This window comes from Dromaius novaehollandiae, chromosome W, assembly GCF_036370855.1.
Source record: "Dromaius novaehollandiae isolate bDroNov1 chromosome W, bDroNov1.hap1, whole genome shotgun sequence".
NCBI classification, from domain to species: Eukaryota; Metazoa; Chordata; class Aves; order Casuariiformes; family Dromaiidae; genus Dromaius; species Dromaius novaehollandiae.
Genome location: NC_088130.1, coordinates 69,956,440 through 70,177,953, shown reverse-complemented (window position 1 = coordinate 70,177,953; position 221,514 = coordinate 69,956,440). Strand labels below are relative to the sequence as shown.

Sequence of the window (221,514 nt, the reverse complement as noted above, 5' to 3'; positions counted from 1 at the left end):
GCCATGCTGAGCCATGCCGGGCCATGCCACGTCATGCCGTGCTGGGCTATGCCATGCTGCGCTGTGCACAGCACCCTGTGGCTGGCGATCAGGCTCTCCCGAGTTGCTTTGGGACGGAGGTAGAAGTCAGCGGCTGGCACGTGGGGAGTCACCACGCACGAGCCTCGGGTGCAGGATGGGTGGGGGTCAGTGATGGAGGCGGGGCTTGTTGCTTTTAACAGCGTTTTCATACCGTGCTTGCACTGCAGTCTCTTTTATTTGTATGACCTGTCTTCACAATGGCTGTTTTGTTAACCCTTTTTTTCCTTCTTGCTACCTTTTTATTGCTCCTCATTGCACCTTCTTGGTGGGGAAGGCACAGCATGAAATAAGGACACCGAAAGGTCCTTCTCTGGCATCGCCCGCTTCTCTTTGCATCACTTGAGCGTTTCCAAGGGGGGCGGCGGGAAGTCAGCACACAAAGCAGGTCTGAAGCAACGCCGAGGAGCTGCACAGCCAAATCCTGCAGCCCTGGCTAAGGCAAAACTTCATGCACTGCAGCGCTTTGTAAAGCCAGACACCCAAATCTACATTAAGAATAGCGTCTTAAAAAAAAACAAACCCTTGCTAGGTCGAAACCGCCCACGGCACAGCCGGGAGACCACAGGAGCGCCGGCAATAGCCACACGTCGCCGCGGCGCAGCGTCCCGCGAGCTGCCGCGGCAGCGGGGAAGGGCAGAGGTGCGCGGCGCGGCGCATCCCACGGCGCCCCCTAGCGGCCCGGCACGGCGCGGCCGGGGCGGCCGGCGGCTCCGCTCTGCCTGGGTGAAAACGCGGGTGGATTGGGTCGACGGGCCGCGTGGGCCAGGGAGCGACCTAGGTGCACGAGTGGGAGCTGCGCTGGCACGTGCGCGTGCCGTGGAGCCGTGTGGGCGCTCAGGGCCGCAGGCGGGCGAGCGTGCCGGCAGGGATACCTGGCGCGTGCCGCCTGCTTCGTCGCCCCTCAGCAAACGCGGTCCCTTTCCAGCAGCGATGGCAGTCTTGCAGAGGCCACGCGTGCTTTGCAAAATTCGGCGTCCCTTCTGCTTCTGGCGGGGCGCAGCGTCCCCGCTTGCAGGCTGCACCGCTCCCGCGTCCTCGCGCGTGTGCCGCGCCGCGGTACGGCGCTCGGCAGAAAGAGCTCGCGGGGTGAGCGACTCAGTAACCCCTTCCCGAGCGCGGGAGCCTATTTGGAAGCTCTAAGTGCCACCGTAAATGTAGTCAGGCATACATTGCCATACCGGCGCTGCGTAATAACGCAGCAGGCGTCCCAAGTACCTTGAGGGACATCCTGCTGTGCTTATTATCCTGTGCTTCTCCACTAATTGCTAGAGCCTAAACTTTAATACTCACGTATTTGTTTACCTACCGCTTTGCCAGCCGCCGTGCCTCTCCCTGCTGCAGCGTCCCTGCGCCCTGCTCTCCTCCCCTCGGGGACGGGGCGACGGACCCCCGGCCGGGCCACCACCACCACGGCCGTGAGATGCCCCCCAGCCCGAGCTGCAGGCAGAGGCGGCACGAGGCGGGGAGACAAAGGGACATCGCCACGACGGATGGTGGGCTCCGCGCGCCGGCGGAGCGCCGGGGAGAGCAACGGCGCGGCGGATTTTGCGGAGGATTTTTTTCGGGAACGCATCCCAGGCGGGAGAGGCGGCGTGGGAGGAGTCGCAGTGGTGCTCGCTGGGGAGCGCGGCGCGGGGAGATGCAAGCACGGGGCGCTCGCGGGGCATCGCCCTGCCACGCTGCGTGAGATGGGCAATGCGTTATGCACCGGGCAGGTCCCTGCAACGTTAAATCACGTGTGCTGTGACAAGGGAAGGGGCACAGGGTCGATGGAGGAGCGCCAAGCGCGGTGGCAGCGTCAAGGCAATGGGGCAGGAAGGGGGTTTTGCAGCCGTGGTCCGGGAGAAAGCAGGATTCTGTGCGTCCAGGCGCCGGCAGAAGCTGTCAGAGGAATTGAGGCATCGCATAATTAGGGTTGCCATGTTTCTCGCTGGGGTTTCCCAAACATCGTGCTGTGCACGGCACACGCAGCGAGCCGGCGGCTCCTGGGTCGCGTCGGCCCCACCGCACAGGGACCGGGCAGGTGGCATCCCTGCACGCACCGCTGCCCTGCTCCCGCTGCTGGACATCTTCCGTCCAACAAATGTCGGCTCCTTCTGGCTCCAAGCAAATTCCCTGGTATCCAGTTCCTCTTGCCCAGACCTCTACTATTGCTCCAGTCTGGGGATCAAATAGACATCCCGGTTTTCTGCTGTTTCAATCTATTCCAGGGTTTCCCCGTGCCAGAAGCACCATCATGCAGCCCATGCACAGTGCTAAGCCAGGCCCAGCTGGTCCCACATCACATTCGTGCAGGCCTGGAGATGCGCAGGAGCTACTCACGCGTGCTTTATGCTCCACCAAGCACCGAGAGCTAGGCGTGTTAGCACGGTGCTAAATACATCTGTCCTCACCCTCAGCCTGAATGCGGAGATCACCCCAGAGCGGTCCTGCTCTTAGGATCTCACCTATAAATTACCATCCTCAGTACTCACGCGTGTCTGCTGCTGGTAGACATCTCTCCCCCCGTCCGAGGGCAACACGCTCTGCCGGAGCCCGCGAATGCGTCTCGCGCGGGTGGCGAGGACGGCGCTGGGCTGAGCCCCCGTCCCGCTGCCCGCCCGAGCGGCTGCTGCATTTCGCTCCGGCAACTGGCCGCGTTTCAACGCTGGATGAAAGCAACTCCTGCACGTTGCTCCTAAAGAGCTTAGGGACCATTTGGGACACAAGGTGCTACATAAACACACGCTGATATCAGCCACGACAACAGAAAAACTACTGCAACTTTACAAAAAGCGTGGAACAGCGCTGTGCTCTTTGGTGGCTTTCAGCTGGGACCTGCTGCCTGTCGTCCTTCAGCTGGCGGATGCGGCACCGCTGCATGGCACCTCGCAGTTCTAATTTAGCTGACAACATTCAAAGCATTCAAGTCCAATACATTGGATTATCACCCTTTTGTTGGATGAAGATGAATGGCTTTCCAAATTCTTGGCCTGTTTACTTTGGCTGCGCTAAAATCGTGTGAACTCGGCTTCTGATAACCACATTAGAAAGAGGGCTATGTGGAAAAAAAAGATTGAAAGAGAAATACATAATCAAGCAATGACTTTCTGGTTGGTTTTGTTTTGTGTCAGAACTCAGAATCCTTCCGTAATTACCTTCATTACTCTTGACCCGAGAACCACATTCAAAGGCTCTTTAAAAAGGGATTAATAAGGGGATTTATGAGGAAGAGAAGGTATTGCAAATAATTTTCTTGTCTGTCCTGAATCAATTCAACAGAGTGTCTGTGAGGCAGAGAGGACTGCAGAGCATCCGTGCCTCTGCCTCTCGTGGTGCTCCTCGCCTCGGAGGAACGCCCTGCGCTGCCCGAGGGCGACTCTCCTGCCCCTCCCAAAGCCTCCGCATCTGCAGTCTGCCCCTAGTGCTGCAGATACGTTTCCAGCACCAGACTTCAACCACCAAGCCAGAAAAACGCGATTCTAATCCTCAAGCCACACGTTCAGAAAGCTATATCCTTCATCTTAATTTATGATAATGCATAGCCAGGCGAGGCTGGATCAGCGCCGAGGCAGACAAAGCTCGGCCCGTGGTGTTGAACATGCCCCTGTTCATCTCGGGGCTGGGGGCAAATTATTGCCTGACCCAAACCTCGGTGAAGCCAGCAGCTGCTCTCGCTTTGGCTGCACGGCCACCGAATCAGGTCCGTACGAAGAAGTCATGCCATCCCCAGTCATCAGGCACAGACCATTTGTGGTTAATGTTGACCTTTCTCATGGGTCTTGTCTTCCCAGCTGAACGAAAAACTGGAATACAAGGGAGAGCTGGTTGCGTCCGATGAGAGGACCGGCGCTGCGCCTTTAATGCCTCACGGGGCGATGCTCTGGAAGCGGAGCAGCACAGCCGCTCGCTGCCGCTTGTTCCCATTCTCCTCCGGCGGATTTGTGGCAGCCTTCAAATCCAGCTTGACCTACTTCTCCAAATGTGACAGCATCTGCCACCATCTCCAGCACGCCGCCAGACCTGGGCACGTCGCACTTACCCCGTGCGCTGCATCTGCTCCAGGTGGGACTGGGGCTGGAAATCCACAGGGTTGGACCTGCCTGTGCCCAGGGAAGGGGGGCACGTTACCCCTCCCCGACCAGCCTCCCCAGCACTAATCTGTGGGCCGCAGAGCAGAGCGGGCTTGTGCTGGGGGGGAATAAGCTGCTCCTGGTGCAGCGCTGGGAGCTCATGCCAGGCAGGAGCCGGGACGTGGTGCTGCCTCGGGAGACCCTTGCCCAGGGCTCCGGAGCAGCTCTTTGAAGTCCTCCCTGCTGCCACCTTCCCTCCGAGCTTGGCCCAGCTCAGCACTGACTCCTCTGTGCGTAAGGATTATTTATCTTTTCCTGTTTCATCCGTGCGCTGCAAAGGTAGGCCAAAAAGGCTCTCAAAGCGAGCGAGTGCAGTGCAGAGGTTCAAATAACTGCCCCTTAACACCCAGACGGTCTGGAAAGGTTGCACAGTGCCAGACTTGGCCCACCGAGCCCTCATGTCCACCTTGGTTGGTTGTTTTTCTCTCCTTACACTGTGATATTCCTGGCATGGATCTGAATCCCATCTGAATCTCCTGGAGCTACCTGTGTGTCCACCAGAGGACAGAATTAGGCTGAGGCTAAGCAGAGAGCTCCCAACAGATCTTCTCCAATGACACTTGTCTGGCACAGAGTTTTGATCAAACATATGGTTTAAACACTTAAAATCTTAAAATTTCCTCAGCAAAACAAAGTCCCCCCTTCCTTCCTAAGGGGGTCCTTTTTTTCGGAGCAAAAGCTATTTTTCAGATAATTTCCCTGTCTTCTTGCAGGGCTCTCCACAGCACCCTGATGCCAGCTCTGCTCAGATGGAGAGGAGTGGGCTTTTCGGTAAAGCGCAAATGGAGAATTACTGTTACGGGAGGCTCTTTCACGGGGCTGCATTTCTTGGCTGAGTACCTGCTCTACATGGGCTGCTCTGTGTCCCAGGCTGCCTCTAACATAGTGCTTCCCACTCCCGGATGAGCTCGGTATGTACACTTGCCGTTACTGAACACATGGCACGGGACTAACATCATGTACCAAAAGCTTCAGAGAAAAGCATGAGAAAAGCTTTAGTTTATAGCAGGCTCTATTTGTAGTTGTGTGGCACATTCTTAATCACACACGCAGGGATACCATGAATTTATACACCCAGACATGCACGTATATGTGTGTGTGAGTGTATATACATGTATATAAAAATATATGTCACAGAATCACAGAGCGGTTGGGGTTGGCAGGGAGCCCTGGAGATGCCCTGCTCCAGCCCTGCTCCAGCAGAGTCACCTCGAGCAGGTTGCCCAGGACCATGTCCATCGGGTCTGAGTATCTCCAAGGATGGAGATGTCACAGCCTCTCTGGGCAACCTGCTCCAGTGTTCAACCACCCTCACATTCAAATAAATATACATATATGTTTAAGTGAAGTTTTCTGTATTCTGATTTGTGTCCGTTGCTTCTTGTCCTTTCAGCGATGTGAAGTGACTACTGATACGTGCACAGCTACATGACTGTGGGTGTTCGTGGGAGGTATACGAATGTCCACTCTGTTTGGAAAGGTGTCAGACTTTTATTTGCAATCTTCTTGCAATGGGTCCCACTAGTGCATCATGTACTACTTAAATGTATTTTATTTTCTTTAAAGCTCACTAACTCCCACGTGTTCCAATAAAAGGGCAGAAGACAATGTCTGGTGAAATATTTTATGGAGGACTGCACCAAACACTAGAAAATATGCATTTTATTCCGCATATTACAAAGAAAGGACTGTTGAAGAGGTAGGTTTTTCAGTAGTAGTAAGGATTAGAGGTTTTTCTAAGGGAGCCATATTTTAGTGTTAAGTAAATTATAGATCCCAGTGCATAGGCACTGCACGATCACTCAGCGAAGGAATGCAACCCCTTCCTTGCAGAGCTAATCTGACCAAGATTGGTGAGGAGAAGAAAAATCGAGAGATTAAAAGGATTACTTGAGGTCACAGGCCAGCAGAGCCAGGAGCTGAACCCTTCTTTCTTGAATCCTCATCCTAATTCATTGGATCACGGCAGGGAACCGCTCACATTTCAGGGACAGCAGGACTGAAAAGTACGTTTATCTGCTTCCTGGTAGCTGGGAGGTCGTCAGTGTGTGGCCACCTCCACCACCGGTAACTGGCCACGTGCATCATGCTGCTGGTCCCTCCCCTGGCAGACTAAACACGTGGGCTTTGGGTGGGCATATGTAAAACTGAGTCTCGATCAATATGATCAACCTGCACACGGGCTACTTGGAACATCCAATGTGCTAGGACTGGGTGCTCTTAAAATGTAGGTGTTCAGAGGGCGAAATAACTCCAAAAGGAAGCTTGTAACTCCACTCCCAGCATTAGCTCAGCACTCAGCAATAAACTTCTGGGAATTTGCTTTTTTTTTTCTTTTTTGGAAGTCGTCTGTCTCTACCTTTCTCTGCCCATCCACCCTTTAAAAAGTTACTGAAGGAACTGGAAGCCAGGTGAAGGTATTCCTGTATCTGCAAAGAAAGCTTTCCAAAAATTCAGCATGGGCAAGGCTGGTACATAACCTATGAACACACACCACAAGGTGCAAGCGCGTGGGGCCAGGTCGGTCTGCCACGTGCATTGCCGTATAGCTGCTCTCCCGCAGTATTTCTTCAGGTAAGTAAGTTAGGCATGTGGAAACGTGCGTGAAAAGCCTAACTCCTTCTGAAAGCCTGGCCCAGGGTGCCTGTTACGGTCTCCTATTTTGTGAAAAGTAGTGCATCTATTTTGGGGTCTAAGCCATCTGCTCACCTTGTTCTGTTAGGAAAGGGATTAATTATAGACCATCTTCTTTACTGAAAACAGAACCTGGCTTAATGGTTTTATTATCAGAACCTGTTTCTAAAGGGTGTCCAGTCACCGTCTGATGTAGCGAGCTAATTACAAAAGCTGGTTTTGATTAACTTGAAAGGTACTGTGACATCCAGCTTTGAACATCTGGAATGAAAAATGGGATTTCTTTTAGAAAGGAACCAACAGAGATAGCTAACAAGGCAGTAGGAATAAATTATTTTGTTAAAACAATACCCTCATAAACGAAACGCTCACCAAGACATGTGCTAATCCTCCCATTGATCACCGCTTACCTCGTTCTTCAGTCATCTTCCTAACACGTCCTGAACAAGGGACGTGTTGCTTTCTGCACTTAAATAATGCAATGCGATATAAAGGGGCCCTAATACTAATTAACGACTCTAGACCACGGGAGGATGCTACCTGTTTACTACAGACTGATAAGGCAGAAAGAAAGCTGGCTTGTGACACCCGCGAGGCAGGAAACGGGGAAGAAAAGCAAGCACTCCATCAAAATGTTGGAAATGACAGAAAATCAAAGGGCATCCTTCAGGCGGTGGGAAAGCTTCCTTCCCCCCGTTCTGCCTGCAGAAGGGCTCGTGTCACTAGAGCGGTGGGAGCCCCAGGAGATGTCCCAGCCCGCTGCCTTTCCTTCGCTCTCTTTAGGAAACCCGAGCTGGTTCACGCAGGCACACGCGGCTGTGCGGGTTCCAGGCTCTTACCGAACCCGCGAACGAATAACACGGGGCTAGGCTTCCTCTGGCCTGACTGAAACAGCAAATAATGTCCAAAGCAAGAGGTGCGCGTGTGCAGCGGTCAGCTGATGGACAGTTTGGCACCAGTTTTGCAGCCTGACCCATCACTGTATCGCCAAAAAATGTCATAACTATTAGTTTGCCTTGGCTTTATTAAAACAAAAAGCTAGATTAAGTGTTTGAGCCCCGATCAGTGCTTCTGGGTGCTGTGTGATCTGCTGTCGCACCCGGAGGAGGTCGTTTTCCAGAGTGGACCTGCGTGTGTTCTGGCTGCCCAGTGTCAGCAGGTGCCTCAGGCTGGGCAACCGGACACGAGACCTTGCATGGGAGCTGCTGTTTTCTGGAAGTCTGGCCGCAGGCTCAGCTCAAATGCAAGGCTGAGCAGTGGGGTATGTCGCTGCCTTCGCAGGAGGAGGGTTTCCTTCGCTGCAGCCAGGCAGTGGAAGGACCAGCCATCACGATACCTCGTGGTCGGGAGAAGCCGCGCTCCTTCCTCTTCTCCGCCAGTCCTGCTGCTAGCTGACGTGCAGAGGAAAGCCCATAGCTCAGTATCTGCTCTGCACGTGCCCGCGGGGAACACCCGCCAAAGGGTGTTTGTCCCTGTCCTACGCCTAACTCAACCAATCTTGGGATTTCTAAGAGGAAGGGTTCTTGCGTTTCTCCAGCTACCCCCAGCCAGAATCAAGGTCAAGGAGCTTTGAGTGCTCTGGCCTATGACCATGGTGCCTAGACATTGCAATAGGAGAAATAAAGCCATAAAGCACAGCTCTCCTAAACACTTCGGCTCTTCCCTGAGTGTTTCCTATAATTAGCAGCAAGAACAATGGCTGCTAATTTGGCAAATGGAAAGAGTTTGCAAGAATAGCTTGTTCTGGTGCGAGCGCTACAGGTATTTTGTATTCACTAGTTTTGCATTTTTTTTTTTACTCCTGGGAGAGTTAATTACAAACAATTTAATTAAGATCTCTCACTCATTAATGTTCTAGTAGTTTAGCAAGTTTGGGCTCGCTCAGCAGGTTGCGAGGGTTTTATTCTATCCGTTATCCTCCCATTAATTCATCCCGTATCGGCACCGGGTTCGCTTCTCCCCCTCAGCCCCGGGAGCTAGACAGCTGCAAATGTCATTAAAGAAGACATTCCTGAATAGCTCAAAACTGGGGCTCTCACCTGCCTTGGATGGCAGACGTTGTCTCCAAACAGTGAGGCTGATGCACGCTTCCAGTTAAGTTTACAGCAATATCAGCCGGGAGGTACAGACGGACGAGTGCAGCGGCCGGGAGCTGCGCTGTGGGGGTTGTGGTCCATCAGGCCTACGGCATCTGGCACTAAAGAAAATCATGGAAAACTCTCACCTTGCTAGGAGTGACCAGGAAGGTTAAAAATGGGTGAGAAAGGCAGGGGTTTGCGGAAAAACTGGAAACGCCCTGGGTATTGGCACGACAGCCCTATCTGCCCGGGGAGGGGGGAAGATCTGAGCGCTAAATCCCTGCAAAGCAGAAAACACATCACAAGCGACTGAGAGGAGGCAGGAAATGTATTTTTAGTTCATAGAGAAATCTGGTTTGGTTTTGGTTTGAATTAGCTTAAAAATCTGGTCTGGGTTTCGCTGATGACTGCAGCTGGGCGAGGAGCTCTTGTGCAAGGCGCCCGAAGGTGGTCGCCGTGGGTGCAGCCAGCCCCCGCCGTCGCCGCTGCCAGGTTGATGCACTCGGAAATTTGGGTCGGAAGCGGGAAGTGGCGAAGCTCGTGGCTGTTGGGGGCACGGGCTGGAGGGCACCGAGCGCCAGGGCTTGCTCACAGCCCGCCTGGGCTGCGGATTTCGACGGTTTTGTGCGCTTTTGCTTTGCTTTTACTGCCACGGGGCGAGCGGCAGGTATCTATATCTGTTGGATCAGCAGCGCTTGCTTTCACAGCTGGCTGTCAAGCGCGGATGAATACATAAATCATCAAAACTGGTCTCGCAGGAGACCACGGGCCAATGGCGTTTTATTGGGATTTAATGAAAAACGAAAACGCTGCGAGCACGTGGCCTGGTTCTCGCCTCGCAACGCGTGATTAGAGGGTTGACGCCCAGCAACGCGCTGCCCTTCGCCGGCCGGCGCTGGCTCCAGCCGCGGGTGCCAGCAGTGTCCCACGCCTCCCGCATCGCTTCTCAGGAGCTGCCGGGAGCATCCGAACAGAGAGGCTCTTCCACGTCCCCGGTGCTATCGCAGGCAGCCATGCTCTACCGTACTTTCCACGACCTCAGCAACTTCCATCGGATAGCTAAATAGCTATTTTTTGAATTGCTTTTATCCATCCATGGCCACAGCACCCAAGGAAGGGGAGGAATCTCCACGCAAGCTCCATCAGCTGCAAGAAAACGTGCACCGATGAGCGGCTTCGACCCCGACTCTTCACCTAGTTACAGAGGTAGAAATAAAGCTAAGGAAACAAAGCTGGGAACAAGACTTGGGTAGTTTAGCGAAAAAGACCAATATTGCATTAAGAACTGACCTGGACAAAACCCAGAATTTCCCATCCAGCAGGTATTTCTGGGAATTCTGATGTTTCAGCGTTTCTTTTGCTGAATTGGTGACACAAAATGTCAAATTCTGAGATGCAGGAGCACAGAAACACGTAGTCACCAAAGGGTTCTCCATCAAATGAAACAAACTGGCATTTCTTATAGCAGACAATTTATTTTAGTTTTGCCGAATTGAAACAAAACGCTCCGTTTTGCAGCAGATCGGTGTTGCACTGCGCTTTGGGTGCCATACGTCACCCCTGCACGGCCCCCCCGGGAGCCGGGGTCCCCGCAGGGCTCTGTACCCTTAATGCACCCCGGGAGTCGAACCTCTCCCGCGCCGAAGCAGAATTTGTGCAGCACAGTGAGCCGTGCACCCCGGGCAGGCGGGGATGCGGCTCGGCGGGGAACGTGTCCCTTAGGGCCACCGAGGGCTTAGTTCAGCGCATTTTAATGCTTTGGGGACCAGTGGAAACAAAAAGGTGCAGTGTTGGTACAATGCAATAAAATAAACAGATTCAAGCAAAGGTTACTTTAAATAAAGCATGTTGTTATGTTTTCCCCAGCACATTTGGCAAAACTAGAACATTCTCGGGGAAAATTTTGTTTTTGTGGAATTTGCTGTTAGAAGAATCGTCCTGATGGACAATTCCTGATCAGATTAATATTAGAGTTATATAAAACGTTCCACTTCTCTAAGCAGTAAAGAAGTCCTCACCCTTACGCATCTCTCCTTACAGATTTAAATGCCAGGCTAGGAAGAAGGGTGCTGACTGCTGCTGCCGGGGTCCTGGAGGAGAGCGGAGGCGAGTGCTCTGCCTGCACGCTAAGGCTTGCAGCAGCTTGCAAGGTGCCCAGGCTCTGGAGAACAAGGCTGAGCTGCTAAATCCTCACCTTGGTAGGCAAAGAAACCTCACCTGGTCGTCCAGCCCAGCTAGTGCTCAACACTTTGGCTGATTTTCGTTTGTGGCTTCTGCTAAGGGAACAGATAAGCCGTGGCTGCAGCAGGGCTCCGCACAGGACAGGCAGGTATCGCCCGTGCAACCTCGTCCTTGGCCGTGAAGAGCTGGGGAAGGAGCCGCACGTCGAAGCCCAGAGCGAGGGGAATCTGCCTCCACGCAGCAGCCCAGTGTCCAAGTCCTGGTACTTTGCAATAAAAATACTAAGGTTGTACATGTGAGCACTTAAATTTTATATCATATTCACCCTAATGCCTCACATCTGCTTTGGGTTTTTAGTGCTGGCTGCATGTTCCTTAGTAGAGCAGCACGTTTCGGAATAAAGAAAGAAATATTTCATATAGCATTATCACAGTCTTTCTCCCTCCACCTTGGGAAACGCTACTGGGTGTCTGCAGCTGAATAAGTCATTAAAGTTACAAGAAAGCTTTCTTCAGTACCAGAGAAAAGAAAGCAGCCTTGAAGCTTCCCAAGTGCCTGGACGCAACCGTGCCTCCTCTGCCTGCCCCCCCGAGCTGTGTTTCGGGAGGAAGGGAGCAGGCACGGGCTCCCTTCCCTTCTGGCCATGCTTTCTCCACGGGGGAACTGCCTTTGAGGCTCTCCGAAGACGAGGCCGGCTGCTGCGCGGCACGGGTCCCCGCAGTCCGGCTCGGAGACCGTGGGAAGCGCCGGCATCCCGACCGCCGATTTAACACAAAATGCCAGGAGAAAAGTGGACTCAGGAAGGGCTCTGGGTGGAAGGATGGAGAAAATCCGCCTAGCCTGGGGTGTCCGGGAGAGCAGAGGGCAACGGGAGACGATTTCAGCCTTGCTTTGCTCTATGTCTAGGTAGATCACCAAAAAAAGGTGAGAACACCAAAAGCAACAGAAGAGGCTGCGGGGGTGAAAGGGAACATTCAGCACAGACCGACGTGGTTTTACTCACTAAGAAAATATTTGGACTTACAGCATGGCAAAAATCTGTGCTCAAACCAGCCTAAAAATGCCAGTTACTGGGAAAAAAAGTATGTCAAACTGTTGTGCCCTCATCCAAACTTGCAGCGCTTGCAAGATGTCACCAAATTCAAGGAAATTTGAGGACACGGGTTTTGGGATATGGAATTTGCCGTGGAGCACAGTGCAGATCCAGTTTTCAATTGTGTCGCGGCTGTGTTTCATAGGAGGGCTCTGAATTTATAGATAAAATATAAAACTTGAAACTACTTCTGTTTCTAAAAGCTCCCACGGAGCAGAGCCTGAGCCCCACCAGGCCACTGCACTTCATTTGGAATAATTATATTTGTCTGCTCGTGCAGACAGCAGGGTCTGAGCCTGCCCGGCGGTGTCACTGCTTTATTAAAGTGGTCACCACCCTCCAGTATCTCTGCAGAGCCTAAAAACCGAATTGCAGCCACAGCTTTCACGTCAGGCGAAAGCTAAGAGCAGAAGCGAGCACTAGCTGCCACGTGAGCAGAAAGTCCTGGGACGTCCCGGAGGCCTCGGGCCAGGCTTGGCCTTCCCGCACCGGACACTATAGCTCTGTCCGGGGTTTTTGTTAGCGTTATTTTATTTTCTCTGCCTTGTTTCTGATCCGTGGGTCAGTATATTCCAATGAGATGTTTCTAACACTGCTCTGGAATTTATTATTGTCATTTCCTTTGCTTACAATCGCAGTGCTGAGAGTTTTACAAACATAGAAATTATTATCCCTTCCCTGGGGACTTTTTTAGCTTATTATATAGACTGGGAAGAAATGGCCTAAAAGCAAGGTGTTGAGATAAGCTGGGGGAGCAGCTAGCAGACAGAGCAATGGTCTGGGCAGAGGCGAGGCCAGACCCACTGACATAGGCAGGTGCCTTCTTAGGTCTCTAATTCTTAAAGAATTTACGTGAAATCTCTGTGCTTGTATCAAAAGGTTAGAAACACGAAAAACAAGCGGGATTTCCCTCTGCGGGGTAGGTTGTGGGCCAGGCCAGCAAAGCTGGTGGCCTCCTTTGGGGTGACAGGGCTGGTGGCCGCAGGTCCCAGGGGCCGGGACGCGGGCTCTCCTGCCAGCGCGTCCCCTCGGAGCGGCTCTTGCCGTGACCTTGACTCAGCCGGCAAAACGCCTTATCGGTAGATGTGGATGTCACCGAGAGACGAATCTGTTCCACCGGGATAGGAATTTATTTCCAACTGAAATGAATTCAAATCACCGCACACCATAATGATGTCGATGTTGCTATATAATCTGAAAGAAGAGCAATATACTGTGAAAGGGCGGCAAGGGAGTTGCTAAATACAATAACCATACAGAGGGAAAAATAGATGTTTAGGGAGTCACCTGCAGCCTTGATTGAAAAATCAGAGTTACATTAAAATTTTTCCTATTTAATTATCTCACAGATAATATCACTTAGATTGAGTTTCATATCTGAGCAAATGAGTTGTGCCACTATTATTAAAACCTACTTAGGAAACTCAATCAGTGAGAACTACCACTTTGAGGCTTAACACGTGCTAAGAACATGACTGGAGAGGGTTTTTTTCTTTTTAATGAGCTAAAGTAAATTTATGATATAGATATATGTAGTATGAGTGAATCCAAACTAACACTGCTTTAGAAACTGCTCTTCCATTTAGCAATGCTCTGCAAAGTTGGGCTTGCAAAATTTGATACTGCTAGTCATAGTCAGGCTCCAGACTGCTGGATTTGACTCCCCTTTGCTAATGCCCCAGATGTGCCAGTGTAAAGGAGCCTTAAAGTAAATGTAAATGTCATTTATTATTTACACATGGTTCGAGGGCTCTCCTCTTTAAGGGCTCTTGCCCAAGTGATGCAAAAGAACTTCACAGTAAATGAAAAATTTGTTCTCCTGAATTTAATGTGTTGTTATATAAATGTTTGTGCACTACACACATACACGTACACATTTTTTATATGTATGCACTAAAAGGCTTAGTGCGGCAGGCTTTCTGGTGTTGAATGAAGGGCTGGAGCAACCTTATCTTCCTTCTCCACAGTTCCGTGGTCCTGTCCAGAGCAGGAAAGCCGAATCCCATCCTAATGCAAAGCCAATGTCACAGTGCTCTCACAATACGCTTATAGGTTTTTCCATTTGAACCTCCATAGAGTTACTACCTGAAAACTTCATTTTTAAAGAAGCTTTGGGAGTAGCTCGAGTTTCTGCTCTGCGGTGATTGAGCGAACTGGGCTCCTCGCTCCGTGCCTTGGCAGTGAGGGGTGCTCTGCCACCCCCCGATTTTACTCCAAAGCTGGAGGAAGACTTCCACATGCACAAACACAGTATTTTACCTAGTCACATGTCCGAGGTTTTGGTTAAAGGATCTGAGCTGACTTTGGAGCAGGACTATCGTATCTTAGATAGCTAAAGCTGGATGGACTTACCGAAGAGGGATCCCTCCGTCCCCCCGCATCTAGACTGGCTCATGCACCATCTTGTGTGAGAAGAGAGACAGGACCACTTCATAACCCTTCCTTCCCTCTTTTCCTCTCACCTTCAGAGCTATATCAAGCCTTGCTGAATTTTCATTTTGGTGCCAAGGACCAAAAGACACCAAGATTTTAATTCTGGTGCAGCTGCAGGCTGCACTATGCATTCATTTAATTCTTTATTTTTGAATTGCTTAGTTTATGCTCCAACCAGACTTTTTTTTTTTTTTTTTTCCAAATTAGTGCTGTTTCCGGCCCTTCATCATTCGTAGAAGCAATCAGTGTGAGTTTTTGCTGATTTTCTGTTTCAGTGAATATCATGAAAATAGTCTAACTGCCAGCCCCATCCACTCCACAGGCACCTATGGCTCTGCAGGATGTCTGGAGGAGATGGAGGAATGCTTACATGTTTTCGGGAGAGCAGACTTGGGACTCTTCAGGGACCTGCATGGAAGAATCCCACGGGAGACTGTCCTGAAGAGAAGAGGAGTCCAGGAGAGCTGGCTCAAGACGGTCTGTCCCCATGTGCAGGAAATTAAGCAAGAGCGGCAGGAAGCCTGCGTGGAGGAACTGGTCCAACACTGTTTAATGTCTTCATTAATGGCCTAAATGATGGGAGAGAGTGCACCCTCAGCAAGGTTGCAGCCCATACAAAACTGGGAGGAGTGGTTGATGCACCAGAGCGCTGTGCTGCCCTTCAAGGGGATCTTGTCAGGCTGGAGAGATGGGCAGAGGGGAACCTCATGAAGTTCAGCAAAGGCAAGTGCAGAGTCCTGCACCTGGGGAGGGATAACCCCATGCACCAGGACAGGTTGGGGTTGACCTGTAATGATGCACATTTCAATAAATCTCACACTGCAGCCATCTCCCCTCCTTTGCTCACCAAGCTATCAGGATGGGTCCAATCACTAATAGCCAGCTCCCTGCTAGAGAGAATATCTTAATCCCGGCCTAAGGACGGGAACATCCTGAGAGCCACCTCAGCGCAGGCCGGGCAGAAGCAGCACACGCGAGCGGGGTGCACACAGACAGCAGAAGGGGATTGCAGCCGCGACAACACGGGAGTCTGGCACGCTGGTGCAGGCTGCGCTTTCCTGTGAAAACAGGGGAGCGAAACCAGGATACACCAACAGCTACGGGGAACAGGAACCGAAATTCCCACAAAATATGCGAGGAAGCAATTTAGCAAAGCAGCTGGCAGTGGAAACATGTTAGCATTGCCTCCCCTCTTTCCATTTTTTTTCAGTATAAAAATCTCCTTCACTCCTCACGTAAGGAGTGAAGTGTTGTAGGCATCTCTATCATGTGGGCAAAGAACAAAATGCAATTAAAATTACAGCTGCACCATCTATCATGAGTCCTTGACAAATCTTTCACCTCAAGGCTTCCGGCTTTCATTTTCATCTGTAAATGTCTCATTCACAAGGTGAATCATAACATCAGGCTTGATAACTTGGTGTACTGAAGGTTTTTTAGAACCTTCTCTTAACTGCAAAATACTCTGCTATTTCACAGCTTCATGTATCTCACACCCTCATATCTGCTTCCCAGCCACCTTCAGAAATAAAGCAGCGCAACGAATGCAGCTCCCACTCTTCTGCACTAGGTCTCCTCTGCTGAGAGGTCCCGAGGGAGCACTTGGCATCGTCTCTGTCCGTGCGATGCATCTGTTTCTGGCGTGGAGGGAAGGAGCCGTCTGACACGGGACAGCTATGCTTAGTGCAGGGCAGGAGACCGACAAGAGCGGTCACACAGCAGGGACATCCATGCTGAGCCCCCAGTAACCTCCAGGACGTTCTCAGGGGGACTCTTGGGCTGTATCTACTTACTAGCAGATGAAGCAGCGCCCAGGGGTGGGTTTTAATCACCTCTCTTCCAAGCACCTGGCCTCAGCGCCACAGTCTTTGCTTGTCTAGATGTGGCCTGTGCACGTCCAAGCAGGCTCACTCCGGGCTGGGGGGCTGCTCTGTGCTTTCGCTGATGAAAAGCTTGACTTGCCGCTATTTCTAAGCACGAGCAACACAAAGACCCCTTTGGTAGGTGGAATGAAGCGCTGAGTGTGGAAAGGGGGACCACTCAGGTTTCTGGGACTGGGCCAGGTTTAAGGCAAACTCCGTTGGGAGTTTGATGGGGATTTCTTGGGATTTTAGCCCTGGAGACTATGATGGATCGGGACAATGACTTTGCCAAGTTCCGAGTTCAGCTTCTGTGTTGAACATATATTTAAACTTGCCCATACCAAATCCGTTGGATGGATTACTGGAGAGCTACCCATGCTGGAAAAGGAATTAGACCCTGCTTTGAGGGTCTGCCCCCGAGAAGTCATCAGGACCTCTCTGCAGCCAGAGATGGTACCTCCCGCTGCTGGCCAGCCTGCAGAAGCACTGTCTTCGTCTGCAGCACGGGCACTCACGCATGGGGTTGGTACTTACGATGCAAAGGTTTCCTGTTGAGCATATGGCAAGACGACAAGTCTTGCCTAGGAACGGGGTGCCTCCCGGATTAAGGGCCCACCAACATCTACGCAAGCTGTTTGTGAGAGCAAAGAGAGGTCGGAAACCTCAGGCAGAGACGGGTGCTGGGCTGGTGCAGAGCGAGCCCAGGAGGCTTATCATCTTCCAGACATCTGGGGTGCTCACCGGCCTTTCAGCAGCACCTCTGCGGGGACCCCGACGTGGCTGTCAGGCCGGAGACCACCTCCCAGGAGCATTTCTGGTGGACCCGGAGCTACAGCCTTGGCTGCGCAGTGACGGGGTTGCAGCAGAGGGGTGATCTCGTAAGAGAGGATGAGGCCAGAAGTCTTCTCGTGGAAACTGGAACGGGTTCGATGCCCCCTTCCACGTCTCTTCCCTAGGGCAGCGTCTCCCTCGCTGCGGGAAACACTTGGCTGCTGCATAACGGATGCGACCAGATTTTTTAAATCAAAATGAAAGCGGAAATGAAATTTTAAAATTCTTAGACCTAAAATAAATGCGTAGGCTTCCCTATTATTCTATACTTGTATTATTAAGATAGGCATATTAACTTTTTAGCTGACATAAGAAAATACCGTTTCAAAGTATTGAAAATTTAGACAAAACTCCCACATTTTTATGTCACCCATTCTGTGCAAAACAAGCGGTATTTACAGGAATACTTCTCTGTGTAATTACACAATTATTAAAAACATAGTAGTGAAGAAGGAGCTTTTATCAAGTCATTCAAATTAGAGCTGTTTCATTCTAATCACTATCTACTTGAATATGTATCGCTTGGATGAAACTGTAGAAAGCTCATTAAATATATTTTTCTTTAAAATTTAATTACTGGGAACTTCTTCAGAGAATAATGATTGTGGATCATAATTAGGATCTTTGTTTCTGTTTGTATTTAGACTGAAAGGTATAAAGATGAGGAGAAGAAGAGAGAAATTGCAGATCCAACATTTGGAAAAGGAGCTGTCAGAAGGGGAATAGAATATTAACAAGCCAGATCCAGCATTACAAAGCAGAAAGATGGTGCTATAATTTGATAGACTTATTAAGCCCATCGTTTCTGGTGTTAAGAAAGCTGTGTTGTAGTCTTCTGCAAATGTGAGATACTAATTGGACTCTGTTTCCATACAATGCATTTATGTGCATTAACTTAGTTTAAGCAACGATAATGCATTTGTAGCTTGAATTTGACAATTAGAGTTTGTCCTCTGTGTGATGTTTTTAGATCCCAGAACTGGGGAAAAAATATGTAAATATTTTCCACCACATGCTAATTGAAACATATATGTATGTCAAAATAAATCACTGTATTTTTCCCCAGGATTGTGACAATGGATGGAAGTTACCCACAGAGCAGAAGTGGAAGCTGGAGGTGGATGGTAGGTGTTTAGCTGTGCTGGCAGAGAGACAGCGTTAAGTATTCTTATAGGAATCGTTTCATAGCAGCACAAGATAAGAACGAGTGAAAGAAAAAGAAAATTGCCCTTAAGAATAATTAGTAAAGGAAAAGGGCCTGAGTCTGAAAACTCTATTCGCTAATGTGAATATCCATTTCACTCACAATTATGAATATTGAAACCATGAGAACTGCTCTCTGAAGGCTGCAAAGTTAGATAGCAATCTTAAAAACTAGGTGCAAGTGGTATCAATTACCTACGGTTTTCTTGTTTGCGAAGGATTCATTTTTATTGATGATTTTAGCTCACTTAAAAAAATGGGTTTGTTTACAAAAAGTACATTTGGAGATGTTGGGAAATGCTCCAGACACCAAAAGAGAGATGAGGAAAGCTGGGGGAAGGAAGGGGGAGGCTCATTTTCGCTCCCCAGAGCTGAACCCTCATCATTGCCTGGGCTTTGGAGCAGAAGAGGAAATCTGGAAGGGAAGGGGGGAAAGTGCAGACCCAGCTTTTGGAAAGGAGCTGTCAGCAGGGAAATGGAAGTGATGCGAGGTAGTTTCTGGCTAATGTTGATTTTCTTTTAATGACGACGGCTGTAAATCCTTGCAATACCACAACAGACCAGAAGACTAATAAGACTAATACCAACCCACCATGCCGCAGGGACCCAGCACAGCCTCGATGCTGCTGGAGTGAGGCTCAGCCCTGTGCCACCGAACAAGCCTTCTCCATCCTTATTTTGGGGGGCACCCCATTGCCATCCCTATTTCGGGTGCTCTTAGGGGCACCTGCCCCATTTGCTCTGCAGGCAACAGCCCCTCAACGCGCTGTCCCACCTACTGAACATCCGTGGGCCGCGATGTCTATATATGTACCCACGCACACCCACGTGCACAAGCTTCCTCCGTGTCACCGCGTGGGCAAGCGAAGGTGTTTGCCGGCCCGCTGAACATCGCGTGCTCATGGATCATTGCTGGGGTGCACGCGTGGCTTTTGAGTTCGCGACAGGAGGAATCAGTCCTGGTGATGCTTCCCTCCGCCAAGTTCTCCCAATCAGCTAGATTGTAACGTGAAAATGTCAGAGAATAAAACCATCGTTTGAAAAACAGATAGCCAATTTGGCAGCCAATTGTGAACAAGCAACTGGACAGGATGGGAAATGATTTTAGATTACAAAGGACTTCTCTCTGGCTTTCAGCTGCAGAGATATCATTTACTTTCCTTACTCCATGGAACAGTTTCTTCTTCTGAGTGAAGATGGGATGAGTCCTTCTAGATGAAGAACATGGGTAGGAAGATTTTGTTTGTAAATAGCTCCTGTCCTTGTGCCTTTGAAGCGCATCACTTAGGGAATGGAGATGGTAATACGTAATGATCACAGAACATGTCGTCTCTGGCAAATATTTTTACGGTCAGCTTCTAATGACTGAAATCGTCAGGAACCCCAAATACCTGACACATTATGGTAGAAAATGCCAGAAGTACCACCTCTCTAATTTTTTAAAAAAGATGCATCATGGGCACTTTATTTATCTGCACTATAATGGAGATCAAAAGTGTCAGCGTGGGGTTAGGACAGAAAACAAAACAACACATCTCTTGGGAGGACAGGACACTGCTAGCGTACTGGGACAAACAGTGCCGAATCTCTCCATTTTCACAGTAGGAATAGCTGCTGGGAATGGTTAGAGGTTTTTGCTCCCTGCATCCCAAAGGAAAGCAGATAGCAGTTTGGTGGCGAAGGGCTGGAGGTGACACGGTTGCAGGATGCTGCAGAGCTGCTCCCGCACGTGGCTCTCGTGGAGCTCAGTGGGAGCTGGGCTCGTGAACACCTGTGTGCCTGCGACTGCCTTCCTCTTTTCTGCATGTTTCCATAAATGTCAGTAAATGAATCCAACAATTAGGTTGGTAAGAAATCTCTCAAACTTCTATGGTGAACACCGTGCTCAGGCTCAGGGACAGATTTCATTCCCCTGCAGGGACAAGGCTCTTGCTTGGGTTTGCTGCCATCAAAATATCGCTCATAAGCACTTAAATGACTATTGGCAATTTGCTGTCAAAATGATGACTGAATCTTTTGCATCTTTTGGCAAAGATTTTGATGGTATTTTCCAGTAGTACAAGTACAGAGAAAAAGAGGTCCTGCAATTGATAACCTCGACTCCCATCCAAAAATGGATGTTTTGTTACATGATCCTCTGGGTAGTTTCAGAGATTGAAAGGACACAGGGCCAGGCCGAAGCACTGGAGCCCGTGCTCACCCATTGCAGGATGTGGGACTCTTCCCAGTGGGCAACCTGGATGTGGCCAGTTTGGGAGAAAGGAGTTGGCCAGGGCAGACACAAGGCAGCCACGTTGTTGGGCATCAGGGCAAGAGAGCCAACTCGACCTGGCACTGAGCTCCAGTGCTCAAGCTCCTGTCAACACAGGCTGACATCCTTGGGACGTAATCTGCCCTTAAATCTGCCTAAATCCCTGAAAACCTTGCTCCTGTGCCAAACCAAGGAGCATCCACCTCCAGAGACACTAAAACCAGGGGAACTTCTCAGCCTGCTTCAAAGCTGGGTCATCTCCCATCGGCATGGAGAGGACTCCATTGGAGCAGTAAGTGTGAAACGAGCAGCAGAGAAATCAGCTCATCTGAGTGATAATAGTTATTTCTGGCACATCTTACCGACCAAACAGGAGCATCTCCTCATTCCTATGAATTTCTGGCAGGCTGGGAGGCTCCCACCTTTCGCTTGCCCCTCACCACCCTCTGCGCTGCAGCTTCCAGACGGAGGTTCCCATCCCCATATCCAGAGCTTCATCCCTCAGATCTTCTCTTCCCAGGATCAGAATTTACTTTCTCTTTTTTGGTTTTCAGCCAGCACCTCTTTAGCAATCATTTTCCTACAGTCAGAGATATAAAACTAGTGAGATAACAGCAGGGAAGTGAATATTTTGATAAAACACCTCATCTGGACACTTAGTGATCTGCATTACGGAGGAAATACCTGGCACGAGACGTGCTCCTCCGGCAGGCCCCAGCTCCTCTGCCACAGCACAGCTCTCCCATAATACTGTGGGTAGTGGGTCAGCAAGGACTCAAACTGGGGAGAGAAGTCTTTTTTAGGGAAAATGGGGCAGTTGCAAAGACACTGCTAATCAGCATTCTCAGCTGTTTTCAGCACACATTTCACTCGTTGCAGAAGCACGTCTTGGTGTGGAGCAGCTCCACATGTGCTGGACCATCAAGGCTTATCAGCCCAAATGTGGCTTTTTGGCACCAAAAGCACAGCAGCTCTGCGTTAGGAGGGGAGTTCACAGGTGCCGGACCTCAGCGTTAGGGCAACCCCAACCAGTGGCTCCTGGGGGTCTGTGGGGAGCATCTCGCGGCATCAGCGCCAGGTGCCTCAAGGGTGATGGGGATCTCCGCACCCACATCACAAAACCCCTGCCTCGTTCTTACACTGCAGTGCTTCAAAACTTGGTGGGAAAATGCAATATCGGACCGTGTCCCTATATTTTGTAGTCCATCAGGCAGCAGTTAGAGTTATCTCCTCCTTCCTCACCAGATTAACCATGTTTTGAGTTTTCCTGACCATAGTGAAAGCCAAAGCACAGAAGTTTTAGTGTGTGGACGTTACAGCCAGCCGAGAAGGGCCCAAGATGTGCAGCTTGGTCATAAAGAAACCATGACGAGGATGACCTCCTGCTTCTGAGCACCTGCTGGTTTTTCTTGTGCCTGCACCAAAGTTCATGCATCTTTTCATCATCATTACCATCATCATCATCATCATCATCACCACCGTCAGCACAAAGTTGCCTTTTGAAGGTCTGCACTTACTGCTCAGCGCTGCAGACCGTGGTCACTGTTGCAGCTTCTTTCAGCCCTTCGCTTCCCATCGAAGCCCTTTTATTGCTGATAGGTGTAATGGTAACTACCAGGGCTGAACACAGGATGGTATTTTTTAGTACTATAGTGCAAAACTTCTTTTTTGAGGTGATACGTTGAGGAACCCCCCCCCAAAGCTGCTAGCTGTACATTTTTCTTCTAGAGATGAATCATAGGCAATTAACAGGAACAATTCTAATTAACTGACATAATTAAAAAACTAATAATGTTTAACATTATTGTTTTATACAATGACATTAGCTTTAACAGCCTAGCAACACATCAAGGCTTCATTTGCATAGTCACTGAGTATATTATTTATTCTTGGTTTCTTTGGTAACCAAATTGACAATAAGAACTGCAATGTGAATTCCTAAATTGTTTTGCCATATAGCTTCATAATTTATGCCATTGGCAGTAATTGTAATGTCTGTATAATTTCCTTTTAATTATCAACTAATGAAATTTACATTCATTTGGGTAAAAAACAAATATTCACATTCAACTTCCAATCACCTGTCCAAATTTCCAATCAATTTGCTGATGTTTGCTGTGCCTTATGTTTATTTATATTTTTGAATATCAAAATGTGGGAGAAGTGATGAAAATTCTTTGACTGTTAATGGTTGGAGGAATAGTGATTACTGCATGTGCCTCCACTGAACTCTCTCACCGTCCATATCTTAGGAGATGCCTCTTTCCAAAAAGAAGGGAGAAGCTATGGACTTTATCACATTAAACTCCATGGATTTTAAGTGGAATTAATTCTGTAAACTTTAATTGCAGAATAATCTCTGCCTGTTCCCTTATCTCTTGATTTATTACAGGCATTTATTTCTAGTTTGAAAATATCTCATCAGTTTCCCAGGGAATTAATTTAGTTTTTAAAAAAGAAAAAAAAAAAAAAAAGGAGGGTTGGGGGAAGGAAATTGCTTCTAAATTCAAATTGAGATGCTAATTACAATAATTATTTCTTGAAATTATATAGGAACTTTATACATATGAGTATAGTCATTTTGTTAAAAAAATTATTTGCACATAATCTTAATTGAACTCAACTTTTGAACAAAACAACACTTTGGATCTTTTTATTTTAAATAACGGCACTTGGGAAGGTCGAGTAGGCCCAGCAACACTTTTCTCGCACCTCGACACTGAAAACACACAGGCTCACGCCGATGTTCTACACACGGCTGAAGTGTCCACCCCATAGGAAGGTCACACTGGGCCTGGGCAGGAGCAACCCTCATGGGGACCCTTGCCGGGACCCTCACTGGGATCCTCACCAGGACCATCATGGGGATGTTCGCCAGGACCCTCACCGGACCCTCGTGGGAACCCTCACGGGGACCCTCACCAGAGATCCTCATGGGGACCCGTGCAGGAACCCTTGCTGGACCCTCATGAGGACCCTTGTGGGGACCCTCGCAGGGACCCTCACTGTGAATCCTCATAGGGACCCTCAGCAGGACCTGCATGGGGACCCTCATGGAGACCCTCGCCGGGACTCTCATGGGGACCCTCACTGGGACCTTTCATGGGAACCCTCATGAAGACCCTCATGGGGACCCTCATGGGGACCCTCGCAGAAACCCTCTCCGGGACTCTCATGGGGACCCTCACTGGGACCCCTCATGGGAACCCTCATGAAGACCCTCATGGGGACCCTCATGGGGACCCTCGCAGAAACCCTCGCCGGGACTCTCATGGGGACCCTCACTGGGACCCCTCATGGGAACCCTCATGGGACCCCGCATGGGAACCCTCATGAAGACCCTCATGGGGACCCTCGCAGAAACCCTCGCCGGGACTCTCATGGGGACCCTCATGGGGACCCTCACTGGGACCCCTCATGGGGACCCTCGCAGAAACCCTCTCCGGGACTCTCATGGGGACCCTCACTGGGACCCCTCATGGGAACCCTCATGAAGACCCTCATGGGGACCCTCGCAGAAACCCTCGCCGGGACTCTCATGGGGACCCTCACTGGGACCCCTCATGGGAACCCTCATGAAGACCCTCATGGGGACCCTCATGGGGACCCTCGCAGAAACCCTCGCCGGGACTCTCATGGGGACTCCCCCAGGAACCCATATGGGGACCCTCGTGGGGACTCATCCAGCCGTGCAAGCCCGACAGGCGCCCGCCACGGGCAGAGGCAGTGGCTGGGCTTGGCTTGTCACTCTGAGCGCGTATCTGCTCCTTCCCTCGCCCTCAACACGGCAGGAGCGGGTAATTTTCGCGAGAGCCCGGGTGGATGCGCTGCTGGCAGCACCTCGGTGAATGGACTCCATCGAAAGTGAGCAATAACGTCCATTATAGTCAATTACCTTTAAGTGATTTCAATACAGATTTGATGTGAATCCACATGAGACAAATTAAAACAATTAATGGACAATCTGGGCCAGTCCTTGAAGGGAAGTGCTTATTGTTTGTGTCTGGGTTTTTCTTTTCCATCAAATATGCCTCCTGCACATAGAAGCTATTAACTCCTTTTGATTAGGAAAAAAAGGGAAGCTTAAGAATAATAATTGCTAATGTGAGATGTTTCTTGAGGGAGAATGGCATTATTATCTGGGAGAATGGCATTATTATCTGGAGGACCTGATTCCAAACGAAGTTTAACGTGCCTCCTTGGAAAGGAAACATCTCAGTGCTTAAGGGGTCATGGAAAGTCTCTGCTCAGAAAAAGGGGAGTCTCTCTCAGATTTATTTAGCTTTTAGCACCTGGAAAATAGTACCATCGAAGACAGAAAACGTGAGCCCTAAGCACTGGCTGGAGGCTGCCGAGGTGTGTTGGGCCTGGACAGGTGGGGAGCTCCATGAGACTACCAAGGATGAGACACATCCAGGATGTGCAGGGGCTCCCGGACTGAAACCAGCATCTTGTATTTCTAAGAATAATGGGACCATCACAGAGTGGCTTGCATATGAAGACGTATTCAGTAAACTCAAACTTTTTACCTCGGCAAAGGGAAAGAAGGATGGGAAGAACAGGAAATACATATGCTAAAGGCCATTAACATCAAGAATGGCGAGGAGAAAAAGAACACGGAATGTTTATCCATCAATTTTCAAAATACAACATCCAGATTTGGTACCATGAGAACCCTGTCAGTGAAACTGTTGGACACCATATTCACAGCAAGGAGAAAGGAAGGACTTTCACAGAACATTTTCTACAGGACGCTTTGGAGAAAAAAGAAAAAGAATAAATGAGTTAGAAAAGGGATTGTACATATTAATGGAGGATAGGCCTCAGAGTAGTTTCCAAAGTGGTTTGGAGCCACCTCTAGCCTAGAAGAACCCTAAACCCTGATCTAGCTGAACCCAAGATATTCAAAGATAAGAATTGCACTGTGCTTGCCTGGTCTATGATGCTCCTTCTCTGAGCATGCACCAGGGGCTGCTGGAGATAAAAGAACCCTGGACTTGATGGATGATTGATCTGATCCAGATGGAGGTGGTCCTTTTTTTAGGCATAATTTTTTTAAGGTGGAATATGACACTCAGTTTGAATAGTCAAAAACAGAGGATGTAGCTCACAAAGGTGGGAAGTGGGTTCTGAGAACCCACATTATTGACATAACCCAGTGAAAATTTGTGCAGCTGCATCATTTTAGCCTGACATAGGAACCTGCCTCCTGAGTAGCACACTAATATACCTTCATTGCACTCTGAGATCTTGCAGCAAAATCCATGCAAGAGCATGACGTGGTTCTCTGACCTTCTCCATCAGTGAGTCATTGAAATGGCGAATGGATTGCAGCTGTGACATACTGTGTAAATTATCCACATAAAGTGGTTATCCATATCCATATTGGCATGGTTTATCCACCTACATTATCACCATGTGTGAGAGAACGTTACTTGCAAGCCCTTGTCTTGTCACGAGAACTGCAGAGGTAGACACGCTAACCCGTGGAGTTACTGGGCATGTTGTGTTGCAAAAATGTAAAATAAGCTATAAGTTCGTGAAAATATTGCCCGCAACGTCTGCCTTTCCCGATGACAAGTGCCCAGAGCACTGCAAATAACTCAGGTGTGGTTAAGCGGTTGTTCCTTCGTGGACACAAGAGCAGCAGCTACTCACACGAGTTGGCGTTGAGGGACGTGCAGCTCCCAGGCCGTCGGCGCACACCTCCATCTGGAACAACTTTTCAAGCGTGTTTGAGTAGATTAGCACTTTGCTGTCGTCACAGCAAACGGCATTCGAGTTCCTCCATTCCTCCCACGGGCTGATTCGATTTTCAGACGGCCCGCGAGAACATACCTCAGCCCTTGGGAGGACGTGACCAGACTGCTGACGGACGCAGGCTCAGACTTCTGCAGGTGGCAGCTGGCTCTTGCCAGAGGTTTTCCCAGGCTCTTGCCAGAGGTTTTCTGCAGAGCTGGGCAGGGAGGACCTCGACTGCCCGGGCTGCAGAGCGGCTGGGAGCGCTGGTTATGGGAAGAGCCTGTCTTACACGCTCACGAGTTTTCCGCCGAGTGAGGACAGGGATGCTGGAGGAGGGAGAATCCTAATGTTGGTCCCCTGCTGCAAGTAAATTACTGTGTCTGCATGGTGGCCCCATGGTGTGAACATGGCCCAAAGTCTAGGACAAGCTGCTTTGTCTCTCAGGTGCCCCCGGCTGCTGCCCCAATTCCCACGACGAGCAGCCCCTCCACAAATAAACCCTCGAGGAAATTGTTCTCTCCTGACCCGATTCCCTTCCCGGTTTCTCCCGAGGAGTCCCTTCCTGCTCAAATAGTCCCTGCGCTGCTCTCGCTTGCAGACGCGGCACCACTTAGCGCAAACGAGGTGGCAGATCTGGGCCTCGGAGATGAAGCCTCCCATGCAGAAGCAGGGCTTTTAACTCCGTGCCCGTGTCTGCAAGGAGCTGCTTGCACAGCTCCTGGTGCGCAGCCCACATAAAGGGCCTAGCAGAGCACAGGCTCCTTAAAATAAAAGGAATGGGACATTTTTAAGAAATGAGCATCTGCGATAGACTAATTTTACTCAGCAAGCAGCAATTGTGATCTGTGTTTGGGTCCACTGAACAGCATTTCTATAGCAGTCGAAAATTCATTTCATTTCATTATCTGAACTGTTCAAGCACCCCACTTTGGATCAGAGAAATCTTTCGAAACCTGCAGGAAACTCATTTACCCCTGCTGAGGCTCCAGCTTCTTCTCTTATATTAAGGTAGCGTTGTCTTCCTTAGAAATTCTGGCGGGTATATACACAAGATTTGTGTTGAAAAGAAAAGGAACATTTGCTGAAATCCACGGTGGAGAGGAGCCGTATTATTACTCTTCCCTGTTTTATTTAGGTCTGTTTCAAGGCTACTTTACTGATCTCTCATCTGTTACAAATACAGTTCTCGATACATTAGAGAGCAGAGAGCTGCCTTTGAGGTGATGCAATGTAGAACAAAGACCACCTATGCACTGAGATTTTACTGATGAAGAAACCTGCAGTATCATTAAGTTGAAAAGAGGAAAAAAAAGCAGTAATCAAAGTGGAATGTTTTCAAATTAGGGACAAATTAATGCATGGACTGTGTCTAGCATTATGGGTCCCTGGTAACAAGCATCTTACCCTACATGGCACAGCCGCATTTTCTGATCCACACTGCAAAACTTGACCTAGATTCTTGATTACAGTAGTTTAAATACCTAAAAAAATGGTTGAAATCAATATACGTACTCCAGAAATGCACCAATAAAGATTAGACTGAAATAATATAATCTGTATTCATTATATTGAGTTTCTGCAGGCACAGAACAAGTGTAGACTCTCTAATAGATTTCTATGCTTTTGTGCCAGATTTTCAGCCCATATATATCTGTATAAGTACAGACTGACTGTGTTACGCTTACGAGAATTACAGTTCAATCAGAACTGGATCCCTTGCGACACCTGCAGAAACTATCTTTGCAGCCTGAGCGATAATATACGTTTTTATTGGTCCCATAAGCAGTTACCATCAAATAAATTACTGACATTGATCTGAAGTGTCCATTCCTACACACATGGAATAAGTTACCGAATCCAATTACTACAGTCAAGATTAGACCAGTGTGTTCAAGGGAGGAATTTCCACATGGCAACGTGTTTCATGAGTTATGCTACACCACATGTTCTGGCCTCCTGGGTTATTCCTTAGGTCTTCGGATTTGGGGGGTTGCTTTGATCCCAGTAATCTGGACGAGGACTACTAGGTTCCCCCTCCGGTTTGTTCTGTGAACGTATGCAACTCACTTCAGTCCTGCTTCTCAACATAGCCCTTCTTCTGAAGGCAACAGGCACTCAAGCACACATCGCCAAGTCTAGAGGAGAAAATAACAAGAGGTGGAAAAAGAACAAAGAAGGGAAATGCTTTGAAGGTGTAAGGAAGATAGGATAGGAGAGAGTAAGAGGGAAGATAAAAGAATTATAAGGTGAGAAAATAAAAGAAGATAAGGTGAACACTGAGGTTGGAACAATTGCACTTAAATTTCCCACAGTGTGGCTTATATTGCCTTCCTTCCTTTTTTCTTTCAAACGGCAACTTAAAAGAACCAAAAAAAGCCAACATCTGAGTTTGTCATTTTTCTGTAGCATTTATTGACTCAAGATGAGTCAAGAAAGTCCTTTTAGAGGGGAATTTTGGAGGGCAGAAGTGCCCTAGGTGCCGTGTGGTGTGAACACCTTCCCCCAGCACAGTGCCCAGTTCCCTTCCAGCTTTTATTGGGGAAACGCAAAACCTCTGCCATGCCGTTTCGACTTGCCGTCTTTGCACAGCACTGGGAAACCGGCTCAGGCTTCTGCTCCAGAGCTGGGGGCTTGGTGGGGCTTGATGGGGCTTGGTGGGGCTCGGTGACCACTAATGCATCCTCTGCTCCTTTCCCAGTGAGTGCCCTGGGCAGCTTCGGTGGCACCGGGCAGTCACGCTGGGAGAGGTCTCTCAAAGTCTTCTTACACAGCCTGGGCTCCCAAGTTGAAGCATTACTAAGGTGGTGTCAGTAGTGACATTGCCATATCAGACTGCCCTTTTGGGGGGAAAAGCTTTTCTGTATTGCTGGGCTAAACCTGTCTTTTTGATCGTCCACCTCTTTTGTCTGCTGTTGGCCAGTGATTTTTGGAGGGCAGTTGCAAGGCCAGGGACAGCTTTCTTGTACTTCTGTACCGTGCCCTTAGCACCCACCAGCCAGAGGGGCAGTGGACTTCCCGCACCTCCAAAAAAGTCCCTTTTTGCTGCCACTTTCAGGAGGTTGATTAACCTTTGGAGCTGGCTATGGTCATCCTTACCTGAAATTAGGTGAGAAATAGGGAATTAGGGCAGTTATCCTTGAACAGGGTAACTGCAAGGGGCTGTCCAAGGATGGAGAGAGGAGAACCCATGTCGTGGACGCAGTTAAATCACCGCTGGAGGGAACGGGGAGAGAGGAGGGCGAGGGGCACCTCCAACTCCCCCACAACTCCAGCACATTTTAGAGGCTCTTCCTTGACCTAAGCAGTATGTATAATGGGATTTTTGCTTATCACATGTTATACAATCACATTTGTCTTTCACAAAGGGCATTTTTGTTGAATTCCTCTTTTTTAAAAAAAAGCAGAGAAGGAATGAGGAATGAAGTGTATTTTTTATTAGTTTGTTTTTCCGGTGAAAATCCATAAACCAAAACTCTTTGATTTTCAGGATATCTGATACTGGGATATACACTTTGGCTTTGTTTTTTTTCAAATATGGATGCATTTTTTCAATTTTGAAAAGCTCCCTCAATCTTTCGGGCTTTCATGCTCCCCTTGACAAATGGAAAAAATTTAAGGAATCATTAGCCTCTGCTTGAATTTTAGAAATAAAAGAACCCTTAAAATGAGTATTCTTAGAGAAAGGCCATTGTGTGGAGGGGAAAAAAAAAAAAAGAATGAATGAAATGTTTCATCTGGCAGTGCAAGGTAATTACGTGAACTGAAATACGAAGACCATGCAGAATCGGTGTGTTCCCACGACGGCTGCAGCGACCCGGGCACCGGCGACGGGAGCCACCGCTGCGCTCTGCACTAGATGGCACTGCGTGCCCGCGGCACCCGCCCCGCAGAGCGGCTCCCGCTCGCTGCCCCTTTTTGCAGGATTTTCCGATTTTCCTTTTTGCAGGATTTTCCGAACAGCTCCTGCACACGGTTCCCGAGCAAGTGTCCAGCTGGGGAAACAAGTTTCTCTTTCAAATTCGGTGCAAGTTGTCGCAAAGAAGAGAGACGCTTTCAGAGCCCAGGAGATCGCGTGGAGGAAACACGAACCCTCTTCATTGAGTAAGTTGACTGGCAGAGTTTCACCACTGCGCTTTTGTGTTAGCGCTTCTGCCTGTCGTTTCTTCATGTGCCGCCGCAGCCAGCTGAAAGAACCTGTTCCGAAGTGAATATTTCCGATGCAGGATCTGGATCAGCCTTGTTTTTCATGCTGAACTGCAAGTCCAAATACTGGTTCCTCAGGCTCTGCCTTACTGTCCACCCTGCCAAGGCTGCCACTCGCTCCGACGTGTCCGGGTCTCCGTCCCGCAGCTCCCAGCACACCGACAAAAGCGTAGCTCTCACCCCAGCAGGGCGGCCAAGTTCAATACTTGATCGATGTCTTTTTGCAGGATGAAGAGGCTTTTAGCAAGTGGCAGAGACTTCTGGCCTCCTGAGTCACACAGCACAGGAGGTAGCAATCTTTGCAGGTGGCTGCTGGCCGTTTTTGGGGACCTGACCTCCAGGCAAGGACGAGGTGAGAGAAAACACGTTGGGGAGGCAGCTCTGCCCTGCGGAGCCGCTGTGCAGCCCCCAGCAGCGTCAGGGATGGAGAGGGCTGACGTCCTCCTCATCTCCTGGGTGAAGATGCGCACATACCACACTTCCACTGTTACTGAAAAGCTGTCTGAGATGATTCTCCTGAAATAACATGGTGAACAGGAACCAAACTGGTCCCTAATCTGTTTTTTTAATTATTATTATTTTAAGGAGGTCCCAGAATATGTGACATACAGACACAGGAACTTAGTTCATAAAAGGTAGGAAGAAGTCAGAGAGGTAGACAACATGCAGGGAAGGATGGATGGATGGAGATGATGACTTCCAAGAGGAATGGAAGGGAGGAACATTTCCAGCCACTCAATGTCCACCTTTCCCCTCGCAGGCAGGAGCTGCAGCTGAGCAGGCTGGGGTTAGGATGTGCTTCCTCAGTGGTTTAAGCTCATGGGAGATAAGCTGGGCTGTCACCATCCCACCCTCCTCACCACTGAGACACAAGATCTTGTCTCCTTCCTTTGACCTGCGCTAGGACTTGTGCAGCCAGGCAGTAGTCTGGACCTGAGAACGGATGTAGCTGTAAACTGGGAGCTCCTTGACGGTTGCCCAAGTGTTAGCACCGGTGCAAGTTTGGGAACGTGGACAGCCGCAGCCTGGACAAGCTGCCGGGAACCACATCTCCACTGGCACCTTCACTGCACGCTGGAGCCGGTGCCAGGAAACAGGGACAGAACGGGTGGGAGGTGGTCAGGCGCTCACGTGTGTCATTCATGTTGTTTTCAAGCCTTCACACCACCACTGGTGGTTACCAGGGATCTGGTCCCTGCTCCAACCTGAACTGTGACTGTAGTCAGGCATATGGCTCGCCCTCGTAAACAGCGTGCAAGAAGGGGTTACAAGAGCCTCATACCTCACACACAGCTGCAAATTCCTCAGCCTCCGAAACGGCAGCAGCGCATCGAGTTTGCCTTCCTTCCTCACTCACCACCGCAATTAAATCCTCCATCTTCTTTCTCTGTCTCTGCAAACAAGAAAAGGTCCCTTGACTGTTTCCAGGGAAGGCAGGTGATGGATGGGACTATCTCGGAAACCAGAGTTTCCCCTGCTTGAAATCAAAGATGCTTAAAAAAAAGTTTTTAGCAAACAAAATGTTCTTAGCAAAGCCAAAATGGGAACTTGGTTCAGTTAAACGATATGAAGCTCTATCACACATAGAAGTACAGAGTGGTAAATTTACAATGAATTGAATTTGTTAAATAGAATAACAAAATCAGTACAGCCACGTAGCCTCTCACATTAAATAATCAAGGAATAAATACTAACATAACACTGCAGCAACAAAAAAAAAGTTTTTGGTCAAAAGTCCTTTGAAGCCAGTCAGCCCTTTAGCTTTGCCAACCATTACGTAGGGTTCTTATCATTTGTTTCTTGATCTCAAAACCAGCACAGCATGTTATATACGATACCATGAGGAAACCCGCAGCACGCAGCTCACCTGTCTGTAGGGAAAATGGGATTCAACTCCCAACTGTGACTTTGAACAACGGAATTAAAGGCAGGAGATGGAAATCTTTGGTAATGGCACCCATCGTGCTGTCATCTCTACGTGAAAGGGAGGCCAGGAGGTGAGCAACAGCCCGGTGCCTGGTGCCGCTCTCCCAAAACAGTGTGTCCTGAGAACATATACTGGCCGTGTATCTTCCAGACACCTAGAAAACAATCCTCCTTAAGGCAATAAAAAGGTATGTGGTAGCACAGCCATTTGTAACTTCTGTACAGCTTCTTTCAAATGAGAGACTACAGCTCTGCCTTTCACAGACAAGAACGATGAATGGCTATCATTGCTAATAAAATGCTCCTCCTGGTAGAAGTGGAGTACTTAGCATGTCATGTATGCCTGGATCAATAGCTTTATCTCCTCCAAATCACAGTAGTCCAGCCCCTGTATTCCTGACTGATAGGCAATTCAAAGAAAATGAACAAACATCCCCAGGTGCTGCAACATCCTCGGTTCCGAATATTTCACTCCTTGCCAACTACCCATCTGCTATATTAAATAAGAACATAAACTATGAGAAGTCGGAGCCTACAAATACCTGATACTATCTTGCACGTTGATTATAGCCAAAACAGAAAGTCTGCAGGTTACAAGAACAGAACAGAGAGCTCCAATCTCCAAAATCACACACAAAGGCTAACAGGAAACATTTTTTTTAAGTGACAGCACATTTTAGGTCCTTAGACTTTTAGAGGTGAAATTCAGCTTGCAAAACAGGCCACCTAAACCCCAGAGCTGGTGTGGAAGTTAGGTGTCTGAGCTCCCACAGCTGATATATATCTCAGCTTGCAATTCAGCCAGCAAATGTCCACGTCTGCTTCAAGGTAAGCTCAAGAGCTGTCCTGCGTGAAGGCACCTCAGGTGACAAGTCTCACCTGTGAACCCAGTCCCACCATAAGGATCTGCATTTGGTCCTGCTGCCAGGAGCACAGCCCACAAATGAGTATATTCAGGCTATGTGGGAGTGTGGGGCAAAGGCGGCGTGTGGGGGGGGCCAGGACGTGGTCCTGGCCCCTACAGAAGTTGAGTCATTAAATACTGTGGAGGTTTTTACAGCTAAAATGATGGTGCTCTTTTTCCAACGAGAGGCCAAGATGATTTTATCACGTCGTTTCTGCAATGCCACATATAAGAGACAAAATCTGGTATGGTGTAAAGAGCTGTAAGCAATGCTATCATTTCACAAATGCAGAATTAAATGGAAGTGGCACATTTTCAAAACTGTTAGTACAGAAACCCCAAATTTATCACTGTCTGTCATTTTTCAATATGTTTCTTTCTAAGCCTAGCTTTCTGATGAGTAGAATAATTATAATTTAGCTACAGTAACTTGGGGCTCCATTTTCAGCTAACAGATTGTTTATCAAAATCAAGACCCAGAGCAGCAGCTGTAGGACGGGGAGAGCGAGATTGACGGGGAGAGCAGACCAGTCCTGTGGGAAGCAGATGAACAGAAGGGAATTTAATGACTGCCTCCAAACACAAGTGATCGATTCACTGAACCTGCTCAAGCAAGTCTGCACTGAGTGATTGGTTTTGGAGAATTCATTATTCACATGTATTTATTGTGCTGTGAGAAAGGACAGTGTCGGATGGAAATTCAAACTAAATGGACTCTACAAAATTAAATTTGCGTGGGTGATTTTATTTTAAAATTCAAGAATTCCTACTATCCCGATAAGACGCTGAGGCAAACACGGAGTCACGCACGCCGTCCCGGCTGCAGCAGCGCAAAGCACGCGGAGCCGTCGCGCCTGGCAGGTGGGCTCCCTGTGCTACAACCCCATCAAAATAAACCTAAGGACTATAAAAATATACCAAAATTATATTTTTAAACAGCTTTTTACTGCATTTTTGCAAGTTTTTGAGTAGTTTTCTCATTTCCCATCTGACATTTACTGGCACAGGATTTCCTGGCACAAGAGCTCTGAACATAATGCCAAGGTAAGAAAGGCAAATCAGTTCCAAGCCGCAAAAAAGAGAGCTATATACAAACTACCACTCAGAAAATAACATCAATAATGATTTGAAATGGTAGCTTAAATCCAGCTGTTCCCAAACTATGGACTACCGAATACCTGTCACCCACAGGGAAGGTTAGTAAGGGTCCAAACCTGTTTTGCAGTCATACTGTTTACACAGCGTTTCCACTTAAACACTTGATGACACAATGGTTTGAAAATCCATGGAAAAATGCGATGGTTGACAGGGTCAAAAGTGGCATAAGTATTCATTTGGATCCTCCATCTCCCTGGATCTGAAGAAATAACACGGCACAGGACTGTGCTATGCTACCGTAACCTCTGGGATAACTCCATGCAAAGGTTTAGACAACTCTCTTCTTTCGACTGAAATGAGTTGCTCTGTGGCTAGAACGATGACTTCATCCTTTCAAGACTGAGTCTGCCACATTCATCAGCAAGAGCGTTCCTAAATCCTCGTAGACGCCAGCGTCTAAGCACAGTGACTCTAGCCCCAATTCAGTAAAGTGCTTGTGGGCACGCTTTTCGAGCATCTGAGCAATGCTTAAATAACAAGGATTTTTCCTATGCAGGAAGATGCCCAGAGGCTAAAGCTACAAAAAGACTTAGATGTCTCATCTAACTGCTGCTTTCAGAAAGCAAGCACAGAATGTGTACCCTCAAAACCTCCCAAAATTTGGACGTCCCTCAAGTCGCAGGCACAGGTGTTTCTCCTGATAAAGTTTAGGGCATCCTAATATTTGCTTTTGAGTATCTCGATGGTGCTGACCTTTCAATCCCGTTTCAGCTACGCTGGGACTCACGGATCAGGCCCTGCCCTGCTTATCTCATCCCCAAGAGCTGCGGGAGTGTTTCTGTTGGGCGCAGGCCAGCTGGAAGCACAGGCAGAAGGATGGTGCCAGCCCTTCACTCAGGATGCCCAGAGGAAACCACGACTCGGATCTCCCTTCTGCTTGAATGATTTAAACACATGTATTTGCTTTCTCTCCCTGTTTTTGAATATAAGCTGTCCTTGCAAAAGGGAAACTTATATACCTGGAGAAATGCAGCACTTAGAAAACCTTTCATCTGGGCATCACTGCGCTCTTCTGGGAAGAGAGGGATGTGTGCATCCTCTGCAGCTGAAGAGAGGCGGGATGAGAGCAGGTACCTCACACCTGGAGATGGTGTCTGAACCACCTAGATGCTCTTCGATGGAAGCAGGGAGATGGGCAAGCAGAGCTGGGGAGGAGGCACCATACGTCTGTTTGTAAGGAAGGTCTGGCTTTGGCACTTAACTTTGCCAGAGGTTTCATGACCGAATATTTATTGGAGGACAGCGGTGCTTGGGTTGGGCCTTTCTGAGTGGTGGGGCTTGAGTCATGCACTGCAACTCACTTCCTCCAGGATAACCCAGCGTATAGTCATCAAGGCGGTGGATTCCTACCGTAGCAAAGCAATAAAAGTTAGATGCAGCAGTGCTTGCTCATCTCATGGTTTTCCAGACTGAATTTTCTTGCTTCACACAGCTCTACAGAGAAAGCTTTAATCATACAGCAACATTACAGGTGAAGTATGGATAATGTGACCCAAGGCTGTGAAAGGCAGATTTGAGTAGAGGATGTATTTCCTGCAGTTGCAGATACAGACGATGCAATGTAAATTCTAGGAGATTTATACGTTTGTGTATTCCACAGTGTTCAAGAGGGAAAGAAGTCTGAAGCAAGAGAAAACCATAACCTTAAAACATAAAATGCAAGAAGGCAGCTTGACTTGTTAGTGGATAAGAAAATGTCACTGAAATCAGTTGTTACCTTTCAGAGTGTTGATGCAGGCAAGAAAACATGTATTTGTATTGTATTGTGTAATTGTATTTTCTAAAACCAAAATCACTTATGAAGATAAAAAAAGTTCACTAGTATCATAGCAATTTCCCACTAAATGCAGGGACCCTCTACTTTCAGATGCCTAAAGCACCTGAACAGGACCGATGTGCCATCAGCGCTGAGCACAAAACTGCTGAAAAACAGACCCTTTAAGACAGTGGTTCCCATAAGCATCAGCCTCAGGTTAATATCAACATGGGTAAGAGTGGTAAGCAAGTAAAATGACTCCCTCTCCCATCAGCTTCTGTTTTAACTTCTTTTGAACAGAAGCAGTGTCGATGGGTCTGTACTGTTCGCTTACTGATTGAAGATGTCTGAAGCGAGCCTTCTCTTCCTTTCCCTCCCTTCCACAATCCTATGTTCACTTTCACATACTATGCTAAGATCTCGGGTTTCTCTGATTCAGGTTCTTGACGGCAGTAGATGGAGCAAGTGGCTGATGTAGTCCCAAGCACGGCGATCAGCCCCGGCATGGCTCGTACTTATCACCATCTACTACCACGTAGAACTGGAACGTGTATTGGAACACTTTCGTTCTCCCTCCTGCTAAGGTGAATTGTCTTTGCTTTATTATGCCAGACAGCTGCTTTCTGTAAATAATTTAAATCATATTATGATGGTAATTACATAATTTCTTGACTATGTAAGTAACTGCAGACTATTTTTGTTGTGTGTTAACGTTTAGTTCACAATAGGTCTATATCTATATCTGTCACATGTAGATGGAAATACATTTACTGTTAATAGGAACCTTTTGCGGTACAGATCCACAGAGAAGTATTCTCTAGGGGCTATATTCATAATACCTAAGTCAGGTATGATGAGCATTATGGCACTGGAGATCAAGATGGAAACTGGTCATTCTAGAGAAGAAAGGAGGACAAGGTCTTTACCCTAAGCAAAATGTCACATTTGTTCTCTGTTATGAAGACAGACCAGAAAAAAACACACTTTCTTCCAGGCACCACTCATTCTCCATCATCTGCTCCAGGCCTACACGCGGCCAGGACACAGTGGATATGTGCCACCAGCTGCCAGGACCTTATTCTGGCTAAGCCCCAGAGAGCTGCATCCATTACATGGTTGGTTGTCCCAGGAAAGGCAACTGGAACGGAAAGGTCCTTTAATAAATAATAATAGTGAAGCTGTCTTAAAGACCAGCTCTTGGGTACACACTTCCCAGAGGAATGAGACGGACAATTTCAGTGTAACTGGATAATATGAGACTCATATGAGACTGCTAAAAAAGGTAAGTAAAATTGTGTAGGCTTGTTTAATACCAACAGAGCACATAAATCTTGCCAATAATCAGCCCCAATTTTAATTACAGTGAAGCAAGTTTTACAGAGAAAGTATTTTGTTAGAGCAAATGATCTATCTGGAAAAAAAATGACAGGTTTTTTGGTTCACAAGCCCTTCTGTACATATGAAATGGGAGAAACAGATTTCAAGCTTTAGTTTCTATTTAATGAATTCAGATTAGTGGTTGGTTAGACCAGACACAAATATTTATTTCATTTTCAAATAACAAATACTGTGAGAGGAACTATTAAGCCGGGAGTAAGCAGACATTTCCTAGTCTTGGTTAAATGCTTTTAAAATGTCTCTATAAAATACAGGAAGAGTGAGGGCTTCATTTTCTTGCTAATGTTATGTTTTCAGTGTAGGCAAGATAAGAAGAACTCTTTTTATTCTTGCCCAAACTACTCATGCAACAAAACTCTTATCTTAAAAAGACATTGACAGGAACAGTTAACACACTGTATAATTAAAGCAATAAATTAATTACCAGGCTTCCCTGGTGACTATTAAACACTTGAGGCAAAAGAGCTGTCTTTTGCTCCTTGTTGAAGGATTATTACTGTTCAGTTTGAACATTAGCTTGAACAATTTAGGACACTTTCTCCGGTGCCAATGCGCCGACACAAAATGCTTAATATTTATAGGCATGCAAAAGTTGTTCAAGCAGTTTTGCGAACATGTATGTTACTTGATCGTTGTGACATCCTCTAACACATTCTTTAAGTTTCTGGGTAATTTTGGTGGCTGCCATCAAGATCCTCCGGAGATGGACACAGACGTCAGCCATCGAAACAACGCGATAGCAGGAAAATGCCTTCGAGCCCTCGTCCCGCGCTGCCGGAGGCTCCAGGAGCCGCTCGGTCGGGGTCCGAGGCCCTCCTGGGTGCCGGCGAGGTGGTGAGCCCAGCACCAGACATCGGTCCTCCCCCGGGAAGCAGCACGGCATCCTGTGCTGTCACCGGCCTCACCGGGGCCAGCACCGCGTGAGCCTTCACAGCCCACAACAGCACAAAAGCTGGCTTCAGGTAAGTTATTTGGGGAGCAGGTAGTGAAAATATCTGTGAGATTTGGAAAGTAAAATAAAATAGCAAAAACAAGTAGCAATGTATTTTGACATATGCATTACAGCGGTCTACATGAAATAGCCAGGGTATATACTGTGACTGGAAGAAGCATGAGTCAGACCAAACTGGTTTCCCAAAAAGGAATGTATTTTGCCTTATTAATCAGCAAACTTCCCACTAAGGCAATTATTAACAACATCTGACCTGAGAAGTGAGGTAATGCCAAATGCTAATTAAGACTTACTATCTGATTGCCAAAGCCCATAGGTCTCTCCAGTTACACCCGGAAGATAGAGGAGGAAACTGAACTAACAGGCAGAAACAGCTTTAGTTGTGGAGAAAAAAGGACAGTGTTTCAGTGATCTTCTGAAAAGCAAGCTCTGTGAAAAAAGGCACTTCTTCAAATCAGCGTTGTGTGTACTTGTGTTTGCAGCAGCATCTCTCACTTCAAACCTCTGTGCTTGAAAGAAAAAGGAAGTTTGCTCCCTTCATTTTCTCTTCCTTTAAAGATCCGACCATATGCTCCTATCATAAAATATATTTCAGTGTGGTTCCCTGCTCCTCATAATGTAGTAAGATTATCACAGTCCACGAGCATCTCTAAGTTGTTTGTATAACTTGTCCAGATTGTTTAAAATATGATTTTAGTTTGCAGTACAAGATTTTTATTTTTTATACTCCTTTCTGGCTCTTCCCTATTTGAAAGCCCCTTAAAACATAAAACTAGAGCACGTAAGTAAATTTGGAATGACATCATTTGCCCTAATTATATATATTTGGTGTTACAGGAGATCTTAGTGGAGAAAAATCCACATAATTTCTTTTCAGACTATCAGATGTCTAATAGATCACTATGTCAAATCTAGTAAAATGAGATTTTGCCGAATGAAAACCTACACTACATTTTCCCAAAGGAAAAGAAGGGTCCTGACTGCCCAGCCCTCCCAGGCAGCATCCTGCTCCAACTTTCCCGAGCTCGCCGAGACACAGCAGGAGAGGGAAAGCAGAGGGGGAGAGCTCGCACCCGGCCGCAGTACTATTGTTCCGAGAAATCCCCATTGTCCCCCTCCAGCCATGTCCCTTGTTATCAGGTCTTAAATACAAAAATACAAATTACTGCTACTTTTTGACTGAAACAGGCACCATGCATACAGAGAATAAGTGATGCAAGTGAATTGCTGGTTATATTTTCAATAGAGAAATAATATTTTTTAAGCCTCTTTCACAATATGTACAAAGTTTCCCTCTGTTGTAAACAATAGGGTTTGGTCCAGACCCCCAAATTTGCAAATAAGCTTAATGCCTTACTCATGAGAACACATAACTGAGTTTTGAGGGACAACCTATAACAAAATATTCACTTTTTGGTTCTCTTTTTAATGAGTTTGTTAATATAACTGATTTTCTTTTTAATTAAGGTACAAATTAGACATTTGAATAATAGCATTAAATTGTTGCCTAACTGAACAAGTTCTAAGAGCTGAAAGTTGACCTTGCATTCATAAGCCCAGCTATGTATCCTATACAAAAATGATGTGCATTACAGGAGCTGAATCAAAACAGGATGCGGCAAGGAGGAACGATGAATCCAAGGGCAAGACTGAGTCTCTAACCTAAATGACCAGGTTCATTAGCCTCCTCTGCCACATGCTTGTCACACGTGTTAAGGACTCAATTTAGTCCCTCAGAAAAAAACATTTAGCAGTCATTAAGACCTAAAAACTCCCAGCCATCCGGGAGACCCAGTCTGTTCCCTTTCGTTTAGGGCAGGTATATGCACTGCCTACAGAAAGTGTTGTGTCCTGGCGAGCGGTTGATGTGCAAGCTTGGAAGATGTTGCACAGAGCCTATTTTTGTGTCCATTGACAGTGCTGGAGCACACATTTGATGTCCTGATAGTGCGGACGTGGCAGCATACTCATACCTGGGGCGTCAGATAATAGCGTATTTTATAAGTCGTTCGAAACTGTCCTCCTCATAAAAAGTGCTGTGCAGACACCACCCTGTTTCACTGCTTGGCTCTAACAGCCCAGGTGCAAAGCACTAAATCTTAAGCCCTGCAGAGATTTCCCGCAGCCAAACGCAGCAGCAGAGCTTGCAAACAATTTTATCTGTAGCTTCAAAGGTACGTCAAGCTGCGTTTGGCTCCACTTTACTTAGGCAGTAAAAGAAAATGAAGTGACCAGCCTGGAGCCCACATTCCTTGGCTGCGTAGAGCACCTGGAGCCAGGTGAGACGGCCATTAATCCCAGGAATGCCCTAAAGATTAACCACCAGTGGTTAGTACTCTTTAAATCTGCCTGATAACAAGAGAAGGCTCCTCTTGTCCTCCCCCACGTCAGAGATTTAAGAGCTTGTGCTGTTAAGCAAGAAGGAGCTGCAGAGTACTTGCCCGGAGTTGGCAGTAACGCAACACAGGGCAGGACTGAAAATACAAAATAGTGCAGCCTGTCTCGTTGCTTTTAGCCTCTCGCCCCGTTCGCCCGGGGAGGACAGACTTGGAGCCGGGCCCTGCCTCTCTGCTGTTTGCTCACCAAGCAGGGAAGGGCATCGGCCGACTTTGCCCTCCGGGCCCTCGGCGGCTGCGGGGAGCAGAGGAAGGAGTGGCACGTCCCAGGCGCTAGCGTGAAAAAAAAAAAAAACAGAGCAGCAATCTCTTTTAATAATTATTAATTTCTAATTATTATTAGAAATTAAAAGAAAGATTTGCTGGAGAAAGCAAAGGGGGGGGGGATTGGTGTATTTATGCGAATTGTGTGAGGCGGGACGTAGGCTGGAGGGGACTGGACTTGCTGATGGTGATCGTCCCCTTCGTGGGAGGTTATTAATGAGCTTTCCCTTCGCTTCCCCCCTTCTCAGCCTCATTGCGACCCATGTTTCTCCCTCCAGGCCACTCTCCTGCCTCTCGGGCGCCCGGAGGCGGCTGCACGGGCCCCTTCTCCCGCCTTCGGCCCCGCGGTGACCGCCCCTCCGGGCTGCGCCACGGGCCGCGGCGCCTCAGGCCTCCCCCGCGCCCCGAGGCCGCCCCGGGCCTAAGGCCGCCCCCGGGGCGGGCAGGCCGCGCCGCCCGGGCCGCCTCAGCGCGGGGCGGGGCGGGGAGGGGCCGGGCGGCCCGGGACCTCCGCGCCGGAGCAGCGGGGAGGCGGCGGCGGCGGGGCCGGGTGGGTGCTGGGGTCGCGTCCCTCGCAGGCCCCTGTCTCCCTGCCCGGCTCGGCGGCCCCCCTCGGGCCCCAGCTCGGCAGGTATCGGGCCCCTCTGCCCTCCTCACCCGGGGTCGGTCCCCCCAGCCCGGGGTCCCCTCACCCGGGTTCCCCCCCCCGCCATCTTGGGCTGCCCCCTTCTTTCATCCCTCCTTTCACAGTAACGCTCTTGCTTTCAGGTCGCCGCGGGGAGCCGTGCCCGTCCCGCGCCCCCGTAGCATGTCCTCCCCGTCCAAAGGTGAGTCTCGTCTCCATCGCGCTGGAAACGCCGGGACAGACCCGCTGCTCCATAAAACTCCTCGGTTTGGGGCACCGCGGCAGCGCCCGGGGGCCCCTTTCGCCCAGCACCTGCCAGGCCGAGCGGCGCGGGGGGACGAGGCGAGGGTAAAGACGAAGGGTGTAAAGACAAAAAGTGAATTATTCTTCAGGAACGACTTCGTTTCTGCACATCCAGTGCAGTTTGGATGAACAGGTATCTCCCAGCCAAGTCTGTGGGTTGTTTAGTGAACTGTCCCCACTGATTTCTTGTTCTTAATTCCGCGTTGTGCTCTTAGTCACCGGTTATCTGATCTTCTCCCTGTGCCGTGGTTGTCTGGCAGAAACGCTTTACTGCAGTGGGAGAGTATAAAAAAGGGTACGTTTGCCTGAGGACAGGTGATCGTGTTTACATGTACCTTCAAGTATTCATTCAAAACTGCTTCTCAATTACTTACAAGAACAACGGTAGCAAATAACCACTTTCCTGTGGAAGCTCACAAACAACAGACTGATTGAAAGATGAATGAATATTGTATAAACTTCTGCCCAGCTGTGGAACAAATGCAGTGTTTATTTACCTCTCTGGTCCTGTAGCGTTCAGGTGCAACAAACAAGGAGAAAATGGAGTAACCTTATGTCTGAATTACAGGGCTCAACTGGAGACTAACATGGAGTTATGTTATCTGAGTGCTCCAAATAATTGCAATTAAATTGATTAAGTTCAATTAGAATGACTCTCGTAGTTACATAACTGGTCCTATTATCCAGCCTTCACAAAGAGGAAGGAAGAATTGCTTTGCAGATAGTTTGTTTTAAAAGTTGAAGCCAACTGTGAAATCAAACTGTTATTCACTAAAACAGTTTTTTTTTTGTTTTTACTTTCCATGGCATATGTGACTGCTTTATTAGGTTTCGTGTATGTGTGTACATATATATGTGTATATATGTAGTATGCATGGAAAATCTCTCTGGGTGTAATATAGCTGAATGAGTGCATGAATAATGCAGGTACAAATGTGATCTTTGAAAGAGAATTCTGTAGGCAGAAAGGAAAATTAAATTCTATAGCAGAGTTTTCATGGGACCTTATTTTGGAGAATATATATTGAACCTTACTCAAAATAACCGTATTCTGAGTGCATATTGGGATGTTCCGTATATAAGCAAGGGTAGTGCTTTCCTGCTTGGTGTATTCCTGATTCTCTTTTGCATGAGCTTTATAGCAAGCAACTTATTGTAAGCAAAAGCAGAGAGACATGCTTTTATATTCATAAAAATATAACAATCCTGTGTTTGTCACACTTATGTGGACAACTTCAGGTCTATTAAAGAAAATCTAGCTTGCTTGACACGTCACAGAAAGCTGGGTGCTTATGCAGGGTGGCAGAGGGATGTTTCTGTGAATATTAAGCCCCTTAAAGTGTGCCTTCTAACAAGGAAAGTCTGTGAATAATAGATGAACTTGGGACTTCTTTTCAGATTTGCTTCTAAAGTAGAGAAAGTATTTGTGTGCTGCAGGAAGTCAAAGTAATTCTTCTGTCTCTATTCTTTCTGTAAAGATGTGTTAAAGAAACCCACCGGATATCTCTTTGCGAAGCAGACAGTGGGTGGTGTTGAATTCTAGCATTACCTGGCATTGTTCTGGCTTTAGTGCAACTATTGTGCTGACAACTCTTCCACTCTGCAAGGACAGAAGTGCCAAAACGAATATTTAGGTCCAGCCTTGCAGTTCTGCAAACTCTTGCTCGTTTGCTCCCTTGCTGTAGAACGAGGACTGTACCGAGGACTTTTCACTCCCAGCTGAATGCCTTGAGCTCAGGTTAGAGATTATTGCCCTTTATTGCTCTCTTCTCTTGGCTCAGCTTCTTTGGAGCCAGAAAAACAATTCAATTCCTGGACTTCTTCCCTGGGGGCAGGTAAAGATTTCAGTCTGAATTATCTCAGGCCAAAGGGATTAATGATCCGGAGCGCCTTTGTTTTAGGGTTAACTACTTAAGTTCATTGCTAGACGGCAAGGGAAGAGAGGAAGAGGAAAAACAACTACCCAGAGGAAAAAATGAAATTTGTAAATTATTTGTATCTTTGGTGGGAAACACCTTCTGTATCCATGGAAAGCCTCTTCTGTGCCATGACTGTAAGCAGGTAGAATTTCCATTTCATCTTCCTGTCTGGATAGGCCACCGTGCTGACAAATGAGGGACGATGTTTGGAGTGTATTCTTATATGCAAGAAAAAAGTGTATACTTTTAATTGCTTGAGATCAAAGCTCTCAAGGTTGTATCTGGATATACAGCTTTGCTGTTCAAGTAGAAGTTATGATCAGAAAGTTAGTTTTGCCACCTTTTAGTCATGGCTGGTTTTTACAGCCAGATGTTGACCTTATGCCTTCTTGTCATACCTTGACCACCTGGAAGCTAGATTACAGGGGGCTCCTCTTTGGCTTACAAGGTCTCGTTGCAAAGACTTTGCAGCGCACTCGCTGAACAGTTGCTTTGGTATCTCCGGTCCGTGCTGCTGGCCTGCTAGTGTCGGCCTGGATTTCAGATCCGAGTTTTGACCTACAAAGGCTGCTTTCATCTGGCACTGTCCTCTTAAAGCTGTGGGAGGTCACAGGGACTCGGCTGTCAGCGGCATCTTGGACTTCCTTGGCGTATCAGACGAGGGACTGGTAGAAGGGCCGTGTTAGGGGGAGGTTGCTGCTTTCCTCCCCTCTCGCATATGTCCAAAACAGACCATCTCCGTAATGATCAGGGTTATGGTACCTTTTTACGCTCCTGACTTTTAGATGAACACAGAAGACTCAAAAGGGAGTAGTGAGAGCTTTTATTTTATTGCTCTTTTAATTTGTAAATCTCCTAAGAATTAGACTTCTAAGTAATAGCCCAGAGCACTTAAATCTCATGTGGTGAATTTCTTTATCCTTATTTATAGATAATTTATAACTTAGTCTTTTGTTTTTTGCCTGCCTGGGACACATGTTAACATAACAAATTGAAAATATCTCTAGTCTGGATGAGCTGCTGCTGATTCACCTGGGCATTTATACAAACGAGGTCCATGCGGCTCTTAGTGGAAATGAGATCCTTCCTCTATTACAGCAATAAATATTTCAGATTGCCTAATTATATTTTATTAGAAAATGATTTAATTAAGAAATGTGCTAGATTGAGAGCGCTTCCTGTTAGTGCTGCAATACTTTATGCTGGGTTGGCTGAACAAAAGCAAGAGGGTTTGGCCTGCAGTATCAGTACAGTGCAAGTAGGACTGTTATTACTGAGTTGATCTACAGTAACCCCAAGTCTTTGAACTTCAGTTTTTTTTAATAAATAATTTACAATAATACTTCATTTTAAAATGCATCTGTAGGCTTTGTAAAATCCAAGCACTTTTTGTCTCTTCTGTTGTGAACCCATCCACAGCCTCCATGCTGTGTAAGTGGCTTTAATATTCCTCTGTGCTAGTTTTAATTAGTTTTAGATACTTCAAATGTCCTTGTTAAAACTCAGCTTGTCCGACGTGCACTTGTAAGCTTATTAACTACACCTGGAATAGGACTGGAAACACGTATCTTCCAAGATACACAAATTCACTTCAGAGTAATCCAGCTGACACTGGATGTCACCATTGTACAACACAAATGTAGCTGAAGGTGATTGGGACCTTATATTCAGTGCACAATATAGAAAGAAGAAGCCTTATCTCTTGTCTCCCATCTATTCCCCCAGGTGTTTTTTTCATGAGAGTTATGGTATCATTCAAGCCTTGTCCTGCTCATATGTAATGAGCAGCACAGGTACTCCTACTGAACCTGATTAAAATTAGTTCTGTGCTCTTACTTTGATATAGTCATTGGGAACTCAGTACACCTATTAGTCGGTAGGGTTGTACTGTGAAGAGGGCCCTAGATAAAGGAACTCTTCTAAAAAAGAAAAAAAAAAAAAACCAGTAGTGCGTTATGAAGGGAAGGAGGGGACAATTGCTTCTGAAGGAACCACTGCTGAAATTAAACTGCAGTGTGAAGCAAGTAGGCCAGATCCGTCTCTTTATTACACAGACCCAAGTCTGGACTAAATTCAATGAAGGCAGTGAGATTACTGTGGAGGGTATAACTGATGTATAAACTTCTAAGATAGATGACAAAAGTCTTGTTTCGTTCTTAGTTAAATTATGTGCACGTGTGGAGTATTCACGTACTCGCTGACAGCTCTGGGGAACCTCTGGCCTCACGACTTCTGAAGTAATATGAGACTGTGGTGTACTTTGCTAGTAAAAAGCCATTGAATTCTTCAGCAAAAATAATGTGTGAATGTATCACTTTCCCCATATATTAAAAAAAGTTAAATGTCTGTATGTCTGTCTTAAGAAAGTGATTCTTAATGTTTGCTACTTTTTTATTTGTCCTTTAAGCTTGAAATATCTGCCTGACTCCAGCATGTCTTTGAAGTTGAAATGGTATTAAGAGGAGTGGAATAATGGAATTATTCCCTATACTTGCATAATAAAACAAACTTTGCTCTTCTCCCATTTGTACAGAAAAGAAAAATGCACGTATAGTGACAACTACTGTACTGCTCACTGAACACGTAACAAGAGAGGACCGAGGCTCAGAGGGAAATTATCTCCTCTATGGATCCTCTTGTGCCGAAGTCACTGAAGAAGCTGAATATGTGAAAAAGGTATTTTTGAAGTTGTTGTTGTTCTGTTCCTTTCTTTGCTTTTGTAGAAAACATGATAAGCAATAGTAATAACTACTGAAAAAGAAAATTCTGACCCTTATGGCAATATACAGTTGTTTATCTGGACAAACCTTTGATTTATGCATTTATTCTAGAATCACTGTTTACTCTGCATTAACAACTTAATTATAGCACATATAGTTATAGATAAACCTCTTTGAAATTAGTGAGTTTTTTCCACCCCTCATTTAGGATTGTTGCAAGAGACACTTACGTGCCGGTCCCCACCCAAACTCACAAGTATGCAGAGGCAGAACTGGGGACTGTTTGCTTGGGATAGGAGAAGAGCACGCAGAAGCAGGGTACAGTCTGAATGTGCTCCAGCAGCACAGCACTAAGGCAACGTCTGTGAGCTATGGTGGTGATATGCACGTCCAAAAACATAAGGTCTTAACTTTTGCAGCTGAACCAACAAGGTGTCTAATAGTGTGACTGACGAGCAGATTGATAATAGGCTAATGATCAGATTGTCCTGGATCCATCAAAAGTCTAACAGAAATTTGGTATCTTATGGAAAAAGACAGGAAGATGGAAATGAATGAATATACAACACTTAAAGCTATACGGCATGACTGTGCGTGTCTTTGGAGCTTCTTTGCTTCCTTTACGTATAAAAAAAGTAACTAAGCAGTTAGAAAGTGCAGGACAGATGCATTAAGCTTTAAAAATGATAAGAATAGAATACTGTGAGGTATGATTCATAAGAAAATAAATGTATCTAAAGCTGCTGCTCAAGCTGCTAGACAATTTGAACAGCACACTGGCAGTATATACTAATATACTTGCAGGTTCTTGTTTGAAGCAGTTTGATAGATAACATCAGTGCTGAGCTGAGTAGAATAGCTGGGCTGGGTCCCTCGAAGAGATTAGAAACACTCTTGAGCAGTCAGTGAGCAGCTTTATCTGGAACAGAAATACTGGTTTGAGGTACCTGGAAAAGCAGTACCTCGGTGGGCTCAGAGCGGCACGTGGGAAAGGCAAGCCCTGGAGGTGTCAGTCAGCAAAGCCAAGAGCTACAGCAGTTCTGAGGAATGTGGAAAAAATCTTTTTTCTTTCCTGAATGCCAGAGGAAATTTAGGAAGAGCATAGTTTACTGCATGCCTTTAATGAAATCCTGTGTAGTGACAACCCAAGAAATACCTTGCTCCATTATGGGCTATTCCGTCCAGAACAGAGGACCTCAAACTTTTGATTTAAATTAAAAAGAAATAAGATGTCTTAGTCCTCTTCATAATTACATATGTGAAGTTGTAGAATGAATACTGTATCTTTGAATCTGGAAATTTTACCATGAATTCTCAAGCCTCTCATAACCCCAAATCTTCTACATGAAGCAATTACTGAGAAAAAGATATATTCTGTGGTGGTGACACTAATTCATAAAGGCTGCATGGTCTGATACACTGGTTGATGCAGACACTGCAATGAATAGGTAAAATATGCATCTTTTTTCATAAGCGATCTTGTGAGCAAGGAGACTTAGCTTAGTAGGATCTGATATCATATTTCTTTGCTGTAAGCAATAGAGCACAGTGATGATAATGCAAAGGCATTTTTTCTGCATCCCAGCTGAACTCAGAAGAGCACTGTAGCATGACTAACAAGAAGGATCAATGGGCTGAAACACTGCTAATTAATAATCACAAAAAGTTCTTTTAGAAAAAGTTCTTACTACTTTTTCTATTCAGTTGAGGAATGAGGTTGAAGAAAAGCCTCTGCAGTGGGGGAAAAAAAAGTGATTTTCTGGCTAGAACCCTTTAAAACACAGAGCTTATTCTTTGTTTTTAGTCGTTTATTTTTAAGAAGTGAACTTGATGTAAAGTAAGAAAGGCCATGTAAATGCCAGCGCATTCTGGCATAAATCTGGTTAATGGAAGATCATGTGTCTTGCGCGCGGTCTCAAAACAGACATGTAGAAAGCAATGAGCACACGTTAGTGAAAACCTGTGGAAAAAAGTGGTTTAAGCAATGTGCCTGCTGTCTGTTAGACACTGATTCTATCCCCATGTTTTCCCCAAAGTATCAGTTTTGGTTGTGTTCAACATGAGACCAGCTCTTCTCTTCTGGCAGTCCCTTGCTTCATTAACTCTACATTTTCTAGCCAAGAACCAAGGAAAGGCGGTTCTGGACACAAGAGCCTCCTTCGCTGCAAGAGCCAACTTCATCCCAGAGCAGTTCATCACGATAAAAATAGTGCTAGATCTTGTATTAAGTCATGTACCATACAGAGGTTTATCTTTAATTATCTTCCTTGCTGATTCCGTTTTTTCCCCTTTGGGGAAACCCCTGCTCCCTCGCTGGCGTGCTGCCCACTGTTAGCTTCTGCTTAAATCTATGTTCATCTCACTGTCTCTTTCCCTTACCCCCAGATAGTCTCCAGACCCCATTTCTGCTGGAGGCCCAGGTTCCCAACTCCATCTTGCCTGCTCTTGTCCCACCGTGTCCCAGTTTTCTTTTTCTCACTGAGTTCTGGTTACCACAGTTTTCTCTCAGTGCCCCAGATCCCTCCGACCCGCTCCCGGGAATGCTTTCGGTTCCTCTGCGGGGTTGGCACGTGCACAGTTTGCGAAGTACTAGAGCTCTGCCGTAGGAGCATGAGATCCTGGAAGGTCTGGTCACTAAAGCTGGGGGATTTTTTTTTTTTAAGCTACTTGCACCTTGTCTAACCTTTGTTTAAACTTTATCAGAGGTGCTTTTCTGCCAAACAAAAACCATTATTCCAAAGAGGCAGTCCTTAGGCAGAAAACAGATTCAGGAATGTTTCGCTAAAATAGTTAAAATACACTGGAGTAGTAAATAGCTGAAAGGTTCTTTTAATGGGAAGTGTTGGATAACAATTAATAATGTGCATTTCTGCAGCCTCACCTATAATACAGCATGTGCTGCAATATTCTAAAAGCTAATTAATCTCGTGAAATAACACTGTGGAGAATGGAACGTAGTTATTTATCAGGATTGACATGTTAATGCTTTCAGATGTAAAACCCTGGAGAGCTGAACAAACAGAACACTGTAATTTCTGTTAATTTATTGAGGGTGGTGAAACTGTTGTGACCGCTACGCTGTAAATAGTTTAGGCCTTGACTCTGAAGAGCTAGCTGTGGAGTTGTCTGTCCAGTGCTCCCTGCAGGAGGAAGAGAGGGATGCTAATAAGAAACAGGTCATAGTCATGAATGCTGGTTGTTAAAGCTGTTTTTTAGTATTTTTAAAATAATTTCCATGTGTATTTTCTTTAGCAGCTTCCTCAAATCTCAGGCAATAAGCTGGAGTCAAAGAACAGTATGTCTAGCTCCAGCTACAGTCCCATTGTGGTGAGGATGAAAGAAACAGAACAGCAGCTCTTGCTGGTGAGCAAGGAAAATCAAGTACTAAAGATCAAGGTGCGTTCCAGTTTTTTTTAAGGCTTGCAATGAGTATCTCTGCCTTGCGACCCCATGGACATTTAGTCCTGTTTGTGATAGAGTTAGTTGCTGCAGGAAAGCGCCTATTTGGTTCTCCTTTGCCAGGTCCTTTCCTTCTGGAGAAGGAACAGACCAGCTAGTACAAACTGTTTCATTCTAGTAGACAGTGAAATTCATATTGAAATCTGCTCCTGTATTTGATTTTTGGATATATTTGATTTTTGGATAGTGAGATGACATAGCCAGCTCTGTTGATAGTCGACAGCAGATGTATTTACAAGCAGTTGGAAGTACATCTCTCCTTTTAAATCATGAGCCTTTGTCATATGGCTCAATACTGAATAAATCTGCCTTTATTTGGAAACTAAAATGCCTATCACATCCCTGTTCACATTCCACGTTCATGGCATTGTTCACAGGTATTTAGGATTTTTTTTTTCACAAGGGTAAGTATTAGGATTTTTTTTTTTAACAAGGGTGAGTATTGGAATTTGATCTTGTATAGAGGGCTTATTTTTTGGCATCTAATTATAACATCACTTTTTTTAAAGCATAATACATGTTTCTTGTACAATTACTCTTTCTAGCTGGAAGCTACAAGAGAAGCAGGTGTACAGGCTCTCAGATCTGCATCCCAAACACTATATGAGAATTACCAGACTCAGTCAGAAGAACTTAAAAAAAGGCATGAGAATGATAAGAAGCAAATACAGGTACAAATCTCTCCTATGTTTGGGGGTGGCAATACTGTTCAGTACCAAAATACTCCTGGAAGATAGTCCTTCTGTTTATTTTACTTGGGGTCATATATAAATGTTTTTTGAATATGAACGATTTTAGGGGCTCTTTACTTTCAGAGGGTAATGCTTACCAACTGTGGGTCAAGTCGTCTTAAGGTATTTTGAGTTTCTTATGTTAGTGTGGAGACAGCTCACATTGGTAGGCAGCTCTGAAAATGGAGAGCACAGTTTCTTATGGGGACTCTGGCTTTCTGTGCTACATACTTTGGATCTAAGAATTCCAGTGTCTACTCCTCATGCAATATGGGAAATTAAAAAGAAAAATTATTTCAGTTTTTTTAATACCCTTCCTAATCATAGGCCTACCATCTTGAACAAGAACAAAAGCTCCAGCAAAATACAGAACAAGCCAGTCGCCTAGCTGAAGGAATCACAGAAAAATGCACCCAGATTACAGAAATGGAGAGAAGAGTGCAGAGGATGGAAGAGGTATGTCCATGCGGTCCTTTGTGTTCAGGAGTCCTGGTGAACAGGAGTCAACTTGCGCAAAGAGACCTCCCCTTTTGCTGTGAATTGTTGCCCTAGGACTGTCTGTGTCTGCATACTTCTGCTCCCCTGAGCTGGAGTTGTTCACCTGAGTCAAAGATATAGGTTTTCTGGAATTACATGTCTTGCCTTATTATTGTTTTGTTAGCTCCCATGCCAGGACAGAGCAACAGTGTGGAAGATGGTGCTTAGTCTGTTGAGGAGTTAATTTCTTTCAGTATTTGGGGCATGTTAGGTGTTGGAATTGAAACTAAAAGGACTTCTACCACGTTGCAAAAAATTCCTCTCCTTTATGCTGAATTTACTTTGGTGGTTTTAGTTGATTTGGAAGAACTGATGGTATCATACATAGTTTTCCTGTTGTATGCACTGAATAGCAGTGGGAATTACTGTACTAGAAATGCTATTTTAAAACTAAATTTTCCCTGTCCTGGGCTTACTGTAAATACAGGGTCGATGAATACAATACCTGCATGTAACTTAAATTAAAGCTGTTAAATGTGGAATAGGATGCATCTTCCCAAACATATGTTACTTGAGCTTCTAGTTTGCAGCATGCCGTAGCGAAGTCACCAATACGATGGAGGAGAAGCAAAGCAGGGGTGTGTATATTTTGCTTTTGTCTTCCAGGAAAAATTTAAAATATTACAGACCTGACCCCAGCTGTTCCAGAATGCCCTGCAGCTGGGCTTAGAGCACCTCGGGAAAGGGGTGCTCTGGTTCAAAGTCCCTTAAGTAGAGAGAAAGCTTTACTCTGTGGGCTTGTTTGGGTTTTTTTTTCCCCTCCTGTGAAAATGACTCGCTGCTAGACTCTGGGAAAAAGACCAGCCCCAGCTTGTCTTTCACATCTCCCTCTCTCCACATGGGCATCCGAGGAAAGTTTCTCTGCACTCGTTTTCAGACCTGCCGTTCCCCCTCCCTTTCCCCAAGCCAAGGCGAATGGCTCACCTTAACTGCCCGGGTTAGGGGCCGCTGACTGCTGCGGCTCCCGCAGCGCCGTGGGCCAGGTGGTGACATGCGTGGCCCGGTACTTGCTCTGGGTCCTCCAACGCTAAGCAGAGATGCGGCAGGGGTAGTTCTCCTGGGCCCTGCTATTCCTGTCCGCTGGTTTTGTGCTCCTGGCAGTGCCACGGTTTCTGCCTGCAGGGAAGCGCGCTGGGCTCGAGCTCCTGCACCTTCTGCCTGCTTCCCTGATGCCTGCCTTTCTACAAAGGACATCCTGCAGCTGGCATCGGGGTAGCATTTCAGTGATGCACACGTTTTCATCTTTCTTTTCAGCCCTCCCCCCCACTGCTCGTCCAAGTCCTTGCTCTTTTCCCTTCTCGTGTACTTCTGCCAGCCATCCCATGCAAGTGATCCCTCTAATGCTAGGAGTTTCACCACCAGTTTCCTTCAGATTTTTCCCTATATGGAAAAGATTTCAGTGATTTCTTCTTTCTCTGAATGTCCAAGCTGATAGCAGCAGATACAGTTTAGCATTTGGGTTTATGCTGTCTCTGGCAATAGCATAGTAACTTGTGTCGTGGACCTGATTGAGGAATGCAGCATGTGAAAAACAAAATAGTTTTGTGCAGTAACTACACGAAAGGTAGATACTGGCTATATAGATTTTATTCTTTGACATTTTTACCTATTTAACTCTCAACTCATATACCTAAGGGTTGTTGCGGTGCCTTGATTGTCAGAATTCTTTTTTTCTTGGGCTGGGGTTACACTTTTGTAGCCTGAAAAGGTGGGTTATAGGATGTTTTTTTGACTAATACTCATGTAATCTGCTTACAGTCTAGAAGGGATAGTATTGTAGCTGTGAAGGGAGGGCCTAAGAAAAGAAAGGAAGTGAATACTTTGTGGTGTTATTGGTGTTTAGACAGTTTATACAGTTGGAAAAAGCCATGATTTCAGACTTGGAAGTGTCTTATCTTTATTCTAACAGCAAAAATGTACTTTCCTTGTAACACCTGTCTGTGTCCAGGAATTTTGATAGGCTGTCAAAATAAAAATATATCCTCAAATGCAATCAATCAAAAAAAGACACAAATTTACCCAGACTTTTAGGATGTGTAATTTGCATTTTGGGGGTAGTGAATATGCCTCAACTTCTTAAAATGCCGCAAGACAGGTTCTGCCATCCTATTCAAGCTGCACGGAGTTTTTCTTCTGTGTATGAGACCTATGGGATTGAACACAGAGCAATGCACTGCTCAGCGAGAATAAAGCTGATAGGATCAGTCACTGCATTGATGGGTTTCTGGAAGTCAAATGTTATGAAAACGCACTTTTGAAGAATTTGCACCCTTCTAGTAACGCAACATCCCATAAATAGAATTGGACATAACAGTAGTAATGCAGTATCCACTGGCAGCTGAGCATAATCATTCACAAGATCTAAGTTTTATGCTAATTAAATAAAGGAGAGACCTCTTGTTTTAACAGTTTTCTCATGATAAATCAGGACATTGTTGTCCCTTTCGAAATCAATTCAGAGAGGTCAAACTGTTCTGTGTCTAAAGCTGATGTTGATATAGGTCCATTTGTAGGTGATAGTTGCTGAATTCTGTCTATTGTCAGATAGTGATTAAAACCATCAAATATTTAGTCAAATTTTTCTTGCTAATCAAATGATAGAAAGTGTAATATTGTTTTTATATAACTTTAATTGTTCCCTTAGGAAAAGAAAACTCTGATGGAAAGGAAGCTGTCACTGGAACAGATGCTTCTGCAGATGATGTCAAAGAACAAAGACAGCAAACGGTGATTGAATGCATATGAGAAAGTGTTTCCCTTTTTGAGGGGAATTATTTTATATGGAGTACCAGACAATAACTTGCTCAAGTTGCTTTTGGTAGTAAAATTATTCATGTCATAAACAATTGGTTCAAAACCTGAATTATGATGATTGTTTAAAAAAAAACAAAACAAAAAAACAGATCTTGGTGTACTATATCTTTGAGATATTGATTTTTCTCAGATTCTGCTACCTAGTATCTTTTCTTCCATCTTGCATGTACTAGTTGCTTCCCTTCTCTGATTCTTGCTTGAAGTTGATGCTGCTTTTTTGTCATTGTTCCTGCAACGAGTAAGGAAGTAGTCAGGAATCAGTAGATCTGCATTCTGTTACCATCACAGATCTTCAAGGCCACTTTATCTCATCTCTTTGAGCCACTGTACCCACTTGTAAAGTTGATCCTGGCCTGAAGAGCTTTTAGGTTAGGCAAGGAGCATCATTTATCTTGCATAACAGAGTGCTGCTTTCTGCTGGGATTTGTGTTCTAATAATAGAGCATCATGTCTGTAATGAAAAATGAACTGCTGATGAATGGAAGGGCTGTGCAGGGATTTGTGAATCATGCAGCGTTCCTCTCTTGCATTGACAACCTGAGAGGATTTTCACACTTTCGTATTTACAGACTATGTATCTCTACCTTCACTGACTGACAGAAGGTGAGAAGCTAAAAGACTTCTTGAATGGCTGGCTTTTTCCTGTTGGAATCCTTTTAACCAGCGAAATTGCACCATTGATTCTGTCATCTTTTATGCACAAAGCAACATATGCCAACACTGTCTCACTTGAAGTTGCATCCTTTTGCGGCAAGTGCGATTTTATTTAAAGCATACATGCTGTATTCATTTAACAAATACTTAGCCTAGCACTCATTTTTACATCTTGCATCTTCAGTTTGAGGGGTGTCTGCTGCAGAGTATGCTGTCCCTTTTCAACAGGGACATGCTACTTGGGGACTATCATTCCATAGTGTTTCAGAGTGACTTTAAGCAGCTCTTGTCTTGAAAGAAAGGACTCCCTTTTATGGCTAAAGTGTATTACTCAAAAGCACATTTATTTGCTCTCAGTGGGAAAAAACAATGCTGCTGTTTCTCCTTTTCTTCTCATCTCCTGCATAACAGCTGTGTATCTTCTTTCTCTTCTATCAGGCAATGCTCTGTTGTTTGTGGATTCTCTCATTTGTGAATTCAATTTATGAAGTTATTTATGAATTTCCTTACCAACAGTTACTAAGGGTAGAGGGTGGTCCTACCAGGTAATAAAGTCTGTCTCGGACTGCAGTTTATTTGTTCTGCTCGGTAAAGAAGTCTTTTTGTGTGTATTTATATGTGAATTACAGCCATGTATCTTCAGTAGCATTCAGAATATCCTTGCTAGCAACAAGCTTTTGAGTCCAGCCTGATGTAGGAAAGCACACTGGGCCATTCAGTCAGCCCTTGGGGAAAAACCTTAAAATGTGCTTTGCTTTTTCACTGCTAGGTGTCTGGCTCTTCAGATGGAGATTTCCACTCTGCAAGAACAGATCGGCCATTTGCAGCATGTGATCCAGGCTCAGCATCAGAACCTGCGCGGTGTGATACAGGAGGTCAGGCAGAGGTTGTTACATAGGACGGCTTTTTCGTGTTTGGGGAAACGAGCACTAGAGACTTGGTTCTGTGCTTTTGTCTTAAGTCTCTGACTGGTGAGGAGCAGCTTGCTCGTCATGTTTTGCCTGGTTTTGCATACCCTGCGTTCATATTCATTTTGACACTACATTTAAAATGGGAATGGCATCACTCTAAAAATGGGATTATGGTAGTGGTGTCAGTGATTTCAGACAAAATTGTTTGAATCTTCCTACAAGTCAGCTGAAAGGGCTGGGGAATGAAACGGGATGCCTGTTTTTTTTAGGAAAATGGAAATTCTACCAATTTTAGGTGTGGTGGGATAATCTTAAAAAATAGGCTGTGAAAGAATGAGAATAGTCATCTGCCCTGAGACAGGCATCAGGAGGTCACCGCATCTCCTGGCAGCTGTGTTGCTGGCTGTCACAGGAGGAGCAGTGAGCATGAGGAGAGGCACGAGGGCATGAGGAGGCCCCGCTATATTCTGCGCAGAGAGCTCCATCTCTGAGAACTGCAGCAGCCAACTACTAACTTGCTGAGGCAGTCAGTAAAATCTGTATGTGATAGTGCTGCTCTGGGGGCCCAGACCCCCTTGCTTCAATAGTCCCATCGAGCTCCCTGCTCGTTGTAGTATTCCTTGAAGCATCTGGTCACTGGTAGAGCCAGACACTAGGCTAGAAGAACCTGCCTCACAGCTACTTTTATGCTAAGTGAGTAGAGCTGTTTTCATGAACACAGCAAGTAAGCTTAGATACTGAGAGGAATACAACAAAACTTAAAGCAGTTAAACTGCTTTGCAAAGTAACTACATGGTGTGAACTGCTTTTACTGACAGTATTAACCTGCCTTGTGCCCTACGTGACTCATAAAACGTGTTTGTCTTCTAGTTGAAACAAATTCCCACGCTAATTAGTCTTCATATGTTCCTCTGAATATGCCAACAAAGGGTAGACTTGTTATACTAAGGATAATGCAGCACTGTGTTGAGACTGTTTTATAAATTGGTCAATCAATTATTCTACGTTTGAATTTTCCTATGATAAAAGACTCTGGGAGTCTCTCTATGCTTTAGAGACTTGAAATATCTGCATTTTTTCTGTTATGATGAGACTTAACACTGTGGTTTTATTTGTCATAGAAATGTTCTTACTGTTTTAAGGTTCTTAATCCATTATAAACTTCATGTTCCAACTCCTAGGTGGAGGAATTGAACAATGAACTCAGAAACCAAGACAAAAAAATAGGAAATCTGACAGAAAAGCTAAATGCACTTGAAGCTCAGGTAAAGTGAGAAAGAAACAAGGTATCTTAAACTAAACTTATACAATTTTGAGGTCAAGAGTAATTCTCTAAAATCATCATGTTTGACTCTATCAACAATTCAATAGGGAGCGATGTGGCAACTGCCTTCTAGCGCCTGCGTCTCATATTGCACCTGGTCCTGAATGCCATGAAAATCTCACCCGTTATGTCTGCAGTTACTTAACTAAACCCACAGCACTTGTGAATTAAGGAACGTCATCAGAATATACTAGCTTGTATTTTAACAACCAGTTCTTTGCCTTGACATTCACCATGGCTGCCTTGGCGACAAGCTTAGAAGTAAAAAGTAGAAAGGAATGACATGGGCATGGGAGATGAAAAGGCTGCAGGAATCAGGATTTTAAACCTGTAATTGGCGTGAGAATTTAGCAGCGAGGTATTAACATGGCAACCTGTGACTGACCCTTCAGGTGCTTGCATGCTCAAAGCTAACTATGCAGAGCAGTCCAGTTAAGCATGTATGGGTGAAATTTATGGTGCATGTCTTTCAGTTTTGTGATCACTTCCTGGCCCGCTTTCTGCCTCTGGGGAATCAAGTCTTTGTTCTTTGCCCGCTTCCCTCTGATTGTTTCTTATTTAACTATTACTAGCAAATATTAAAATTCAGGGTTGCATGGAAACTAGCTCTATGTAAAGGCTGACTTTTTTAATCCTTTTATTTTTGGTGTTGGTGTTATTTTAACTAGTTTGGATCACAACTTAATTGTATGTTCTGTACTGTTTTCAGCCTATTCTTTTTACTCATCTGCTAGGGCTGAGTGAAATACCAGACTTCAGAACTCTAGAAAATCCGTATTTGTGTTACAGTTCTTGCTGGTATCAACATAAGCTGTCTTTCTTAGATGCATGTATTTACATGCGGTGGCAAGAGCTATGTTGCTTTGTTTTCGCAAGACTTGTCAAAATACAAGTTAGTGCTAAGGTTCCTGCCCAAGGGCTTTTAGGGTTGCTAAACCTAATGCTGCATCTGTGTAAGATACTTGGCTCTGCCATTTCTTTGCGAGGCTGAGGGCCAGGTAACAAGCAGCGCTTGATGGCTGTTCCGTCCTATCACTACTCTACTTTTCCTTAGGTAGTTTAGTGCCTTTGGCCAGATTCGGATATGAATCTGTATTAGCTGCCCCAAGCCTGTCTGCTCCCAAACTCCTGATTTAGAAGTGGATGTCCAGGAGCTGCTTAACCTTGAAAGTGTTTGAAATCCTCGGCAGCTTCTGCTGCTTATTCTTACACTACCCAGTCACCGTATCCTCTGTGGATGCCCAGAACTGCCCTGACCTCAGCTGCCCTGCCAAAGCTTCATGAGAGTTAAAATTTAGGGTGAGTGGTGTCGGTGTCTCTTGTGGGGTCTGTCTTGGTCAGCCTGCACTCCTGACTGCCCCCGTTCCAAAGCGGGGCAACAGCAACCCGCTGTCTTCGGTCAGGAAACGTGGTTGATGGTGAAGAGGGAAGAGAAAGTGTAAGAAGACTTTGACCAGATCTTTCAGCATCTCTGACCTTCATCGCCCCATGCTTAGGAACTTGAAGTTCCTTCAGTTGCTGAGGTTGTCTGTATGGCAACATCTGTTTTTTATTTCTTTACGCTGTATCTTCCACTCAGTTAAAAAAAAAAAAAAAAAAAAAAAAAAAAAAAAAAGAGAGAGAGAGAGATGACCTTTCTGAACAAGCTGCAGCCTCTTGTCATCCAGGCTTGTTTTGTCTGCTACGTTATGCTGAGAAGAATTTTTTTTTTCCCTTGCAGAATAAAGAACTTAAAGAAAAAGTGGAATTATGGTCTGGCCAATCCAAGACTAAAGTTTCCAGAGGTGTCATGACAAAGTAAGTGTCTTTGAGTGTATTCCATGACACATGAACAGCTGAGTGTGCTATTTGCAGGCCTCGCCAAACTTCACTGCAGAGTTTTGGAGGAACTGATTCTGCCCTTGTTGGAAGTAATCAGATTTCATCCTTCAGGGGTTATTTTCTTTATAAATGAAAGAGGAAACACCAAGCTCTACTTCAGACTTGTTAGCTAACAGTGTACCTGATGAACTGATGGAGCTTTATGCCTGAATGCCATGCTGCATTCCAGATCAAATGGGGCATGCTCAACAGCTCAACCAAAGGCAACCATAGCAGCTTGTACATCAGTTTAAAATTAAACAAGGCAGATCGTGGTAACTGGGAGGTGCGCACACCCACACCAAGTCAGGAGAGGCTGTGCTCACCCTGTGAGACCAAGTAACTCGGTAGGTTTTTCTGCAGTGTATGTTCCTCAGCTCCAGTAGATCTGGATTCAAGTTTCTGCCCTCAGTTGGCAGAACAGGAGCTGGAAGTCAGCTCCTCCGTGTGCAGGGCAATAGTTATAAAGCCTTGAGTTAGTGCAGTATTATAGGGGTAGATTGTTCCTTGGGTTCTAGGAAAAAGCGGTTTTAAACAAAGGGGGGTAAATCTCTCTGTGAATGAGTCATGTAGCTGAGACCGCTGAACAGTGTTACCTGGATTGCAGGAAACGATTGCAGCGCTGGGCAGTCGATTGACCACCTTTTGGTGGATTTAAAATTGGCTTCGAGCTGTGAAGATTTTTGAATGATCTCTACCTTTTTGTGCTTTATTTTGCAGCACAGCACGAAACTTTGGAACATCACCGTACTTGATGCTCACCAGGATAAGGAAGCAAGAAAGCTAGGTGAACAGCTGGATGTTTGTCTTGTACCTTTTTTGATGTGTTGCAATCCTTAACTCCTATGTCCTTTTTGCCACTGCAAAGCACCTTCAACACTTGCTGCTTTTTTTTTACGGAACATGGTACAGAAGTGGCACTCCAGAGCTGCATTTAGAAGAATAAGCCTGGAAGCAAGGCAAGAGCTGAAGAGATGGTGAGCTCATTAATGCCCACACAGCCCAAATGGCAAAAGCTGCCCCGGCTGTGCCTGGAAGGACACAGTGCTGCTGCGTAGCTGCACCGCTGACTGTGCACCCTGCGTAGCGCGGGCAGCGTGCGCCTGCCTCCACTGCTGGGCAGTGGCACACCCAAGGGCTCCAACCATACGGACTGCTGCAAAGACTCAGTTTTAGCTGCTGCTCGAATTTAGGCAAGATTATTTTAAAATAAACTTTTAGATACTCTGTTACATCAGCACAGTCACCACTTTCCTACCTCGTCTTTTATCACGAACTAATTGACATCGTGGAAATTAAGACTAATGGCTGGCTGTGATCCTGAGCTTTCAGTAAGGGTTGAGGGAGCTGCCCTCCATCTGGTTCTTATATCCTAAACTCTTCAAGGATGTCTCTGAGTTTGTGTCAGATTGGCCTTCAGCGATACAGGTACCTACACAGCTTGTTTTAGGAGCAGCAACACCGTACTGCAGGCAGTGCCCCAGGTGACAAGGAAGTTACCAGTTTCTGCTATAAACATGCTCTTGCTTTCCTGAAAACCTGCTGTGGCAAACAAGGAACATACTACCCTGGTCAGCTTAAGTATGAAGCTCCTTATTTAGCTTTTCTTTCCTTTTATCTTAAACTTGCTTTTTTCTTTTCCTTTTTTTCCTGGCATGGGATTAGCTTCTTTTCCAGTATGGCTTTGGGCATTTACCTCTTTATTTCAATCTCACATTATCAAATAGTGACACCTGAGACAAGTCATGTTGTAGCCTCAGCCTAGGAGCTGCAGGAGCTTCAGTTCCTGACGCTTTACGCCTGTTCAGCGCAAACGCAGCCCAGGGTGGGGGCTGGCAGCAGGCCCGTGTACACAAACCCAAGTGCAGGTTATGCTGCTGCTGGCTGGGGGAAGCCAGCAGTGCTCCACTAACCAGGTCACTGTGTTCACCTGCATTTGCCAGAGCTTTTCTTCCCTGCTTCCCCCTAAAGCAGGGAACAATCTGTTTAGCACTCTTTACCTCCAAAAACAGGCCACAGTCATTTACCAAAACAGTTCCTTTATGTGCAAGAGCACATCACCTTTTTCTCTCCTTTAATATGGACGTGACCTGATGCTCAACATTCCCTACTGAAGAGATGTTTTGCATCCCAAGAAGTAAGCTGTGTCCCCCAAGACATCCTGCTTCAGTGACAGAGTATTTGCACATTCACACTTACCTGTGTATTGTAGTCCGATGGACTGTGGGCAAAAATGAAAACCAAAGAATTGCAGAATTTTTTTTAACAGGATTTTTCTTCTAAACAGTAACTCATACAGATTACGGTATTTTAAAGTGTTGTTCTTTAAATAAGACAACCATACCAAATTTCAGTTTGTTCCCTTTCTTCTCTACCTTTAGCTACATTATTCATACATAGCGTCACTCTGCGGCTTAACTCAGCTAAGGTGCAAATGGCACCCGCTGACTCAGGCAGGGGTTCTGCGTGCGCTGCGCGACCAGACAGACGTGCAGCCAGGATCTGCCGCCACGCAAAGCCTGATGTGGTTATACTTACCCAGGTACCACCAGCTTCGCCAGAGCCATTTGTATATACACATCATACGTAGCTGGCCCCTGGAGCAGCTCTTGTGTAAACAGCAGCAGCCACGTCACTGAAAGCAGAGCCTTTCACCCAAGTCCGAGCTGCGCTAAGGAGGCCCTTGGCCACCTCCTCGCCCCTCTGTTCACCAAGGAGCACCGCGTGCGACTGTCGGTCAAAACGCCTGTATGACCCTGTCCTGCTTCCCCCCACGGGGCGTGCTGTGCACGGACTTACGGGTTCAGTGGTTTGTGCTCACACACCTGGTAAAACACCCAGAGCCAAGTTAAAAGCAACTATACGGAACAATTCTCGTACAGCCGGCAAGGAGAAAGCAGCCCTGCCCTTCTTTATTTCTTCTCTAAGCTGACAAATTGCAAATACTGTGTAACTAGACCGTATCTCCCAGGGAGAAGTTTCCACTCCCCCCCCCACACCAGCTGAGACACCTGATTAAAAATGTATTTTTATTTTGAAAATAACAGTGCAGAAACTGAATCACAGGATTACATTCCTCAACTGCGTTACGCAAACCCAGACACCAGTGAATCATTTGACACTATGGTTTGAAGCCACAGGTGCTTTGGCACAACGAAATGACGTTAACACCGGTAAGCAAGCACCACGGTCCATCGAGGGGCATATATAATAAAAAATAGTATTTGCGTTCAAGATAGTTTCAGTCACATTCATAGCACTAGGCATAACACAGATCTGTTGGAGACAAACATAAAACATGCCTACAGCAGCATAACAGAAGGAAACATTTAAAAGGTAATTGATACAGTATAATGTTTAGTGTTTATCTGAAAGATACCTTAACAAAACCAAAGAACGACTTAACTTCCATTAATAAGCTGTTAGATACAATAGGCTTCTTTCAGTATACGGTGTGTCCATAAGCCCTATTGCACAAGGAGGGTTGACAACTTTAGGTTATGCTCGCTAAAGTTATGGTTTAAGTAGGTAACTGCATGGAATAAAAGCACATAGCAAAGAATCACTACCTCCCTTGGCCTGAAATAGTTAAAACAAAAACAATAATAATGATGATAAAATAGAAACAGATCTGCCCAGCACCCAGGAGAATGGTTCCCAGTCAACAACATCCTATGGGAAAAAAAACAGCAAAAAAGCCCTATCCGGTACGGGTGTGCGTGTGTGTGCACGGTGTGCGTGCTGTGCAGAGCGGGGACCAGTCTTTTACAGCAGAAGAATTACAAGAGAGAGGAAAGAAACTCTGAAAATTTGGCTTCCTACTTGAAGATGCCTCAAGCCAAGTCTCAGCAGTCAAGTAAAACTCTGTTCATTTTAACGTTTTTCAGAGCGGCATCGGTTACACCACTCTCCTTTTTAAAATCAGAGCATGGTCTGAAACTCCTGCTGTGTTCACACCTGCACAAAAATAGCAGCCACTTCAGTTTATTTTTATGCTTGCTACTACTCTTCAGTTGTATACGTGCATACAGATTTTAAAAGTTCAGCTCTAGACAGATAGTTTATACCTCAAGAGGCTGAATATTAGTCACATCCACGAACTGAAGTAGTTCCAGCAGATAAAACCTCTTACCTTAAAACAGAGTCCCAAATAGTTGCTATTCAGTAGTTATCGAAATCATATATAATACAGCTTTTATTAAAGTTTCTTACATGGTCCAATCATCTACAATCTCTATATATGCATGACAACCCTTTACACATTCGAAGCGTTAGGTAAGATTTAGCCTTCAGAAAACAGCTTAAGGCAATCGGTTTTTATAAAGTTACCACGGCAGCAAATGGTGGCTGCTCTCGAATGCTGCTTCTGCTCCATCACCCCCACGGCAGCGTCGCCGGCGGCAGAGCGGCCAGCAGACAGGCCCTGCTGCCCTTGGGCCTCTTCTTTCCTACAGAGCACGCTTCGGGCATGCAAACACCCCCTCTTTTTTTTGTTTTTTTTTAAGAGAAGCAAATGCCTCCTGTCTTGAGACCGTCTATAAAAATGCACTGACAGCAAAGGTCACGGAGGAGCGTTACTCCAGCCCTGCACAGCCTTTTGCACCCGCTGGCTCTGATGGGGACCACGGCTCGAGCCCAGCGGCAGCAGCCCAGGAGGAGGCTTTTTTGGCCGTTTCCCGGGCAGTTCCCGACCCTGCAGCCACTCCGAACGGGCGGCACGGCCACATGCGAACAACGGCCTTGCAGGGCTGCCGGCAAGCACGCGCTTAAGCCCCCAGCTAACTTTGCACTAAAGACTACTCCCCTAGTATTTTACCATTGATGGAATAATTTTCTTAATGGTTGGACAATATTCAAAAAACATATTCACATCTGTATGTTCATGGAATAGGTACTTTTATGCGGTTCTTTAGTTCAGTTTAGCCCGCCCTGGCAATACCTTCTCTCTGCACAAAGATGCTCCAGACCCAGCTCAGCCAAGCGCTGGCAAACGGGGATGCTGGTGAACACCCAAGGGCATTTCCCTCAGCCGGGATACGCTCCCTGTCGCAGCGCTTCTTCCCGGGAACGTCCCAGCCAGCCCTGGGCACTGCCCCCCCTTGCCCCTGGCCCCCGACACCAGCTGGTTTTATTGCCCGGAGGATGAGGAGCAGCAGAGGAGGCCGGGTTAGCCTGGGGAAGGGGAGGGGAGCGATTTTAGACCAGCACAGGATGCACAGATCACACCAACATCAGCTTAAAGACATTTTCTCTTAGCTGGAAGTTTTCTCACTCTTAAAGTATTACCTGCGTGTACCGAATTCACCGAATGTGGCGATTCGCACACTGAACATACTGCCGTTGCAGCAGCTTAGGGCAACGGGCTTTGGCAACGCGCACACTCAGCAGCGTGCAGGAGATGCCACCGGCAGCAGGCGACGGCACGGCACCAAGACCAGAGGGTCACCGCGGCGCGGGGGGGACATCGAGATCAAAACCGCAGCAGTAGTCTAGGACAGTCTATTAACACTCCTTTTGATACAGTGCTGTGATGGCTTAAGTGATGCCACATTTTTACATTCATGCTTAAAACAGAAAGAGGGACGGGTTCCTACTGGGAGCTCCACGGAGCAGACGGGAGCCGTAACCCCGCCGCAGTACGTAGGAGAGTCACCCGGGCACACGACAAGGAACAAGGGAGCAGGTTCAAAGCCTGACGACTTGAGTTATCTTTGTAAACATCACGGCCAGAGACTGCTGCCAGAGGCAGAGAAAGCACAACTATGCCGAGAGAAAAGGCAACCAAAGCTTTCACTCAGGACCAGGTCCCGCGAGTCGCATCTCCAAAGGCCTGGCTGTACCTCGGTCAGCGCGCAGCACCGCTCGGCTCAGAAATACCGCGCACACTGCCCAACAAAGCCTACAGCAACAGCACTTGTACCAGAGAAACGGAGATAAGGTAACGTATTTCCAGAGGGACACAAAAAGACACCTTGAGAAACCACTGCCTGGAGCGAAATTCAAGACGGGGCTAACAGGGGCAGAACACGTGCACTGAGGTTTCATCCTTAGCATCAGCCCAAAAGACCACAGCAGCTTCCCTCCCTCTCCAGCAACGTGGCGGGATATCAGCTGAACTTTTGCCCAAAAGCAAATGCTTAACTTCTGATTCAACACTGTATAACCAAATGTTGCAACAGCAGAATTAAAGTTCTACCGAATGGGATGGGATCAAGCCATACCCTACTCAAGATGTTAAACGAAAGCGAATTCATTTTCAAGAGTGTTGCAACATGTAATGTAGAAAAGTTCCTTTCCATAAAGCTTGACTGAGTAAGACCTAATCTGTGAGCAGCCCAGGTAGAGTGTCCTCTGCTTGCTGCAGTTACCGTTATTTCCAGGATCTTATACGCTGGCCCTATCACCCATCTGGACGAACGAGGGCTGCGGGTGGTCGGCAGTCCGTCGCTAAGGGCCGTAACGCTGCAGGAAGACAGACGGACGTCTCTGCGCGGATCTACGTACACCAGCTGACTCTCATTCCCAGGAACAGCTACGGAGAATAACTGGTGCAGAAGTGCAGGTGATGGTGGAGGGGGACAGGAAGGGATTTTCACTTAGAGTTTGTCACCTAGTTTTTTGCAGGGAGGGTTAATCTAATAAAGAGCGAAGCAGTTAGGAGCCATTTAGAATCACTTAATATGTTCCCCTTTTCCTAATACCTCAAAGCTACTTGGAAAAAACTTCTAGCACCTACCAGGATTAGAAACATTCCTCCTGCTTTCCTCCAAACTAAGTTCTGATGGCAAAATCCATTTGAGAGCAAAGTTTCACGAGCTTTCATGAATTTCTTTTTGTCAAACACAGAATACTAATCAGCATTGCTTGCATTAGCACGCATATAAATACAAAGCAAGCAATGAAGTTTTTGCCGCAGCCATTTCCCCGTAGCTCCTAACCGGATCCCTCAAGCGATACTGCTCCCGCGACAGCCACGAGCTACCTCCACCTCCAACACCGGGACCTCTCCAAAACCAGCCCTCAGGGAGCAGAGCCGTCTGGGACCTCGCTGCCTGTTTTGACAACTTAAAGTCACTGAAGTTCAGTAGCAAGATTAGGAGAATCTTTCCTCTGTTGCAAACTGTTCGGTAATTTTTTTCTTCTTTTTGCTACTAGTATTTTAAGAATGCTATTTTCATCAGTAAGGCGATAAGTGGAAGCAACTGAGCTTCAGCAAGGTGCTTTGAAACAGTGCCAGGTTTAGGATTTTCCACACCTTTATATGAATCATCTGGCTACTGCTGAAGCTACTAAGATCACTTTAAGCTTTGTAATAGCTTCTGTACAAGCTCTGCTTAAGCTGCTTTGGGAAATACGTTTTTTGTTGACTGGCAAAACTTTAGTGTTCTTAGCAACCTCTTTCACTCCTGTTCAATGGACAAAAACCTGCCGCCATGAAATGAGAGATTTCTTTGAAAATGAGACAGGAAACTTCTCGGTTCATCATTTTCATGAATTCAAAAGAGATTACAAAGTAAGTATTTTTTTTAAATTATGCACAAGTTAGATGCTACACATTAAAAAAAAAAAAAAAAAGGATACAACTTCACTTCAGAAAAGTCCCCAAACTTCCAGTCCCTAACCGAAGGGACCTATCTGAGTATCACTCCACTTGAATATCAGCCTACCTGTACCTTCTGCCTGGGAAACATCTCTGGGCTGCTACAGTAGCTTTTGCATCTCTTGAGGTGCTAGGGCTCTTTACAGCCTATAAAAGGACATGTATTAGAGCTGGTTGTACAGTATTCCCCGTATGCAGCCTTTAGGTATAGCTTATCGGTTATATCACCGTTACAGTCTGCAAACTGGATTTCTGTACTGGTCCAGTAACTGTGGCTACCTGGTTACTCACCCAGTGAGCCTGCTCCTATGGATGCACCATCTGTGCCGTTAACATGCCAAATCATCAAGTAAACATCATTTTATGATCTGGGCAGAAAAATCTGTTGTTCTTTCACCAAAGTAGCTGGTAAATTCTCAATTTCTGGGAAACATCTAACCATTTTATGAGCTTGCTGTTCAAAGTTTTTGCAATTCTGAATCAAAGCTGAAAACATTGTGGGATTTTACATTTAAATAAACGAAAGCCTACAACCCTGCCAACTCAACCAATTTAACTTGACTTGAGTTGTTCTTTCTCCCAACCTGCCCCCTTCCAAGTGACAGTAGCTTAAAGCACAATCAACACCAATAGACCCTTAACTACCAGCTCCATAAAAGCAGAACTGCTATTCTACGAGACAGGACAGGGTAGACTAATCAAAATGCTATAATTTGATTTCAAAAATGATCCATACTTAAAAGTATAGTATTTTTAATTTTTCCTCTACTTGTCTTTGCTTGTAATGAGCTATTTGCTGTTTCATTATGTTTTTTACTCTCATCTGTAAAAGACATCCTTCACATTTTACCCTCCTACTGCAGAAAACCAATAGGCTATTTTTTATCCATCCATCTGAAATACCTGCAAACTTCTGCAATACATTTCCATCTCGAGGCAGGCGTATTTTGGAGCCCTGTCATGCCAAGTCCCCGCTTCACCGTTTTTCCACGTTGCCTCTTGCAGAGAATATGAGGAATTTTCTCTTTGTTGAAAACCTGAATGTACTGAGGCCCCAGCAAAACCACAGTGAATAACTTGCTAGCGATTCCCCCAGCCCAACTGAATTTACGGTCCTCTTTCAGACAGTGCAAACATTCACAAGTTCTTTCCCTTGTCCCACCTGGGATATGCAGTTATCTGAGGAAAGAAAGAAAAAGGATGGCTTCCTTATGTGCGGAAGGGGAGGAAAAATTATTTTTTGCTTAAAGTGAGATTCAGAAGATGCTTCACAAAATATATCTTTTCTCTTTTTCCATAGATTATGCTCTTTTCTTTTTTAAGCTGTCCCTGCAGCGTGAGAATTCCTCTCAATACTTTTTCCCGTAACTCTCCAATCCCTGCTTGGATTATTGGCAACAAAAGCCATGTTGCACAATTCCCTGATTAATTTGTTAAAAATTAAATTCCCTTCTTCCTCCCTCCCCCCCAACCCAAAAGAGACACACACACACCCCCCACACCCCCAACTAACCAACTTCTCAGTGATTCAGTCCGGACAGATTCACAGCATTGCTTACTCTGTGCAAGTAATAAAGTTTTTCTTAATAGGCCACGTAGAAGCTTTTGTACGCCTTAGAAAATGCATGGTCCCTGATGTCGGTCAAGATTTATAAAGAAACAGGATTCTGCGGAAAAATGGCACAGAGCTAGAAAACCACCCACTTCCATTTTAATTTCTATATCCAGTTTATATAGACAATAGGTTCCTTCCCTCCTTTTTTAAAAAAATAAAGCTACTTTCCTCTATTCGCTATCCTGATCACATGTAAAATAAAGATAAGGGCTGGACGGGAAGGGAGTGGGAAGGGGAAGAAAAGAGGGGAGAGTTTCCATGAAAATGGCACCTATCAGGAAGAATTATTTCAGCACAAGAGCCTCATTGAGACACAGGTTTTAGTTTTTAAATCAGTTCTTTGGAGAAAAAAATGCACGCTCCCAATAAAACAATGCAACTTTGCTTCTGTGCATGGCTCAACAGAGCAGGTTTGGATTTGGTGGTAGGTCAACCGTTTTCTGATGAAATATTTTGACTGGTTCTCACAGTTTAGAGGTGAACTTCAGCAGGCACACTTTTTCTCCTCCGGTTTTGCCGAATCTAGCTTTCCCGAGCTTCCCCCATTGGCGGTGTTGGAGACTTGCGTCTTGTCCACGCACTGCTCCATGCGTTTCATTATCAAGTCCAGGAGAGTGTCCACAGCCTTCTCCACGTTTTGTCCAGTAGCGGCACTCGTTTCAAAGTACGGTATGCTGCAGCGAAAATGAAAATTTTGTTGGCAAGACTTTTTAAGACGATTGACACTGAACTCTCTGTAATATCAGTGATGGTTTTGGTGTTAACGAAAGGAATTTGACCGATTTGGACTTCTGGTTTGTCTGGATTCTATTTCCCTTCTGGGCAGAGCCAAAACTCCTGTTCCTATTACATGGTAATATTAGGATATAAACACTAAAAAGCAACGTTAAATAGCAAAATTTGTCCTGGCATTTTGACTTTGAATAGTGAAAAAATAGCTGAAAAATCCTGCAGGTAACCAGAAGGTGTACTGGGAAGCGAAACCCAGGTCAGCATTTACAGAAAATTTCAGGGACCGTGGAGTATACCTATCATTGCAGACCTGCAGGGTTTCTCCAACAGGAATACTTCACTGTAAGTAAAGTTTTCGCACCTTTCTTAGATACTCTTTAGATACAGAATCTTTTCAAATCAGCTTAGCCTTTCACATGGAAGTTTTTTCCAGGCTTCTGCTTGTTGCAGCTGCCTTCCAAAATAAGTCCTTCTGTTTCTACTAATTTTCTTCCGCGAAGCTGTTTCCATTCTGAAATCCCATTTGAATCCAAAAGAGTGCTTTCCCATTCTTCTTTTTTAGTAGAGAGGACTATCAATTGCTCCAGCACTTCCAAACTGGCACAAGCTAACCTCTCAGTGCCACTGTCCTCCTTACCTGCCTGTAGAAAAGTCTTACTTCTAAGAGTATTAAGTCTGATTTGCTTATTACTCTTCACCGTCTCTCAGGCAGTCTTCTGCGGCTGGCCCCAACCTCTGTAAGCAACCCCCACTGCCTAGTAATGGTGATTAAAGCAAAAAAATACATTCTTTTTGCCTGTGTAAGGAGACAACACTATTTACTAACTACAATACAAATTACTTTGGAAGCTGCATACATGATACTGCAATACCTACAAATCCTAAGAGTTTTTAAGCATACTTGTGACTGCCCCTAGTCAGTCATCACCTATACTTACCACCGTTATTAACTAAATTTAGCTTCTCTCATAATTTGCTTACCCATATTTGTCCGCCAGGTCTTTTGCTTGCCTTTCATTTACCTCCCTTTGGTCTGACAAATCAGCTTTATTACCAATCAACACTATATCTGGATTCTCACAATATGCATTGGCTTGCAGCTGACCTAGAAGGAAAAATAAACCAGAGCTTAGAGAATGCTGGAAGTTCCTTAAAGGCTAAGATTGTTGATGATTAAGGATACCTGAAACAATTCTCTTTCCTCCTGTCCACCTGGAAATACCCAAGCTAAGTAACTGTTTCACACCAAACATATTTCTTTGTCATACATTTAGTCATTAAGGTGAATTTCAAAATAGGAAGTGGAAATGGTAGTAGAAATGGTACTAGAATTTTTTTTCCCCAGTATTTATTTTACCAACACACAAAAAGGCTTAACTGCAAAGTGCAGTAAATATGGTGCTTTAACCTAAAAATGAGCATACCAACAGGCCATCCAGTAAAGAAAAAATAGGAACTGCATCCTCCTGCCAAACCTCCCCGAAAACCTCCACCAACCAGATCTCTCTTATTCAATAAGACCCACGAGGACTCTGTGGAAGGATTTAAAAAAAAAAAAAAGGGGGAAAAAAAAGAAAAAAGTATTCCACAACTGCTGCAAATGCATTTCTTCAGAAGTTTGCGACAAAATCCTCTGATACTTTTTTTCTCTTGGATATACTCATTGGCTTAAAGACAGTTTTTCCCAGTTGAAGATCCAGGCACAAGTATGCCCACAGCTTCACCCTTTTGTTTTGCACATAATTGCACAAAACCATTTACTTATGCGGTACTTGCCTCGATCTTGAGGTGAATGACTTGAAAAGTTGCAGTATACATAAAAGTTAGACTCAACTAGGTAAGCCATCGAATGTGATGACGGCAATGGGTTAGGGAGGAGGGAATCGCTGAAGAAGAAACACAGCTACTAGGTAAAATCTGATGGAGCAGTTTTCACAGAGCTGGCTGGATTCTCCCATTATCCCAAACAGAGCTGCAGCCCATTTGTTGGGAAACTAGCTGGAAATGTACCGGCCTCTGTCCTTACAGCGCTTCAAATACCCTCAATTAAAAACAAACTTAGGGAATTTAACCTTTGTTTCACTTTGAGCCTGGCCCTTGTCCCAAGCAAAACTGCCAGTGACGGCAGACGCAAGCTCTAATCCCAGGATTCAACATGCAGAGCGCTCTGGAAGTGGCATTGGCTTTGCTAAGGGTCACAACACGTTCAGCTGTTCAGAGCCTGAAAGCAAACTCTGTGCAGACTTGCAACAAAAACCTCAGGGCCCAATTTTAATTAAACCTCGAGGCAGATGTCTTACTGTCTTGGATTGTTTTTCAGTTCACAATGATGCGCATAATGACACCTAGAAGCCTAAAACACACGACAAAGCTTCAAGTCAAGCAATATAGGCAAGCTCTACAGTGCTACTTACTCATCCAATTTCTGACATTTAAGAAGCTCTGTTGACTGGTGAGATCAAACATTAGTAAAAAGCCCATGGCATCTCTGAAAAATGCTGTGGTAAGACTTCGAAATCTGAAGGAAGGAAAAAAAAAAAAGACAAGATAGCTCTATTAATACAAACTGGGCTCTAAAGTTCTAGGTAAACATATTTTTGGCAAGTTTTAATTGAGTAAAGGAAAATGAGAGATAGCGTAAAGCTTTTCTGAATCATCTGTGCAAAAATTCCATTAAAATATCTTGAAATATGAAGAGTCTGTATGATTTAGCGAACATATGTTCCCATGGAAGCAAAATCCATGACCTTCATCTTTGCTATGATGCATCACATGAGTCGACAGTTCTTAATCAGAGTGTGTTAGTAATCCACCAGAGGAAGCTTATACGTGAAAATGAGAAAATATAAACATTGTCGGTGACTAATCTATTGGTTCAAATTCCGCTTGTCTGATTTAACTGAAAAAAAAAAAGGCGGGGGGAGCATAGGAAAGAAAAAAGATGCAGACGCATTTAATGCATCACGGATCACAGTGACAGAAACGGATCCAGCTGCCGCGGTGACACACACTTAGTCGACGGATGCACATTGTCCAATACAGCAAGTATTAAAGAAGACAGCACAGGAAGGGTAGCTGGCTACTCTCATGTTTTTGACTGTTTAGTGCAACTATCTACTGGGAAACTCAGCTGGAAGGGGAAGGTAACCTTATTTACAGGGTACACATGCACTCTGTAGACAGACCTGAACGAAACATTTAATAAGTGCACAGTTACATGATTTATAGGCTTCTTACAAAGCCCTGAAACTGGATGTAACTGCAGACCACGAAACTACAACCTTGTTTGTCACCGAAAGGTCACAAACCTGTTCAAATTAGACAAACGAAGAAAATGCAAATAATACGAGACTTTCAAAGAGCTTGTAAACTGTACAACAAAGCTCTGACACCTTCTTTTTTAATATATATTTTTTTATATATTACAGCGATCAATCACTTTGCAAAACATGACCATACGACCTGACCACGTGTGACCAACCTCACACAATCAAACAGAACCAAAAATTGTAACTGATGTTTTACAACACACATCCATGAAAATTAAAACAAAAGCTCTCCACAGAAGCACGCCAAGTATCTGACACACATTTTTAGGGTTTTTTTTTTAATGGTTTATTCAGAAATGTAAAAAACTTGATTTCCAACGATTTGTACAGAACTGCTGAACTCATTACCTTTCCTGCCCGGCTGTGTCCCAAAGCTGGAGATGGACCTTGAAGCCTTCCCCTGGAGATCCATTGGGTCCTCTGCTGTTGTATACCTAAAGGAAGAATCAGGTCAGTACAACAGCAACGCTGCGCTGAAAGCTGCCGCCGGCATCGCAGTCTTTTCTATGTTTTGTGCGGAAACCAAGCAACAAGAGGAAAAGTTCAGTCTTTAATGTAAAGCTCACTCTTACTACTAAAAGCCACTTCAGAGGGAGGCTTGTAACAACATTTAAAAACCCAGAAACCACATGAAAAGTCTACGAAAGCTCCTCTTTAGAGATAACTTGGTCATAGTCAGTACTTCAAATGGGATCCAATTCTGTAAAAGTTGGTATACCAGTGTGCTGAGCTAGCTTTCTACATTCAACCTCACTGCTGCTCTTAGGACTAACCTCTATTACAAAAAAAAATTTTTTCTTCATTAATTTCTGTTCAACATAAATGACTTTCCTATTAATTGCAAACTCACAGTGCTTAACAAATTGCACTTTTGCTGGGGCTCAATTTGTTATCAAAAGGAAAGTGAAAATTAACTGATATACTTAAAGACAGTGGGAGAAAAATATGTATGATCTGTTTTTGTTGTCTGGGTTAGTTTAGCAGATTCTTAGCATTTTTTAGAAGCACGCAAACATAGCTCTTGCATTTAGGTCAAGATAATACCGATTTTACGGGCATGGCCTTATCCAGAGGCTCCGCTGACCTTCCCTGGGGAAGTGGAACGCTTCCTTACCTGCCTGTAAAATACAGCATCTAGTTATCCTGCACAAACAAATCAATATTAATTGGGGGTTGGATTAGATCACCTCTGGGGGTCCTTTCCAACCTAAATTATTCTGTGATTCTATAGACTTGTTTAAATTGTTGCAATTTCAGCATATAGCTGCCAACTGCAACACACTTTTCTTTGTGGCAGGTGCCAGTTCTCAAAATCAGAAATGCATCAGTGCATCAACCACACCAAGTTTTGTAAATTAAACAGGTTTGCTGAGGCATCTTCCTATAACATTTAGCAAAGTTAATAGGGAATCGCATAGGGTTACTTTAAGTGACTTTTATACACCAGAAAACCACACATTTAACCTTAAAATCTCTTTCTTAAGAGACAGTTTATTCCAATAGACCTTCAGGATGTTTCGAAGCTGGTAATTTCATGTAAGACAGTTTCTCCTACCCTTATAAAACATCCTACCCCAAAAACATGTCGTAATGGAAAAATTACTGAAGAAATCTGACTGCAACCTTTAGCAGAAAAGTTCAACCCTCTCGAATGAATCCAGCGACCGTGTTCAGAACGCTTTAATGAGCCTCTGAGCAGTCAGAGGAAGAGCACTCCTGCAATGTGCATGTTCAGACATTTCTTTGCAATAAAAATAAGCGTTCATATTTTACTCTTATTATCTCAGTGGAATCTAACAGGAGAAAGAACCAGACTCCAACTTGTGCATCACATTTGAACTTACACACGTGAACTTACATAATGCTGATTCTGGGTAATTTAAGACAAAATCCAGATCCAAGGGTCTTTTATTCTACCTAAGGCCGAGTGATTAATTTTCTAGTACTGCAGAACTACAACCATTGCATTTTAATTGTCAGGTTCCCTGGGGACCTAAACACACCTAAAGAGTGCCCTGACCAGAGCATATGCAGATCTGCTGACATGGTTCAAAGAGGGGACCAAGAAACACACAAATCAGCCCCAAGGGGACTGATATTGCCAAGACATTTGTTTCAATCAACTATTTCAACACTGGGAAATGTTTTAACAATAAATATTGTGAACGATTTTTAGGTCTTACATTAACCTGATGAAGGGCTGAAAAGCACTTAGTTTTGTTCAAAGTAAATAGCATAAAGCTTTGTCAGAACTACAGAGTTATTCTCAGGTAAAAGGGTCAGCTTTTAGCACGTTCCCCTCGTCAGGCTGCCAAACTCTCGATGAGCAGTGGTTCTTATGCCAGTTGAGCCGTCTCGGTGTTGTCAAGACTTAAGAGCACTTTTCATGCAAAATCCATAAAGTATTTCACATATGTTAAAAAGAAGCAAGTTTAAACAGGTCCCTGTCTTTGAACTGGGGAAGCATTTACAACTTTTATCAAGGAAGTGTCTAAAATCATTGTCCAGGGTCTAATATCTTTTATTTATTATGCTTTTACTATTTAAGCAAAGTACAATTGTTACTATTAGAAAGCTGAATTTATACCCTATATCTAGCCTGTATGTGTTAGGACCTATGAACAAATATATTAGTCACACTGAATTAAAACAAAGCAAGCATGCTTCCATATCCATGAAAAGCATCTGACAGTACACAAGACTCATCTCCTATTTAGCATCAAGAAACAGAAGTGCTGCAGCGCAAGCCGGCACCGCAGTACAACGTCCATCAGCCCGCACGGCAACGACTGCACGTGCTTTTTTAATTAGTCTTTTAGCGACACGGCACAGACTTCTCCTGCTTGGTCTCCAGCCTTGCTACTGCTCCGGACTCGCAGAAGCAGCGTGGTGCAGTTGGCAGGACTATTTCTTTCCCTAGCTCGCTGTGTGGTCTGGCAATAAGCTGAAGCCTCTGCACTTCTACAGTTTTCCATCTTTTCCATTTAATTATGAGTTTGGGGGCTAGAGTTATTTCTAGTCACAAACAAGTCTCATGCACTGGCATCATGCAACTCTGCTCTCGGAAAGATCCTTTAATAACAATATATGATAAACCAGCGTACCATCAAACAACAGGCAAGGAAAATGACATCTTTCCCTTTTACCTCGTTCCTAATTATGACTTGTTTGAGCCAAAAACTAGACCAGGAAAAGCATCATCAACATGAGTTTTACCTCACAGTAAGAGAAGCAGTATGCATTTACATAAAATTTGTTCTCAGCAATAATGAATAAAGAAGAAAAAAAAAATAGGAGACATTATTCATACAAGACAACTTACCACTCGTTTTTCCCGAAAATCTATCCCTACTGTCGTGATGAATTTTGGATTAAATTTGTTATCAGTGTATCTGTACAGGAACGTTGTTTTTCCAACCCCAGAGTCTCCAAGGGCCAGGAGTTTGATCAGATAATCATAGTCTCCATCAGTCATAGTGCTAATTTTCAGGAACCTATGCAAAGAGAAGAAAAAAAATGGGTTTAAAGAGATCAAAAAACCCTTCTGGTTTGTTTTTGCTTCGTTTACATTTTTGTCCATTGAAATGATGCTCCCTGTAATCAAGGCTGCAAGTTATGTTGGTGTACTTGCTAATGGAAAGAAGCAGTAAAACTCAATTTCAGTTCAGGTGACATGTGATAATTCAATTTATACTTTCAATTTTTTAGATCGGATTGGAAGCTTAGATTGACAGAGTTTGGGACAAAATATTTATTTTTGTTCTGAATATTGCTGTAAGACTTTCTTTTAATGAACACAGATACGAAATGTAGGGCTAAATCCTCCCGCTCAAACTATTCTGCGTTTCAAGAAAAAGAGAAATGCAGAAACAGGCATGAAAAGGGAAATCCAGACATGGCTCGTGCTGGCATGTAGCCGAGAGGGGTCCCCACAGACAGCTCAATATATAAAAATTTATTCTTTATCCAGAGTATCCAGACTTCCATCAAGGAAATCGGACATGCTTTTACATACGTCCAAGATTGGGTCTCTCCTACAAAAACACAAGCTATGTCATCTTCTCTGCACAATTTAGCAAGCTTTGTTGTTCTCAACAACCACCTTAAGGACATGAAGGTGCCAGTTTCTATTCGAGATCTGCTATATCGTCCGGAGGCTCTGCCACACGAAGCCTCCCTTTAGACTGTGCGTTATTCTCTGCAAAGGCTGTGAAATATTGCTGACACTACAAAAACGCATTTGGGCCACTGAGAAGTGTTGGAGGACAGGACAAGAATCGGCAAGAAAAGATCATTAATCGCGTCACCACTTGGCACCATCAAAGGACAGCAGTGGCCACCCGGCCATATCCCAAAGAGATTCCAGAGACTTTGCCCTCTAGAAAAATTATTGTTATTTCAAAGGCAGTATTTCTATTCCAAATTGATCATGTACAAATTCATGTACAAATTTAATAACAGTCTTCCCCACCTTCAACCCCAATAAAATCCTGACAAGCGCACGGGCGCTGTGCTCCTGCTCTTCCCCTCCAGCCGACCAGGACGAAGCAGCGATACGGATCGTGCCGTAGCTGGCCGCAGCCACCTGGCCTGTCCCGGAGCTCCTGGATGCCCAATCCTCCCCAAGTCATGCGTCCTCAGACCTCTCATCGACTTGCCAGCTGCCCAGATGAGGCTGGCTGACGTTCACGCGCACACAGAGAGCATCCACGAGAAGACAGCCAGAAGAAGGAGCCCATGAGAACATTGGGTTGACCGTGGTGATCCAGGACAGGGCTGAAGACACGCGAGCACGCTGACCAGCCATCTCTTTACACTCCTTTTATCCCTTTTCCCCCTCTTTTTTCCCAAGTTTGGTCCTGCCCAAGCCACCGTGATCCCTTCTTTTCCCCACTCTTGGTCCTTCCCTTAAATATCCCATAACAGGTCTCGCGCATTTCCCAAACCCCCTTAAAACATCCTGCAATATGTTCGGCACCATCCCCAAATGGTCTCCCCACTGCATCCCACAACAAGTGCTCTAACCCTGCAGGCAACGACCCTCTCCAGGTAGCATGGCTTTCCGGGGGGGACGTTTCTCGGGGGGCCTCCTCTTGGTGGGCTTCACAGCAGGGACCATCCCCCTCGATGGTTTTAGGAGCAGCCAGATCGGCGTGCCCCGGTTTCACCGAGCCGGTTAGGGGTCCCCTTGCTCCTCTGCTCCTCGGAGGGCCCGTGTTTCGTGTGACTGGGCGTTAGTCACATAACCCGACACAAGAGCGAAAGACCAGACTGGAAGGACCATCTTCAGAGTCCAAGCTCTAAACAGGATTGCATGAAATCATCAGGGCTATGTATTTTTATCTTCAAGGAAATATGGTTTTTTCCCCTAAAAAAAGGCTAATTAAAAAAGTAGAGTAAGCAATTATCCGAAGCTCACTGTTAATACAAGGAAAGAGCTCAAATATAATTTATCCTCTGGTACAACCAGTTGAACACACACCCGCCTTGTTCTGTGAAGCACACAGCAAAAAACCACCCCCAGCCCAGCGCTGCGGATGCCAATTGGAGGGGAAGAAGGAAGAAAAGCAGATGGCAAACCCACAGCGTGGGTTCAGCCCTGTGCCTCGGTTAGGTTGCTTTTTTTAATTGCAAGTCAATTTATTTTCTGTAGGCCAGCAGTAGCCACCTAAGAGTAGTGAATGCCCTCAGAAAAACCTCACAAACGCTTACACTCCTTCTATAGTAATTTTAGGCTGTTTTCTATATGCAGCAGTAAACAAGATCAGCAAAGCCTACCTTAATAAACACTTGTAAAACAAACACACGTCAGGGTAACAAATTCACAAAAAAAGGAAGATTTTAACCAGATCGGCCAGCCCTGCTTCATGCCCTGAGCAGAAGTTCCTTGAGCCAAATACGTGCAGCAGTGACAATTCCTACGGGATTTTCACAGCCCCACGCAGCGGTCGTCCAGTTTTGCCAACCTGCCGAGTCAAGCGACACAATCTCCCTGGGAGGGAGAGCATGATAGAAACGAGGGGCAATTTTCAGCCTTTGGGTCTGCGTCTCGGCTGGCCACCGCGGCAGACGGGCCGTTGGCGAGAACATCCAGCCTCCCACGGACAGAAACGTTCCTCCTCCCACCAACCTGGAAACGCCGTATGCCAGCACGAACCGCTCCAAGAATCACCCACAAAACATCCAACATCAGGCACACATCAAAACTATTTCCCTTTTAGGCATGACTTTTGCAATCAAATACAACTTTGTTGGTTATTCTTAAGAAATATTCTTAACTAATTATGTGTAGAGAACATTCATCGGACTTTTTACTGGCTTGGCCAAATCACACAGCAGAAGAGCAGCCCTTCGCCAGCTTGCTTCCCCAGAATCATCGGTGCTGTCAATATTCATCACTTTTTCTTGTTTTTATTTCCATGCCTAGTCTCAGTCAAACTCAGCTGGATTTAATCTGTAATCCCAGTGCTTCTGCATTTGGAGAGCAAACTCATAATCAGCACTAGCTGGGATATAGCTCTCTTAATACATACAAAACCCCAAAATTAATACCTCCGAAACAAATATCCTTGGTATGCAGGACCTCCCAAGAAGAGGGTGATTTTGTTCCATCTCAGCGTAAGGGAAAAGCACTACCCAAGGCACCAGCTCTAACAGGAGAAGTCCTCACGTCCCACCTCGGACCTGCTCAGGTCCCTATGATCTCCAGGCTGGTCGCCCCGTCTGGGACAAGGACCACAACCACCAGCCTACCGGCTGCTTGGAAAGAGAGCAATCGCCCTTCTTTCCTCTGCCAACGTTTTCGTTAACAGTGCCTTTCCACGAGAAGTTTCAAACTTGATAGGCAAGGTGCTCTACTGGAGGAAAAAGAACAGAAAAACAAACAAACGAAAACCCCAACCAGCTCTTAACCGGTAAAAGCTGCTCTACTATGAAAAGTGTGGTAAATTCTGACTGTTTCACTCTCGTCCCCTCCAATGAGACACTCACTATACTTTCAAATGAAACCAAAACACTGCATTTCAGGCACACCACAGGGCTCCACGCAGGCAGAAAGGGTAGTTTCCCCCTCTTCACGCAGCTCCTCAGAAGTCTGAGGATTATTAAAATCAATTTTTTTCTGGTCAACAAAATAACTGTTCTTTGGATATTTCATTCAATAAATCAGAAAGAGGAAGGCATCTTGGGAAATGATTTTCTCCCCACTTGACTGTATGAAATATTAACTGGAGGCTAGGCACTGGTCCCAAACCTCCGTGCTCTTCAGAGCTGCACCTTCTCCTTGCCACGTAGTGCACACAGGCAAATGTGCGGAGATGAATATTCAGAATTTACTAGATCTGTAAACACTGAGCAAAATTTGCATCAGACTGGTATGACTAAAAAACTATTTCTGTGAGTCTGTCACGAGGAAGCACTTGGCACTTCTACTCCCAGCACCAGCTGCCTCCCCAGAACGTTTCTGCACGTTGGGGCTCCAAGCGCGGCGCAGCCTTCCCGCAGCTCCAGCGCTAACCACAGCGGTCGCTCCCCGCCGTCACCGCTGCGTAATTCTCCGTTCGGAGCCGAGGTCCTCCGGGGACATCACGCCGACTCCACCGCCTCCGTCCTGCACGCCGGACAGGGAAGCGAAACCGCATCACGCTGCACAAAGGTGCTTTATTCCCTCAAATGTGAATCCGAAGCCACCACGTAAATTCGTCCCTGCCAAGGTGAAAGAGCCAGCGCGGTCAGCTATGGACGGAGACGGGGAAAGCGCGCTTCCAAAAAAGATGAGTGCACAGGGGTTTCACAGACCGCACTGGTCTGCTTCCATCACGTTTTCCTAAGCATCTTTACACTCGCAAAGTGCTCATAGTGCAGCAAACCAGGTTCCTGTTCCACAGGCAATTTTGCCATTAAGACTTCAATTTCATTTAGAACGAAAGAGCTAAAATTATTACTTATTGCTAATAATTACTGTTAGATAAACATCTAAATTTGCTTTTAACTGTGTCTGTAATTAACCGAGTTTGGCAATTCTGAATGTTTCCATTTGCCTTATGACAGATGTTAACTTAAATAAATAATATGTACAATAAAAAACATACTCCATAATGTCTGAAACAAAGTTAGGTTCTTAAATGAAGCAGGTTTGGGGTTTTTCTTAAAGAAAAACAAAATTATTGCAAGACAATTTCTTTTACTGAAAATCTGCAAAAGACTTCAAAATTTTCTATTAAAAGGTTATTAACAAGGCATTTTAAGTGAAGAACAATATACTTTCTTTTACTCAACTTTAATTTTAAATGTCTCAATAGATCAAGCTACAGAAGAGAAATAGTCCTGGGTTGCAATGGGAAAGTCTTGTATTGTTCAGACAAAGCACCTCAATTCATGATTTTCCACAATGATATTGGGAAAAAAAGCCTTGTATCTAACTTCTTCACTTTCAGGTTCCCACCATCTTCAGAGCATTTATGGGTTTGAAGTTGTAATACATCCTATGGGAATTAATTTTGCCATAAGTGGGTCACTGTCACCTACAGTGAGGACACTGAGTGCATGTCCATGTCTTCTGCTTTCCGTCCGGCAGGACAGAGTCAACCTGGAGCACACTGGGCTGGTGGATCTCCTCTTTCAAGATGCCAAATAATATTTTCTTCCACTTCTAGCCTGGACAGAAGCGCCCGGCAGCCATGGAGATCACACGGCTCAGGGAGGCTTTTCCCCACAAAAATAGCAATATCAGACACGTGGGCGACCAGAGCGGGAGGACAACGTGGTAGGTGACAACCTGCCCCTTTAGCATATGGGTTATCCCTAACCAAGGGTGGTCTTCCTCGGTGAGCGTGCCAGCCCCTCGCTTGACTCATCCTCCCCAGACACACGGAGCAAGGCCAGCAGGACCTGTCAGACTAAACCTGATTTAAAAAATGCCATTTTGCTGTCTGGGCAGATAAGATTGCCATCTAGACCAGAAGCAGCTTCATGATTGATTATTTTTTCCATCCCAACGTAATGTTCTCTAACTACAGAGTAAGAGATTATTTAAAACGTGGCACTTGTCAGCAGATCCTCCAGAGAGCATTTTCTCGATATAGCTTCAAATAAATCAACCTCACCTTAAGACATTTAGCTATAACCTTTAGGGAGAGGAAGATCTACTACTTTGACACTATGCTTTTGCTCTGCAGCTTTGTACCAAACACTGAATTTGAAGAAAACACACTTTGGTGGACACATTTCACTGCATGCAGCTTTCCACCGCTCAGAGACTAGTACCTCCAACCCACCAGTGCGAGCTTCAGGCCAATGCGTCACTTGGAGCATGCAAAAAATGGGAATTCAAAGCTGGATTTCAGTGAATTTTCCCAACACCCTTCCTGAACTTTCCCAAGAGCATCCTTGGCGGCCGCAGCGGTACCCGACAACGCCAACGCGGTCACCCGCAGCAGCGCTTGCAAATTTTGCTGAGGTTTCTAACCCAGTTTTTACTAATGACCATTTTCCTTTGGCACGCCATAAATTACAGAGAAAGCTACTACTTCTCCTCTGAAGGAAATCCACTCCTGCCTCCATATATTCCCCGGCAGATCAATGAGCAGGTTCATGCGTGTCCTGGAAGACCCACCTCCGAGCACGGAAAGGGACGTAGGGAGAAGAGCTGCAGACCTGATTTTCTTCTTCCACTTGCAGTCTGTTCCTTAAAAATTGGGGAAATGGTAATTAACTGAAATCTAAGTTGCTTTTGAAAAGAAAAATATTTGTGGCTGGGAACAAATTGAAGTCTGAGGAAAAATGGTTTCAGTTCAGAAAATCCTTCTCATTTCAAGATGTTTAGAGGTATATTAAAAACAAAAACTAAGCACGCTAAAATTGTGGCGAACGTAATTTAAAAACATGGCTCTTTAAACATTTTTATCCTCTCAGAATTTGGGAAAGAATGTTTAAAGAAAAATGTTCAAACTTCTGAATGTCAAACTTTACAGGTTTTTAATCTTTACAAGAAAAATCTCCTAATCAAATATACAACCTACTAGATGCTCTGATAATGCTTTTGCTCATTAATGGAGAGTCGCTGAAAGGAGGACATCTTTACATTCATACAAATTGCTTATGGGAATATCATCAAGGAAAAGTTATGCTCCAGAGAGAAAAGTCAGCTCCAGAAATAAGATTTTACTTCCCTTGACACACAATTAGTTAAAAGCCCAACAAAGAAAAATGTTGTATAAATAGCATTAGCTCTGGGAAGTGCAGGATATAAAGCACAGCGCGCATGTTGTACCAGCAGCTGGTCAGCAAGAGATTCAACTCCTCTGCAGCAAAACTACTATTCATTTAAGCTTTAAAAAATAAAATGAAATTAAATAAATAAATAAATAAAATCAGTGATGGCCCTGAGAGCCAACCTGTGGATGACGGTATCAGAGGTACCCCAGGCATATAGAGCAACCATTACTTACTCAAATTGGCCAACGCTGAGCCTATCTGGCTCCCCACCGCAGCGAGTGTCCGGGGGTTTTCGCTTCCTTCCGACTCTGCTGCACGAGGCTGGAGTCCGGCTCCTCCAGCACGATTAGACCCTCACCGCATCCCTTTTTTTTTTTCTGACAGCCTCTAGAAACTCCAGCATCTGATGCAAATGTGATACTTGAATAAAATGCAATGCTGCTCCAAGAGCCTAGCCATAGCCGAAAATACCCCAAATGCATCCAAAAAATCAGGAACCAACGCCGGTCAACCTTCCTTTGGAAAGGTCCTGTGAGACAGGGAGGCATGAAGCATGTTTGACACGCCATCACCAAAAACACCCCCTTCTCATTCCCAAACACCCCACAGACGTTAACTTTCTGATGAATAAAGGAAATCAACAATTGCACGGAGATTTCCCGCGAAGCAAGGCTGGCCAGCCCGGCGAGGCGGCTCCGTGGGAGGACCGGGCGCCTACCAAGCTTCCCGCTCGAGTCCCTTCCAGGAGATGCAAACACCCTCGCTGCGGGCGACCGGAGCCAGGATGTAAAGGCAGTTTTGGAAACGCGTTATTTCTAGCTCCATCCATCCTCCCAAAGACATCGTAAGGGCTGTAGCAGAAAGACTTCCTAATATAAACCAGGGAGAGGTTGGTCTTTGAAATCCTTCAGCTACATCCTTTAAATAGAAATACAAAGCTCTGCAACACGAACAGAAAGCCTCCTCCAGGCTTTTTTAGGAATACCAGGAAATCAGAATATGCAAGGAAAAAATGTGGCTAACGGAAGAAAAAAAAACACCATGAAACACTAAAACCCCTGTATATACATGTACTCAGTAAATCTGTCCCAACTTCCCCAAAGCACCCCAGAAATCCCTGCCACATGCTACACTTTCCAGGACTAACCAGGACAGCAAGACCTCCCAGGTGCCACACTTGCTTTACCCCAATTAGAGCAATTTTAACCATACTCCCAAGAAAGCTCTTCCCCCAGTGTTCTTGTCTATCACGTCTGTTTTAAACCACAGAGGCCTCGGCACGCTTTTTGGAGAGCTGAACTCCAGCCGTCCCTGCACCCTCCACCTCCACCCCACAAAAAAGCCCCAAATAACCTGTTACTGCTTTGCTGAGGGGCAACGTTTATCAGCGCAGGAGTTTCCAGGACAGAGCTCCACACCGATGGGATTATTAACACCAAAGTCATTAAAGCAGTCATGTTAGTCACCTCTTTCCATACCAAAAGGAGGTAGAGGAAAGCGTGGAAGGCAAAGCCGAATGCGGACGGAGAATTAAATTTATGAGCGCATTACCAGAAAGCAGCATCGCAGATACTGTGTGAGCGAGAGGATGTAGGAATGATAAGATAAAAAAACACCCAGTAACACCAGCATCACGCTACGCTTTGTCTGCAATCATCTGCCGAAAAAGCGGAGCCTCGCAGCGGCCACGTCAACGGTCCACAACGAGCCAAACATTTTTTTCTCAAAAGCAAACAACCTGCTGGAGTTACACCGGGAGCCGGCTTTTCTGTTCAAAATCAGGCCTACATAATCATTGTCATATAGGTGCAATGTGCATCAATGCATCACAGATACAGCATTTGCCTGAAAGAAACGTTTTCGGGCGCTGGTGCCTCGCAGCACTTGCATGCAGACAAGTTCAGTCTCCAGCTTGCAAAAACTCCTGGCAAGTCACAGCCACGTCCTACTCGCTTCTAGTAAGCCAGGACATCCTTTGTAACAGGGAAAGGAATATATACAGAACACACTGCATTTTTAAAGTGTTTCTTCAAATAAATGCACTTCCAACTTCCAGACATCCGAACGTATCAGCGATACAAAGGCCTACTCCACAGCACGCTCGTACCGATTTCTGTCAACCCCGTAGTTAAGACGGCCAATTTATCGCCCAGCTACTCGCTGCTGACACGCGGCCCTGCAAAGAAGCCATCAGCACTTTATCTTTCAGACCCCGTTCGGGTCTCAAGGAGCCCACGACGAGCATGCACACGAGTGGGACTAGCAAAACTCGTCCTGCGATGCAAAAATTACTCAGCTATCACCTTTTAAATACGTGGGCGAGCATCAGACATTTCCTACGTGTTATAAACCATCCACTCCATCTCACGTCCCACAAAGATTATTCAGAATAAAGTAAAAAGCATGCTCTAAGCTACCCATACCCGTCAATGTTTGCTAATCACATACCCACAGCCTTGGGGGTCCCTTCTCAAACAGCATCCTCTGCGACCACGGGGCATCGTCCAGGAGGGGAAGGGCAGCGCCGAAACCCCCCCCTTCCAGCCCCCGCGCTACCTCCCGCTAAAGGCTCCACCAAAGCTCTCCCGTAACGCACGCACACCCGAGAGTCACGCTCACATCTGGGAGGCCGAGGGAGAGCAGTGACTAATTCAGTCGTTTTTCAGTACTAACCAATATGGAAAACAAATGCACTACAAAAAAGAAAAAAAAAAAGGCAAAGAAGGCAAAGACCTCGCCCAAATGTTTCCAAAAGCTGTATTAAAAAATTACCCCAGTGCTTTTCCCTGCTAGGCCAAACGCAGGGTAAGAGCTTAATTATAACACAAGGGACCATGTGAACTTCCCTCCCTTCTACCTTTGCAGAAACCTGCTCGGTAAGCGTAAGAGCGGCTTCTGCGCTGCCTGTGCTGCGGTAGGCCGGTATTTAGCGAGTAATCCTGTCTATCACACTTCAATGGCTGCACAAATGTAACTGCTGCTGACTAGAAAAAACTGGTAACTTGGAAAACACCTGCAAAGCACACAAACCAGAGACGGGTTTTGGACAAGGCAGCACGACCCTGCGACCGCAAAGTGACCCAAACGATAAATACTCTAACCCTTTGTTCACAACTCAAAAAGGAGGAGAAAACAAGAGAAAACAGGATTTATAGGAATATTTTAAGCAGGAAGAAAGCCTGGCTTACTGAACAAGATCTCATATAACAGAGTCACACAGTCACCTGTGAAGGAACCCAGAAGTTGAGCACGGACTAACCGCGCCCAAGGAACCACCTCCCGTAAACCGATGGGTAACGGGGTAACAGGACCGCTGGTACAAGCACAGCCACTTCACACCCTACCAACGCGCTCCAACTTGCCGTAAATTCAAGGAGAGACTTTGCACAGCTCTTTGCCGACTTGCTGTTCAGACCCTCTGAGTCTCTCATGCTCATTTGAAGGCAAGCGAAACCCACCATTCATTATGCTACTTATCTGCCTGCGTGTCAGGAAAAAAATAAATGCTGTGAAAATTTATGAGCTAATATAGTTATCTGAAAGACATGCACTGGGTTAGACTTCCCTTTTAACTGCAGCAACGAGATATCATTATCCATACTTCATCTCTCCCTGACCTTATCAAATTCATGTTTTGAATCCAAAACTCATCATAAATCTTCTGTAAAACTCCTTTGACAAAACCCGGCCTTCGCAGCAAAGCGCAGGACTGTTACACCATTTTTCATTACCATATTTCTCCAGATCTCTATTTAAATTTAGGAACCCTGTTATGCTGATGAAGACTCCAAACTGGATGATTACATCTAAAAGACCTGAACGTTTGCCAGCTACTCGTGTTTTTTATAACACCACGCTTCCTCCTGCATACATGAATCAATATGTGCAGCGAACAGCCACCGACAGAATAAAGAGCAAGGGGTGGGGGGAGGAAAGCCAACCCCACATCTAGGAAAGCCTGCCTGGAGCTGGGTCCAGGTCCTCAGATGGTGTGAAACAGCATTGCTCCACTGACAGAAAGCAGTTATTTATGCTGTTTTACAATTAGTTAGTGCAAAGATTAGCTGAGAGAGCTCAATTTTGTTACCGTGGATCCTTTTTAATGTCCTTTCTAAAATAATTTGGGAAGCAGCAGGGGAATGGAGGGCTGAACATGATCAGCCAGGGGCCATCCTTAGCTCTCTAACTGATCCTCAAATCAAAAGCAAACCTGTCTTTTGGAGCATCTTCATGAAGAAGTACAAACGGTGAAGTCTGAACCAGGACTAAGACTAGGAGGATTTCTGTTTTGTACTGCCTGCAGGTTAAGGGCTAGCCACAGTAGAGGAAAAAATAGATGGAAAAAACAGGCATATCAGTGGGCCAGAAACAGCGAGCAGAGCTGTCAAATCTTCCTCTCTCAAGTAACTTCTGAAATGCAGGAGGAAAAAAAAAAGTTCCACTTTGGAACTAAATTTAGGGGAGGGAAGGAAAAGAAAAAGAGGTTTTGAAGATTGCCAAAACCTATCACACAGAAAATGCCTACCTGAAGTATACGGTGGCAGCCAACACCTTTCTTGTGCTCTTGGCTGAGGAGGAGCTGGAAGCTGGAAGCTCTGGAAGCTGCAGCCAAGCTGAGAGCACCAGAGTCAGAGCCTGAGCAAGGAGATGACACTCAAGCAATAGTGAAGATACAACCAGTGCTGGAAGTCTGATCCCAGACGGCTCCTCGTCTGCAGGGGAAACGTGGGGACTACCATGAAATGCGTGCGCTGCAAAGCGAAGAGCAGATTTAGCCATCAGCTTCACCTCAAGCCTGTTTCCTATGGGTACTGCTGGCCACTACATCTGCTATGACCACGATTTGGCCATCCAGGCTGAGGGTCTGGGTGCTGTGCTCAGCCCTGTCCTGTCAGCCCAACTCCTGAGTGGGTCAAGCTTGGGTCCACAACAAGGTGCAGAGCACTTTCAGGCTGTCCCGCACCAGCAAGTCCCAGAGCGCAGCCAAAGTCTGTGCGTCCTGCTGCATCCAGCTCTTCTCAAACCTTTCTGTCTGATGCCTTCAGACTGTCACAGCCACTACAGCTGTGTTTGACAGACACTTCAGCTTCAGCAAGTGACTGCATCCCTCTGCTAAGTGTACAAGCTCAAATGCCACCAGTTAATGCACTGCAACGTCACGTGAAGACAGCACATCTACTCAGACGAAAGCAGCTACCGCAGACCTACGTTGCCTCCAGCTCAGAGCGCTGAGGCCTTGGATTAAAAGGGCACGAAGGACGAGTCCGTACTTCTGCCTTTCAGAGGACTTCGCAGCACAGCAAGGGACAACGCGGAGAGCACGCTGCCACTGTGGTCACCGGGTTGACTAAACTATTTCTAAGCAGCACCAGGCGATTTCTGCTTTTCTTTAGGGCATGGAGAAGTTGCCCCACGAGCCAACAGAGCTAGCTGTCGCTTACGGAGCTGAAACCCATCACTGTCTCACTGACACTCTTCGGAGAAAAAAGGTCTCCCAGTGCTTGAACAACCATGCCCATGTACAATCCTTATCACTCCAGGATGAGCACCATTCCTCTAAAGCAGACAGTCCTTCTAATAGGTATGCCCTTCCTAAAAAAGGGATCTAATTTGAGCTATCACTGTGCAATGGAAACTCTTTCCCTGTCTGACTGTGGATAACAGGAGCTAAACTCAGTGTACGGTGCTTTTCAAAGGCAATTGCTTGTTTGAGGCTGCCCTGTACAGACACCCAATTATAGCCGCTTCCAACCTCATTTAGAAAGAAAAGTAATGCTCCCAGCTCCCACCGGCTTCTTTCAGGGTGGCAGATGCTCAACACTCCCCAGCTGAAACACACCTACAAAGAGGACAGTGATCATCTGTTTCCTACTTCTACTGTGCTTAAATTACAACAAGGAGATTTCAGTTGCACTTAAAGAACAAGCTTCCTAGCAAATCATTAGGGACTCTGGCAAACCCATCCCTGAAGGTCTTCAAAAGCTTAGAAAAACACGGTTTAGACACAGCTGATCCTGCTCGGGACAGGAGCAGGGACTGAGTGCTCTCCTGAAGTCCTGAATCTATTTTGCTATCTTACACAGGCCTCCTGCAAAACAAAACCAGCCAGAAGCAACCTCTGCAATCTTGGCTGTGGTCTTACCAGGGAATACATCTTCTCACAGTGAATAAAAAGTGAAGCTGGTGTTACAGCAGCTTAAGCTATCAGCAGGCTATGCTCTTGACAGGTACATACTTATATACATCACTGGTTTTCCCAAACTCTTCGGGCTGGGTTTTCAGTTCCTTTAACCCTGAGCTTCCACGAGCGTCACAAACTCCCTCGCTGTGCGCTGGGCCTATGCAGGGGGTAATCCGAAACACTCCGGCTTTTCAGTGGCTGAGGAGCAGCTTTGCAAGGCTCTGAGATGCAGAGCCGGCCCTCCTGCTCACACACTCGCTTTATGCCCGATAGCGGGGAAGGGAACAGAGCTCCGCTACAAGCTACGTCTGATCCACGCTTCGCCAGGCACCCTTCTGCAATCTTCGAGGCAGTTTCTCTTTTGCTGATGACCAGGTAAGGAAGAGCTCTGGCACAGCGGAAAGCGAAGGGCTTCTGCTCCACGCTGCTTAGGACAGGCTTGGAGAGCTCCGGGCACTCTGTGCCTCAAACAATGACTGCAGCAACAACAGCAAGCCACAATAGCGGCTGACACCCCCCTCAATATGTTAAGGCAGATTTACATTCCCTGCGCCATTCTGTTTAAATAAAAACGTACAACAGCGATCAGAATGGTTTGGCTTGTCAAATAATCTGATCCTATTTATCATGGCTCTTTAAGGACTGTCAACTGTAAAGAAGGTTTCCCGAGATAGAAAGTCATCAGTTCTAATACACTAGTGGCTTTTATATGTTTAAGTCGCTGCCTTTGAAACAGTAAATTATTTCTTCTTTGTACCGCAGACAATCTTACGTGCACACTGAAGCAATCTGATTATTCCATGAAAGGTTTTAGGAATTTAGGATAAGTCTATTGTGCTGCTCAGACACGCACCATTATCCCAGAAATTTTAACCCCTTAGAATAGCAGAGGGGAAAGTTAGCTCTCTCTTCCCATGGAGGCTACACGAGGGGGGAGAAAAATCTTCGGGTGCCTCCTTCTCCCTCCAAAGGCAACGGCACGCGGGGGATCACAACTCCCAAGTTTGCTTCTCCCTCGCTTTGCACCACGGCAGGGCTGTTTGCACAAGGACACGGCAGCCAGAAATGAGAAAAACAAACGCCAAAGTTTTCACATCGGCTGGCTCTTTCCCTGTCTCTCCAGAAAGAGCCGTTTCTGGCCTCACCCCGATTAACGCTCGCTCAGCCTGCTTCGTGCCAGCGGCGCGGGGCTCGTTGGGCGCAGACGAGTACGTGAGAGGTTTTGACAGCAAGCACGGGGAGCGAAGCAGGAGCTGCCACGAGCAAGATCGGCAGCAAGTTTTATCACTCCACTGCCAGATCTTTCCTGAGACCTACCTCCGCGCCAGGACAGCCGGCTGATGCACGCTGATCTCCGGGAATCAGTCAGTTCTTCAAGATTTAAAAGGAAACAGGAAGCTTAAATCTCCTTTTCTAACATGAAATTTCAAGGTTACATGGTCCACTCTCTGTCAACCACTCCAGAGAATTATTTGTTGCCTGGTAAAACTGCTGTATTTTAGACTACAGAAACTTTCCACGTTTCCACACTGCCTGGTTATTGCAGAATGCCACATTAACCAGAGCAATGCCGAACACTGACCTGGAAACAAACAGTCAAATTCTGGTCAAATCAGGGGGACCTTCAAGGTGGTCAATTCATTTCTTCGGCTTTTATGTGTGTGTGAAGGGATTGGGGGGACGGTGCAGTATGTCAGGCTCCAGCTATTCCCTAAAGCCACCTGAATCATATCCAATCCTGCTGCCTGGCACTACCGAAGGCTGCTTCCCCACGCCACATTTCAACACACAAAATGCAAAACACGGCCCTTCTGTCGAAATTACTCCTGCTTTTGTTCCTCGACGAAAGAAAGAGCAAAACTAAAGCTTGTGCAGGAACCAGCACAACACACACGATCTCCTCTGCAGCAACCCTCAGACACCCACGAGATAGGAGCTTGGAAATCTCAGGCTGCAATGCATGGACGGTAAGAAAAAACAGCTTTTCAGGAGAAATTAAAAAAAAGGTAGCTGCTTCAGATGCAAACTGAGACTACTGGCATGCAGGACTCCCAGACGCACAGGTGAGTATCGTGTGCCATGTTCTCCAGGGCAGTGCGTTTTTCCAAGACGCTCTTACGCCAGTTTTTAGACCGCAAGAGCAGGCGCTCCAGCAGCGCCCAGGCACGCGCTGCGCTCCCCCGCTCGCGCCCTCCAGCACGCTGCAATGCATCGCTGCTTCTCCCAGGACAAAAATAAGCAGCACAGGACGCGAGCTGCCGCTCCGCAGCTGCTCGAGCCTCCCCGACACCCTGGTTTCGCAGAGCCTCCCCGCGCCGCCGCACGGGCATCTCCCCCACATGCTTGCAAGCGTGCAACTCATTTAAGCCTCGGCAATTTTTTCCCCCTATTGCCCAAGGTCCGGAATTATTTCGAAGGAATTTCTGCATGAGGGTTCAGAAGAGGCAAACTGCTCCCGTGCTATCCGTGTACCTGACTCCTCTCCCTCCGCCACCGTCGCGCACAAACACACAAATACTCCGCAGAAGTTGCGCCTGGCTGCAGGTTTAAGGACAAAATGTGTTTCCACCATCACCGCAAGTGCATAAAAAAAGTGAAAGACGCTTCTCTGCAACAACCCGATCTATTAGGTATAAAACACTACTTAGCATACATTAACAATAACAATATTGTTCACAGCATTTCTGAAGCAGCTAAATGTTTAGATGGAAAAGCAGCCGCCGCTGGTGCCCGGGCAGGTTTCTAGCCTCGTCCCCCAGGGAAATCAGGGGGTGCAGCTGATGGGCAAGCCGTTTCGGAAGAACCACATTTGGGCACCCCTGGAGTGAAACGGCATCTTTAAACTCACTTCAGGCTAGCGGAGGAGCACGAAAAGTTAAAAGGGAGAGGAAAAGCGAGGAAAAGCGAGGAAAAGCGAGGAAAAGCGAGGAAAAGCGAGGAAAAGCGAGGAAAAGCGCGCTAGGTAACGGCCGGGGCACCTGCGGGAGCGCAGCCCGCCGCACTTACAGCAGACGGCGGGTTAAGTCCACTCTCAAGCGCAGCGCACGGCGCAGCCGGGCTCCGCAGGCCGCCGCCGCTCTCGCCCCAGGCCGGGGCCGCCGCTGTCGCCGCCGCGGCGGTGCCGGGGCTCCCCCCGCCCAACCCTCCCCGCAGGGGCCGCGTGCGGGGAGCCGGCGGAGCGCGCGGCCGCCTCCCGCCCCCACAGGCGCCCGCGGGCTGAGGCCGGGGGCCGCCGCGGCGCCGCCTCCGCCTCGGCGGCCCCCCTTGCCGCCCTCCCCCTTGCCGCCCAGCGCCGGCTCCCCGAGGGAGGCGGCGAGGGCGCCCCTGCCCGCCCGCCCCCCGCCCGCGGCAGCGCAGACCTGCTCGCCGGCGGCGCCGCGCGTCCGGCCTGGCTGTGGGCGGCGGCGAAGAGCGCGGCGCGGCGCCGAGCACCTCCCTCTGCGGGAGCCGAGCGCCGGGCGGCGCCGCGGCGGAGGCGTTGCTGCCGCGGCCTGGCTGCGCCCGCCCGGCCCCGCTGCCTGCGGGGGAGCGCGGGGGTTTCCTCGCAGAAACACCTCAGATCCCCCCCACGCCACCTGTGTCCACACCGCTTCGCCAGACATTCAGAAACCTGAGGGAAAAATACCCATTTCTTTGGTTTATTTGACGCCTCGGGGCCTCCCCTCCTGTGAGGAGACCGCGCCATGGCGCCGCGAGGCCTCGGAGCGGGATGGCACCTGCTCCCCCGAGATGGCGGCTGCCCCCCGGGCGGCCCAGGCCTCGGTCTCCACGGCCCCAGGAGAAGGGGCTTCCAGGTGGATCTCACCCCCCGTTTGAACCATGCCTTCTCCTGGCGCTTGGGCTTTGGTCCGAACCCGGTGAAGCATTTCGCCGTCATGGCGCCTGGCTTTTAGCTGACAGGCCCCGGCGGTGAAATTAAGGGCCTGAGCAGCATCTTTGCTCTCGTTGAGGTGGAGGGAGAGCCGGTCTCCCAAAACGGGCCCAGGGCCGCCACGTTGCGCCCGGGGCCACCGCCTTGGGCCCAAGGCCGCGCAGAGGGTGCCAAGTCCGGGGGGACATGGGAGCATCAGGGCCAGGCCCTGGAGGGCCTCCAGCCCCCGGGGCGTCTCCTGCGGGCGTTTCTCCAAAGAGCTCAGGGCGGTCCGCTTTCCTTTTGGAGTAAAAACCAATGTTTTTGATTAAAGCCCTCAGGAGGAGGCTTTGGGGCGGATGGCAAGCCCGGCGCCCTCCCCGGACCTGCCTACCACCCTGGGAAATCCCGAGGGGCAGCCGTTTCAAGGGCCTATTTCCACAGCTTTGCTATCTTAACTCAATTTTCGGCTTTTAATCCATCTCCCAGTTCCCACAATTGAATCGGAGCTAGTTAGTCGCTCAGGCTGTGTTTCAAACCCTGCCGACGTGCCGATATTACAATGCCGTGAGGATGGAGCGGGGCAGCTGTAACAGTTCATCAAGTGCTAATCCAGTCACTGCTAATCCAATCACTTGGTGTCACTGGGAAAATCAGTGTTTTGTAACTCAAGTGTGGCTCTTTCTTAAGCATTTTCACAGGGCAGCGCTAAGAATAGAGTAACTTCAGTGAGCTAATGCAGCCTGACAGTGATAATCATTTCTACTGAGGGCTGTCATTACTTCTACACTGACAGGTCCAACGGGAGCTTAATCTTGTTTGGGTATCTGGTCTGTTTCTGGGACACTGTAAATATCTATATTTCTGCTTGAAGCCCTGTGTAACTTTCCGAATCAGCCATCCCTAGTAAAGGCTCGCTTAATGGGACACTTAGTGCAGACAAGATAGATCGGATCCCTCTTTACAACAAAGATGTTCACAAACAAACCAAAAACGGTTTCTGCGTGGTGGGATCTATAGCAAACCACCTGGCAGATAATACACCCTTTACCATTACTCTTTACCATAGCTTGAAATGAGCTTGATGGCTTTATTGCAGACCACTTGAGAAGATTCACAGGACAAAGCAGGATGCGTTCTGCCTCAGTGCATTAGTATTTGTATGAAAAATGGCAATGAAATTTGTACTACACTTCTGAGAACCGGCACATAATACTAGCATGTTTTGGCCAAAAAAATCTGCTTTAAAAATAAGGACACAATAGGAAGGAGAGGCAGAGCTGGGAAAGGATGAGGGAAAACATTACAGAAAAATAAGTGTTCTCATTATGTTATTTACTTATCTCGTCAAGGTTATAGTTTGTTGCCAAATCCTTGGGAAGCAAAACTGTATGTACAAAGAGAGTAACAAATAATTTCACTAGAATGCTGGAATTCACCATAGTTTCAGTGGAGTCTACTGTGAAATTATAGCTTAGCGTGTAATTCCTGCTTTTTGTATGACATTTTTTGTGGGAGATCATTGGTGAGAAGTGATAGGGAATGCTGAGATACCACTGGGGTTAGTAGTGTGCACTTAGGTAGATCGGTACACATATCATCAAGTGAGAAATTAAAAAAGCTTGCTTCCATATTTATTACTGACTTGAATATGAAAAGCTCTGTTGGTATCTCATGATGCCTGGCTGTTTATGGCACGGTAAAATTGTCCTGAACTAGCGTTGCTAAAACCGTGCTAAATTTTTTGTCATCTTTACCTTTTGGTTTGTGCAGTTCTGATCCTAATAGTGACTGAGTGATAGATTTAACCCATCTGTTTTTCATGAAGGTCTCTTGGAACTGCAGTTTGGGGAGTCCTTAACTTGACTGTCCTGCCCCATCTTCCAACCCAATTTTTGTACAAACTGACATCTGTCTCTAATAGCACGAGATGCATCAAAGGCAAGTAGGACAAATAGTGCAGTAGGCAAGGATGAAACACTCTTTTTTCCCCAGGAAGATCTCACCCTAATCACTAGAAACTCTAAAGCATAAGATTGTATAATCTTCCTAAAAAATATCTGTTTAGTATTAGCTGTTATAGCTCCAGTTTAGCCTGCTGGCTGATTTCCAGAGAGAATTGCAGGGCAAGAATTGAATGGAGGAAAGGAAATTCTTTCAAAATCAAGCAGCAAAGAGGCAAAGGGAGAAAGCAGGGAGCAGGGCAGCAGGAGAAAGCAATGAGCAGAAGAAGTAGCTTCAGGAAGGAAAAAGGAGAGCAAAGCGCAAGTGGGAAAAACAGAAAAATGGAGAAGGGAAGGAAGATAGTGTTCATCCCTGTATGGCACTGCGCTGTGCCTGACCCCCCTACTCAGCTGGCATGGTTTTATGTCCACACTGATGCAGCTTTCCACAGCTTCTTGTGCCCCTTGCTAAGGCCGCTGCTACCTGCCGCTGACTCCCTGCGCTGGGCGATGCATGTGCTGCACTGATGGGCAGAGACTGTTCTTGCTACACAGGGAATTTCAGCAGGGTACAAAATTCCTTAGAAGATGTAGCTCTAGCCTTCAGAGGGGCACGTCAGCTGGTGATAGTGGTGATTTGCTGGGAGTTTTTTAATAATTAGATGAAAATAAATTCACTCTCCAGGCTTTAATATAAAACATGAGCAGCTTGGAAACAAAAGGTTGAGTTTCATAACCAACTGGCATATGCAGGAACCCTCTGCTATTATTTTTTCTATTTTTGATTCTGTGTCCAGAGATACCTGCAAAAATAGAACAGCTGCAAGTAATCTTTCCTGATCCTGGGAGGTTATTCTGGCCGCCGTTCCTGTGTCTAGGACCGTTTTCTAGCACTTCTAACCACTTAGGTCTGTGTAAATGGTTTCTGCACTTCCCTCAGGTTCGTTACTGGCAGTGTGTTTCCAAACGGTACTGCCACTGCTGTGAGAAAAAGAGTTTTTCTGAGCATCCTCATTCTTTAAGTGGTACAGCAAACAAATAAGTCGTCTTACTGATGTTGCTCACATGCTTTTAAAAAAGCACCTTCCATGCAGACCAGAGTCGTTCAGTTTAAGATCAAAGTGGTTGCCAGCTTTAGCTGTTGTGACACTCATCGATTGGTCCTTGTTGGTCTGTTTGCCACCGTCTCCGCCGGTGAATACCCAGTGCGCATAGACGGAGGAGATCAAACCGTCAGCAAACATCTCTTTGAGGCCTGGCGTCTCACCACGCAGCTCCCACACAGAATCCCACAAATTGGCTCATAATCAGCCGTGGTGCAGTTCGGCCACAGAGGCAATCAGTAACTCTGCTGGTCGCCAGCTCTTTTTATGTGACTGCGAATGTTTTGCCAGGACGGAAGAATTCAGACAGCAGCGTTTCCCTGAAGCAGTTGCAATTTCTAGATAAGTCTTTTCTTTAAGTCTTTTTTCTTTCTTTTCTCCACTAGGCTGCTGAATGTTAAATGAAACAATTTTCTGTTGTGTTTCTTTTGGGTTCCTTAAATTAAAAGGCGAATGGCTTACTCAGTAACCTCAGTTTCCTGCTTATTCCTCTAACAATTAAAATTCTGCATTATTCACAAGAACAGGAAATGTGCAGCGATCCTGTTCTCGCTAGATAGAGAAATTTCATGTGAAACAGCAATGACTAAACAAGTGCTTGACAGTTATTAGAAAAAATCTTAAGAAAATAATAGCGAAGGGGTGATATTTGCTGAATAAACCTTCTTTTAAAGGCAGGCTGGATCTGCTTTGGTAGTATGAGCAGGATGTGGCATTTATGTGCCCTGTGACGAGCATATTTGCATTAGCTACTATATAGCCCCACAATGAAAGCAAATATGTTATCTCACCTGTTCTCCCTGTGCCCGTGTATTTGAATGAAAACCACCCGGCAACTGCTGATTGAGCAGCTGCAAAGGTTTATTTTTCTCCAGTAACAGGGAAGAGGCTGCAGCCAAATCTCTCTCCTGTTTTTCTCCTTAACTAACCCAGAAAGTTATTTCTTATTCAAATCTTTGTTTAAGGCCTACTCTGCTTTGGGAAAAACATATTAATGTAATAAAATTATTTCAACTACATTTGGCAAAACTGGCATATGCCTTTAAGTAAGCTGACTTAAACCAGGTCTTGTGGCTCAGTTGTGTTTTTTCCACAAACAAAGAATTAATAGCATTGGTTTTCATCTTGCTAATGCAAGCTAAACTAATGCATATTCACCCTCATTACATGGCTACAAACTTTTCATGCAAATGCACTCAATCTGCTTTATTCTTGCTTAGCTAGGGCCTGTAAGGACTGCAATACAGCGGCCCAACAGCTTATGTGCAATGCCTCAGTTTGCTCTGCCATTGGGGCGCAAGACATGTCACATTACCTCGCAGTTTGGGTCCACTAAGAACACGCTTGTGACAAGTTACGGGGAGCCTTAACACACGTTAGACTGCCTCATGGCCCTCAAAGTTGTTGTCTGTAACAACTAGGATTATTTAATAAAAACAATCAGAAGCGAGTAATGACGAACTGTGCTAACATATCTCAAATGCTTTCCCAGCCTGTTCCTTGAACAAAATATTCTTTCAGAAGAAACTTTCTATATGTCTTAAATACCACCAAATCTCTCTCTTGGCCCTCCAAGTCAAGGAAACAGTCTAAGATCACAAGTATTACTATAAACCTTTTTTAAAGGCTGATTTAAATTAGAACACGGAAAGTAGATGTATGACCGGTGTGAATCTGAAGCACATAGTTTACTTAATTATATAATGTCAACAAGTTAATCAGATAAGACATATTGCAGATTTATTTAACGCAAATGTCTTACGTGCGCATCCTGCTTTCCCCCTCTCGCCCCGCCGCCCCTTCTCTGCCGCCCTCGTGCTCTCCCGTGTTGCTGGGTATCTGCTGACAGGTCGGGGCCTCCTGATCGCCGGTCACCCCTGCTCTGCTTGCTGGGCTCCCCGGATGGCCGTGCCGCTGCCTCCCGTTTCTGCACCTCGATTAGATAGCCAGGCAATAATTAGCTAAGCGTAACAGGAATGAACAAGACTGGTTGGAAACCAATCCCCCCTTCCACCCAAAATGACATTAGAATGAAATGCCCAGATTGATTTATTTATTTATTGCTACCAAGTATCAGGAATTTTGAAAAAAAAAAATACATGTATCTAGAAAGTTGCCTGGGATTAAAAATAAAAAATATATATTTTCCTTGTGAGGATAAAAAAGAATATTTTCAAGGCCAGCAGATAACTACCTTGAGCATTTCTGTCTAGTCAGGAATGCAATCTACAATTGCAAAGTAATTTCAATCACTTTTTTTCCTAAATTGGCTCTATTGTTTTACTTCGAAATGCACCCATTTTTAATAATTCCCTGTGTTGCAACGTTTTAAATATCTGATATGCCTAAAAGTTCAGAAACAAAGCAGGATCACTTTGATGTTGCAAACACTAAATAGCAACACCTAAATTATTATGTGCATATGCATTTATTTATTAATGGTGAGGAAAGCTGTATCATAAGGCCTGCGTTGAACTGCACCGGTTCCTTGCTTTTGACTTGGTCTGCTGTGACTGCCACTTGCTGCAGACTCAGAAGCAGCAGTTAGTAAGTACTGACCAGTCTGAAATGCCCTAATGTCCCTTTTCAATACCTAGGGCTGCTGTGGTGGGAAAATATACTTGCACTGATTTCAGCAGAACTGTCCCATTATCTTCACTTCAGCTGAGATTAGTCAATTTATAACAGCTTAACATACTGCATCCGTGTGGGCTCCTTTTCCCCAAGTCTCCTCTGGGCATTTTCATATTATCCATGGAAACCTTGCATAAACAGAACAAAACGCAGCAGACAAATCTTTCACGCAGGCCTAAGCTGCATCTCTTTTGAGCAAGCCAATCCTTTGTTTCTGTAGAGCTGGCTGAAAATTTGCTTTAACAGTCCCTGGAAACACTTTTATGCAATAAACTCTGAAAAATAGGCTGAAGGAAAGCACTCAGCTTCACGCACAGTTCCCCACTTTTCCTGCAGTGTTAGTTATGGTCTCCTGAGGCATCAGTCAACGCCGTCATTGCAGGATTTTCTGCTGATTTGTCCACTGAGTGAATTACGAGGTTAGGGGAAGAAGCTGCTCTGATGCAGAGGGGGTTTCCTGGAATGGCTGGAAAGGCATAGCCTCACCGTGCCAACACGGGGCTCAGGTCCCTGCTGCTTTGTAGTGTTACAGGTAGTAATTACAGATAGTAATTGCACATAGCATAGTACACAGTACTGCAGGTCAGTGGAGGTAAAGAGCAAAACCGGGGAGCTGTGGCAAAGACGAGGAAAGACCAGGGTTCATCCCAAAACCCTTTTGATGCTGCCAGGCACTTTCTACAGCAGAAAGAAGCAGCCCGAGTATCGTGGCCAAAATCTCTGCTGGAATAAAAGAAAAAAGAAGTATCTACTAATGATATGCAAAGATATGTACCAATAACATCATACAAAGAATGGTATAATTCAGTGGAAAAGTCAGCCAATGGAGTGGGAGAAATGTAGGAGAAAGCCACTGTTCTCTGAACCAATAGCTCAAAATTATTTGCTCTAGTTTGAACAAAAATGATTTGTGTGGATGCGGAGGCACTGATCTGGCAGTCCATGCCCTGCACTACGCAGAGCTGCAGACGAGGTGAGTATAAAGATCCCCTCTAAGGGCCTCCAGCGTCCACAGGAGTCATCTCACGAGGGTGCCTGAGAGTCAGTCGCAGAGGCAGAGGACAGGGATAATTCTGAGATACACCACCACATCCCTATCGAAGCTATGCAGTCCAGCTGTAATCACTTAAAAATCACTAACATAGCTTTGTACAAGGGATTAGCTACTTGGAGTATTTATATATACTCATATATACTTCCGTCCAGAATATCAAATGGAAGACTTTAGCTAGGAGTCATAAAGAAAACTTTTCTTTGCACCAAATGCTCTTCTTTTCTTATTACGTGTAGTACAGAGAGGGCTAAAAAGCTCTGAATGGAATTAATCTGTAAAAGCTGGAAACAGAGTGCTCTTTAATGTGCTGTGTGGGTCCGATCTGTCGGTGGCTGGAAAATAATGTGGAGTTCTGAGAAAGAGGAGAGCTTTATCCCTGATAAAAATTAATCACTCTAACAAGATTTCCATAAAATCATGACCCACTGGAAAAAGCTTCTAGATGTCTTCTGGCTAATTAAGCCCTGAAAAGAAAATGTGTGTTTAAAGAGGCTGTGCAGCCCGGGGCAGAGCAGAGCATCCAGCGCCGGCCTCGGCGGCGTTGGTCCTCGCAGGTCCTTGCTCTCAATGCTGTGCCCTTCCGTTGTTAGAAATTCTGCTCGAGAAAAAAGCATCATTTCTCACCCAAAAGCTAGCACAAATGCGGTAAAAGCAGCCACTCGGGCAGGAGAGTGCTGATGGAGGGAAAAATAAAAGCAAAGTACGAGCCAAGCAGGAAGCTGGGGCTGAAGTCTCCAGCCACGCACACTGCCACGTTGTGCCCTTTGAGATCACCTGGGGTATCTGGGACGCGCTTTGGGCTGGTAGATACAGCGGTGGACCTAACTGGGAAACACGGAGCGGGAGAGTTAGGTGGTACCTACTTTGGTGAAAGAACAGATGATTTGGCCCAAGAGGGACAAATGTGGCCTAAGTGCTTCGAAGCTTTGACAAGAAGTAGCTCTTCATGTTTAAATGGAAGCATATGATGTGAAATAAAGATGCAGCACGGAGGCAATCAATGGCACAAATTCACATCACATTCATCAAGCCTTGTTAGCTCCTGCTCAGCAGTGACCCGGTTGGATCCCAGGTGGCTTCTGCAGAGCCACTTGCGTGTGGTTATCCTGCAGTCCAGGAGAGCTTCTTAGCCTGGGCATTGAAACAAGCTTGAATAGCTGTCCAGTGGTATCGAGAGCAAGAAACGTGCCTTGCATCCAGCGCTGGGGCTGCCGCTTGGCCATCCGTGTTCATCGTTCCCCTGACGGTGCTCTAGATACAACAACCACGGCTTGCTCAAATTTCTCTGCAAGTTTATTTCCCCTCTAACCATATGCATTGCTATGGAAAGGGTATTAATGAGAGGAAAGCAGGCTTTTTCGCATCATTCTCAAGCTCTGTGACAGTTCTGTTTCTCTTTCTTGTTTTCCTAGCTGTTCTGGTTTCCTCCATGGCAGCTGGAATGGTTTGGTCAAACCAAGAGCCTGGCAGAAACAAGTATTTTAAAATATCTTAAAACCCTTCCAAACCTTTTATTAGTTCTTTCACCTCTCTCTTTTCTTCTTCTTTTCATCTGCAGGTTTCACATTTCAGCTTTTTCACTATCAGTGCCTGCAGCACCAGCAATATTCAGGGCTTCACACAGAGGATCCTGTCCTCTTTAGAAAGCTAATATATTTTATTTTACCATGGAAACATTCCTTAGAGTCTTTATAATCGCAGTGAAAGGCTCGCTCCTGCAAGCCATTTCTCATATGTATAGTCCTCCCTGACAGGAGCAGTCCCATGTTTCATCTGAATTAAGAAACAGACCCTTATCTGCTGGCTCTGAAAGATCTCTGTTGTAATGACCCCAGCAGCTAAAATGTCTAAGGACTACGACACGTGCACTGGGGATAAAATGAAGTGCAACACAGCGGGCCACGATCAGGTATATCCTCCAGAGAAACTCCGCTTCTGATTTGACAAGTGAGAAATAATACCTTTCTTTGCTTTCTCCTAATTACATAGGCTTCAGCTCAGTGGTAAGAGCACGTTTCTTGAGGTGCAATAATGAAACTTCAAAAAAAAAAATGCCCAATTTTTTTGTCTTGAACAAATGCTACTTAAACGTCTTCCTCCTTGTTCCATCAGGAGCTGGAGAGAAGAGTAACGGGGAATGAATGGACATCTCAATGCCTGGCCTCCAACTACTGTACCAAATGCTGGATGCAAATTTTCTACTGCAAAATAAGGGACGGGCTCATGGTAGAGCCTAAGCCGCTTTGTTAAGAACTCGTAACTACATATCCAGGGTTTTCTTTTTGTCTCTGTGATGTCTTCGCAATTTTGCAAACCCAATTTTTTGCCAATAAAAGTTTCCTGTTGTTCCTCTTTTGCTCAGATGATCTATTTCTGCGTATTGTATGTTATGAGAAGAGAATACAAATGAATTATGCTTCATTTTGCAGGCAGATAGCTTTTCTTAAAATAAAAGCTAGCACTGAAAAAAATTATTTAGTATCCTCTCACAATGACTATGAGCAGGAAAACAGTAATAAAATATTCATTTTAAAAGTGAATTTCAATTCTCTCTTCTTTTGGTCTTTAATTTTTCTATTTGCAGTCATTAAGGAGCCACATAAATGTTCATAGAAAAGGAATTTAAAGCTCAACACTCAAAATACCTACAACTTGTGAATTTTGAATTGTACATCAAATTATGACAGTTGCCACTCAAAATTAATTGTCTTTGGGTAAGTTTACCTACATGACTTTGCATTACTTTCCCAGAAACAATGAATTTTCAGGAAGAGAAGCTGTATCATGTGATCTGGGCTTAATTACTGAATTTGAAATGCTGAATATCCAAAGCAGTATTTGTAATTGGCAGGCCACAGCAAACACATAGAACAAAACACATTTCACTGCATAAATAACTGGTCAAGCAAATTGGAGAGAACATTGAACTGAGAATACCTGCTTAAAAAAAAATCTTTTCTTGCCCAATTCACACACAGAGGAAAGGACTGGTGGAAACTGGCCGTGCTGGATCTGGGAGTGTTGACGTTGCAGTCAGCAGGACTGAATGAGCCTCGGCATTGCTCTGTCTAGCTGGCTTGCTCAGCACCACATATAGCCAAATTGTAACCGAAATGTTATTCAGCTCAGTCCTAATTTTAGATAAACAGGCACACGCAGAATGATATTAATCTGTAACGCTTTCCTGTCTCGATGAAAATCAGCGGCAAACCTGGTGCTCGTTGTAAACCTGGTGCTCGTTGCAACTAGCAGGACTCACTCTGCGGAGCAATGAGCTGCGGTGGCCAGGCAGCAGGAATAGCCGCGGGAGCCGGGCGCCGCGGTCGGCATGGCTGGGGGCAGGCAGGGCAGCGGCAGAGCTGGCGGGGAGCCGATGGCCCTGGAGGGCCTGTCGTGTCCTTGCTCCCGGTTGTCTATTAGCAGGTACTGACTGGGAAGACGGAGCCACGGCGCCGTTATAGCCGCTCGCTGCGGTTGCATCCTGTGGGTTAGGTGGGCGCTGGGCAGAGCGATGGTGCGGCGGGAGGTCCTGAGGTCCACGGAGCTGCGTCCAGCCCCGTTGTGTCCCCGGCTGCTTCTGTGGCCTCGGTCGAACCCTTCTCTGTGCGCACACCCTGCTCCCCAGCATACATCCAGGACGATCTTGTGCGCCATGCTCACGCGGGGATGTCTAGGTTGTTCAGGCCAGATGCGGCCGCTGGTCCCTCCTGCTCTGTCCTGCTGGAGACAGTCTGACGCAGTGGTGTTCAGGTGCAGCAAAGTCGATGTTCGGCTGTGTAACCCTCACAATTTCACCTTTGCATGAGCAGCCGCCCAGCCCCAAAGCAGAACTCATCCAGGAGAACTTGGGGCATTTCCCCGGGTGCTCTGGAAAGGCTCCCATGTCCGATTTCTGGGAGGTGTCTGCCTGTGCCAGTCCCACTGACGAGGTCCCGGGAGAAGTGGCTGCAGAGGGAAAGCTCTGCGGGTCCCGCTCGACCCCTGCAAGAGGTGAGCAAACAGTGGAGCCAGGACTGATGTCGTGGTCAAAAAACATCATCTGTCCCATTCACCCTAATAAACTATTTATACAGAAGTCTTAGCAAAATAATGTCAGAATTGAGTCATCTTCATTATTAAGCATGTATATATGATGGCTTAAATTGTGGTATGTGTACTGCCGTTTCTTCTTCCTTCTTAACCAACCCCTGTGGAACAAAATACCACGATGCTTGTGGTTACCGAGTGTGCTTTAGTGGGCGAGGCGAGAACTTCAAACAGCCTTCTCCTGCGCCCTGGCCTTTCCCAGAAGTGGGGCTACACGCGGCACGAGAGGGTGAATCATACTTTTTTCCTTTCCTCCTCTCAGCCCCGCCCTGGCGGATGCAGTAGGCAGCCGGTGAGTGATATTTTTGACGGCGATCTAATCCGACTCCCATGATTTCAGTTCTGCTGCACCCGGACCTACCCAGTAGCTAATCTCATTTTACTTCCTGGCATGTTACCGCGCGGTCCCTTCCTGCTTTCGCTGAATGTTTCTTTCGGACGTGGATGTCAGCCTGTGCCAATCTGTGCAGCAAATGTATTATTCTCTGCTGAAGGAGTTTGCACGCTCTCTGACCCGCGTCGTACTCCTGCCAGGAGGAAACCTGCCAGGCCTTTCTCATTCCAGAGCGTGTGGGTGCTCTTAGTGAGAGCGGTGCAACGTCCTTACACCCCTGGTCTGGGATTCAGACCCATCCTTTAACATCTTGCAAGCACCTACATGACAATGCTCCAAATTTCTGAGCTCAAGGACCTACTCGAGTAGATCGCGTCTGCTCACCACTTCCGTCCATGTGGGAGGACCTCAGCTGTACACACAGTTAATACATGCATCACTGTCCATATATATTCTTTGACCACATTTTCACCACGAACAACAGAGCACCAAAGTCAGGAGGTCATGAACTGTGTATTGAGATGTACTGTGCATTTGAATCCTCGCTTCCTTGTCCTCTTTGGTGTTCCCTTTGGTAGGCACCATATTTACATTAAAGAGGCTTCCTGAGATGGCCTCAGAGGTTGGGGTCTTGTTTCCAAAGTGTTGCTGGGGGGCATGAGTGCAACGTTACTCCAGCACGGATCAGTGTAATGCAAACAGCAGACTTACTTAGCGGTTACCATTTCAGTGTCCTTGCACACCAGCGAGGCTTTCTGCAGACACAAGTATGAGTTAGGTCCAAAAAGAGAGCTGAGTGCACAACACTGAGCGAAGTCCAGACCCGCAGGAAGGCAGTAGGTAGGAAGAGGTAACCCTGACCCAGGGTAAACTGGGTACCGTTCTGCTTACAGACTCATGTCGCAAAGGGATGGACACGCGACGGATGGACAGAGAGATCAGGCAACACCAGCTCCGTGTGTGGCCGAGAAGCCGTGCCGCTGGCTGTGAGATCTTCGCATCCTGCCAGGAGCCCATCGTTCTGTGACTCGGGAGCTGATGCAAAGCCCATACCTCCGCGCGATCAGGTGTCTGTGCGTCCTTCGCACAACTAAACACTGGTTTTCCATCTGTGATTGCTGACCTCCTGGGAGTCCATACACTACTTCTACGGGACCACGAAGAAAAACCAGCCATGGGGGATGCAGAAAGTAACGAAACAATCTGTTCCCCGAAGGAGAGTTGGATCCGACAGACTGGATTCATCCTGTCAAGGGAACCCGATAGCTCATCCTGTCTTTGTCCCCTGAGCCTTACATCAGACCACAACCAAACCTCTCTGTGCACGTCCTTTAGCAAGCTAAAATAAAATTACATTACAAACTGCACAGTTATTATTCAGAATTACTCACATTGATTACCCAGTTGTACCGTATTTTATAATGCAATTATTTTAGTAAATGTATTACAGTGGGAAAGACTATGAATTTGTAATTGAAGAGAGATAACTACTTCAGTGAAACCATTAAAATAATAGATGACTTTTGGAGAGATAATAGTTTTGCCGATACAATGAATGTCTGAAGGAGCTGTTCTAGCTCTGCGTAGCTCCTAGCACCGTGGGATGCTGGATGCGACTTGGGTTTCTTAACCACCGACTAGACTAAATGATAACCTACATGATATAATCATATTGAGTACATTATTAGTATCAAAATTCATTGTATAAAGCAAAGATTATTATCTTTTATAATTTTTAAGGCGCACACTGAATTAAGAAACTACCAACTGCTCTAATAACATCAAGTTATTTTAACTACATTGTGAAATGTTATCTGGAGCACATGGAAAGAACGGGTTGAGGATGCAAACAGGGGCTGGCATTTTTGTCTAAAAAAATAAAGCTAATTAAAGTGAGGCTGTATAACAGGAATATGCATGATACTGTTTACAAGAAGAAGAAACGCGACTCTTTGAAGTCGCGCTTCCCAGCTCCGCCAGCTATTCCCAGTGTCTCGTCTGCTTCCCCAAGCCAGGGCGGAGGTTGTGCTTGCTTCAGCGCTGAGCAGACAGCACAGTCTGTGCCCTGCGGGGAACCGTCCAGATTATTTTCAACTGCAACTTTTTAACTGCAATTCAGCTGTAGCGGAGCAGAACTGGTTTCATGCTATTTCTATCTAACCAACTTTTTCCCATCTACCCCTCCATGTTCCCTTGAAAATCCAGACACGCGTTTCAGGCAATGAGCTTTGCACAGCTTCCCAGTAATTATTCATGTCAATACTCTGCAGATTTTCTTGATATCCAGCCGATCTCTTTCTACTACCTCATTTCATCCTATTACTTCACAATATATCCCCATGCGCTTTCCCACGCTAAATAATTCCTCTGCATCCCTGGTGCCCACAAACTTCATCCCTCTCTAGATATTCACTTGCCCCTTGGTAATTGCTAAACCAGCCCATGCATATTTAATGCCAAACCTTTCCTCTTAAGAGAGTGTCTTCATGTATTTCATTGCTTTTTCTCCCCTCGCCGGCTGCCGGAGAGGTTTCGCGTGTGAAACGGCCGCGGGGACGGCGAAGGAGCAGGAGCCCTGCTTAACTGCACCGAGCTGCAGGGTTAGAGCACCTTTTTGGCTTGCATTATTTAGTGAGTTTATCTCAAATTCGAAAGCAGCTTTAGGCAAAATAGCGGGTTTGGAAGCACGCATGGATCTGGGGTAAACCTGGTGCCCCCGAGCTGCTGCAGGGGAGAGCATCGCTGGGCCCCCAGCAGCCTGCGAAAGGCGCTGCTAAGGCAGGCAGGGCTGGAGGGAAAATGAGCTGCACTCGTTATTTCAGGAGTAACGTCCAGGGTAAACAACATCCCGTTGCCTTTCCGTTAAACACCGCCTGCTGCTCCTGAGGCCGTTGCTACGCAGAAGCGATGAGCATCTTTCTTGCAAGTATTGATCATTTTAGCATCGAGGAGCTGGCAAGCGATTTGCATGCTCCGAATCAGCGCGGTGGCACCGACGCAGGTTCCTGCTGTCACATTTTGCAGAAGCGCAGAGGAACTGCGCAGCCCCGGCGGGTCTAGCAGTGCCCGTGGCAGGTTTTGGGCGAGGACGTGCCCCGACCAGCAGCGCTCGCCCGGGAGCAGGCTCTTCCCCGGGAACAGAGGCACAGGGAGCTCCTCAAGTCTATGACGAAAGACCTGGTTCTTTTTTGCATTTCTTTCCCCAAAGAAGAGCCCCCACCACACTGGCACGGCCGCATGCACACATTAGCTGTCTGCACAAGCTGGATCCACATCTAAATACAAATCCTCGTTTTGCACACCCCAAACTCATGGGCACAAGGGCTGTGCGTGCGTTTTTCCGGGAATACTTGCTCTCTCATGCAAAAACATGACCCTCGTGGTTTTGGCTATGAGCTGCCAATGAGCAGAGAAGTCGTTTTCTTTAGTGAAAGACTGCTATCAGCGCCTGCTTGGTGTATTGAGACAAATAAACACATTTGGAGACAGTCGGTGCCCATTTCCAGCTCGATCAGGATTCATGCTGCAAAATGCAAAGGTTGTGGAAACGAGCGGCCAGTTTAAATAGAATTAATGCAATTACTGTAAGCAATTAAAAGCGTCAGAGCTTTTGCAGGCAGTGGACGTGGTGAAATGCGGCAGGTGCACGTGCAGCGTGCAGTTAGCTTTGTTCAAACACATGCACAGTCTGTGGCTGTGACAAACGAGCCGCTGCTGTTTTGCAGGCAGCAAGCCTGGCAAGCTAAACATTGCTCTTTCCAAGGTATGGAGAAGTCTTGAATGAAATTATGTATTAAAATACTAGCCACTGAGTCACAGAGAAGACGAAATTGAATGGAAGAGCCTGGCGCTCCCGGGGGCCTGCAAGGCTCCCTTAGAGACGCTGCAAGGATTTAGCCTGGCCATAAATTAGCAGGGAGGTTTGAACTGCTGAAGCCTTTTCTACATCATGACTAGAGGATGCTAGAAACTCAGGATGAATAAGGAAAAAGAAAGGGGCACAGTGCAGCCGGGTGATATTAATAAAGGTCTTCTGCCAGCTGCCAGATTTCAGCTTTACTGCACTGGAGCGCAAAGCGCAAGGCCAGGGATGGGTGAACCCCGATGAATCCAGGGATGTTTCTGCCCGACAGTCCCTGAAGGACCCTGCTGCAGTCCCATGCAAAGACAAGGCTAAGTGAAAGTGCCCAAAACCTCATTAACGGCCTTGAATGGAAGGCAGGAGCCCTTTAATTTGGGGATTTTTTAGATTTAATTCCTTGCACTGCATGAAAAATCTTTTGAAGGAAGAAAATAAACGAACGATGTAGCCCGCCCGAGCAGAGCCCGCTTGTCTGGGAGGCAGTAGCAGGGATGCATGACGCTTTGCCCTTATATATAGTTTTGGATTATAATCCTTTTGTAATATAGTAACTACAACTTTGCATTGCCTCCATAGCGGGATACAGGATGGCTTTGAAGGTGGCGCTCATCGCAGAGGCTCGCCGCTGCCTGCTGTTTATTCACCTATACGCAAATAGCATTAGCGTGCAAGCAGGAAAGCGGCACGGCGTGGGCTTTTTAACCACATTTTGCTTTCTGGCACAGCACAGGCGTCCGTGAGCGCAAGCTCGGCCAGCACCTCGGAGGGCTCCCGGCAAGCGGCACGGCAAGCGGCCGCCGGGTCCGTGCAATAACCTTATCCGTGGAGCTGCTCCAAAAAGCACGTAAAACCCCGGATTTGGGGAACAATGTTGCCCTGGCAACCAAGAAAAAGCTGCTTTTGCAGAGGGGAGCTTCCAATACCATCACGTGTGGGTGAGGACTGAATGCGGTCTACACTAAAGCGATGTACAGTGATATATTTTAAGTTGCAGATGCACAACCTGAGGATGATGAGGCCTGACTGTGAAAGGGGATGGGTCTTTCTGCAGGGGAAAAAAAAAAGCAGAGTGGCTGGCCCCATTAAACCCTAGCCATTAAAAAACTGCAATAGCTCACAAAATTAATACCTCAACTGCTCTCTGTTTCTTTGCATTGAGAAGATTACGAAAGCAAGAAGTTGGACGTGGCTGTTTCTGCCCACGGCGGAGGGGTGTCTTTGCCCTAGGAGCCCCCTGCAAAGGTGCCGTAGCTGCACCCTCACCCCAGCAGCGGCACAGGAGCCAGCATCGTCCACGTCCCTCCTCCTTCACCGGTGGCTTCCAGGTGGAGATGCTGAGACTGCGCAGGGTCACACATAGGCGACACGTGAGCACTTTCGCACGGTGAGGAGCTAATGCGAGGGGAACCGAGGCCAAAGCAAAATATTCATGAGCTCCCAGCAAGCTGCCGAGGGCCTTGAAAGCCCTCGCAGCTGCAGCTGGGCTCTCCCAGGGCGGCAGCGCCGGCGGGAGGAGGAAGAAAGGGGACGAGGCCGGAGAAGCGGCTCCAGGCGGGCTTTGGCCCCGCGGGAGCTCCCGGGTGCTCTTTGCACAGCGGAGCCCTGCTGCAGCTGCAGCTCCCGCTCCCCCGCCATCGCCCCGGTTTGCTCGTCAAGCAAAGTCACAGTGCAAGCAGATGGCACGCTGCAGGGCTGGTGGATGAAGGGGATGTTTTCCATGCTCCGTGCACAGTCCACAGCGGATGGCGTCCAGGATGCACGTACATGCGCGAGGAGAGCGCACAGAATTGCACGACGAGCTATTTGCCCGGCTGCCCATGCTACGCTGCATGGCAAACTCCCGTGCGGCATCCACAGCCACACCAACACGCAAAGCAGGGCGTTAGCAGGGGCGCGAGAAACCATGAGTGCCAGAAAAACAGTATTTGTGATGCAAAATCTGATCACTATAATTTCCTGATTTGAAAAGAAGCAGCGTGGAAATGTAGCTCCAGCAACAAGCAATCGCTGACCTTTTTGCAGTTGGCTAATACATTTACGCAGAGTTTGCTGGCTTGAATTCCAGCTGAACAAAGCCGTGCTGCTCAAACGACTAATTCCTCCACCATAACGAGTCCCATCCATTTTTTGTCATTAATAGAGGAGTTTTGCCCCTAAAAGAACTGATTTCCTGAGTAACACTTATATTCCTGAAAATAAGTCATATGTGGCCATTAAATTGAATGCATTCAATTCAATAAAAATGACCGATGGCCTTTTGGTGATTTCTGATCACGAGGTCAGACTTCGATATTTTGGCACAGATTTTAAAACCCGCCGTATTCACTTTTTGCATGGATGCACGCACTCAGCAGCAACTGCACGTACAGGCTCTGCACTCAAAACTGCGCCCGCTTGCACGTTTAAGTCTGGTTTTTGTTTTAAAAGTAGATAAAAAAGTCACCCTAGTTCCCTAATTCCCCTACGATTTCAGTCAAATTGGCCAGGAAATGACAGATTTGTAAGTGAATTGCACTCCCGTTGGTTGAGTGAGAGTCCTCCCAGTTACACCAGTTGCTCCCAGCGTGGAAGCCTGGGGCCCCCGTGCCCCCACGCACTGCAGCCTGCATCTTGTGCAGCCGGGTCCAGCTCTGCAGCGCCCGACAAGGAGAAACATATTTAAACGACATCAGAAAAAAAGGCAGCCAAATTTCCCACAGTCGGACGGCTTCAGGAACGGGAATTTTTGGGGAAAAGCTTCTGAGATTGAGGACAAAATCATGATTCAGGGTTGTCTTCACTACTTTCGGAGGAAGGCATTGCATTTTAGAAAAACCATGCGTGTCGGATATGCTCGTGTGCACGCCAAAGCTTGGGAACTGGGCAGAACCAGAGAATAACTGAAGTCGGAAGGGACTTCTGAAAATCATCCAGTCCAGCTCCCTGAACCTAAAACCTAGAAACACGAATCCATCCTGCTTTTTTTTCCCTTGCTAGCCACTCCTTTGCGCTTGGCCTGTGGCTTTGCTCTCCGACGAGCAGCTCCTGCAATATGGACCTCCCGGCAAGGCGCAAGTCTGGGAGCCCCCAGAGCCTCCCGACACCTCGTGCTGCCTCCTGCCCCAGCGGCTCCTCCGGTGCATGTGCACGGCGGGGAGAAGGCACCACAGCGGGGAGCCCCTGCCCAAAGACCTTAAGTGGAGAGAAACCATTAATAAAGTCACTTGCTAATTGTCTATGCCCGGGAACGTAACGTGCTCACGCCCTATGCGCTTATCAGCACCGACTCTGCCTGCTTTGACCTGAAAGACTCGTCCTGCTGGGCGGGAAGCGAAGGGCCCCGGGCTGCTCCTCTGCAACCCGCCGCATCGCGGCTGGGCAAGGGCTCGCCCCAGTATTGCTCAAAAGCAGAGCGGTTTTAATGTGGGAGAGTCGCATTTGCGGTGTCTTCCTACACGGCAGTATAGATGCAAAGGTTGAACGTGATAAATCAGGGCATCAATTTTAGCACAGCGTTTCCTTGCTTATGTTTCGCAGATAAGAAACTACATATTAGTCCAAATTAATAAACCAAGTAATATTCAAGCATGCCGTTATGAGGCAAAATAAATCAACTTACTAGGGATTTAACTCAAGCTTAGTTCTCCCTCAGCCTTGTGCCGCTCTCCAGCTTCCAAGCAATAATTTATTCTGCGGGTATAAAATATTAAAGGCAGCACATGCAGCAGTGCCCTATTTTTCAAAGCCTTGAGTCTAACACGTCCCAACTCCTGCAGAGCTGCTGAGCTCCCCGGCGGGCGGCCGAGGGCACCCGGCCTCCCCGGCCTCCGGGCTGCTGCAGTGCCAGGAGCACTCCGGGGCGGGAGTGCTCTGGGTCGGGATCACTCTGGGTTGGGATTGCCCCAGGTTGGGATTGCTCCAGGTCGAGATCGCTCCGGGTCGAGATTGCTCCAGGTTGGGATTGTTCTGGGTCGAGATCGCTCCGGTTTGGGATTGCTCTGGGTCGAGATCGCTCCGGTTTGGGATTGCTCCAGGTTGGGATTGCTCTGGGTCGGGATTGCTCCAGGTTGGGATTGCTCTGGGTCAAGATTGCTCTGGGTTGGGATTGCTCCAGGTCAGAATTGCTCTGTGTCGGGATCACTCTGTGCCAGGATTGCTGTGGGTTGGGATTGCTCCAGGTCAGAATTGCTCTGTGTCGGGATCACTCTGTGCCAGGATTGCTGTGGGTTGGGATTGCTCCAGATTGGGATTGCTCCAGTTCGGGATCACGCTGGGTCAGGATCACGCTGGGTCGGGATTATTCAGGGTTGGGATCACTCTGGGTTGGGATTGCTCTGGGTTGGGATTGCCGTGGGTCAGGATCGCTGCAGGTCAGGATTGCTCTGGATCAGGATTGCCCTGGGTCAGGATCACTCTGAGCTGGGATTGCTCAGGGGTGGGATCACTCTGGGACGGGATTGCTCTGGGTCAGGTTTGCTGTGGGTTGGGATTGCTCTGGGTCAGGTTTGCTGTGGGTTGGGATTGCTCCAGGTCAGTATTGCTTTGGTTGGGATTGCTCTGGGTCGGGATCACTCTGGGTCAGGATTGCTCCGGGTTGTTATTTCTCTGGGTCGAGATCTCTCCGGGTTGGGATCACTCTGCTTCAGCCTGCCAACAGCTGGGCAGCAGCAGCTCCTGCCTCCCGTTCCCCTGCCTCTAAAGAAATACATTTTTTGGAGGTGTCTCACCGCCACGCCAGTACAGCAAGCGTTTCTGCTGATTCTTTGTTCCCAGCGGCTCATCGATATATATTTTGCAGCAAGGAGAGAAGAGTGAAGCACCCTCCTCCCTAGTGCCGGGCGCTTCCCTCCACAGTGGAGACGCATCAAGCCCTGCTGTGCTCGTCGGCGAGGAGGATTTTAAGCGCTGCATCAGAGAGCTGGGCAAAGAAGTGACTCTGCTCTCCTGCAGGCTCCTGTGTCTGCCCGAATCCCAGATGATGCCACCCCTCGCGTGGCTCCCTCCCGCCCCGGCTTCGCCAGCCCCCGGCATCAGGCCGTCTCCGCCGCCCCGTAAGGCTTCTGGCATTGCGCGCTTTGCCGTAGGGGCAGTTCATTATTCCTTACCTCCTTGCTTTTTATCTTGTAAAATACCTTAAAGCTGTAATTCTGCAGTCTCTAAAATCTGCCACTTGTTAACACCCCCCCACCATTTCTCAGCTCATGTTTATAATCATTAATTAATTAATTAATATTCGCAACCCAGCAGTGTTTTCCTGGCATTATCAATAAACCCCGGGAGCTCCTGAAGAGCGCACGGAGAAGCAGGCGGGGCGGCCGATCAGCCGGGTGCGTGGGAGCCGCCCTGCCGTGCATCTCCCCCCCGCCGGTGCCGTCCCCGCGAGCTGCCAAGCCCGACACTCACCCGCCGCTTGCCCGGGGCTTCCGAGACCTTCTCGTCTCCATCCCGAGGCCAACGCGCTGCTCGCCTGAGGACTAATGCTGCTGCCAATCCTTTACATGGATGAAGAACAGCCTTTAGCTCCAAAATCAAAACACTGCGTTTCAACAATTTGTGTTAATCTCCCAAACGGTCGTCCTTTCCTCAGGCGAAGCCGGCTGCAGATGACGGCCGCATGCAGTTATGTGTTTTCCGCGAGAAGGATCTCTTTAATTAGCCGGTTCACAAGAAAGAGGAGCTCATGCGGTATCTCTTAGGGACATTCTGACATTTCTTGAGGATTAGCAACACCTTAATTATTTAAAACTTGCCATTTACTCTGTGTCCTACATCTCCTGAGTCAATTAAAACACAGAGAGATGTTGACAAGGGCATTTAAAGCTGCTACTGCACATCATGTCACCAAAGATTATCACAGGCAAGCTCTCCGAGCCGAGCTAAGGCGTGTCTGGAGATGCCACGCTCCAGGAGATAGCAGGTGGGAGGCCGACCCGAACCCTGGCTCCGAACCCAGGTCCAACCCAAGAGCTGGGGAAATTCTGTAAGGACTCGCATAGTCTCAGCTCTCCAACGCAAGGAGAGCATCCAACAAGCAGGTCTGGTATCGCCCTAATCCCAGGACCATGCTGGTGCACAGGGGCGGGTAGCAGGTAGGGAAAATGTCAGTTTAATCTAAGGAGGGGAGAAAAGCACATTTGGGGGTGTTTTTGGAAAATAACTTCCATGTTGGGAAGCACTGGGACAGGACACCTAGACAGGCTTGGGGACCTTGGGGGCTTCTGAGAAGAGCTTGGGTAAGCGTGGTGCAATGGTCCAAGGTCCTTCCCCAGCGCCCTGCGGCCCCAGTCCCGGCACAGGCACAGGAACAGCTAGACTCAGCCTCGGCACTGACGAGGCCCTTGACGCCCGCTCTAGCTCGTTTAACGCTAGCTGAGCTATTCTACCCCGTTGCACGGCGTGTGTTTTCAGCAATACCTTGTGATCCTCTGAAAATGGCCATAAAGAAGTTATTTCCCTGGAGAATCCTTATTTTGCTTCCTATCACTGCAAATTTGGTCTACAACTTGTGCAGAGCTAGGATATGAAGAAGAATTACTCAGGACTTATACTTTTTAGCTGCTACAGAAACATAAAACATTTAAAATTAGATTAGTTAAGGCGTTAGCAAGACTTACAGGAGGGAATGATCCCACACCATGGAGGAACAAGGCAGACGATCAGGCACTGTAGGCATTTTTCATCTCTCCACCTGGATATTTGGATTCACACAAAGAATTAGGACAGAAAAAACCTGATCACTTAAAAATTTTTCAGAGATGTTTAAGCGTGAAAATTTAATCACCAGCATGGTGTGTGTGTGTGTGGGGGGGGGGGAAATGTGATCAAAAAATTGAAAACCTCATGAAATTAGGCATGCCATGTCCTGTCCCATGATGAATTTCCGTGAGGAAAGGGTGCAATGGGTATACGAGGGGATTCAGGCCGTTCTGCTGAACAGAACCGGCGTGAGTGGCGCCCGGAGCCGGCAGTCATTTTCGATCATTTTCCTTTTGTTCTGACTCCTGAAAACTTACTGCTAATTTCCATCACCACTGTGCTTGATCTCGCTTGTAAATCCTGATTAGAAGTTTCACTGAACAGTGCAAGCTACACTCTGCAGGCTAAAAGCTCTGTGGTCTCATTTAACCTCTTCCCCAAATATAAATGAATAATTGATTTTGTCTTCCTTCACAGGCTGTTTAGGCTTCATTTTAATATTGATCCACATGTCTCTCCCCTGCGCTCGCATGCCTTCCTTGTGACACCACCTGGTAATGTGTACTGCGGTTGCAGCCGCCTCGTATCGATTTCCTTTGCTCCAAGCTGTGGGCCAGGATTGAGAAAAGCCAGCTAATCACATCTGTCGGGGATTTTTATTGTGCTTATTATGCCTTTATTACTCCCAAACTATGCCTCATCTTCCCGCTCCAAATCTTTTCTCCAGACCTCGGCAGGGAGGAGCGATGCCGCTGGCCCCCAAGGGCCGGTCCCGCTTCCTCAGCTGGGCCCCAAGGTGCTCACGGGGAGCTGGGCAGGAGCCCACCTCTACGTCCCCACTCAAATGCAGGAATAAACTGCCACATCCGCAAAAGCACTGGGTTCCCAGCAACTTTCTCTGCCCTTTGGGGTTCTCAGCCTCGATAACAAGGCATTTTTCATCCGTGGCAGAAAGTGAGAAAATACAGACAGCTGCTACCCTCATGTCACCGTGCCCCTTGCACTGGACTGAGGACCTCAGGGAGCGTAGCAGGAGTCAGATAAGGAAGAGATGCATCACAGTGTTTTCATGCCTTTTGTTCATCTAAAAATAAAATGAGATGAGAGTGGAGATATGATGAGATGATGGCTTGGAAAGAGGGAATCAACATCCTCGAGGTCAGAAAAGTCAGGAGTAGAAGGAGAGACAAGCACGACGGCGAGGGTGTAACGGCCAAGGAGACATCAAAGACAACGTGAACATGGGAGCTAGACGGTGTCAGGCAGCAGAAAAGAGAAAAGGCGTACAGAAAAACATCTAATGTGCAACAAAACAATAAGGAGGTGACTAGAAAGGACAAAAGAGAAAGAATAAAAAACATGACTGGTTTGTCCTTTCTTGCAGCTTAGGAAGTTGCACAGAAAAGCACCTCTCACCAGGGCTCTTTTTGGGGTTGCTTAGCTCAGAACTGGCTGTTCTGAAGAGAAGCAGATTCATATTGGCAGATCTCAAGCCAAATAGTCCAAACCCTTGGAGCCATAGGTCCTAAATAAAAGACCATGCTAAGACACAGTGTCACAGCTTGGAAAAGGTTATCATCTATCAACACATCAGTGACAAAACCAGCAATAAAAGAAGCAACAAATACTTTTGCAGTGATTAGCCTTGGTAGGCTTTCCTTTTTAGGTCTCCTGTTATTTCTTTAGAGCTCAAATCTGCTCTGAAGTTCTTGAGCACTTTCGAAATAGCTGGAGAACGTTTTAAGGCTACAGGACCTGACTATTTGCATGAGCAGACTCAGCACAGTAAATGCAATTCCAGATAAAAATAAAATACATGAGTGATGTGGCAACTGCTGTTATTGCGTAGGAATACTTGTGTGATTTTTGGGGGCTGACAGGTCAGAACAAGTGGCAAAGAGGCTTCTTGGCTGCTTTCAAGGGCGACTCTGGCCTATGAAAGTTCCTTAAATAACTAAATGCAGGAATTCGTCCAAGAGCATGATTCCTTCAGTTGAAAGATGAGGCCGTAGGATGAGGCTCCCTGACGGCTCTGCAGGTTATAATTGCAACTTGCGTGAGATGAGAGGATCATGGAGCGAGGGAGGAGATTTTTTGTGTTGAAATGCATTTGAGGGCACGTGTGGGCATGATGAGGCAGCTAGGCGTATCTGACTGGAAGAACTTGTTAAATTCTGCTTTTACAGCCTCCTCTCTTCCTCTCTCTCTCATGGCCTTTTGGCTTGCCTCTCCAACCTCCTGCTCCTCTTTTCCACGCAAGAAATCAAAGGAGCATAGTTATTTCCCCCTTATGTGCAGAATTACAAGGACTAACTAGATATCACAGTGTAACGCATCCCACGGTTTTTTAGCCTACTTTGTGGCTTTCGAGGCATTAGGGGGATATGTGGGAAAAAAATTAACAGCAGGGTAACATCATGTCTAACCTCAAGAAGACAGAGGTTACTCTGAGCAGTCTTATGGGCTGCCAATACTGCCTCGGATGGGCACTCAGTGCTGCGGAGGGATCCATTTGCCTGGGAAAACGTCCCAGCCCACGAGGGCGCATGCTCAAAATGAAAGTGGTGAAGAACTGCTGCTGTCACCACCGATAACAAGGGACAATCACTATTGCGAGGCACAAAGTAACGTAACGGGAATATTAGCTCACCTGCGGGAACATTATCTCAGCCGCGAGCTACCCGACCTGGTCCCTGGGATATGGAGCTGCAGCGTCCGGACGATCGGGCTTTCATTCTGCTCTGCTGAAACGCTCAGCTGCTTCCATGTGCTGGGACAGACGCAGGCTGCTCCTCTCTGAAACAGAATTGCTATTAACTCCCTGGGATTTTTTTTTCCTTGAGAAAAACGCAGGATCTGATCCCAAGCAGCTTAAAGTAGATGTTTTTATTGCCTGTTTTTCTATGAAACACAGTCAGCTGAGCGTTTGCAAAAGCCTGTACTATTTCTAAAATGGGCACACTGAAAAACAGACTTTTTCCTAGAGGGAAAGGTCCGGTAAGCCTGGTCTATCACAACGTCATTTATGTGTCTGTACCGGTGCTGCTGCTCTGCCTGTTGCGGCTGGAGGAGGAGGGAAGCAGCCAGGACCCCAGAATCCCCCAGGCAAGCGATTTGAAGCAAATTTATTATTTTTTAATTGCATTTTGCTTTTTTGACGCAGGCATGCTTGAAGCGTAGCGAGCCGCTGGTGCCGGCCGGGTGGCTCCTCGCAGGGGTGACACTTCCAGCTTTCCTCTAGGTGTCACCAGCCACCGCGGCTGCCACCAGGCCGGGAATTTGGGCCGGGCTCAGAGCCCAGCGCAGGTGTAGCAGCCGCAGGGGAGCAGGGCATTGCAAGCAAAAGCACTGAGAAGCAATTAGCAACCGGTCTGCTGCTGAGCAAGTGACCCGTGCGGATTTTGGTCCTGGATACTGCAAATTTTCTCCATGCAGCAACCCCCGCTATTCTCCCTGCTAGATCCCCACTACTTTCAGATTTGGGGAGGAGCAATATGCTGTCTCCATTTATCCTGAACCCGTCCTGTTTGTCCAAACTAGTGACACCTAAAATCCACGAAGGTCCTACCTGCCTTTGCATGCACCTGCTTTAGGAGGGCTGCCGAGAAGGTCCCTCCTAACAAAGTGGGTAACTTTCGGTTATGAAGAGATTTGTTATTCCTATGGGTAGCAAAATCACAATGCAAAAACTGTTTCCAGCAGTGCAGTCATCAGAAACTAACTCAAAGTAACAAATATTGGCTTTCCTTCAAAGGCTACAATCAAACCCATAACACTTATTCCTGTGAAGGCTGTTTGGGATTAGGGTGTGGGTTAGATTTTCCGTTTGCTTATATTTGCATTGTTAGGTAAAGATTAAATATCTAAACATTTCAAATGTGATTGCAATCAGAACCCGCAGTAAAGCTCAGGAAATTGCCTTTTGTCTCCTGGGCTCCACAAAGCTCACCTGCACCGCGAGGGCTTGCTCGCAGAAGAAAAAAGGCGCAGGACTATTTCCAAAGCAAGTGTAACTACTAAATAATCCTGCATTGAGTCCCCTTGAGATCCTACCGAGCTTGCTGATGGCTCTGATGCTTCTTAGCTGGTGGAGATCTCGACAGAAGCTGCTGCGGTAGACGTGTGTATGGGCATCTAACGTGACAGAGGTTCAACAGAACAGCACTGTACAGAGACAGAACAGTATAGGTTAGTCATTATTAAGGTAATGTTAACAAGATGAAACTATTTATTTGTTAAACATTGGAAGACAGGGGAAAAAAGTGCATTTCCTTGAAAGGGACCTTGCTACTCTCTCCTGTTCATCCTTTGTGCTCGGTCTGCGGTGCTGAGCCCTTCTCTGCAGCCTGGGAGTAGTGGGCACAAGCAGCACTGAGCGCTGCTGCGCACGTGCACGAAGGCATGAGATCTCCAAAACTTGCTTAAGAATTAGTAAAACCCAAGTTTCAACAGATTTATATGCTTTTACATGTCGCAACAAATCGCTACCCTTCGTCTCCGTTGCGTCCTGCCACCCCTGCTTGTCCCCGTTGCGAGAAATGAGGCTCGGGAGCTGCCGGTGGGAACAACCCCGCTGTCCCCAGGGTCAGGGCTGCCCCCGGCCAAGCGGCATGTGCATGATGCACCATGCCAGGCCTGGAAAAGGTAAATGGCCCCAAGCCCCAACGGCATGCCATCAAGCAAAAAACGCCATAGGGTGTTGTATGGGACGCTTAAAGTGTTGTTTTATGACAACTGGTCACAAAAGCGTTCTTAGGCTATAAACCCAGCTTCCTGCCCATTTATCGCCCTGCTCAAGGCGCCCGCTCATGGAGAGGGGAGCTGCGGGCACGTGCTCCAGCCCTGCAGAAAGGGCCCTTGGGTTCTGGCTTTACTAGACATTTTTGCTGTTAAATACAGTTTTATACGTGAGAAAGGAGAGACTTGAGACTTACAGTAAACGCGTGGCGTATAGCACAAAAATTCTGTATCTGGTTATTCTCTTTGGGCATTTACTGCCTTTTATTAAAAAAAAATACAAACAAAAAAGAAGAAGAAAAACTCAGATTAATTTGGTGGGTTTGGTTCTCTACAGAGCGGTTTCTCCATCGCTCTTCACGCAACAGATGCAGACCGAACGGTGCTCGCTCGCCTGTTGAACCCATCCCCAAAATCAGACTGGCAAAAATGACCTGTTTTGAGGTCACTCGACAGCAAGTGCTCGTGGCTCCGGCCAGGCTTGGGTCTGCCCTGCCGACCAGCTAAAATACCCCGAGGTTCACGGGCTTCCTCGTGCGGGGCTTACGGCAGGTCCCCACCTTCGGGGTCGCCCCCAAAGCGAGCTGCAAGACAGCTTACATCGAGCAAGCTTCGCTCCTACGCACACCCATGCCAGCCGGTTAAATCTGTGGATTTGGCCCACAAGACGCTTTCAGTGGCTTTTCACACGTCTGCTATTGCCTTCCTTCCCCAAGGTGAGGCTGAATTTTGCCCACTGGAAAACACTGCACATTTCTTTTGAACATGTAGCACAAACCCCTGGAGTAATCATACACTGCTAATAAATCCCATAGGACATTTCGTTAATTAATACTTTAATAGTGTCCCACCCATTTTATTACTGCTTCTGATTACAGTTACCCAAACATGCTATTCCATTTAATATTTCTTCACTTGGAAACCATGTAGGTGTATTAGCATCTGCCATAATTTGTATTTCTCACGGGAGGCAATGCAGCTTTCTTCTTTAACTAAGCGTTGCTCTGTTTCGATCAATGTTTTATCCCAGTTATTTCCAAGAGAACGCCCAGGGATGGGCTTATGGCTGCACTGAGTAACACCTCCAGTTTCAAGTGAATTACACTTTCTTAGTATAACTGCATTTTGAGAAAGTGCTAGTTCTCAAATTTCCATTCACCCATTAACTGAGAGTTTTCCCTAGGTTTCCAGCTTGCAAAACTAGCAGCATTGAGGATGGTTGTGCATCAAGCATAGCCAGTTTGAGATCCCAAATCTCAAACCGGAGTTAGATAATATTACATTTTTATTAGCTGGAATGAGAATTAAAATGGATAATTCTGCCAGCTGAGGGAAAAAAAAAACAAAACCCACACACCACACACAAGGCCTTTCTGTGTCACCTTTTTAAGAACATAAAAGTGATGGTTTTATAGAAGAAAGAAACAGGAAGGCAAACCTGAATCAACGTGAGAAGCTATCTGTATTAGCTGAACGTCGGTGATTCCTGCAGCACTCAACCTTCTCACCTTCACGGAGCTGAGCTGAAAAGTTTGGTCTGATCTGTTTTGACAAAGCTCATCGCAGGCGGTAAGGTGCATTTTGAGTCCATCTCTTCCATGTCAGTTGAAAAACTTTTCATCACCATGGCCGGAAAAGCTTTTTGCACAATACCTGACTGATAGTTCCTCCAGGGAAGTAATAAAGAGAGCTGGAGAAGATTAAAAAAAAGAGTCCTGAGATGAGTCTCTCATGCATAGCGACAAGGCCACACTACGTCTTAGTCCTGTCATCTCAGACTAGCAGCATTAGGAAAAAAACCAGCCCTCCCCCAAAAAACAAAAAACCCACCTGCTTTGATCTATCCTCTAATTTACTAGTCAAGGCAAAACAAAAGAGGACAGCATATATCATCACTCATCGAATATATCACTTTTACTGGCCAAACATTATCTGCAAAACAGTGCCCATCCTGCACTTTCAAATATTGTCCTGTATTTCAAATATTGCACAAGCAGCGGTTTCAAGCTCTAAACGCAGGGCTGAAGAAGGTCTCTCAATCCTTTTTTGTTATCTTTGTCGGGTCTTGAGGCAAGGCTCTTGGCTCGCCAAAGTTAATGAATATTCACCAATTCAGGCGATTTACACAAAACGGGGATCTGACACGGGTGCCCCGACCATTTGTTTGGGTTCCGATTCCAAGACATAGGACAAGAAATGCAACTGGATATTAAATCCCAGTCGATGACAACCCAAAGGCTGAGTGAAGCCATCAAGTGACTGAAGTCACATGGAAGAAAGCTTTTACTTTGGGCCTTGACTCCGGTCAAAGAATGACTCTTATGCACAAACGTCCTCATTCAGACAGGAGCCAATATACTGAATAATGATCAAAGACAGCTAAAGAATCTGTTGGAAGAACAGTTGGGTCATCATTATTAATAAGCATTAAAGGATTAAAATCAGTACATCTATAAAACAGGTAATGAAGCTAGCCTACCAGTAAACATGCTTACAGTTAAGTAAAAAGCGCTTCACTAAACTGGAGAATTGGTCTGCAATTAATAGACCAAAACTTTATTAAAATCAAAAATAAGCTTGAGAACATGCTAATTATTTAGTTAAAAACAACAACAAGAAGTCTTCATAAATGCCAGCCTGCCTATAAAACACAAGGGTATGGCTGAAGCAGCTGACTGGGTAGTAATCATCTCCGGAAAATGCATTTCACAGGCTATTAATCTGATGGATTTGAACGCGCAAGGCAATGATCATTTCATTACGGCGTGATGAATGACAGCAGCACGTTTCCCATGGCAGTCGCTCCAGGAGCTTCTCCAGTCGTGCTTCTGAGTCGGGCTGGCAGGAGCAGGGGAGACCACGTCCGATGCGCGTAGCCGAATGGGAAGGGCCTGATTGGAGCAGGTTTCCTGCAGGGCTCCAGAAACATGCTACAGAAGTGCTGATCCCTAAACCCCACTGCTTGCAAATCTTAACAAAACAGTTGACAGAGCTAAATAAATCGATATTTTCCACATACACATTTCCACCAGTTTGTTTCTGTCGCACACACACTAACCTCACGCCGCTCAGGATCTGCACATTCATGAAGATCAGCTTGCAAAACCCAAATTAAAAGTTTCAGGCTTTCAACATTCCTAGGGCATTTTTTTTTTAAAGTAACACAATTGCCGTCTTTCACTGGCAGTCACTGTCCTGATCTACACCAGGAATAACAGCATCCAACTGAGCAGAGCCTGAACTTGTGAAAACATCTTTTTGAAAGCTGCTTATAGTCAAATTAAACATGGATCAAAAGCGGCAGGCAAAAAAGAGGCACAAGGAAAGGCCCAATTAGGCTTCTCCCATAGCAGCCCACAAGTCAAACGCAGCCCTCGGCGTAGTATACTGTCAACACACCCAGCTGGGGTACAGGGACACCCCCTTTGCGTTGCAATTGAAGAAGAGGTTTTAGGGGGGCCCACACAGCCCTTCCTCTCGGCAAAACGGCCTGGACAACCCCAGGTGATGGGAGAGGAACGGGGGCGTGACAGCCCCTGCGAGTGGAATACCCAAAAGTGTCTGAAGGGGTGTTTGCATGGGTACACACAAAGAGGTAGGACCTACAACCGGAGGCGTGTGTGAACAGGGGAACCTGCTGTCCTGGGAGGGGGCTGCTTGTGACCCACAGGGCCTGCGAGAGACAGAGAGTGTACAGCGACTGTGTGTGCGGATGTGCGTTACTAAAACTTCTTGGGATTAGTTATAGACGAGTGTTTAGAAGTTTGTAGGTGTTTACAAACACTTTGTAAGTGGCTAGGATCGTGGTTCATCTGTTGTACTGCTAAAATTGATCCCAACTGTATGTTTCACTGAATCCTGGTTTATCATATGTTGATAATAAATCAATAAGCCACTTTGACCCTGATTTGATTTGAACCATGTAACATGAACACATTTTCCTGATACAGAGATCATTTCCCTGAAAAAATGCCTTAATCCATGGAAAATGGAAAAATATCTCTGTGCTTCCCCTTTGTAGCCATTCTCCTGGGTATAACTACCTAGCAAAATGGAACTTGAGGGTCACAAGAAAATGATATATCATCCTTGCTTCTTGCTGGCCCAGTTCTTTGGGGCCAAATGCTCCCCATCTTTTGCAGAGGGAGCATGGGTGCCTAGCACACAGCACTGCTGCTACTGACTCTACATTCTGTTACAAATCCAGCCTCAAATATTTTGCTCAAAATCAGATATCAGTTTAGTGACAAAGTCATAAAAAGAAGCTATTTGTCTTAAATTCCTATACAGTGCCTCACTGAGGGGGTTGCAATTTGGGGAGGGAAAGTGAATACAACATGAATGTATGAGGAGCTCATTCCTGCAACCCAATTAGACGCAGTGCTTATAACAACACTTGGTTTCAGGCAAGAGACAGAGTTGTGTAAACACACTGTATTTATGCATCACTAGATAGAGTGCTGTCAACAATACAGAAAATCAATGTAAACTTCAGTACTGTGAGGGAAGAGAGGAAGGGGGATCATGGATGATACAGAGAGCAAAAGGCAATTGCAGAAGTTACTTTGATATACAATAAAATTACATTGCACTATAAATACAACCAGTTAAAAAATACAAATAGAAAAAACTTTTTATAAGTAATGACCTGAAATTCTTTTGTTTTCTGAACACCTCTGGATAAATAGCAGGAAAGGTACCAGGAAGTACTGCAAGAAATACCGCAATCGTGAAAAATACTTGGAGTGATTAAATGCTAACATAGGTTATTTGCCTGATTTTTAAGAAGCCTTTGGGATCTTTTTAAACTCATTCTGTTCCTTGAAAAAAAGCTGAGCAAGGATATGATCTGCTGTTTTATGGAAGTAGTCATTCATACGAAGAGTTTCCAGCTATAAAGAAAAATACAATATTTTAGAAAGAATAATCGTAATGACTTGATCATTTTTACAAGATTAATAATATGGAATATTAAAGTGCATGTCAAATACAACATGAACAGGAATGAATATAAAAATATATAAGTAACTTGATATAAGCCTTATATGTATCACCAGGTAATTTAATCTCAATTTAATATACTCTTGCTCTGGCTGCTAGCATATAGACCTGTCCAAGGCTTGTGAAGATCTCTCCTTTTTGCAGCTCCTGGGCATGTGAGGAGCCACAGCCTGTCCTGCCCACCCCCTGGCCAGCTCTGTCTCTTAAACACCAACAGCACATCACGCACAAGCTTGATCTGAATTCCATCCCTCTCTTTCTTCCACACATACACATATGCGCACATGCAGGAACACACCATTCCCTGCCACAGACCTACTCCCTGTCTTCTTCACCTGCTGTTCTTGTTCGCAAGTACAGAGTTTTAGTAGGTGTTACATGTCAACCATTCACAGCAGAGGAGAATCTTCACTGTCAGTGTATTGAGATAGTCTTAGAATTTCTTTTGAAAGGTGTGCACCAAAGCATAAGGCTTACATGTGTAAGAAAAGCATACGCTTATGCACGGTTGAACATTTTTTACTCCCCGTCCATATGAATTCTCACCTGGTTGCCTGTACTGTAGGCTAGAATCAAAAGTAAATCCTCATCACATACGCTCTTGATATAATGTTGGCTTCCAACAGGGAAAAATATGACATCTCCAATGTCAATGTTGAAGTTGGAGGTGACATCAGATGCAATAACCCCAACCTATAGCAAGTTAAACAGCAATATTCAGTAGCAATATTCAGTGTGCTATTATTGGAAAAGTACACAGTGATGGTCTCAACATTGCACTGAAATCAGCTAGGGCTGAGTCATTACTTTCATTGAGACACCAAATAGTTATAGAGGTCCATGGCAAATTCCCAAGTGGGAACAGGGTAACTCTTTGCATTATGGAGTTCCATCATCCCATCTCAGTTACCTTTGCATTTCAAATTTGCATTGAGTGAAAGACACACAATAAAATACCATATCCTAGTTCTTAATTCTCACCAAGTTTTTATTTGTTCCTTAGAGGCACTAAATCAAAATTATTTCTGTTTTTTATTTCACACTCCCAGTATCCAGGAGAGTGGGAATTCCTATCATGGGCATTTTTTGCTGAACAGTTTACAAAGACAAGTTCTGCTCTTTGTATAACTCGGTTTTGATTAGGCAAACTTCCACAAATGTAATGAAGAGAAAAATTTTGTACAAAGGAGGAATGAGTAGACCTTGAAAGTTTTGTAGTATTATTAATAATCACAGATGGGAATCAGTTATTAGCTCTGTAGCTGTTATACAGTCAAAACTCCAGTGACTTATCCCTCAACTGATGTAACATATTACCTTTCCACAGCCACTAATGACGTAACCCATCTCATTAGCGTTGAAGTGGAAATGAGGCTGCCCCAGTCCATTGCTGAATATTCTGAGAGTTGCTAAGGTAAGAGTATTTTCATGCTGAAAAGCAAAACAAAAACATTCAGAAAATCCCTCAAGTTTGTTATATCCCTGGAACACAATGAAGCAGTGATGAACCCCCACACACTGCATACTATGCCTTATGTTTAAATACCTACAGTATCCAAATGAAAGTACATACCTTATTCAGTGACTCACTAAAAATTTTCTCTGTCTCATTTAATCCAGTTCCATTTATGCGGTAGCGAGCCCACTTGAAGATTCCTCCTGGAAAAGGATATTCTGCTGACCCTTAAAAAAACAGACACAGGCAAATAAGCATTTTCAACAAGGTGGCCAGGTCTCAAATCTTATGAGCCTCTGGATCCAAAAAGGAAGCTCATTTAGCTTATCCTTCCTTTGTGCACTAGACACTATGCACATCAGAAACAATTAATCCAATTTATTGTATGTTTGTATAGACAGATCACCATAATAAAAACCTCATATTAGAATTTTTCCCTGAATTTAAATTACTTGTCTCTTGCATGAGCAGATATCTGCCTTTTCACAACATTTTTTCCTGTCACAAATATGATTACTATCAACCACAATACACTTAAAGAACGTACTAAGTTTCAGTATATTAACTCATGTTAACCTTTACGGCACTAATTGTGTGTTGCAACAGTTTGCAAAGCACCACCAATGCAAACAAGCTGCAAATCTGGCATATTTCTCTCTTGAAGCACTGTTTTGGTATAGCTAGATCTTCAAGCAGAATACAGCTAATAAGTCTACCTATGGGCCGTGCCTTCCTTGCTGAAAATGTATAGGTCCTGGCCAGAGAAAGAGGCTTTCTTAGAACCTGGCCACTTTTTAGCCGTCTGTTACAGAAGAAGATTACCTCAAAGAACATGTTGACCCAAGTGCAAAGATTTCTGTCACACATCTATTTCTTCTAATCTCCATCAGCTGCGTGTGGAGCTCTGGACCTATATTTGTTTTTTACAGTGGTACTTAGAATTAAATTCCGTCATCTATGTTTATTAGGTGCTCTCTGTTAATCAGTAGGTCCAGTCTGTACAGAGGGCCGTTTAATACAGATGTTGACAAAACAAACAGTGAATATAATTTAATGCTGTTTATAAAGTTGTTTTTGTAAAAGAAAAGGGAGTGCAGAGTTAGGTATATGTTAAGATTCTTTGAAGCTTTATATGCAAATACCAGATATTCTGAAAAGCCCAGTCACTCTCCAGCTAGTCTTCTTCAGGGCTTCCTGGCCTATAAAATCCTCATCTATGGATGAAAACTATAGCTGCTTATTGCTTAAGGTAACTATAGCAATGAACAGATCAGTTCTGGTTAGCTACACCAGTAGAAAACCTTTAGTTGGGAAGCAGCGTATTGAAGCCCTGCTGCTTACTGGCATTGCACTCTCACGTCTACCGTCGCAGACAAAAACAAAAGACTACTTCAATCGGTAGGGTAAAACAGTTTAAGTGAGATAAGGGCCAAATTATACATCTCTGAAGGGCAGTAACTAGAGATACCATCAAGAAAAATAGCACCATTTTTGCATAAGAAATAATGATTCCCATTCTTTTTCTTTTTACCTCCTTAAATATTTATCACTCTTCTATATACTTTTTATTGCATATTTCAGTGAACCAATCACAGACCTTCCCCTCTGTAAACATGGAAAGCTCTTACATAAAAAGTTATATATGCGTACCTTTGAGGTCATAGAAGTACCGCCATACAAGGTGGTCTGGAGATTGCACATAGCTGGCATTGTGTACAAGCTCTTGTAAATTTGGGGGGAGGTTAATTGCCTGATCTTCTGTTTGCTTCTTGAATGTTCTGATAAAGTTAACTCCACCCTGTGGCTGCAGGACACACAGTACAAATTAAGTTGACAGATATACAAACAAACTGGGGAATTAAAATTGTACTTTATCAAGTTTCCCACCTTAATACATGGTGGTAGACAAATGCTGCCCTGGGGACATACCTCATCTCTTTAACTGCTTAGCCCTGTGCATAGTTCATTTTGCTTCTTTGTTCTGCCCTTGTTTCTCAGTTACAACACAAATTTGGAGCAGATTTAACTTGGTCCCCATCAGATCATTTCACAGATGGGAAGGTCTGTCACAACTCAATGGTTTGAACATGCAGATTCCTCAGACTGAGCAGAAGCTCTGTGGCCATATTCTTGGTCAAGGGACCTTGGCAATGGGTCAGTGCAAATGAGAGAAATTTTAACAAGAAGATGGCCTTATTTATGGTTTCCTATGAGACCTCTTGATAGCACAACATTTACTAAGAGGCTATTGGGAAGCTACTTTAGACTTCGTTGTGTTATTTTCCCTTCTGTCCTTGGAATTGTGGAGAATCCTCCATGAGTGGGACAAGTGTGAAAAGGGGAGGGGAAAAAGTTCCTTGGAGAAAACCATGTCACTTATTTCTCTATATTTGTAAAGGAACACACAAGGTGGCACAGTGTTGCACAAGGGACATAGGTACATCCTTCCACACCTTTGGGACTGAAGAGACCAGCTGAGTTAAGGAACCTCCCTAAAAAAGATATAGGGAGTGGGGACCTGACATGTTAATGTCAAGAAGGCTAGATAGAGGCTAGCTATCCTATTGTACAGACCTTTAATGCTCTTGCTGCTATATCTTCTGGGGTAGAGAAAAATGCATCATCTACATCCAACGTCTTAAGTTCTTCATGTGTTGTAAAAAACAGTAAGAACAGACAGTCTTCTTTTCCTACATTCTTTATCCAATGCAAAGTGTTTCTAGGGAAGAAGATCACTTGGCCAGCTGTGACATTGTACGTGGTAACCACGCTGTCATCTGCATCAACTACTCCAATCCAGGCAGTACCCTGTAACGTAATGATAGTAATGAAAGTTTCCTCAGAGACTTTATTCACTGTAACCTGTGTATGGCAACTCAATAATTCAAGGAATCTGAAGGCTGTTAGGGGAAAACAAATACCAGTGTTCTCTCTCTAACAAGCCTTTGTGAAACTGAATCCAGAATAGTATTTTAAGTGACAAAATTTTAGAAGATTTAAAGAACATATAACAAATACACATTGCTCATATGTAAGCCATTTCTTATTCAAGAGGCTGTCAATAGCCATAAAAGAGCCATCTTTGACCAAAAATTGCTGGAGAGAGGGCCTCACTCTAGGGATGTTCCCCCATCCAGTTGGAGCTGTTCAGTTATGCTCTAATAAAACTATGAACAATTATTCGTGAAATACAATTAATAATCAAGATATATCTAAGTACATGTGCTTCCAAAGAAAGATTTTTTTATTTTTCAGATTAACATGCTATCTTGAATTGTTTCTCACTGTGAGTTTGTATTTATCATTTTTATTCTCTTTATTTTTTATTAAGATTTGAAATTTGACACTAAGGTGAGATAGGGCAAACATCTTCAAAGGCAAGTTTTTTGGGAAAAACAGGGAGGGGTATTTGGTCTAGAAAAGAAAAGAATACATGGGAACAAAACAGTCTTCTATATATAAACAGTTGTAAGAAACTAAGATTATCAGAGGGATCGAGGAGAAATTTTGCAATAAACAAAATGTGAGTTGTATAGCAGCACAAACTTTCTAATGGTTTGTGTTATAAAGCACTGGAGACAACTATTTTTGGACTTTGTAATAGCTCCTTCATGGAAGGTTTTAAAAAGAGATTCAATGCGCTCTCAGAAATGCTTAGTAGATAAAGCAAGCAGATTAAGTAGATAAAATTCTACATGTTACAGGTACCCATAATCTCCACTGACTTCAGTTGTTACGCTTTATTGGAAGCTACAGGTGCTTGACGCTTCTGCAAGTAACATTAAAAAGTCTGTTTCAAGCACCTCAGTTCAAAAATGTTATCTAAAGCGATAAAACTCATGTCATACACGAATCAATGATAATTCTACTTTTATTACTGGTTAACATTTGTATATAATGTATATGTACATTTTTATTTACATGTGTACATTTTCTGTATGTACATGGTGCTTTAAAAGAAAATCCAGTTGGGAGAGATGAAATAACCAGATAATACCTTTAGCAGGTAGCCATGTTCATTAGCATTAAAATGCCAGTGGGGAACCCGAAGCCCATTGCTCTTGATCCGTAAGGTTCCAAAAGTCATTTTAGAGCGAAAGTTATTGATACTTTTTCCAAATTCCATTTCTTCAACACTTTGATATTCATTTACATCATTCCTGAATCTTGCCCACTGAATATCACCACCTGGGAAATGATGTACCTGTAAAGTTAGTGACAGAAGAGAATTTTATTAATTGTGGATAGTGGTGACCACACAATCCAAAAATATTTTGGAAGATGCATAGTCTAAGCAATACTGAAGGGACCCGTTGCTCTTCTCAGTGAGACTTCTCTCTGCATGTATTTTAGTCACATTTCACAATTACTTTGTCATGTTATGATGTAATGGTATTGTTTCTACAAATGAGAGCTAAATAATGGTATTAAGGATAGAATTACCTGCTCCTCTTTTTATGTCATTCTGGAGTCCGATTTAGGAAATCAGTTATATTTATGCTTAAATTTTTAGATTCAAAACATTTAGAAAATTTCCTGAGTAAGAGATTTTCCTGAATTAGGGCTGTAGAAAGTTGTAAATCATTTGTACCTGAAGCTGTTCCTTTCTCAATATTAATATTGTCTCTGGAATATGTTTTATACTTGAAAAAATCACCTTGCACTCAGGGATGACATATTAAAAGGGATGCTCTCCTCTTAAAAACACCTTTGTTTCAAGAATATTACATAGTTAAATCTAGCACCTAAAAGTACTAGAACAGCTGTAATCAGTTTAAGTGCCCTACTATCTAATCTATCCTTTTCTCTTTTTTGCTGAAAAGCTGTGATAAAAATTAATCAGAAATTATTTTCTATGTACAGATATATTTGTAAGATGGAACATGTCTTTAGAGCTTGTTCAAAGGATACATTTCTTTAAGTATAAAAATACAACTAAACAGAAACAATGTAATTGCTAGAGTTCATTACATTGTGAGTTAATTCATTTTCGCTCACTGAAAAAAAGACCACAGAGTTCATTTTTTCTTGCAAAATAAGAATTTGTTTGAATTCAGTCATAAGAAATAAAATGTTAGGGTGCTACTCAGCTTATATTTAGATTTGAGCTTTCCATTTATGTTTCTCAGAATTTCCTATCCTATAATTTCAGAAGCCCAGAGGATTCCCAGAGGAACCTCTAAGGTCCCATATCACTTCCAACATCTGTTATGAAATGTAATGAACTGCTGTCTGGAGATTTGTATCTCTCTTCATAGATGATAAAAGAAGCCTGGATGATGGGCTTAGACCGGACACTTAGTGCTTTAATAATTAAAGTTAGGTGAGATGAATTCATTGTATTTCTATATATAATGCTAGAATATTATTGCACAAAAAGAACAATTTACCTTTGATTTTCCCAGCTGATTCAGGAACCGGAATTTGACATCCACTTCTTTTTCATCTATTTTGGGGGAGGTTGTGTCACGGTTTTTAACAACTGTCTCTTTTACAAAGCCAATGCTTTCTGCATAGATCAAGGACAGGACCAGCACTCCTATTGTGGTGGTGATAATACAGGCCAACAGACAGACTAGAAAGATTTTCATTAGGGAGCAGTAGCTCTTTCTTTCCTGAAAAGATTTTTTTTAGAAAAAAGAAATCAGTTACAGATATAACAAACAGGAAAAACTGATAGTTCCTTTGTAATGAAAACAGTAAACCTTTCAGGAACATGCACTTCTGGCCAAGTTACTGGGCTCGGCATAAGGAAACCTTATAGAGCATGTTATCAAATTGCATCAGATTGTTGCTGTCCCTTCATTATTCCACCAAGTAAAAGCACATCTTCCTCATCCCATGGTCTTCCAAACAATTAATGTTTTTTCATTACTGTTTCTAATCTATATCTCAAGACTCCGAAGAGCTGCAGCATCCACTCACAGCAAACGTCTGCCTGTGGGGTGAGGAAGAAGAAATGTTGTCTCTGCTTTGCCTCACATTTCACAGAAGGCTCTCAGTGGCCCTGCTCCCTGGTGGAAAGATGGGCCAGATGGGGGAATCTCAGCTGTATTAAACTGCTCTTTGCATCATTTCTTTACTCTAAATTTCCTCTGAGGACATTCAGGCTTCTGAAGAAGGATGAAGGGGAGAAGCACCTTGGCATACATAAGCACAGAAGCTCTTTATAGATGGCCAAGGCATTAAAAATGCTCTTAAATGCTCTCATAATGTCATCTACCTTGCAATTGTAGACAGTGTTCTGGCACAAAAAAGCAACACCTTGGTGAGGAGTTTTAGAGTTTCCTGTCCCTTTATCATTTTTCTTAGAAACCGTGGCTTCCGATGAATACAGACTGTATTCTATGGCCCAAATTTTAAAACTCTAGTGATTCTGGGTGCACAGCTTGATCCATCTTTAAAAGCTTGATTTTCAGATGATAAGTGCCTGAAAATCAAGCTATGTACACTGATTTCTTAAGCTGTACAATCAGGAATGAAAAAATTGAAAATTACTTGCCAATTTTAACAAAATGACCTCCTTTCATGAACCTATTTGACAAAATCTCTTCTACAAATTCATTTCCCTTGCCAGCAGAAAAGTGTTCAAAATATCCCCCTATTCTATTCTGTAATAATCCTTTTTATAGTTTAAGTTACTCCTTTTTTAGAGCTTGTGTTCAATTAAATATCACAACGGTAGTACTCAGATGACACGGTCTCATCAATTCCAGGGAGCAACTCTTCAGACTCAAATGCATACAAAATCCCCACTTCTCAGACTCGAATGACCTTTAATTTACAGCATTTTCACAGCAGTGACACCAATTCAATAATTATTTTTAAAAATAGAGAGACTACTGTATGCATTACATAATAATAATGAATATAGAGCATTCAATCTCAATACAATGTGTGGAACAAGTTATGTTGTGAGGGAATCACTAGCCTAGGTGTGTTTACAGCCTGGAAGTATCACAATGCTGACTGCAATTAAATGTCTCAGCTTATGAGTGACATGCCAGCCCTCATCGTATGAAGTTAATTCAAATCCTGAGAAGCAAAATTTCATTGGGAAAATTACAGAGGATTACTTTTCTCAAGGGAAAAAAATTTTTTTTTAATAAAGTAGTACACAAATACTTAGTAGTACACAAATAACTAAGTAGAGACAGTAAGCATTACCATGAGATCAGCTTTTAAGTAGCTCTTCCTGTTAAAATCAATGGGGAATCCTCCAAAGATAACTGTTCTATTCAGTAGTTACAGGAGTTTTGCTATTAACTAAAATGGGGCCAGAGAATTATGCCTCATAGTCCGGATCCTAGCAAGTGCACATGACATTTTACTCCATGTCAGGACCTTAGCAACAGTAGCCCTTTAGAGCTTTTATTTTCTTGTAGGACCTTCTTAGTAGTATCTGATTATGTCATATTTACTAAGCAAGGGTTTAATCTTCAAACTGACTCTATTAATAATATTTTGATAGCATCATAACAGAAATTGACTCGTACCTCTTTCTTTGGCCATTCTGCTGTTTTTGAAGAACTTGGTATGCTCTCTCCGTGCATTTCAAATGCCTGGTTATCCATTTAGTAAAGCTGAAATAGATGAGTCCACAAAAGACAAGAAAAGCAGTGATCCAAAAGAACGTTAATTCCGATATGTTCTCAGTTATGTTACAGACAGAGCCCAGGGAAATGACTCATCATCTTTTCTATAGTAACAGTAATGATACTTAGTATGGCAAAATGTGTTGCAATAATAAAAACTCTTCTTCACTGAACTACGACAGAAAGGCCTGACAATTTCCACATTCAGCTTTAGCGCTATTCATGAACCCTAAGACCCAAGATGACAATGAGATAGACACTGAGCCATCAAATACTTTTTAAAAAGGCAGAAAGGAATCCTCAGATGTCATCTAGTCTCTTCACCTATGCTAAGGGTCCAAATACATTTAAATTATTCCTTCTGGATGTTGTGTAATATACTTCCACACACCACAAAAAACGTTGAGATTCCACAACTCATTTGGCAACCTATTTCACCACTTAAGAATTATTATTGTTAAAAAGGTTTTCACAAACCGAAATCACTCTTGCTGCAACAAAAGTCTATTACATTTTGTCCTTCCCACACGCGGACCTAATTACATACAAAAATGCCCTACTAGGTCAGACCTACAATACAACCAGCCCAGTATTTTTTTCTCCCAAAGGACATTAAGAGATGCTATTTAAGGACAGTATAGGCTGGCTACTATTCCCAGGCTAGTCTCTTCATAGTTTATAAGCACACATAACTGTTGGATGAGGGATGCGAAAAGGAATAGCCTCTTCCCTTTAGATTTCATTCCATAAAAAAGTCCATGACTTTTTCCAAGTCCTTTCTGAACCTGCTCATAACCCCCGACCTCAGACATTTACTGCTTCCCGAATGAAGAAAAAAGAACATTCTTTTCTCCATCCTAAACAAACGTCCTGTCAGGTTCATTGAGTCCTCCCTAGATCCTGCACTGTGGGCTTCAAGCAACATCAAACATACGTTCTCCTCTCCAGGCTGAAGAGTCCCAGCCTTTTTAGTCTCTCCCTGCTATGCAGCTCTTTGATCTCCTTGATCATTTCAGTCACTCTCCTCTGGACCTTCTCTAACACCACCAAATTAATGAAAATAATGAAAAGCAATAGACTTCAATGTTAACTGTTCCCCCAATTATGGCTTTCCAACCACCGTAATACTTGCCTTACATATTTTAATTTAGACTATGATTTCTTGTTTTGAGGTACACAAGAGTGTCAAAAGCTTTGCTAGAGTCAAGATACATGACATTTCTTCTCCCCATCCTCATAATCTGTTACCCTGTCATAAAAAGGAAACTAGATTGGTTTGATACACAGTGTTCATTACAACCTGTAGGTTTTCTTTTTTCTCATTTCCTTTGTATCTTCCAGGTTTGATTATGTCCTTCTGAATTTTTAGGAAAATGAAGTTAAGCTTATTGGCCTGTAACTCTTTGGCATCATTTAGTTGATTTTTTTGTTAAAAACGGGCATGTTATTTGTACTTTTGTAGCCTTTTGGACTCTTACGCAACTACAATAAGTTCTTAAACATTACTGCTAACAACTCTAAGATAGCTTCATGCAGTTCTCCAAAAGCTTAGTGTTAAATCCGGGAGGCAAAGTCCACTGAACACAGGTAACTTGCGTAAGAGCTCTCAATCATGTTTTCCCTGTTGTAATTTGAGCTTTATCTACCACCCTCTCAATGGTGGTGTTAGCTGTTTGATTGCAGTTGATGTTTTAAGTAAATGGTATGCCTTTAGTGACATCATTTATTACTCTCTGGAGAAGAGTGATCGACCAAGATTTTCCTGGGTCCTTCCTTACAGCTATAAGAGACTTCTGAGTTATTTTATTATCTTTGATAGGTCTTCCTACTTGTCTCTCATTTTTGTGCTTTGGACTTTCCAAAAAGCACAAAAGTCCATGGTGACTCATATTTAAGGGCACTTCCAGCTATTTCCTTTATGCTTCCTTCTTGGAGAACTTTCAGGGGTACAAGCCAAATTCTTTCCTTGTTCCATATCAGTATAGCCTGTAAATATATCGTAAACACATACATATTTTAAGAACTGCCAAACTCCCGAGCACCTTTTTTCCTTAGACTGTTTCTCACTGGATTTTGCAAACCAGTTCTTTTAATTTCTTGAAGGTGCTTTTTTTCTATTCTTCCTCTTTTCCGTTCTAAAAATCATGAAACCCCCGTAAGCATATTCTTGTATTTATCTTCACCTTCTGCAACAAAAACTGGCATCACCACATTCTAAAAACATTCTGGATACTCTATGGTCTATTTACTCTTTTCCCAACAAATATTTGGTTAAATAATATCTCATCAAGTTAAATGGTTGTTAGTTGTTCACAAAAAAATTCTGTCCATCTGTCCATCTTATCTTCTTGGTTCGGTGGTCTTTAATGATAGGTTCTCAACATAACAACACTCAGGCTTTTTTCTCCCTTTATTATGATCAAGACACTTTCAACAGGTCATCTCCCTCTATATTCTAGACTTCAACAGAGATATTCATAGAGAAATCTTCTCTTTCCCTCTGCTGTTCTTGAAGAACCACCACCTTTTTCTGTATTAATTCATTAACAAATGAAATATCCCACCAAGTTAACATTTATGTCACCTAAATCACAACTTTATATGGAAACTTGTACATTCTTCCATTTAGTTTTCATACATTCTGCAGGGTATACAGACATCTTAAATGTTAAGCAGACAGATTCACTATCCTCTATTTTTGTACTGCATCAATCTTTTTATAAAAAGCCCTATACCCATAGCTACTATGCCTCTTTCTACCTTCCATTGTTAAAACTCATTCACATGCTTTTGTCATCAGTTCCCATGAATCCTAGTTTAAGGCCTTCCCCCCCTAAGTTCGTAAGCCTAAATTAAAAAAATTTTTTTTTCCTCATGAGATAGAGCTCTTCTCTCCTCAGCACTCTTCTCCGTTCTGTTCTGGTACGGCTATGAAAATCTCAGCTATTCACATTGGCAGCATCAGGTAAATTAGAATCAATGACAAGTTTTTCTCATTTCCTTGTGAAATTTCCCATTTCCCCCTCTACAGTGTGAGACCTTCCAACAATAATGTTGGCCAATATTTTGGGTAGCACACAGTAATGGAAAACTATGGTAAAAAACTAACACAGAATCCATGATCAACAAGAAAGAAAATATTCATCATGATTTTCAATGGTTTCACCGTCCCGATAGTTATATAAATCTGAGACTCCACAAGCATCTTTTGGATAACAAAGTTGCTCTGACACTGACAGAGTTACATAGGAAAAGAATTCATAGGTTGATAATGAGTGACCATGGGGTTGCAGTTTTTTCAGACTAAAAGGGCTATAAACTCTAACCACACTAACCTGTGCTGCAAGCACGGCCAGCCTTCATGTTGTTTGGAGTCTGAAACTACAAGATTGTCTATATCAACCCTTTTTTGTATCAGTGTGAGTACACTGATGCAGAGAGATTTGCAGATGGACTGTTACAGCAGAACAGATCACTGCAGTGTATAATCATTCCATTTCAAAACTAGTATTACAGTGGACTCTCCCATTAAGCATTTGAAGGTCAAAAATCCCTAAAACAGACAAAAATCCTGTCTATTCTCCTCCCACCATGTCCCACTATGCCAAGTCATTTTCTTACCACAGGTAGGATCTTCACGAGATCTAACTGCAAGATGCTTTTCCTCATCAAAGCCTTTATGTTCCTCAGGTCAGATTTACTGATATATATACACCGTAATTCAGGAAGTGCCCTCCTTGTAAAAGATTTCCTGTATATGCAAATACACACAATCACAAATACTCATGTACATCCTCAACAAACACTTCTTGTAGAGAACTGCTGAGAAACGATGACTTTCCTTTAAACTATCCCAGCTATTTTATTATTTCCTCCAAATCCTGGTGTTTCTCTTTCTGCCTATCTTTTTTCTCACTGTCACTACAGAAGAAATTATAGTTCAATAAAATCCCTGTCCTCTGACATAGCCTCAACAACAAGAACATCAGTGGCATCATCTTGAAAACAGCTATTACCTCTGTTCAGCACTTTATTTACATATTCACTTTTTTTTCTCCTGAGTGATAGCTTTTTGATTCTAACTTCTAAGCAACCCAAATTCTAGCTAGAATTGCAAGAAGCATTTAGTGTATACATTCAGAAAGTTACTTTTTTTATTTTGATATGTAAGGGATCAAATTGCTCTTTAAAATACTGTAGAGGGGGGAAATGGGAAATTTCACAAGGAAATGAGAAAAACAAGCCAAACTTGATAGCATGTTAAAACAACTTCTTATGTGAAACAAGTTGTCTCCACTTACCAACTAGTGCTATTTTTTAGGTATTCTATTCTATTCTTTTTTGTATTTCTGTTGTTTATAACTAGCAAGCATCACTTGCTTGGAGCTTAGTTACACATACTTAAGGTACTTTTATCTTGTACACTATACTACCTCACACTATGGGTGCTCTCCACCACTAAGGCCTTTCATACCTTACCAACACAAAGCTAATAAATACTAACATTCAACAATGTCAACTTAGCAGCAGTTCTTTGATGTCGCTACTTAGGTCTGTCTGCCATAAAAACTGAGAAAAAGTTCTGCAGAAACACCTCATCAGGGACTGAAAGCTGTGTAACTAAATAGATAAAAAAAGAAGTATCTAGAGGGACAGGAGGGAGAATAAATGACTCTCAGGCTAATAAAATGCCCAGGGAACAAGGAATTGCACAGCTATGGCCAGGTGTGAGGACTCTTCAGAGGGGAATTAATGAAAAAGGTTTTCTAAACATCAAACCAGAGAACCAGAGCTCTGCCTCAGCATCAAGGGAAAAGAGGGGTGTGTCTTATGTGTCTTGCCCTATATACCCCTGCAAGCAGGATACAAGGAGTTTCAGTGTGTTAAAATAACTAAGTACTTTTAGGACTGTTTTGAGCACACCTCTCCTGTACTACCAGCACCCCAAGGAGTATCTGCACATTTGGATGAATAAATGTAGTTTTTGTTGCGAGCTGGATAGGCACAAGCCTGCTCCAGTTCAGAAACAGCAGAGCTGTGATAGCTCAGGCAGTGCCACACTAGTGAGCTGTGCTGAGAGCCTGCAGTGTCCTGGCTCAAGCTAGGTGGCATTCACACGCCTTGCATAACCGCATACACACAGCATCCAGCCTAGTGCAAAAGTACAGGAAATTCACTGTGATCCACATCGAGACATTCATGATGTCATGAAAAAAATTGTCATCTTTCCTTCCACATCTGAGTTCCTTCCCTAAAATGACCTCTGGCAGTCAGATACTGTTTTAATACAGGCAACAGTTGCCCAGTAGCTGTTACAGGGCAGTATTAGTTGGTTTGTACATTCCTGTCCCAGCAATGCGATGTTTTAAAAAAGCTTCTGCAAAAAAGTTTTCTAGAAAAGTAAATTCATTCTCTGTACTCTGATTTCAGATGTAGCTCTCTGCATTTAAGAAACAGACTGATGAAATCTCTGTGTTTGAAATACATAAATTTGTAGAACTTATGATCCTGAGACAGTCACAAAACAGTCATTGTTACTACTGGTCTCTACTTACTAATTCTTAACAGGAAGGTGGGAGGAATGCACAGCTAATCTTCCTTCCACTTTTTCTTTTGGTTTTTCATTCCTCAAAAACAGCACATGCTCAGTTACATCTTTTCTCATGTGTACCTGTAAACATCCACATTAAAAAGAAATAGTTTACTAGAAAGGCGTTTTGCCACACAGATTTTGTTTACTGAGAGCATAAAATGCTAGATGTAAGCCAGAGAAGAGGCACAAAAGGCTTCTTTCAAAATGTTCTGTCAATATATTTCGAGCCACAATTCTACCACTTGCAGCTTTTCTCTTTCTCTCTCAATTTGCCACTGCCAAGAAGGGGCAAGTCCTATTCCTCTCTCCCCCACACAAGTTCCAATGCTTACTGGTGGCTTTGGTGAGCTGATTCTATTCAACTACACAGCTAAAAATATTTTTCTCCCTATTTAGGCCCAGTGAAAGATTTGATGAGTTTCAAAGCCAAGAATAACGCCAAGGAAAACGGAAGGGAGATTAGGACTTGCCACGAACAGTAGCAGTCTGCTGGTAGACCAGTTCAGCTGTAACTTGTTCTTTGCTCCTAAACATGATGCTTCTAAATGAGTACCTTCTCCCTCCAAAGAACCAGGCCTCATTAGGATGTGAAAGGGGAGCAATGAAAAAGACTTCGGACACTTTTGGATAGAAGATATTTGATAAGGGTGCAGTTGGCGGAACAAGGAGCACACAATTACAACTCAAGCCCTGTTAGAAAGATCAGCACTGAACATCTTGCATAATTACATTACTGCTAAACCTTCCTGTTTTACTTCACACATGATACTCAGCTCCCCCTGTTTCTCATGATCTGTGCAGTTAAGTGGTGACTAGAACTGGCCAAGCAGTTTAATATTTAGCGTTTTTATTTTTATAAAGACACAGAGCTTCTTCCATGAAAGCATTCACATTACTTTAAACATTCCTAAAATGATCTCTCTCATCACATGTCATTAGATCCTACTGGAACCACAAATAATTAAGCTTTGAAGTAATGCATGAACAATAATGAATAGGTATTGAAATACTGAGTAATACTTTCCGAGAACATGTGCTGATACAGCTTCCAAGAAAGATTCTGACCAAAGGACAGTCCATCACATTATTTAAATTACACAGTATTAAAAGATTCCTAGATATCAGCTTCACAGATCACTCATTTTTTCTTCTTGTTTATCTTCTTGGTGATCATCGGTTTGCTCCTGCTTGCTACTGGTATCTTCAACAAGACTTTTAAGACGAGACAAATGGTGTAAAGCCCTAGATTAGGAAAAATAAAGACTTTCATAACAGTGTACATATAACTACTTACATTAAAAAGATTCTGATTTCTTACTAACAGTTTGAATAGTGTTAGATACAGTTCTCATCTCCCAGTCTAACTGTTGCATTCATTTTGTCTTAGAGATTATAGAATACACCAAGACTAAAATAAAAAAACCTTTTCCAAATTGAAATTTCAAATATGTTTTCTCAAATGCAGGTGCTCACACAAACGTGCAGTTCCTATTAATTATTACAGCAATGGGTTATTTCACACAGCATGTTAAATGCTGCAAAATATGTCAGAAAGCAGCTTATCAATACTAAAAGTTATTGTATTGTTTTAATTTAAAAAGAATCCTTTTATTTAACATTGCAGTACAGAACTAAACAGCAATACTGAGATTTGTTGAGGCAAATATGCTATATAATCAAAACCTGTTTCCCATTCTGCCTTTTCTTAAACTTATTATGTCTTTATTCACTTACAATTATTCACTAGGACTCCACTGATTTCATATATGGACTATGTTTCTTATCAGTTATTGTTCTCCAAGTAATTAAAAAAAAGAAAGTATTTTACCCCACATTATAAACTTCTCCATGTTTGATTATTTTAAAGTCCACTTATGTGTAGCAATACTCAATTTATTGTGGTGTGCAGATTTAATTTCAATACAGAAGATACAAAGGTTTATTAACAGAGTGAATCTCTGCAACGATTCGTTAGATATTCCTCTGCTCCATGAACTGCCATGTTTTTAATTATTCCTTACTGGTTTATTCTAACAAAGTCTTCAGATCACATGACAACTCTCTCAGCTAATTTATCATTCTTTCTATGCATAACTTTCTGAAACTGAGTGAAAAGTCAGAAAACCAATGGTCACTTACTTCTGAAGAGAATTAGTAACAGGGATCATCTCACTGTCGCACAGTTCTAATTCAGCATCTGCTTTTTCAGAAAGCTTAAAAAAAAAAGAATTGCTAATTGAGGAAAAGAAAGCTAGCTGAATATGACCATAAGCCTGGAATTTTTATAGCACTTTTCATTGGATTGTGAACAACTCTATATTGTACAATCATATAGTAATTCAGTTTGGGAGGGACCTCAGAAGGTCTCTGCTCACATATCCTGCCCTGAGCAGGGGCTGCTATGTGGTCATGTCAGGTTGCTCTGGGCTTTATCCAGTCACATCCTGAAAACCTCCACAGATGGAGACTGCTCAATGACACTGAGCAACCTGTTTCAGTGCTTGATGGCCCTCACAGGGAAAAAAATTTCTCCCATGTCCAGTTTGAACCTCTTGTTTCAGTTTACACCTGCTCTCTCTCATCCTTCTGCCATACACCACTGTAAAGAGCCTGGCTCTGTCTTCTTGATACCCTCCTCACAGGCACTGGAAGGCTGTTATTAGTTCCCTCCCAAACCTTCTCTTTTCCGGGCAGAACAAGCCCAGTTCCCTCAGCTTCCCATTGTCAGGCAAGTGCTGCAGCCCACTGACCATCTTGGTGGCCCTCCACCACTTTATTGATGTCTCTCTTGAAATGGGGGTCCCAAAAGTGGATACTCCTATTCATATAGCCCAGTATGCTGTTGGCCTTCTTTGCTGCCAGGGTGTGCTGCTGGCTCATGTTTGGCTTGTAGCTATTAAGACCATGAGGGACTTTTCAGCAGAGCTGCTTGCCAGACAGGCAGTCCCCAGCCTGTGTTATTGCAAGGGGCTCTTTCTTCCCAGGTGCAAGACCTTGCATTTGCTCTTGTTGAATTTCACGAGGTTTCTGTTGGCCCACTCGATCCATATATATGATTTATACATACGTACATATGATTTAAGAACACATTATAAGCAACATTACAAAACCCTTATAAAGGGATAATAAAGTCCATGAAATCATTTTGAAACTCAAGGACCACAAAATACAAACTCATAGATTCTCAAGTAGGCAAGAAGAGAGCAATTGAGAATGCCTGATTTTTCTAAACATTGCTACATGTCCCTTAAAGCTTAGTATTAGTTGGGATATTATCAGAAGACAACTCAGCCAGAATACAGCAGTTCATTCAGTGTTCTAGCTACTACCGTGTACCAGCATGTGATTGAATTGCCTGTAATGCCGCCATCTTCTGGTTTACAAAGACTACTTTCTGCGACACAGCTGAGGCCATCTATCAATGCTGCTGACCTGCCATAAAATGCCACGGGGAAACAGGACAGATTATAGCATAACACAGCACAGAGCTTCCAATTTACAATGGCAGCAGCAACAACAACAACAACAAAAAGTAGGTATTGGTTTTAGGGCATAGCAGTCTGGAGCATATGTCCCTGATTCAAAGGGAGTTGAATCCTGCTGAATCCTTCTTTGTAAGCTGACTGGAATCCTTGCCCATAAAAGCACTAAAGATATTTCTCAGAAATGTAAAAAGCACATCAATATCGACAAGATGCAATATAAGGAAACTGATCACTTACTTTTTCAAACTCTTCCTTTTCCTCAGCAATTTTATTCTGGTTTAAACTTTCATGAACTGCTTGAAGGTTAAATAACATTAGCTTTAAAGTTTCAGTTGGTCCGTGATGATTACCTCCAGAAAAGGTATTTTCCTAGACCAAACCCCAAAGATTTTGTTCATTTTGCAGTACACTGACAGTTGTCACACACACAAAAAATGCTTCTGAAGTTTCCCTGAAACAATTTAAAGGCTAATTTCTATGAATGTTTTCTGCTACCTTTTTTTAAAGGTCTATTTATAAATTGCACATGTATGGTGCTATGCCACACTGGATTGTCTTAATTTATGCCACTGTATGGTCAGTGAAGTCACTGTGAATACATATGTTTTTAGGAAGATCTGAGGAATCACAGAAAGGCCTCAGCCCTAGTTTGTGTAAAATAATTCAAGAACAGCAAGACTGACAATGTCAATTCCTTGTAATGCTATGAGAGCACTGGTAGAAAGCGTTTTAACATTTTGTAACTGACAGAACAAGTAACTTTCGTTAATGATACACATAGGTCTTATTCATGTAATTAGTATCTATATAGTAACTATTCATTCAATAATTAAAACAAATGCAAATTAATTCAAGGTGACAAAATCTATGGGTAATCCAAAAATACTTGCATAGGTCTAGAAATGTCTAGTGATCTAGCAGAACCAAGAGAGTGGGAAAGATGAAAGATGAAATACAGTGAAGCAACGTTCATCAGACAGAATATTTTGTCTCGTACATATTGTTAGGTTCTGTTTCAGCTAACTCCTTAGGCGAACAGAAGTACATGCAACAGTAGAAAAGTTAGAAGAATAATGCTCTGTTTACTACAGGAGGGGGAAAGAGGATATTAGAGCAGTTGAGATTCAAGGACAATAGGGCAGAAAACGTAGGAAATGTACCAAGACACAAATTAATAATATCCTGTTCAACTAGAAAACTGGGTTCAGCATTCATCTCCCTATCTCGAAAAAGGATAATAGAAATAGAAAAGGCTCATATAATTAAAATGAAAGAGTGAATAATATTAAGATTACCAAGAAGGTGATTAATATGAAAGAATGCAGTAAAAATAATGAATACTCCAAAGAGAGTAAATTGAATCTACGATCCAATTCCAAGGCAACCACAGGAATAAGAAGAAATATATTACGTAACTTACCTCTTGAACTTGACTCATAGCCTACATGACATCAGCAAGGCTATGGAATTAGTAGTATTTAATACATGAACAACAAAAGCCTTTCTTCCTTTACTTGAGGCAGGAAAATTATTATTTGAACAAAATATGGAGCATAAAAGTAAAACCACTACTAAGCAAAGCATTTTATAATTGGATGGTTTTTTATTCATAATTGTGATCAAGGGTTAGATTATAGGGTTAAATAACTGAAAGACTTCAACATGCTGAAATATGACTAAATTAGTGCAGTTCGACTTTCTGTTTCATATATTTCAGCAAGAATGACAACCAATTCACAGGCATTCTCCCTTTTAATATTTTCTGGTCTAACAAATACTCGGTTTTACTGACCTTATTTTTCTCATTTATACAGTCTTCTAGGAAGTCATGAACAATATCTGCCTTGGGGAATGGTAGAGTATTCTCCTCGTCCTCACAGCATACAGGCACTGGTGATTTGCTAAAGAAAAATTAAGGATGCGACAATGGGGAATAATAACAGGTTTATAAATTAAAAGAATTGTTTTAGGATATAGTCATTATGATGGAACCAGATATACTGCCTCAATGCAACACTGTGGAGCACTGAGTAGTCCCGTCAGCACTTTGGTGCTTGTAATAGAGCCAGACAACTGTTTTTTCCAGTTTTGCCAGTATAATCAAAACCTGGGTAGCCATAAAAAAGCAACTGAACAAAAAAAGTGATATAAGGACTTCTTTAAAACTCATCCATAATTTAGTATACATGCATGTTTTTCTAACACCTGCTATTCCCGCATTATTCAACATCCAAAGAAAAATAGTTGCCTTATCTTTGCTGACCTTTAATCCTTCTATAGTCTCAAAGCTATTCATTTTAATTCAAAACTAGTAGTTTCATGGAAATAGAAATTAACAAAGCCTGATTTCCAGTGGTGCTCTCCTAGGTGAATATTCTGGTGGCTAGCAGAGGGTTAGATTATTATCCTCTCTCTCAAGAGAAACTTGAATAGTACCTCTTCTATTGTCAAATGAAAAAATAATCTTGCAAGAACGTTGTATTCTGAGACTTTTACTCATCTGTTAAATATTGCTAAAATTAACCAATGGTTCAGAATCTTCTGGGTAAAGGGAAACTGACAGATAGACAATGTAAATAACCACAAACACCTTCTCTTTCATTTCAAAAATGACTGAAACTATAGGAACTTCTAGTATTGATTTCTAGCATTTTTTGGATCTATAAAATGAACTTCCACTTCCTGAACAATGGAAATTTCACTCCCAGGAGTGTTCCAAAATTTCCCAAAGCCATACTGCTTTTTTAAAGCACACACCCCACAACTACTAACCAGTAAACTCATGAACTATTAAACCTAACAATTTAAGTTCCCTTAAATATTTTTCTCTTGAAGTAATATCTTTGTATGTTAATGATATAACATATAAGAAACACTATTAAAAGCCAACAGTAAGTAATACTGATAGTACTCTTCTCAAGATGGCAAAAAGGAGAAAGTAGTGCATGAATCTCCTGACCTTGGAATATCAAAAGTTAAGCACTTCACAGAAATCTAGCTATAAATCTTTTATGTATATACCACAGCACTGTTACTTACACTCTATATACAAAAGTCACTAAATACATTATGTATTTTCATGAAGAAAAATATTTCAAAAAATCTACATTTACTTACAAAGCAACTGGAATATTTTCCCATGATCGTTCTGCTTCTAGTATATCTATTGTAGAAGGACTGTCATCATTTTTCAGGACATTCGACAAATCTTCAGTTGAAGTCTCCAGAGATTTCTCAGCCTCCAACATAAGCTCAAGTTGGTCTTCTAAAAAATAAAGATAAAATATGTCTGACCCTCTTCAAGCTGGCATTATTTCCACACTACTTTCAATTTTATGTAATACTCAAAGAAAATTACTACAGATGAGTTACAAAGCACTGGAAATATTTTACAGATATTATAGCCACAACACAGCTCCTTTGCTTATCTTGGTATGACAGCATGGCATGTAAATCATCTGTACCAAGTGGGATCTGAAAGGTTCTTGACAAAAGCGTGTCTAAAGCAGTCAAGCATTTATTTTCCTAACTTATTCGATACAAATATCATATTCAGCATTCAAGATTATTTAATGTTTTTAAAGTGCTTTCATGCTGTAGGAAATACAATTAAGACTATTTCACAAAACAAAGTTAAATACTACATATTGATACTGCAAATTCATTGGCTAAAACCTATATAAAATAATAGGAAAATTTCTAATACGTGCTTTTACAGATACCTGGGAGAGAAATCATGCAAACATACACATGCATATCATATATATAATCATATACAAAAATCACATTTAAAAATAGGTTGAGACAAGCACTCAAAATGACAGACATTCTCATATATTTTTATATCTATCTTGTTCACAGTTGATAAAAATTTCTGGGTGAAAAAAAGGATATAACCACATATTAAAACCAGCTCATCATGCATACTCACTAGGTAAGGTGTTTACAGATATATGCAAATCAGGCTTTTTGTAACTTTGAATTCACAACATAAACAATATTTTAACTTACTTTTTATATATAACTTCTGGGAAAAGGGGAGAGATCAATTGTTATAGCTTGCATAACAAATACATTTTTATTTTTAAATGAGGAGAATTAGAGAGAAGTGAAGGTAATTAACACTTTGAGTTGTTAATCTCTGGTATCAAAGCAAATCTAACCAATATTTCATGATACAAAGATAAGATAGTGTTGCCCGCTGCTGAAGAGCAATGGCCTACTACAAAGAGTGGCTACATAAGAGATTCTCAGTCTTTACATATATTGAAGGCACTGGATAACCACATATATGGGTTACAAATATCTCCTGCTGACTGTGTAAAATAGGGGAAAAGACTGCATGATAAATGATACTTCTTAGCAATTTGGCAGATTCATTTACACTATGTGTAAATCTCTACGTTACGTAATATTACACTATGTTAGGAATCTCTCTCTTCCAAGTCTACACTTTGTATAATTAACTTTAGTGCTTGAAATTCTATTAAAATATTTGGAATTATTGTCATTATCTTACAGTAAGGTGCTAAATATGCTACTGTAATAAATATTCTTTGCTGTAAAGGAATGCTTAAGTATTAATTTATATAGGAAAACTTGAAGTATAGCAGCTGTTTAATTTGGCCAGCTGCTAGTAAGTGCTTTTAATCATTTGTCAAAGATGGGAGTAAACAAATCTACTGTCCAGGGCAGTCCAACTAACATAGGTAGTGCTGTGATTTAAAAAATGAACACCTCTTTAATTTATGTACACATATCCTCAAAAATTCAAAAATGAATTTTGTGAAATATAGTTACCTCTGAATGGCCGTTTTGTGTGTCTTGAAAAGGAGTCAACAAATTGGAAGCATGAGTCTGGACTGTCATAGTTGCAACTTTCTGCTACTTCGTTGTCACCTGTTAGATCCAGGCAACCATTATGTTCAAAAAAAAAATCAGAATTGTCTTTATCCATGGACTGTCTCATTTTCAGGATCTTAGAAGTTTGTGAAGAGGAAGCTTCACGTCGTATATTAAAAGTTTGACCATCACTTTCACTAGCTGAATCAGAAAAAAGGTTATGACTGCCAAGCCAGATTGGGTAGTGAAAATTTGGAATACTACTTATCCCTGAGACACTTAAGTTAGACTTCCCACTAGTAAGCCATCTTGGGTAATTCTTAACAGGAAAAGCACTAGAGTTCTCTTCAAAAGACAAGGCTCTTGGATTTTCTTTAGAAGAGACAGAATTGTACCTATGAGATGTACCTACGCTGTGCTTCTTTTTGCTGAAGTTTTTGTGTAGCTTCTGATTAGCAACAGATTTGTCATTCTCTTGAAGACAGAAATCCTTTTCAATATGAAGCGATGAGGTTTGGTACGGGTAGAAAGTAGACTTTTTAAGTGACCACCTATTCCATTCACTACTTTGATGCCTTGATTTAAAATGACTGCGCTGGACAAAGGGCCGAGATCCATCTGCTGGAAATGTTAATAGGTCATCTGTCGTGAGACTAATCAAGTCCAGGTCACACTCAGTCCTCCTTCTGCAGGGTGAAGCAATAGAACCTAATCCTGCATGCTCATCGAAATCCTCGAACACTGAAAAATGAAGACATTTTACAGGAATTGCTAAACTTCAAGCATACCAAAATAATACATTCATAAGATCTAAAATGAAGTAACAATTTAAGATCTGAGTGCGTTATTTACCTGAGTGTACTGAATTCCAGTTCTTGCAAGAGTGGTTCTGTTTCTAATCAGAATCATGAAAAATACTTACCAGCTGAAACTTACCCCTCCTTTTATAGTACTCAAAGTTTAAAGTTTTTAATATATTCTATTCTTACTGTATTTGTACTTCACCTTAATCTTATTTTAAATGCTCAATGTCTATCCCTTTATCTGATCCTGATACAGCTATAAATATAACTGTCATTTAAAAAAATCAACAACTCAAGTATCTTCAAGCTACCCACTCCCCAAGAGCCCTCCTATATTTTCTTCTTATAATCACATGCATATTTGGAAAACCTGAATTGTCTACCTGCAATTAGGAAACCCACTTCCTGAGATAAACCTCTCTGATCTATCGTGAACAAAAAAGTGCTTTTCCTAAAGTGGAATATTAGACCACTTTTTTGAAACCTTGGTTTTAAGCACAAAGGTAATCTGTACAACTGATTACTTTGCCTTTAATGTATATCTAATTACTGTTACAAGATAAATAAACTTTTTAAGGTTAATTAGACGTTTATCAATTTGATTTGTAGTTTTATAATTGTCCTTCGACTGGCAACTTAGCTAACATTCTAATGATGAATATCGAAGAAAAAGCAAATTTCTAGCAAATGCAGTCATGTAACAGTATGATTTATGTCGGACAATAAATACATGTGGAGTTCTACAGTCATATGACAGCTCCTCACAAGAACTTTTGACAGCTTCAGTACTGCTGGGTTATGGTGAAAACCATTATGGAGAAAAAAACCCCAACATCCTACAATCTATTTTTAGTGACACATTCAGAACTGTGTGTTTTGCAAATATGTCCCTAATATTTTAGTCTTAGTAGTGATACTTCCTCCATACAGTAAAGTTAGAAATGACTTTTCACATATCTAAATGCAGCAGATTTACTACAGAAAAAGACAACTAAAAGCAATAACGTGTAAGGCAATTAGCCATCTAATGGGCCTATAGACTCATTTCATGATCCTGCAGAAACTTACGTACTATATAAGATTAGACTTGGATGGCTTTCAGGGAAGAATTATAGCATCGAATTCTTATTTTTATAGTGAATACGCTTTGATTCACAAAAATAGGTTTTTCTCAGCTATTAACTGGAAGTTATTTTTGCTCACTTTCACTTGAATATCACAAAGAGAAATCTGTATACAACAGACTTCCATAATATACAAAATATACATGCAGCTAGCTAACATAGGAATGAAGCTAATGAGACTTCAGGAAAGAATAAGATAACCTTCGGTGTAATGTATGAAAAGATGACGTCTTTTACAGAATTGTTTCTCAGTCATAATCAGAACGCTTATTTTTCTTCGGATTATCAGTCAAACTTAATTAGAGGATGATTTATATTACAAAATCATTCTTTGGATAGCTCTGTTGATGAGAGGAAGAAGAAAAAGGTGTGAAGCTAGAGGAAGATAATAGGCTAAAGAAGAGGAAAAAAAACCCAACCCTGAATAATACAAGTATGTTATCAAAACTGTCCCTGTCAAGGCAACTTTGGCAAGTGTACTTTTTCAGGTATGAAATTTCTCTGTACTAAGGGCACTGCTATTTTAGATGTAATGGACAAAGCATTTGCAGTATAAACTAGCTCAGGTACAGTTATCTACTCTCAATCTTCTTATACAAGGTTAAATAGTTAATTAAACATCCAGTGATTCAAACCAAGTAATAATTGTAAAAGCAAATTCAAACCTACTTAAGTTTGCTCCTAGGCCCAGTTACTTTAGACTTCAGACCCAAAAGTACGCTCAATATAAAACAAAAAACAAGGAGCAAATTTTGTTCTAATTCCTGAAGACAAAGCAGGATTTAAGGGAATTCTTTCCATTAATTAGATTTGAGTGTTACTTACTCTGGCAAAGGAACTGGGATTTTTGTCAAGACTCAAGTTTAAGCCATGATTTACATTATTTTTAGCATATATTCACATACAGAAAACACATTTTCTGTTCCATACTCTGGAATATGTCATTGCATATAAGTGTGCATATATGCATATTAGTGTGGTCACAAGCTCTGTATCTTTCACCAATCCACTAAGTACTTACAAAAAAGAATCACAGAGAATGACAAATATTGCTAGCCATGACCAAACACCATTTACTATGCCACATATTCTTGCAACCAATTGTGCAGGAAATACTTCTTAACTAAAACTCAGCTGATACGAGTCAAGGAATTGCAATACCATCAGCAACAAAAAGAAGATAAATAGCAAACACCAGACCTTATTAAAAGACATATTTGTAGAAGACATACCATATCTTTCTTTGGTACGATGTTTTGAAAACTCAGTATGTTTGGGAGTGCTTTGACTTATGCAGATTTTTCCAGTGCTTATTTCTGAAGACATGAGACTTAGATCAAAATCTTCAATATATGCCTCCAGAGCCTCAGATGCAGAGCTGTAAAGCTTGTCCTTGTAGTGAATCACACTGTTTGAGTATGGATTACTGTTGTCAATGCTGTAGCTTGCTAGAAGGGAAGATACTGTTGAGTCAGGAGAGCTGACACTGAATTTTTTAATGAAGCTTGCCATAGTTTTTATCCAGATCTCTGTTAGAATCTCCACTCATCCTTTTAAGCAGTCTAAATGGAAAAAAGAAACAAAAATGTAAGTTATCAGCCTCACTGAATTTCCTTCTCATAAACTGCAGAGTATCTATGATTTTTATTTTTATGCAAGATTTATTATTTTCCTAAAAATTACTATTTAGCCACTCAGCTTGCTGCTTTTCAGTAAGTTTGTCACACACACTTGTCACCACTGGAAAAGTAAAAGGCAGAAAATGCAGCCTCTAGAAAAAAGATAACACTAAGGAGGCTCTTCTTACACACTGACACTCTAGCGGTGGCAAAAAATATAACAGAAGAGCAAGAAAATCTAGCTCCTTGTCAGTGCAAGAGGAACCTCATTACTCCGTTTTTGCAGGAATGGCATTTCACATTCAGAACTGCAGACATCTGTCAGCAAATTCAGGAAAAAATATGCCAGAATATCGTAATGTTTGATTTCAGAACGAACACAAAACACTAGTGTTCAAGCGCAAAAGTAGAAGTAAGCAAAAAAAGCATAGACACTACAGAAAACGGCTAGTTGAGTATAACAGACTAGGAAGCCATTATTTTTGCAGGTATTTTAGATAGGAACACATATCAAAGACTTTTACAGGATGCATGCGTGGCTTACATGGGACGTTGACGCATAGGGGCACTTAAAATTGCTCTATTTGTGCAATTAACAGTCAGGCCAGCACAAGTTGGCTTTGTAATCCCGTAAATTGTAAACTGAAGAGTTTTAAGTGCAGACTAGTTTCGAGTGCTTCAGTCAGGGTTTTCAAGGCCACTGAGAGAAGCTTGGTAGTTCATTTCCTTCCTGTAAGTAAAATCCCCTGCCTGGAAATAATCCATCAAGATGCTGAAGAAGAGACATGATGTAACAAGGAAGAAAGATAACTAATTTTATCACAGCAGCATCACACGCACACGAGGATCACTGTGCAAACACAGCATAAGGATTCATATGATTCAGCTGTACAAAGGGCAAAGGACGCAAAAAAAGGAATGAGGGCAAACACTCTCAATCAACGCAGGTTTTAATAACAAGCTATGACGTAACTACCCGGACACTGAAACCTCAGCAGCCGCGGCCCCCTCCCCGCTGCGCCTACCGCCGAAGAGGCCCCCTCGGACAGCCGAGAAGCCGAGCTGGGCCCCGGGGCACAGGGCGGCCGTTAGTCACCACAGCAGCCCGCCGAGGCCCGGCCGCGGCAGACGCCCCACAGCCCCCCCGCCGCCATTTCCCTCACAAGGAGGGACGGCGGGGGGAGGATGGGGACACTCGAAGGGGCACAGCCCCACGAAGGTACAAAGGTGCACAGCTCCTCCCACTACCGCCATCGCCGCCCTGGCTCCCGCCGCCGCCCCACAAGAGCCGCTCGCCCAGACTTGCCGCGCAGCGGTTTGAAGGCAGCGCGCCGCTCCCCAAAATGGCGGCGCGCGAGCGCAGCGGCGGCCGCGCGGCCTTGTGGGAGTCGTAGTGGGAGCGGGGCGGGCTCCGCCGCGGCTTGCGGCACCCCGGGACTACAGTTCCCGGCATGCCTTGCGCGGGGGGCGGGAAGGGGGGGCGTCGCCGCTGCGCTCCTCTGAGGCGGCGGCGAGGCAGCGCGGCGGCGGCAGCCTCTTCTGGCCCTCTGGAGTTAGATCTGCGCGTGGGAGACGAGCCCAGAAGCGCTCAGCGGCGCTGCTGACCTTGGAACCGCCATCGAAACTTCTTATGACCGAGAGCTGCGAGGCGGAGAGCGCGCGCGCCGGGCGGAGAGGGCGGCGAGGTGAGGGGCGCCGGCAGGGCCGTGCCGCCGCGGGGGGGGGGGGGGGGGGGCGGGGGGCGGCTCGCCGTGGGCGGCTGCTGCGGCCTCCCTGCGCCGTCTGGTGCAGCCGGGCCTCGCCGAGGGGTTGGCACGGTGCAGCCCGGAAAGACCATGGGGGAAGGCTGCGGCGTGAGGAAAAGCCGCCGCTGCGCCGCTCGGTTTAAGCGACGCACCTTGTCCACGGGTCGCTGACCGTCGCACATCTTCGCAGCATCAGGGCCTCAGGTGGTAAACTGTACAAGCAGAGGTAGTTTTAACGTGGAGTAATGTTGGATATGGCGTGGAGTGAACAGTATGTCTCACGAGACGTTGCAATTCAGTCTTAAGGCCCTCTCCGATAGCTACTTCTCAGGACAAAATATGCATGAAAATCAGTTGTAGTTTTGTTTAAATAAGGACCCTCTTCTTCTGAAGTGGTGTATAATGCATAAGAAATAGCTGACTTGATAGAAATACCCAGTAAAGGTTCATTAAAGCCTGTGGAAAGAATACAGGGATAAGCCCTATGGTTTTTGCTCTTTGAGAAGTGCTTTTGTCACATGCCAACAAATTGCTTTTAAATCTTTACAGATAAATGGACTATAAGAAAATTACGGATGAGATTGCAAAAAAAGTTTTATCATACAACCAAGATACCTCAGGATGGAGAGTGATAAAAGTTTCAGTAAGGAAACATTAATTAATATTATTTATGAAATTATTTTTATGAAATCTATTTTGTTGTCAAAGGTGCTTACAATTTTTTTTACTTTAAACACTAGTTGAATACTTTTTATCAACTCCTAACTTATTATTTTTCTTTTCTCTTTTAAGAAAAATATTACAGTTGCTTCAAAGCCTTCAAAAGAATATTCAGGAAACATGTAAGTATTTTCATTTTGTTTGTCATTGTAGTGAATACAAAGTTCAGTTTTTAACAGTGATACCCAAGACCTGAATAGAAAAACTAATCATAATCTATCCTTCTTAAAGCTATTAAGTTAAATTTTCTGGGCTGTAGAAAAGATGTTGTGATTATAGTTACATAGTGTCAGCCACAGTGCTGGAATAGAGAAGAGATGGATTTCCCAAATAATGTTCAAAAGTGCCATGAAAATTAAATGTTGAATAACAGTTATTATTATGGAATAAGTAAATATGGAATCACAGTTTTGGCCTGAAGTTAGTAGGAAAATTCTATTCAAACCATTACATTTCACCTTCCCTTTTCATCTCTTTCTTTGTGAAATGACTGATACTCACACATGTAAACATACTTTCTCACTCTCCCTTATCTGTCCTTTTTCTGCCCTCCTTCTTTCCAGCATCTGAAACGGAATACGCTGCATCAGCGATGAGAGGCTCATGCAGCCTCCAGAGCAGCAACTTTATCTGTCCTTCCTTCTCTTGAGCTATGAATTCTGTGCAACTTTTGTTAAGCAGCTGGATTTGGCCCAAAGAGTGGAGTTAGGTGAGGCAGACTAGGCTGGTTCTCACAGCTTGCTGTCACTCGTAAGAGTTCGTGTTGCTCCTTCACAGTCCTGTGCTCTTCTTCCTTACCCCTCTCCTGGCTCTGCAGTTCTGCTTCTCATTTGTGCTGGCTGTGGCACTCAACTGATCCCTTAGTGGCTAGGGTAAAAAAAATCACCTAGAAGAGAAGTGTGTGAAAGGGGAAGAAAAGAGGCACTTATGACATGTCCTGAGCTTTTCTCCTTTTTTAAATGCTTAATGGTTATTCAGTTATGTGAAATATCAATCTAGACAGATACACGGTAGAGAAAATTTGCATCTGATACTTTTTTTATTCTGAATATGATATGTTCCTGACTAGTGGTATTCTAAATCCAAAAGTCTTGCTCAGTATTTTTTCTGAAGGTCTCAACAACAAAGGTATTCACTACAGAAGTCAATGCTGTATCACTAGCATTGCTGAAGAATTATACTATAGTATTATAATGAGAAATAGCTCATTAGAATATGTTAAAAGTATTGTTATTGTAATAGAAATTTGTATACTTTAGAAGTGGCATTATTTGTTCTCCTACTTCAGATCTTATCCCAATACAGGTAAATACAGGCGAGTGAGAGTCTGGATGCTTAGAATTCTTTGCCTCACTTGTTTCCATGCAAGAAAAAGATATGTTATAGTCCCAATCAGTCACATAGCCATTTTTAGCTGTACTAAGTAGACTTGTCTGTAGTAAGTTCTTTGCAGTTAGAAGAATCATCATGGTGCTTTCTGCCTTTTTGTTTAGGAAGCCCCAAATCCATCATTTGTGGGTTTTTTGTAAAAATCTTTATATGGCGCACATTAAGAAGCTGTATTGGTCCCTAGCATGTCTTTTATGAAGTAATATTAGCTGCTTCTGGGAGCAAAACTAGGGCTGTTCCCATTTCCAGTTTGACACTGCATGTTTATTAACTACGTACTGCAGATGCCAGTTTCCTTTTTAATTGACAGGAGTATTAACAGTTTGCTCTGCTAGCTAACAGAAGTCAATATGTGATCTGCTACTGAAAAAGCATGCAAATCCTGGCTTCAATCAGGTGAAGTGCCCTTTCTTTTATTCTAGCAATTGTATTTTTCAGAGGCCTTGCGTAGAGGAAACCCTTCTGATTAACGACTCATACTGAGTTTAGGAGAGAAGATATTGCAGGATGGAGGCGAGAGCCGCTCACGAGATTGGTAAACATGATAAGTTCATGGCAGCTGTGGAAATAAAGGGTGTACCCAAATATTAATATGCTAATTTTAATTGGCTCTGCCACAGCTTACATTCCTTGTTTTTCAGTAGATATTAACATGTTTTCCATCACCATCTGCACCTGTTGTAGGTACTGGAGAATCAAGTTTCTGGAGTAGGCATATACACCCACACTGCACCCACTCCACCAAGCCACTAAGTGGTGACAAAAGTTGCTGCAGAGTGGAGAAACAGACCCGTAATTTTACAAAGCGCCTGTGTTTGGTTTTAAATTTGTTTTTTCTTTGCTCTTCCTGACTTACATTCATACATCATCAGGGTCCGTACATCTGGTTTCATGAAAACTTTTTGTAAGCATGGTCTCTTTCTGAGCACATCTGTTCATGCAGCATCCTTCACCTTCGAGTATAATTGCTGCCCATAAGTGCAATGATTCACAGTTTCTCCAGAAACTAGGTGTGAGAACTGTGGGTATTAGTGAGCAGTTGCTAGCACTGCAGGAGCTTCCTGTTCCCTTATTAGGTAGGGGCCCTATTTCCCCCCTTTGAACTCCCCAGAGGATTATGGACATAAGTTTGAGAAATGCCAGAATATACTAGCTTACAAATCTTCTCACTGTTTATTATCAAAATAGATTTTGAAAGTGTCCATTTGGAAAAAGATAAATTAATGGATGAATATTGTTACACATATTTGAACTAATAGGTTTCTATCTAATAGTTCACAATGAAAAATTCATTTAAAATGACTGGTGTCAAGAATTTAATGCTCTCAAAAAAGAGTTACAGAAGAAGTATTTTTATTATTTGAACTTTAATCAATCCAGCAAGTGCTTTACCTCATTGCCTGGCATACCCAACTGCTAGATCTTTATTATTGTATAGCTCTTTTTTGCAATTCACAAATATGAATTAATAATTTGTTTTTGTTTTTTATAAAATCCAGATACCGTGGAGAAGGGATAATTAAGGAAGTCCCTAGTAAAATTATTCCTTTTATGTATCTTCCTGAATATCGAAACAAGTGGGACAAAGCATTACAATCTTACAAGCTGTTAGAAAAGATTGACCAGGTAATATAATAATTTCATTGAATTTTTTTTTTAACTCTTTCTGCCTGTATTGTGCTGATTAAAAAGACCTCTGCTGGTACAGAGAAACTTCAATCTCTAGGATTTCAATATGAAATATATTCTAGTTTGGTAAAAACTTTTCATTTCTAAATGTGCTAGCTGATGTGAGGTAGGTATGAATTGTGTCACTCCCTTTAGGAGTTAAATATTTAATATGAAATAACCTTGAGCATGTCAAGAATTCAGTGGATGGAAAACATGAGAAGTCTCCATTAAGTGTAGGATGAGACAAAATCACATCAAAATTGAGAGAAAGCATCTCTCTGAGTTAGTGTGGTTAACACAAATTAAAAAGACACTCTTCTGGCTTGTTAGAAGCGAGGATGTTTCTTTGGTAGTATATCAACACAGAAATTTGGGGAGGGAGGGAGGTAAAGTAGGAGTTTGAAAAGTTATATATACAATTACTTCTAATCTCTGAAAAATGCAGATAGCTTCAGGACTACTTGATTGCACTTGATGGGAAAACCAGGTAACTTTTATGTGAACACAACTGTTGTAGACATAAATTAGACTGCACTCTAGGGAATCTGCAGATCAGATCCTTCTTAATTTATGTTAGATTATAGATACCGTAGTTGGACGCTGTCTTGCATTCCACTAGATGCTGAGCTATTTTAGATACACTGAAGTCAAGGACAGCATGGAAAGTGAATTGATACTGTACTAATGCAGTGATATATTACATGTTCAGAATTCCAGTTATTTTTGGCTTTGTCGCAGGCACTCTGAAAACACCTAGAGCTTAAAACACCTGTGAAGAATATCAGTTCTGTATTAGCAAGCATTTATCTAACCATTTGAAAGAGGTGGCCCTGCATATGGTTGAGAAAGGTCTAAGAGCGTATTACACATGTATAAATGTCTCAAATGTATGAAAACACTCTCTACACTGAAAAAGCAAAAATATTCCCCTTTTTCTCTTCTGCAGATCTTTCACTTCCCTCTGCCTGCTTCTGCCAGAGCTTGTCAGATATTAGAGTATGTTAGAATTATTAGAAATGTATTCAAATACATTCACTCACTTCTCTGCTTTTTTGGAACTAGTTAGTTTTAAAACACATACGCAGACTAAGGATCTTTGTCCTAGAATGTAACATACCATCTAGCATATGTATTTTAGTGCAAATTAGTATCTATGGTGCTAGAATACCTAATGTGCACATTTTGAGTTTTTTTACACACAAATCATATTCCCTGCCTCAAATCCCTGTCATGAGGAATGGCAGTCCCAGCACCCTGGAAAATCACGTTCATGGTGGTCACGTGATAGTTCAGCACTAACTGGATCTAAGAACTGTCTTTTTATGCTAACAGATAAATCCATTTTTGCCACATTCTTATTATTCAGCATATAATGCTGCTTTGCCAGGTAACTAAAACTTAGCTTCTCACTGTTAATTCAACAATTTACATTTACTTACTTGTAGGATACCGGTATATATCACAGTGTAACACACAGTTATGGTATGGGCCTGATTTCATCAAGAGATTTTGTTGACTTGGTGCATGTTAAACCCTATCCTGGTGGTATCCTTACAACTAACTGTAAGTTTTATTAACTACTGCATGTTTATATATTTTGGCTGCATTCTGGAAATCTTAATATGAATTGTTATCCAATCAGTTCTGCAGCCCAGTCACAGTATATAGTACTTGCTGCATGTGTGATCTCACTGAATTAAATATTAACAATCCTCAAACCAAAGTTTTTTTTAATTTTAATACTGCAGCGAACAAAATTGATCTTCAAAAAAATAATGTTCTTTGTTTATTCTGCTAACACAATAAGCTATTAATACATCTGCTAACAAACTGAGTTCTTTGTTCAGAACTAAACCACAACTCAGCACTAGGTATATGTAAACACATCTCAATTATAATAGTTTTGGGTATACCTGCCCAAACATCTGTAGAAATTTTTACATATATTGAATTACTTACACAAGTATTTAATATTGTTTAGGTGTTTTGCCTACAGAATACAATTGCTAAATGCCCTGCTGATCATGTGAGGTTTTTTTGTACTATCCCATTTCTGGAGTAGTGCTTTGTTTTAAAAAAGCTCTTCTTGAATCACAGTTGATAAATATATAAAATAACTAATTTGATGCTGCTTTTTTGTGTGTCAATACAGCTGTCAGCGTGGAATATTCAAGATGCCCTCCAACTCCTTCTTGTGTCCGTGGCTATAACAATCCCTGTGGGTATGTGTGTTCACCCTTGCCAGAGTAAGTATTTAAATTCTCCTTATGCTGTTATGTTTGATTATTCAGTTATCTTCTCTACGCAAAACTTAATAAAAGCCACACAAGAGCTTTTTTACTGAGCCAGTTATAGTCCAGGGAAACTTTTGTTTCCTGGAGGTCAGTTTTTTTGGCTCAGACAATCTCCTTTTGAAACTATTTAGGGAACCTCATGAGACTCATAATAATAGCTGAAGTTTGTGTCAAAGGAACTTTATCCATAATCCATTCTTTCATATGTATAATGGTATTTCAGAGATGGACTATAAATCTTAACTTGCATCTCAGTAAGTTTAGAAGCAGGAGAAATGAGTGTTAATTAAAGGCTTCTATTCTTTTCATCCTAGGAATCCAGAGCATTCTAAGCTAGTTGTATTTATCCAGCCAGAATTAGGAGGAATGCTTCCCTACTCTGTGGTGGAGACTGCAATACCTACTACTCTCATAAATTTAATCACTGAAACAAGAGCTGGACTGAAAGGCTTGAAAGACCATAATTAAACATAAGTGAAAAATAATACGCAGTTCTGCCATTTGCATCTTTCATCCGGATTCATTTTTAATAGAGGAGGAAGTTTAGTATTTTAATTGTGTATGTGGAAATATCTAAAGCTTAACTTATCTGTTAAATACTAAATTATGAATGCTAGTTTTTTCTGCTCTTGGGAATCATGTCAATCTACACTGAAGTGCCATCAAAAATACAGAATGTAGCTTTCATTGTAATCAAGTGATGTTTTGTAATATTTTTGCACTTTGTATACAGTTATGTGAAAATATGGTGGTGTAAACTATAGCAATGTTAAAATAGAGTAGTCAAAAATATTTTACCATAGCTTTAAACACATTTTGATAATTTTTTACCTCAAAATTATGTACTCCTGACTGAAACAAGCAAGCATCCTGCATACCAGAGACTTTAAACATGTTTAATTACTACAAATGTGTAATAGCAGTTAGCAACTATTTCAGTATTTTCAAATGAAACAGCCAAAGAAGAGCCTTATGAATTCAATTATAGGGCACCTCATTAAAAGCTGCTCTGTAACTCAGTTGTGTCATTTCATGAATCCTGAACACTAAACCTACAGTCAATTTTTTTTATGCTGCACACTGTCTGGGAACATCCTGGTGATACAATGTGTTTATAACTAATGCTTCCAGCCTTACCCCTCAGTCTTTCTGATGCTTCTAGTTACCAGTTAACTGCAGAAAATATCGACAGCTCTGTCAGTAAGTTTACATTACAAGTCACAGAAGCAAAGGTGCAAGTTAATAGAGCGTAGACAGTTTTCACCTTTACTGCTTCCTGCCCTCCCAAGTTGATAGTAACACTTAACAGAGTAGGCAGTAAAAATCAACAAAATATAAATTCAAAAGGTGTTTTTCTTCCCCCCAGTCAGTGTGTTAAGGTAGTAACACTGAATACTAAATGGCATTTTTGCGAACTACACTGTAGTATTTTAGGACAGTGTAGGATTTGTCTGATCACATCATGCCTCCTTACAAAATGATGTGCAAGTCAGGCTAATTACTACTTAAAAAAAAAAGAAGTCACTAGTAGGTATTATGTCAAAAGTTACCAAAATATATTTTTAATATTCACATCTTTACAATTTACATTAACTTTTTCATAGAGTGAACTGTCTTCAGTGCCCATTCTTGCAGTGCCCTTGTATTATGAAAATGTTTCATTGTGGTTTAAAATACCTTAGTAAACTGTTAGACTGTGATAAACAGGATGCTGTATTCTTTCTTCCTGTATTTGTTTTAGGCTTTTCAGAGGTTTTACCCATAAGCATTTTGGATGCAAGTTCTTCATTCTTCCATTCAGCTAGTAGTTCTTTTTGCATATCTGCAGGTAGTTCAAAAAAAGTCTTTGGGTCAACGTTAAGAGGAAATACAATTCCTTCTCTGCTACCATAGGTTTTATCCTTAGAAGTTGTTCCAAAGGCTTGCTCATCTTTACCCAAGACAGGGGCAGGCAGAACAGTTTGGCTAGCTCCAGCGTCCAGAGCCAGCAAGTCTCTCTCTCTGAAATTCAGAGGGTCCGTAGGCTTTTTTTCCCTATCACCATCTATGAGTATACTTCCAGGACACTCAGAAGAACAACTGGCATTGGAGCTGTGTGCCAGAACAGTTGCAGAGCCATGAGCTGATGTGAAGGGTATATTGCATCCTGCAGCGTTCATATCATTGTTTACTCTTTTGGAACTTAGAGAAGTGCTGTTTATCTCTTTTGGAAAACACAATGATGGTTGACTAAAAATATTCTCTGTAGGGATCATTTCTCCTGTTCTTTCAGAAATAATTTCTTTCTTGATATCTTCTGGAAGTTCCCTGAAGACCTCCTGGTTGATGTCACCAGAAGACAAATTAAATGGGAAGTCAGAAATTCCAGCTTTTCTTATACAGCTTTTCTTTTCTTCTGAAAGTTTTTTTGTTGGTGTATTTCCAGTTCTGTTGAAATTCTGGTTCCAAGAAGAGCTTGCCTGGTCTTGTGAGACATCTTCCTTTTCCTGTGGCATAATATGTACATAAAAAAAACATAAGTACCTGTTCTATATAGACTCCTAATGACTAAGTACTATTTTACTAACTGAATTCTTCAAATCATTCTTTAATAGACCATGATCTTTTTCCTTTTGATCAGTAGTGTTGTCTTTTTTCTAATCTCATTTTCAAACATAGATCTTGAAGGCAGATACACGTAGGGGTTCTCTTCTTATTTTAAAGGAGCAGATATTTTGAAGTTACATTTTACTGTTTTAAACCTTCACAGAACTTTAGAATATACAATGTGATGTTATTCATCATATTCCTCAGCAGTAAAGAAACAGAAATTTATCAATATGCAAAATTATGTCAAGCCAAAAACAGTAAATTCATTATACAAAGTAAGTTTGAGGTTACTACGTTTTTGTATTACATATCAAAATCACAGATCTTGTGGAAATATTTAGCAGTGTTTCCACAGACAACTCTTATACTGTCTAGTGTGTACAGCTGCGAGAGATATTTTGTTCAATTCAGAGCAGGAATGAAAAGCTCACCGGATCAGAAGCCAGTGCTATTGGCCAATACAGGACTGAATCTCTGATTGATTTCTATTCTGAACAGGGAGACTTATGAACACACAGAAAATAAAATGATCACTGTAAATGCATTTTTATAATAGCAACAAGGTAGATAAAATCTCACTGATGTTTATAATCTAAGGTTTTAATTTATCTAAATTAAAGCTCTGAGTTTATCTTTAAATCAGACTTATATCAATTCCACCAAAATACGATCTGTAGATCAGCTACTATAGAAGTATTAGCGCCAGGATTTTCAGATGTAAAATATGAAAAACTACACTATCCGAGTGAGTGGCCTGTTGTTTCTCAAGCGTTAAACAGATGGCAGATCTTACTGGAATGAAGAGCCAAATTCAGGGATTAGTTTTGGAAGACATCGGTTTGAATTTTTCCCTTAACGAATTCTGTTCTCTTCAGTCTAAAGGGTCAACAACCTAGCTGGCTGTCCCATTCAATCTACACTGATTAAAACAGATTTAATAGTAACTAATGAAAGAAAGCAAACAAGTAACACTTGCTCAGAAGACTCCAAAGGAATCTTTATTTTTACTATACAAATACAATTTGTGATCCTAAAGCTTCCAAAGCATTAAGATTTAAATATCTATATAGACAGAAATATCATCTCAGAACTTACTTATCTGTAAAGAAAATTTTCAGTGTCTTTCAACTTACCTGGACATTTTTACCAGAGGCTGAAAGTGGTGACACTTCTGTTAGATAAAAACCAATTGATCCTTTCTTGCTGCTAGGAAGATCTTTGAGGTTGGAGAAGCAGACACTCAGAAGAGTGAGATGAAATGGTAGATCTACGTTTATCATCTTTCGAAAGAGTTTCATTAGTATATCAACCAATGGGGATATAACACTGCTGCTTTCTAATATAAAAAAGTGGAAAAAAGCAATGTATGTAATCAAAAGCCTTCTGTAAACAACTGCTACTTAAATCATAATCTCTTTCAAAGTACAAAGGCAAAATAGTAGGCACTCTTAATTTTACATTCTGAACTTTCCTCATTTTGCATGTAAAAAAATAAAGATCAATAGTAACCTAAGAAGTTTAAAAAAATAAAAAAAATGCTACTCAACATTTTGAGAGTATTTATGACACCATCTATATCCCATGAAGCAACATTTATTCATCTCAAAAGATAAATTCCTCAAATATTAAACTCGAAATACCTGCTAAAGATTTCCAAGATAATCCGTTAAAATAACAGTCCTAGAGATTTATCCCTAAATCAGTATATCATAGGTCTTTAAGACTTCCATTTTGCCCTGTTAGGTATACCCTGAACTGAATGCAGACTGCTTTCCTCCCCCTGCTCCTCCCACCAAAATGCTGAATCTTACACCTGGGAAGGTAGCTTAGTAGTATGTACTTAGGTTAGAAGAAAAGAATTACAGAATACTTGCCAAGCTGAAGAGAGGTTTGAGAAATGATCTAGCTCTACCAAAAAGGGCCTTTACAGGGCTACGTAGGTATACAACATTACATCAACACTGGTAATACCAGCATAGTTTATTGGGATTTGCATGACTACATGAGACAAGAATAATTTTCAGTCACCTCCAACATAGCAGGAATCCACCAGCAATTCAGAAGTAAAAAGCTACACAGACTTTCAATGGTTTCCCTAGGACTGGGAGAAGTCATCTGGGGATTAATAAAGCAAGTCAGGGAACTGATTCTGCATGCTAGTATAGCAGTGATTCAGATTTATCTCCTCTCTCCCCAATTCTGAATGAAGTGTCAAATGAATCGCAATTGCTGGTTAGGCTGGAAAACTTAAGTTTGAGAAAGATGAGAGCTATGTGTTATTAATTTTAAAAAGTACATCAAAAAGATATTTTATTACATAACAGATTCCATTTATCTGGGAACATAATTCAAATCCATAGCACAGGCAAGCAGACAACTAATGTAGGAAACAGCCTCTCCCCCCACCCTCCAACTTAAAGCTACTAATCCAGCAAAGCTGAGTTAAAACTTCACAGTAACATAGATACTATTCCTACAGTGAATTTCTATATATTTTTGGCATATCTCATCAAGATATATCCATTACAAGTAATGGAAAAGCTTCCAACTATTAGGCCTAAGGAATATTATTATGAAACTAAATAATGGAGTTTTGCAGTGAAACAGATTAAGTACCTCAGATTTTTTCTTAATCCAGTTAGCCTGTACTACTTTGACAGTCATAAAACACCTGAGTAGATTCACTAGCTCTTCTCAAAACATTGTTTCTACTTCTGGGTTTGTTCTAATGCTCATACCTGACCACAACACCAGTTAACCAACATTTAAAATCTTTACACAGCCTACAATTTTCAGGCAAGTTAAAAGATAGCAGCACTAAGTGGGTACTTTCAAAAATTCAGAGTTTACCTTTTCCAAGTTTCTGAATGAGATGAGGTGGAATAGGACACTGACGACTTTCCCGATTAAACCATTTATTAGTTGAAGAAAACTGGCGGATGGTCAGTCTTATTGTGTGTGGTTTTCTTCCATCTTTGTGTATTCTACAGAACGTTAATGTGCACAAAGCAATAAGCATTACGACAAATTTTTCAGGGGACCAAGGAAACTGTCACAACATCTAGTTTAGGTTACAAGGCCATTTAATGTAAACATTATGGATCTCTCTCAATTCCTGAACTTCTATCCATGGATTATATGGGGAACTTTGGGTCCTAGCTGGTTTTCTTAAATTACTCCCAAGTTAGAAGTTCAGTACTATGTAAATACTGTTTCACAGAGTCTTCAGCTGAAGTGAGTGTTAAAATTAAGTGCGTCAGCCTGCAAAACTACCGCATATTTCTGTACTTACTACATTAAAAGCAGTGTAGCACTTACAATTGTACCCTGTATAATCCAGAATCTTTAGCTTTTCTTTGTTTTTCAAGAAAATAAGACTCCTTTAGGGGCAGAAGGTTAGCTTTAGGAGGAGGGGAAAACAAAGAAACAAAGTATGTAATTGTTTCTTTCAGCATTCAAAAGGCATGCAGATACTTTGCCTACACAAGAGTTCTTAATTCTAAATGTTATAAACAAGATGGGATGTTGAACAGCCTCAATTCAGATTTTATGATTACTGAGCAGAGTCTGATATGCAGCGAAAAGACACCCTACCCACAATGTTAATATAACTAAATTGGATATGTCTATTGCTAATCCTGCATAGATGTGGGGACAGAAGACGGTTAAGATTTGTATATTATTTTAAGACTTGAAAAGGCATGAAGAGAATATGAAACTATGTAGAGAAAAAAAAAATCAACTGATGATTTAGAAATGACACACAGAGGGGTTCAAAAGTCAGAACAGTAAGCTGAGGCACAACAGAAGAAAAAGAGTCACAGAACAGTTCAGGGCTGCTACAATATTGCTCCTTTCATTTATCTTTTTAAAATGAACTGAGAGAGTCACAGGATAGAAAGGGAAGACGGGAAAGTCACAGAAATCAAGAGTAAATCCATGCTGTCATCCTCCAGTATGCTGGTCAATTGTCAAACTGCAGTAGCTGGGTTTGTATACTGCCTGGATTCATGGGGCAAATAAAGGAGGAAGAAATAAAAATGCCTTCCAGACTAACAGAAGAATGAGCTGCGAAACAGGAGACAAGTCTTAAGTGGTGGTAACTCAGGGACTGAAATTAGAGGTAGTCACACACAAAAACCAGAAGATCTAGGGCCTTTCATAGAAAATAAAGGAGATGAGTGAAGATGCACTAAAATACTGTGATGAATCATCAGAGCAATAGAAAAGAATCAGCAAATGGAATAATGTAAAAATCTTTGTCAAGGAAGCTGCATGGGAATGGAATAGCTGGCAGCCGGCCGAGGAAGGAGGATACAAAAGACAGTTCTAAGAGAAAAATGAGGCAACGCAGAAGGACAATTCATGACTTGAGACAAAAGGCCAAAGGGGAAGAGTGGTTGGAAAGGCAGGTGCTGTCCCTGCAAGTACATTTTGCTGAAAGAACTATTATAGAGTATGAGACAAACCTTACATATGCTCAAAGTCCTTTCATGTCACAAATTTAGTCAGCAAAAAGAGCTATTGAAGACAGTCACCTGTCTAAGAGGTTAGCAAGCAGCTCTTCAATTTTCTCTTTAACTTGCACTTCTGATGAACATTTTTTAAAGGAATCTTCTTCACTAAAGGACTGAAAAAAAACACATTAGTCCTTTCAATTTTATAATTAGCTCAAAATTCTCATCAAAATCAAGTATGCAGATTGAAATCTAAGATGCCTTTGATAGTCAGCTCAATTGAATTTCAGGAGCATGATACATTAATATATCCTAAGTTATATTAGGGAATACATATACAAAACTAGGAATTGTTATATTAAAGTAGCACTATAATTGGAAACCATTTCAATTGGCCTAGTGAAGCTGTACAAAAATCAAAGCAATTTTTTGCCCTTTAAAAGGACTTCAGAACAATACTTGTACCTGAGGAGGGCCTGATGGAGTCACAGGGGAGTCATCCTCTCCATAGCTGAGTTTTTGGATACGCTGAGCAGCAGAAACACCAAGTTCCTTCTCTAATACAGCAGACGGACACGCCTGGAGATCACACACGCTTTTAAGACCCAGCGTTTTGAGGCGTTGAGTAGTTTTATAGCCAATGCCTAAATAAAATGTATATTAAATACACAGAAAAGTTATTAAAGGATTTTCTTTAAAAACTCTCAGACTCGTCGACCAAAACATCTAGCTAGTCCACTATCCTGCTGTCAAAAGCATCCTATAGCACAGAACACAGGGAAAAATAAAGGCAAGAGGGTCATGCAGATTCTTCTACTGCTCTTCCAGATGGTAACAGGTAAGACACTTCCTGAGTTCAGGACTTCATCTAAGAAAAAAAGTCACTTTTAGTAGCTACTGACTGACCAATACATATTTTTTGTACTATAACTTTAAAGCTTATTTATTCTTTTAATCTCCTAAACATATGGGGCAATGAATTCTACTACATAATCTTGTCTAGTGTAAAACAGCTTATACATATTGACCGATAACTCCATTTGGAAAACTTCAACTCTTATATTGTGGAAAACAGTGAGAGAGTGCTATCCCATTCAGCTCAGTACCATTTATAATTTTATACACTGTGTCTCCCATCAGCAAAGCTTAACAAAATGTATTTATACATCTTGTAAATAAAGTACTAAAAGATTATGAAAACATCATTACTAATCCAATATTAAAAATCTATACCCATAAGTAAATATAAATGCCTGGCCATTTAGAATTCAGTACTGACAATTACTATTTCCATTACTGTATTGCAAGATTTTCAGCAAAATTTTTGGTAAGTTTCTGTTCCAAGTTTTGGAATCTGCCATTAGAAAAGCCACACTGGGACAGAACAAAGATCTGCCAAAGTCTGTAGCCTCGATCAGTATTTCTTGGCCAACAGCGTGGTGTCAGCATAGAGTAACTAGAAAAGTACTTTCTCAGAATATTCTCTCAGGCTCCAATAGACTGTTTTAATAACTCTCAATAGATTTTCAGTCATCAAATTAAAAAAAAAAGTTGCATATAAAAGCTAATATCAGCCATAGTGCTTGAGCCTCAATAAAAATAAACCGGAAATTAAGTATTTTTGAAGGCATCCTAAAGAATGCTATAACACTTCTATGACAATGAAAAATGAAAAGAACTGAAGTGTTTCCATTGCTTCTGCAAAATAAAATTCAGAAACAGTGTAAGAAATGAAAAACAAAACCCGAAAAACACCTCCAAATCCTCCCATTCCCTTTCAAGAACTAGACTGCAAAATTATTTCAGCTATAATTTCTGAAGTATTGTTTTTCTCATATTTGTCAAAGCTCTCCATATGCTCTCCATCAGTGCTTATAGTACCACCTTCTTACCAGGCACTTTGTTGATGTGCTCAAGGTTGCGTATGAGATCCTGACAGCTTTCAGGCAGAAGAAGTGTTTGTTGATTTGGTTTAAAGGTACCAGACACAAGCTTAGCCAGTAATTTGTTAGAAGCCACTCCAGCACAGCCTGTGAGGCCCAGTCTAGCGTGCACAGCTTCCCTCAACTCCTCTGCAATCTGAGATCCAATAACTAGTCTTACGTGCATTGTATCATGGAAATTGATGGCTGCAGAAGACAAAGAAAGGGGGGCTCAGAATGTAAGTAGTCACTTAGCTAATTCTCTATTAAGATGTAGAGATTTTTTACAAAATGGATTAAAACAGTGTAAGAAAGTATGGTCCCATGGGTCAGATGGTATTGCCATGGCTTTAGCATTCAAGTTTAAGCTCACTCCTATCTCTCAAAAATCCTGGTAAAAGAGAAATGCTACTTTTCAAAAGCAGGGGCATACTCTTCAAGGATAAATAATGTTTAGGGAGTATTTCAAATATAAAATATAATATATTTGTAGATATCAAAGGAAAGTGTTAAATCAGATTCTTGCATCAATGTAACCAAATCAGTGTTTTAGGAATGCCTGCCACGTAAGCTTTTATTATTCAGATGCAAACACTGATGAGGAAAAATCTTTTCAGATATTTCCCCTTCTCAAACCATATTCAAAATCATAGAAGTAGCTCAAAGTAACATCACATCCAGGAAAGAACAATTGCCTTCTTCCCTAGTATAAGAAATGAGTATCAGAGTATACATACCACATGCATGTATGAGAAGTCACAATAAAGATGTATAAAGCAGCTACTTCAATCCCAGTAACTCTATTCCTGACCTAAAGGCTGTAGCAAAAGCTTACTTTTAATTCATAAAAAAAATCATTAAGTTTTTCCAACTGGCAATAAAGTTCAAACTCAATGAAAATTCTAACTGTCTTAGTACATTAAAACTATCTTAAAGGAGGAAAAAAAAAAAAAAAAAAGACAACAGCAAACTGTTCCTCCGAATCATTGTGCACGCTCATCTGCTCCGGACTTACTTTTTGTACAAACTAATCAGAACACTGATTCCCATTTGTGATCCATGCGTTCCCAAGCACGGAAAACAAGGTTAGAACAACTGGAGTTGCCAACTGCTCAGCTTTAGACAACACTTAGAAGCAGACTGATGCTTTGTATTGAACTTCACAAGAATTTAGGCTATTTTTCAACAGAAAGAAGGCTCAGCTCACCTTGGTCGTTGTATACATGGCCAGACACACATAGTCTGGAACATCCACTTTGTTGTAGCCGTTTTAGTCTTTTCTCTACAATCTCTGTGATATCCACAAAATTTTCATCAAACCCAAGCCTTTCCACTAGTGGACAAAATTCTTCCAACAAATCTAGCATGAAAAAAAATAACCAAGGATAAACTGAGCTTTAATATTTGCATCAACCCACAGCCGATTCCCCATGGATTCAAGTAGGATGCTTGCACGAGTAGAGATGGTGTTCCCTTCTGGATTAAAAAAAAAAAAAAAAAAAAAAAAGAAAAAAGAAAAAATCCACATTTTTAAGTCTTTTTAGTATCTCTTCATTCTAGTTGTCTCTGATCTGCTGTTCTTCTCCCCCAATCTTTTTTCTTCAATTCTTTTTGAGACTATAGTTTTTACATTGCAGAGATTTGAGATTACAGTTCTCTGTGATACCTTGTCCAAGGGAATCCCAGTTTACCAGCCATGTGGGCTTTCACCTTTAAATTATTACTACTACATTTAATTACTGTTTTTAATGACTAACTGTTAATAATGCTGGCATATCACTTAGTTAAGATTAAACTCTAAAGTTAAGAGATATCAGAGAAGTTCACCCACCTGCAGGGATCAGGATTCTGTTCTCCATCACTTTTTATTTGGAAATTTATTACTGAAGTCATTAGGAACAATTTTTTTTAATTTAAATAAATAAGTATATGGGCATAATCCTAATATAGCATACAGATCCCATGAAGTGTGATATATAATGCCTGACAAAGATTGAAACCAAGTCTAAGAGCCTATTTTATGGAATATTAAATTGACATTGCACAACTGTAGGTATTACCACCATAGTATAAGGCTCATTCTCCTAAGAACTTTTAGAGCAGGAAAATACAACATAGTAATATTATTACACATGCAAGCATGTGCACAGAGTTTAACAGAGTCTTTGTTCTCTATTGAATTGTTAATTTGTACCTGTAACCTTGTATGACATTTCCCTATATTGAGTTAGATCCTCTCCATTAACCAGCATCAGTTGAGGAAACTTCTCTTTAGCATCCCTGACGGACACCAGTTTCTTAATTCCAAGTTTTCTGGCTTCATAGTTACAAGTAACTACAATGTTTTTCTGTTGCACACCTGAAAAATAATAGTTAAATGATTTCAAAAATTTAGGTTTCTCTGTATTTCACAAAAGGCCACAGTACTTTGACACCACTGCCAAAAACTGCAATGTACATGCTTTGATCAGAATGCAATGTTATAAACAAGCAAGCAAACGAAGAATATTAATCTTATTTCACAAGACAAATCTCTTAATTTAAGTTACTTGATGGCAAGAACATTTTAAAACATTATAGCTTTTAATTTTCCATTTTAATATCACTCTCAATTTTGGGCCTTTTCAGACAATCATATCTGGAAAACTGTTCTTTATAAAATAGTCAATTTAAGAAGTACTTTCTCCACTGATCCTAGACATTGACTGCCTTGCATTTATTCTTAACTTCTGAATGGAATAAAGTATGCTCTGAGCATGACTGTGTCAAAAGGAACAGACTCATTTGCGGAGCTCAGCCCTCTCTTTGCTCATGTATGACAGAAATCATCTGCAATCCCCAGAACTGTTCGGACATGTTGGCAAGCACCTATACTCCTCCTCAAGAGCATTTACCAGTCTTGTACTCACACAGCTACAAGGAATCCTAGTCTGCCCCTTGCTCATTCCGGATGTGGTTAAAGCTACTGTGTGACTGTCTACATCTAACTACGCAGGCACGTCCGTAGTTTCTTCTGCCTGAACGCACATAATCCCCAAATTAACCAGCAGCAAAATAAGTCATACCTAAAGGCTTGTCTCTTAATTCAGGATTACGGATCATTTCTACTTGTGCATAAAAGCAGTCCAAGTCAATGTGAACAATCACTCTGCACGCTGTATTTCCTGCTGATACAGACTTACTGTGGCCTGCTGCAAGGAAAGTAAATAAAAATTACTAGCAGCCTTATATTTGATGTAATAAAGTTTTTTTTTTTTTTAATCTACACTAGCAAACAGATACTACAAAAGGTTTACATTAATTGTAGCACTACAGTAATTCTAGAATTTCTTATGACTGTAATTAATCCACAGCAATTCAGCATACTAATAAACATTTTCCCCTATTTTCAGACAGTCAGCTGGATGTCTTTTCACCCTGAATCATTTTAGAACATCATTTTACTGACACAACATCCTTTCATAGTGGAGTACTGAAACTTCTTTTTAATATATTTCTAGAAAATAAGCTTTCTTCAACTCAGCTTAGATGTCAATATTATGCTTCGCTGATAGAGCTAACTTTCCTACCTCTTTTAGAGTATACCCTTTACAAGTTTCATAAAATTTCAGCTTGTGGATGCTTTCAAGTAAATTAACAAAGCACTTTCTAAAAGGTTTATGAGACACAGATATCGAAGCTTTCCCAAAGGCTGCCAGTGAAGACAGCAACTGATCATCTAACAAACAGCAAACCCTGCTATGGAAAAAAAAATGCCAAGTCGTTTCTTTTTTTTTTTTTTTGAAATCACTTTTATTTCTGTAAACTGAAAGAACTAGTTCAAAGTTGATGTTGTCCAAATGAAATCTTTTAGACTTTGGTCTATTTCTAAATATTGTTTTTTCTAAATGCCCTATTGAAGTCAGCTGAGGTAAGTGGAAAAGCGAAGTAATTATCAGCAGGATCACAAAGAAAAAAAAACATATTTTTTTTAATACTGGAGTTGCTGAGCCACTGAATACCAGCACAAGTAAAGGTTAAAGCCTGCAGAGGAGAGGTACTCTCTCGCCTTACAAACACTGCAGCTTTCTAAAGGATTGGTTCTTTTCTCCTGGAGAATTCAGTTTTGTTCTCTTTGGATAGAAGAAACTTAGTTTAAGTTAAAACATACCTAAATAGACAAATTTGAATACTAAAATATCATCCACCACGATTCATAGCTTTTTTATTTCTACTGATGCTGTTTCCTAAGCCACTCCGAGCCAGACACAGCCCTTTACCACTAACGCAAAACCTCGCCAGCGCATATTCACTCCAAAGCAAAGAGGGAGCCTCGGCCCAGGCCCACGCGAGTTGCCAGCCCGCAGGGAGAGGAGGGCTGCCCCCGGGGGCAGCTCCCCGCTCCCCTTCCCCCACAGCGGCGGGGGCCGCGGGGCGAAGCCACGGAGGGCGGCAGCAACGGTTCCCCGCGGGACAGGGCCGGCGCGGGCGAGCTCCTGTCAGCGGCGGCCGCCTCCCCGCCCGGCGACGAAGGGAGGCCCGCGCCTCAACCGCCCCCCCGCCCTTCACCTCAGCCGGCGCGCGCGCCTCAACCGCCCCCCCGCCCTTCACCTCAGCCGGCGCGCGCGCCTCCCCCGCCGACCACCCCTCCCCCTTCGCCTCAGCCCTCGCGCCAGCGCTGCGCGCGCCGCCTCCCTCAGTCCCCTCAGCCGGCGCCATTGCTCCCCCGCCCCGCAACCGCCGCCGCGGCCCGCGCTCACACGGGGCGGGCGGAGCGGTCCTGCCGCCGGACTGCGGGCGAAGCCAGTCCTCCTCGTCGTCCTCCGTGGGCGGCGGGAAGGGCTCCATGCCGCCCAAGGGCTGACTCATCCGCCGCCGCAGAGCCGCTCCCCGAACCGCCGCCGCCGCCGCCGGCGGGGATGGCCGAGCGGCCGCGCTCCCGGAGTTGGGCTCGCGCGGCGCCCGCCCCCGCGGAGGAGGGGGCCGACCGGCGGCGCCCGCCCCCGCGGAGGAGGGGGCCGACCGGCGGCGCCCGCGGAGTTGCTGCTGCCACTGCGGAGGCTGGAGGCCGGGCGAGGAGGTCTCGGCCGCGGGACTGGGACAGCGGGGGACGAGAGCTGCGCTTGCCACGGAGGCCGCGGCCTGCCGCACGGACACTGACGGAGCTGCCCGGCTCCGCTCGTCAGCACCAGCAATGCCCCCCCGGTGCAGTCACCCGTGCGAATCAGACCGACCCCGGTTTGCCAGCACCGGCAGTGCGCAGCGAGGTTTCCTGGAGGTTCTCCTCAGGCGTTGAGCAGCCATCTGTAACGAGGGAACGGGGCAGGCAGGCAGGCGGTAGCAACAGGGACACGAGGACATTGTGAGGGAAGAACATGGCAACACAGCCGTTCAGTTGTGCAATTTGGTTCTGTTTGAATATAGGATTTAAGAGAAGCAATAGCTCTGTTACAAAGTAATCGGTGTTAGTTCCTTATTATTAACAAGGACTGTTCAGTATCTGGACAACTCAGTACAGAAGTTTGTTACAGAAATAGATGGTAAGAAAACAGGATAAAGCTACGTGATGGTAAAAAAAATGTCCAGAGCTAGACAAAATCTGTGGATCATGAGTTAAAACTGCCTCACAGTAAGACACTGTTCAAGAGATGCCTTTTCTGGAGAGATTTAAACAAGCAGGAGGACAGCAGTCACTTTTTAGTATCACTATGGCTTGTAGCAAAGCTCTGGAACTGAATAAAGCAGAAGAGGCGATTCCTCAGGCTTCATTCTGGTAGTTTAATTGTATACGATGCAAATAAATTGCTCTGAACTTGGAGCAGGGGATCCTAGAGAATACGTTTTGTTAATGGACACTTTGAAAAAGCAAGTAACGAGTTAATTCAGTTTTATGATACATCAGGCTTTCAGTTGCGTGACAGATTCTTTCTTGATGGGTTTTAATGCTGCAGCGCGTCCCAGAAAAACAAACAAACAAAAAGACGTTAACCAGCAGCTTCTGTCATCCTGGAGGACAAGTGACACGTGAAGAACTGTTATCGCCTCTTCCGCATCTGCACTGCACGGTTCTGCGCGGGGGGGTTCCAGAGCGCCCGTCACGGGGGAGTCTAAACTCTCCCCTCCCTCGCGGGACACCCTCAGGAGCCCGAAGACGCCAGCCCCGGCCGCTGCCCCGCGGGACGGGACGCGACGGGACGGCCGCCGCCGCGGCGCTGGCAGCGCGGCCGCTCTGGCCCGCCTACGGCGCTCTCTATGGTCGGCGGGGGTTGGCCGCTCTGGCCCCTCTAGGACGCGCTCTGTGCCCCCGCTCGGAAGGCCGATGACACGGATTCCGGGGCTCAGTACGGAAGCGGGCGCCGGGTGAGCACTTCGCCGGCTGCGCGCGCAGCCCGCGCTCCTGGCGCCGAGCAGCACGACGCGGCCGCCATCGCCAGGGGGTCCCGGCCCCGGCCGTGTCCGGGAACAATAAAGCTCTTGTTGCGAGCGCCGGCGCTGGGAGCCGGGCAAGCCCCTCCGCCGCCCGTCCCTCCCCCCTGCGCGTCGGGCCCTGCGCCCGGTGCATGGAGAAGCAGGGCAGGATGGACTGCCCCGCGCTGCCCCCGGGCTGGAAGAAGGAAGAGGTGATCCGCAAGTCGGGCCTCAGCGCCGGCAAGAGCGATGTCTACTACTTCAGGTACGTGCCGCCGGGGCTGCCCGGCCCGCTGACAGCCCCCTCCCCCGCCGCCGGGACGCGTCCGGCCCCGCGGTGGACCGGGGCCAGCACGCCGCCGCCCCCCCCGGGGCTTGCCTTTGCCCGGCTCAGCCACCTGCCCCTCGTCCTGCCCTCCCGGGCCATGCCCGCCCGCCGCGGGGCTCGGGGTCCGTCCGCTCCCGCCGCCCGCCTGTCAGGGAACGGCTGCGGGGGCCGCCCCCCTCCCGCCGCCCGCCTGTCAGGGGCCGCCGGCGTCGTCCGGTCGGTCGCTTCCCGCCGCCCGCTTGACAGGCTGCCGGTGGCCGCCCAGGCGCCTGTCAGGGGCCGCTGGGGAGCCCGGTCCCGGCCCGCCTGTCAGGGAGGAGTTGGGGGGGTCGGTCCCCTCCCGCCTGTCAGGGAGGAGTTGGGGGGTGTCGGTCCCCTCCCGCCTGTCAGGGAGGAGTTGGGGGGGGGTCGGTCCCCTCCCGCCTGTCAGGGAGGAGTTGGGGGGTGTCGGTCCCCTCCCGCCTGTCAGGGCCGCTGGGGAGCCCGGTCCCCTCCCGCCTGTCAGGGAGGAGTTGGGGGGGGTCGGTCCCCTCCCGCCTGTCAGGGCCGCTGGGGAGCCCGGTCCCGGCCCGCCTCTCAGGGAGGAGTTGGGGGGGGTCGGCCCCCTCCCGCCTGTCAGGGCTGCTGGGGGGGGGGTCGGTCCCCTCCCGCCTGTCAGGGGCTGTTGGGGGGGGGGTCGGTCCCCTCCCGCCTGTCAGGGGCTGTTGGGGGGGGGGTCGGTCCCCTCCCGCCTGTCAGGGGCTGTTGGGGGGGGGTCGGTCCCCTCCCGCCTGTCAGGGCCTCTGGAGGGGGGGGTTGTCGGTCCCCTCCCTTCGCTGCTGTCAGCGGCCGCGGGGGGAGGGGAGGGAGGGGGCGGAGAGGCGCGTCTCCCCGAGGCGGCGCCCCGCGCCAGCCCGGCTCCGGGGGCGGCGGCCAGTGCCGGGCCGGGGGCCGCCGCCTGCGGGGCCGAGCGCGCAGGGCGGCGGCGGCGGCTCCCCGCGCCGGCGCTGGGGAGCTCGGGGGAGAGGCGGCCGCAGAGCCGGCTGGAGGCCAGGTCTCCCCGCTGGGGCCGCTCTGCCGCATGTGCGAGCGCCCGGGCAGCCAGCCGTGCCCCGCGCTCCGTGCGGCGATGCTCCATGTTTCCCTGCCGCCAAGCAGGCGGCTGCCAGCAGCGGGCTGGTGCAGAGCCGAGGCCCGGGGCAGCTGTGCAGCTAGCAGAGCTCGTCAGGAGCCCCTTCGCCTGCTTTTCCTTGGGAGAGGAGCGCTGGTGCTGCTGCACGCTGCCTCTGATGTAGCCCTCCTCAGCTTAAAAAAACAAACACAACTGCGTTTAAACTAAGTCAGACTTACCATAACTTGTACCTGAGATATCCTATCAGTATAGTGAGGTTATTGAGGGGAGAAAAATGCTGAGTTCATGACCATTAGTAAGAAGAGTTGAAATTTTAGCAGAGTTAAAAGGATGTGAAAATCAGAGAAGTCTTGCCACTATAATATTCTAGTTATTACTGTACACGTTACAGTAAAACCAAGAGGAGCAACCAAGAGAAGCAACAGCAACCTAGTTCTGTTTCAGCCTCCCGCTTGCTTTCAGAAACTGAAAAAAATATTTCTTTTTTTCCATGTAGAAATAAAATGAATTCTGAAGTCTTGCTCTTAGGCCATGCTTCTCTAAGTCCAGCCTGCTGCACACCAGAGGAAGCTTTCTTTTGCAACAGCTAACCTCTTACCCACAGCACCTCTATTTATAGCTCTATATACATCTGATGAACCACACCTGAAACCTCTCCCAAACGTTACTGTTTCCGAGCAGAGCCAGCAGTTGCCTTTTGTCTCAGTGAATGGATTCAGTCTTTCTGCTGTCCAGCGGGAGCAGTGGGGATTCATGCTTGCTCCCTCTCGCTGATACCAGTCAATGGAAAAGTTGGTTTCTGTCAGTGCTGAATATGTCATCGTTTGAACCATCACATGTTGCTGCTAAACAAAATTGAACATCTGGCAAAGGGGTCCCTAAATGTGGAGGAAGAACATTGATTTTCTTGAGGCTTTTGAAAGGACCCAATTGAAAACTTTTTTAGACAAATTCTGTTTATCACTGTTTTTTTTTTACCGCCTTTGTCTGACTTGCACTACCAACCGTATGCTAATATTGTGGCAGATGATTGGGTAGCATCTGGCATCGCTGTCTACATCTTTGCATCTGCCTTTCCTTGCTTCAGTGCTGCCTTATGAAGCCTGTCTGAAAGATTAAACTTGAGTCTACAATTTGAATCCTGTTTTCTGGATGGGTTCTGGTTTACTGCACATTGTTTAAACTGAATTTTATGCATAGGATTACTGTTTCCAGATTTAAATATCCGACTTTTCTTAAGACAGACTCACTGCTGAATTTAATAGAATATATTTAATGTAGGAAAAACTGAATAACTTCAGAGGTTTGCTCAAAATGACCTATTTTAAAAACATTGAATTAAGTCATGTGTCTGTCCCATCAAAATGTAGAATGTCAGTATTTTGCATATTTTAGGTTCTTGATTAAAATATAAAAATATGGGGAAAATGCAGTAAGTTCTAATACTGCCAGGTTTTAGTTCTTGTGCAAAGAATGATGTGTAACCTCATTAAGTTCGTTAAGGCACCTTACTCAGCTCACTGAAAACCTGGTGTTTGTGTTTTTATGATTTCTTAAGGCTAGAAAAAAGCAAGGGGTTGGACAAAGCTTCATTTACTGTGATGGTCTAAATAATGATCGGTAATTAAGAAGAACTCTTGCAAGATTAATACCTATTGCAATCTACCTGATTTGCATTTTGGAACTTGTTTTTTTTTTTTTTTTTTTTAATCAGGATTGCTTTATGATTTTATGGAATTTTAGCATGTCATGGTTTAGGAAGATGCGAATCATATAGAGTAAAACACTTTTAGTAGTTTTTGGTAGGATGTCGTTTGCCCCTTCTTCAGATATAATAATTATTCTTACTGACCTTCATAATTATCACATAAAAGCTATTAAAACATGGGTGGGGTGAAAATACTTTACAAATGCTATACTAGATCAAAACAGCTTTTGAGGTTAGCCCCTTATGTATAATCTGTGCCTTCATCCTTCAGATTTTGCTGCCGTTGCCAAAAATCCTTTTAAGAAACTCTTTAACACACTTTTTGTTTAAGATGCAAGACTGTAATCTGCTCATCACTGACTCCAGAATTCTGTCTTTTTTATGTGGGAAAGTGGTAGGAATAAATGTTTCAAATTTTAGGACGCCTTCCAGCATGGTTAGCAGTGATGCAGATCTTCTGCCAAACAACCGCAAAATTGAAACTAAAAACTTACCAGGCAACTCATAGCTCAGAGTTTGTTGATTTCACTACAGATTACAGGTTTGCAAAAATAAGTAGTCATTTATGTGACTATAACATAACTTCTGTTCAGTCACAGGGCTACTTCTGCACAGCCAAAGTGAAACAAATAAAAAAATGTTTTTGTGGCTTCAGGCAGGACTGGCATAGGAAATTTTTTTTTTCTTTCCATTCTGTTATAGCTATGAGGCAGATTTCAGCATTGCTATATTTAAAACAAATGAAAATCTGTTTTGATCCAATAAGTAGAGCAGGCCAAATACATTCAAAAGACTTATGTCGCTCTAGCTCTTTTTAAAAAAATATAAATGAATGTCAGTAAACACTGTGTTGCTAAAACATGTAGCTGGGCACAAAGCAGGATCTGGTTGGTATGCCTCACACAGACTAGTATTCCCTATAAACTGGCATAGTTGGGATTTGGCATAACCTTTTGAAGAGTAATATTACACCTTTTTGGCAATTGTAGGACAATGATGAAAATGTGCATTGCATTTTAAGTGTATACATCTTCAGAATAATTCACTTAAACTTCCAATTCCTTAATTTTTTTGTTGGCAATCAGAAGAAATAATTTCCATGTGTGTCTTGATTGAAGATAGTAGGCTTGCACAGGTGACACCAGGGGCCTTGCTTGGCTTGCAGAACCTTAATTAATGGTGATGGAGAAAAATCTTATTCTTTTATAGCTGAGATTGAGGGAGGAAAAATATAGTTAGTAATATAAACTCACTTGATCTAGAGAACACTGCATTAAAAAGCAGGATACTGAGTGTAGGACAAAGGCAAAACCAGCATAGTTTTCTCAGAATAGATACTTGTTTTAGACTTTAATCCACACATCAGATAACTTCCTGAAAGTTTATACAGACAATATCTCTATTTTGCTGTGCCTGTAGCTGGAGTGTGTATCATAATGGATACGGATGTTCTGATTCTAGAACCAGGAATGCTTTCTGTTACAATGATATGAACTGAAGTCAAAAGGAAGATCATGACAGTGCTGACACGAAATAGTGTTCTCTTGAATTGGTTTGAAATACTCAGCCACTGCCAAGGGTATACGTGATCTTTCCTAGCTTAAAGAAGATATGAATTCTGTTAATGAGCATCTTGTCTCTACTATAACGTTAGAGGTCGGCTTACAGCAAAGGTGAGCTGGAAAGGAGTTTTTGTTCATCCTCTTTGCTAGGATATCCTTTATAATGTCATCCCCATATTTGCAGTATGATAATCTGAGAGCATTCTTTCACTTTCCTTAAATAAAATGTTGCAAAGTAATTCTAAAAGGCAATATCTTGTCCGTAAGGGTATTCATCTGGTTTTTCTTTTAAATCAAGCTCCTGTGCGCGTATGAACCTTACTTCCAATTTGTTGTAACTGTTGTTCTCTTAGTGTAATCAAAAATTATCTGCAAAATTGTTTCTGCTTTAAGAAAATTTTTGTTTCTGACTCTACTACTAGTAATTTATTTCTGTAAGTTCTCACACTGTTGAAAATTGGCACTGTGATTTTTTTTTAATGTATTATTTATTCAGGGCGCTATGAGGTAGGGGGTGCTGCTGTCCTACCAAAAGGCTCCATAATGCTTCAAATGTCCTGTAAAAGTCTGAGTAAGGAACTTCTAACACAGGTATCTCTACTTCGGCTTTAATGACCTCTTCTTTCTATCACTAAAATTCGCTAGTGTATATAACCCCTAGCATTTCTGAAACTCTGGCATGGAATTGCTTCTTTCAGAACAACAGCAACTTAATATTCTCTTTTGATGCATTTGTTCTTCGTGGGAAAAAGGCAAACAAGAACTCCTATGCTTTTTCTAGACAAAATTTATAAAGCCAAGTAGTTTGACACCACTTTCAATGGATTCTAATAGGCTGTTAAGTTTGACTACGGAAGCTTTTCCAGTATAGGTATACCCATGGGGCAAACAGACATCCCTTTGAAGTTCGTTTTGTGGTTTGACAGTAAGATAAGTGCCAGAAAGTTTCCACTGACAGTAGGATTAGTTTAATTTTATACCTTTCTTTTTTTCTTTCTTTGAGGGAGACCTTTACCTAGGTGTTGAGAAGCAAATGAGAGGTAACTTCATAACTAATGCTTCTGGAGCCTGAATTGGGCCAATTGGGCCTGTGTTATACATAGGCATATTGCTTCTTTGTTGTTTTTGTTTCCAAAGGTAATTAGAGCATAGAACAAGTTCTAATAGTTGGGTCTAACTCTTGGAAATCTGTTTCAGCTTCTGCACAAGAAAAAAATTGGCAGCATTAGCTGCTTATTAATTTATTAGTGCTGCTCCCGTTATATTTTTTCTGCAGTGCACCCAGTTTATGGGATGACCTTAATTTAGCAGAATTTTGAGTTACCATCTTGTTCTTCTAATCTCTTCTGAAAATTTGTATCTTTTCTCCTTCACTGCTCATAATTGCACTGCTTTTCTAAACTTAAATGAAAACCAAAGCAAGGACAATGATAATAACGAATGAGTTACCCTAACCTTCAGGTTTTTTGCGTGGGCAAGAATCTGATCATCTTTAGCTTTTAGTTTTAGTATTTTGGGTGTCTTTCTGTTGCCTTTTGGAAGGAGAAAGTAAAACCTCAGATTGGTTATGTTAGAAATCTACTGCAGCACACACTATATGCTGCTTACCCACTTGACCGCGGAAGTCCATGACAGATAAATCAAAGTTATACCTGAAGCATGTTGCTCCTGCAGTGATACCCTACCTTCGGCAAGTGGCTGGAAGTTTCAGTGAAACACTTGGTTCTGTTGCCTTGGCTTTCCATGGCTCAGTTAACTTGCATTGCTCTCTGAAAATGCATGGTGACAATCTCCCCTACTTAAGGTAGGCGCAGTGTGGGCAATGCTGGTTGCACCATGTTGGCAAAGAGGGTCTTCGTATGTAAAATATACTTAATTTTCTTTATAGGGTGAATTCATCACTGTACTGAATAATAATGTTTATTATCAAGTCAGAGGGGTGACACTTTGATTGTATTACACAAGGACACAATGAATGAGTCCTCTGTCCCAGTAAGGCAGCTCTTCAGACTGTGTTTTTTAGGAAACATAGGAATGGAGTTGGATAAGCTAAAATATTTTCAGAAATAGAAGACTAAATAAAGATCTAGAAAATAACCTTTTAAAGTTCACCAGTATCAATTGCTATTGATGATTAGTGTGGCAATATAAACTTTATGTACTATTGTGTTTAAAAAAAAAAAAAGTGTTGTTGCAAGGGAAATCAGATAATCAAGTTCTGAATTTATACCATTCATGTAGTGACTTCTTTACCAAATCTTTGAATGTCTTAGAATATATGTTTGAGTATTTGCAATCAAATCTTCGAGAAAGGATCTCTTCCAATGATTATAGAGCAGCTTTTATTTCCTAGTTGAATAAATCTACCATGTACCTCAGAGGTCAGCTACATAGGAGGCTTTAAAGAGCAGCTGTCCAGTATTAGGTTTGCTTGAACATAAGATCAAACAACTAATTTTATTGTGGGCTTTCTGCGGTCTTAGTTACTATTACATTGTGAAATACTCGGATAAATTTTCAGTTTCCTTACTTTGCTGGGCTTCATTCCCACTTCATGGAGGGGGGTGATTGGTAGAAGTACTTTGCCTTGCTCCACCTCTGTTAAGTAGCCAAATTAAAGTGTCTTTAATCAGACATGCCTTTTCAAAGGTGTTTAGCATTGCTCCTCCATTGGTATCTGACTTTTCAGCATTCCTCTAGGTCAGACTGCAGCCTGTCAGATTGGGCCCTCAGAAAACAGGAACCATGCAGCTGTTGGCTACCTTTGGAAAACTGGTGTGACTGACTTGCATAAATTGACCCTGCAGTGCTATAATAGAGGCGAATACTTGCTAAATTAAAGGAATGTATTTTGGTTTTAACAGCCATGAGATCACCTCTTCCTTCAGTTTCTTCTTATTTTGGTCATTGCTGCAAAACTGCGAAGCTAGAGCTGCTTTAAAAAAACAAAAAGGAAAGACATTTTTAACTCAGAGAAGGTGACCTGTTTTCCCTACTATCAACTGCTGTTGGAGCATCTAGTTTGCTGTGGTTGAAAATTTTCCCCAAAGTCTGTTTGATGGGGAGGGCCAGCATACAAAAGCACAATACAAATGAAGCAGTTTGCCCAAATTTTTTTGAAAGCAACTGAAAACAGAAATGTCTGCCTACATTAAGATTATTGTTTTAATAAGCTGAACTACTACCTTGCATGTAAACTTGTGCATTTTGAGTTGGGGGAGGAGGACAGATAGGGAAGTATCAAGCAGGTTTTGCTGTACAATGAAATTCAAGGTAGCTTTCTTGTATATTAGTTCTACCGCTTTGCTGGAAACATCTGAAAAAGTGTCTTTATTAATAAAGCTCTTGCAGGCTCGTTATGTAACATAATCACTTTCAGCCCACTAAGAACTTCAATTTGTATAGTATGTGAATTTACACAAGCATATAGCTGGTGAAGGTTGTGTTCTCCATTTAATCTTGTATAATGTGATTTGAGGCTTGGTAACATTATTGAATGAATGGTTTTTAGATTTGTTGCAGATATTACCTCTTTTGAGATTTACTGTTTTTCCTTAACTGGTTATGTTGAAAAAAAATTGTACAGCATTTAACTTGACAAGGTAAAGTTTGACTGTTCCAGTGGTTATGTGTGTCTCAAATATGAGAGAACTAAGTCTTCTATTTAAATACACTATATATTACATTTATATTTGGGAAATATATGGAAACTTTTAACTGAAGCTAACTAATTCTTAACATAGTTAACATTCTATAGGTTTTTTATGTTATGTATGTTTAGGTAAGGTTAAATATTTGTAACTTTCTTAGTGCTTATCAGAATAACAGTCTTACAAAAGTCTATTGTATAAGATATAGTTGGAGATATTTCTGTGTGATTACACATTTATCTTGCAATTTTAAATTGTCTCAATGTTGGGTCATGCTGTAATTTAGTCAAACCAGAGGCTCCTCTGTGTCACAGCACCCTGAAAGAACTCTTTCACTGCCTTCTTGTTGCATGAAAGAAGTCAGTGTAAAATTAAGGAATGTCCAGAACATGTGGATGAGGGCAAGTTTTACTGGTTTCCTCCATATCTATGTAATTTCTTCTTGAAATAATGTACTGATCCATGTTTCTGACTTTTCTAGCAGTTTAAATTTTAGAATATGTGAACTCAAAGCAATACATTTTTAAAATCTTTTACAGCAAGTTTGAGTTTGAAGTGTGAGACTCCTTCAACATCCTTTTCAATTTGACTTCTAAGATATCTCCTTCATCCAGAGTCCCTTCTCAGAGCAAACAAAGCATAAAACCCCTCCTTCTACCCTTCTTTCCTACTGAAAACCAAGTTTGAGCTTAAACTTGGTTTTAACTCCCTTTTTTTAAAAAAAGCAGAAAATGCTGTTTCATAGTTTCCTCGAAGATGTGGAAGTAGAAGTCTTGCATATAGGCATACTGGTTTAAATAGACTCTGTAATGTCACCTTTTCCATTAGTGCATACTAATGATTTAATAAACGTTCAAATAAAGCCTCTGCACATAACCCTTCTATTTGACTTCTACGGAGTGGAACTTTCTCTGCAGGTAAGAGAAGTGAGGAGACTCTGGAGCAAGAGCAGGGTAGAGATTAAAGATAATCTGGGAATGATTCAGAAATTAAGCTCTTACTTTATTGGCTTGACAGCCTACATTTTCAAAGTAGAAAAATTATAAAATATCTCTTCCTTGAAACCAAAGGGAAAGCCAATAGGTGTTTTGTTTGCCTCCTACTGAGGTTAAACCGTAAGGCTCACACACCATCTATTTTCTCCATCTCCATATGTCTGTATCACATGAACTTTTAGAAACTTCAAAATGTGTAACAATTAAGGATAGGGAAGTTAGTGGTAAATGAATCAATTGAAATGTAGTTGCACAATAGATTGCACAATAGATTGCACTGATACAATGTTCTGAGTTAAGCAGGAGGAATGCTGCTCAATCTGTTGGACTTCGGTGAAATTCACTTTCTATTGAGTGTCAGTAGATATAATTGAAGCTGGAGAAGAATGGGAGATATAAAGTGGTTAAGGTATGGGTTGAAGAGGAAACGGTAGTAGGTTACTGTAAAACAATAGCTTCTTGGTTGTAGGAAGTTACTAATGGAGCTGCACAAATGATATTCTTAGAACTAATCTGATGTTAGTATTTATTAACTTGGATGCAGAAGTGGAGTGTGCTATGCATCATCAACAAGTTTCATATCTAGGACATCATCAGAACAAGTGAGGATCAGAAAATAATCAGGAGGAACTGGATGACTTTAAATATAAGGGAATTGTTTAGGATGAAAATAATAGGGAATTAGAGAAGGGCATGGAAGACTATGCTCTTAACGTCTAAGAGAGAGAATTTCTGCTTTTTGTCAGAGATGGCAGAAGGCTGGTTAACCATTTGGAAGGAAAAGATGCATTGACAACGATATGAATGCGGTAGGATGCAACTGACACATGCTTCTGGGGAGACGGGGAAGTGCTGATGTCCCTGGGTGCTCGCCTGAGCCGGTGGCATTTGGGAAAGAGGTGGAACACTACGAATGAGCAGTGGAATTGCAAACTCGCTCAGAATAGGTCCCTGACTGGAGCTGGGAGGCAAAGCTAAGGCTGAGAGATTCCTCTCTCTAAATACACCTGCCTTCTTAGTTTGTTCTTTTCATATCAAGTCAAGGACAGCTGTAGCAAGTTGATCTCATCCTTCACACTGGTGTGGGCAAACATTAATGCAAAAGCTATGGATAGATTACCAAACACACTTTATTAAAAAAAAAAAAAACTATTTTCAGTTGCTTCTTTTTTTGTGAGACTGGCCATTTTGTAAAAAGATTTTTCTCAAAGCATGTACTCTTTGTCTTGGATTTTTTTTAAACTTTTATTTTTTAATCTCAACCTGAAAATGTGGTTCTTATTAACACTGAATTCAAGGTGAAAATAGATATTTTGCTGATGGATTACAGCCTGCCACTACTAATAGTTTCACCATTAACTTAAGTGGTAGATTTTGTGCTGTGGATTGAAATAGACTTTAATACCAACCCTGCCGATGATCCATGCAGACACGAATTAGGAATATCGGATCGTATTATTTTGTTTGCTTTTAGGTTAATCGTAGTAATAAGAAAAGATGTTAGAAGCATCAATAACAGAATTAAAAGGTATTGGATGCATTAATAAAGTTTGCTTCTGAATTCTGTTTTCAGAGTTCTACACGAAGAGTTTTTAGTGAAGCTAGGCTGATAGCTTCCCACTGCTGGAATTCGAATTAACTCAAGGGATAGGTGAGGCATTTCTCTCCAAGGAAGCTGAAGAGGAAAATTAATAAGAAGAGTACTTTCTTGATGAGAGTCTGTTAGTTCCTTACAGAACAAAAGAAGGTAGTGGTATGGGAAAAATGAAAGAATGAAATGAATTTCTTCTTTGGTATAAAAATTAGTACATAGTAGAAGATGTACTTGTCAAACTTTTATATCCTTTTGCTTGTTGTTTAGCTATTGGCTAAAACGACTGAGTATATACAGGTTTTAATTAAAAAAAAGTTTTTGGAACAGAGAGCATAAACACTGACTTCAGGGTTTGCTTAAAGTCATTGTTTTCTCCTTTTTGTTCAGTGTTTTATGTTCATGAGGAAAGTTGGGAAGGCAATTCACAACAGGAGGCTCTATTCAGTAAAGTCAGCCCTTCCACTCTGTTGTTAGAAAACAGGAACATTTGGCTAGGAAGCCAGTAATTCTTGACAAAGTTTTATCCTGAACTTGTCTCATGTGAGTGCTTGAAGAAGAGTGAGAGGCAATATACATGATTATTTTAATGGGAAACTGAGTTGCCATGCAAGGAGCTTGCTCTGTCTCTGACCTTGCGGTGCAGAATTTTTCCTACTGTTAACAAGCTAGGGCGTTAATTTCCACTATCTAAAATAAAACTAAAGTGTGTTGTATTTAGTTTGGCGTATACTGTAGTTTCAATTCTGTGCCTAATGAGAAGTGGAATAGAGTTTGGGGGAGGGGGGAGGGTTTGTTTACCCCTCCCACACCCATCCTTGAGGAGGTTAGCTTCAGACTGCAATCTGTTTTAAGGTTTCTTCCCCCCCCACCCTCTACCTCTTGTTAATTATCTGTCTGTATTCCTGGATTCTTTTAAATAACTTTTTAAAATGTTGGTCTTAATTAGGTATTTTTCCCAGAATTCAATACATATTATTCTGTGTGGAAGTTCTTGCCTTGAGGTATTTATACGTTTGAAAAAAAACACTTTGGAGAAGTGAAGAAAACAAAAATCTTTAGTATCTTTCTGCATAAAGGAAGTGGCCTGAAAAATGTTGTGAGCACTGTTAATCTGTTGGGTTTCAGCAGTCTGGAAGCTTTTGATATTTGGCTAAATTTGTTGGATAGAAGTTTGCATTAGACATTCAAGTGACTGTTGACTTCATGTGACGAATATTTAGCTGTTTTCATGACTATGTACTGAGAGGCTATCATAAACTGGTGTTGCAGTCTGAGAGTTTTATATAGCATTTCTCGACACTTGGTTTTCTGCCAAACTTTTGGGTCAGGAGGTAGCACCATTGTCCCTTACAGTGGAGGTAACTGTATGTAGCTTTTTGTCAATAAGCTGCACGTTGGCAGTGACCTGCACGCAGGACATGCAGACTGTTATATTAAGTCCACTTGAAGCCCCTATAATGTCAGTGAAAATCCGCAGGGCTGAAATGCATGTTCAGTGCTGACAGCGCGTGCACGATGTGTGTGTCGCTGTTCCGGAGGCTTGAGACCATAGTATAGATGAGGGGTTAGAAAGTTCTGTAATGTGAAGATTGGTAGAAATACCACTTTCTTAGGATAACTGTAAATTGGATATTTGCCAATATTACTCAAAACATCAGCTGGAAATTTGGGGTAAGTGGGAATAGTTCCAAGTGAAGCTGATTTTGTAAATTTTGTATAACTAATTTCATCTATTGTGGTGGGATCTACCATTCATATACACAGTTGCAGCTTTGGACCTGCTTCATATTTTGCATCATCTTGCTTGCTGCTTGCTTGCTCATTGCTCAGTTACTTTTCTGGCTTTGCTCAACAGTATTAGTGACTGAATAGATAAGTGATGTTATGTCACCTCAAATCTTGGTGCTGCGCTCCTGTTTAATGCCCTGCTGTTTGATAGCTGAGAAGGGTTGCTGTTGAGTCTTGTTTGGCCTTAGTCAGCAATCAGTTTAGGCTTCGCCTTTGATCTGGTTTTGTGCAGAGAGGTTCCTTCACTTGTGCACAGCCTGACGTTCCATTGTATACTGCTTATACTTGAATTTAGTTTGGAGTAACTGCGAAGGCTACACAGGGTGTAGTGTATCCTAGTGTCCATCAGCTTGAGACATAAGTTAAATCTTATGCAAAGGTTCGGACTGGATATGCAGAGACTGGGCAGGTATACCATCACTAATCAGTGCATCAATGAACATGCCACATGGAGTAAAGATATGGAAACTTCACAGATATTTAACAAGGTATAAAACCTTTTATAAGAAGTCAAGGTTGTATCCTGTTGTACAACAAAACATACTAAAGTGTTTTCTTCTTTTTAGTCCAAGTGGTAAGAAGTTCAGAAGCAAGCCTCAGTTGGCAAGATACCTGGGAAACACTGTTGATCTCAGCAGTTTTGACTTCAGAACGGGAAAGATGATGCCCAGTAAATTGCAGAAGAACAAACAGAGACTAAGGAATGATTCTCTCAATCAAAATAAGGTTTGTTAGTAAATACTGTGTTTAAGGATATCCTAAAAAATCCTTTCCTATAGTTCATATAGTTCATTTCTGCTTAACGCAGTCTGCTTCTGAGATGTACATGTATGTTTAATTTTTAGTAGTGGTAGATGCAAATTTTTAAATAGAGGGAATGCTCTGCTACTACCCAAGAAAATATCAAGGTGAGGTTAAATATGAAAAAAAAGTTTGAGTAATTCAGGAGTTGGCTTGTGACTAAAGAGAACAAACTTCAGTGCTAGTCATCTGCCTGAATAATATTCTTCTAAATGAGGAGAGTTATGACTGTTAACACCAATAGATTCTCCTGTGCAAGTTTTGAAGTTATTATGTTCATCTTCCTGTTCTGAGCAGAAATAGTTCACGTTTTTAATATGTGCCAGGAAGCTTGTTTTCTGAGGCAACTCTATTTGTCTGTACAAATCTGGGTGTCTGTTTATAGTTATGCAGCTAAACAAGGCCAGGTATTTTTTCTGTGTTTGTTTCAGGACTGGGCCTTTCTTAATTGATGCAGATTGTTCTCTTATTTGTTTATTTTTAAACAACAGTGTAGCCTTCCAAGTGCTGAAGAATATAGCAGCTATACAGTAGCTTAAAAATAAAAGGCTTAAGCATACAGAAGTAAAATAATTGATGTACCATATAGGGAAGCATACAGAAGGAAAATAATTGATGTACCATATAGGGAGATGACAAGTGCATTTAACTGATGCTCACATACTACATTGCTGGACATAATATAGATATCTAATACAACAGTTCTCCTCAGAAGTTTGAAAGGTTTTCTGTAAGAGCTTGCAATGTTTTCCTTTTAAAGTGTTCTATTCTTAGGGATTTCATAATTTACAGTAGTGTGTGAAAACACCTAACAAGTTATAGCCTAGTCCTGTATACTGATGTTCTTTGTCATCTGCCATTTCTAATGTGTGAACCACACATTTCATGCTGATTTCTTTTTATTTAAAGCATGCCTTCATTTTATTTTTAATTTTTTTCTTTCCACAAACATGAGGCTTTCGAATAGTATAACTGTGAGGTAGTCTTAGGAAAAGGTTTTGATTAGGCTTTTTGCATAAGCAGAAATTAAAATATTGGTATATAAAATATAGATGAAACTATGCTCACTTCATATTACTATGATTTTAGATTACTTGTATGTCGCTAAGAGTAAGTACATTAAATATAAGATTAGAATCTAAATTAATGCTGTTTGTTTTTTTTTTTTTTAAGGTAAATAACGTTTGTTATTTCTGAGTGATTTAATCTGTACTTCATGGGCTTTCAAGAATTTTTTCTATATTCCTTTGTTAGTTAAAAATAGGACCTCAACTTAATCCTGAAGTTTATATTTTCTTCTACAGATGTTGAAAGAGATTGGTTGTGGTCATCTTCTAGTCTGCCCTGCAGCTGTGCTGCTAGAGGGGCCTGAAGAGAGAGACTTGCATAGGCAAGTTTGTGTATAAACTTGCTCATATTTTACTCGTTGTTTGTTTTATGCAAACAATTTACCACAAATGTTTCTAAATTCTTTGGCATCCCTTCAGTTTCAAGAACAAGTATAAAAATGTACTTGAGCCTTCTTTCACAGACATGTCTAGGCAGCTAGATTTATGCATGTAACTTTGAGATTCTCATCATTAGCAGCCTAGAACTCAGTGTCTTCAATGACCTATTAATGTCTCCTGGTTTCAGCTGGAATCAGGGATATTATATGCTAATAAATGTCTTTGTTTTGCAGCATTAATATACAGCAGTAGAAGTGATTTAAAAATACTGTTCTAGCAATATACTTTTCTCCTATCTTAGCATTATGCATTCTTACTGACCTTTCAGTACTGGCAATAAAGGCAATAGGTTGATCTACTGCAGAGCCACGGGAGGAGTTTTGCTTTATCCTACATAAATCTTTTCAGTACTTTCAGTGTAAACATTTTTACATTTCACTTGCAAATTAAGTTATTTGATTTATTTGAAGTGCTTTTGAAGAGACAATGAAATAAGATTGAATAAGAATCCAATAGAAACAGCACGCTGCTGTGCTTATAAAAATATGCCTGACAGTTTTTTATCTTGAAAGGAAAACATAGTAGAGACTAATGATTAAACACACTGTCTGGTTATAAGTGACTGCTGAGATTATAGGATTTGAAAGACCTGGAAATATGTTATTGAGCTTTTAAATGTCTTCTTTCGTTTAATGTCTGGAGCACATTGATGCTTCTGGAAATACATGTCTTTGGAAAGTTAGTGAACTGAAAGGTTTTTTGGAAACCATTCGTGGAGCATGAAATGCTCAGAATAATGAATAAAATTGAGCAGGGAACATTGATATTCCTACTAGCTGATATATTGCCATAGTTCCCAGAACAGGAAAAGATTTTGTTTTGTGATAGTAATCAAGCAATGTAAGTACGTCTTTATTTCTGAATGACGAAATCTTGTAGGTATGCCTATACCTGAATAAGGTGAACTTAATCACTGACTTAGAGGAACCAATCTGTGTCTGGCCATTCGAAATATGTAGTTAGTGTCCTTCATCTGAAATATTCAAAGAACCTCTCAACAGAGAGTTCAGGAGATGTGTTGGTTGTAGATATATTAGTTATTTCATCTATTAGGACGTTACTATTGGAAGCTTTTCCCGTGTCGTGAATGAATCTTACACATAGGCTGGGTTCTGGTTTGTTGTTAAAAAAAAAAAAAAAAAAAAAAAGTGAGCATCAGTCATTTCCTGTACCACCTGTACCATGTGATAATGTTTTTCCTTTGTACATGTGAAGATCCGCCAGCTGCTGGGGATGAGCTTAACAAGTTTCTGTACCAAAAAGTTTATTTCTGTGGCCACAAATGGGAGACTTCATTTATTTAGAATGAATTCAAAGCCCAGATGCAACTGTGATTAGTAAGGAAAAAAGATCGGAAAGTAATAAGAGCATGATTACAGTACTTAGGAATGGATCTATTTTTAGTTTAAACAGTTTATCCTAATGACCATTTTCTAGTATGTGCCCTTGATTTAAAAAGTATTTGGGACATGTCGGTAAGAGCCATGGCATTGCAAAAATCCTGGATAGTCTTTGCTTGATAGTTGCTTGATAAATATGAACCTTTATTTTCTGCATAGATTATAACTCATCAGGGTTTTGCTTTAATTGTAAAGGCTAAACAGTTCTTTAATATAGCTGAATTTGCTTAAGTGCTCACAGTGCCTAAGGGGACTTCTCTCCTTTCTTGAGGGGGAGGGGAGGAGGTGTTAATATATTCGAGGTGTAAAGCAAAGTTAAACTACTCTTTAAGTTAGATTTCATACCAAAAGAAATCTTGAAATATTTTTCATGAACTGGAATATCAGGCCTTTGTTCTAGAAATGTTTGCTGAACTGGGTTTGTCCCCCATATTGCAGATGGTTCAGTAATATTGTTGGTTTTTTTCAGTCTTAGTAGCTATTTTACCACCAGTACTGATGCTACTGCACAAAATGTCCTGGAGGCATGGACTTCAAAGCTTCAAATACTGCTTTGAACTTGATGTCACAAGATCAGGGAATGCAAAGTTTGCAGGATAGGTAAAGTCTATCAAGGTAGTGGTGCAGATTAAGTTATCTGGTGTGAGGGTATTTGATTGCTATAATACTTGGGGCAAATTTAAGTACATGCTGTTGCTGTCCAGCTGTGGTTGGTGATTCTGTGTACTTTGCTCTCCAGTGCTGCTTCATTATATATAAAAAACGTCTAGCGTTAAACTTACTTTTTCATTGTTAATGGGAAAAAAAGTCCATAGTCCATAATCAGTACCTCAAACTCTCTTATGGAAAATGAGCCTGCAAGCACATGCGCTGCTAAATAAACATCAGTATATCCTGGGGAATGGGCAAAACTGGAAGGATTGGACCCCTTTGCAAGAAAGACTGTGCAAGTCCAAGCTCATATATTCTGCCTCGAAGTCATTTAAAAAGAAAATTAGGTTAACTGGGCATTTCCTATTCTTTTTATGGAGTTTAGGGAGGGGAAATAAGAGTTCTAGAAACCCAATAACCTGTGGAGGGAGATGGAGCTTCAGCAAGCCCTGGATAAGTTGAGATGTGGGAGTTATGTGAATGTTGTCTGAAAAGGTAACATACTTGACAGAAGAGCGGAATCAGAATGATATTTCTAGATTGACATTAGATTGATCAGAGGATCTATAGCAGTGTTCCTTGTGGCCCACAGTATGAATTAGGAGAGACCCATTAGAATGGTCCTTGATCTAGCATGCAACACACATGCTAAAAGCAATGCCCAAAGTATCTGAAAGTCTTCCTCAAGTAAGGTGGGACTATCTGGATGAAACAAAAGAAGACCAATATATAAACTTGTCTGCAAACTTAGACTCTCATTTTGGCTTTATATAAAAAGATCCTTGAATTTCCGAACTATTCAGTGGTAGTTTCTCAGCATAATTTGAACTAGCAAGTGGAATTAGGCAGAAGCACTCATGTCCTGTTGCTGTTTGCTCTGGCCATGGGAACTCTGGTCACAGCAGTTAGACAGGAATAAGCAGTGGGTAAGGGAGATCTCTGATGTGCTACTTTTCTCTTTTGAAAGCAATAGTATTTCAGATATGGGAGTGGTTAGTTTCTGGCAGTAAGTTTATAAATTAGAAATGATAGATGTCTGGATTTCTGAAGAAAACTTCCACTGGATTTTGAGGTTTTAGCCTTATTGTATTTTTAATGAGATAACTGCACTACCTGGAAAGAAAAGAAAAAAAAAAGAAAAGAAAAAAAAACAGACCTGTAAAATCACAACGTGTATTTAGAGGAGAGGTCAGGGTTCACCTATGTGTTCTAGCATATTTCGTCTGTTGGTCTGGAAAGCTGCTTTGGCTTTTACAAGATGTTGAGCAAATCAGTATTACACAAGGATTCCCAACATGCTGCAGAGCTTACTTATAAACTAGTATATGATTTGAGTCATACTGTTGAATAGATAAGAATGTGCATAGTACATTTGACAAATCAACTTCTTTGCTTTCTGGATGAAGAATTTAGGCCTGAAATATTAAAACCATCCTGTCAGTTAGGTTACATTTTAAGGTGCCTAGATAAATATGAAGTATTATTCTGCTGCTCCTTCCTATCAATTATATGCCTTGAGGTTATATGGAGGAATACCTTAATTTTTCCACCAGGAAGAATTTAATAACCCAGTGTCATCTTGGAGAGGCTATATAAAGTGGCTCTCTCCCTTGCCTCTCCCCCCACCCAGAAGATGAGCCAAATAGTTGGATGGGAGTAGCCAATATGATAACCATTGTGGTTTGTAAGGATATATCTTGGGATTAAGTGGCTTGTCTGCTCTTTCTGATGAAAATTACTTTCTGCAGAGTACAGAGATGATATTCTCTTTATTGCTAGTTCATAGGCTATTCATTGTACAAATATAGAAAGAATGACTTCACACTCCCTCTCATCTCCTATCCGCCTTGCAGTAACAGAGACATGCTAAAATACAGGACATTCTGTTGATGGAGGAACTACCCTGTCAGATTCCTGGCAAAGCGCTAAAAGAGGAATACCTACTTTTAAAATAAGAATTTAATCTGATGCTGATGCTGTGAACAGAAGGCTTATTGCTTAATAAGCCGGAGCCCCTAGCCAATTTTTTAATTTCATTTTTACACAGATCGTTACAGAATATTTCTCTAATTTCAATTATATGGAATTCCAGTATGTTCATCTTAGGAACTAAAGGTTTTTAAACAAGCATGTGCTCTCTGGTTCTTAACTCATTCTATTTTATAAAGTTGTATAGTCCAAATTATATAGTCTAAATACTGAGGATTTGAAGAGTGAGATTTAATTCACATTTTTAAGCCCAAGAACTTAGTCTTTTTTTTTTCTTTTTTTTTTTTTACTGGAAGAAGTGTAAGTATGTAATAGGTATATAAGTAAATTCTAAAGTGTATAATAGGTATATAACTAAATCCTAATGAAAAAATCTTTTAACTTGATTCTTGGTACAGTCTAATATTGAAGTTCATCGTATAACTTTTGAACTATGATTTCACAGCCAATTATAAAACTTTCTTATAGGACCTGAAATATTACATGATAGCTTACTTTTCTTCCTTTTGAACATGTAACTAAACTTCTAAAAAGCAAAAGCTTGAACAGTTCTCTTTTCAAAATTAGGTATGACTGTTAAATGTTTTGAAGTGCTTAGAACTGTCATGCAGAATAGAGAACATCTTAATATATGTTCATTGGGAAAATGTGTCTGCTTAAATGTGAGGATGTTTGCTTTCGTTGTCTCTCTTGTTGTGTGGATATAAGCACATGTGTATTCTCAGTCACACCCTTGTATGCCTTGAAAAAGAAGCCCAGAGACCTTTAGTTGTTAAGAAAGCAACAAAAGAAATCCAAGAGCAGAAAAGTTTGAAAGACTACATCCTCAGGAGTCTGAGGAGCTGGGATTGCAGACAGAAAGCTGTAAGATGCTGTTGTGCTGTCACAGCACTTCAAAGTAGCAGTCTGCTTTAAAATAGAGAGACAGACTTACAAAAGCTATCATGGTGTTTTGATACTGTATTTTTGTCTTTCTTCATCAGTCTTGGAGGCTATGGGAAAATTCTCTTTCCCCAGCCGAAAGGCTTCTTTTTGGGCTCTTGCTCTACAGAGGGATTCAGGCACTAGCAGTGTCTCATACTCAGACTTACTTCAAACCACACAAACCACACAGACCAGATCACTCACGCTTGCATTTGCTCATTGGTAGTGAACATGAATGTGTCGTTAAGCTCCAAAGCTTTGATAGTGTTTTTGGTACCAGACATATGATGCATTTTAATATGACTTTCCTGTTTCATTAAATATCAAACAAAATCACTTCTGAGGAAGCTGGCGTCAGTTTTGTCTGGGACTAGTGTCTTTATGACACATTTTACTAGCAATGAATGGAGGAAGAAGCCAGAAATGTCTATGGAGTTGACTAATGGGATATATCTTAAACTATTTGGTCTAGAAATGTTCTTTCATTACTGAAACTATAAAAATTGTTTAGTAAGCACCTGGATTAATAAAGTTTGCCATTTTATGGATCTGTGCTATGTGTATCTATATTCCTTAATCTTACACTTCAGTATCTCTGATTTCCTGTTTTAAAGCCCCCACTCCCTGGAAAGAAATGGCCTACAACGTGCTGGTCTGGAATTAAGTATGTGCTGACTATTGGCTGTTCACATAGAAAAATGGGTTCTGCTTTCTTTTCCCTCACAGGAGATGCTTCCCTACATTCTTCCTCTCCCTGCTCCCATCTCTACTTGAATACCAGCTTTCACAAAACTCATACAAAGAAATTTTCTCAAGACTTTTAAAAAGTTTGGTTGACATTGGACACAAAGTTCAAAAGCAACTCAGGCAAAACAAAACAAAATAGGCACACAGCAAACTTAACTGTAATTACATCTAATAAGGCTTACAAATAAATTACGATGAAAAATTGTCCTGCTGTCTTCCAGATTAGAATAAATCTGGTGTTATGTTTTAGATTTACTTTTTAAACAAAGTAATTAGAGTAGCCTTTCTAATTTGAACTTGAGCAATAGCTCATGCTGACTATCCTCAAAAATCAGTCTTATATAAAGAAAATTTAGTTAAATGACTGTTGTCTCTGTTCTCTATGTCCCCCTTATCTCATGCTGTGTTTGTGCATGTCTATCTATAATACATGCATATCTATTCTTCTGTTGTCCCTCTGTGAATGTCAGATAGTTTCCCCAGCAGTTAATTAGAAAAATATGTAGGTCTCCAGTGGATTTTCTGTGATTTGAAGTTTGTTCAAGATTATATCTACACAGGGGAGCTGTGTACCAGTATATACTACTGGTTTGATGGTTTGAAGGCTTTTGTATGTGACAAGATATGCTAGTAAAGTGTTATCAGTGGTAGCTGAGAATCATCAATTCACAAACCTAACTAATCTAACTTTTCCAGCAGAATTTGTTAAAGTAGAATAGTTTTAGTTTCTTTCTAGAATAAATTACTGCACTTAATTAAGAATTCTTTTATATAGGAATCACTTAGGAAATTGAGGAGAAGAGTTATGTAGGAAATTGCTGGCCTTTAAGACTTGGAACTCTGTAAATATAATGTTTGCTACAAGTATGTTTTCGTGAAGCTTTGGAGATTCATTTTGTCACCTAATGGTGAAGCTGTCTCTTTTCGGAATGTAAGTCACTTGCATAAATAACACGTATTTTACCAAAAGGAAAGGTGGACTTTCAAGCAGTCTGATTCTTTCAGAAAGTAATTGATAAAAGATGGTGAAAATATCTGGAGCCAGCTAAGCATTACATTTTTTTTTTCCTTTAAAAAGGATGACTACAAAGGTTAGTTGGATATAGCATTTAAGGGAAATCTTTACTCCAAAAAAAGCTTCTTTTTTTGCAAATCAATAGCAGAGGGTGAATCCAACATTAATGTATGGATTTTTTTGTGTGTGTATAGCACTTGTTAATTCGCTTTTTTCTTTTAACAGGGAAAACCAGACTTAAATACAACTTTGCCAATCAGACAAACAGCATCAATTTTCAAACAACCAGTCACCAAAGTTACCAATCATCCTAGTAACAAAGTGAGATCTGATCCACAGCGAGTAACAGAGCAGCCACGACAGGTAAGAATTACTGTACTTCCGTTGTTACTGCTCAGAAAGTTGAAACAAGCTGAAAATCTGCTTGGTTTTGGCTATGCTTCAATTACAAATGAGAATTTCTACCTTGAAGATAACTTCTAGGAATGTGTTGTAGTAAATACATATTTTTTAAAAATACAGAAGTAACAGTCTGTTCATATGGAGATGATTTTTTTTTCTTTAATCCAAAACTTCATTCAGATTTGATTATCACATTCCTACTGAAACACATCTATAGGCTCCACTGTCACAATTGGACATCAAATACAGGATGTTTTTCATGTGCAGCTTCTTCATAGAAGTTTCTATGAAATACGTAGTTCACATCAAGAAATATATCTTTTAAATACTTGCATAGAAGAGCTTTGTGTGAATACAATTTTTTTTATTTTAAATCCCTCTTTTTTTACTGTACTACCATTATAAATCCACAACACAGTAACATAAACTCATCTTATACAAGATCTCCTTTAGATGGTTCTCTTTCTTTATCAATGACGGATCACCTCTACACACTGTGCTTTTTGGTTTTGTTTTATATGAGGAGGAGGGAGCAGAGAAGAAAAGGAAATTTAGTGAATGAAGGAATGCTATACTACATAATGTAGTATATATTGGATTGAGGCATCGCTTTTAAGTCTAACTTGTATCTTTGAGTCATTATAGTGTTATCATCAAATTGAAATACCTTGTTTTCCTAGGAATGCAGGGCTGAGAAGAAAATACAGAAGCATGTTGATAGTTTTATACACTCATTTGTCACTAACTTATAGCAACGTTTCCTTTGAAACCCAGGTTGTCTCTAATATTGCACTTTCAAACATCTTGAATGCTGTTCTTGTAAGAAATAACATAAGGAATTTAGACTCTGCATCCTCTAAATTCAGGTGAGAAAGAAAAAGAAGAAATATCGAGCCATATTGGATCATCTTGTTGAGATGTCTTTTAGCAAGATTTGAAGGCCTCAGCTAACTTCACTGTTGGTCCCATGAAGTTCAACAGGGGCCGTGTAAGTGTATCACATTCAGATCTAAAAGATGCATAATTGTGTGTGTCTATTGATCCTCTTCACATTCTTTTGATTTTCCTTTTAAACTACTACACTTTGTATGTCAGGAATTTCCTTTCAGTCATGTCTGCTGAACCAGTAATAATCACTAAATCATATGAGAGTTATGGCAGCTTTGTGACAAGAGAAATGGATGTCTGGCAATTCATATCTTGATGGATTCCAAACCCTTTTTTGCTTGACTATTTCTTCCCGCTTTTCTTTCCTCTAGAATCTTTTCTTCAAATACCTAGTGACTGAAATCTTCTGGAACGCATCCCTTGTCTTTTGAGAATGGACTATTCCGGTTGCATAAAGACTAGTAGAATAGGCAGTTTTCAAATCCACCTGTGTTAAATCCTTTCCTCATTAAGATAGGTTCTAATAGATCAAGCTATAGCAAGATCTTAAAGTAATCATCATCTGCTGATCACTGCTTCAGCATTCTTTATCAATCAAATTCCATTCTCCTCATTTGCATCAGTGCATCTTTGGAAGAGGACACTTAAAACAGTAATCTCATTCTGTGTTGGCATACTTCATTTGGAAGAGATGATACCTCTGTTTGCTTTGAATGTAGAAAAATTCGTCGTATATATCTAATAGCAAAGCAAACCTTGGTGTGTCTTACTCTGTTGCTTTCCTCCAGGTTAGAGTGCTGCTTTGAGCTGTTTGAGCAAGTCTATGATGGTTTTGAGTAGTGATGATCAGCTTGCTGGGAGACTTGGGGAAGAGGGTGCAGAGTTGGTTGCAGCTGGTTTTGTATAAACTTCTGTGAGTTTTCAGCAAAATTTCCATTAAAAACCTGTAACAGAGCAATTTAATGTACACAGCATGCTCTCAGTTAGTGTAGCAAATCTTAAATATTGACAGATTTCTTAAATTGATAGATTTCTTAAACTACTTCAAATGATCTTGCGTCTTTACACACAAATTTCCATTGTACAATTATAGATATTTCTTGTAAAAGTATGGAGAGAGCTCAAATCATTAATCATGTGTGCAGCCTTCATACACATGCAACCACACATGTACATCTTGTTTGAGCATAGCATGAAGCTCATTCAGACATTCTTCTCACTCTCTGGAGCATCAAAGTTATCAACATATATAGTCTTTTCCTGCTTTTCAGAAAGTCAGGATTCTTTTCTTATTGTGATCTGCTGAGATAAAATATAGAAACAGGGTTGAGGACTGAAGGTGCTGGAAAATGTCTCTTTTTTCTTAATGAAGCCCGCATCATGTAGAACACTTATCACTTGAGATACAGTTGTATACAATACAGCTTTGCAAATATATTTGAATTCTCTTCCCTTCCAGATAAAAACTGTATTTTCCTTACACACATAATCCCTATATACAGCACTGCTTCCTCCGTCTGTCCTACTCAGGTGTATGCCCTTCCTTTACAGATGCTGTAAATATGACATCAACATTGGCTGTTCAAATGAATACAGAAACACTGACTATAAAGCCTATCTGTATATAAAGCTTATTCAGTTACTGCTTCCAGTTTCATTCCTTCCTGCTTCTTTGATCCTTGGCCCAAATCCCTGAAGGGATCCTTGCTTCTGGTTTTCTAGGTACCCATCTCTAAAAGCTTTATCCACTTACTTCTGTTGTATCCCCCTTTTCAATAGACAGTCTAACCAGAATTCACTGAAAATTATCTTTGGCCTATCTCCTTATACAGAGATCAAAATAAACCAATACTGTAGTTACCTTGGCAGTCAGTAATTTTTTCATGATCTGAGAGTGAGAAGATATGCTTATTGGTGCTGGCAGGGAGACATTTGGCAGCAGCTCTTTTTCAAGCAGTAAGTCCTGTGGTAGTTCCTGGAAAGATAAACTAATAACAGTTTGCTTGTGATCTGGGTATAGGTGAATCTGGCAACTAGAGCAACAGATCTTTGTGGCAGCAGCTGGTTCCATATTTTCAGCATGTAGTTAGTTGCATCCTCTCTTTTGTGTGTCTAAGCTTCTTAGTTCAAACTGCACCATACTCCTTGATCTTTTTCAGGGTAAACTACAAAGCTCACTCATTCTCCCTTCTTCCCCCCCACAACCACATGGTACCTGAGAGCTCTGACTCCTGCGGACTTGATTAATCACTAGTTAATTTTGTTGTATACTATTGATTATGGAGTTAGGGATGATTTGAAATCACACTGGTAAAAAAAGACGTTTATGTAGGTGAATAGTACTGAATTTATAAAAGGTTTAACTCAGTCTCTGCCTGATGTATTTGGCTAAAAACATTCCCAGGAAATGTCTTCACTATTTAAAAGAAGGCCAGCCTCCTCTTTGAAGCTCATTTTGAGGAAATCGGGTAATCAGTTAGTCATCAGTTATGTCACCTGGTTCTTCCAATTCTGTTGCAGACAACTTTTTTAAACACCTTGGAATAAACCTGAGCAGCAGCATCCTTCTGCAGGCCAAAAGTACTCTTCAAAATTGGTTTAAAAGTCTCTGCTACAGTTACTGTCATATATGTTTGCAGTGTATTTGTATTGTAACTGATGATTAAATAGGATGGTATGTCACAAACCAGAGCTGACCACAGTCATTTTTGGCATAAGATGTATGTAGTCTAAAAAGCTTAATTTACAAGAAAAACTACAGGATGTCATTTTATGTATGTCATCTTGTTAATGGTTCTTAACAAGGAAGAAAAATTTAGCTATCAGCACTTCAAACTTTGTCAAATAGATGCAATTTTATTTCCCGTGGATCAATTTTTAAGGGACTGGAGTCTAAAATTAGATTGGGTTAGAACACTTTAGGAAAAGCTCTTTGGTTAATATATATTAGAATTATCAAAAAGACAAGCTGAAGGAACTTGATGAGATTAAGTTCCATCTTCCTCTCCCAGTCAAGTTCAGGAATAGTGAAATTTTCACTGGCAATTATGGATTCAGCAGAGCTGAGCAATTAATTGGATGTAAAAAGAGGAAAGAAATTTTCCAGTTTCACGGAGAAATTCTTGTTCACTTTAAATTCATCCATGAATGCTTTGAAAAGACCTCTGTCTTTTTAATCATATTTCCTGATTTAATTGCCTGCAATATCGAACACTTGAGCAGTTTCTCAAACGATAACTTCAGGCATTCTGGTCTCACTTAGCCTTTATGGTAGATTTTAAAACATAACAAAATCCTGAACTGCCTGTGTCTATAGTATGATACAGATATGTTGACTGTATTTTGTGTAGACATGATTAAGTTTTAATCAGCTTGCCTATCAGGTTATAATGCATCTGCAAGCAGCATTGAAATGAATATGGTTCCAGGGAGCTGGGAAGATACCAAGGCTGCTGCCTGGAATTGTGGCTGTGCTGTTAAAGTTGCTATTTCCATCATAATCTGAATTAGATAGTAGCCTTTTCTGACTAATAGTGTAAAATAAGAGTAGATATCTGTAACTCTGAGTAGAAGGAGTTTGTGTCCAGTCAAGTACATCATTGTGTTGACATTTAGAGTATTTTCAATATTCTGTAAATAGAATTTTGCAAATATCTGAGGTTCTTTATTGATTGATTTACATATAAATCAGTCACTTAACAAGAATATTTGAACGTTAAGAACACATGTGCATTTCTTTTAAAAATAGTAGAATTGGAATGTCCCTTTTCAGCAAAATTTTCCTGAAGGCTTCCATTGCTTGAGCAACTACAAAATGGACTTTATTTCTCTGAGAAAAAGGTGCAGCGCCTTCTCTACTTGTATTTGGTGGCTCTTGCAATAGAGAGGCTAATCTATCATTTCTTTGTTTTCTGAATGAAAAATAATAGTTGCTTAGGAGACTGTTTTTTTACAGAGATTACGGTTTTGATTATAGCTGACCATTCATCATGAATAGCTTTTCTTGGACAAAAAACAATTATGGAGGAAGCAATATTTTATAATTCTTCAAACAAAGAACTCCAGAAGTTCAGCTGTAGTAGAGCTTTGCCATTATAGAATTTCAGAACAACAAGGAAGTGAAAATTCTGCTCCACCCTCCTGACCTTGACACTGCTTTCCCATGCTGCCTTTTCTGTCACAGAAAGAAAAACAGACTTGCCCTAAGATATTAGGTTTGAGTGATAAGGGATATATTTCTTGCTCCACAAGAGATTATTGCATAACAGGTCACCTTTGGCATAAAGCATATTGATTAATTTCCTAGGATAATGGGGCACTTGGCTACTGAGTCTTTCTGAACCTAGCGTGTTCAAGCATCAATAAATGAAGGATCAATGTTTTAGGCTCTTTTCAGTTTGCATTCCCTAACCGCTGGTCTTCAAACAAAACTGAAATGGGGCTATTTTTCATTCTCCAATAGGATGAACACTATAATCTGCTGATGAATACTCAGAATGGTTATTCATTTTGCATTAGTAATGAAATATCACATCATAACAATGGTGAATCTTGAAGTCCTGGTTCTTCTCTCATACCTTCCTATCCCAGTCCCATCAGGATTCTCATTCCTGGGTAACAGGGTCATATTTGCTACCACTTCTTTGCTGGAGACATGAACCTTGCTAGTCTGGCTGTACTGGTACAGCCTCAGTGAGGCTGGGCTGTATCAGCTGGCCCTGCACTTCAAGGATTAAGGTAATCTCCAGGGAACTCAAGCTGAGTCTGGACAGCTCACCTCATCCTATGAGGAAATCTCCAATTGTGAGATGATGTAAGGTTATTAGGCAGAAGGTATCTCACAGAATCACAGAGTGGTTGGTTGAGGTTGGAAGGGACCTCTGGAGATCATCTAGTCTAAGGCCCCTGCTCAAGCAGGGTCACCTAGAGCATACTGCCCAGGACCCTGTGCAGCTGGCTTTTGAATGTCTCTAAGGATGGAGACTCCACAACCTCTCTGAGCAACCTGTTCCAGAGCTCAGTCACCCTCACAGTAAAGAAAATTTTTCCCCATGTTTAGACAGAACGTCCTGTGTTTCAGTTTGTGCCTGTTGCCTCTCGTCCTGTCACTTCTCCACGGAGCTGCTTTCCAGTAGGTCACCCCCCAACCTGTCCTGGTGCATGGAGTTATTCCTCCCCAAGTGCAGGACTCTGCACTTGCCTTCATCAGACTTCATGAGGTTCCTCTCTGCCCATCTCTCCAGCCTGTCCAGGTCCCTCTGAAGGGCAGCACAGCCCTCTGGGGTACCAGCCACTCCTCCCAGGTTGGTATCATCAGCAAACTTGCTGGGGATGCACTTTGTCCCTTCATCCAGGTCACTGATGAAGAAGTTGAACAGGACTGGACCCAGTATTGTCCCCTGGGGACACTGCTAGCTACGGGCCTGCAGCTAGACTTTGCACCACCGAGCACGACCCTGTGAGCTCTGCCATCCAGCCAGGTCTCAAGCCACCTCCCTGTCTGCTCATCCAGCCCGCACTTCCTGAGCTTGCCTAGGAGGATGTTATGGGAGGCAGTGTCAAAAGCCTCCCTGAAGTCAAGGCAGACAACATCCACTGCTCTCTCCTCATCTACCCAGCCAGTCATCCCATCGTAGAAGGCTCTCAGGTTGGTTAAGCATGATTTCCCCTTGGTGGATCCATGCTGACTACTCCTATTCACCTTCTTATCCTTCATATGCTTGCAAAAGGTATCCAGGATGAGCTGCTCCATGACTTTTCGAGGGACTGAGATGAGGCTGACTGGCCCGTAGTTTTCTGGGTCCTCCTTCTTGCCCTTTTGGAAGGGTAGTTGCACAGGTCAGGTAGCCTCTGCTGTTGGCAATGGTGTCTTGAATGAGAGCGGTTGTGACTGCAGAAGCTTGCACCCTGTGAGGGGCTGCTGCTTGCCTCGTGAATTCCAGATGGCTTTGGGCAGGAGATGAACGCCAAGGGCAGTCTGCGAGGGCCACGGTCTATGGATACTGATGCCTAACTGTTTAGCTAGGTGGGATTTTTGTGAATTGTTCTTAATATAGGTGTCTAGTTTCCTGTTTAGTGTGCAAAAAGTATTGCAGTGGAGCTTTGTATTCACTGTTTCTATTCTCTGTCTCAGTAATGCTGGGAGAGTTGCAAATAAAGTACTGGAAGCTAGTTTTAGGGCTGTAACCGCAGAGCAGAGTGTGTTTGTCAAGATTTTCAGGACCCTTTTTAGTATGTTGAGCATGTATTTCCATTGGTGTAAAATGGTTGCATATTGGTCATATAAATGAAGCAATATAAAAGCTTTCTGAATTTGTATTAGCACCCTCTTTCCCTCTCTTATCCCTGAATAGCAATTTCTGATGCAGCTGCCGCAGAAATATTTGTCCAGATCTGATATTGAGCATCCTTGGTAAAATCCAGGAAAAGATACAGGGGTTCAAGAGAAGACTTGTAAGAACCCCTAAAGAACTGGAGAACAAACTTTGTAATAAGACTCGAGGACCATGATTCATTTCTCGTGAACAGCAGTGAAGTGTTAAGGAGAACTTGTGCAGTCTTGATGGAGATCTGGGGATGTGGAAATCTGAAGGACAATCAGTGTAGTATGATAATACTTGACAACAGAACTGGAAGCTGATGCTGGAAGCTTTGTGCTAGGAAGATGCCATAAAATTAAAGGGAGAGCTATTGACCTTTGAAATGGTTCACTTGAATCGGCTGTTGTGTTTTGGGGTTTGTTTGGTTTCTTTGCCTTACCAACTTCCCACTTTTTTTTTTTTTAATTGAGTGGTGGCTTTGTATTTAAAAATGTTCTGTTGTTCAAACTGAGAGCTTTTGAACTAGAATAGGGAGAGCTATAACCCATTTTAAGATTAGACCAGAAGCTTCTGGGCTTGGTCAGAATTTATAAAATCTTAGTTTGACACTCTCACCCATGTCATTGTGTGGATGAGGTATAAGATTTTTTTACTTTAAAAACAAAAAACAGAAAAGATCAACCTGCAAAAGAGCTACTTGAAAACTTGAGGACAAGAATTATATTCCTGAATCTTTGTTTCTGTAGTCTCAAATAGTTCAGATATTTTTGTTTCTGTAGTCTCAAATAGTTCAGATATTTTTGCTTCAATCTTATTTAAGCATTTGTGACTAAATGCTAAGTGCTTTTCTTAGTTGACCCCAAAGTCAGTAGAGAGCTGATAACTGAAGTGACTGGTGCATTGAAAATTAAGGCTTAAAGAGCTGAGTGAATACTGGTATTGGAAGAGCCCTTCATTTTGCAAATCTTCTTGGCTTTCATATATCTGAGTTATCCTTCTTAAAGTACCCGTCTCTCTCCCAAACACATTTTCATTCCTATGCCCTCTCTATACCCTAACCTTTCTCCTGATCCCTCATTCCCTCTGTGGTGTGTACAGCGATAGTTTGAGTAGGCAACTGAAGGATCAAAACCCAGTAATACCTGACTGTATTTGGTGATACATTTGCTGCTGCTACTGTAGACCAATTAATTTTACCCTGAGTAAACAGAGGCTATTCTTTTTCCTGTAGCATATAAAAACAGAGCTACAATTTGGAGTTGGTGAGCCTTTTGTTTGGCTCTAAAAAACTATGAAATGAAGGGGGAAAGGGGAATGAAGGGTAAAATCTTTAAACAATTAAAAAAAAAAAAAGAAAAACTTGGTAGTGACTTTAGCAAGGTGGGAAGTTGATCCAATGATGAAATACCTAATTAATAGGATTTTACTTTAACTTCATTTTCGTGAGTCTTAATACTTGTTTTAGAGTTTAGCCGGTGAGTTGCTATTTATGCTTTTGTAACCAAGGATTTCTTTAGAGGTCCAGACAGCCTAAAGGCACTGTCACTTCATCCTTGGAGCAGTAATGACTTGCAATGCATCTAGAGTGCTTCCTTGGAATGGTATCTTAGCGATACTGGTAAAAAGTAGAAGTGAATCACTGGAGGTACTAAATATTTAACATTTTAAAACAAGATGAAAGAGATGCCTGGATGTTCCACTAACAATGTAACTAAAACCTGGGTTGGAATGGTGAAAATGAATTCTAGATATGAGCGAGGAATAAGTTTACAGAAAGCATTTTAAGTGGTTCTAGTAAAATGAGACATGAGTGGCAACATATATTTTCAAAAAGCTCTCAAAATCATGGAGAAGTCAAGAATGTGTCAAACAATGTAGTCAGAGTTCTGCAAAAAATTGAAGAGCTTGAATGATTCTATGTGGGTTTTCTAAGCTACATGGATTTAGACTTGGTTACAAATGTGTCCAGATAAGAACACTTAAATAAGTAGTTATCTGTAAAAAGATGTAGTAATCTATTGGCGAACACAACCATCATTCACCCTACTGATTTATTAAGCTGTACAGACATGTTGTAGAGATTATTGCATTTTTCTTACCATAACTATGTGCTTTATTTCCAGTCAGTAGTACTCTTAATGCTGAAGTACACATTCTTTGTTGCTTTTTCTTTGCCTTTACTACCTTTGTCACTGGAAAAAAAAAAGGTTTTTCTGAGTAAGAATCATTGATGTAGAGTGGTTCAGTTTAATGAGGTGCGACTGGTGATACAGGCCTCACAAAGGATGAAAGAGGAAACTCTGGTTGTTGCATTTCCAGTTTTAGAACAGAATGTGGCATTTGAAAGTTCTGTCTAATACTAAATCTTTTGAGTTCCCAACTACAACAAGGAATTTCCTAGAATTAGTATAGCTGCTTGCCTAGGGTTTTTTTTGTATCAGGTTTTGGAGGCATGAAAAGAAATAGTTTTTTTTTCCTCCTGCACATCCTGCAGAAAAGTCGAACTATTTCAGAATACCTTTTCCACAGGAAATTGCAAAGCTACATTCTCACTTCTCTCCTTACCAAGATTATTTCTTAAATGTAGCTTCCTGTGGAATGGATATCAACTTTTTAACTAGCTTTCATTGCTATCTTGCTAGCTAGAAAAGGTCCATTTTAAAAAATAGGAGTTGCCAGTCTGCAGCAGAACTTCAGGATGAATCTTTAGACCAGTATTATAGAAGTGAAGAGGGAATTCTGCACTGTTAAACAAAAATCTCTTAGGTCATGTTTCCAGCTACTGAATCAAGCAATAGAAAGTAAAGTGAATGTGAATTTAGTTCACACAGCTTTCCGAAAGTGGTAAGATTTGATCTTATTTCCAGATGAGTCTACAGATATCTACGCAGCCTAGTAAGGGGCCAGATCATTGAGCCCGGATAGGTTTTGAAGTGGTTTGGCTACTGACTAGCATTAGTGTCGGTGCAGCTGTACTGCTGTAGCATTCAGAGCTAGCTCCAATATCTCAACATACACTGCATAATGCTCATGCAAGCATGTTCCTGTTGACTGAAACTCCATCAGCAGATAGGATATTACCTTTTTGGTAGCTTGTGTGACTATTAGGTTGATTGTTTTGTAAGCAGCTAGGCACTGTCTGTCTACTTGGTTATTCTGATGCTGCTTTGATCATGAATTTTGTTTACCACCATAAGCTGATTATTTTTCTAGTCTAATGAGCAATCTTGTCTTCTATTTTTCAGCTTTTCTGGGAGAAGAGGCTACAAGGTCTCAGTGCATCTGATGTCAGTGAACAAATCATAAAATCCATGGAGCTACCTAAAGGTCTTCAAGGTATTGTATTCATTTACTGCGGTTACCTCCAATTTACAAAGTAGTTTGTGCTTAAAAGGACAGACTTTTTGATGCTCTTGACAAGCTTTTAAGTTTACAGTCAGATTTAGTAAACTCCAAGTTCTGAATGTATTTGCAGACAGAATGCCTCAATTTCGAAAACCATTTATTTTTAATTCATTTATATAGTTAACAGAAACCATACTTCAGAACTGTGCTCGTATTGGTGAACGTTCATCTAAAATACCATGTCGTAGATACGAACTAACAATTTTGTTCTACTGCTTTGGAGATTGTCATGGGAATTTGAGTGCTGCAAAAACCTTCACTGTTTATTTTCCAGAATTAATTTAATACCTTTAAAGCATTAAAAACTATTGAAATATTGACATAGATTAACATCATGAAGTTGCTAAGAAATTATTTCAATATGTAACTGATAAATTTATGATCTGATCATCTTTATTAAAAATTTGAGGTTATTGTAATCGCTAGTATAAGTTAAAGAAACTAGCCAGTTTTAGAAATAGGATGATTTGTGAAATGCTAATTTATACAGAAATATTACAAAGCCATTGTTGAAGAACTTGTTTTTAACTCTTTAGATTATATAGTCAGACATCCAGTGGCAATAATATCATCAATATATATTAACTTTAGCTGCTGGGAAGAGCTCTGCCCCTGAAAGTTGTGTGTGAAATGTGAATGTTAACTATTCAGTTATCCTTATTTTAGGAGTTGGCCCAGGTAACAATGACGATACCCTGTTATCAGCTGTTGCTAGTGCTTTGCACACCAGTTCTGCACCTATCACAGGACAGCTCTCTGCAGCTGTAGAAAAGAACCCGGCTGTTTGGCTTAATACATCTCAACCCCTCTGCAAAGCTTTCATAGTCACAGATGATGACATTAGGTAAGTTTTATAGTCTTCAATAAAATGACAAGCAAGTTCAACTGAAGTATATTCCTTCCTGGCTCAGTGCAATCCTGGAGTTAAGGGAAGAGAAGTGTGAACATGTTTCTTGAACATATTGATTAGTTCAGTAACTTGAAAACTGAAAATCTGTTTTTTTTCTTTTTGATTAATATATTAATAAAAACTATTCCATAAGACATAAGTCATAAGCCACATTTTCTTTCCCAAGGGAGTGGCCAACCAGTAAGCTAAAGCTGTGATCAATATTGGCTTTCTCCCTTCTGTTTTTTGTCAGGTTAATTTGTTGATCTCAATTGAAAAGTAGAGTTTCAGCAAGGGAGAATAAGAGTATTCCTGTATAGCATATAGATTTGTGGATAATTCACTCTCTTGAAATGGGAGATTGGGATATGATAGGAAGAGCACAGATAGCTCTGCCTATATGGACAAAGTTTTTGTTGTTGTTTGTTTGTTTTTATAGCTGCACTGTTAATTTTCTTTTCAATGAAAGACTGATCCTTTGGTTTCTGAAAGCAGAGGCTCCAGTGCTGCCCTCAAGGATTAGGACTGAGTGAAGAGAGTTTTCCTGCTGCATTGACTAATTACTGGAATGTGGCAATACATAGTACACAATTCTGTCTCCCCACTTTTTTTTTTTTTTTTTTTCCCCACTCTTGCTTAGCTTGAATAAACATGTGGGATGAACATTGCCTTTAGTATCACATTTTTGGTTAATTAATTCTAAGTTGCACAGGGAATTTGAGGACCAAACTTGGATCTTGCCACTTAATGGAATTCACTAGGCACCAAAGTCAACTACTATCACATTCTTTTCTAAGCGTTAGATGACTTGCTGAATCTTTTGCAGAGTATAACATTATCTGATTTCCAGTCCTGTGCGTAGGGATTTACTTTGCTTTATTTTCTTAAACATGAACTTGAACTGTTTTCAAAAGTTAAACTCTTCTGGCTTTGTTTCTGAAAGTTATGGAGCAGGATGAAGAGTGTTCTTCGTGTGTTTGACCATATGTATTATTTATTTGTAGCAGAATTCTTTCTTTGTCTTATAAGTCTTTGAGTCTCTGAACTTGGTATCAGATAGTTAGCACTAGCAGCTCAGGAAGGACACAGATTCTGAACTGAAAGAGCTCTCCCTCTATGAATAAACTGCAAGTTCAGTGTCTCTTCTGGCTCATGACTGTATAGACAGCTTGCTATATAAAGGATTAAATATTCTCAAAAGCTACCCTTACATACTGTTTGTGTGAACCTGTCTTTCATTTTAAGACCATCCAGAAAATATGTTGCATAAAAAAGTAGAATCAGAATATGGCACCTGTTATCGCTAAGGAAAGCAGTACAATTACTTCCTGAACTTAGGTAATGGTAAGCAAAAGCTCACCGTTGGGGATATCTGGTCAGATGCAAGCATCTATTCTTTTGTGCTATAAAACCTCAGGGGAGATTGTAGCAGCTGTTTACATCTAATAAAATAGCTCTCAGCTTGAGTCACGCTTAACTTAAAAGTATTCCTGGTCATGTAATGATAGTAAATCTCTTTCATAACCAGAGTAAAACAGGCATTGTTCTCTTTTGGTTCAGCAAACTCCCTGAAAAAATATTAAATATCCTCCTATAAATGCATGATGAAGAAGAAACCACATTTTCTTATCACTAGGAACAACCACCTGTTTTTTTTTTCAGTTCTGAGATGCATCTTCTCAGTAGTTTTGGGCTTCTTAGTGCTAGTTTTGTGAAAGGTAGGTATATAAAATGGGTACGTTGTGGTTCCCAGTGGTCTTTACATCCAATCTTGGTCTCCTTTTGGAATTCTCTATTAACTGAATCTGTCAGATTATTTATCTTGAGCCTGCTGCTTTGCAGCTTCTGTTTGTAGCTTCTTTTCTGACCAATATCTAGTCATATTCTTCTTTGGAGCTGTACTACTGAGTTGCCTCGATTTCTGTAAAAGGCTAGGTTTGACATCCTTTGTGTATCTATTGGATAAATACTCTAATCCGTTTCTTTCATCTCTTTTGGGATGAACTGTGTAACAGTATCTTTCGAAAATGATGAATAGGTGGATTTTATTTTTTCTAGTTGTGCTTAGGTGGATGGAGTTTTTCAATCCATTATGAAATTCATTTTTGACTCACAGCTCTGCTCTGCTTCATAGCCTAGTCTATTATTTTTTTTTAAATGTCTCTCTCTTCAGTGGGATTTTCTAAAGCTTATAGTTTTCAGGGTGATTTCTTTTCCTAAAGCATGTAAGCCCTTTCTGAAAATCATAGCTTTTAGTTTTCAACAGCCCTCTCTCTTGTTCAGTCTAGGTTCTTTGCTGACTGCTTAGTGTTACCCAGTAGGTTTTGTTCCTGAACTATCTCATTTGTCTTGACAATTGCCCTTTTGAAATAGCTTGGTAATGGGACTTCTGATTTTTCTTAGAAGCGGCTAAACCTATTAAATTTATTAAAGCGTAACAACTAATGTAGTATGTCTGACAGTGTCACACTCTGCACAATAATGGATAAGAAAAATTATCTGTTAATCTGTCCAAAAGCCAAGTTGTATTTACCATGAGACAGAAATGGACAGTAATTCGAGTTTATAGCTCTCTGAGTTGGTATGGCATGGGGTTAAGAACGTCCTCTTCTTAAACTATATAAACCTTGAACCAAACTGGTCAGCTGTAGCTTAGTCCCTCACAATATTCCTCAATACCCTATACAAATCTCACTTTCAGTATGACAGACCAAAGCCACAAGAACTATAAAGTACCAAAGGAAGAAAATGAGAGATCAAGGATGTTGCCACAGTCTGAGGTCTGCTCAAGAATAAGAAACTTGTAAGGTAAAACGGTGACACTGTACTGTGTTGCAGAGAGGAAAAAACTGAAATAATCTCTCCCAATCTTAGCTATGAGATAAGCTTTCTGACCCTAGATCTAATGACCAGTTTAATACAGAGTATGTGAGGAAAGCACACTAACCAGACATCTGAGAATTTCTGTAACTACCATTTAGAGCATGCTGTCATAGCGGTGGTTAATGTCTGCTGAGAGGGAAGGAGGAGATGGGAAAGATCTATTTGAAATGGTGCTTTGGAGAGGTGGGGAGAGGGAGAAATTAACAGAAGCCCCAAATACTGAGTTTAATACACAGTCAACATATAAGTAATTAAATCTCCTTTCAGCAGTGCATCTCAGATCTGGTTAGCAGAAGACTTCTGGAATCTGTACTACAGAGGGCTCGTCTGCTGAGACGCTCCAGAGTATGTTTTGTATAGAAACAGAGTAGATGTTAGTGTAAACACTTAAGGTGATGGTTCATGATTTGACTGTCTACAAAAAATACTATATTTGAATTTGCTGGAAGAGCAGGGAGGAAGGGGTATTATCTTTATGCTTTCATGTAGGGAGGAAGAACTGGTGCACAAATGGGGACAAGCTGGTTCTGTGGATTTTTCTTTGCTAATCTGACACTCATCCTAAATGTAAAGATACCCTTGTGTTCCTGCTGCAGCTAAATGCTATTACTAGAACTATATGCAATTTTTTATTTTGATGACAGACTAGATAGAGCCAGTACATACAGAAGTAAATCAAATGAATCTTCAATATGTTTAACAGTATAGAAACATAGATGGAGAAATCAGAGGGGAGGCTTACACGGTCTCATAATTTGATTGCATACAGTCATGTGGAATCACACGTCTTTAAAGCACACATACGTCACTTAGTTGTGTGTGCTGAAAAGAATGCAAGTAGTGTGGACAAAGAAATTGTTCTAAGTACCAAGGAAATACGGAATGGAAAGCTATACACAGTCTTGTTACATAAAGCAGTTTTCTACTAGAAGTATGATCAGAATTGGATAGAGGGGCTTGTGGATTTCTGTGTTAGGAGTAGCGTATCTCTAATTTCAGCCTGCTTTCTAAGGCAATAGTACTTAAACTACAGGATGAGGATTGTGTTTTGCAGGGAGGAAGGCTGAAAAGAACACGTGGCCAGGGAACTGCTTATTAGCGGGTGGTGTAGCTGGGGAGATGAGATGGAGCAGCAGAGGCCACAGCCAGGACGGTGCCAGGGAGCCATGGATCCGGGAGCTGCAGGTTCCGCGGAGCCGCAAGGCCTGGGACCCCGTGCCACCGGCTGAGCCACTCTGGCAGTGGTTGCAGCAGCCAGCGGAGAGAAGGCACTCGCGAGTGACCTGTCTGCCCTCCTCGGCAGCGCTGCTGGCTGCCAAGCTTGCTTTTTCTAACTGTCTCATTTTTGCAGCAGGAAAATATACATTGGCAAAGATTGCTGTTGACCTAACGGCCTGAAGTAGTTTTACTTAATAATGTTATGGTGAATTAGCATAAGAAATCAGATTAATCAAATTGAATGGAGACACTCTAAGCCTTAGAGTTTTGCTTAGTGCTGAAGATAAGCACTTTTTTATTAGCAGTATGTTTTTGCTGTTGGTTCTTAAACATTTGCTCTTGGTAGTTCATGTGCTTTAAAAGTAATATTGCTTGTATAAACAGAACTGTGTTTTTAATATTTACGAAATCTGTTTTGCTAGCAGATCAGACGCTTCAGGACTGGGAGTGCTTTGAGTTACTTTAGGGTTATTGCTCCCTGAGAGATCAGCTAGCTGGTTGACAATTCAAAAATGAGGTAACTAGGGAAATCCATGCGCTTTCCTGACTTTGCGAAGTGAGAACTGGGGCATAACCTTCTCTGGAGAAGACCCCATACACTGTAAATAGGAAACCTGGCCCTTAATAGCAGAAGCTAGTCTGAGATATAGGAAACTGCCTGTCACTCCTGTCTTCATTTTGCTATTTTTGTAAGCAGAGATCCTTCTCTAAAGTACTTGTGGAGTGCCAGGGGCTTCCTTATACCTCATCAGGCATGGTAGTGGTTGCAGCTGCAGAATCGAATAGGCTTAGAGGCTGAGGCTCCTCAGAGGCTTCTAGCTTCTCTGGAGCATATTGGATATAACTTTAGTTGTTCTAAAATCTTATGTTATTGGTATCCATCGTGCCATCCTAAATAGCCATGGGGAGTTTGCAGCATTTTAACAAATGTTTTCCTATTCAGACTGTGCCTACTTTTGATAAGTTCTAGTCATTCTTAAGCGTATACTTTGTTTAAAGGTTTTCTTTTTTGAAAAAGCATAGCTTGATAGAACAAGTGGGTTTTTCACATTTAAAAAAAAAATTCTCATGCAAAATTTGCATTCTCTTGGGGAAACTTCAAAAGAAGACTCCTTTTTTTTGTAGTAACATTTGAAAACTAGATTTTACCTTCCAAACCAAATATTGAGTGAAAATATCTTAATTGTGTATAGACACCTGAATTAAGATGTTTCAATTAACTTTCCTGAGGAAAACAAACATTTGTTTCATCAGAAGTGGCTGCTGTCCATAATGCATCACTGACCAGTGGATAAGACTGAATAGATAAGTAGAAGTAAATAAATAAATAAACGGTGAAACTCTTTGAGGATCTTCGCTGATGCACACAGTCTGTGGGACTTGGAGCTGGTTCTCTGCACACTTAGAAACCAGCTTAGTGTTCCACCATTCTGTAAGGAGGCTCTTGATGTGTAGCACTTTTGCTGGGAAAGAGTGAGATTTCCTCAGATATGCTCTGTAGTGCTCAAAATGATGGGACTTTCCTATGATTTTCAGTAATGTACCCTAAAACCTCTCTGCCCTCCACCCAAAAAAAGAAAGAAAAAACCACCCTTACCAAGATTATCCAGTGCAATACTGCTGTGTTAACTTTCTCTTTGGTCTTTTCAAGTGTCTAGGCTGAGAGGAGTTGAGGATCATGTGTCAAGTTCAATCCTTCTGTCTCTTCTGAAGAAAAGTAAACCATACATGCTAAAGCAGAAAGGTTTTTGGCTCAGCGTGCTCTCAGAGTGACTGCCAAGCACCATGTATGTGCATGTGTATGTGCAGAGGCAGTATATTAAAGAGCTAGTAAAAAAAGGTTTTAGCTAAAAGAAGGGTTGAGAAACCAGTCCTGAGTCATTGTTTATACAAGTATTATGGTCCTAGTCTACTAATATACTTGGAGGACTGACATTTGTGTCCCTTATTCTCTTCCCTCCCTTCAGAAAACAAGAAGAGCGGGTGCAACAAGTGCGTAAAAAACTGGAGGAAGCGCTAATGGCAGACATCTTGTCACGAGCAGCTGATACGACAAAAGATATAGATGTAGAAATGGATAATGGCGATGAAGCATAAAAAGAAATCAGGTAAGTCAGATCTCTGAGGGCACTTCTCAGCTGCTGGCAGTCACTCAGCAGTTGCCAGGTGGACAGTAGTATCTCATTCAAAAGCAGTCCTACTTTCTCCCAGCACATATGTTAGCTGACATGTAGTATATCAGCAGAACCCTGAGGCAGCTTTGCATATGTAGAAATGAACATCCTAACATGCTACATGGATCAGGGTGCGGGGAAGTAGTATTTTTCATCCTTTAGGATAAAGGCCCACTCCCTGGAAACCATTACCTAGCAGGTATATTTTCTGGTGCTTACTGCTTGGTGTGAAACTGGGGTAAAGCAATCTGGGGTTTATTGGGGTAAACCTTTTTCTGTTCCTCAAAATTTAATTTAATAAAATTACATAACAAGTTCCTGAAAAGTTTCAAATGGATAATACCTCTACAGATTTATTTTCCAAAGTATCTTCGTGTATTTCATCCCTGTTTATGGTATCGATCTGTTGATCTGCCATGCACTTTTGTTAAAATCTTTTTTTTTTTAATTATCTGCAGAAGGATGGCAATTCATTCTCTTGTTTCCATCGAGCTAGTAGTGCTCACTTATGAAAGCTCACAGCTTTGAGATCTGACCTTTTCATAAGGCATAAGCAGACATTTTAACAACTAAGCATTCTGTCTGGCAATTGTGTTGGCTCCAAGCCCTCCAATTTTAAAGGATTTCATTTCTTTTCTTTTGGTTCCAGAGTTGCTGTCTGCAAGGGAAAAGAATATATGCATTTCCCATTTGACAGATGTGAAGAAGTTAACTTTTGTACAACTGTAAAGTACTATGTTCTGGTAGCTTTTGGAGGCATAGGATGGAAGTTCCCAAGCTGTGACTTGCTTTAGCAAGGCTGCTAAACAGATCGGTGTTCTCTCCGTGGCATACTGACATGCACTGCAGCTGCTCATTCCTTAGCCAGCTATGCTCACGGTGTTGCTGGGACCTATTTTTCTTACTCTGGACAGAAGTTACACTGCCTTTTCTGTGTGTGCATGTAACCCACACAGAAGCGGGTACTCCTGCCACTTGTGGCACATAAGCCTCAGGGAACCCCTGGGTAGAGCACAGAAACTGGGCTGCTGAGGGTGGAAGGAGGTTGTGTGTGAAGCCATGACACTTCTCAGAGAACAACCACCGGACCTCAGAGGTATCATTAGAGCTATGTTCACATCTGAAGGACAGATCTAGATGACCATATTGTGCTCTATTTAACTACAGTTCTGCTACGCACTAGAGAAAATAGAATTTGATGCAAAATCTATGACAAATTTTGCCTCAGACTTCTACGAACAGTGATAATTCCATAGCGTTTTGGCTTCTCCCTATAAAAAGAATGTAAGCCTTGGCATGCCCAACAGCTAGGCGTTATTTCTGCACTCAGTATCTGGACTGTGTACTAGGTTAGTGTATATAGAGGTGTATTGTTTCCTACAACTAGAAACAAAATCTATTTACAGTATACCCACCAGCTGCTTAATACTCACGTTTCTAATACATACAGTAATTTGTATTACTTTTTCTATTGGTGCAACATAAATGGAAATTTGATCTTTATGTTGTAAGTGAGAGCTATTTTCCAGTGTTGTTTAGTCCACTTAACAGACTAATAATCTTGATGTTTTCCAGGATACTGGAATCTTTTAAATATTTTAAATTGCACATATTTGCTAATAAACTTTTAATCTTTGAGTATTTCTCCTATAAAAGTAATTATTGATATTTTTGAAGGAAAGCGAGAACATTGACTTAAGATGTGAAATTTCAAACCCTTGCTATTTTAGGATCAAATTGTCAATTTGAACTTTTTAATTTAGCATGAAATAATTATTTTGTAATGGAGTCATAAATCTATTTATAGAATTGGTTATTTTTGCACTGCTACTGTAGTTCTCTGCAGAAATCAATTTGATTATTAGACCTTGAGTGTCATTAACTTGTGAACTCATTGCCTATTTACATATATATAGCCAAAATGTTGTCTGTATTCTGTGAAACTCCCTTCCCCTCAATGGCTTTAATTATAGACTCGAATAAGATTTTTGAGTAAGTGGATTAGTTAATGTATAATAGTTTGGAAGCTGCAAATATTTTTCCTTCATACAGATTAATTTGCCAGTATGATCTATTTATATTAAGAATTTTTTTAATATACTGTATGCTGTATTTAAAAAATGAGAGTTCCAAAAGTGATTTAAGACCATAATCAAATGCTGCAGAAACATGGGTAACATGTGCAAGGGCACATTGTGAAAGAGGATAGATGTTAAAAGCATGTTATGTTTGTGGGTAGTGTTCAATAAACAAGTAACTAGGGATCTGTAGGACTCTTAACAATTGAATAGCTACATACATTGTATTAATTTTTTTATTAGCCACTTGTGCACTATTTATGATGTGTTCTTAATATGGAACTGAAGCACAGCTATAATTGTTTAAACCAAGTTATTCTAATTGACTCAACCATCAGCCCTGATTTTTTGCAGAAGGAGTAATTTCTTTCTCTTTTACAGGTACTTTTAACTGACTTGTCCCAGGAGGAAATTCCTAAAAGCCAGAGGCACTTTCTCCTTCGGTCTTTCGTTATAAGAAGAAATGGACCCATGCACATTTATATAGCTTTCTAATAGCATTAAAACCAATGCCTTTTTTAGACTCCTATTTTTGATGTATATATCTTATTTGAAAAGCAACTTTATTTTGTGTCCTATGACTTAAAGTCCTTTTTTAAGTATTGAACATTACCCTTAATCTAAAGCTGAGCTTTTGATGCCAGGTTGCAAACCTACTGGAATTATATTGCCCCTACTAAATATTTGTTTTTCCTGTGGTTTTTAGTAAGGATGGATCAGGAGAACAGAATGATTTCCCAATTAAAGGTTATTGTGACTCAGTGTATATAAACAGATTTTTATACCTATGGGTGAAAACACCTGTACATTCTTCCGTCATCACTGTAAAGATAAATAAATGATTATATTCCGATCAGTTGAAAACTTGTTGTGTTGTGGATAGAGTGAGGAAAGAATGTCCCTGCCCATATTTCAGTGTTCACTTAGCCAGAGATTGGATAGGCTGGAAAAGGCATATATCAAAATGTGTGTCTTTGCCCAGAGCACTGCCTCAGGAAATCTGTGTGAACTCGGGCACAATTGTGGATTTTTCAGCTGAGGTGAAATACAATCGCGTATTTCCTCTGAGAAAGAGTGCCAAAAATAAACAGCTAGCATGACTTTACAAAGTTCCTCTTTGAGGTTGAAGTGAAACTGTAATGAAAGTGTCTTCAGCACAGAATGCAGCAGGTGCCAAAACTTGATTTTGTTTCTGTCTAGGTAGACAAAACAGTTTGGATATCAGGATGGCCTATGGCACTGCAAAGAGTTTTGTGAGGTGAGCAGGCTCTTGCACAGTTCCTGAATAATCAGGTAACTGAGCTGGTTTGCCTAACTTCCCTGGAGATTTAAAGACTAAATTGCCTGACAGGTCACAGTAGTTCCAGGGTTAGAACAAAGTCTGCTCCTCCGTAACTATGAGTATATCATACCGATCTGCAGCCCGCAAGAGGGGAGGTTTTCCATCGCTTCCAGCATCTCTCTTCAGTCTACGTAATACTGATTGCAAGAGGAAAGGGAGAGAGACACTGGATCTTGCTGCAGGTTTTCTTGGGATGGGTATGGTGGGAATGAAGACAAATTACAATTTTTCTGAATTAGCTTCCTTCTGCTCTAGAACTGGGCAGAATAAAAGTAAAGGAATGGATCTGGTCTTTCCCGATCTGGTCACAGACGAGGGAACAGTCAAAGTCTCTCCTTAAGAAAAGAATGGAGCCTGTTACTAACAGACTTCTATGATATCAGAAAGAAACTACATTCACAGCAAATTGTCATTATTTGGTGAATTTCTTTAAGATTTTTTTGGGAATATACTTAGGCTGCACTACCTAGTAACTCTTCAGAACATAAGGTGAGGATTTGACAGATAAATCTTGGGAGGTAGAATTTGGGTGAAGACCAGAGAATGCACCTAACCATTGACAATTAGTTCAATTTAAAAATAGTTTATGCTCTTGTTCTGTTTCTCTTACTCTGTTTCTGTGTATTTACTGATCAAAGAGTTCATGAACCCAGATGAGGATTTGAGTGACTTCTCTTGTGTAGCTGTACAATGCAGTCTCATTTTAGGGAGGAAAATACTTGGTCATTACTCCTCACATGACTGCATGTTAAAGTGCAATAAAGCTAGCACAGAAGTTGCTTTAAAAGGTTCTTCGTGATTAAAATGTTTCATGTAAGCACAAAAAGCAGATACAGCTCTTTCAGAAGAAAGGCTGCTCTTAATAGTAGCTATTTGACTATGGTTTGTAGTTTTGTTAGTTTATTACACCAGTGTTAGCACTTAATGCCCTGGGGAGAAGGGTCTAATGTCTTGCATACAAAATTTCCTGCTGAAAACCAGGAGACTGAATGTACAGCATCTTATAGTGCTTGTTCCTATAGCACCTCCTCAGCTGGTGGAGAAAGGCGTGCCAGCTGTTGTAGCTTTTATGAAATGTTGCTACTCTGTTTAACGCACTGTTGTTTTATTTGTTGATGATGTCTTTTATCACTTTTTTTTAATGTTTTGGTGAGTAACCACTATTAGCAAAGGAGATGCAAAGCCTTGGGGGGAAGAAAAACTTAGAAAACTGTGTATTAAAAATGAAGAAGTTTCCAAAGTTTTGACTCAAAAAAATTTGAGGAAAGAATTTCCACTAATGTGTTCGTCACCTCTCTGTCAAACTCTTGGTTCTGATGGAAGCCTTTCATCTGTTGGCAATAAGAACATAAAGAGATGGGTATAAATCTGCTGTAGTGGCTTAATGGTCCTTGGAGCAGCTTGGAATGGAATGATTTTCTGTTTTCAGTATGATTTTTCTATCTGGAAGTCTGTAAAACCAGCAAGAGGGAAAGGTATCACTTGCCTGCATATACATTCCTACAGAGGATGTGGTTCTGTCTGCAAATCCTGGTGGATCCAGTGCACCTAGCCTGGGCAATCACTGCTTTATCTTTTAAAGGAAGATTAAATGGCTTCTCTGTATCCTGGTGGTTGGAATGTTGGTGGTTACAAATGTTTTTTTTATCTATAAAATATATTTAACTGTTTTCACAGCAAAAAAATTTTATCTTTTCTCGTTTTCCTTTACTGACAGAATTTCTCCTCAAGCGTCATCTCTCATTTCCACGTCCTTGCAAGTGTCAGTGTACCTGGTTTGTCCATCTTGATGGCTTTAATGGCTAAGTTTTACAACATTTCAGTCCAGGTCCAAAGAAGGTGTAGGTACAACGATGCTAAGTACTGCAATATCTGATTGTCAGGCATGCAGTCTGCTTAGTGAAATCCACGCCTTAGTGAAGCTCTTGAGCTACTTGTATCCTTTCCACCAAGAAAGGCCTCAGGTTAGGATGCATAAGAAACCAGCAAGCTGCACCTTGTCTCACCTAGGTCACGGGCGTGCTGGAATGCTGTTCCCGCTGGTTCTTGGTGCTTAGGTGCTTTTGCATTTCCAGCTCAGCACTTAATGTTCAGGCTCTTGAATGCTTTTATTCTTATAAACCCTTTTATTTATATTTGCATATGAAAAAAAAATGCTGCCAAGAGTCCTTTTCCTTTTAAGACTATGGTAGTGTCTCACTTTTTATTTTACTTTGTCTTGGATGTGGAAGAGCTGAGTTTAATTCTGTAATCTCTCCGGGCTGATTTAAAATGTGGGATTCTACATCTTGACACCTCTCCACCCCTCCAAATCCTCATGTTGTACACTGCCTAGAGGTGTCCCCTATGCTTCCAAATAAAGCCTTTCCACTTCTAAGGAAATAGTTCAAAATTGAGTGGACTACAGAGAAAATGTAGCATGCCATAGCTTAGTGTGAGGATCCTCACTGGGACTGGAGAGTCTTGGGATTCGGGACCTTCCCTCAAACTGCCGGTATGTTTTGGGAAGGAAGTAGACATTTTTGACTTGCTCCTTTACCAGCTACATAACAATTGCTTTTTTTTTTTCTTTCTTTTTCCTGGGAGAGAGAAATAACTAGAAAAAAGAAAAAGCTCCAGACTGAGCCGCTGGTTTAAAGTCATTTACCTCTGGGCAAGAAAAAGTAGTGAGCTTATCTCTTCTATCAGCACTCTGTGTTGTTGCAGGAGTTAGACCTGGAGAAGACTTCTTACATTGCTTGTCCATCTCACTAGTGCTGTGAGCCCGTTTCCTTCAGCCCTTTGGTACTGGAAAACAGTAAACCTGGCTCTCACAGGTTTAGCACCTTGCCATAGTTCAATTGAATTTTAATGTATTGTTAACAACCTTCATTCTTTTATACCTTTCTTTAAAAAATATATGACTAATAGCTTTGAGTAATGTTTTAGGACTCATACTTTCTCTACTTTAGCTTTATACTGTCACAAATAAGTTTGACAAATGATATAAGCTGCACTTGTGTAAAATTCTGAATGCACTTTTTCATATAAAAGCAGCTGTCAAAATAAGAAAATCCAAATGATTTGGTATTTATTCAAAGGGCTCATTCAAAGAATTCAAAAGTTCACACCAGCAAGGGCTCTGATTCTCTTATATGCAAATTGATAAGTTTTGCAGGCACTTTCAAGAAGAAATTCACAACTAGTTCAAAACCACAATTTTTGATTAGTTATTTATCTGTATGTTTTCTCTTTGGAGTCATTGTGTTGACTGGAACAAGAACTCACAAAGCAACTCTTAAATCCAAAGATGTGCTGTTCTCATCTGCAGCGCGGATGACTGAAACAATAACTCAGCATCTAGTTTTTTTGAAGTAGGGTGCAGAAAGATAGCATTTTTTTCCTCTTAACAAGCTGCTGCCATTAAATCAGCATCACTCCCTGCTTTACTGAGTTCTTTAACTTAGCCATCACAACTGTGTTGTATTATAAGGAACAAAACAATGTCTCTGAGCACTAAGGTAACTCTAGGATCACGTTAAATGGGATAAAGCACATCTCTAGAGCGCAGGCAGCTCCTTGGCAATTCCATTGCTTGAATTGCCATTCCCTTTGTGGATTACAAGGAGTAAATGCCTGGCAAAAACTACATTTGCTTCATGGACATCTTCTGTCCCCGCTCTGAGCTGTCAGTGTAAAACTCTCTCTACCTCTCCGCTACTGAACACATGCAGGAAGGAAGGATGTGATTAAGGCTGCCCACAAACTTCTCCCAGCTATTGGCATGAGAGTGATTTTGTCCCTCTGTGAAAGCAAATATTTTCAGTTTTCATTGTTGACAATCCATTTTTTTTTCTCCCAGGCCATTAAATATGCCTGATGTAAACAAATAGTTACAATGTGCATTTCTGATTTTTCATTCCAGCAGGGACATGTTCACATGCTGTTTTGTACTGAACTTCTTGGTAAAAAAAATACGATTTTTAGCATGTGCATGATATTTCATTGCTACAGTCCTTTAAAAAATGGGTCAAAGATTCATCAACTGCTTGGATTCTTCCTTCTGTCTCTTCCCCAGTCCTGATGAAGGGTTCTTTGCAAAGTAAACCTTTAAAAGTACCCTTATGGAAACATTTAATGTGACATCAGAGGTTTAGGTCAGGTTCCTCACATGAAATAGGATCTAAACAGTTGCTTCTAAACAGTTT

The 221,514-nt window shown here is 42.9% G+C and overlaps 7 protein-coding genes and 1 long non-coding RNA gene across 22 annotated transcripts; 3 read left to right on the top strand and 5 right to left on the bottom strand.

The window, feature by feature from the left end:
- The first annotated feature begins 42,064 nt into the window (after nucleotides 1-42,064).
- LOC112994460 (coiled-coil domain-containing protein 68) lies at nucleotides 42,065-60,561 on the top strand. The gene is made up of 11 exons (XM_026118815.2): nucleotides 42,065-42,089; nucleotides 42,227-42,285; nucleotides 46,839-46,981; nucleotides 50,278-50,421; nucleotides 51,030-51,155; nucleotides 51,543-51,671; nucleotides 54,397-54,479; nucleotides 55,990-56,095; nucleotides 57,313-57,396; nucleotides 59,176-59,252; nucleotides 60,036-60,561. Exons 2-11 carry the CDS (start codon nucleotides 42,267-42,269, stop codon nucleotides 60,100-60,102), a joined length of 978 nt encoding a protein of 325 aa, XP_025974600.2. The 5' UTR covers nucleotides 42,065-42,089; nucleotides 42,227-42,266; the 3' UTR covers nucleotides 60,103-60,561.
- Nucleotides 60,562-62,330: 1,769 nt separating this feature from the next.
- On the bottom strand, nucleotides 62,331-92,490 carry LOC112994462 (ras-related protein Rab-27B). Of its 4 annotated transcripts, none has more exons than XM_064500591.1 (6): nucleotides 92,347-92,490; nucleotides 75,914-76,085; nucleotides 72,940-73,025; nucleotides 71,677-71,780; nucleotides 70,244-70,367; nucleotides 62,331-69,204 (listed from the first exon to the last, which is right to left on the bottom strand). In XM_064500591.1, exons 2-6 carry the CDS (start codon nucleotides 76,064-76,066, stop codon nucleotides 69,015-69,017), a joined length of 657 nt encoding a protein of 218 aa, XP_064356661.1. In that variant the 5' UTR covers nucleotides 76,067-76,085; nucleotides 92,347-92,490; the 3' UTR covers nucleotides 62,331-69,014. The 4 variants fall into 4 exon arrangements, with proteins under 4 accessions (XP_064356661.1, XP_064356662.1, XP_025974604.1 ...); XM_064500592.1 differs by lacking the exon at nucleotides 92,347-92,490 and adding an exon at nucleotides 91,994-92,281; XM_026118819.2 differs by lacking the exon at nucleotides 92,347-92,490 and adding an exon at nucleotides 87,332-87,466.
- A 5,429-nt stretch (nucleotides 92,491-97,919) lies between these two features.
- LOC112994450 (uncharacterized) lies at nucleotides 97,920-117,669 on the bottom strand. The gene is made up of 4 exons (XR_003261943.2): nucleotides 117,179-117,669; nucleotides 114,447-114,520; nucleotides 113,236-113,324; nucleotides 97,920-112,750 (listed from the first exon to the last, which is right to left on the bottom strand). It is a non-coding gene; the product is annotated as an uncharacterized LOC112994450 (long non-coding RNA).
- Nucleotides 117,670-123,679: 6,010 nt separating this feature from the next.
- LOC112994485 (uncharacterized) lies at nucleotides 123,680-139,601 on the bottom strand. 3 transcript variants are annotated; one of them, XM_064499726.1, is made up of 10 exons: nucleotides 138,873-139,601; nucleotides 133,219-133,305; nucleotides 131,113-131,337; nucleotides 129,720-129,926; nucleotides 128,297-128,530; nucleotides 127,373-127,526; nucleotides 125,840-125,949; nucleotides 125,584-125,697; nucleotides 124,813-124,959; nucleotides 123,680-124,157 (listed from the first exon to the last, which is right to left on the bottom strand). In XM_064499726.1, the coding sequence occupies exons 2-10, from the start codon at nucleotides 133,294-133,296 to the stop codon at nucleotides 124,047-124,049; spliced, it is 1,380 nt and encodes a 459-aa protein (XP_064355796.1). In that variant the 5' UTR covers nucleotides 133,297-133,305; nucleotides 138,873-139,601; the 3' UTR covers nucleotides 123,680-124,046. The 3 variants fall into 3 exon arrangements, with proteins under 3 accessions (XP_064355796.1, XP_025974656.1, XP_064355795.1); XM_026118871.2 differs by lacking the exon at nucleotides 138,873-139,601 and adding an exon at nucleotides 136,939-137,600; XM_064499725.1 differs by lacking the exon at nucleotides 138,873-139,601 and having other exon boundaries at nucleotides 133,219-133,451.
- A 139-nt stretch (nucleotides 139,602-139,740) lies between these two features.
- Nucleotides 139,741-152,156, bottom strand: LOC112994483 (lung adenoma susceptibility protein 2). Of its 8 annotated transcripts, XM_064499723.1 has the most exons (9): nucleotides 152,090-152,156; nucleotides 150,397-150,726; nucleotides 147,646-147,978; nucleotides 147,196-147,294; nucleotides 145,513-145,660; nucleotides 144,188-144,296; nucleotides 142,633-142,764; nucleotides 141,050-141,123; nucleotides 139,741-140,152 (listed from the first exon to the last, which is right to left on the bottom strand). In XM_064499723.1, exons 2-9 carry the CDS (start codon nucleotides 150,674-150,676, stop codon nucleotides 140,038-140,040), a joined length of 1,290 nt encoding a protein of 429 aa, XP_064355793.1. In that variant the 5' UTR covers nucleotides 150,677-150,726; nucleotides 152,090-152,156; the 3' UTR covers nucleotides 139,741-140,037. The 8 variants fall into 8 exon arrangements, with proteins under 8 accessions (XP_064355793.1, XP_025974648.2, XP_064355794.1 ...); XM_026118863.2 differs by having other exon boundaries at nucleotides 147,196-147,978; XM_064499724.1 differs by lacking the exon at nucleotides 147,196-147,294.
- Nucleotides 152,157-152,247: 91 nt separating this feature from the next.
- Nucleotides 152,248-166,578, top strand: LOC112994490 (stAR-related lipid transfer protein 6). Of its 2 annotated transcripts, none has more exons than XM_026118879.2 (7): nucleotides 152,248-152,468; nucleotides 153,078-153,171; nucleotides 153,321-153,370; nucleotides 156,137-156,263; nucleotides 157,754-157,871; nucleotides 158,461-158,554; nucleotides 166,092-166,578. In XM_026118879.2, exons 2-7 carry the CDS (start codon nucleotides 153,082-153,084, stop codon nucleotides 166,126-166,128), a joined length of 516 nt encoding a protein of 171 aa, XP_025974664.1. In that variant the 5' UTR covers nucleotides 152,248-152,468; nucleotides 153,078-153,081; the 3' UTR covers nucleotides 166,129-166,578. The 2 variants fall into 2 exon arrangements, with proteins under 2 accessions (XP_025974664.1, XP_025974662.1); XM_026118877.2 differs by lacking the exon at nucleotides 166,092-166,578 and adding an exon at nucleotides 158,917-159,621.
- On the bottom strand, nucleotides 160,137-172,522 carry LOC112994488 (DNA polymerase iota). Of its 2 annotated transcripts, none has more exons than XM_026118874.2 (10): nucleotides 172,310-172,522; nucleotides 170,636-170,761; nucleotides 169,765-169,929; nucleotides 168,778-168,930; nucleotides 167,541-167,777; nucleotides 166,114-166,292; nucleotides 165,730-165,821; nucleotides 164,042-164,175; nucleotides 162,325-162,527; nucleotides 160,137-161,088 (listed from the first exon to the last, which is right to left on the bottom strand). In XM_026118874.2, the coding sequence occupies exons 1-10, from the start codon at nucleotides 172,416-172,418 to the stop codon at nucleotides 160,261-160,263; spliced, it is 2,226 nt and encodes a 741-aa protein (XP_025974659.2). In that variant the 5' UTR covers nucleotides 172,419-172,522; the 3' UTR covers nucleotides 160,137-160,260. The 2 variants fall into 2 exon arrangements, with proteins under 2 accessions (XP_025974659.2, XP_025974660.2); XM_026118875.2 differs by having other exon boundaries at nucleotides 170,636-170,758.
- A 31-nt stretch (nucleotides 172,523-172,553) lies between these two features.
- On the top strand, nucleotides 172,554-216,838 carry LOC112994489 (methyl-CpG-binding domain protein 2). Its single transcript, XM_026118876.2, has 7 exons — nucleotides 172,554-174,222; nucleotides 187,260-187,419; nucleotides 195,954-196,091; nucleotides 206,584-206,674; nucleotides 207,410-207,587; nucleotides 213,701-213,841; nucleotides 216,367-216,838. The coding sequence occupies exons 1-6, from the start codon at nucleotides 174,110-174,112 to the stop codon at nucleotides 213,828-213,830; spliced, it is 810 nt and encodes a 269-aa protein (XP_025974661.1). The 5' UTR covers nucleotides 172,554-174,109; the 3' UTR covers nucleotides 213,831-213,841; nucleotides 216,367-216,838.
- Nucleotides 216,839-221,514: the final 4,676 nt, after the last annotated feature.

What these genes read in the sequence shown, in the direction of transcription:
- LOC112994460 (XM_026118815.2), top strand. An exon ending in ATCAAGTACTAAAGATCAAG is followed by an intron (nt 50,422 to 51,029) that starts GTGCGTTCCAGT and finishes TACTCTTTCTAG; the next exon opens with CTGGAAGCTACAAGAGAAGC. An exon ending in GAGTGCAGAGGATGGAAGAG is followed by an intron (nt 51,672 to 54,396) that starts GTATGTCCATGC and finishes TTGTTCCCTTAG; the next exon opens with GAAAAGAAAACTCTGATGGA.
- LOC112994462 (XM_064500591.1), bottom strand. Translation starts at nt 76,066, where the DNA reads ATGACTGATGGAGACTATGATTATCTGATCAAACTCCTGGCCCTTGGA. An exon ending in GACACAGCCGGGCAGGAAAG is followed by an intron (nt 71,781 to 72,939) that starts GTAATGAGTTCA and finishes TCCTTCCTTCAG; the next exon opens with ATTTCGAAGTCTTACCACAG. An exon ending in GACCTGGCGGACAAATATGG is followed by an intron (nt 69,205 to 70,243) that starts GTAAGCAAATTA and finishes TTTTCGCTGCAG; the next exon opens with CATACCGTACTTTGAAACGA.
- LOC112994485 (XM_064499726.1), bottom strand. Translation starts at nt 133,296, where the DNA reads ATGGATAACCAGGCATTTGAAATGCACGGAGAGAGCATACCAAGTTCT. An exon ending in TCATTAGTGGCTGTGGAAAG is followed by an intron (nt 124,960 to 125,583) that starts GTAATATGTTAC and finishes AACTTGCTATAG; the next exon opens with GTTGGGGTTATTGCATCTGA. An exon ending in CCTACAGTACAGGCAACCAG is followed by an intron (nt 124,158 to 124,812) that starts GTGAGAATTCAT and finishes TTTTCTTTATAG; the next exon opens with CTGGAAACTCTTCGTATGAA.
- LOC112994483 (XM_026118863.2), bottom strand. Translation starts at nt 150,676, where the DNA reads ATGGCAAGCTTCATTAAAAAATTCAGTGTCAGCTCTCCTGACTCAACA. An exon ending in GAAAATATTCCAGTTGCTTT is followed by an intron (nt 144,297 to 145,512) that starts GTAAGTAAATGT and finishes ATTTTTCTTTAG; the next exon opens with CAAATCACCAGTGCCTGTAT. An exon ending in GTATAAATGAGAAAAATAAG is followed by an intron (nt 142,765 to 144,187) that starts GTCAGTAAAACC and finishes GGTTTGGTCTAG; the next exon opens with GAAAATACCTTTTCTGGAGG.
- LOC112994490 (XM_026118877.2), top strand. Translation starts at nt 153,082, where the DNA reads ATGGACTATAAGAAAATTACGGATGAGATTGCAAAAAAAGTTTTATCA. An exon ending in TGTTAGAAAAGATTGACCAG is followed by an intron (nt 156,264 to 157,753) that starts GTAATATAATAA and finishes ACTTACTTGTAG; the next exon opens with GATACCGGTATATATCACAG. An exon ending in TGGTATCCTTACAACTAACT is followed by an intron (nt 157,872 to 158,460) that starts GTAAGTTTTATT and finishes GTGTCAATACAG; the next exon opens with CTGTCAGCGTGGAATATTCA.
- LOC112994488 (XM_026118874.2), bottom strand. Translation starts at nt 172,418, where the DNA reads ATGAGTCAGCCCTTGGGCGGCATGGAGCCCTTCCCGCCGCCCACGGAG. An exon ending in CCATGTATACAACGACCAAG is followed by an intron (nt 167,778 to 168,777) that starts GTGAGCTGAGCC and finishes TGTCTTCTGCAG; the next exon opens with CCATCAATTTCCATGATACA. An exon ending in CATTCAGAAACTTGGAAAAG is followed by an intron (nt 162,528 to 164,041) that starts GTAAACTCTGAA and finishes TTTTTATATTAG; the next exon opens with AAAGCAGCAGTGTTATATCC.
- LOC112994489 (XM_026118876.2), top strand. Translation starts at nt 174,110, where the DNA reads ATGGAGAAGCAGGGCAGGATGGACTGCCCCGCGCTGCCCCCGGGCTGG. An exon ending in TAACAGAGCAGCCACGACAG is followed by an intron (nt 196,092 to 206,583) that starts GTAAGAATTACT and finishes TCTATTTTTCAG; the next exon opens with CTTTTCTGGGAGAAGAGGCT. An exon ending in GCTACCTAAAGGTCTTCAAG is followed by an intron (nt 206,675 to 207,409) that starts GTATTGTATTCA and finishes TCCTTATTTTAG; the next exon opens with GAGTTGGCCCAGGTAACAAT.